General features: G+C 46.5%; 8 protein-coding genes and 4 long non-coding RNA genes across 23 annotated transcripts in view; 9 read left to right on the top strand and 3 right to left on the bottom strand.

The window, feature by feature from the left end:
- Positions 1 to 31,667, top strand: part of KCNH4 (potassium voltage-gated channel subfamily H member 4) — a 50,302-nt gene extending 18,635 nt beyond the window's left edge. For both annotated transcript variants that reach the window (XM_081166166.1, XM_081166167.1), the window contains exons 4-16: positions 2,112 to 2,239; positions 6,427 to 6,670; positions 9,062 to 9,219; positions 12,736 to 12,937; positions 13,621 to 13,815; positions 16,730 to 16,929; positions 17,475 to 17,724; positions 18,866 to 19,080; positions 24,692 to 24,730; positions 25,141 to 25,505; positions 26,399 to 26,505; positions 27,936 to 28,012; positions 29,212 to 31,667. In XM_081166166.1, coding sequence (XP_081022292.1) covers positions 2,112 to 2,239; positions 6,427 to 6,670; positions 9,062 to 9,219; positions 12,736 to 12,937; positions 13,621 to 13,815; positions 16,730 to 16,929; positions 17,475 to 17,724; positions 18,866 to 19,080; positions 24,692 to 24,730; positions 25,141 to 25,505; positions 26,399 to 26,505; positions 27,936 to 28,012; positions 29,212 to 29,745 — 2,714 coding nt within the window. In that variant the 3' untranslated portion in view covers positions 29,746 to 31,667. The remainder of the gene's footprint in view (positions 1 to 2,111; positions 2,240 to 6,426; positions 6,671 to 9,061; positions 9,220 to 12,735; positions 12,938 to 13,620; positions 13,816 to 16,729; positions 16,930 to 17,474; positions 17,725 to 18,865; positions 19,081 to 24,691; positions 24,731 to 25,140; positions 25,506 to 26,398; positions 26,506 to 27,935; positions 28,013 to 29,211) is intronic.
- On the bottom strand, positions 6,663 to 16,039 carry LOC308571406. Of its 2 annotated transcripts, XR_014001393.1 has the most exons (4): positions 15,967 to 16,039; positions 14,186 to 14,729; positions 12,215 to 12,321; positions 6,663 to 6,760 (listed from the first exon to the last, which is right to left on the bottom strand). It is a non-coding gene; the product is annotated as an uncharacterized lncRNA (long non-coding RNA). The 2 variants fall into 2 exon arrangements; XR_014001394.1 differs by lacking the exon at positions 6,663 to 6,760 and having other exon boundaries at positions 9,228 to 12,321.
- Positions 31,668 to 37,540: 5,873 nt separating the features above from the next.
- RAB5C (RAB5C, member RAS oncogene family) lies at positions 37,541 to 51,091 on the top strand. 2 transcript variants are annotated; one of them, XM_081166924.1, is made up of 6 exons: positions 37,541 to 37,652; positions 42,620 to 42,855; positions 45,469 to 45,620; positions 46,566 to 46,688; positions 48,683 to 48,776; positions 49,661 to 51,091. In XM_081166924.1, the coding sequence occupies exons 2-6, from the start codon at positions 42,690 to 42,692 to the stop codon at positions 49,771 to 49,773; spliced, it is 648 nt and encodes a 215-aa protein (XP_081023050.1). In that variant the 5' UTR covers positions 37,541 to 37,652; positions 42,620 to 42,689; the 3' UTR covers positions 49,774 to 51,091. The 2 variants fall into 2 exon arrangements, with proteins under 2 accessions (XP_081023050.1, XP_081023049.1); XM_081166923.1 differs by having other exon boundaries at positions 37,564 to 37,722.
- A 1,998-nt stretch (positions 51,092 to 53,089) lies between these two features.
- KAT2A (lysine acetyltransferase 2A) lies at positions 53,090 to 90,268 on the top strand. Its single transcript, XM_081166260.1, is given in 19 exon segments — positions 53,090 to 53,143; positions 53,145 to 53,402; positions 55,469 to 55,592; positions 57,272 to 57,417; positions 58,762 to 58,851; positions 59,158 to 59,339; positions 60,353 to 60,544; positions 61,524 to 61,630; positions 63,355 to 63,465; positions 65,003 to 65,139; positions 66,209 to 66,417; positions 68,629 to 68,755; positions 69,942 to 70,052; positions 71,928 to 72,071; positions 72,590 to 72,704; positions 74,836 to 74,872; positions 75,021 to 75,084; positions 76,303 to 76,387; positions 89,322 to 90,268. Coding segments are annotated over 19 exon segments (2,472 nt in total). The 5' UTR covers positions 53,090 to 53,104; the 3' UTR covers positions 89,516 to 90,268.
- Positions 90,269 to 94,235: 3,967 nt separating this feature from the next.
- On the top strand, positions 94,236 to 112,278 carry NAGLU (N-acetyl-alpha-glucosaminidase). Its single transcript, XM_081166327.1, has 6 exons — positions 94,236 to 96,077; positions 101,391 to 101,538; positions 101,673 to 101,819; positions 104,940 to 105,025; positions 106,458 to 106,714; positions 108,078 to 112,278. Exons 1-6 carry the CDS (start codon positions 95,662 to 95,664, stop codon positions 109,292 to 109,294), a joined length of 2,271 nt encoding a protein of 756 aa, XP_081022453.1. The 5' UTR covers positions 94,236 to 95,661; the 3' UTR covers positions 109,295 to 112,278.
- A 684-nt stretch (positions 112,279 to 112,962) lies between these two features.
- On the top strand, positions 112,963 to 120,179 carry LOC308571410. Its single transcript, XR_014001400.1, has 4 exons — positions 112,963 to 113,838; positions 114,937 to 115,099; positions 117,614 to 117,797; positions 119,420 to 120,179. It is a non-coding gene; the product is annotated as an uncharacterized lncRNA (long non-coding RNA).
- Positions 120,180 to 121,595: 1,416 nt separating this feature from the next.
- On the top strand, positions 121,596 to 135,428 carry COASY (Coenzyme A synthase). 4 transcript variants are annotated; one of them, XM_081166484.1, is made up of 10 exons: positions 121,596 to 121,736; positions 124,033 to 124,700; positions 126,911 to 127,125; positions 128,656 to 128,787; positions 129,732 to 129,921; positions 131,516 to 131,580; positions 132,103 to 132,187; positions 133,752 to 133,849; positions 134,660 to 134,806; positions 134,931 to 135,428. In XM_081166484.1, the coding sequence occupies exons 2-10, from the start codon at positions 124,034 to 124,036 to the stop codon at positions 134,976 to 134,978; spliced, it is 1,647 nt and encodes a 548-aa protein (XP_081022610.1). In that variant the 5' UTR covers positions 121,596 to 121,736; position 124,033; the 3' UTR covers positions 134,979 to 135,428. The 4 variants fall into 4 exon arrangements, with proteins under 4 accessions (XP_081022610.1, XP_081022609.1, XP_081022612.1 ...); XM_081166483.1 differs by lacking the exon at positions 121,596 to 121,736 and adding an exon at positions 121,888 to 122,024; XM_081166486.1 differs by lacking the exon at positions 121,596 to 121,736 and adding an exon at positions 122,213 to 122,547.
- Positions 135,429 to 136,838: 1,410 nt separating this feature from the next.
- Positions 136,839 to 146,234, top strand: LOC308571277 (coenzyme Q-binding protein COQ10 homolog B, mitochondrial-like). Its single transcript, XM_081166886.1, has 5 exons — positions 136,839 to 139,278; positions 140,812 to 140,994; positions 142,363 to 142,555; positions 144,424 to 144,528; positions 145,516 to 146,234. The coding sequence occupies exons 1-5, from the start codon at positions 139,199 to 139,201 to the stop codon at positions 145,672 to 145,674; spliced, it is 720 nt and encodes a 239-aa protein (XP_081023012.1). The 5' UTR covers positions 136,839 to 139,198; the 3' UTR covers positions 145,675 to 146,234.
- On the bottom strand, positions 146,106 to 150,626 carry CISD3 (CDGSH iron sulfur domain 3). The gene is made up of 4 exons (XM_081166984.1): positions 150,485 to 150,626; positions 148,551 to 148,679; positions 147,960 to 148,230; positions 146,106 to 146,575 (listed from the first exon to the last, which is right to left on the bottom strand). The coding sequence occupies exons 1-3, from the start codon at positions 150,560 to 150,562 to the stop codon at positions 148,042 to 148,044; spliced, it is 396 nt and encodes a 131-aa protein (XP_081023110.1). The 5' UTR covers positions 150,563 to 150,626; the 3' UTR covers positions 146,106 to 146,575; positions 147,960 to 148,041.
- Positions 150,627 to 150,789: 163 nt separating this feature from the next.
- Positions 150,790 to 159,552, top strand: LOC308571372. Its single transcript, XR_014001335.1, has 2 exons — positions 150,790 to 151,737; positions 156,551 to 159,552. It is a non-coding gene; the product is annotated as an uncharacterized lncRNA (long non-coding RNA).
- Positions 154,420 to 254,054, bottom strand: MLLT6 (MLLT6, PHD finger containing). 6 transcript variants are annotated; one of them, XM_081166158.1, is made up of 20 exons: positions 253,760 to 254,054; positions 233,737 to 233,816; positions 223,663 to 223,717; positions 221,776 to 221,885; positions 221,427 to 221,530; positions 220,500 to 220,593; positions 214,548 to 214,655; positions 197,498 to 197,596; positions 179,063 to 179,237; positions 177,916 to 178,521; positions 169,959 to 170,143; positions 168,542 to 168,659; positions 167,420 to 167,486; positions 166,724 to 166,863; positions 165,784 to 165,972; positions 164,839 to 164,927; positions 164,039 to 164,394; positions 162,514 to 162,622; positions 161,675 to 162,031; positions 154,420 to 161,098 (listed from the first exon to the last, which is right to left on the bottom strand). In XM_081166158.1, exons 1-20 carry the CDS (start codon positions 253,866 to 253,868, stop codon positions 161,054 to 161,056), a joined length of 3,195 nt encoding a protein of 1,064 aa, XP_081022284.1. In that variant the 5' UTR covers positions 253,869 to 254,054; the 3' UTR covers positions 154,420 to 161,053. The 6 variants fall into 6 exon arrangements, with proteins under 6 accessions (XP_081022284.1, XP_081022282.1, XP_081022285.1 ...); XM_081166156.1 differs by having other exon boundaries at positions 179,063 to 179,240; positions 253,760 to 254,053; XM_081166159.1 differs by having other exon boundaries at positions 165,784 to 165,966; positions 179,063 to 179,240; positions 253,760 to 254,053.
- Positions 233,732 to 255,457, top strand: LOC308571454. The gene is made up of 3 exons (XR_014001450.1): positions 233,732 to 233,856; positions 234,594 to 234,661; positions 254,772 to 255,457. It is a non-coding gene; the product is annotated as an uncharacterized lncRNA (long non-coding RNA).
- Positions 255,458 to 285,048: the final 29,591 nt, after the last annotated feature.

Genomic DNA, 285,048 nt, shown 5'->3' with positions numbered 1-285,048 from the left:
GGCTGGGCTCCAGAAACCCAGGATAGAGCAGATGGGTGGGGCAGCAGTGCTCCTTGGCAGAAGGACACACCGAACGAGGGGTACGCCTTAAGAGAGCAGCCGTTGGCTCCAAGCTGGCTTGGGCATCTCCTTTCCCACTCTGCAAGGCTTCGTCTGGGATGTGTGCATGCATATATCCCTCGAGAAAGGCATAGTCTATGTCTGCACCAAGGGACACAGGTGGCGTTGTGGGTTAAACCACTGAGCCTAGGACTTGCCGATCAGAAGGCTGGCAGTTCAAATCCCCGCGACGGGGTGAGCTCCCGTTGTTCGGTCCGTGCTCCTGCCAACCTAGCAGTTCGAAAGCACGTCAAAGTGCAAGTAGATAAATAGGTATGAGTCTGGTGGGAAGGTAAACGGCATTTCCATGCACTGCTCTGGTTCGCCAGAAGCGGCTTAGTCATGCTGGCCACATGACCCAGAAGCTGTACGCTGGCTCCCTCGGCCAATAAAGCGAGATGAGTGCCGCAACCCCAGAGTCGGCCACGACTGGACCTAATGGTCAGGGGTCCCTTTACCTTTATGCCTGCACAGGAGATGCTCACCCCCTTTCAGCAAGAACCTGCGGCCTTCCCAGTATTGTTGGAACTCCAGCTGCCAGCAGTCTAGCTGCCTGGTCCTTGGTGATGGGTGATGGGAGCTGTGGTCCCCGTCCTCGTTCCAGGTTCTGCCTCTGCTTTGAGAGGCAACTGACGCTGGGAATTGCAAGTGGGGAAAGAGTTGCTGTTGCAGTCAGGGTCCCCCAGGCATCCAATGGCTGGCCGTTGCTCAAACTGCTGCCGGAAAGACTTCCCACGAATGGGAGTAGGAAGACCCTTTTGGAAGGCTGCTTGAGGTTCCTGTGAGGTTTTCCTTCATCACTGTTGGACTGAGAGCAAGCTGTAGAAGCGTTTGTTTGGATTAGCTGAGGAAGACTCCATGGGGTTAGAAAGAGCAGCTGTTCTTAGATTAAGGTCATCACTATCCTTACATCCAGAGATGTTCCATCACTACAGAACAGGGTGGGTAATTCTTTGACCAAAATAGCTTTGGGAAAGATTTTTTTAAAAAATATTGTCATTCTATTCAGACCATTTCGGTACCGCTTAATATGAAAACGTATTTCCAAGCAATGTGCAGAAACAACAACAAATTTATAAAAGGGCACAATAAAACCATCCATACTGATATCAGTTCTTTCCTCTTGTAAACGCAGCTCCCTGCACAACAACTTTCGACCTCCACTCATTCATCCTGGCTCTCAGCCAGGGCCCAAACAAACTCACAGATCACATGCACCCCCCAAAAAAAAATCTCACAGTGAAGAGGGTGTTCCTGGAACATTCTCTATCACTCTAGGCTTGCTTTTAAGGTTGATGGAGCTTCTTCAGGTTGCCCATAGCTGCATCCTATTCAGGTGCATCCACACACCTGGTTCCAGGCTACAGAAGGTTTAGTTTGGTGAGTTTCCCGGGGGGGGGGGGCAAAGGATGACAAACAGGACACCCCTCCGTTCGCAGGCCTTTGTCTGGCCTCTCCACACCTCTCCTCTTCCACCTGCTTTACTGTGTCATCATGACAAGGCTCTGTGTCCCAACAGAATGAGCTGGAGGTGATATCACATGCTGGCTCACTGCTTGTTGCATCTAGCATGTTGCAGGGTATTCAGAGTGACATAATTAGACTTTCTGTCATTAACAGCCTATTGGATGGAATCAGCCCACAAGGTTCCATCTAGCTCTTTTCGTATGGTTAGATACCTGCAGCCAACCTAGCACTTCGCTTTCGAAACTGCCTTGCTTATGAGTACCCTATAGCTGACAGGTTTGTCAACACTCCATAAAATCACATCCATGGCTAGCAGAGTTTGCCCCAAAGAGGCAACTAACTGCCACTTTTGTTCCCCCCCCCCCAACCACACATATGATTCTGAGGTCAGCATTTCAGGTTGGAGCCTGAGAAGCAGGAAAAGGAAGGAAAGCCAAGGGGGATGGATACAGAACGGCAATGTCAGAATCCACATAAAACAAGGTGTTCCCTCTCTAAGATTGGAATTTTGAGCCTGACCTGTCCCACTCTTTTTCTTCTTCCAGAAAAGCACCGCTGTAAGAAGGCAGGGAGCTCCCACCTGCGGGCAGCGAGGAAGCAAGGCCGCACAGCCTTGCACCACCTCGCCAGCCAATTCAGCAAGAAGGAACGGACAGAGATGAAGATCAACAGCGTAAAGATGATTTGCTTGTTTTGCCCTTTGAGGAGGGGATGGTGGTGACTAGTTGAACCTTGTGGCCCTAACTATGCAACTGTCTGCATACTGGCAGGTGTACACCTCTGTCTCTGCTCTCCACAAACACCTTATTCTGAGAGGCCATTGTTCCGTTCTGAATGAGGGACCTCTTAAGGATGGGTGTGCACAGAAAAGACTGAGGCCACAATGCCATACATTGAAAGCACTATGTTGCCGCGGCTTCCCCCAGAGAATTATGGGAGCTGTAGTTTGATAAGGGTGCTGAGAGTTTCTTAGGAGACACCCCCCCCCTTCTCCTCGCAGGGCAACCATTCCCAGAGTTCCCTGGGAAGACAGACTGACTGCTAAACTACTCTGGAAATTGTAACTCTGGGAAGGGAATAGCTTTCCCCCATCTCCATGTTCTCCTCACAACAACGTTGTGAGGTAGGTTAGGCTGAGAGGCAGTGTCATCCAGTGAGCTTCACGGCCGAGTGGGAATTTGAATTGTGGTCTCACAGGCCCTAGCCTGACACTCTAACCTCTACACCATGGTGTACTCTATAGTGCAAGGCTGCCCCTCCAGGTGGCAACGGTGCAGTTGCAATGAAGCATTGCACAATAGCCACTGTTATTATTGCGTCAATTGCAATAGTGCACTCTCACGAAAAACACCGTTCTGGAGGGGCCCTTAGAGGCTTAAAAAAAAATGTTGTGGATTAACTGATGGTGTTGTGGGGTTATTCACGTGCTCTCTCTTAGCAGAGCGAAAAACCCCAGAGATGTGCAGCCCACAGAAATGATTTTGGGCAGCCGCCAGTGGCTTGCAGTGCTAATAGCATTAAGCCCATCACTTTGAAGGCCATTAATGCCTTTGCTGAGGGTCACCCTGCAAGGCAGCTCTGCGATTTCTCCCAGCAGTGAGTGCAACCCAACAGGCGCGTGTCCTCAAGACTCAGAGCAGCCAAGAACAGCCCAGGCAGAGCAAAACGAGGCAAGGACTGCCCACCACCTGATTTGGGGCCTTGTGGAGTTTTGTTAGAGATTCCAGCTAACCATCAGGAAGAACTTTCTGGCAGTAAGAGCTGTTCCACAGCGGAACAGACTCCCACAATTGGGGGTGGACTCTCCTTCCATGGAGGTTTTCAAGCAGAGGTTGGATGGCCACCTGCCATGGATACTTTAGCTGAGATCCCTGCATTGCAGGGGGGTTGGACTAGATTATGATTACCAGATTTTTTTCAATGAATCCAGGGACACTTTTTTTTTTTTTTTGAAGCTGAGTAGCAACAGGGAGTCAGTAGTGGGGATGGTGAGGCAAAAGACCCTGGGCCCAAGCACACATGCATATTGTATAAAGGTGCAAAGCCCTTCTTTCACATCCTGTGAAACATAAATGCGCACAGTTTTTTAAAAACTGGGCAACGGTGTGTCACCCGCCCATGACTCTTGAGCCTTCCCTGATCTCCTGCCCCCTTCCCCCTTTGTTTTGACAGATCAGGGGAGGCTTGAGAGTCGTAGGTGGGTGGCCGTTACCTAGGAGGGGTGCAAGGTGTGTAGTTTCTTTGCCAGGCAAGGTGCAAAGCCCTTCTTTTGCGCCCTGTGAAACATAAATGTGCAGAGTTTTTAAAAAACTGGGCAACGGCAGCCTGTCCGTGACTCCTGAGCCTCCCCAATCAGTCAAAACAAAGGGGGAAGGGGGCAGGAGATCGGGGAAGGCTTGGGAGTCATGGGTGGGCAGCGTGCCATTGCCCAGTTTTAAAAAACCTCTGTGCATTTATGTTTCACATTTTTGCCTATGTCACTGGCCACTGCTGCCATCCAAGCTATTTCTGTACCATAGCGGTTGGGTAATCTGTGGCCCTCCAAAAATTGTTGGACTCCCAACTTCCGCCCCCCAGTCAGCATGGCCAATGACTGGGGATGATGTGAGCTGTAGTCACCTAGCAACCCCTGGAAGGCCACAGTTTCCCCACCCCTGAGACGAAGAGAAAGAGCTCTAGGCGTGCTCAGAGATGCTCTGTTCTGCAGTGTAAAACCACAAGGTCTGGGACAAAGTCTTGTTAAGGGGAAGGGTAGCAGGTGGGATGCAATCTTGAGACTCAACATAGATTCTTTGTTTCACAGCAGGGAGAGAGTGAGTGTGAACCCACATCTCTTGGGTCACTTACTTGGTGGACCAAGGACTAAGGCTGGGGTCTAATGTCTTTATTGCCGGGTTGCAAAAGGCAAAGAAAGAACTGGCTTGTTTTATTACTGTACTGCTGCTCTTGGTGCTGCCTAATCCATTGTTACACCGGGGTGCAGTAAGGCAGTAGTTGCTGTGCATTCTACATAAGGTTTTGCACACACCTTACATTTAAAGCACATTCTTACCACCAGGTCATCCCCCAACAGAACTACAGTTCCCAGTACGGGGGGGGGGGGGGGGAGGCATATTTTAAACGTATGGCATCTGCTCAGTCTTAGTCTATTTCAAGACTCTTTCTTTTGTTGCATAAGCAGCTCAGGCAATGGTCTTCTGCTTTGGGGAGAGAGGCCAGTTTGATTTGTGGCTTGTTCTGATTTTGAAACCAGTCGTTGTGTTTTTAAGCTCGTTCCTAGATTGTTTATGTGAGAGCTGTTTGCTTGATTTTGCTGTAGGACTTGGTGAAGTTTGTTACCTGTGCATATTGGGGGGGGGTGTAGGGTGGGGGTTGGCAGTAGCTGCAAAAGCCAACCCTATTGCGAGCTCACCCCTTACCAGCCAAGACCTCTGTTCTTTTCCTCTGATGCTCTATATGCCTTGACAGCTGTTCCCCATGCCCCCTCCTGCCAACAACCCAACGCCAGTGCAGATTAAAGGGCTTTGGTCTGTTTGAGGGAAGGAGGGTGGTAGTGGTTGGGGGCTGGCGGTCTGCAGGGGAGACAGTGTTGAACAGCAGCCACAGCAGCTGCTCTTGCAAACCATACAATCCAGATACAGGCTGGGTCAAAACAAACCCCTTCCCTGCCACGAGCAAATCCAGAGACTTTACTTAACACAAAGCTGATAATGGTTGCCAAGCCTTGCAGGAGTCTGGCTTCCTATTCCTCATCCACACTTGGGATGGAGTGTGTGTGTCCTAAGGAGCTTTGGGGGGGGGGAATATGCCTACAAACAAAGTGATCCCAAAGGGATCGCAGAGGATTATCCCAATGGGTAAAGACAGTGCAAAGTACTGTATAGGAGGGAGGCACAAAGCCTCCTGCCTTCTGATTTCCAGAACTGGCTACTATTTGGAAAGCAAAGCAGTAAGAGAAGACACAATTTTGTACAATACAGTCATACCTTGGAAGTCAAACGGAATCCGTTCTGGAAGAATGTTCGACTTCCAAAATATTTGGAAACCCAATTGAGGCTTCCTATTGGCTGCAGGAAGCTCATGCAACCAATCGGAAGCCGCAGAAGCACTGTCGGACATTCAGCTTCCAAAGAACATTTGCAAACCGGAACACTCATTTCCGGGTTTGTGGCTTTCGGGAGCCAAAATGTCCGAGTACCAAGGCGTTCGGGATCCAAGGTATGACTGTAGCTTGCGATCTGCACTGCTGGCATTCTTTTGGCGTTGCTCAAGGCTTCTCTGTGTCTCTCTGATGCAGGCATAGATCACTGGTGGGTCCTGACCCACAAGTCCCAACTGAGGGTGGGGACCCATCATCATTTTCTTCTTTTTGTCTCAAGGTTGTAGGGTTGTTGTTGTTTTTTTAAGAGGAGTTGAGGAGTTGGAGTTGGGAGGGAACACACAGAGGAGGAGGAGGAGGAGGAGAAAGACGTATATGGTTGTGAATTTGGTGCTGGTGATAATATGGATCCCCTATTCCAAGTTGGGATTAAAAGTAGGCCCCGAGTTTCCAAACCACATACATAGATTCCACCTCACCTCCCACAGCTATTTAGTTGATCAGAATTTCCAGGATATCTAAATGAAGCCTCCATGTGCAGAGGCAGTGTATCAGCCATTGTCCAACCTGCAGGGCTCACGGCCTCAATGAGTTGCACTGATTCTGGAGCCCGTGCCCACTACTAGCACGCAGCCCCCAAAGGGATGCCTGCAAGGGGAATCTGACCCTTGGGTGATGAAGGTCTTGTCACTACCCCCGTGGAGCCAAGGTCTAAGGTGTGGGGTGCTCAAAAGGGCTTTCTTCTTTCCTGCGCCCTCCAGAACGTCTTTGAGAACAAGCCCTCCATTCCAGAGTACAAAGTGGCCTCGGTGCAGAAATCGCGCTTCATCCTCCTCCACTACAGCATCTTCAAGGCCCTGTGGGACTGGCTCATCCTCCTGGCCACTTTCTATGTGGCCGTGACCGTTCCGTACAACGTCTGCTTCACCGACACAGAGGATAGCTTGGCGGCTGCCCGCAGCACCATCGTCAGCGACATCGTTGTCGAGATGCTCTTCATCGTTGGTGAGGACTGCAAAGCTGTGCTTTACCCGGGTGCCATTGGGTTGGGGCCGCTGCTGGTGGGCAATAGGGGCGATCTAGCTCAGGTGAAACCTGCACAGGGATGTGAAGTGGGTGTCAAACAACGCTGCAGTAGAGGTGCCCTTCATTGCAGTCTCTCTTAGCCACACTGCCTTTCTAAGGCAGTGCATAAACACCATACATTTAAACCCCACCACCACCACCCGGAATCCTGGGAACTGTAGTTTGCTACAGGTGCTGGGCATTATAGCTGTGAGAGGTGAACTACAGTTCCCAGGATTCTCTGGGGGGTTTTCAAATGTAATATGTGTGCGTAATCTAGGGCTATACAACAAACGCAAACTTTTCACCATTGATGGTATTGAGGCTGCAGTGCCAAGCCAGGCTTTTTTTACTCCTTCTGTACCTGCTTTAACATCCAGCCTGATTAAGAGTTCTGTTGAATGCAAAAGCTTGCTTGCTGTTTTCTAACATTTTGGTTGGTCTAAGAAAGGGACTCTGGGAATTTGCTAGATGACAGTTTTTGGTTTATTATGATTACGATTATTATCCATAGGTTATATATATACAGTAGTATTTCTGTCTGAGCCATATGTGGTTCTTCCCCTCTCCATTTTACCCACATGGCAACTGTGTGAGGTAGGTTAGGCCTAGAGACAGTGTCTAGCCCAAGGTCACTTAGTGAACCTCATGGCTGAGTCAGGATTTGAACTCTGGTCTCCCAGGTTTTATCCCAGTACACTAACCACTGCACCACACTTCCACTTGTTCTGTGCCTAGAAAACATGGGTCTGAGCAGTTTTCCACTTGACCTGCACTTTCTAGGCATGTGTCCAAGTGGTTTTCCCCTTGCCTCACTTCCCCCCCCCCCCGGGGAAAACTCACTCTTTAAGTGCTAAATTCCAAATTGCTCTAATTGAGCGTCAAAAAGTGGTTCCTTTGGGGAAAGCATCAGAACAAGTGTGGATAAGTCCCAGGCCTCAACTCTTTGCCATGCATGCTAGCACAACGTACCTCTTCCTCCATTTAGCTGATTTGGAGGGTTTCACTTTGAGAAAAGCTTATTAATTTGGCATGCAGAAAATGCCCAGATTATGACGTCATTGACGCTGCTGTGAAATGAAGTGCTGGTGCTTTGTCCCTGCTCCCCTAAACTACCACCGGTGTCAAAGTTCATGTAACAAATATGATGCAAAATAAAAAAAATGCTTAATTTTTAACGACCCTCAATTGTTATTAAATTATGGCAAGTTTCCTCTTCCGGTTACAACAATTACAGGGCAATTACAGTCATGTCTGTTCAGAAGTGATTCCCCCCTGAATTAAATGGGTCTCACTCCATTTATAGCCAGGATTGGGAACATGTGGCCTTCCAGATATCGCTGGACTACAATTCCTATTATTACTCTTATAACTATTACTAGTAGTAGTAGTAGTACTATTATTTCTATACCACCCTTCATCCGAAGATGACAAGGCAATTTACAATATAAACACAAAAATACATACCACCAGCAGCAGCAGCAGCAGCAACAGCAGCTGAATCAGCTGAACAAATCCTCTTGCCTACTAATATCCTTTTGGCAACTTCCAAGTTGTCAAAGAACAGCCCTGACCATTGGTTATTCTGGATGGGGATTCTGAGAACATCCAAAACGAGTTCCTTTCCCTGGGGTGTGGGGATGCAGTAGACTTGCCTCCGAGGTGTTAGATGAGATGCCACATATCTACATGGGTTTAATGAGGGGGTAGGTCAGGAACAGTAGCCTCCTGTTTTCATTGGCTCCATATTGGCAGCATAACACAGTAGAATACATTCAGCTAGCCTTCCAGAGGTTGCTGAACTACAACTCCCATCATCCCTTGGCCATTGACCATGGTGGCTGAGGCTGATGGGAGTTGTAGTTCATCAGAATCTAGAGGGTTCCCCACACCTGTACTAGATGCTAGGGAGAAGAAACTCTGGAGGACTATCTCCAGCTTGCTGCCCTGCTTGTGAACTTCCTTTGGAGGCAGAGCCTGAGGTTGTTTGGCCCTTTCGCTTGATGCAGGACAGGTGTGGGGAACCTTTTGCCTGCCAGATGTTCCTGAACTACGACTCCCACCAGCCACTGGCCAGGGATGATGAGAGTTGTAGTTCAGGAACATCTGGCAGGCAAAAGGTTCCCTACACCTGAACTGGGAAGAGATCTAGGTATGCCTTTGTGTTGTTGTTGTTAAGGTGTGACGTTGTGCTTTCACGTTTGATTTGACATAAGGCTTCCACGTGTCTCTCTTCATGTGGAAAACGTGGCCTTGTCACTGCCTGGGTTGGGGGACGTGACCAGGAGCACACATAAGGTTTGTGAACTTACTGCCCCTTTTTTCTGATAGACATTATTCTGAACTTCCGCACCACGTACGTCAGCCAGTCGGGCCAGGTGGTCTATGACACCCGTTCCATCTGCCTCCACTATGTGGCGACTTGGTTCTTTGTGGACTTGATTGCAGCCTTGCCCTTTGACCTCCTCTATGCCTTCAACGTCCCTGTGGTGAGTTTGCCTTTCAATCTGCCCCTCTGAATCAGCAAGAGGTGAACGCTGAGAAGGGCCTCAGGCCTTTTCGGCTGGAATTGCTGAGCATCCTCTTTCTAAAAAGAGAGGCCTGCCTGGAGGTGCCACCCTATGAACTGCTTGATCTCAAGCAGGTCCCTTCTGCTCTTGCAAGGAAGAATGTGCTCATTACAAGAAGTGATTTGCACATGATGAAGCGCCACAGAAATGATAAGCAGCTTCGAGAAATGCCCCACGCATCATCACCCCTAATGGGTGCAAGGTGACTTGGCCACCGAGTAGTGACAGAAGATAACTTTGCACATCCTCAGCGGCACAGTTATTATAATAACAGTGGTAAAAACATAATTTTTATAGCACTTTATTATCTCAACAGATCTCACAGTGATTTTATAGGGTAGGTCAGTATTATTTTTGTAAGTATTACCTGCAAAAAAAAATAGTGGCAATATAGAGTGCTCCTTTTCAGGGCTCCAACCCTTCTGAAAGATATGCCATTCCTTTCCCCCTCACCACTGACTTTCTACACACACACACACACACACACACACACACACACACACACACACATGCGTGTCAGTAGCTGATTTCAGAGTGGCTCCAAATTTGGTTTTTAAATCAACTACCGGTAAATCAGGGGTGTGGAAGAGCCCGTAGCACTCCACATGTTGTTGCACTTCAATTCCCATCATTCCTGACCACTGGCCTTGCAGGCTGGGGATGATGGGAGCTGGAGTCCAGTACCACCTTGAGCGCTACAGGCTCTCCATCTCTGAACTAAATGAAGCCTGTTCTTTCTGCCCTGCTGCAAGGTTCCTCCTGTAGCTAATCCCACACCCTGCCTCTGCTGCTTCGTGCTATTGGATGCACCTTTATTTCTTAGCCTCGGTTTCCCGGGGGGCTCATTAAGCAGCTTGACGAAGTGTCTCATGCTAACATGAGACCTTCGACTAATGAGGAAGCTTATGCAGTTGCTAGCCAGCCATTGCTTTCTCCTGGCAGTGTGCTGAGCAAATGGAGGTCACTAGGTTTGAACTCCTTGCTTCCTAATTTAATCTTGTCAGATTCCACCTGCTTTTCAAAGTAACAGTGACTTCACCTCAGTCCTGCAATAGTGGGAGTTTGAACCAAGACCTCCAGAGACCCGGCAAAGGGCAACTCCTCCATTCTCAGAACTGTTATAATCAGCTTCTGAAATAAGAACTAACTGCAGAACCCAAGGCTGTGTGCACACGATACCTTTAAAGCACATTTGAATCACATTCTTTCCCTCAAAGAATTCTGGGCACCTTAGTCTATCCTCACAGAGTTACAATTCCCAGAAACCCTTAACAAACTACAGTGCCCAGAATTCTTTGAGGGATCGAATATGCTTTGAATATGCTTTAAAGTCATAGTATGTGTACACAGCCTTAGCCTGCTTTGAAGTCACAAAATCTAAATTCTGGAAGTGCAATGGGGGCTGGCTGTGGCTACTCAGTTGTGATGGGGATCCACTTTGCATGTGAACAAAGGAACTTTGTCTTGGTACAACCATTCTTCATGTGATTTAAGCTCTGGAAAATTTGCACAATTTGGGGGTTAGATGAGGTGAAGGGCATCTTTCTCAGGCCCCTCCTGTAAGCCCCAGTTACCTTAATCTTTGTTCTCAAGCTCCAATCACAGCCATAGCTCAATGGCAGAATAAGATTTCAGATTTAATGCCCACTACCAGCACCTCTTAATTTAAAGGACTAAGAAGAATAAGACTAGGGAAAGACGCTTGTCGTGGGTGTTGGGAAAGAGTCCATTTGCGGACTATGATTTATTTGTTTATTCCATTTATAGCCCCCAAGGAAAAAAACCTTTCTTCCCCACCCATTTATCCGCATATCAGCCCTATGATGTAAGCCAGGCTGAGTTGTAGCAATTGGCCCATGATCACGCATTCAGCTTCAGGTCTAAATGCATGGTATGTTAATGCTGTGATGAGCAATCACATTGCAGGCTTTCTAAAATAAAATATCAGGTACGGGGAGTGGGATAGTCAATGTCACTGCAGTACAAGAGCAAGTTGAATCCTTTCTTCCCCACCTAGCCATAATAATCAGGTGGGGGGGGGGAGTACTGCAGAAATCAGTATTGGCACCGATGTGAGTCCTGCCCTCCTAATACTAATTTCCATTGGAGTAGTGTGATGCTTGCCAAGATCATAGCTGGGGAGGAAAGGCTTAAACCTCCCTCCCCTGTGTGCTGTGCTGTTGATGACTACCCCCACCTCCAGCCACTTGCCTTGCCTGCCTGCCTGCCTGCCTGCCTGTCTGTCTATCTGTCTATCTGTCTGTCTGTCTATCTATCTATCTATCTATCTATCTATCTATCTATCTATCTATCTATCTATTTTAAAAAAGAAAACTCTAACCATGTTGTTACTGTGCAGTACAATTAAGCCCAGAGAGGGGATCTGAACCTAGGACTCTGCAGTTCTAGTCTAACACTGTTACCCACACTTGCCCACACAAGAATTGCCCAATGCAGGAATAATCTGATAAACAGTGGAAAATTGGGTTCCACTCAGGGTCACAGATGATTTGTTTTGGTGTTTTTAGGTGGGTGGATCAACCATCACTTTCTGCTACTCCCCTTTCCACACCCACTGCTTCCTCAATGCTCTCGGGTTCCCCCCCCCCCCCCGCCATGCTCGTAATTATTTGTGGTGCACTCCTAAACAGAGTGTGGCTTTTTATATTCCTTTCGATCCCTCAGATTTGCAACACACACACACACTATCCCAGAAAACTGCATGTTAAAAATTGCATGCTGAAATTTTGCAGTTGCCCGAGTGTGTGCATTTGCACACTTCTTGGATGGGATTTAAAAACAAAAAGGAAAAGACAAGGTTCCTGTGAAGCTGAGTGCATGCCCTGTCACAGTACTTAGTTGGCCTAATAGGATAAACAAATTAGAAGGCAAAGACAAACACAAAAGGGAGCACCTGGTATAATCAGCAGGAAAGATCAAACTTGCTCCTTGTATACAAATCCAGGTTCCTTCCAGTTGTGGACTACTCCAGTAGATAAGTTACCACTCTTGCTTAATAGTCTAATAGACAAAAAGCAAGGTTTTATTTAGTCAGTAGCTAAGTTTATATCCCACCCTTGCTCCCAAAGGAGCCCTGTGTGGCAAACATAGCAGTGGCCAAACAATACAATTAAAAATAAAATATATTTTAAACAATTAAATACATCTAAAAGCACATAAAACCATCTCAAACTAATAATTTCAAGGATGTCATGGACAGTATCTTTCAGTCATCAAATGCCTGGGTAAACAGGGATGCTTTTAAATTCCTCCTGAAAGTTAATAGTGAGGGAAGGAGACACACATCACCAGGGAGAGCATTCTGTAAACAGGGAGCCACCACTGAGAAGGCCCCGTCACATGTGAATGCCAACTGGGGAGCATGTAATGTCCATGACCCACTCTGATTTATTTTTCTCCCTTCTCCTTCCCCAGACCTATCTGGTGCACCTGCTGAAGACAGTGCGCCTCCTGCGCCTGCTCCGTCTCCTCCAAAAGTTGGACCGCTATTCCCAGTACAGTGCTATGGTCCTGACTTTGCTCATGTCCATGTTCGCCCTCCTGGCCCATTGGATGGCCTGCATCTGGTATGTCATCGGCCGGCAGGAGAGCAACGATCCAGTGACCTGGGACATTGGTGAGCTTAAGGAACGACTGGGCAGCCCTCCTTGTGGAAACCCTGAGTGTGTGGCTCGGGATGGCGCTACATGCGTCTCCTTGTGGGAACCCATAGCAAGGCTGCTGTGCATCCTGGGAAAGGAGTGGGCACTGAGCCACAGGGCTTAAACAAACACACTTTCTTTTCTACTCCTTGGGCAACCTTTGAAGAAGAAGAAAATAACATGTTTACAGCATGGTTCAGTTTGACCCAGCAGAAAGCTGATGTTGGAAGGGACAGAAGGGCTAGTGTCTGTAACACCACCAACACCTCCTCTTCCCCCAACCTCTGGATCAGTTTTCTAACTTTTAAGCAAATGTTTACATTTTCAAACATGAATGCGTAAGCCAGGGGAATGGAGCCTATGGCCCTCCATGTTTTGTTGGACTCCAACTCCCTTCATCCCTGACTACTGGCTATGCTGACTGGGTTTGATGGGAGTTGGAGTCCAACAAAACATGGAGGGCCACATATTCCACATCCGTGCTTTGGCAGACTGGTGAGGGCAATGCTGGCTTCTGGGATTCTGTGGGAGCTTTTTCTGAGAAACTCTCTGGGGTGAGCGGGAAGGCCCTGGTATCTGCATCATATGCTCCTTTCTCTGATAGTGGGATGCAGTCTGACCCACTGCAACAGGATTAACCCTTCACTGTGCCCTGCAGGCTGGCTCCACGAACTGGGCAAGCGGATCGAGGCCCCCTACATCAACAGTTCTGTGGGAGGACCCTCCATCCGCAGCGCCTACATCGCTTCCCTCTACTTCACCCTCAGCAGCCTGACCAGCGTGGGCTTTGGCAACGTGTGCGCCAACACGGACGCCGAGAAAATCTTCTCCATCTGCACCATGCTCATTGGTGGTAAGTCCATCACAGGCAGGGCTGCATATCTCTCGTAACAACAAGTGCACCGTGGGGGGGGGGAGCATAGGGTTTTGGCGCTGGTGTCTAGCATCCAGATAAACCTGGTTTCCATTTTGCTAGAAAGCAAGTTTCTAGTCCTTATCGTTCGCAAATGTGGGCAGGGCCTAGCGAAGTCTTGAAAGACAAGGTTGAGATGGGGGACTGCTAGACAGGATATTTTCACATGCTAAAAGTAGGGCACGTGTTTGGTGCAGAGTGCTTTGCCCCTCCTAAAGATAAGGAGAAGTAGAATAAATTAGGCAACAACAACAAGCCCACTACCACCCACTACCATGCCCACTACCATGCAATGCAACATTTGGGCTACCTGGGTGGGGCTTTGAGTGGGGCTTTGAGTGATGCTGTTAGTTGACCAGAGTCCAGGGATCAATGTGAGGGTGTGATCTTCACCTTGTAGCCTTTGGTATGCATGTGGTGCCTTTTTGAAGTGGTTTGAGAGGGGAGCTTCGATAGTTAAGACTTGGGGCTTATCCACACTTAGCTTTCCTCTGCTCTTTCCAGGCATGGTCCATGCTTTAAAGCTCCGTTTCTGAGTACACTTTTCTCCCTCTAGAACTTTCCCTGCAAAAACCTGCTTTTTAAAGCTGGATTTGGAACAAATGGCAATCCACAGAAAACCCAAATTGCCAATTGCTCCAATTGAGCACTAAAAAGCAGGTTTTCATGGGGAAACCTCTTGGGGGTGAGGTGGGAGACCATGCTTGGACACAGAGCTTTAAAGCACAGACTTGTGCCTGGAAAGAGCGGGGCAAAAGTTAAGCATGGATAAGCCGTCAGAGACTCCTCTGCCGGCAACTCATTATATGTCTCAGGTCTGTTGATCTCTCTCTTTCATCCTCAGTTCCTCCCATCTGTAAAATGGACATAAAAGAAACAAGTGTAATTCAGAAAATGAGAGGTGCAGGGGGCACATGCCTGTCAGCTGATGTCAGCTGGTCAGCAGGTGGGCATGGTTTGGGGGAAAATGGCCTTATGGGCCAAATTAGGGTCCCAAGATTGGCCCACAGGTGGGAGGTTCTCCACCCCTGGTTTAGAGGTCACAAAGCAGACTGTGTGGCACTCTAAGTTGTCCTCTGGCAGAGCAGCTGGGATGGCTGCTGCCCCATAGTTTTCTGACTGAGACAGCTGCTTTGCCATGCCTAGGAACACAGGAAGGCTGCCTTGCATTGAGCCAGACCAATAATCTATTTAGCCCATTGTTGCCTAGACTGACAGAAAGCTGCTCTCCAGGATTAGAAGGCAGGGAGCATCTCCTAGCCCTACCTGGAGATGCTGAGGATTGAACCTAAGATGCTTCAGCACTGAGCTACAGCCCTTCCCCTGGGAATATGCTACAGCCGCCCTATTCCAAGTGCTGCTTGGGTGATCATGAGAAGGAGATGGAAGTCAGAGAGGCCTCCCCAGAAGCAAGCGCTGTAGTCATAAAGTGACTTTTGTTATGGTCCCATAGACTGGATAAATGCATGTTCAGGTCACATCAAAGACAAAAATATTTTAGATAACCTAAACAGCTGCACTTTAGAACAGGAGATGAGGAGATTACTCTCCTTTGAGAGTAAAGCAGGAAGAGTGAGAAATAGAGGGGGTGGGTGGTTTATTACTTTTGTCCCATTTTAAATTTTTGTTTCTAAATTTATCATAATGCTCTCATAGGGCAGTCCAGGGAGGGGGAATTCCAGGCTCAGAAATAATTGGCCCATCTCAGCTTTATTAGCAGTGATAAAACCTCCAGGCTCAAAAGCAGTCTACTTCTGGAATACTAGCCATTCTGGATAAGCAACAGAGGAAAAACTTTTTTTTTGAAAAAAAATTAGTTTAATTCAGTTTAGTTTAGTTTATTACATTACATTTATATCATGCCTTCTTCTTTGGAGAATTCAAAATGGCATACAGACTTCTCCCCATCTTTGTTTTATTCCCACAACAAGCTGTTAGATAGGTTAGACTGAGAGACAGTGACTTGCCCAAAGTCACCAGTGAGCATCGTGGCTGAGCTGAGATTTGAACCCTGATCTCTCAAGTTTCTGAGCACAATTCAACATGTTGTTGCTAACCTTTAAAGCCCTAAACGGCCTTGTCCTTGTATACCTGAAGTAGCGTCTCTGTCCCCCGTTGTTCAGCCTGATGTCCAGCTCTGACGGTCTTCTGGCAGTTCCCTTACAGGGAACAAGGCAGAGGGACTTCCAGATAGTGGCACCCACCCTGTGGAACGCCCTCCCATTAGATGTCAAAGAGATAAACAATTATATGACTTTCTGAAGACACCTGAAGGCAGCTCCGTATAGGGAAGTTTTTAATATTTAATGTTTTACCATATTGGCCTGAATATAAGCCACACTTTTTTTTCTAAATTCTGACCGTGAAAAGTTAAAGTGCGGCTTAATTTCATGACCTTACAAAAATTGGCTTTTATGATATTGCCGCTGAAACAGACATATGGTAAAACGGAACAAGTATGAGTGCCTGCAAAATTTTAAGGGAGCAGCTTATATTTGGGTATTGTCTTTTATTCCTCCCCCCTCCTTGAATTTTAAAGGTGCAGCTTATATTTGGGTGTGGTTTATATTCGGGCCAATATGGTATTATGTTTTTATTTTATGCTGGAAGCCGCCCAAAGTGGCTGAGGCAACCCAGTCAGATGAGTGGGGTACGAATAATAAAATCATCATCATCAGTATTATTATTATTATTATTATTATTATTATTATTATTATTATTATTAGTCCTTGTCCAGCACCTTAACCACTACTCCACACTGACTTGTGTTCCATCTGTTGGGAACAGGATGCCAATCTAGATAGGCTAAGAGAGCTCTTCTTCTCTCATGCCCCTTTCCTCCTCTCTGCCTCAGCTTTGATGCATGCCGTGGTCTTTGGCAACGTGACAGCTATCATCCAGCGCATGTACTCACGGCGCTCCCTCTATCACACCCGCATGAAGGATCTCAAGGACTTCATCCGCGTCCACCGCCTGCCCCAGCAACTCAAGCAGCGCATGCTGGAGTACTTTCAAACCACGTGGTCTGTCAACAACGGCATTGATGCCAATGAGGTAAGGGCAGCTCACTCTCTGTCAGTTTTAGGCTGGATTCCTATGCCCCCTTATTATAGAATAAGCACAGCTGAACTGAATGAAACTGACTTCTGACCAGATGTTCATAGGACTGAACACTATTAACTCCCTTCTAAGGGTCACAATGATTTGGGAGATCCCCTCCCCCCAAAAATCTGACTTTTTGCAGTAAGGAAAGTGATGGGGAAATATACCAGGAAAATGTGAAATAACGAATATTTGAGATGAGGTCGTCTAACCTCCCAACAAACAAAACAGAATGGATAATTAGCCAATATTGTCTAAATTTTCTGCAAACTTTGTGAATACAAATCAGGAAGGGTGCTCAATGGAACAGGTCATCTGGACATGGCCTTAGGGTCTGGGGCTGAAGAGCACTCCTACATAAAGGACGATAAAATGAAACAGGTTATGAGAGGAGCCTGGGGGTCAGACCCCGGCCCATTTCTGGTTTGTGGGGGCACAGTGGACTCCAATTGCACCAAATCCCATGCTGACGCTCCCTGCTCCTCCTTTCCCTTCAGCTCCTGCGGGACTTCCCAGATGAACTACGAGCGGACATTGCCATGCACTTGAACAAGGACATTTTGCAGCTGCCGCTCTTTGAGAGTGCCAGCCGCGGCTGCCTGCGCGCCCTTTCCCTGCACATCAAGACATCCTTCTGCGCCCCTGGGGAATATCTCCTCCGCCAGGGAGACGCCCTGCAAGCAAATTACTTTGTCTGCTCAGGCTCCCTTGAAGTCCTTAAGGACAACATTGTACTGGCCATTTTAGGTAAGACTCTGGGAGAGCCGCACAGTGCAATCTGTGTCTCTTTGGGGATGCGAGGGTGGTCTCTGTATTAGGGTGAGGCTGGGGCCACAAATAGGCTCTGTGTTGGGGCTAGGGCAAAAATCAGTTTTGTTTGCATTTTTATGAGAAACTATCTGATCTGTGCTTCTCAAACTAATACATGAAATTTGCACTTCTCCAAATTTTGTGATGCAGTTCTCTGGTCAAGCAGTTTGTAAAACAATGTGTATGTTAGGGGAAAATGTGCACAGATATGCATATATTGGTGAAACTAACTGCAAAAATTCATTATGTTAGAGGAACTTGCTTGCAAAAATGTGTACATTAGACAAAACTGCATACAAAAATACATTTATTATAAGAAATTTGCACTAAAATGCTGATTGATTTTCTTAAGGATTTCTGTTAAACCTGCAAATTGCTGAGGAAACGTGGAAAACTGAATTTAAGATATGAAAACTGAGAAACTGAGGGCAGATCCACACCAGGAAGTACATTCAACAGATATTTAAAGTGCATGGCTTCCCCCAAAGAATTGTGGGAAGTGTAGTTTCACCCTCAAAGAGATACAATTCCCAGCAAACTACAGCTCCCGTGATTCTTTTGGAGAGGCCACATGCATTAAATGTGCTTTAAATGTATAGCATGGATCAGCCCCAAGATAAACCAAAATTGACAAATTAATCCATTCCTGACCATTAGCAGTGCTGGCCAGGGCTGATGGAGAGTTGGAGACAAACAACACCTGGAGGTCCACAAGTTCCCTGCTCTATATTAATCCTGCTTTGGAATACGCCATTGGCATAAAGAGCTGGGCAGCTGAGGGCTGAAGCCCAGCAGGCAACAGCTCTTGGTTTGATGACAGGAAAATCCAGGTTCCTGCTGTCCAGTTCAGAGACATGTTACTGACACAAGGTACACCCCTTGTGAGCCTATAAAAGGCTCTGAGACCTCAAAGCACACACAGCTCACTAGGCTAGTCCCAGCCTCAACCCCGGCCCATGGGACTCCCAGTTCGAGCCCCTCCATCAGAAGATGGGGGAGAGATGAGGGAACACACGAGTGGCCTCCCTGCTTCCAACTCCGTTCAGGCGCTCCCCAAATCCTGACTCATCTTCCTTAGGTAAAGGGGACCTCATTGGGGCTGACCTGCCCAATAAAGACCAAGTAATCAAGACCAATGCAGACGTCAAGGCGCTGACCTACTGCGACCTCCAGTACATCAGCCTGCGTGGGCTCTTCGAGGTGCTGGAGCTGTACCCCGAATATTCTGCCAAGTTCATGGCCGACATCCACCAGGACCTCACCTTCAACTTGCGGGAGGGCAGCGAGATTGAGGTAGGGGTGTTTGTGTGCTGCAGGTGACCCTGATCCCCGCCTATCCTGCCCCCTTTCTACCTGTACTTCTAGCCATTTGACCACACAGGGCCAGTTCCCACCAAGACCAGATCCTTCCCCTTCCCCAGGAATCATTCACATCCCCTGCTAAAGATACCACATCCAACATCATCACTCCCAGACCATGAGAAGAATCCATGTTTCCAGTGCTTCCAACTCCATCAACACCCTTCCACCATTTGCATCTTGCCGCTTTCCCTGCGCAGGCAGAGAGAGAGAGAGAGAGAGAGAGAGAGAGAGAGAGAGAGAGAGAGAGAGAGACTAGGGCCACGTTTATCATGTGGCTTGTCCTGGGGTGAAAAGCTCTTTTAAAAAAAATTAATTGCCAGCATGGGAAGGAGGCCCCATCTGGATTAAAAGCATAGCAGGAAGCAAAGGGTTAAACCTGCCCTAGCCCCTGCCATCATGCAATAGGAGAGTGTGTGCTGTCAGTCTGTGAAAGAAACAGCAGTCAAGGGCAAACGATGTGAAAAGCGTCCCATCCAGTCTGACCTATTTCCTCCACCTGTTCCCCAGATCCAGATAGCCTTCATAGGAAACTGCCTTATACTAAGCCAGACCGACAAGCCATTGAGCTCAGTGTTGTCTACACTGACTGGCAGCAACTCTGCAGGGTTTTAGACAGGGTTCTCCACCAGCCCTACCTGGAGGGGCCACGGATCAAACTTGGGAACTGAGTAAAGCAGGGGCTCAACCATTGAGCTGTGGCTTTTCAGACAGAGACAGGCAACTGTTTCTGTGGCATTTTAAGCATCTGTTCCCAAGATCTCTGCACACTCATGCCTTTTGCGCCGCTGTTGCCTCTTGTCAAACATATCTTGCATGTTTCTGAAGTGCTATACACAGCACAGACAATAGCATCCTCATTTCTGCAAAACGGGGGGGGGGGAGCCTCTTCTGGGTGTGTGTGTTTTCAGAGGGGAGAGTGCCAGAGGCATTTGTGGGGCTGTCTCCCTGGGAAACTCTTATTTACGGATGTTCAGGTGGAGGAGGGGTTATGGCAGGGCCTACACAGCTTGACTGCCCCTCTCTCCCATCCCCACTTGAATGCAGCCTTGCACCATACCTTGCCAGGTCCTTAACATGGCTGCAGGCCCAGGCAGGCAAAGAGTTCAGGAGCTTAACAATGACCCTAGGGGGCCACCATACGTGACTGGTGGCAGGCCAGTACTACCATGCAAGGAAGGAAGGAAGGGGAAGTGGTCTTCTTCATTCAGTCGGTAGACCGTGAGACATTTAATTTCAGGGTCATGTGTTCAAGCCCTGAATTTGGCATCACACACTGTTCCACCTGCATTGCAGGGAGTTGAACTAGATGACCCTTGTGGTACCTTCCAACTCTACCATTCTATGATTCTATAAGGCACTGTGGTGGTGGGATATAAAAGCAGGAATTGGGGTTTGAATGGTGCAGCAGGATTTTTTAAAGCAAGGATGGTTAACCTGTGTCTCCTCAGATATTCTTGAACTCCAGCTTTAATCAGCCCCAGCCAGCAAGGCCAGTGGTCAGTGTTGATGGGGTTTTTAATCGAACAACATCTGGAGGGCCACAGATTATCTAGGCCTGTTTTAAAGTGTTACCTGCAGCAGTGTGTGTGTTTGCGAGTCCTTCTTTTGGGCAGCAAAATGCCACATGTTGGCATTGGCTGGCTTCATAAGTCTAGGTTATACAATTAGCAACCTATTCAGTGATAGCAACCACAAACAAGGCTTTCCCCAAGTGGGGCTGATGTATTCAGTGATTCCATTTAAGCACATGAATTGGTATACAGACACAGAATTCAACATTCTATGAACAACAGCCTGCTTCTTTTCAAATGGCAAATTTCAGCCTGTTGTCACTGCAAAGAGAAGCTTGAAAGTGTGTGAATAATGGTAAAATCTCAGAAACTGGGGGGGAAGAGGTGGGACTTCAGAGCCCTGAATAGCTACATACTTGGCCATAATAGAAGCAGAATAAAAGCTGCAAACTCATCAAATACATGCCAGTATCTGCACAACTGAAGCAGGTGGTAGAATTTTACCTGCAAGGTTTATTGCACACAGCCCAAAGCCAAATCTAACTGTCCCTCTCATTGGAGCACCTCATGTCGCTAGAACAGAGCTCAAAACTCAGTTATTTGCAGGACGCTTTTAAAGTATGGCATGCTGAGGTCTGAAAAGACTCCTTTGCAGAAGGAGAATGGTCCAGTCATTCAATAGGAATCATGCTCATTGAACACTGCAAAAGAGAACAAGAGCCCTCATGGATCAAAGCAAATGCCTAGCCAGTCCTGCATCCCATTCCCCACAGTGGCCAATCAGATGCCTCCAGGACAAGCAGGGCAAGAGCGCCATAGCTGTCTCCTGCCCTTGTTCCCTAGCAACTGGCATTTGGAGGCACGGCGCTTCTGATCCCGGAGGTAGCATAAAGCCAGCATGAGGGGGGCAATATAAATTCATTCAGTTTGTATTAATTCACTCTTCCTGAATTAATATGCACACTCCTCTGAAATTTGCTCTTGCCTAAAGTTTGCGCTGCAGTCCTCCAGCCAAATAACGCATAGCAAAATGGGCCTGTTAGTGAAAAGTGCACACACAAATGCATAGTGGTGAAAAAATGTACCAAAATGTGTCCTATTATGGGGAAAGTCTTGCAAAAATGCAGTGCACACTCACCCCACCCTTGAGTGTTAAGAAGACTTTTGCCTCTTCTTAAATGCAGGGAGGTTCGACAAGTTGGATCGTTCCTTCTGCTGACTCCTTGTTATCAAGCTTGCAGAAAATAGCAGCAGTTATTTTTGCCAAGCTTTCTCCCCACAGATTTTTTTGAAAACGGGTTGAGGGTTTTAAAAAACTGCCTTCATTTTTAATGAAGGAAACAATATCTTTTCTGCTCTCAATATCTCTTATATCAATATCTCAATATAAGATTCCCCATCCCTGGCCTCTCCCAAATGTGCTTCTCCTGAGGTGCCACCAAAGCTCAAGAGTCCTATACGGAACAGTGATATCTTGGATGTGTTTGTGTTGGCAGTGAGGTCAAGAAAGGAGAGTGAGGACAGTGGAGCCATGAGGCAGAATATGACCGCTACCTCAAGCAGTAGATACTGGAGGCAGTGGGAGCTTCAGTGAGGGGTTGAAGGCCAAAACTGGACACATGGCTGGCCCTGAATCCCTGCCTGCCAACCTTCTGCCCTCAGTGTAGAAGTATGCTTCATCTGCCAGCCCAGTTGACCTCTATATGTGAAGGTGGGGTCCCTTGCCTCAGGCAGCAAAATGTCTTAGACAGATCCTGGGAGCTTCCCCACCACCACCAAATATTGGTCGCTAACTGAAACCCACCACCAACAGTCTACAACTTGAAAGACCTATGAGTCCTGGTGTGCATGAACTGAAGTTGCCATTTAAGTCCCGGCCACAGCTTCCCTCTCTTCTGCCTGAGGGCCAAAACAGACATCTTTTCTTTGCCTGAAAAATAGCTCTCAGTGTATGCATGTATAAACTGATTTGGACCAGGGCTGGGCAGCTGGGTGGGGGGATTTGTGGGAATTACGTAGACTCTAGTTCCCATTTGCAGAGTGTGTGGAAAACAGCCCTGGGTGATTAGACCCTTTAATTTGTTCTCTTTCTTTCCTTCCTATAAAAACTAGACGCTCCCTTTTAAAGTTTAAAAGAACATGCTGTATAACTTAGTGTGCTTTGCAGTTGCAGATCAAATGTACAATGCAGGTGGGTGTTTCTTAAGTAGCTAAAACATCTTACATAGATTAAACTGTTACAGACTAGCTAACATTTACAGACTCAGAAGCAGACAGCAGCACAACAAAGATGCTGCTGTGTTAAGACTGTTCAGCTAACTGCCATAACTGAACCAACTGCCATAACTGCCACAGAGCGTATGACAGTTCTACAGCTCTTGCAATTAACCCTTTACATATGCAATTTGGATGCTAACATCCCATAGAATTAAACCCCTCTTTTCCACTGTTTCCCCAATGGAAACCACTCATCACTCCAAAGTTGCTGTTAGCTACAAGCAGTGGGGGGGGGGGGAGGCAGGTGCAGTACAAGTTCCTGTCTCTCGCTCCCCCTCCTCCCCGTGGTTAATAATATCTTCAGTGAGGGAGTGGAGAGGATTTAAATAAGTAAACAGTGCCGAAGAATAGGTTGACCACCCTCCCCTCTGTACCATGGCTCTGATCCCACTTGCCCACCTGTTTACTAAGCCACAAGTCCAAGGGAGGTTTATTTTTAAGAGCTGTTAAACATGAACAACTGCTGACTGCATCGCTCAGTCACTCATTTTAGGCTGAGGCCACATCGCCTCCCCTTACTTTCCGTTTCCTCTGCTGTTAGACTTCACACCTCCCAGGAAGCAACGCTTCAACTCTTGTCATATATGGACATTGCTGTAACTAAGAACAGAATGTAGCATCCCCCATAAGGTGTTTTTAAGCAAGAGAAAATACGCCTAGAGGCAACAGCGGCTGGTGCCCATTGCACCCATTGCAAGCAGAACCAACTCATTCCAGTTTTGCCTCCATCCTCTCCTCCGGTACAGTTCACCCTTGGTTCAATGCACCAGGTCACTTCCTCCCCGCTGCATTTCTCCTCCTGTTTGTGTCCTCCTCCGTCTACAGTTTCCCCTCGGCTGAACTTACCCACCTACCCACCCTGCTGATTGTGATGGTGGTTTTTGTCCACTAGGACCAAGACCGTGACCAGCCAGTAAACGCCCGTAGGCTCTCCAACAGCCGTCGGATGGTAACATGCTTTGGGCACTACCGGCCTGGGCTACATTCGAACCAGTGACCTAGAGGTGAAAGGTCGTGTGCCCACCCCACCTCCCGATACAATCCTGCCCTCCCTCACCCACCGCCACACCTCATTGCTCCCATCTGTCATCACAAAGCCCACCCCCATTCCCCTGAACTTTCTCCCCCTATCCCTGCCTGCCCTCCTGACACTTTGCTGTAGCACATGGAAGTTTGTCCATCCCTAGAATGGTGTGGGTGGTGGAGTGCAAATAGATAGAAAGGGCGCTTCATGAGCAGAGGAGGAAAATATAGGCAGAATGAAGACGGGTGGAATGAATGTGCATGGGAAAAAGAGGAGAGGTGGACTCTAATCCGCCTTGTGTGTATTCAGTAGAGCATGGGGGCTCTCTGCATATGTTGTAATAGACACACATAAGGAGGGAGGCAGAACCTTCCATCGCAAGCTTCATTCTCCCCAAGTCTTGCCATGATGGCTGGAGGTTGTGCCCTGTCTCCAGGGACTATGGGCACAGCAAATACTAGTTGCTGGCACCCACAGGAGAGGAGTGCACTCTAGCTCCTGCTCAAAACAATGCATGGTTGTCAGTTTGTGCCAAGATGGTGCAGGAGATGCTTCCTAGAGGGGCCAGAACCAAGGTGAAATGGCATCTGTCTCTTCAGCTTTTGGTTGGGTGGTCGTCCGTCAGGCAACCAAGAATGGTCAGCTTTGAGGCAACAACCCTGATAGGCTCTGAAAGAGCTGCCCAGTCTTTCTTGTTTGATTGTGTTGTTGTTGCTGTTTCCCTTTCTAGGGACTTCTCCGATTCTCCAGGTCCCCACGTTTATCCCAGGTAACTTTTTTGCTGCAGGAACAGAAGGGCACAGGGGGTGGGAGAAACTGCATTGATTACAGTCAACATGAATTTGGCTGGGGGGATGGGATCTCAGGAAGCAAAAAATATAAATAAAATAAAAATCTTAACTTTGTTCGTAAGTTGCTTGCAAAAACTTGAGTTTGTACTCTCCTAAATTATTTCCCCTACACCTGAAAGCCTGAGGGCTAAGAGCATTTTCACCCTGGCTTGCAGTGCAAATATGAACTAGTTTGAAATGCTTATTTGCATGACAAATTGATACCCTCCACCTAAACAATGATCAGATGGTCACACATCTAAGTTTATTAAATGTGATTTAAGCCTCACCTATAAGAAAGCTGCCTTTCCATCTTCTGAATCTTCTTCCTTCCTTCCCTCTTGTTTAGCCTCACCTTGAAAGTGGTGCTGCCCCCGAGAAGCCCCTGCCCTCCATCCAGGAATATGGCGAGGACTCTGAGGACTTCTTCCAGCCCTCGCCAGCCACCATCACCCGCCGCAAACTCCTCTTGCCCAACCTCAACAGCCCCGTGAGGCGCGGCTCCTTCAGCAGCCTGCTAGGAGATGACCTGCGCCAGTTCTCCGCCCTGCGGCGAAATTGTCGCTCCCCAGCCCACTGCAACCGAGGCCGTAGCCCCTCTCCGCAGTGTCGCCGGGAGGTGCAGCTCTCCAATGAGGGCAGCAATGGCCGGAAACCTGGCAAGCTCCTCATTCCCTCCCTCATGAACTACGGAACCCCAGACCTCAGCCCCAGGTAAGGGTCCTCATTGCGTTCCTGAACGGCCACAGCAGACAAACAGATTTGGCTCATGGGGTATGATCCGCTGGGAAGTTCTCCTGCGAAAGCCTCAATAAAATGAATAGGATACGTTCAAGAAGGAAGCAGTGGTTTTCTGTAGCTTCTTTCCATTTAACTTAGATTTAGGTTGGAGAACTTCCTAGCACTGGGGTGTAGGGTGGCTGTCAACAAGCCAGGACATCCACAGGGCAGGCGCACACACAGAAGGCATGGAATGTGATTAGCTTTTTGTTAGCAGAAAAACAACAACACAGCAATGTCCTTTGGTTCATCTCAACTCAACGAAGGCTTTGCTGAAGCTAAGCTCTAGCCATGCCCCTCCCCTCTAGCCTCTCACTCTGGATCGCTCCCAAGCAGGGGGTGAGCTCCTCCTGTGGGCCTGTCTGGCACTCCTCAAGCGGGGAGTCAGAGTGGGAGAAGAGTCAGCAGGACTGGGACTGTCTGCATGCATGCTGCGACTCTCAGCTTCTAATCCTGTCCCGGAAGGCCCTCCTTCTCCTGACCCCCCTTGATCTCTCAAGTCTCCTGCTTCTATAGGCTCCCAGCTTATCCTTTCTGCTGACTGCTCCTCAGTGTCCCACCACCAGGCTCCAGGTTCTAAGGTGTCATCTTCAGAGCCCTCCCTGCAGAGTTCTTGGGAGTCAGGCACCCACCACTCCTCCTCATCCATCTGGCCCCTGACAGTGGGGGGTCTGTTTTCCACCCAGTGCTCCATTTCCTCAGAAGGAGAGACTGCCCCTGAATATGGAGGTTCTAAATTCGATATTCAATCACCACTGCTTGACCCTGTCTTACCACTTTTTGACTGCACCCTGCCGCATAAACTAATCTGTCTCCCACCTCCTTAGAGTTGTGGATGGAATTGAAGATGACGGTGGCGCATCAGAGACACAAACCTTTAGTTTCAATGTGGATCAGCCCACGCAGAGCTCGGCGCAGGAGCCTCCAGTGTCAGGTAGCGATAGCAACGGAGGAGATGGGTCCTTCCACCTGCCTTAGAGAGCAAGAAGCCACTTAGCTGTCAACCATTCAATGCTCATTAAAGAAATGCCTCGCACACTATTGAGCAAGCAGATTCAGCCCTCTGTTGAGCATCAAGGCTCATTAGTGAGCCATCAAGTTAAGACTGGCCATCTCTTCAGTTGACCCGCCATGATCGTATTTGTCTTAAAATAGTTAACATGCGACAGCTCACTCAGAGAATGAGTTGGGAACCATGAGATGTTGCAGAATGGCTGGGTCTAAGGCCCCTCCAGTTTTGTGGCTGGATTTCCTAACAGGCTAAAGTGGGGAGGGTAAAAAGAGCCAGGGGGAGGGGAAGCCCACATGATACTCTCCGGTTGTTATTGGACTCCAACTCCCGTCATCCCCAATTGTGGACCATGGTGCCTGAGGATGATGAGAGCTGTAGTTCAATGACATCTGGAAGGCCCCATGTTAGCTGCCGCTGAGCTAACTGCTTCTGTGGGGGCTTCATTTCTATATGGCTAGATCTTGACCCCAATCTTGTGATTAGAGGAAGTAAAATGAATTTTAATAAATAAACTTATGCAACTGATATAGGTTGCAGCGGTCAGCTTTTCTCGGGGCAGAATTAGGCTGGATTCTCCCCTCCCCGAAGTGATAAAGCTAGGTTTGGACTATACCACTTTTGACTGCAGGTGGTGACTCACATGGCTGAATGGGGCTTCTTTGCTCCCACAGGTCCCTCTGCAGGCAGGAAACTGTATAGCAGGGGAAAGGGATATGCCAGGAGCCTTCTCCGCAACATCCACTTCTTTATGAATGGCTTCTGCCCACATTGTAATATGTAATACCCCATGCACGCCCGAAATCTATATCTGACATGGTATAGTCCAAATGCAGACTTACCACTTTGGTGAGAAGTAGTCCTTTGTTCTAGCAGTACTAAAGCATCATTATTTAAAAATGACTATTTTAGAACGAAATATGCACAGTTCAGGTTTTAGGGCGACAGTGGGGAACCTCAGTTCCAGGGGTCTGATGTGGCCCTCAGTACCTCTCTGTGTGGCCCTCACTCCTCAGTGGCCTTGCTTTACACCCTCCTTGAATATTTTTGCCCAGCTGGAATGTGTCCTTGGATAATGCCTCTTGCCTGCCTGGATAGAGAGGAGGCTGTGGAGAAACTAGCCTGTTTCAAAAAGCAAACATTTATATTCATTACTCTGCCCAGTTTTGCCTCTGGCCCCACCCACCACCCTTGGGCTACCAAAGGTCACCCTCCCTTTTTAGGGGTTTGCTCCAATGTGGTGACCCCTTGCTCATACAAGCACAGTGTCAGAGGATTGGGCAGAAGGCAAACTGCTGCAAGTATTTCCTCTAACCCTCTCATCTCCCCCTCCTACCCCTTGACTTTCCTTGCAGGGACGGAGCAAGCCAACCCTGTGTCAACTGCAGAAGCTGATGAGGTAAAGCAGAACATCCGAAGGCTGAATCAAGAGGTAGGAAACAGCAGGGCTTTATTTGATTTGATTTGTGAGTCACTAGGGCGCAGTCCTGGCATCAGTTTTCCCTGCCGGGGCTGTGCCCTAGAAAATACAAAGTCAAGTTTAAAATGCCTCTGAGCATGGGCAAAGTTCATCTGCCTTGCCACCAAGTAAGCACAGCACGCCCTCATACATCAAGGACTAGGGGAAACTCTAGATCAGGAGGTGATGTTTGCAGATGTCTCTTTCACCTTGAAAACTAAGTGGGGTGGGGAGATGCATAGCTGCAGATCACCACTAGCTGCAAATACCAGGTTAGTTTAGTTTGTTTGTTTGGCTCGACTGCATTTATTCCTGCCCCCACCCCCCACCCATGGGGGAAGGAAAGGGATGAGGGGGTTGATTTTTCTGTGCATCCGTGGTGTTGGCGTTTCTGACTCAGGGTGTCAGAGTTTAAAATTAGCACCGGGTTGGTGACAATTTCATAGCAACAAAGCCAGCCTTCTCTTTCTTCTTCTCCTCTCTCTCCCCCCACCCTCACCCCACAAAACAAGTTGCCTGTGTGTTCTGCTCCTCATTCTTCATAGGAGCCCATCTCAGGCAGAGCTATTTTTACACACACACACTCCCCGCCCCAATGTCCTGGCTCCTCCCCTTTTCCCAGCTGCTACATAAAAGCCTCAAAGACGCTGAAACAGATCGGATCAGAAATAAGAGGCCCACAGCCAGTAGCCAGTGTTTTTCTGTGTGGACACATGGAGGGATCAGGCCCTTGTAGAGGGCATTCTCAGCACCAAATGGATTATAGTCATTGCAGCAGAATGAACTTCAGATTAACAAATAGTGTGGGACAGGGGCAGCATGGGGATGATGTCGCTGTGTGTGTGGACCACCTCAGAAAGCTGCTTGCATTGATGCACATTATCACACAGCGCATACATGCTCATCATGAGGATGTAGTGGTTGGTGTGCAGGACTAGGACCCGGCGAGACCAGGGTTCACATACCCACTTAGCCATAAAACTCACTGGGTGACCTTGTCACTTTCTCACAGCTTAAGTTGCCTCACAGCGTTTATGTAGGGATAAAATGAGGGCGATGTATGCTGCCTTGGAGGAAAGGTGGGATATAAATCAAATAAATAAGCAGGCATGACACTCTCAACGTGCTCTATATAAATGCTAGGTATTGATTCTTTTTCTGGTTTCCCCCAGATCAACAACCTGAACCGGGAAGTCTCCCAACTCAGTCGAGAGCTGCAGCATCTGATGAGCCTCCTTCAGAATCAGCTTGCCATCCAGCCTTCCTACGCCCCTGCCGCGAGCTGCCCTCACAACTGTGGCCAGACCTCGCCTTCCCCGCCTCCCACCAGCAGGCTGCCTTCGTCCCAGAGCATGCCGCCCCTCGGCCTCCCGGCCTCCTCGAGCGCAGACTTTTCAGCCTTCACCAACTCCCTGCCTTCTTCTGCCTCGTGCATAGAGCACTTGGGACCCGGGGAGCAGAGGGGTTCCACTTCCTGTGGCCCCACGAGCCCCACATACCAATACCACTCCCTATGGGCGGACACGGGACACGGAAGCCACCACTGTGGCCAGGCAGCCGAGGGGACTTCTTCCCGGTCGAGTTCACCCACGCCGTGCCCCCTTAGCTCTCTCTCCCCAAGGAACTCTTTCTCCACTTGTTCGGGGCAGGGCTGCCTGCCACCAGCACGCTTCCACTTCCGGTCAAGCTCAGAGACCTTTCACTGATGCCAAGTAGCCTCCTGTCACCTAACCTTCTTCCTGATGGTTGCTGAGGGCTCAGGACTCTGCAGAGAAGCCGAGCAAGCTGGGCCCCAAGATTTGGCTTGTTGGTTGTTTATTTTTTTCTTTTGTAACTAGTAGATATATTTTTTAAAAAATTTCCATGCGGGAGGCAACTGTTCCCATGAGAGCCGAAATGAAGCGAAATTTTGGATTCCAGATTTAAGCGAACATTTGGGTTTTCGACGTTGTTTTTAAAAGGCATTTTTAAAAGAAAAAAACACAGGCAGTTGAATAGTGAATCTTGCTGGTGCATTTTGAAGGCAGCGGCTGTGTTTGCATACCGTGCTTTGCATTGTCCCAAGAAGCTGAACACATTATGATTCAGCACTTAATCCATAGCTTCCGGCTACGTGCAAACTTGGAAATTCTGGCCAATGGCTTTGAAGCAAGCCAGTATATCAAACCAGCTTCAAATCGTGGCTTCAAGTCCAGCTTACTTTGAAGCTATGAACCAGGGATGGGGAAGATGTGGCTGGACTATAACTCCCATCATCCCCAAGCACTGTCTGTGCTATCTGGGGCTGATGGGAGTTAGTGTTGTTGGACTCCAACAGGGTCGCAGGTTTGGCCCCTGTCAGCATGGGATGATGGGAATTGTAGTCCAAAACATCTGGAAGGCAGCAGGCTGGGGAAGTCTGTCTAAATCTAACAGCATCAAATGGCATGTTGCAATATATTGTTGCACACCACCTTAATCTCCAAGCAGTGCGAGATGCCAGTGATTCTAGGTGCTCACCCAGAGTTCGTGTTTCCTTTTGGGAATGAGGCACAGCAGAGACTGTGGTGTCATAACTCTTAATGACCCATCACCCAGGCAATGATTACCTGATCACAGGAAACTAGCCTGGCTTATATTTTAACACTTGCTGGTCCAAGGGTTAGAATGGCTCTGGCACCCAGTTTAGCTTTCCAAGCTTTGATTAAATTCTAACACTTACTGGATCTAGGAACGCAGAGGAGTCTGGCACCTGCAAACTCATAACATTAAATATGAAGATGCACAAGGCTGATTCAAATTTTGGTGCTACAGAGGGAAAGTAGGCGGGTACCTTTCCTCCTGTGAGTTAATATGAGCACAATCTATCAGGAGGTTCATATGTGCAAGCCTCATTGAAATGGATGGGAGCTGTGCAAGAGCAATAGTTTGGTGGCAGAGCACTTGCTTGAATGCAAAAGGTCCCCGCTTCAATTTCTGGCATCTCCAGGTAGGTCCAGGAAAGGCTCCTGAAGACCTGCTGCCGGCCAGTGTAGACAATACTGGACTAATGGTCTGATTTGGGATAAGGCAGCTTCCTATAATCCTGTTTCAGTTAAGCTTGCACAGGAGAATTTCCATTAGTAGTTATCCTACAGGTTGGCTCTGCCCATCTCCCACTCTGCCACATTTAATGAGGCTCAGATTCCATTATTTGTAGCAGACACCCCATGACAGAGTTCTTTCTGGAGGAGAATATATGTGCATATTTCTTCAAGCTGGAGCATGTTAGGAGCAAACGACTAGGGAATTTTTCTTCAAATTTATTTCATCTTTACTTTTTTCTTTCCTCCCCCTAAAACCTTCAGAATCAGTGTACACACTGTACTTTTAATGCACACTGGAAGCACATTTTCCCCCTCTGAGAATTCCCCCTCCAAACCTATCCCTCTCAGAGTTACAATTCCTAGCAATCCTTAACAAACTACAGTGTGTACACAGCCTTTTCTCTGATCACTGATTGCTTTTCAATCCTGCCGCAGGGCCAACCCCCCTCTACTAAATTATTGTTTTATTTCTTTTACTATTTATGGTGAAAAGGGGTGCAGGAGGGGGATATGTTATCCTTCCGTGAAATGTCTGACAAATTAAATAATTTGTTTTTCTACTCTGTTCTAGCAGTTCCTGATGGCTGGGGGTGGGGGTAATCAAAAAAAAAAAAAAAAGAGGAGAGAGACCTCTGGGTAAAAGCTGCAGCATTTGTCCTCTTTTTTTCCAATCTAAAGAACGTAGATTGACTGACTTTCTCTAATTAACCAATCTCTTTCTTGTCCTCCCTGGAGGCTAATATATCCTGACAGCTTGAACCATTTCCGGCTGCAAAACCTGGTTCTTTATTTCTAAGCTCAAAGGTGTCAAAGCTCAATCAGTGCCTACAAAAAAGGATACTCCAATACAGAACTTTAAAGCATGCAGGGACTGTGGCTGGGAAGTTATAAGCGTGGATCAGTCCCGCTGTGTTTTTCCACAGACAGCCTTTGATCCGAAAGGGCAACTTAAGCCAGATTCATCTGACTGTTAAGCTGAGGTGTGTACACTTGAAACAGCCATTGCACTTGTGCGGATGACAGCGCATGAACAGGAGTTAGAAGAGGGGTTTGGTGGTGGTGGGAAACCAAACAGGTAATGTGCATCGGGTGAAGACACCCTCTGATGTGTAGCTGACTTAAACTATCAGAAGTGATGCAATCTAGTCTCCAAGAGAGCTATGAGTCAGGAAGGTTGTGGTTTAATCCTTACCTTCTGCCTACTCTGAACTCTCTAGATGGTCTTCAGCAGGGCCGTCTTTAGGATATGTGCTGCTGGGGTGGGGGGCAGGTCAAAATTGTTGAGCTTTTTTTAGGGGGCAAGTTATTGAGCTTTTAAGGAGGGAGTAGCAATAACCTACGTCTTCCTTTTTTGTGATCATGTGAAAATGAGAGACACCACGGGGGGGGGGCAGATGCATCCTGGTGTCCTGGTGAACTGGTTGGACATCCCTAAGGTAGATAGTTAAGAGCTTAGGCGGCTTCATCAACGGACGCCTGGCACCCCCCATAATTCTGCACCCAGGTGCCCCACACCCCTGGGTGAAGACGGCCATGCTCCAGCTCATGCTTAGCACCCTCTCCCTAATCTGCAACATGGGATTGATAAAACCGATCTTCCTTAAGCATAGGTCCCCTTGGGCACATTTGCAAACTGGAGAAACTGGTGGACACCACATATACACCACGATCAAGTACAGCCTATTCCATCAGCCACAAGAATACTTCTTTCAAACCTTATTTCAGCTTGTGGACGGTTGGAAGAATGGAGGCCTATGGCATTTGGGAAAGCCTCTGTGGGTGTCCATGGGCAGCATGTTGGTGACCTCTTAAGGCTATTGCGAGGATTGCAACAATAGAATGCATGTTCTGAACGCTCAGGAAATACCGTATATGTTAAGTATTTCTACTAAGTGCTTCAAGGTACAGCCAAATAGCAAAAGCTTAACAATGTGACAGGCTATTTTTTATGAAATCCTTGAAGGCCTTCAGTACAAGGTAAAAACCCTGATCCTCCAGGATTCTTAACTGCACACAGAGCTTGCTTGAGTAGGACAGGCTCCTGCTGCAAAATTCATTCTCTTGTAAATGATAATTTTGTGTAGGGGGTGGAGAAGTGAATAGTGCTTCAGCCTCACCCCATAATGCTTTGCAGCAGTATTGGTTCACCAAGTCAGCTGAAGAAGAAGAGTTTGGATTTGATATCCCGCTTTATCACTACCCAAAGGAGTCTCAAAGCGGCTAACATTCTCCTTTCCCTTCCTCCCCCACAACAAACACTCTGTGAGGTGAGTGGGGCTGAGAGACTTCAGAGAAGTGTGACTAGCCCAAGGTCACCCAGCAGCTGCATGTGGAGGAGCAGGGAATCGAACTCAGGTCACCAGGTTACGAGTCCACCGCTCTTAACCACTACACCACACTGGCACTCAGCTGCCAGTCTGATATAGAGAAGAAGTGATGTACATTGATGTATGAGCCAAGGTTTGGCATGAAAAAGCTCCCCACCCACAATTGGCACTGGCCAACTGGATTCTTCATTCACTCACACAAATACACACTCTTGAACTGCTTGGGATTGTGCCATAGGGAAGCAGCGGGTGGAAGCTGAGGAAGTCTTTCTTTACATTAGCAAAACAGGGAATCAATTTTAAAAAACACCTTTGGCACACAAATCAATAGAAGCCCAACAGAGTGGTGTCAACAAACTGAAAGTCCCACTCTCTCTAGCACCACAAAGCTGAAAGTCTGGATGTATTTATTTAAAAATCATAACCGCTTTTCACACTGTAGGTCTCAAAGTGGCTTACAAACAATAAAAGATAACAGTGCCATCTTCTCCCTCCTCTTGCGGAATCCCACTCTTGCAGAGTCTTCTCAGAAGTAAGCCCCATTAGGCCCAGTGGGACTTACTCCCAGGTAAGTGCACGTGGCACACCCTCCAACATTTCTCTGATGAAAATAGGGGCATCCTATTCAATAATAATAAATTTTATTATTTATACCCCACCCATCTGACTGGGTTGCCCCAGCCACTCTGGGCAGCTTCCAATATATATAAAAACATTAAACATTTAAAAACTTCCCTATACAGGGCTGCCTTCAGAGGTCTTATAAAGGTTGTGTAGTTACTTATCTCTTTGGCTTGGGGGTTGCATAATTCCATACCCTCCAACATTTCTCCGATGAAAATAGGGACATCCTAAGGAAAAGCAGGACATTCTGGGATCAAATCAGAAATCAAATCAGGGCAGCTTCTGTAAATTTGGAACTATCCCTGGAAAATAAGGACACTTGGAGGGCCTGATGTGGTATTCTTCAGAACAAAACTTCAAGGACATAGCTACACAAAACCTCCACATTGTTCCACCCAATCTCTTCTCAGTTCCTCAAAACAATCTGTTCTGCTGCAGGATCTCAATTAAACTTGCATTTATCTGGAAGATAAGCCCCTGGATTCCAATAGGACTCATTTCCAAGTGGGTTTGCTTAACGGCGTAATGTACCCTTTGAGTTCAGCATGTTTAAACCAATTGCCATCCTCAGAAAAGTCTTCACATCACTGTTGTTCTATGGAGCAAATGTCAACTGCTATGTTACATAGAATGGAAGGCCTGGCCTGCTCTGGACCAATAAATTAGTCTGGCCTCCATTTCTGTGACCCAATCCAAAATGCCTTCACATGAAGCCTTATGTGCTGTGCTAAGACCTCCAGCTAGCTGGCAGTATGAAACTGGGTGCTGATTTTCAGAAAGAGGAACTGAAATGTGCTTTGGAATACATAACTGGTCATTGCAAATGTTCTAACATGGGAGATGACGGTGACAGTGCACATGTGATGTCCTGCCTGCTAAATCCTAGATGTCAGGGAGTAAGTTTTCTGTGATCATTTCCTAGCAAAGGAAATAACCCTCTGTCCGCTTTTCAGTAAGTGTGTGTGCTCTCACTGAAGATGGTGTATTCTGCATATGCACAGAGTCACCTCTTTTCCAGGACACTGAAAAGAGATTCCACCTCTCTGACCTGCAGACTGATGATCTGAAGGGTGGCAGGCTGTTCTTTTGCAGACTCTTGTGCATGGCAGACTCTTAGCTGATTTTGTCTCAGTTCTGAGGGTTTATATATGACATCACACAGGGATATCACAAGATATAAATCCTGGCTTCAACTATTTTGAAGGAGGAACTAGCAGCATCTGCTAAACAGAAACTCCTAACATCTCTGCAATCATCCCTCTTTCTTCCTTGTTTCAGTAGGTACCATTGTAACCCTGCCTAGCTGAGCATCTTGGATTGCAGGTTTGTTGCTACGGCAACTGTTGCCACTGCTTTGGTGGTCACTACTGCGTTGCATAGAGACTGGGTCGGAAGTGAGGGTAGGGTGGCAGGGCAAATGTCCCACTGCAGCCTTCCTTCCCCATGTCCCTCATGCCAGGCCCCTTTCATTACCTCTTCCCTGGGATTCGGTCCTGTTGTCATGATAGGGCCCATGTCTCCTAGCAACCAGCAGCACAGCTGCATCCACCTTGACAACGCTGCCCTGCTTTATTTCCTAATAAGACCTGAAGGGGCATTTCATCACCTACCCCGGAGAATGGACTCTGCGCAGTTAGGTGACGACAACAGCTTGCTATGACCCAACCCACCAGCAGTTTTCCAAAGGGATGATAAGCTGGATGTAAACACACATTTGTTTGTTTGTTTGTTTGCAAAAACCATCTCCTTCTTTCCTTAGAAAAGAGAGAAAGGTCCAAAGTTATATTTACATCTTTTTTAAAAACAACAACAACAACTGGAAAAGAACAAAAACTATATGAAATAGGTTGTACCATACACATAAGTTAATTTTCTTGCATTAATTTATAATATTTACTCTCCTTGTGTGTCTGTATGCTTTTGTTTTTTTAAATCAAGAGGAAATCATGCCTCTGATTATGTGCAATGGACCTTTCACCTCCCAGCAGGTAGTCACTATATCCTTGGAATAGGGCGGGGCGGGGGGGGGAGAGAGAGCTTCTAGATCAGAAGGTTGGGCAAGCTGGCTAAAGCCTCAGCACCTCCTAGTTTGGATATAATAGAGAGGGAAATGTGTTTGCCTGTCTGCTTTTCCTTGGCCTGAGGCGTCCTCTACTGGTCGGTTACAACCTAGCACCCATGAGGGCTCTGTATACGCTTACTAATAATCCTTTTTCGTGGGTGATGTAAACCCAAGTGAGCACTGCCCTCCCCCATTAATCTATTTTTTGATAACCTGCTTCATTGGCAGTATATTAGTAACAGGGCAAGCACAAGTCATATCACTGCTGAGGCAAAAGGACTAGATGACGCTCTGTTGAGTTGTACAGAAGTTGAGCAGTGTGATAGCTGACGCTTAACTCGGTCACTTCCACACCATATATTTAAAAGCACATGCTTTCCCCACCGCAGAACCCTGGAAAATGTAGGTTACCTCTCACAAAGCTACAATTCCCAGATCCCTGAACAAACTGGAGTTCCCAGGATTCTTTGAGGGAAGCCATGTGCTTTCTATGTGTGGTGTGGGTATGGCCAGCAGACAGCATCCTCCACACCTGAGAACAGCAGGAAACAGAACTTCTCAAGAGCCCTCTCCTCTCCCATTGTTTCCAGCAACTGGTATTCAGAAGCATCCCTGTCTTCCGCTGTGGAGGGCAGAAGCATAGCCATCATGGCTAGAAAGCCACCAATAGCCCTCTCCTCCACGAATTTGTCCAATCCTTTTTTAAAAGCCACCCGACTAGGCATCCATCACTGCCTCCTAGGGGAGCAAGTTTGCACTAAGGGAGACGGAATTTTTAAAGAAAATAACATTTTGATTAATGATAGAAACAATTTACCCAAGTAAAATAACAAAAACCAACACCAGGGTATGTTTGCGTGAAATTAAAAGTGACGTCTTCAAAGAATCTGAAAACGTGTGAGAATGTCTTAAGAATGGCCTTTGCAGCCCGCTCCTGTGCAAGTTTACTCCTTCAATGCATGACCCTCAGAGACTTTAGCTATTGTTACTACTGCTGAATTTCTGGCTCTATCACTAACCCCTTGGGAAGTCGAGGTGATTTTTAAAAACCCGTTTCAGCCTGTTAACTTTTGTATGTTTAAAAATAGGCTTGTGTTTTTAAATGGACTTTACTGTTTTTATCTTTCGCAAACCGCTTTGACGTAGCTTTTTTTCTTGTTCTTTAAACAATCGAGCGGCGTATAAATGTTATAAAATACATATATAAAGCAACAAATAAACCCCGAGGTAACTAACGGAGAGAAACACGGAAAGAGAAAAGCCCCTTTGGAAGATATCACCCCACCCGTTTATCCTCCCTCCCTGTGCCCTGAAACGCAGTTACGGCGGGATAGAAGGCGGGGCTGCTGCTGCCGCTGCTGTTTTTTTGGTTCTTTTCCCTCTCGATTGGTGGAAGGAGCAGCCTGTCACAAGGAGAGCGGAAGTAGAAAGGCAAAAAAACCCGCCCCCGCTGTCAGGAGGAGCCTTTAGCGGAAGCGGAAGAAGCTGGAAAGGAGCCGAGGGCGGAAGTGGCGCCGTTTGAGATTTTTGGAGTGGTGGGTAAAGGGGGATACCGAGCAGCGGGAGGACTGGTGGCGGCGGCGGCGGTCCCGCAGGCGGGAGCGGGTGAGTGATGGGGGTCGGGTCCGGAGGAGGCCGGCCTGGGCTGGGCTTGGGGGAGCGCAAGCTGTCCTGCCTGCGCAGAAGGAGCCCCGCGGCTTCGCCTCCCTCGCAGATGGGCGTTGCTGGCCATAGCGGGGCTGCCTCGGCCGTGGCGAGCAAGGATGGAGCCTCCATGGCCAGGGGCAGTGCACCTCTCTCGAGCACCTGTTGTCTTCGAGCCCCGCCTGCGGGCTTCCTGGAGGCATGCCGTGCGCCGCTCTTGGAAACAGGATGCTGGACTAGGAGGACCGCTCTGGCCGACCCAGCAGGGTTGTTGTTTGCTCCGCCCTGCACGGCGCTTTGTAGAAACGCCATAAGCAGAAACAGTTCTCCTTGCGAGCCTGTGAGGCTTGCAGTCTAAGAGCGGGAGTAGTCACAATTCGTATGCAAAGCTCCCAAAGGATTGGGTGTTCACGAAAAACACTGAATGTGTGCGTTTGGACAGAGGAGCTCTTTACTGGTGCGCTCCTAAGTGGAGTTGCCAGTTAATTTCCTCTTAAGGGGATGAGTGCACGTTTATAAGCTTTGTCGGGTAGAAGTTCAACAGGTGTGACATTTCCTGTGTAAGATATCCTATCCCTAAAGCTATGATATTCTAACCTAGGGTGTGGATTCTAGCAGAGGGGGTTCTCAGACCCTTTCTGTTCTACTGTATCCTGATATGCTTTGGACTATGAGTTTACATATTCTATCTGTGATCATAGTTGCTGCAAATAAAGGCTGCATTTAAAACAATCAGCCTGAAGGATTGTAATAAAAATGACTTGGTTATGGGCCTTTTTTCAGGGAGCCATCTTGGGAGTCAATAATTTGTGAGCTTTGTATGTCGTCTGGACTTAATGGATACAGTACTTTCCTCATCAGACAAAACCAACATGATAATAACCAGTAGTTTTATTACGGCAAATCCCTTTTCTTACTACCGTTATATTGCATGGATTGACATTCTTTGAAAGACTTCTCCAAAGTTTGTGTAGTGATTAAGAAAGTGGACTGTGACTCAAATTTTGACTCTTAGATGAGTCCATTTGGTGTTTGGCAGTACATATAAGGATCATAACACTGGTCTGCCTCTTGAAGCCTGTAAAAATGCTGGTGCATTATATGTGAATGAAAGTTCGTATTATTGTTACTAAAGGGAACAGGCCCCTCCTTTGTGTAACAATTTCCCTATTATCTTTCCTGCCCCACCTTTTGCCATTTGGCTTCTCCCCACTCCCACCATTTTATCTCAATCTCCGGTCATCACTGCAACCCAGCCCCACCCCTACCCCTTGCCTCTCTATTGCAGATTCTCTTAAGCCTGTATGCAGGAACAATGTTGCCTGAACATTCTGCATTGCTTGAATGTAAAAAGACTTACTTGTAAAAGTTATGTTTGCTGTCCCCAAACTTAAGGCACCCTTCCTCTTTCCTGTGCCTGCCCTTCTATATCGGGCGTTGAGAACATTTGGCCCTCCAGATGTTACAGAACTACAGCTCCCATCCCCCCAGCCAGTATGGCCAATGGCCACAGAGGATGGAAGTTGTAGTTCAGCAATATCTTTCTCCCCTATGCTCTAAATCCTTGTTAAATTTTAGTTGTGCCACAGTTCAGGAAGGTGATATATAGTGGAATTGCTTTGACCGTTTCCCTGAATATATGAATATGTCTCTTTAGAGGTCTACCCTTCTTTGTAGTCAGATGGTTGGGGTAGCTAGCTCCCAGCATTCTGTTACACTCCGGCATGCCAAGAAGCAAACTATGCAGATGGGAGCATGCTTAATTCTTAATACTGGAGCGTGAGTGCAATTCTTCTCTCGTGTAAGTGAATGATGGGCATTCACTTTCATGGAAATAAAGTGCTGTGTTTAGGGACACTGACATAGCGATGAAACACACGAAACTGCTTTATATCTTTGGTCAGTATTGTCTATGCTAACTGGTAGTAGGTCTCTGGGGTTTCAGATAGGGAAGCCTTCCCAGCCCTAGCTGGAGATGCCAGCGGCCTTCTGATTGCAGAGCAGATGCTACATTTGGCTTTCTCAAAGTAAAACCTGTGCTCCACCTCTGCTGCAGGTCGCCAGACCGTCACCGATAGGGATTTTGTAGGGGAGGGATGGGGAAACCATTGGACTCCAATTCCCATCAGCCCCAGCTAGCATGGTTGATGGTCAAGGATCACAGGAGAAGTTTCCTATTTCGGATGCAACGTTGGGGTCATGCATCCCCATGAGATTCTTTTAATTCACAAGCCCTCCTTCCATGAACATCATATTGGTGGGCCCTGTGCTAGTATTATAGCAAGGCACCAGAGGCTTTTCTCTGGCAAAGGTTTAGGGCAAAATGTAGTGGAGTACATATGTGATTCATATTGAAGTTAGATCATATCCACCAGACCTCAGTGCCTTAATAAGACTCTTGTATGTCTGTAAAATGCTACATGGTTTCTCACAATCCATATCCAGGCTGAGGAAGGTCTGGTTGTTGTGCTGTTGGTTGTGACCTAAGAAGTTGCCAATAACAATTTCTGTTTATATTTATTCAGGGTTAGCCTGTGCAGTATTTAGTAAAAACACACACGCGCCACAGGCAAACACTAAATAAGAGTGTGTGCAGTCAGTACACGAAGTAACCTGACAGACCCATCTTATTGCTTTAAATGTGTAGCAGCTAAAAGAAGTATTTAGCTTCAATAGCTTAACTCGATAAATGTCGGGTTGGTTGTTCCCACATATATCAGGGACTACTGATTAACAGTCACTCATTTCTTTCACTTTTGAGTTACTGCTCAGTATAAATTGTAAAATGCTGAGTGCCTTGTCTAAAGGTCAGCTGGTTTGAATATTTAGCATCCTTAGGCAGAGAAAGTTTGAGGTGTCACCAATCCCTGCCCCCCACAATCCAAGCAAAGAATTCTCACTGCGGTCAACTAAAGACAACCAACCATGCCCTGCACACACCCCCAACCTCTCTCACTGCCTAAGAAAAACAAAAAATGAATAGAAAAAGAACATACCCAAGTGACGCTGATGCAAAAGCTCCACGCATACACTAAAAGAATATAAGTTTAACCACCCCACCTCCTCTCCCACTTTCTCCTCCAACAACCTTATACTGCATTCAATACTTAATGTCTCACATCCAGTGTCACTGCTCTGTAAAAAAGATACTACGACCTGAAAAAAGAGATGGCACACCTACTTTTGTAACCAAAGAAAGTGCTTAATAAAAATTATGTTTAAAAAGAAAGAAAGTTTGAGGCACAGAGAAGTGTAGTGTGGAAAGCTAATGTAACTTTTTACCTAAGTAAAAAAGTAAGATGAGGTGCACAGTCTCTTTTGCTCTGGGCATACTGAGCCTTGATGCCTAAATGTAGTACAGTGGTACCTCAGGTTACAGACGCTTCAGGTTACAACTCTGCTAACCCAGAAATAGTACCTCGAGTTAAGAACTTAGCTTCAGGATGAGAACAGAAATCTTGCTCTGGCGGCGCAGCAGCAGGAGGAGGCCCCATTAGCTAAAGTGGTGCTTCAGGTTAAGAACAGTTTCAGGTTAAGAACGGACCTCTAGAATGAATTAAGTACTCAATCTGGAATGAATTAAGTACTCAGGATGAGAACAGAAATTAGGCAGCGTGGTGGTGGCAGCGGGAGGCCCCGTTAGCTAAAGTGGTGCTTCAGGTTAAGAACAGTTTCAGGTTAAGAACAGACCTCCAGAACAAATTAAGTTCTTAACCCAAGTTACCACTGTATATAGCTGAGCTACATGCTCATACAGTTAGTCACATACATATTACACAACTATTCAACATAGAGCTACCTTGTTATAATCCTTACTACAGCCCCGCAAATTGAATCAGTATTGTGCCCCTGTCGGTGGACACGAAGAATAAACTTTTCCTAAGGCCACCCAGTGAGTTATGGAAGATAGTAGTAGTAGTAGTAATAATAATAACAATATTTTTCTTTATATCCCACACGTCCCGGTTTAAAAACCGGGCTCAGGGTGGCTAACAGCAAATATAAAACACTGATTAAAATGCGACTTAAAAACAGCATAAATCAGGATAAAATACAACATAAAATGCAGCATCAATATCAATAAAATTCAAAAATTCAGGGGTCATTGGGTGGGACCCCAGTCAGTAGACATCAAATGATCACCAGGGCTAACTGGCCAAGTTGGTCCTACTAGGGCCAGCAAGGAGACCAGAGAAGGATTTAAATGTGGGGTCCCAGAAAGGTTTTCTTCATAGAAGAGGAAAGGGAATAGAGGATTAGGCTAATTCAAATTGAAGGCCAGGCAGAATAGCTCTGTCTTACAGGCCCTGCAGACGGAGATCAAGTCCTGCAGGGCCCTAGTCTTGTGGGACAGAGCATTCCACCAGGTCAGAGCCATCACTGAAAAAGCCCTGGCCCTGGTGGAGGATAGTGTGGCTTCCTTAGATGTGAGATCGAGACGTCCTAATATTTTATCCACTGGGCTTGATATTTTATCCACTGGGCTGGAACATCCCTCAACCCAGCTGATCACGTTAGAAGTTTTAATGCTGCAGACTAATGCCGTTGTAATGGTAAAACAGTGGTGAACAATACAGTGCATGCGCTTATTAGAAGGACTAAGAAGCCGCTTCAGGTAAGATGCTCTGTACATTGGAACAACAGGGGAGCAGCTCACCTGAAACCACCCAGGAGAGCTTGTGGCAGGAATGAAGCTTCCAGTTCCACATTTGAGCTGCTGGATCAGGGGCAGGGCACCTGTGCCAGCTGGGACTGACAGGATGTGGAGTTCAAGAATACCTGGAGGGCCACGGGTTTCCCCACCTCTGTGCTAGCTCAAAAGCCAGTTTCACATCACTGAAATGTCTCTTTCTTTCAGTTGGAGATTTGTGTTCCTCGCCAACAGTCCCACCTCCTTCTCATCGGAGCCTGTGCCCTTGGAACAGGCCATGGCAGGCCGCGGTGGAGCTGCACGGCCAAATGGGCCAGCAGCCGGGAACAAGATCTGTCAGTTCAAATTGGTTCTTCTGGGCGAGTCAGCTGTTGGGAAGTCCAGCCTGGTCTTGCGCTTCGTGAAAGGACAGTTCCATGAGTACCAAGAGAGCACAATTGGAGGTGAGTATTGGTGAACTCTAGCTGTGGGTTAAGTTACAGAAGAGCCTTGGGCCTTTGCAGGATTCCCCCACCCCCACCCCAGCTTGCAAACTTTTTGTGATTAGGGAGCTCTTTCCACACCGATATGGTGCAAAGAATTCTCAGTGGGCCTAACAAGGCGCCCATTCCATTTCAAACAGGCACTAGCCAGGCCTGTTGGTCAGCCCTGTTTTTCCCACCTAGGACATTATGTATTCCCTACATATCTCAACAGTCACTTACAGCTGTAAACTATTACAGATTTATAAACTAAACAGATTTATAGACCTACATGGTACAAAACGGAATAAAGCGCAAGCTCCAAGACTAATAAAATCAGTTCGGCGAGCTCTAAAACAATAAAACCATTTATACTCTGAAACAACAATACGATTTAATCAGATGTATAATTAATCTTCCATAAATGACAAGGAAAGCCTTCCTAAACAAAAATGTTTTCATTAGCTGCTTGTCTGGTTTCAGCTGGTAATTCGTTCCAGAGAGCTGGGGCTGCAACACTAAAAGCCTGGTTTAAACTACCGGAGGAAGTTGGCAGCAGAGAGCAAGCTGTCGTTACAGAAGCTCGTCTGCCATTGCTAATTCTCACTGCTCTTCTGACAGTGTTCTCCTACCCAGCAATATTTTCAAACAGAGGCAACTTGGCAGAAGGATGTAGTTGTCTGTAGGGGGCAACGGGGGTTAATCTGTTTCAACAGTTCCTTCTAGACTTTTTTTTAGAGCCACGATGCCACTTCTGGCTGAAACTTGCAGACGAAACGGCAAAAGGAAGAGAACGCTGCGCATTTGTCTATCCTTGCAAAAATGTCAGTTTGGAAGAAGCGTCTTCTCTGCCCTGAGCAGATTAGCCAGCCTGATGCCTGAAGTTCTTGCTTCACCTGTTACAATGCCCCTCTGTCAAGATCGACCTTGGCAGTTCTGGTGCAATTTTTGCAAAGTGGGGACTTCTGCCTTGGTTGGAGTCAGTGATGTCAAGTCCTATTTGGTTTCATCAGACTACAGAATCTGAATAGAGCAGTGGCTGCTTAGGAGCTGGTTTGCCCGCAGCCTGCCAGGTACATGTTGTATATGTGCTGTGGGGCATAGGACTCAGTGTGGACTGACCTGACCTCTGCCTTGTGTGCTTTATAGACCCACTCCACTTCATGCTGCAAAAGGTATGGACAGGTGGAGCCTACTTGCATACAGATAGAAGGCCTGGTTCACCTTAACGTTCTTTAGTTCATACAGTGGTACCTCGGGTTACATACGCTTCAGGTTACAGACTCTGCTAACCCAGAAATAGTGCTTCAGGTTAAGAACTTTGCTTCAGGATGAGAACAGAAATCGTGCTCCGGCGGCAGCAGCAGGCCCCATTAGCTAAAGTGGTGCTTCAGGTTAAGAACAGTTTCAGGTTAAGTACGGAGCTTCAGAACGAATTAAGTACTTAACTCGAGGTACCACTGTATTCTGCTTTGCCTGTTTTGCAGGCTTGGGATGGTAAGAACAAACAGGAGTATGCAGGTGCCAAAACAAAATTCTCTGCTAGGTAACCCACACTTGGCTTTACCCCAGCTGTCAAATGCCATTCCGAAAACAGAAAGCTTTGCAGTTCTTCCAGAAAGCATTTTGGGTTCTGAACCTGGCATCTAGAAGAAGAGGGCAGTTGCACAAATGTGAGGGCAGTTGTCCTGTGCCCTTCCTGTTTGATCTTGGCATGCACCCCTTGGTGCAGATCATATCAGCCCAAAGCTTAACTCCTGCACAAATGCCAAAGGGATGTGTGAACTGATCTTCTGTCCAAGCTCTGCACAAAAGGAGGGCTTCTATTTAACAACCCCCCCCTCCGCCTTCAAATGGCTAACATTGCTCTTTTTGCAGCCAAGTCCCATAGTATCTTAATCACTTGCAGCAGGGCTAATCTGTGGCCCTTCAGATGTTTGGTTTGGACTACAACAATGCCCCACAAATAACCCAGAGATGCATTTTAAAACATTCTACTCATGTAAAAACACGCTGATTCCCAGACTGTCTATGGGCCGGATTTAGAAGGCGATTGGGTCGGATCCGGTCCCCCGGGCCTTAGTTTGCTTACCCATGGGTTAGCATGTCAGACTAGGACCTGAGTTCAAATCCCTACTCAACCATGATGCCCGCCAAGTGGCCTGTGGCTAGTCGCTCACTCTTAAGCCTAACCCATCTCACAGGGTTATCATGATGATAAAATGGGGGGTGGGGGTGGAGAGAACTATTTACACTACCTTGAGCTCTTTGGAGGAAAGTTGGGGTAATAAAAGTTTTCTATAATTACAAAAATACAACAGAATTTAAATTAAATAGCCATAAACAACAATATCTCCAAGTATACAATAAAGTTAAACAATCCACAGATATGATAGTGACGTTTAACAATAAAGAGACAAAAGCATAATACCGATCATAGCAAAAATTAATCATCTCCAAAATTACAAGTAAAACTTGTACTTGAATGTGCAAGTAAAACAACGATATCTAGGAAATGTATCAGAACATCTGCAGAGTTCAATCCAAGTTTTTGTTGCACCTTCCTGTAACTCTGAGCTAATGTTTCTTTTCCAGCGGCTTTCCTCACACAGACCATTTGCCTAGATGACACAACGGTCAAGTTTGAGATTTGGGATACAGCTGGGCAGGAGCGCTACCACAGTCTGGCACCCATGTATTACCGGGGTGCCCAAGCGGCCATTGTTGTCTATGACATCACCAACATGGTGAGGATTTTTGACTTTGTCTTGTCAGCTTAGACCCAAGAGGGCCTCTTCTCTTGTTCCGATAATCTTGAATGCCTGAAGTCCTGGACGTGTAGGAATCCATTTGACGAATGCTTTATTGCCCAGGGTATAACTTTCAAGGAAAACCAAGTCCCTTGGGCTTGCTTTAAGACTAAAAATGCTTGGTTTTCCTTGGTGGTATGAAAACAGGCTGGGCTCTTTAGACCTTAGTTGCAATTGGAATTTACTGTTGGGTCTAGTAAGTGAGGTTGTAAATATATTGTCTGGGCTTCACCACTTTGGATGGCATCGTCTCCATGATGCAACATTCTTCCATAAAAAATAATAATCTCTGCATCTGGAAAAGTAGCATGTTGGGAAAGGGGGAAGCTAAAAGCGTTCGCCTGCAGCCTTTAGTAGTACAACAGACTCAACTACTGCCTTCTGTTGGAACACTTCCGTGCTTACTGTTCTTGTGTCAGTTTCATTTCATTTCCATATACTAAGGCATGTGACGATAGCCCCAAAACACACAATTCTGTGAGCTCCTGAACCTTAGCCAAATCTTAAAATCTCGGTATTTAAATTGGATGTTGAGGAATTTACAAGTCTGGTCTTAATACAGCAGTTTAATGTTCCCATGCAATGTTTGTTAAGCATAAACCTGTCCAATGCACTCATTTACATGTAAAATCCAGCAGCACCCATAACTCTGAATGTTATAAAAATGTCATTTTTGTTAGCCATTTTTCCTCTGCCGCTGTCAATCTTTGCCCAGCCTTGGATGTGCAAAACTAAGATGGAAGTGACAGGTCAGTGAACATGTTGTTCTGCTTGTTAGGAAGAGTGTGTTGGCATTCCAGTTAGAAAGAACTGGTATTCTTCTTGGACTGAACTGACTGCTGAGCTGACTTCCCTCTTTCCTTGCCTGTTTCCTTCTTGTAGGACACCTTTGTACGAGCCAAGAACTGGGTGAAGGAACTGCAGCGGCAAGCCAGCTCTAACATAGTCATTTCCCTGGCAGGGAACAAGGCTGACTTGGCCAGCAAGCGAGCTGTTGATTTCCAGGTGAGTGGCATTCATTGCCTTGGGAAGTAAACCTCCTTGTAGTCGTCCTGTGACTGCAGGAAGCTGCTGTCATGAACTTGCTAACATGGCTAGGCAAACCGCTTTCCTCTCCAGCTTATCCAATATATAAGTAACTAGTGGGAAGTGCTTGGCACGACATGGGAATTTAAAGAAACCAATAAATATTATGATTTTTAAATTGATAGTTTGATTAGTGAATTTCAGGGCTGCACGTACACACACACACCAACCCAGGGATTCGACGTAACCTGGCCCTGAACCAACTTGAGGGGGGCAAAGTCATGCCAAAGTCACATTTCTGTCCACCGTCTTGATTCAAAATGGCGGAACTCATACCTCATGAACCCCCATGCTGATACCTTGAGAGGTGGCCAAAACCTATAGAGAACAGACAGATAGGCAGGCATACAACTTTACAATATATATAGCAGCTGCTGAACTATCTTACAGTTGCTTGGTAATCTGTACAACTACACTGTATAGCTTTGAAAGTCTTATGAATGTGCTATAAATGCTAAGTGATCATGAGAGTGTGAGCAAAATTCTGGGAATTGTCAAGTATCTTGTACGGTAACATGCTACTATGCATTATTATTTTTTAAAATACTTGTTTGTTTAGTAGGTTAACATCCTGTTTTTTCGCTAAAGTGGCTAATGACGCTTGTAAAACACAACAGATACCCCCCAAAACAACCAGCCCCACTCAAACAAGAACCAGCATCATATGTTCTTCCCACAGGGCAGATGGTATCATATTAGACAGTCATTCAGTCGAGTTCCATAGTGTGTTACAGTAGAGGCAACAATTGGAAAAACCACAATGTGAACTGAAGACAGTGCTATCATTGATATAAAACAGGGCAGAGTAGTAGTTAATTCTCAAAGACCAACTGAAATAGCCAGGTTTTACTTGACTGCATAAAGCAGAGAGGAGGTTGTTATAATCTCCTTTGGAAGGGGAATCCAGAAGTATTGGGGCACCGACAGAAAAGATCCTGGTAGAGAGTAATAGTTTTCCAATACAGTGGTACCTCTGGTTACAGATGCTTCAGGTTACAGACGCTTCAGGTTACAGACTCCACTAACCCAGAAATAGTACCTCGGGTTAAGAACTTTGCTTCAGGATGAGAACAGAAATCGCACCGCAATGGGAGGCCCCATTAGCTAAAGTGGTGCTTCAGGTTAAGAACAGTTTCAGGTTAAGAACGGACCTCCAGAACCAATTAAGTTCTTAACCCGAGGTACCACTGTATTATGGAGTTCTGGAGAAAGGGCCTCATGAGTAGATCTTAAGCGTGTGTGTGGCGGTGGGGAGGCACTCGCTTCTGGGAGGCATCAGTGGCTGCCCCACAGCTGTCATGCCAGGTTCAGTTACCATTGAGTCATGCCGTCCTGGGAGACTGGAGTGTCTCCACTGTGCCACCCCCCGGGATGATGCTGGCAGTGGCCAAGGCTGTCATCATTCCTCCATTAGCGAATTCTGTTTTTCAAGCACAGCTGGGACACCCAACGAACATGACGCCCCTTGCCAGGCCTGCTCCAATCATAGCTCTTTTCTCATGCTGAGCAGTCTTCCACAAGCCTCTTGTCTGCAATAGTTTGGAATCCACGTCATCTTTCCCATCCTGGGAGCAAAACGCAATGTGGTGGCCAGAACTAAGTGAGGGTGCAGGGTGCTGACAGCAGTATTGAACTGAACTGAACTGGAAAGCCTGGAGAGTGCTATGCAGCTGTGGTTTCTACCCATTCACCAATGAGTTTAGCTGTCTTCTCTTTACCATCTCTCTGTTCATAGGCGTTTGGTGAACAGAGGTTGAGGGCAGTGTTTATATAAAGGGTAGCACTTCTGACATGTCCCTTCCTTTCCGTTACTGAGTTGTGGTTCTAGGAAGCACCAGATCAGGCCGCCTAAAGGTTGGCTGAGTACATGTCTCTGCACAGATTCTGATTTGGCTCGACACATTCCCTTGCAGGAAGCCCAGTCCTATGCAGATGACAACAGCTTGCTGTTTATGGAGACATCCGCAAAGACGGCAATGAATGTGAACGAGACCTTCATGGCGATAGGTTAGTAAAGTGGTGGGGAGACGCAGGGTGGCGAGTCACCCTCCACACTGCCATAAATTGGGGACAAAGTGGTGTTAAATAAATAGACACACACACACACACCACAATCTTGGGTTCCTGAACAGCTTGGGGTGCAGTTCGCTGCAGAATTGGCCAGTTCAGACTTGAGGAAACTTGCAGGCCTAGGAACAGGAAAGGCCATGTGGGGATTCATTCATTCATTCGGTTTCTATGCAGCCTTTTTCTCCAAGGAGCTCAAGGTGGTGTGCATGATTCTTCCCCCACCCCCGGTCATTTAATCCTCACAACAAGCCTGTGAGGTAGGTTAGGCTGAGAGGCAGTGACTGGCCCAAGGTCACTCAGTGAGCTTTATGTCCAAGGTGGTACTTGGCCTCTCAGGTCCTAGTCTGGCACTCTAACCACTACAGAACGTTGACTCTCTGTTGCCAAAAGTGTTGGGTAGGAGGAATACAGGTTCTGGAAGATCAGGTGGAATGAGGTCCCAAGGGAGGGGAGCTGAAATAAGGGCCTACAGAGTCGGTAGTGTGCTAAGAAATGGGGGGGGGGAGAGGCGTGAGAAAGAAGTAGGGTAGAAAGGCCAGAGGGGTGAGCAGGAGGCAGTGGTTAAGCAAGGCAGCTGGGGGCAAGGGGTGTGTGGAGTAGAAAGGCACTAGAGTCTAGAGACAGAGAAGCTGAATATACCCATCTTGACTGACCAGCTGAATATTGCGGTGCCAGTCACCCCTTTGAAAGCAGCAGGAAATTGAGAGGTTGCTAGCTTCCAGGAGCTGGGACGGACATGATCTTAATCCCCTGCTCCTGCCACAGGGTGAATCTTACAAACCAGTTCACTTGGATGTGCCTCTTCCTTTTCCCCCTCTCAGCCAAGAAGCTCCCCAAAAATGAACCGCAGTGCCCAACGGGAACAGCAGGCAGGAACCGAGGTGTCGACCTCCAGGAGAGTAGCCAACCCAGCAAGGGGCCGTGTTGCAACTGAAGGGGCCACACTGCCTGCCCCTCTGGGCGGCCCCAACTGGAATGCGCCTGAACCAATCGCACTTACGGAAGAACAGCTGCCAGGATCCCTCTTCTTCCCACCTCTTCCCAATCCCCCCCTTTTTTGCTGCTGTGTCTCCTCCCCTCTCTTTCCCTCTGGTTGCAGAATGGAGGGAGCAAGAACCACCTGCCCCCTCTTCTGTACAAATGATGAATTCATCTTTTTAAAAAAAAGTCTTAGTCACCTTTTTTTTTAAAAAAAGAGCAAAAACACACAAAGGAACTATGGCACACCACTTTGACCACTCTTAATGGGTAGGTGATGTGCATTTCCAGAGCTTTGGCCTCTCCTATCTCTGCTTTTCCTTTTCCTTTCCTTTTTCCGAAGGGTTCTTACAGCCTCGTATTTGCTCGCAGCCGCTTGGAAGGAAGACCTGCCTTACTTCAACCAGAAGTGACTTTTGGAACACCTGCTTGGTGATTCTAAGCCACTTCCACCGGTAGGGCTTAACCCTAAAGAAAATGTGGTTGCCGTAGGCTGGGGAAGGCACTGAGAGTTGTATGCTGGCAGAACGACAACTCCCAGGGTTCCTTGGCCAGGAGCCTGGTTTAGATACGGTATAGACTTGCTTTTATAAAAAGCAAGTACTGTAACGAAACACACAGGTAACCACTAAATGAAACGGTAGCAGTAATGCTAGATTGAGAAAGAACTTCTGGCCTTTAAGCCTTGTTTTGACCAAATCACAATTATGAGTATTGCCAGGGGTTGTGGGAGGGGGGGCAGGGATCTGATTTTCTTCTGTATTTTGTATTCTTGTTTTCAATATATAACCAATCAGTATCTCTTTAATCACATATACCAACTAGCCTTGCACCCACCTAAGTTTGCATTGGGCTTTGGGTATACCAACTCTGCATTAATATTTTTTTTTTCCTATTTACATTTTGGATATAATGCACTAATTCAGCCTGTTGAAGAAAAATTGTATTAAAATTATCACTTCTTTTGAGCAACGTGATGCCATTGTTAATAACCCTATAGTATGATGTTGGTGGGTGTATAGATGCAGGGGGGTGGGGAGGATGGACGTGATGTGGGGAGGGGGGCAATAATATGTATTCACATGCAGATGAAATATTGGTAATTCCACTAAATAAAACTGCAGAAGGGAGACCACAGATTTTGTTTCTGATCTAGTGCCTGAGGCAATTTTGTCTTAACTCATATTGGTATTTAAGGGGAGGAGTCTGTCAGTCTCTTCAATGCAAAGCTCCAGTTGTGTATGATTTGAAAAATAAATTTTTTATAAATCAGATACTGACCAGAAAAGCAGCTTCTGTCTTTCTATAAATCAGCCACATTAATGTCTGGCATCTCCACTAAACTTACCTGGGAGTAAGATAACTCTGAAATTTGGAGGACATTTTACAGTTTGCTCGGATGAATTCACATTGTTACACTCTCAATTGTTGGGCTTACACTGCTAATATTCTTAGATTTTCAAGTATTGTAGTTCTTTATCCTTGGATCACAAATATTCTTCCAAGAATGAATCTGTATCTTGAAAAGGAAACAAGGGACTACTATGTGGGTGGGTGAAACAGGGCTTGTTGCCTGCAGGTGCCCTTGAGTTGTGGACTGAGCTGCTGTGACATCATGGAATGTTTGTAAGCATCTAAATTGTCCAGGAGAAAGCATCTGTAAGGAAAACATTAGTAGTGCCATTTCTGTAAGGGAAGTAAAAGGTCCGTTTGCCTGGTAAAGAATCTTCACATAATGCTGAGTAAAGTTTTTGATGTTAGGAATGGAATCCTCCTCCCCTTGGAATTGGTTGCATCAAGTGTTTGCGGGGGGAGAGGGTGTTACAAAGAAAGAAAAATATTGTTTACAAATTAAAATAGATCTGCGACTTTGTAGGAGTGCAAATATCAGTCAGGTCTCCAAAACTAGTTTTTGATGGTACAACAGAATTCAAATATAGATGTACAGTATAGACTATTTCCAGAACTAAACACCCAGGCTGGTTAATATGGCCTTGCATTGGGAAGGCATGCCTACCTCCAGTATGTAATAGGTCAAAAACATGGGATGGTGTTCACACACTATTAAATCTTATGCTCCATTGAGGTCAGTAAAAGAGCATATGCTCTGAAGGCTCAGCAGCCCTGATCTCTTATTAAAATGATCTCTGGTACTATGGCTGCAAAAGACCTGAAACTTCTTCATTTGCCTTCCTGAATAGTGTTGCCACCTACCCCCAGATCCTGATCAGTTTCCAGAACTGAGAGCCAAAATCTCAGCTAAACTGTTAGGTCTCATTTTTACTCCCTTTGTTTCTCTAGCAAAGCCAGTAGATCCAGGAAGTCAGTTTCCACAAAGAAGTCCTTCTGTGCTTGTAGTTTTGCAGTCCTGTATCTAGTCTGACTGAAGGCATTCTTTCATTCACTGTATATTTGTACTTTTAAGAGGCAGGTAGGAGTGGTTCAGTTTATGTGTATTTGTAAAGGTGAGGCATTCTTTGAAGGCTTCACTTCTGGGCAACATTGTACAAAAGAATCAACGTTTGGTTCTTTACATGAGAAGCAGCATTTGGCATGCATTCTGAGGCATTTTGTCCTTTGCAGGTAACTTTTTTAAAAAAAGGAATTCTAGGTCACTCAACACAAGTTCAGAGCCATTCCAATATGCAAGAGGGTTGTCACTTTCTGTAAGCATCTTTTCCTGTGACTTTTAGATTTTATAAGTTTTATTGTAACAAAACATGCATTCATTCAAGACAGTAATAATGATGATCCCATTAATAAAACAAACCTGGGTCTTGGAACGCCCAACTCCCATCAGCCCCAAGCTATTATTGCCTGTTTGAGTGAGACGGGAGCTGCAGTCAACCTGTGGAGGCTCCGAGCTCTGCCACATAAAAGTACCCCATTTCAATAATTTTTTCACCTGATCATTTCAAAGCTATTAGCAGTCCTCTTAAACTTATCCTTCTGAGAGGAAAACCCCTTTCATTCAACCTGCAATATACAAAGCATCGCGATACGTATTTTACATACTGCATACATATTTTAATTTAAACAAAATTATGTTGCGTGTTTACATTCCCATATTTCTACACGAGTAAACAGCATTCATCTTTTCTTTTTTTAATCTTTGTTTCAGTAGGAACAGAGGTCACGTTTCCCCTTTTCCCACCGCACCTTGATTCTCCTTTTCAAGTAGTCCGATACCTGCGGAACTACATCACCCAGCATGCAACTGGTGGCAGGGGGGAGCTGCTGCGTAGCAGCCTCCAGCCAATAGCCACACCAGAACCCCTATCCTGCACATGCGCAGTGGCGCCCACGCGCCCACGCCGCCTCGGAGGGGTCCCGGGCATCATGGCGGAGCCGGAGGTCTCATCGCAGGCTAGCCGGGCCCCGCAGGCTAGCGCTCCCTCCGTCTCCACAGTGTCTGCGGCCACGGCTCCGCCGGTAGTGGGAGGAGGCGGAGCCGGAGGAAGCAGCAGCGATCCGGTTCGCCCGGGGTTGAGCCAGCAGCAGCGCGCGAGCCAGCGTAAGGCGCATGCGCGGAGCTTCCCGCGGGCAAAGAAGCTGGAAAAGCTAGGGGTGTTCTCAGCCTGCAAGGTACGGGGGCCCGGAGGGATCAAAAGACTGGGGATTCCTCCCGGCTACGTGGTCCAGCCATAGCTGCATCCTTTCTCTAGACCAGAAAAGATGTTGCAGACATAGAAGCTGCATTTGTTTGTCCGGGATGTTCCTTTACGTTTTTAATCGCCCATATCCCGGAATTCTATCGGCAAATGGCAACAGTTGGAAATAAATTGTTTTTGGATGTAAGGAGCTGCCTAACAAACCATGTGATCCACACTGTCTGCTCTGATTTTTTGGTAATGGGCCTCCGTGGTTTAAGGCAAGGTCTTTTGGATTATGCCTGCCTGAAATCTATTGCCTGTTGATGCCAGGGAGTGAACCTGGAATCTTCTGTTTATTATATTTTGCTCAGCTATAACCCCATTTTAAAAAAATAATACAGTAATTATAATATGCATGTTTAGAAAACAATCATGAAGTGAATCTTGAAATATGTAGTATCTCTTGCTCAGTTGGTAGAGCGTGATACTCTTAATCTCAGGGTTATGTGTTTGAGCCCCACGTTGAGCAAAAGGGGCAAGGGGTTGCAAGGGGTTGGATTAAATGATTCTTGTTTTCCCTTCCAATTCTTCTAAAGCCTTGTATCTGCCCCACCTGAAAGAGCAGTACTGAGCTTTATGGCGGGAAGCATGGTGTTGGTCATAGCTGTTAATTCTAATCATGAAATTCATTTCCACAAAAAATGAAGCTATTGCAGCACTTCCAATTGTGGTCAGTGCTATTCCAAATCATGAGTGGCCCCACTGAAGTTAATGGGCATGACTGACTATTCATTAATTTCAGTAGGTCTACTCTTGAGTAGGAATAGCATTGGATACAACCTATTATGCCTGATCTAGTACTAAATATGTGGATGAATCAAAGGAAATCAGTATCTGGAGCTTTAGTGATGAAATGGAACTTGGTTTTTTCAGCTTCCCACTTCTGGTAGTTGTGCATCTCTGCTCAAGGATTCCCGTGTCCCTTTTCTGCAGTCAGGCAGATGAAGTCATTCCCACTGTATCTTTGCAAACCTCCTTTTGCAGTCGTTTGCAGCAGCATAGTGATATGTGTGGGTAGCGACTGTGCATTCTGTAACAGGCACCACATAGAATGGCTCTGTTCTGCCTTAAAACAATGAGGGAACCGATTAAGTTGCATAAACATTTTTGCATCCCCCCTCCCCATTTTTAGTGGCTGTGATTTTATGGGAAGCAAAAATGGACACAGAAAGAGGGAGGAAGCACATTCCCATTGCCTTGGCCACCTGAGTCAACTTTCCTCTGTGCTGCGGCAGTTCAGCACACTGAAGCGGCAAGTGTCTGCTCAGACGCTCATCCAAGTATATAGGTCCTGCCTGTCTGCACTGTGTTGCTGTCTGTGGGGTGCATGCTGCACCTGCCAAAGCACATTCTGGCACAACTGGAGTCTGATAGGGGCTTCAGAGAGATGCCATTGCATCTCTGTTTACTCATACTGGTCTCAATAAATAGTCAAATCTGACTTGCTCTATAATACGTCATCATGTCTGCTGCAATAAATTTCTGATTGGATAGGATCTCGCAGTGATGGGAAAGGAGGTAGCTCTGTACATTAAATAATTTTTTTAAAAAAATGGTGCAGAAGCAGATCAGTAGAACAATGGCTGTAAACAGCCAGGGAAAATGAAGCCAAAAGGGGGTGAAATTTGGTGTGTTTCCCCTGAAACCCAATCCAGGGTACATTTCACATAACAACAACAACAACAACAACAACAATAATAATAAATTTTATTTATATCCCGCCCTCCCCAGCCGGAGAAGGGCTCAGGGCGGCTAACAACAATAAAACAGTACAAAAGTACAGCATAAACAACACTCTAACAACATCCCTTGAAAGCACCTTTTCTTTTTGCCTTAAACATGTCTGAGTGAAAATTCAGCATGGCTCTGCTTTTATTAAAGCAGCTTTTTACCTGTAACGTATTAGTTATGGTGTTCATGGATGTGAGCGTTGCCCCAGTTTTTTCTACACATAGCCTTGCTCTCTCTCTCTCTCTCTCTTTCTCCCCACTCCTCCAGGCTAATGACTCTTGCAAATGCAATGGGTGGAAGAACCCAAACCCTCCCACAGCCCCCCGTATGGACCTGCAGCAGACGGTCACCAACCTCAGCGAGCCCTGCCGTAGCTGTGGGCACACGCTAGGTAACTCAGCAAGCCTCTCTCTCTCTCAGGCTGTTTTATTCCCAGCCCAGGTGAAGGCACTTGGGAGTCAGGAAGAGGACGTCCCCATCAAGTCTACCACCAGCAAAAGTGATGCTGTACTGTGAAAAATGCCCTTCTCCTCTGCCATATATGAAGCATCCTTTATTAGTTGCTTCAGACATCTGCTGGAAACGTGTTTTTGCCCAGGCGTTCCCTGACCCATAAAATTGGACCCTGTTACTTCTGAATGCCTTATTTTGGCTGTTCCTACTTTTATTTGTTTATTAGTATTTATTTTGACAGCTTATATACAGTACTGCTTAGTTATGATTGTCTCTAAGCAGTGTACGAAAAACCTTTTTTAAAAAAGGGTAGGGACCGTGTCCCTGCTCGCTTTGCCCACCAATCCCACTTGCTTTCCCCATGGTGTGCAAAATCCCCACTCCCCCACCATCACCCCACTATCCTTATGATGAACTGCATCCTTACATTTGTATTATATGTGAAGGTAAAAAAAGAAAGCGCTCCTGTTCTTTGGGTGCCAAATTCCATATTGGATATCAGACTTTATTTGGTGGTTATTTAAAAAAAATTTAAAAACAGTTTGTTTCATTTTTATCTCAGTCTGTCTCCATCAAACTCAGGCCAGTGGACGTGGTTCCCCCTTTCATTTTATATTCACGACAACCCTGTGAAGTAGGTTAGGATGAGAGGCAGTGACTGACTCAAAAGTCATCCAGTGTGTTTTGTGACTGAACTCACTGCCCTCTGTCCTACTTTAATACTCTGACCACTATACTGTACAACAGGGGTGGACAATGACTGGTGTTCAAATGTTTGTGTGTATCATCTTTTATGACAGCTATACCCTGTACTTTAGCCAAAAGACGTCTCTCACTGAGATCTTTACTATTATGGTCCTGGCACTGCTCACGGGACCAAAAACTTCTAGGGTGGCCAGGCGCGGTCTTCCAGGCCTTGAGACTCTCCCTTAGGTCACACCCCTCACCAGTCCTGCTCTACACCCTCCATGCCTGCTTTGCTTCTCTGAAATGTGATCTTGAATTCTTGAATTCCCTGAGTGGAAGTGTGTGTGTGTGTATCTTGAAATCTCTGGTTGCTGGCATGTATCGTACTGTACAAAGGTAAGAGTTGCATCTATTGCTTAGATTTCATTTGCCTTTAGTCACACCCACCACTGGCCCGTGGCCCCCAGAATGTCGCCTGCAAAGGAATGTGGCCCTCAGGCTGGAAAAGTTTCTAAAACTGAGTTTCCTGAAGTTGGGTCTCCAGCTATTTTTGGACTACAGTTCCCATCATCCCTGACCACTGGTCCTGCTAGCTAGGGATGATGGGAGTTGTAGTCCAAAAAAACCCCAGCTGGAGACCCAAGCTTGGGAATCCCTGTTCTAAAAAGACATGGCACATGAAGAAAAGGGAATGGGGAGGCCAAAAGGAGTTGTAGTCCAGCAACAGCTGGAGGGCCACAGGTGCCCCTTCCCTCCTGGACAGAATGTTGCACACAGCAGACCTATATAATGTAGATAAGCCCCACTAGTTGCTAGATAAAGAGGGTATCTGGATGGTGGCGGGGTGGGAGGTGGATGGATGATGAGCCTTTGTTGTGCTCCATCCCATTTGGGTTAGACCATGACCTGATTTCTCTCACCTGCCCTCAGCTGACCATGTGTCTCACCTGGAGAATGTCTCTGAGGAAGAGATCAATCGGCTTCTGGGGATGGTAGTAGATGTGGAGAACCTTTTCATGTCAGTGCACAAGGAAGAGGACACAGACACCAAGCAAGTTTATTTCTACCTGTTTAAGGTGAGCTCAAAGAGGAATAGTGCATTGCAAAATGTCCACAGTGGTGGTTGGGGGTTTTCTGGTGGGGCAGGTGGTAGGGAGAGCAGAAACTCAGCTGAATACAAGGAAGTTCTCAAGATCTTTTAAGTGGCTATTTCACATCAATGCTTTGGTTGTTGGTTTTTTAACTGCATTTTTTATTTGTTTTCAAGAAATACACACAGAAACAAACATTGTACATATAAGCTTGGAGTAAGTTGATGTTTTATGGATCTGTTGTTGATTTTATCCTTATACATTGTACTACGCCTTGCTGTATTTTTATGAAAATGTAGATTATAAATTCGTAAATGAAATAATAGCAAGAGTGCTCCCAGAATACATAAAGTACAGAAAGGGGACTGCAGCCACCACCCTTGCAATGTATCCATGCAGTTCTGCAGATCAGCTCGGGCGAGTGCTGCTTTTGTTCCAGAGGGTGTGGACTTGCGAAGATGGTTGCATGAGCTTTGTGTCTTGATACCATTTTACATTTGCTCAAGATCCTATGCCTTCCACTCCCCTGCCCCCAACTTCGTTGTTGTTTTGTTTTCCTTGTCATATTAATTCCCATATTTTCTTGTCTGCTTAATCGTGGCAATAGTTGGTTCTGAAATACTAATGCAGAAATAACTGGAGACCAGTGTTGAAAAGTGTGGGAGCATAGGAAGATGTCTTGCGTTGAGCCAGACCACCGGTCCCTTGAGTTTAGCATTGTCTGTGCCAAGGCTGGGGAGCCTATGGCTCGCCATTTGGTGTTGGGCTACCACCTAGTCATCTTTGAGCATTGGACATGATAGTTGGGGCTGCTAGGAGTTGGAGCCCAGCAACACCTGGAGAGCACAGGTTCCCCAGCACTGGCTGGCAGCAGCTCTCCAGTCTTTCCCGGGCCTACCAGGAGATGCCAGGGTTTGAACTTGCGATGCGCTGGCATGGACTTGTTGTGCACCTTAGATGGAAGCCATTCTGAACAGATTGTGGGCATCCCACATACCTTGGAACATCTTAGACAGAACTAGTAAAACCATCTCGAGGAGGATTTGAAATAGGAGCGACAGAAGGAATAGAAGAATATAGTATCAACGTGTTGGTATAAGAGAGAGAAGGTATTGTACAGCAGGGGGGAGGAATTAAAACACCACGGAAAATGGAGTGGGAAGTCGAGAAAATATAAATTTATTAGGTATTGAAGTAAATATGTCAAACTTTTGAAAATTCAATAAAAAATTAATACCAAAAAAACCCCCTACAAGGAAATATAATGGGTGATTCCCCCCGCCTTTTTTCCCTTGAGATTAAAACAATTTCTTTCCCCCCTCTCCACAGCTTCTAAGGAAATGCATCCTCCAGATGAGCCGCCCGGTTGTTGAGGGCTCACTCGGAAGCCCCCCTTTTGAAAAACCAAACATTGAACAGGTAAAAAGATGCCTTGAGAGATGTAAAATGCCAGGGTGCATCTAAAACACATGTTTGGCTCCCTGTGCCTAGAAAAGAAAAGGCTGTATTCCCCTCACAGAGCTACAATTCTCAGAGTAGTTTAATTAATCCCTCTTCACTGGGAACTGTGGGAATGGTTGCTCTGTGAGGGAACTAGGGGGGCTCCTAACAACTGTATAAATCATAATTTGGGGGGTAGGGCTCAGATGGCAACCCAGTATGCCGGAGACCCCACAGAAGTGTAAGGCTGCTATAGCTCACCTGGCCTTCTGTTCTCCCTCTCAGGGCGTCTTAAACTTTGTGCAGTACAAGTTCAGCCACCTGCCCCCTAAGGAGCGACAGACCATGTTTGAGTTGTCGAAGATGTTCCTTCTGTGCCTAAACTACTGGAAGCTGGAAACGCCGTCTCAGTTCCGCCAGCGCTCACAAAATGATGATGTGGCAACGTACAAGGTTAACTACACCAGGTGAGCTGGGGGAAGCGAAGAAAGCAGAGCCCAAGTCTTAACTTGTGTCGGGAAGTTTTTAATGTTTGACGTTTTATTATGTTTTTATATGTGCTGGAAGCCACCCAGAATGGCTGCGGAAACCCAGCTAGATGGACGGGGTATAAATAAAATAATAATAACAACAACTATTATTATTATTATTGTTTATTATTAGCAGCAGGGCTAATCTCCAATGACTCATTTGCATTGTCAAGTGTGGTTTGGTGACTTATTGATGAAGATTAACGCCTCTTGGCAATTGCATTTCCATATTTCTTTAATAACTACAGCAAAAAAACAACTCAATGCTTCTCAGATGGGAGCCAGAGGTGAAGGGAGGGAGCTGATCCTGCAGCAAGCAGAGTCACTTTTCATTCAAGAAGTCATAGCGACTGCCGAAACTCTGCTGCCCTAATCATGAATGCTGCAGGGGAGTACAGTTGTACCTCGGCTCCCAAACACCTTGGGAGTCAAACGTTTCGGCTCCTGAACAATTGAAACCTGGAAGTGAGTGTTCCGGTTTTCGAATGCAGCCAATCAGAAGCCATGCTTTGGTTTTCGAACGTTTTGGAAGTCAAATAGACTTGTGGAACAGATTCTGTTCAACTTCCCGAGGTACGGCTGTATATGGGACGTTCTGACCTCAGCAAATTTTCTTCTCCCTCTGGCCACCTACCCCCGTTGGCTGATTTTTAAGAGGGCGTCTGAGATGGCCTGTACTCGTTCTCCACCCGAGATGGTGCTGGATTGGTCCCCTAGTCCACACAGGCAGAGAGAAATGGAGGACTGCATTGATTCAGTTGTATGTCAGGATTCGGCCGATTCACCTGGAGGCATGTGCACTTGGGGAGGTAGAGGAGGTTTTCGAGGAAACCCAAGTTCGGAAAGAAAATGTTGGGAAACGCTGCCATGACCTAATAATTCCATTTCCCCCTGTTGTGCTAATAAGTCCTCGCTGCCTGTGATACCTCTCTGGCTTTCCCTCACCCTAGGTGGCTGTGCTATTGCCACGTCCCCCAAAGCTGCGACAGCCTCCCACGCTACGAAACCACCCAGGTGTTTGGGCGCAACCTCCTCAAGTCCACTTTCACGGTGACTCGCCGGCAGCTGCTGGAGAAGTTCCGCGTGGAGAAGGACAAGCTGGTACCAGAGAAACGGACCCTCATCCTCACCCACTTCCCCAAGTAAGGCCAGTTCCATGAAGCTACAGGAAAGGGGGCTACGCAGCTGCAGCGGGTTGTGGTACCATTGTTGGTACCCAATTTAAAATAGGCCCATTGAAATTAATAGATTTAGTTGGATACAACACTTTGGGTGCAAAATGGCAGCTCTGAGGAGTCTGAAGGCATATTTCCCTCACAGAGTTACAATTCCCAGAGTTCCTTGTGAAGAGGGGTTGATGGTTAAACTGCTCTGAGAATCGTAGCTCTGTTTAAAGTGGTGTGACACTGACGGGGTGCCAACTATAAAGGGCTCTGGGTGCCCAAGCGCCCAGAAAATAGTTGTGAGTGCTCAGCACCCACACTGCAGGACCCCCAACACAATGTTTGGTGCCTTGGAAAGCAGTGGAAGTCATGTCCGAGGTCTCAGAACCTGACTTCTGGTGCCCCCGGAAGTCAGGTGCCAAGGCCAGGGGGGCGCACATGATGTCATGTCGCAGCGTGACATCATGGGCACCCATAACCTAGGATCCAAGTCAGCTGTCCTGGGCACTAATATGAATGTACACCACCGATGCCTAAATCTGGTGCATGATTGGCCAGTCCCAATTTCTCATTCACTTTCATGATACTTTGGCTCCAGCTCATGCATGGGATTATTCTTTGGTGACTTGGTGTCCTGCTAGGTTAGCCATCTCTTTAGCCCTCTTTAGTTTCCTGGGGACTAAGGCAATTCTGGGGGCCAGTAAATTGCTTTTCCCCAGTGACCTCTTTTGACCTGTTTTCAAAAAAGATGTGAGAATGGAGGCTTGAGGGAGACTCTCACAGCTACATAAGGTTGAGCATCATCTCCATTTTTAAAAGGTGGGGCTTTTAACCCAGGTGGGATTTTAACCCAGGGCTAAAGCTTGAAGTCTCTGCCCCCACTGCATTGACACTGGGGTTCATAAGACTCCTGTATATGTTTTGCCCTGCTGATTCCCCTCCATTTCTCCCTGCCCAGGTTTCTATCAATGCTCGAGGAAGAAATCTATGGGGAGAGCTCACCAATCTGGGAGGCCGACTTTACTATGCCGGCGTCAGAAGGAACCCCACTCGTTCCCCGGCCAGGTATGTATCTCTTGGAACCCTTTTTTGGCAGCCGTCTGTCCTCATGCAAATATGTGACACAGCCTTATGGTGGTCAGCTCTGACTTGCAGGAGCTTTCCAAAGTGTCAAGCAGGGGTCTTGCCCAGTCTTGCTACCCAAGGTTGTTTTAACTGGTGATTTGTACGTGGGGCCTGCTGCAATCAAAAAGGGGGGAAAACCTGTAGGTCTGCTCTGACTATCACTGGTATTGGCTACAACCCATAAATTCCCAATCAACTTTCTACTGATTGGGCTGTGTGGATTGGGCTCTCTGTTCCCTATTCATTTTGTCTCAAGATCCTGAACATCCACATTACAGCAGTCCACTAAGCGTTTCGCAAGACGAAATTAATTCGTTCCGCGAGTTTTTTCGTCTAGCGAATTTTTCGTCTTGCAAAGCACAAAATTCCATAGGAATGCATTGAAATTCAATTAATGCGTTCCTATGGTCAAAAAAAGTCCAAACAAAGCCAAATTTGGTACAACAAGAGTTTATTAAGTGCTCTTTAAAGTCACACATACTGTAAAGAGCATTTCAAAAATTGAAGGAACAATAAATTAAGTTTCTAAACATGACAGAAAAACATTTAAAAATCAACAAAGTGTACAGTACATTTTCTAAGACTCTGGGGGACAACTCGAAGAAGGTTCCTCTTCCACTCTTTGCTTCTTGCTGAAGAACCCCCTCCTCAACTATTCCCCCAGCCACCCACCACACAGAAATTCAAATCCAGAATTTTTTTTAAAAAACAGCAGAGTGGCCCAATGGTCACAGAAAATCATAAAAATGCAGGAAAAAAAACACAAGCTTCCAGATTCTTGCAAACCCCTCCTCAACTGTTCCCCCAGCCACCCAGCACACAGAAATTCAAATCCAGATTTTTTTTTAAAAAACAGCAGAGTGGCCCAATGGTCACAGAAAATCATAAAAATGCAGAAAAAAACACACGCTTCCAGATTCTTGCAAACTCCTCCCCAACACCAAGTCCTTGAATTCCAAACACCCCAACCCAAAATCCAAAAACTCCCCCAAAAAGTTTTAAAAGTTTAAAAGAAGTTTTGGAAAAGCTTCAAAAATCACCAAAGTCTTCAAAAACCTCAAAAAAGGCCACCACACCGCGTTCTATGAGTTGCTCCTCGAAGTCAAGTCACAACTGTATTAACGGTGTTAAGAAAAAGGAAACAAACTTGCAAGACGTTTTCGTTTTTCGTCTTGCGAAGCAAGCCCATAGGGAAATTAGTCTTGCGAAGCACCTCAAAAAACGGAAAACCCTTTCGTCTAGCGAGTTTTCCGTCTTGCGAGGCATTCGTCTTGTGGGGCACCACTGTATAAATGACCAGTGTGGGTTTAGCTTTCTTTAAAGATCCAGTCATATCCTCCAGCACTGTAGGAGATCCTGAAACACTCAAAGCTGATGGTCCTTAGACAGACACCCGAAGGTAGCATGACTGGAGAGGGTTGCAATTCAGCCCTCGTGGGTGGGTGCTATTTAAACCTCAGTAAAAAGGGGTAACCCATGCATGCCACCCTGAGCCCCTTAAAATAGGATATTTTAGGTATTACGGTGTAAGTTGGCTGCTTGTTGTGGCTATAGGTTATGTACCTGGGGCAGGTGAGGGTGGGTCAGACGATTCCTCCTTCATTTTCTGTTGCAGCTGCTTCGTGTCTTAATAGGGCTGTGTGTTCTTGTTTTTTTCCGTGCAGCAATCAGCACCGTTCCCGCAGCCAGCACTCCGCTCTTCAGCAAATCTCTGAGCTGCAGTTCCTCCTTGGCTTCCATTAACCTGGATGGCAGCTCATTGGATTCTGTGCCAGGTAAAGCCTGTAGTGTAGACGTATCTGGAGAATGTCCAAGCCAAACATCTTCAGCGAAGGGTTTAATAATAAGCCCTTGCTAGGAGACATCTGTTTTTCCCTTTGCAAAAGTGTTTCTTGAACAACCAGCCAAGAGTTTAGCAAATTTAGAAGGTTTTGTACTGAATTAAAAGCCGTTGGTTCATTCCTAGCCTCCTTGAGTCTGGGGGCACAGCTGGAAATTCAAGAAATATGAAAATAAATCCTGCTAGATCAGGAAAATGCCCCAACTAGTACAGCATTCTGTTCTCACAGTGGCCAACCAATAATAATAATAATAATAACTTATTTATACCCCACCCATCTGGCTGAGTTTCCCCAGCCACTCTGGGTGGCTCCCAATCAAGTGCTAAAAACAATACAGCGTTAAATATTAAAAACTTCCCTGAACAGGGCTGCCTTCAGATGTCTTTTAAAGATAGGATACAGTGGTGCCTCGCAAGACAAAATTAATTCGTTCCGCGAGTCTTTTCGTCTTGCGATGTTTTTCGTCTTGCGAAGCACGGTCCGTCGCAATTGCGCCTCTTCAAACGGCTTTAAGAAAAAAGCGAACAAACTCGCAAGACGTTTCCGTCTTGCGAAGCAAGCCCATAGGGAAAGTCGTCTAGCGAAGCAACGCAAAAACCGAAAAACCCTTTCGTCTAGCGAGTTTTTCGTCTTGCGAGGCATTCGTCTTCCAGGGCACCACTGTAGCTGCTTATTTCCTTCACATCTGAAGGGAGGGTGTTCCACAGGGTGGGCGCCACTACCGAGAAGGCCCTCTGTCTGGTTCCCTGTAACCTCACTTCTCGCATTGAGGGAACCGCCAGAAGGCCCTCGGCGCTGGAGCTCAGTGTCTGGGCTGAGCGATGGGGGTGGAGACACTCCTTCAGGTATACAGGACCAAGATGCCTTTGCGAAGCCTGCATGGACAAATTGAGTGCAACAGCACTCCACACTTGAAGATTCCCAGTAACCGGCATTCAGAAGCATACTGCCTCCAGCTAGTTGTGAAATACCCATTTTGCAGAAGAAAAACTGGGGATGCTCAGAAGCCACCCACCCACTGTCCAGTGAGAGGCAAACCACCAACACGCTCCAAATAAATAAAACACAGACAAAAGAAAACAGGTAACAGATAAGACCCCCAACCAAAAAACCCTCCTTTTTATAAATATAGATAAAGAAACATTGGGAAGGAGGCCCTGGTAGGCAGCATCTAAGGGAGCTGTGGTGCCCATGAGGGCCAGGTTTTGGAACCCAGCTCCACAAGTATTGTTTTACTCGCCATCCATTCATAAGCTATATTTAACCGTGTCTTAAATTTGACACTGCAGCTCAAAGCCACCTGTCACGTAGGAGTAAAACCCAGAATCAGATTTATGCATACGCTGTTTGTTAAAAAAGAGCGAGAAGTTAACGTTTCTGGGAGTTACATCAATCACTTCAGCCTACTATTATTTTTTGGGCATAGGCGTAGATAGAGCCTGAGGCCTCATTTCTTTTCCCTGTCGCACAGGTGAGAAGAGGAAGCTTCCAGAGAGCCTGACGCTGGAGGATGCGAAGCGGATTCGCGTGCTGGGTGACATCCCGATGGAGCTCGTAAACGAAGTGATGTTGACTATCACAGATCCAGCAGCCATGTTGGGACCTGAGGTATGGCAAGCAGGAGGGGCATAAATGAGTGGATATTCACCAACTTTTTGGGAATCAGTTTTTAGTCTGAGGGACATATTCTTTTGGGGGGCAACATTTCAGGTTTCATAGGCCGCTGCTGGCCAGGGCCAAAGGCAAAAGTGAATGTAAATTTTACCTTTGTGCAGCAGGCTAGTTTTTGCCCACACTCAACTCCTCTTTCTCCTCCATGCCATGACACATTCCAGCCAGACAAAAGACATTGGAGAAGGGCGCAGGCCCCTCAGGAAGGGGTGTGGCCTGGGGAGAGTCTGTGGGGCTAATAAAAAGGCTTAGTAAGGCACATTTGGCACAGAATACAGCAAACCAATCTCAGCAGTTGTCACGCTAATTGTATGGTTCAGTTCCGGCCCGTTGCATGAACCCAAGCAGATCTTCGGCCCCAAGTACTCATGGAACTTTAGGGAGAGACTTCCTAGGTTGAGACACATGAAATAACATTATCTTGAACTAGTGGTGGGGTTTTTTTTGGTTAAAAACAACAACAAGAGGTTCTGCTCCTCGTACACCAGCATGGTGTAGTGGTTAAGAGCGGTGGACTCGTAATCTGGTGAACCGGGTTCGATTCCCTGCTCTTCCACATGCAGCTGCTGGGTGACCTTAGGCTAGTCACACTTCTCTGAAGGCCCTCAGCCTCACTCACCTCACAGAGTGTTTGTTGTGGGGTAGGAAGGGAAAGGAGAATGTTAGCCGCTTTGAGACTCCTTAAGGGAAGTGAAAGGCGGAATATCAAGTCCAAACTCCTCTTCTTCCTCCTCCTCCTCCTCATCATCATCATATATACGCTTCCCAAAGATTCAAGGAAAACAATTTTCTCTGACCTTATCTTCCCTTAATTAGCTTGTGACGCCTTCCAAGTTGTTTTTTTCCAGGTAGGCAAAGCCATGAGTCAGATCACAAGTTAATCCCATCATCCACAGACCACATACAGGTTTTATTTTTTTAAAAAAAATAATGGTCCATTTCCTTCAGACCTTGCATGTTAGCATTAACGAGTTCTGCCAGTGTTCTGTTTTTCCTTTGCTCCCAGACCAGCCTGCTCTCCGCCAATGCAGCCCGGGATGAGACGGCCCGCCTAGAGGAGCGCCGCGGCATCATCGAATTCCATGTCATCGGCAACTCGCTCTCGCAGAAATCCAACAAGAAGATTCTCATGTGGCTGGTTGGGCTGCAGAATGTATTTTCACACCAGCTGCCTCGGATGCCCAAGGAGTACATTACCCGTCTGGTTTTTGATCCGTAAGTTGAGCAACGGCCCTGGTTCGTCAATGGTTGCGGGTAGGAACAGGTGTGTCATAAGACAGGTGCTGTATTAACACCACAACACCAACCCCCCCCCCCCGCCCAACCCTGAGTCTTTAGAATTGGGAAAACTTAAAAATCGGTGCAGATTTATCAAGTAAAGACGCAAAGAATATGAACGTAGGGACTTGCTTCCAGAACTTTCAACAAAAGGTTTGCTGCCAAATTAGGATGTGAGCTGAGCCTCTGTTCAACAGCTTAGTCCAGTGGTTTTCAACCAGTGTGCCATGGCCCCCTGGGGTGCCTTGAATGATGGTCGGGGTGCAGCCGGCAACACTGGCCTCTGTGCCTCTTTCCTTCGCTCCCTCCTCTGATTCCCTCTTGCGTCTCCCAAAGGCTTGCACAGCATTTCGTTGCAGCAGCCCTAGCTACAAGCTCCCCAGATGAACAGTGCCTCTGGGGCTGGCCGGGGGTGCTTCCCAGGCCCCTGTGGGGCAGTGTGAGGAGGCATCTCTCCTTGGGGCAGGGTGGGCAGCTCAGAGACCAGGGGCAGCAGCTGCAGCTACCCAGAGGACTCCCGGGGGGGAAGGGGAAAGGATGCTGAGGGAACCCTCCACAAGGGAGGGGTAAAGGACTACCAGCTCTGCAGGCAAGGGGTGACAGAACAGAGCTGCTGAGCCCCACGGGGTGCCGCAGAAAGAATGTACAGTGGTACCTCTAGTTGCAAACGGGATCCGTTCCGGAGGCCCGTTCACAACCTGAAAAGAACGCAACCCGCGGGTCGCAATTCGCCGCTTCTGCGCATGTGCGTGACGTCATTTTGCATGTCTGCGCATGCGTGAGCGGCGAAACCCGGAAGTAACCCATTCCATTACTTCCGGGTAGCCGCGGGGCGCAACCTGAAAACGCGCAACCTGAAGCAAACGTAACATGAGGGATGACTGTAGTTGGTCAAGGGAGCTGTGGACTCAAAAAAACCTCTTACTTAGTCTCTTCTTCCCCCCTTGCTGTACTGTGCAATATCGTTTGTAAGTAAGTTGGCTGGACACAGTTCCCTCACAGTGTTCTGTGGTTGACCCTTCCTGCTGAAACGCCACCTGATTGACAGAAGAAAACCATGCTTAAGCAGAAAAAATAATTCACAATTCCTTTCTTTTAGTGTTCTGCACAATATATAGCCCAACACTGCTGTTTCCATCTTGACAAAAAGGCTATGTTTAGGTGTTAGAGCAGGGATGAGGACTCACTGTGGCCCCAGTGGTCAGGAGCTGTAGGGACTTGCTGGGAGTTGTACCCCAAAAGCACCTTGATGGCCACTGGTTCCCCATCCCTATGTTAGAATGTTTACGAACATTCTGCAGCAGCTCACTCTTCCTGGGTTGTAGGCAGAGGTGGCCTGCAGGTTAGTTGTGCCATACTGCCAGCGGTGCCTCTCCTGTCTATTCTGATAAAAGGACAGAGGGTTTATCCGCATTCAGGCTTAACCTTGTGTAACAATCATTCCTGCCTCCCTGGATAATTTCAGTTTGTTCAGGTGGAGCAGAGAAAACAAAGTAAGATCTCTCAAATTTCCAGGATTCTACAAGAGAAGCTCGGACTGTTTAAAGTGTGGGGGGCGGGATTGTTTGCAGATTACAGGCAGTCACTGATTGATTGATTGATTGATTGATTGATTGATTGATATGCCACCTTTTTCCTCCAAGGAGGTCAAGGTGGTGTCCATTCTTCTCCCCCTCCTCATCTAGTCCCCACAACAACCTTGTGAGGTAGATTAGGTGGAGAAGCAGTGGCTGGCCCAAGGTGAGCTTCATGGCCAAGTGGGGGGTTTGAACCCTGGTCTCCCACATCCTAGGCTAATGCTCTGACCACTATGCAACACTGCTGTATATCCCTTTATTCAATTCAGTCCAGGAAAGGTATAGAGTGGGATGAGAGAATAATGATGCTCAGCATTCACCTCATAGGAATATAGGAAGCTGCCTTATACGGGTCTGAATCAGTCTGTAGGCCCATTTTGCCCAGAATTAGCTATGCTGGCTGGCAGCAGCTCTCCCAGTATTTCAGACAAGAAATCTTTCCTAGCCCTAGCTGGTGATGCTAGGGTTTGAGCCTGGGGCCTTCTGCACGCAGAGCAGATCCCGTACCTCTGAGCTTACGGCTCCTCTGCAGTCCAGACACTTCCATTCATTGCTCTGCTTTTCTTCACAGCAAACACAAGACTCTGGCACTGATCAAAGATGGCCGAGTGATCGGCGGCATCTGCTTCCGAATGTTCCCCACCCAGGGGTTCACAGAGATTGTCTTCTGTGCTGTGACGTCCAATGAGCAAGTCAAGGTAGGGTTGCTGGAGGTGGGTTGTGTTACGATGTGGGGTGGGTGCGTTTGTGTTATGTGTATGTGTGAGTCTACCTGGCCAGGAAGGGCAATAGCCCAAGGTAAGGGGTGGAATTGAGCTCTACAGTAACATTCAAGATCCTGCAGTCGATCGTAAACAAGTGCAAAGCATCCAGAAAAGTGAGAGCAAATTTAGAAAGCGTTCACTATTCCCGCCCTCTAACTATATTGCTGTCGTTAATAAAGAAGTTTCTCTGTGAATGGAGGGCATATTGGGCAGGAATATGGGGAAAGGGATAGGCCAGAAATGGGTTCCTTCAAATTATTATTATTATTATTATTATTATTATTATTATTATTATTATTAATTTATTTATTTATTTATTTAACTATGTAACTTTTAGAAGACATCTGAAGGCGGCCCCGTCTAGGGAAGCTTTTTAATCTTTTATTATGTTTTTATATGTGCTGGAAGCCACTCAGAGTGGCTGGGGCAAACCTAGTCAGATGGGCGGGGTACAAATAATGAAGTTATGATGATGATGATGATTTCATTCCAGGGGACTCCTGAATTATCCCAAAAAACGGTTGGGGTGTGTGTGTTTAAATGTCCCGCTCAAGTAAACCACACTGCACTTATATGCATGTTGCATCTACATACCCATACATTGGGACCTGCAGCTTACTGTGTGGCATTCTGCTGTTCAGGATTCCACTCCTTATCCCTTCCTGGTTTTCTTTCCCCAATAGAAAGCATTACTCAGATTATTGCTCAGAAGTATTGCTTTTAGCATGCTCAGTCCACACTGAACTGTTTCCTCTCCCGTTCAAGTATGATAGGTATGTATCTGTCTACCTATTATACTGATACCTCACTTTAGATTCTTAATGCCAGAAGAATAGTAATTTAATTTCCTCAGAATTTTAAAATTTTCCCCTCAGAATTAATTAAAAATCAATGGTAATTTAATGTGCCCATGCTTATGGCATTCACTGTTCCATATTTATTACCTCAGAATTGGCCATTACTTACCCCAGAATCAATTTTAAATGGAACTCATTTAATTTTGCCATGCTTAATGATATTCTGGGTTTTCCTGCATGAATCCTCAAGTCATCAGATTCTTTCCCCCCCAGCGGTTTGCCACTCTCATTCTTTCCTCATTCCCTCTTATGTCTCCTTGTAGGGTTATGGGACCCACCTGATGAATCACCTGAAAGAATACCACATCAAGCACAGCATCCTGTACTTCCTCACCTATGCTGATGAATATGCCATTGGCTATTTCAAGAAGCAGGTACTACAGCATTGCTGATGAAGGTTTATTTAGGGCCAGCTTTTGCCTTCATGGTTCCATAAAGAACTCAGAAGTGCCTCTCCAATGGTCTCTGTGACAGGACTTGCAGTGAATTTATAATGGTTATTGAAATCTTGTTCATTCTGTTGTTGAACTGAGGCACTGTCAAGCAATTCCTATGAGGTATATTGTCACATGGTACTGCTTTGAAACTCAATAAACTCAATTTTGTTTGCCAATTGAATTTATTACCACCTGTAGTTTGATATATTAGGTTGGACCCAGACTTAATCAGTTGTCTTTGGTTCATGTTAAAATCAGTGGCTAATTTGCTCCATTGGTTTCGGTAGGGCAAAAGTGTTGTGCAGCAAACTCAGGCCCGATCTGTACTATACATTTAAAGCAGTCATGACTTCCTGGGAACTGTAGTTTGTTAAAGGTGAGAGTTGTTAGAAGACCTCTGTTCCCCCTCACAGAGCTACAATTTCTGGAGTTTCTTGGGAAGAGGGATTGAATGTTACAACAGTCTGGGAATGCTAGCTTTGTGAGGGGAATGGGGGGGTATCCTAACAAATCTAAACATCCTTAACTACAGTTCCCAGGATTCTTAGGAGGCAGCCATGACAGTTTAAAAGTGGTGTGATACTGCTTTAAATGCATAGTGCAGATGGGGCCTTAGCCTGGTTCCAAGTTGTTGTTATGTTGGCTGCATTGACTGTCTTTACTGTTAGCTGCTTTTTGGTTTCCTTTTGAGAGAGAGAAGTGGGTGGTTAATATTAAGTGAAATGAGAAAACTGCCACCTGCACCTTTTAATGGCTGGCCTGTGGAATTGGGAAGCTCTTCACAGTTCTGTGCGGAAAGAAGGATCACAGTTGCTCCCCAGAGGACTTTCAACCTAGAACAGAAAGGTGCAAGTCAGGGCTGGCGATTGGGAGGACCCAGTGATTTTTTTTGCTAAAAAAAATATTTATGAGGTGCTGGTACTCGTGGTGTTAAAGTGCTGTGGGTACCAACACAAAATGGCTGCCAAGGGCAACAAAAAAAGAGATGCTGATACTCCATACCAGTGAGTTTTTCCACATAAAAGAGCCTGTGTATGTCTGTGGGGAGACGAGGCATTCGCTTTTGGGCAGGAGAAGTCCACAGAGCTTTCAAAAGCAAGTCTTTGACTCTGAGTCTGCGAATCTCATACATATAGATGTGAGCTTTGATGTTCTCAACATGTACCAGACTAGGTATGCCTTATCGGTTCTCAATGCCAAAGACAGTGTACATTTAAAAAGTGCACGTGTGAGAGACTTTTTCAGTGGCGCAATGCAGAAGGTGGTTGTTTTGCACAGAGCTAATTGAGCATGCTGGAGCCTTGGCTTTTGAGTCAGCATTCCCTCTTCTTCCATCCTCATAAGGACGAGATACTTCCATTGTGTTGGGGAGGGAAAGAGGGAGCTAGGGTCAAAGCTTTCAGGTGAGAGAAGGGCACCATCTCAGTGCATGAATAGGTTCATGCTTTTCTTTTTCTAAGGTGGTATTATTATTATTATTATTATTATTATTATTATTATTATTATTATTATTACAGTGGTACCTCTGGTTGTGAACGGAATCCGTTCCGGAGGCCCGTTCTCAACATGAAAAGCCCGCAACCTGAAGTGCCGTATCTGTGCATGTGTGCGGCGTGATTTGGCGCTTGTGCGCGTGCACGATTTAGCGCTTCTGCGCATGCGCAAGTGGCGAAATCCAGAAGTAACCCTTTCTGGTACTTCCGGGTCGCCGCAGGACGCAACCTGAAAAAAACGTACCATGAGGTATGACTGTATTATTATTATTATTATTTGTTCTGAAAAATGAATGGACCTTTCATGTCTGGCCTCCAGGGCTTCTCCAAAGACATCAAAGTCCCCAAGAGCCGATACCTTGGCTATATCAAGGACTATGAGGGAGCCACCTTGATGGAGTGCGAACTGAATCCCCGGATCCCTTACACAGAGCTCTCTCATATCATCAAGAAGCAGAAGGAGGTGAGGAGGTAGAAAAGGAGAACAGTGAAATGTGCAATTGTTCCCAGAATTCAGTATTCAGAAGGTTACCAGTGGCTGCTTTGAGGAGGAGCTGTAGCTCAGTGGTAGAGCATCTGCCGATGATCTCAGGCTCAGTCCCCAGCATCCCCAGGTGTAGGGCTGGGAAGGACCTCTTCAGGAGCCACTACCTGCCAGTGTAGACAGTTCTGAGCTAGATGGACCCAAGGCTCTCACGCTGTAGATGGCAGTTTCCTGTGTACCCCATCCTGAAGTAGAAATTATTCTGAAACAAAAAAAATCACACACTGTATTTATATCGAATTCAGAATGTTGGCAACCCAGAGAAACATGCCTTTTTGATTCTGGCCTGTCACCCGCCCTCTGCTGTGCAAATACACAAGTTTAACCAGCCCTTTGTTGGGTGATCCATTATGGCCTTTCCCCTGGAGCTGGTCCTGCAGGGGTGTCCTGTGGGGATGGCAGTCCAAGGTGCATCACCTGCTCTCTTCTCCCTACAGATCATCAAGAAGTTGATAGAGAGGAAGCAGGCCCAGATCCGCAAAGTCTACCCCGGCCTCACTTGCTTCAAGGAAGGTGTTCGGCATATCCCTATCGAAAGCATACCAGGCATCCGTGAGTGCAGCTGGGTGGTAGCTGGGTAGTCTTTGGGAGAGTGAGCATGGCTTGTGGCATGAATAGTGCTGTGATGGGAGCAACTTCCTCCACGATCTCTGGCAGCTTCCCCCCCCCCCCAACCTGTGGCCTTCCAGGTATTTTGGACCCCAGCTCCCATCAAGGCCCAGCCAATGTCTCCAGTTGTCAAGGATGATGGGAGTTGTAGTCCAGCAACAACCACCAGGTTGGGGAAGGTTGAATTTGGGCGTGCCTTTTTCTCACCTTGCACCCATTCACTGCTTTCAGTCATCAGGAATTACCTCCACGACAAGCTTGTTGAAAGGGTTCAGACTTGGGGCAAACAAGATGCCCTTGTTAGGTTCTTATAAGAGGATTAGACCAGTGTTTCCTGGACTTGGCTCTCCAGCCGTTTTTGGGCTACAACTCCCATCATCCCTAGCTAGCAGGACCAGTGGTCAGGGATGATAGGAACTGTAGTCGAAAAACAGCTGGAGACCCACGCTTGGGAAAAACAATGGACTAGACAAATCCATGGAGGACAAGGCTGCCAATGGCTAGTAGCCACAACGGCTATGTTCTGTGCCACTGACGAAAGCAGCATTTCTCTGAATACCAATTGTTGGGAATTGCAGGGGGGCAGGGTGCTGTTGCACTCATGCCCTGCTTGTGGGGTTCCCACAGACATCTGGCTGGCCACTGTGAGAGCAAGACGTTGGACTAGATAGGTCATTGGCATCATCCTTTGTACATCCTTGTGAAGGCACGGTGGCAGATCTCTAGCAGAAGAAGCCAGTAATTCTCCTCCCCATTGCCTCCACCATGATGAAGAAGAAGAAGAAGAGTTTGGATTTGATATCCCGCCTTTCACTCCCCTTCAGGAGTCTCAAAGCGGCTAACATTCTCCTTTCCCTTCCTCCCCCACAACAGACACTCTGTGAGGTGAGTGGGGCTGAGAGACTTCAGAGAAGTGTGACTGGCCCAAGGTCACCCAGCAGCTGCATGTGGAGGAGCGGAGACACGAACCCGGTTTCCCAGATTACGTGACTACCGCTCTTAACCACTACACCACACTCTCTCTCACCACACTGGGTGCAAGGTGAGAAAAAGGCACGCCCAAATTCAACCTTCCCCAACTTGGTGGTTGTTGCTGGACTACAACTCCCATCATCCTTGACAACTGGAGACATTGGCTGGGCCTTGATGGGAGCTGGGGTCCAGTATGATGGTGCCATACTCCTCTGTTCTAAAGAGGTACCTATTTCAGCGGCTTCATTGCCTCTCTCCTCCAGAGAAGACCAACCAAGGAGTGTGTGATGTGTCGTGGGGGCAGGGTAGAGGGCCTTTTGTGATCCCCAGCAGGTCCCTAATTTGGGGTCACATTGGCCGTGTTTTGCTTTTTTTAGCTGTGCTTTGTTCCCTTCAGAGTCTGGTCAACAGCCAGGTATAAAACTGGAGAGAATGTTCTCCCCAGGTGACACTGCGGACTCTGGTGAATTTTCAGCAAAGGACATCTATTGGGGACGTGACCTCAGCCAGCACTCACTCATCTGGGGTTAGGAAGGGAGGAATGTCTGTGTTGGAAGATAAAAGACACCGGGAAATATGAAGCCCCACAGTTAACATATTTTTTCCGTGTATAACACGCCCTCATGTATAAGATGACCCCTATTTTTCGAACCCCAAATTAAGAAATCTATATGGGGGGCAGCGGAGATCGCCCTGAGTTGTTGAGGTTTTTGGAGGGAGGTCACCCTTCTGTTGTTGGGGAGGTTGCTGTGACCAATCACCCACACGCCTTGCTGCACCCACCAATTGCATGCCACAGCCCTGCAAGCCTCACTGCAGCTGCAAATCGCACACTCACTCTCCGCAGCTGCAGCCGCTCGCCCGCATGCCCGCAACCCCCTCTCTGCATTCACTCTCCATATATAAGATGGCCCCCAATTTTTGCCCATTTTTTTAAAAAAGCAAAATACATTATCTTCTACGTGTACAAATGTGGTGTTTTTTACAAATTGACTCCAGCGCTGTGGGGACTGCTGCTTGCTTGCTTGCTTGCTTGTTTCTGAGCTGGGCCTGGGTCATTTGTTACTTTTGCAATGATACAGGGACTCTCCTTCTTTTCCAGGAGAGACAGGATGGAAACCCTTGGGGAAGGAGAAAGGGTAAGTCATGTGACAAATTTCATGTTCTCCCCCTCGCAATGCTTCCTCTCTCTTGCAGCAGCAGCAACAAGATCTTGTTCCTACCTTAAGAGAGTCATTCAAATCTCTCTTATTAGCTGATGTTGTAGACTGTGAATTTCTCTTGCAGGAAGGAGCTCAGGGATCCTGACCAGCTGTATATAACCTTGAAAAACCTCCTGGCGCAAATCAAGGTGACTTGTCTGAATGACAATTTGGTGGGGTGGGGCGGTGCAGGGAGCTGGTGGTGCAAGCAAGATTTCTCCACCTGATGTAGTGGAGAAATAGTTGCATGTTGCAGTCCTAGTTTCGCGGTATTGTCCAACCCACACTTAACTGGGGAAAGATATCCTTACCCAGCCCATCTTCAGAATATGTTTGGGGCATTTTGGATTTGTGTGTAACAGGGGTGACAAACTGAATCTGGTTCAGAGAACTGAATCCCTAATTCCCCTGCCCACCAGCAGGCTAGCTTTGAAAAGGTGGGTGGGAGTGTTCACCTGTCAATCACCTGACATCAGGTGATTGACACACCTTCCCAAAGTTCAAAGGGCATCACTGTAAGTGTGCGTCAGCTGGTCGGTAGTTACAGCAACGGCCTTTGAAGATACACTTGGAGCACACCTTCAGAGGAGCTCACTGCAGCAGCCTGCAGAGGAAAGAATCCTGCATTCAAAGGAAGCAGTTTGGATCAAAACCACTTCCTCCGTGGGCTGGGGCAGGACCAAATTGGACTCGATAATTAGGCTCCTGTTCTGGAGGTTTTCTGCAACTCATGGAGTGAATGGAGGCAGATTGTGGGTGGTGTAAGGGTCTTTTGTTTTACACTCATACAAGTTTTGCAAGATGCACTAATTTTTTTTTTTTAAAAAGCTGTTTTGTTGTAAATGCAAACTGAAAACTTTTTTCAGGCTCCTGCCCACGTATTGTTTTTCCTAGCTGTTTCTCTGGCCTCAAAAGATCAACCTTCTTGTTTAGCTCACACACACAAATTTTCACAACAACAACAACACTTTATGAACTGGAGACCATTTCCAAAATAGATTAAAGACCGTTAAAAAAAAAAAACTAAACAGGGAGAATACAGCTATTCCATTTATTAAAACCGAGGTTCATAATGTGTGCATGCTTTTGAGTTACACAGAACTCTTCCTCTGGCTGGCTGTTTAAAAGGGTAAAAAGGGATAAGTGGTTTTTGAAAATGTTTCTGACTGAGGCCTGCCCACTGCCAACATCACAGTTTCTCTTCTTAATCTTCTTTTAACTTCTAGCCAGAGAACTGTGTTACTTGAAAAGCTTTCACACCATGTTGTGGATCTCTGTTAGTTCTAATAAATGTATTTAATCTCCCTGTTTTGGAAAGGTGGCATTACTGTTCTAACTAACTGGCTCTTTTTCTCCTTTCTGGCCAGACCCATCCCAGCGCCTGGCCGTTCATGGAACCGGTCAAGAAATCTGAGGCTCCAGACTACTATGAGATCATCCGTTTCCCCATTGGTAGGTAGTTTGACTTGGCCCTTGGTTAGAGGATTGATAAAAGTAAGGTGGAGTCAGTATGGCTGTTGTGAAAATATTTCAGATGACAGAATTGATGGAGATTAATTCCTGGATCATAATCGTGCCACAGGGGTGAAGGGTGTGGATTTCATTTTTTTTTTTTTTTTTATAAAATTTTTATTGGTTTTACAACATTTTTAAGAAAAACAGACAAACATTTAAAAATGACAAACATACATGTATAGTTTCAAACATATTTTCATAAACCTCCTTTCTAGGACTTCCCCATACCCCCCCCCTCTGCATCCCAATGTCCATAGTTCAACTAGCAACTCCCAGTTATTACTTTCCAATCTCTATCATCTTAGTCCTCTCTTACACTCTGACCTTATGTCCCTGTACCCCTTTGTTTCTGGAAACTACGACATTTTAACATTCATTAAGTTTATAGTAGTCCTTAAGATAGCTTTTAAATTTTCTCCATTCTTCTTCCACCGTCTCTTTTCGTTGGTCACGGATTCTGCCTGTCATCTCGGCCAGTGTCATGTAGTCCATCACTTTCATCTGCCATTCTTCCAAAGTGGGTAGGTCCTGTGTCTTCCAATACTTTGCGATGAGTATTCTTGCTGCTGTTGTGGCATACATGAAAAAAGCTCTATCTTTCTTTGTCACCAATTGGCCGACAATGCCCAAGAGGAAGGCCTCTGGTTTTTTAGAAAAGGTACATTTAAGCACCTTTTTCATTTCATTATAGATCATTTCCCAGAAGGCCTTAATCTTCGGGCATGTCCACCAAAGGTGATAAAAAGTACCTTCGGTCTCTTTACACTTCCAACATTTGTTATCGGGCAAATGATAGATTTTTGCCAGCTTGACTGGGGTCATGTACCACCTGTATACCATTTTCATAATGTTTTCCTTTAAGGCATTACATGCCGTAAATTTTATACCGGTGTTCCATAACCATTCCCAGTCAGCTGACATGATGTTATGTCCAACATCCTGAGCCCACTTAATCATAGCCGATTTAACTGTTTCATCCTGTGTGTTCCATTTCAACAACAAGTTGTACATTCTAGATAAATTCTTAGTATTGGGTTCTAACAATTCGGTTTCTAATTTTGATTTTTCCACCTGGAAGCCGACTTTCCTGTCCTGTTTAAAAAATTCCATTATTTGACGATATTGGAACCAATTTTCCACTTTATGCTTCAATTTCTCCTGACTTTGTAATTTGAATTTATCTCCATCCTGTTCTAAAATTTCCCAATACTTCGGCCATCCGACCTCCATATTGAGTTTTTTCACTGCATTAGCCTCCACTGGTGACACCCATCTAGGGGTTTTGTTTTCCAATAGATCTTTATATCTTATCCAAACATTAAGCAATGCTTTTCTGACAATGTGATTTTTGAAGGCACTGTTAACTTTATCATACCAAAGATATGCATGCCAACCAAAAGCGTTATTGAAACCTTCCAGATCCAAGATGTCTGTATTCTCGAGGAGCATCCATTCTTTGAGCCAGCAAAAAGCTGCTGCCTCATAATACAATTTTAGGTCCGGCAGGGCAAAGCCCCCTCTTTCTTTAGCATCTGTCAATATTTTAAATTTAATTCGGGGCTTTTTGCCCTGCCAGACAAATTTCGAGATATCTTTGTGCCACCTCTTAAAACATTCCATCTTATCAATAATCTGCAAGGTCTGAAACAAAAATAGCATTCTAGGCAATACATTCATTTTAATTACTGCAATTCGGCCTAGCATTGACAGTTTCAAATTTGACCATATTTCTAAATCTTTTTTAATTTCTGACCAACATTTTTCATAATTGTCCTTATACAAATTCTGATTCTTGGATGTTAGATAAACCCCTAGATATTTAACCTTCTTGACCACAGTCAAACCTGTTTCCTCTTGAAATTTCTCCTTTTCCATATCTGTTAGGTTTTTCCCTAAAACTTTGGTTTTTAGCTTGTTCAACTTAAATCCAGCTACCTGGCCAAACTGTTGTATTATTTCTAATACCTTTTTCGTGCTAGTGTTTGGCTCTTGCAAAGTCAATACTAAGTCATCTGCGAACGCTCTTAACTTGTAATGTTTAGCTCCGACCTGCACACCTTTAACCTGCTGGTCATTTCTTATCATATTCAGCAACACCTCCAGAACTGAGATAAAGAGTAATGGGGAAATCGGGCACCCCTGTCGTGTTCCTTTTTCTATCTTAAGTTCCTCAGTCACAACATTATTTACAATCAGTTTGGCTTTTTGTTCAGAGTATATTGCAGCCATACCATTCTCAAAACCCCGGCCTACCCCCATCCTATGAAGGTTCTTCTTCATAAAACTCCAAGAAATATTGTCAAAGGCTTTCTCCGCGTCCACAAAGATCAATACTGCTTTAGTGTTTATATTCACCTCTAGCTTTTCCAGAATGTCTATAACATTCCTTACATTGTCTGCCAGGTGTCTTTTAGGGAGAAAGCCTGCTTGGTCCTTATGAATCATCTCCATCAAAACTCTTTTGAGTCTTTTTGCCAAAATGTCTGCAAAAATTTTGTAATCCACATTGAGCAATGATATTGGGCGGTAGTTCTTGAGTTGGGTCTTTTCAGTCTCTGACTTTGGTATGAGTGAAATATATGCCTCTTTCCACGATTCAGGTGCCCTTTTTCCTTCAAGGATCTCATTACAAACTTCTCTTAATGGTTGAATCAACCATTCCTTCAGCGATTTGTAGTATCTAGAAGTCAGTCCATCTGGTCCCGGAGATTTACCCAATTGCATATTCTGAATGGCAGCCTCTATCTCTTGTTCTGAGATTCTCTGGTTCAGGTCCATCTTACTTTGCTGAGAGATGTTTTGTAATCCATATCTTCCAAGGAATTTGTCTATATCTTCTTCATTTTGCGGGCCTTGAGTGTAGAGTTTTTTGAAATAACTTAAAAAGCAATTTCTGATTTCATTGGGTTTAGATATGTTCTTTCCATCCACCTCTAGGCTTGTAACTGTATTTAGTTTCTGCCTTTTCTTCAATTGCCATGCCAAAAGTTTACCACATTTATTTGCTGATTCAAAAGTTTTTTGCTTCATTTGCTTTATCTTCCATTCAATCTCTTGGTTCATCAATTCCATATATTGAGTTTGATATAACTTGATCTCTCTTAAAATGTCCTGAGACTTTGGTTTTGTTCTTAATTTCCTCTCTCCTTCCTTTATCATTTCCAAGATCTTCTCTTTTTTCTCATTTTGTTTTTTCCTCTTTATTGAGTTTTGTTGAATCAAAAATCCTCTCATAACCGCTTTACTTGCATCCCAGATCACTCTTTTCTCCACGTCGGTCCTCAAATTTATTTCAAAATAGTCTTTTAGGGTCTTTTGGGCCTTCGTGAGAATCTCCTTATCTCGAAAGAGGGTGTCATTCATTCTCCATCTAAATTGACCAGTTATTGTGAGTTTCAACTCCATCTTCACGGCGTTATGGTCGGAGCAAGTTTTTGGGCAGATTTCCACTTTCTTGATCTTTGGAGCCAGTCCACTAGTAACCCAGATTTGGTCAATTCTGGTCCAGGTCATCATTGCTTGGGAGAAAAAGGTTCCCTCTCTCTCCAGAGGGTTCCTTGTTCTCCAGATGTCTATCAAGTCCATGTTTTCTGTCATTTCGAAAAAAGTCTTAGGGAGTCTCCCTTCTTTAGTGACTGTTAGTCTTTGTGCCTTGTCCATATTAGTGGAGACCACGCCATTCATGTCTCCCATGATTATCATATTGTAATCCAAATAGTCCGTCAAAGTTTCATGAAGTCTCTTAAAGAAGTCAGATTTGCCTTCATTTGGTGCATAAATTCCAACAACTAAGAATTTTTCTCCTTGTACTTGTATCTCCACAGCCAGATATCTCCCTTGTTCATCTTTGAATATCATTTTTGGAGCCCATTTCTCCTTCACATATATTACAACTCCTCTCTTCTTAACTTTGTCTGATGAAATAAATTCTTGTCCTAGCCTTTTATTTGAAAGTAATCTCCTGTGGGCTCTGGTTATGTGAGTTTCTTGTAAGCATATCAAGTCCAATTGTTCTTTATTCAATATATGAAATAATAATAATAATAATAAATTTTATTTATATCCCGCCCTCCCCAGCCGAAGCCGGGCTCAGGGCGGCTAACAACAATAAAACAGTACAAAAGTACAACATAAACAACATTCTAAAATCATTCATTATAAAAATTAATTAATTCAAGCCACTAGCAACCATTGGGCCAGAGCTCTGCGAAGATTGCCGAGGGAGGGAGTCAGGCTGTGCCCTGGCCAAAGGCCTGGTGGAACAGCTCTGTCTTGCAGGCCCTGCGGAAGGATGTCAAGTCCCGCAGGGCCCTGGTCTCTTGTGACAGAGTGTTCCACCAGATCGGGGCCACAGCCGAAAAAGCCCTGGCTCTGGTTGAGGCCAGCCTAACTTCTCTGTGGCCTGGGACCTTCAGGATGTTTTTATTTGAAGACCGTAGGTTTCTCTGTGGGGCATACCAGGAGAGGCGGTCCCGTAGGTACGAGGGTCCTAGGCCATATAGGGCTTTAAAGGTTAAGACCAGCACCTTAAACCTGATCCTGTACTCCACCGGGAGCCAGTGCAGCTGGTATAGCACCGGGTGAATGTGATCTCGCAGCGAAGACCTCGTAAGGAGTCTCGCTGCAGCATTCTGCACCCGCTGGAGTTTCTGGGTCAGTCTCAAGGGCAGCCCCACGTAGAGCGAGTTACAATAATCCAGTCTGGAGGTGACCGTCGCATGGATCACAGTGGCTAGGTCAGGGCGAGAGAGGTAAGGAGCCAACTGCTTAGCTTGGCGGAGATGGAAAAATGCCGCCTTTGTTATAGCTGCAATCTGCGCCTCCATGGAAAGGGAGGTGTCGAAGATTACACCCAAACTCTTAACGGACGGTGCTGGCACTAATTGCGCCCCCGCAAGAGATGGGAGTTGCCCCCCCAATCCCATATCGCCCCGTCCCAGCCACAGGACCTCTGTCTTCGAAGGATTTAGCTTCAACCGGCTCCCACGTAACCATCCAGCCACAGCTTCCAAACATCTGGTCAGTGTGTCTGGGGCCGAGTCAGGATGGCCATCCATCAACAGATAGAGTTGGGTGTCATCGGCATACTGATGACAACCCAGCCCAAAACTCCGAACAAGCTGGGCGAGGGGGCGCATAAAGATGTTGAAAAGCATCGGGGAGAGTATCGCACCCTGAGGTACTCCACACACCAAGGAGTGGCGCGATGACAATTCCCCCCCAAGCGCCACCCTCTGTCCCCGACCAGAGAGAAACGAGCGCAGCCATTGAAGGACTGTGCCCTGGATCCCCACGTCGGCAAGGCGGTGGTCCAGAAGTTCGTGATCGACCATGTCGAAAGCTGCTGATAGATCTAGAAGAATCAGCAGCCCCGACCCGCCTCGATCCAGCTGTCTACGAAGGTCATCTGTTAGGGCGACCAGAGCCGTCTCGGTCCCATGACCAGCGCGGAAGCCGGACTGGAATGGATCCAGAGCCGATGTTTCATCCAGAAACCCACCAAGCTGTTCAGCAACCGCTCTCTCAATCACCTTACCCAGGAACGGAAGATTCGAAACCGGGCGGTAATTGGATAGATCTAAAGGATCTAATGATGTTTTCTTTAAGAGCGGGCGCACCACTGCCTCCTTCAGTTCCCCTGGGAATGTCCCCGTGCCAAGGGACAAATTGATGATATCCCCCAGGAGGGCCCGCACCTCGTCTGGACACGCTCTAATCAGCCAAGACGGGCACGGATCGAGAGGACAGGTGGTGGGCTTTCCAGCTCGGAGGAGTCTGTCCACATCGGCTTGGGATATCTGGTCGAAGTGGTCCAATACTGGACCCGAGGACAGTCGAGGGGCCTCCAGTTCCTTTATTGTATCCAAATTGGCAGGGAGGTCATGGCGGAGCGACAAGACCTTCTCCGCAAAAAAGCTCGCAAATGCCTCACAGCCGTGTGTCAATTTGTTATTTAAATTTGGCTGTCCCTCAAGGGACGTTAAAGACCTGATTATACTAAATAATTGCGCTGGGCGAGAGCTAGCGGAGGCAATGGAGGCCGAGAAGTATGACTTTTTAGCAGCCTTCACCGCCATCTCGTAGGTTTTCATAAAAGCCCTATAAGATGTTCTTGAGGCTCCGTCACGGGCACCCCGCCATACTCGCTCTAGCCGTCTGAGGTCCCGCTTCATTTTCCGGAGCTCCTCGGTAAACCAGGGAGCCCGGTTTCTGCGGGGTCGCAGAGGGCGCTTAGGTGCGATCTCATCGATGGCTGCCAGGAGCTGGGCATTCCAGCCCTCAACAAGCTCAGTCAATGAGTCGCCAGGGGGAGCAAGGTCCCGCAAGGCTTGGCGGAATCTCTCAGGGTCCATCAGCCTCTGCGGGCGAGCCCAAATTGGCTCGCCACCTAAGCAGGGTGGGGGTGGAAAGTCAATCCTGGCTTTCAGAGCGTAGTGATCAGACCATGGCACCTTCGTCGAAGGAGACATGATCACATCTATACCGACGCCAAAGATCAAATCCAGCGTGTGGCCTGCTTGATGTGTGGGGCCCGAAACAAACTGGGAGAGCCCTAGTGTCGCCATGGAAGACACCAGGTCCAGAGCCTGTGAGGAGGGAGTGGCATCAGCATGGATGTTGAAATCCCCCAATACCAATAGGTTAGGGAACTCCAAGGCCCAGCCGGCCACCGCCTCCAATAGGCCTGACAGGGTGGCTGCTGGTGTGCTAGGTGGCCGGTACACCAGCCAGACAGCCAAGCTCTCCTCGGAGCCCCACACTAGGCCAACACATTCGATGCCGGGGATCGATGGCGATGGTAGAGCCCTGAAAGGACAATCTTCCCGGATTAATAATGCCACCCCTCCCCCCCGGCCCACAGTCCGCGACTGGTGGAGGACAGAGAAACCCGGGGGCGCCATCTCTCGTAAGGTAACTGTTGCCCCTTCGCGCACCCAGGTCTCCGTCACACAAGCCAGGTCGACCCCCTGCGAGATAAAGAAATCTCGCAGGGTGGCGGTTTTATTGCCTATAGACCTGGCATTGCACAGCACCAGTGACGGAGGTGAGTAATCCTTGCTCACCCTACCCTCGTCCCTCGGGATGGGGCGCAGATTGGAAAGGGTACGAGCGTATCCATATCTCGATCCCCTTCGCCTGTAACATCTGCCCCCACCGCCATACCTCCCTCGCCCCTCCACGGTCGCAATCCCAGGCCTCATAGTGGCCTCCATTGATGGCAATTAATATTATTCTTTCGCAGCCTAAAACAATAAAACCTTAAAACAATTAAAACAAAAAACAAAAACAACCCAGAAAACAATAAAACAATACAAACAAAAACTGCAAAAATTACAAATTCATCAAAATCTAACAAATTCCCCAGCCCACCCAAACATCCATCCCACCCCCATATATAGAATCGAAAGGGAAAGGGAGATATTAAAAAACAAAAACAAAACAAAACATGTTAAAAAGAGCTCTGCACTCCTCCGAGTCCTCCTGGGCAGTAGCAGCATCAGTGGCAACAACCATCCTTGTGAGGCCCCACCCTGGGCCAGATAGTAAGTGGCAGGAGCAGTCCTTGTGAGGCCTGTCAGGCCCTCCCTGGGCCAGGTGGTAAGTGGCAAGAAGGAGCAGGGCCCTCAGGCACTCACGCAGGAGAGTCTTCCTGGGCAGCAGAGCAGTCCTTGTGAGGCCCCAGGCCCCGCCCCAAGCCAGATGGTAAGTGGCAAGAGCAGGGCCCTCAGGCACTCACCACAGGGGAGTCTTCCTGGGCAGCAGAGCAGTCCTTGTGAGGCCCCAGGCCCTGCCCCAGGCCAGATGGTAAGTGGCAAGAGCAGGGCCCTCAGGCACTCACCACAGGGGAGTCTTCCTGGGCAGCAGAGCAGTCCTTGTGAGGCCCCAGGCCCTGCCCCAGGCCAGATGGTAAGTGGCAAGAGCAGGGCCCTCAGGCACTCACCACAGGGGAGTCTTCCTGGGCAGCAGAGCAGTCCTTGTGAGGCCCCAGGCCCTGCCCCAAGCCAGATGGTAAGTGGCAAGAGCAGGGCCCTCAGGCACTCACCACAGGGGAGTCTTCCTGGGCAGCAGAGCAGTCCTTGTGAGGCCCCAGGCCCTGCCCCAGGCCAGATGGTAAGTGGCAAGAGCAGGGCCCTCAGGCACTCACCACAGGGGAGTCTTCCTGGGCAGCAGAGCAGTCCTTGTGAGGCCCCAGGCCCTGCCCCAGGCCAGATGGTAAGTGGCAAGAGCAGGGCCCTCAGGCACTCACCACAGGGGAGTCTTCCTGGGCAGCAGAGCAGTCCTTGTGAGGCCCCAGGCCCTGCCCCAAGCCAGATGGTAAGTGGCAAGAGCAGGGCCCTCAGGCACTCACCACAGGGGAGTCTTCCTGGGCAGCAGAGCAGTCCTTGTGAGGCCCCAGGCCCTGCCCCAGGCCAGATGGTAAGTGGCAAGAGCAGGGCCCTCAGGCACTCACCACAGGGGAGTCTTCCTGGGCAGCAGAGCAGTCCTTGTGAGGCCCCAGGCCCTGCCCCAAGCCAGATGGTAAGTGGCAAGAGCAGGGCCCTCAGGCACTCACCACAGGGGAGTCTTCCTGGGCAGCAGAGCAGTCCTTGTGAGGCCCCAGGCCCTGCCCCAGGCCAGATGGTAAGTGGCAAGCGCAGGGCCCTCAGGCACTCACCACAGGGGAGTCTTCCTGGGCAGCAGAGCAGTCCTTGTGAGGCCCCAGGCCCTGCCCCAAGCCAGATGGTAAGTGGCAAGAGCAGGGCCCTCAGGCACTCACCATACTTGTCTTCTCTTCAAAGGCCCATTGAGCCCATTACAATTCCAACTAAGGAATTGCAAAGCCATCTTGTTATTTTCTTAAGGCTCCTCCAACAGCTCCAAGTTGTTGCTCTTCTTCTGATGGTGGTGGTTTTTGTCCAAACGAGAGATTCAGGATGTCCAGTGCTCTCCTCTGTTCTGCAAGTACGTCCACAGTCCCCTTCTGTAAATCCTCCTGGTATCTTGCCAAAAATTTGTCTTTATCTTGAATTGTCTTTATTTTCACTTTCTTTGCCTTGAAGTCAAATGACAGTCCTTGTGGAAACTCCCACCTAAATCGAATAGTGTTCTTCTTTAACAGGAGAACCAAGTCCTTGTAAAAGTTTCTTAAATCCAAAATGTATTTTGGGATATCTTTAAAGATCTGTACAGCTGAATTTCCAATTTGCAGGGCCTTTTCAAAGTGTAATCCTAATATTTTGTCTCTTTCCTCCTTGGATCTGAGTGTAATCAAGCAGTCTCTCGGTGTCTTTCTATCTTGCTTTTTACCCAATCTGAAGGCAGTCGTAATTTTAAATTCGTCTTCCTCAAGGTCCCAACAATCCGCAAACTCCCGTGTCAAGTATTCCACAAGGCTGTCTCTTTCGTTCTCCGGAATCAGTCTTAATTTTAAATTTCTCTCTTTCCTCTGTAACTCCCACAAGGCCAAAGTTGCATCATGCTCATAGACCTTCTTGGCAAGCGGCTCTAGCTTCTCCTGTGTCTCTCCGGCAGTGGCTTTGGCCTCCTCGGCAATTTGGCGCGTGGTGGCGTTCTCCTCTACCAATCTATTTATAGATTCTGTATTCTGGTTTAATCTTGCTGATATTTCTGTTAATTTTTGTGTGTTCTCTGAAGTCTGTTTTGTCAAAGACTCCAGGGTTTGGTTTATCTTGAGCAGGGCCTCTGTCACAGCTTCCATAGAGACGGCTGCTCCTTTGTCTTGACCTGTTGTTCCTGCTGATCCGGCTGTTGCGCCTGAGATTGAGCCTCTTTTCTTTGCCTGTTGCAGCTGCAACTGTTGTTGTTGCTGTTGTTGCTTGATCTTGGCTCTTGTGACTATCTCTTCTTGTGGGCCACTCATGTCAAGGTCAATTCCCACGGGATTTGTTCTCCCTTGGAAAATTCCACTGTCTTAAGCCGTGCCAAACTTTACTTTATCCTCTAGAGGGAGCAAATCAAAATGGCCATAGAGCAAGTTTTCCAAGTACCAAAACAAAGGAGACAATCCAAAAAGTAAGAAAAAGGGAGATTAACACAGTCAAAGTCAATGTTACTAAATACTTGTAACTTCAAATTGCCACAGTTGCCCAATTTATACTGTTTCTTCTTATAATATGCAATAGTCAGGCAGTGTGGAAACTTTGTATCAAAGTATCACTTCACAGGGAAAAGTCAGTTCAGTGTAGTAAGAAGGCAGACCGTTTCGTACTTTCAAGCAAATGAGACAGCAGAGGTTTTTTTCCTCCAAATAAGTCATGCAGTTAATGGTCAGATTCGCCTCCCCTCTGCCCTGCTTGCTAGAGGGGAGATCAAAGGTTTAAATGTCCGGTTTAGCTGATCAAAGGACGGATTTAAACGGATGCAGGTTTAGAGCTCCGTTGCTTTCACTTTCATGCAGTCGGGGGGAGGCAGACTTCCTTTGTTTAAATCTCCCCCGTTTTTAGCCCAATTTTTAAAATTGAAAGAGTCCCGGTTATTTTTCAGTTCTTACTCACGGGGAATCAGTCCGAATTTCTTTTCAGGAAGGAATCGGCGCTCTCCGCTTATGGCGACGCGGCTTCACTTCGCAGGCTGGGTAGCGACTCTCAGCACCGCGCTCACTCCCGATGTCGATCCGTAGCCTTTAAAAAGGCTCTTTCACGGTACCGGGGGGCGCGAAGGTGCCCACCGAGTCTCCTTGTTCTCAGGCTTCAGCGCCTGGGATTTTAGGGGTCCCCCGCTTGCCGTAGCGGGTAAGACCCGAACTTGCGAAGCAGTCCTTCTCCGGAGCTCGGAGCTAGGACCGCCATTAAGCGCTGGCACCGACCGGAAGTCTCGAAGGGTGTGGATTTCAGATTCCTGAGACTTGGCGCTTTTCTGTTCAATACATTAAAAGGGTTCCTAATTCTGCTAAGGGCAGAAATGAGCTTAGAAAGGTAAATTCAGTGTGATCTTGACATTTTTTGCTGCATTCGCTCGTGCATCTGTGGTTAGGAAGAGGTGGAGACTGTTGTTCATTACATACTGCATTGCCCCATGTATAACCCCCCAGGGATAGATTTCTCCCCCCAAAAAATCTTCAGAGAGTTTCCTTCTTTGCACTATACATTTAAAGCATTATACCACTTGAAACAGTTACGGCTTCACCCCCAATGCATCCTGGGAACTGTAGTTAGTACGGGCTTTAAGAGTTAGTAGGATACCTCTATTCCCCTCATTGAGCTTGCCGCTCTCAGAGTGGTTTAACAATCAACCCCTCTTCCCAGGGAACTCTGGGAGCTGTAGTTCTCTGAGGGGAATAGTGTCTCATAACAACTCCCTTAACTAACTACTGTTCCCAGGATGCCTTGGAGGAAGCTGTTGTATAATACAGCATGGGGTCCATTGTGCTGGGGACACCTGTGCTGAAGTGTACTACTTTGTACTTCTGTATTTTTGTGATGACTAGGGGTTTTAGCAAATAAATCTGACTAGCACCTGAACTCAGAGCAAACAGGCACAGACATCCCTTAAACAGCCTTGCTGTTCTTGCTATAATTTGCTTTTGTGTCTTTTCCCTCTTGTGCCCCCTGCTCCACCCGGTCTACTTCTCACATAAGCTGTTGCCCATTTCTGTTGATTATGAACAGAGTTTTATGAGCAATGAAGCCATGCATTATCCACTTTTTTTTTACTATACCCTGCAGAAGTTCCAGAAGGCTAGCTTCGTTAATCTGTTGCCACAAGCCCAACAGAGGGTCTTGTGGCACCTTTATGGTGGCATACAGCAAAATAGCGTGCAAGGATTTACACTGGCAATACAGAACTTTCTTCTCCCTCTTCACTGTCCCCAAATCTGTTCCAGGGGTTGGGAGAAACCCTAGAAGAGATTTAGGGGGCTCCTGGGGGGGGGGGAGTTTCATTGCACAAGCAGAAATCCTTGTGCTGACAGAACTATTTCATTACTGCTCTGTTGAAAAGCTCGAATCACATTTATTACTGAAAAGGCTTTGTGAACCACGTCATCAGATATCTCAACTGTAGTCCTAAACTGGTAGACATATATATATTCATGTGGCTGCTGAGTTTGGAGAGGAGTGAGATCAAAGTACAGTGGTACCTTGGTACTCGAAAGGCTTGGCTCCCAAACAAATTGGCTCCCAAATGCCGCAAACCCGGAAGTAAATGTTCCGGTTTGCGAACATTTTTCGGAAGCCGAACATCAGACGCAGCTTCCGCTTGAGTTCAGGTAGCTCCTGCAGCCAATCGGAAGCCACACCTTGGTTTTCAAACGTTTTTGGGAGTCGAACGGATTAAGTTTGAGAACCAAGGTACCACTGTACCACAAAAAAACAACCCTCAGTGGCAATTATATATAGAAGCAAAATGGTTCCAGTGATAAATGACAAAGCAGTGTTGATGATAACACAAACATCCTGGTGTACTGGTAAGCTAATAAAAACCCACTACAGTGGTACCTCAGGTTAAGTACTTAATTCGTTCCGGAGGTCCGTTCTTAACCTGAAACTGTTCTTAACCTGAAGCACCACTTTAGCTAATGGGGCCTCCTGCTCCCGCTGTGCCGCCGGAGCACGATTTCTGTTCTTATCCTGAAGCAAAGTTCTTAACCTGAAGCACTATTTCTGGGTTAGCGGAGTCTGTAACCTGAAGTGTATGTAACCTGAAGCGTATGTAACCCGAGGTACCACTGTATCTTGATATCAAGCCACGTGCAACAGAATGGATGAATTGTGATTAACAGTTTCCAGCTAGAATCTTTTATTATTATTATTATTATTATTATTATTATTATTATTATTATTATTATTATTTCTTCTTTGAACTGGTGGCTCTTCCTGCACAAGTGACCTTCTCCCCTCCAACCCCCTTGCCTCCTCCCCTGCCTCATCAGACCTCAAGACGATGACGGAGCGGCTCAAGAACCGCTACTACGTTACCAAGAAGCTGTTCATCGCCGACTTGCAGCGCATAATCACCAACTGCCGCGAGTACAACCCCCCCGAGAGCGATTACTGCAAGTGCGCCAACACCCTGGAGAAGTTCTTCTACTTCAAGCTCAAGGAAGGGGGCCTCATCGACAAGTAGTAGCATCTGGGCTTATTTCCCCCCACACCTCCGTCCTTCCATCTTGTGGGGACTCTCTTCCGGCTTGTGGCGAACAGCTGGCCGCTTCTCTGCTGCCTTTTGCCGCGCCTCACGCACAAACCACATCTGGGGTTGGCTGGATAAAAGAGCTTTTCCTTTTACGTGAGGGGGCGTGGGATGCGCACGGGTGCCATCTCTGTTGCATGCTTCTCCTTGCCCCTGAACAGACTGGGATCTGCCATCGGCCCTCTCGAATTTCCGAGCCTTATCACTCCATCTGTTGGGTCTTCCTTCTTAGAAGAGAGTCGTGTGGGAGTAGTCTGGGAGATCACCCCAGAAAAAGATTCTGAATCCTTGCATTATGCATCCGAAACAGGAAAGAGGGGTGTGAGAAGCCCTCTTCCCCGCCCCCATTTTTCCGTATATGTCTGTGGTTCTATGTTCTTGTGCTTCCATGTATTGGGAGAGTTTTTCACCTGCTTGCACTTCATCCTTGCTTTAAGATTCAGCCATTTCTTCTTGACATATGAATGTAGAAAAGGAGCACTTGAGGGGTAGAAGAGGACCAGGAGAGTTGGGGAGACTTTATTACAGACTTCAGCAATAAAGAGGTTTCTTTCCCCACCCCCCTCTTCAAAAGCCGTTGATGGGACCATGAAAAACAGAAGCCCTTCTTTTTGTTTTTGGCTAACTCACAACTTCCCAATATCCTGTTTGAATGCTGTTGGCCTGTCCTGTAGAGCAGTGTTTCCCAAACGTTTTTGGGCAACGGCACACCTCTTTACTGAAAAAAAATCTCGCGGCACACCACCATTGAAGCCCCGCCCCGTGACGTCAGCGCGCATTGTCACGCCGGGAGGATTTCCCCTCCGGTCCCATGCCTTCGTTTGGGGCATCGCTCCGGCTGCTCCCTCTCCCGCCGCGCAGGAGCGATGCCTCTCTCTGGCTCTCCCTCCGCGCAGGCTGAGGGAGGGAGGGAGGTGCGCGTGTGACCCGTCTCTGCTGGGAGACCAAACCCAGCGAGGCAGAGTCGCGCGGAGGCGCCCAGGCAGCGCTGCCGGCTGCGAGGAGGAGCGCCAGGCAGCAGCAGGAGGCGCGGCCTCTCCTCGCCGCCGCCGCCCCGCCTCTCGCCACCCGACTCGCCCGCCTCCCTCCAGGCATCTCGCGGCACACCAGCCGGTGTCTCACGGCACACTCGTGTGCCGCGGAACACCGGTTGGGAAACACTGCTGTAGAGCTGTGTTTCCCAAATGTGGGTCTCCAGATGTTTTGAAACTACAATTCCCATCATCCCTGACCACTGGTCCTGCCAGCTAGGGATGATGGGAGTTGTGGTCCAAAAACAGCTGGAGACCCACGTTTGGGAAAAGCCCTGCTGTAGAGGAAAGGAGCCCTTTTGAACCTTAGGCTAAATTGTGACTGCATTCACCAGGCAGCTCATTCCATTTTCACGACTTTCCCCTAAAAGTTAAGTTCCACTTTATATCTGAATTTTCACCTGACTTAAAAGCCACTTCCAGAACTTTAGTGCTCATTTATGTGTAATTTGCTTTGCGGGGGGGGGGGTCTGTTTGCAAATGATGTGGAAATAAGTGCTAAACTTGCCCTATACTTTCCACAGTGGTTCCGGAAGTGGATATTACATTGTGTGAAAGTGCAAATACAATGTGGAAAGTAAACTTTTAGGAAAACGTCGTGAAAATTGAATGACCTGCCAGGTGAATGCAGCCGGTATATAGCTGCAGGAGGTGGGCAAACAAGTAAAGGATATGGGGGGGGGGGATAACCCCCTTGCTCAGTTGCCAGATTTTACCCTCTCAATGCTTACCAAAATCCTGATACTGGATTGGAACTGTACACCCCACTGCTTGGTGGTGGTGGTAGTAGTAAATTCTCTGCATACCAGACCAGAATTAGCAGGTCTGTGACCCCTCCCCACTGCTGGACTGTCTGATCACTCTATCCACAACGTATGATCCATTCCTGATTATTTTCTGTCCTGCACTTACATCCCCACACCTATTTGATCCTCTGAATCTGAGTTTAGTCTTCATCTCTGCACTTAAAACTTTTGCACACAGACATTGTCCCACCCACTCTGTCAAGAGTAGCCAAGCTTTGGTGGGGGAAAATAATCAGGAACACAACTCAGTATCAGTGGTGTCAATGATTCCGTCCCTCTCATTGGAGCTCCACCCACCCGCCTGCCTGTCTTCAACATGCACTTTCCTACGCATATATCTGTGAGTGTCTGCCATATTTGCTGTTTCTCATGCCTTGGTTTAAAGGAGGTACAGAGAGGGTCTTTGTTTTCTTCTTCGGAAATAGAGGCAGCCAGTTTTGCTGTTAACCAGATACTTTAAAATGATCATGGTGTTCTGATGACTTGCGGTAAGTTGCCAAGTTGGCACAGCCGCTCTCCTCAGGCGCCCTATAAATTTTGTGATGCTTAATATCTGTGTCACCATGTTGTGCAACAAAATTATAGCTCAGTTGTTTTTCTCTTGGCCATGAGAGTACAATTGTGAGGACATCAAATGCCCTAAGCCAGGCATGGGGAACCAGGGCCCTCGAGACTTTATTGGACTCCAGTTCCCATCAGCCCTAGTCAGTGAAGCCCAAAGATCAGGGGGTGATGGGAGTTGTAGTTAAACAACATCTGGAAGCCCCACTCACCCACCCCATATGAAGAATTGCAGGCCTTTGTTGCAATAATTTCTGGGGTCTGGTGGTGAGAAAAACAAATGTGTAACACCCTAGATCAGCTTTTTTCAACCTTGGGTCCCTAGATATTGACGGACTGCAACTCCCATCATTCCTAGTCAGCATGACCAGTGGTCAGGGATAATGAGAGCATCTGGGGACCCAAAGTTGAGAGAGGCTGCCCTAGATAATAGTGGCATTTTATTGGTGGCCTGTATATTTAATACAGGAAGTGTAAGCTGCCCACCCACACTCACTTTTTCCCTTCCAGCACAGGTGTGGGGAACATTTAACCCCCTCCCATCACCCCCCGCCATTGACTATACTTGCTAGGGCTGATGGGAGTTGTAGTTCAGCAACATCTGAAGGTTCCCCACATTTCAGTAGGTATGGGGTAATGGGAAAGGAGGGTTGGAAAGTTGGGGTGGATGGACAACTAGATTGTGTTCAGTTATCCAGACTGCTTCAGGGTGATTTGCCCAGGTGGAATATACTCTGTTTTAAGTGCTTGCTGCCAGTGTCATCATTTTGTTGGGGCTGTGTGCATCTGGTTAACACTTTCCCTGGGGTATTCAGTGTAAAACGTAACCCCCTCAGCTGCAAATTTGAATAAGAAAAAAAGGTTGCTTTGTGAAGTAAGTCAAAGATCTTCCACTTCATCCCAGTCTTTTCCTCCAACCTTGTGCATGCTCATCACCCTTCCTCCTCTCAATTACAGAGGAGTTTTTTGTCCTTTAAGCCTCTGAGGAACCTTATAAAAGCGGCATGGAGAGGGGGGGAAGCATTTGAGTGACGATCCACTTGCCTTCTCTTAAGTGACTGTTGCCTTATGTCCACCACATTTGTGTGCTTAACCTGTACAATTGCAGGGCCTGACTCTACCACTCTGGGCCTTTCAATAATGTTGCCATTCCATTTTTTAAATACATAAAAGGAAAAATAATAACAATATGTCTGAAATACAAAAGGTGTGTTGCTTTCTTTCTTGACCAACTATTGTAGGTTTTGTTGGGAACTTTACAACTAATAGCGAAGTGATTGCATATGTTTCAGTAGCTCTGGCTTTTTGTACAGCAGGCTTGGTTAAATACCCACATTATTTAATAAGCCAGGGTTTGTTCTTTCTTTTCTAGGTCATCTGTTCATAATTTGTATCCCTAGATCTCAGGGCGGTTCACAACATAAATTACAGTGCTAAAAAGAGTCTGCCTGGTGCTGACTATAAAATAGCTTATGGAAACTTGACTGTCATAGCTAGGGGCAATTTGCACATGTAGTTTACTAAAGGAGAACAAATAGCTTTTAAAAATATTGCTCAAAGAAACAAACAATTCTGGCACTGATATGTTTCATATTTACATAATGCTGGGGGTGGGCACACGTTCTCTATTCTATACTTAATACAATAATGTTAGTGTTTTCACACAGCTACTCAAGATGAGGAAACCTACAGAGGACATGGCTTGTGAGCATTTAGGGAAAATAAATCCATCTTCCACACCATGCATTTGGGATTGGTTCATATCCTGAAATAGCCAGTGTCACAGAACTTGGATTAAATGGCAGTAAACACGCAGAGGACAGTACTAGACTTCAAGTAAAGCCAAGTCTAGCAGTATATAGTACCTGGGGGGGGGGTTTAAAACTATCTATGCATACATACTTACATCGCATAAGTGAAAACAGAAAGTATTTATTATATCCAAAGTAAAGCTTGATTCTGACACCTGTGTAGATAGCACACATTTGCTTATTTTGTATTCTGTCACTTAGAATATATAGTAGTAGATAGGTAGCCGTGTTGGTCTGCCATAGTCAAAATAAAAAAAATTCCTTCCAGTAGCACCTTAAAGACCAACTAAGTTAGTTCTTGGTATGAGCTTTCGTGTGCATGCTTCTTCGTATCTGAAGAAGTGTGCATGCACACGAAAGCTCATACCAAGAACTAACTTAGTTGGTCTTTAAGGTGCTACTGGAAGGAATTTTTTTATTTAGAATATATAGAAATTTGACCTTTGCTGTGACCTGAACATGCATTTAAATAGTCTATATGTGATGGTGACTGAAAACACTTATTACTACAACACTTCTTGGGGTGCCTCCCTGATTTCTGTTTCCTCTTTGTGATCACAGCATTTTGCATACAGTGATGTTAGCAAGTTCCCAGGCCTAAATTCCTTTTCAAATCCAGTATCTTGGCCAGCCCTATCATTAGACAGATGGGGAAGGTCTGTACCTCAGTGGTATGCTTTGCATGCAGACAGACCCTGGTTCAATCCCTGGCAGAGTGAGACTCCTGCCAGCAATCCTTGAAGGCTTCACCAATCGGGTGCTGTGCAGATGTTAAGACTGCGGCTCCAACAGTACCTGTCGGGCAGTTGGTGGAAGCTGGCATAGGCAATATTGAGCTAGATAGATCAATAGTCTGATTCAGTATTGGGCAGTTTCCTATCTTCCTAAGATAGGTCCCTTCCCCTAAACATCCTGAAATCTAAATTTCTACAATAGGGTAGGCATGAAGGAAGGGAAATCAAAAAGCCATACCAGATCTGATTGGTGCAAAGTCTGAGTTCACGCCCACATCCCTATACAGAGTGTGTGGGGAGAGTTGTGCTGCAGAATTCCACACTGTTCATGCTGATTCCGTTTTTCAGAGGGATGGGGAACTTCTCTCTGGTTCTTTCCACTTCCTCTGTGATCAACATCCAGTGACTGCATTCCAAGAGCATTTACTCATATGTTTTCTGATGGAAAATTGCCAGGAGCAAATATTGGGGAAGCCCAAAATGAAGAACACAATGTGGGGAGCAATAATAAAAGGGTGGGCAACTCTGACCAGTTGCAAAGTACATTTGCTATCTAAATCTCTAGTCAACAATCACAGAATTGTACAGCTGGAAGGAACCACAAGGGTCATCATCTAGTCCAACCCGCTGCAATGTAGGAATCTTTTGCCCAACGTGGAGCTTAAACACACAGCCTTGAGATTAAGAGTCTCATGCTCTACTGACTGAGCTCTACCACAGGCCCAATATCAGTTTTTACTAAAGTTGCTAGTCATTTTTTCTAACCCTGGAACTGTATGTGTGTGAGACAGCAATTGCTCTAGTGGTGAGAGAAACGTAGTCTGCAAATGTTCAGAGGCACCTCCTCCTTTATCCCTCGCGTTCAGAACTGGAACTCACGTCCTGCCCTCTCACATAAAAGGAGCCCGAGCTGCCCTTTCCACAGAGAGCTGAAGAACTCTGTGTAATTCGAACGTCGGCACTTTCGGTTACACAGGTCTGCCTACGGCTTGATGTCTGGGGGCGTGGCGTGGCTCCCGATTGGCTCACAAGAGGGACGCCCAGCAGCTGCTCGGCCGGCGATTGGCTAAAGCGCGCGGGAGAGGACGGCTCTTTGGGACGTTGGCTCCGTTTTCGCTTCCCAGCGGGGGCCTTGCGATGGCGCTACCCCGGTTGTTGTTTCTTTGGGCGACGGTGGCGGCAGTTGCTGCTGCATCCCGGCCCCCGTGGGACTCGATTGCCCGTTTGCAGCCGGGGACGGACGATGCACGGCAGGCGGTGGCGGTGCGGGAGCTGCTGGAGCGGCTGCTGGGCCCGAGGGCTGCCTCCACCTTCTCGGTGTCGGTCAACCGGTCTTTGGCCGGGCCCGGCGGGTTTGACACCTACCGGCTGAGCTCGAGGGCTCCGGGTGTTGTAAACGTAGCTGGATCCAGCGGCGTGGCCGCCGCCTCGGGAATCTACCAGTACCTAAAGGACTACTGCGGTTGCCATGTCTCCTGGTCTGGGAAGCAGCTCCGACTGCCGGATAGCCTGCCGCCAGTACCCACTGAGATCATCGTCACCAGCCCCAACAGGTGATTCGATGGCGAAGGAGGAGAGCAAAGGATTTTGTGTTCCCTGTTTGCACGTGGGAAGTTGTTGTTTTTTTTAAGGCTCTGAGCATGTCCAAAAAACAGAGCTCTGTTCCAATTAAATTTGCCTCTGGTCTTATTGGACTTGAAACTTTGAGCCTTTGAACAGCTTCAGGTAAAAATGAAATCCAACAGGTGCAGCTTTCCTTGATGCAGTGACCGGGAAAGATGTACTTGTTGAATTTCTGACTGTTAAGTAGTTGTTTAAGGCACAGAGTGTCTTGTCATCCACAACATGGCAATCCTAGTTCCAGCTTTGATTGAAATGAGGGAGGGGAAAGAAGTACCTCTGAGCATGCAGAGAGTGACTTCTACCTCCGCTTGTATATCTTTGCTACATAAATTTGTTGTTGTTGTTTAGTCGTTTAGTCATGTCCGACTCTTCGTGACCCCATGGACCAGAGCACGCCAGGCACTTCTGTCTTCCACTGCCTCCCGCAGTTTGGTCAAACTCATGCTGGTAACTTCGAGAACACTATCCAACCATCTCGCCCTCTGTCGTCCCCTTCTCCTTGTGCCCTCCATCTTTCCCAACATCAGGGTCTTTTCCAGGGAGTCTTCTCTTCTCATGAGGTGGCCAAAGTATTGGAGCCTCAGCTTCAGGATCTGTCCTTCCAGTGAGCACTCAGGGCTGATTTCCTTAAAAATAGATAGGTTTGATCTTCTTGCAGTCCATGGGACTCTCAAGAGTCTCCTCCAGCACCATAATTCAAAAGCATCAATTCTTCGGTGATCAGTCTTCTTTATGGTCCAGCTTTCACTTCCATACATCACTACTGGGAACACCATAGCTTTTACTATACGGACCTTTGCTGGCAAGGTGGTGTCTCTACTTTTTAAGATGCTGTCTAGGTTTGTCATTGCTTTTCAAGGTCTGCTTCACAGGGGCATTGGAGTTTCAGGTTCTGCTTTTTCAAACAAACTGCATATGCTAGGGGGATTTTCTTTAAAGAAATAGAAATGTGGCATAGCTGCCTTGTACTTCACCAGACCATCGGTCCTTCTAGCTCAGCATTGTCTACATAGATTGGCTGCAGCTTTCCAGGCTTTCAGATGAGACATTCCCAGGCCTACCTGGGGATGCAGAGAGGTTGGTACCTGGGAGCATTTACGTCCAAAGCAGAATGCTCTTCTAAGCTACCACTGAGCTGCAACTTCATTTTGTACACCTTGCCCCATCTGTGAAACCTCTTTTTCAAGGCAGTTTACAGATGGCAAATACTGCCATGTAGATATAAAATCAATCTGTTAGAGAACCTACATTTTTTAAAGGGGGGAGGAACACACAGCCCTTTTTTATATTCCCAGCTGTTCCCATTATGAAAGAGAACCTTGCTTGCCACTTGCAGAAAATACTTGGGAGGTGCTGATTAAACATTTTAGAAAGAAAAGCATGTGGCCCAATTCTCCTTGGGGCCATACCCAGGCTGTGTGTGTTTGAATTGTTTTGCTCTGACATAAGAAAGAAAAGAAGTCCTTCCCCAGCAAAGTGCTCTCTTCCTTCTTATCCTAGCTCAATTTCCATAATTTTCCTCCTTAGTCTCCATCCACAACGGGGCGGGGGGGGGGCAGGAAGAAATCCTAAATATGCGTACACAGTAGTTATGTCTGCTTGTTCTTCTTTGTTCTCTCGTTTTCCTTCCTGTCTTGTCTTCCCATTGCATGCACTCGCCTAAATTTTAATAATACTTAGCAATTACGGTATAAAGCACTAATGACAAAAGTGCTTCACAGACATGATCTTAGTAATTACGACAAACCAGTAAGGTGGGTCGGGATTAGCATCCCCTGAGAGCAGGTATGGAGAGCTCTGGTCTCTCAAATGTCGTTGAACTATGACTCTCATTATCCTTTGGCCATGCTTGCTAAGGGCTGCTGTAGTTCATCTGGAAGGCCACACCTACCTTCTAGAAAAATGCTGGAGCTATGAAAGAGTGGCTTGACTAAGCTTCTTATTGGGTTTCTGGAGGAAGTGAGTTTTTTAATAAAAAAACAACCTGATGACTTTCTGTTCACTTTTCTCAGCCACCACCCTACACTAGGTCTTGATAGAAGAGTTCACACGACACCCCTCACGTGTTGAAAGCACATGTCAGGGAGTCATAGCATGGTACCACCTGGTTCCGTCCGACTGATGAACACACTGGTTAACTGTGTGAAGGGGTTGTCGCCGGTGCATTTGTTGTGTTTGGGGGGTGGGTAGCCATCACAACTGCATGGACCCCTTGTGTGTCCTTTCAGTATCATGTCCTTAAAATCTGCAGTTCTCTGCGTGCTACTAGACTACAGATCCCATCATCCCTGACCAATGACCATGCTGGCTGAGGCTGTTGGGAGTTGGGTGTGCAACATCTGGATTTATTAGGTTGTAAATTCACCGGGATATCTCTCTCTCTCTCTCTCTCTCTCTCTCTCTCTCTCTCTCTCTCTCTCTTGCTCTCTTGCTTAATGTTGCTGTCTCCAGTGCAATGCACACTGATGTCTCTAAACATTAGCGAGGAAAGAACAGTCATAAGTCACGCTCAAGCCACGAGTTTCCAAAGAGAAGATAACGATCATCTTTCTGGTTTCTAATGGAGTGGCTATTAAAACATAACTACAGGGAACATGGAAAACTGCCCTTTACTGAGTCAGACCATTGGTCCATGTAGGTCAGTGTTGTCTGCCCTGGCTGGCAGAGTTTCAGACAAGGAACATTCTCAGCCCTCTCTGAAGATGCTGGGGATTGAGCCTGGGGACATTCTACATGCAGAGCAGCTACAGCTCTTCTACATTCTCATAAACTGCTCAGAAATTTTTGAATGCCTTGACCAGGCATAAGCAAAGTCAGCCCTCCAGATGTTTTGGAACTACAACTCCCATCATCCCTAGCTAACAGGACCATTGGTCAGGGATGATGGGAATTGTAGTCTCAAAACATCTGGAGGGCTGACTTTGCCTATGTCTGGCCTTGATCATACCTAATACAGAGACAACCTTGGGGTACGTGCACCCCAAGTCTGGGACATGTTTTGTAAAGAAGGCACCAGCATCAGTTGTGTTTGTAGCGTGTTAGCTTAGTCTTAGCTGTGGATGTTTCTAAATCAGCAAATCTAAAATTAGAGAGGGGAGGAACCCCCCCATTTGTAGGGCATCCTGTGTCCATTACCTTGCCTGCTTTGAATAGCAGTGGTAAGCAAATTCAGACGACCATTGAAGGAAATAGTATTGAGTAGGCCACGGAGGGCTGCCAAGCGGATTTAGGGAGGGGGCTGCTTTTGCCCTTCCCTTTCTACACCGCTCGACTGGGTCCAGCAGTTCCATCTGTGCAGTTGTGCTCCTTTGCGTGTTGGATGTCACGTCAGTCGTGGTCCGTCGGTCCCGCTCTTTTAAAGATCAGCTCAATTAATCTTGACACTCTTTTGTGGGCGGAAGGGGGAGGAATGACCCAGGGCCTCGTTAGAGGAGCTGTCCCTTGGCTTGTAGGCGGACAAAGGTCCTGGCGAGGACAGAGAGAGGTTGGCAGGGTGAGGAGAGTCTTTGCGTGACTGGATTGTTTGTGCCGCTTGAAAAAGAAGAGCCCACCCCCGGGACCTAGGGAAACCCAGTTGGTGGGGGGGATGACAACTCTAGAATAGCTTCAACCTGGGACTTGGCCCCTGAGTCACGGCAGCTAATCTCAAGCACTTGGGGACCGATCATAGCTGCGTTGTTTACATAACACACACCGCACTGTGGACTACAACTGCGTAGTTAGCATCACTCTAGCACTCCTCCCACCCAGTTTCTCAACCCATGCCGGACGAAAGTAAATTCGGAACAGAGTCCTTGTGCGGTGGTACCTTTGTGTGTTGCAGAAGCGGCGTGCTTGCAAGTGCAACTGACCTGTGCAAGGCCTTGGACCACCAAGGGTAGACAAATGTGTCCATTTCAGCTTGCTTACTTTTTCTTTTCTTTCCCCAAACTTGAGCCCAGGCAGCTCACCCCCATTTCAGTGTGCAATTTTTTTCCCTTTTAAAACTCTGCCTGGAAATTCCTTACACATTTCTGAGGTACCTTTCTTCTAACGTGTTTGCATATTTGTGTGCCATGTGCACATTTTTGCAAGCACTTTCCCCTGTTGTAATGCAGTTCTATATGCATTTTTCAATAATATATTACTTTTTTGGGGGGACACTCTTTTTGGTTGGAAAACACAAAATGTGGGGAAGTGCAGGTTTCAAAGGAATGCTGGCTCTCAGGAAGTGATAATTAGGAACGTCAGCATTAAAATGCAAACTGAGCAAATTTATTTCCCTCCCCTGTCAGGTGTGGGTAAAAGAGGGAGTACCATAACACTAAGCGTAACCTTACCTACAACTCCTCCTCACTGGCCTGGTACTATTGAAATTGCCAACCATGGCCATTTGGGAGACAAAACTACAAAAGCGACTGTAGACTAACCAAAGCACAAACAAAAGCTGCTAAAAGGTGGGGGAGGTGTATAAAAAAGCGTTCTGCAACCTGTATAAATTATGCAACTTTGCTGTTTATTTATTTATTTTCCTAGATTTTTAAAAATAATATTTATTAGTAGCACTATTCAGCTTCTGCCAATTTGCTTTCCCTGACTACTGGCAATCTGCCTTAAGATACTCCTCCCAGTTTCTGATATTTATTTTAGCAAGTGCTGCCCAGTGAGACGTGCCTTGACTTTGAGTCCATGGTACCGCTTCCTTTCTTGATCCCTCCTTTGTGGACCTACTTGTGTGCATCTTGTTATTCTCCTGCCTTCTCCCTCACCCCAGAACAGGATTTTCTGACCCCAGTATATTATATGGCCCTCTGACTCATAAAAGAGGACATAAAAGAGGATATAAACCTATCTTTGTTGTATTATATGCAAATATGTGTCATTGTTTGAAGGCAGGGTGGACGGCCCAAAAAGTAAATAGGTGGCCACATGTGTAATAAAATGTTTGACAGAATGCAAAGTGCCAATGCTCTCCCCATAATTGTAGTTCCATACTAGAAAATACTGAACCTATTCAGTTCTGCCTGCTGCACAGCTGTTAAAGGCAAAATAACTGCTTTCCCCCTAAACCAAAGCCTGGGATGCATTGCTGCACCTACTTACCTGGGGGTAAGCCCCATTAAACATAAAGAGGCTTACTTGTAGAAAAATGACTTCTAAGGAGTCCCTGATCTCAGCCAAGCCCAAGACAAGAAAGACGAACGAATGGATAGATAATAAACAGCTTGCAGGTGCTTAAGAGTACCATTGTTCTTTCTTCCCAGATTCCGCTTCTACCAAAATGTCTGCACCCAGAGCTACTCCTACGTGTGGTGGAACTGGGACCGCTGGGAACAGGAGATCGACTGGATGGCACTCCACGGCATCAACATGGCGCTGGCATTCACCGGGCAGGAGGCTGTCTGGCAGCGGGTGGAGTATCTCGTTTAAACAGAAAAACGATTGAACCGTGATAATATTTTAGAAGCACTTTTCAGACCGGAAGAATGCCTGCCAAAGCAGCTGATGGCAACTGAAGTTCAACATCCCCCTTCTCTTGTTTCCAGGTATATTTGTCCCTGGGCCTGAACCAGTCAGAAATTGATGAGTATTTCACTGGACCAGCATTTCTGGCTTGGAACCGGATGGGGAACGTGCACACCTGGGCGGGGCCACTGCCCCTCTCGTGGCAACTGAAGCAGCTCTACTTGCAGGTACCTGGGCCTGATTGTTGTGGTGGCGGCGGCGCTAGGCTTATGCTTATCGTGGAGGTTAAGGCTACTAGCCATGGTGGGCTGAGTGCTACCTCCACCATTTGTGGGAATCTCAGGTGGGGAGAGTACTATGGCACATAGCTCCTGCTCTTTCAGGCTTCCTGTAGGCATCGGGTTGGCCACTGTGAAAACAGGTTGCTGGACTACCAGGGAGTTGGACTACATCAGGAGTAGGCAACCTAAGGCCCATGGCCCGGATGCGGCCCAATCGCCTTCTCAATCCGGCCTATGGACGGTCCGGGAATCAGCGTGTTTTTACATGAGGAGAATGTGTCCCTCTAATAATAACAATTTATTATTTATACCCCGCCCATCTGGCTGAGTTTCCCCAGCCACTCTGGGCTGCTCCCAATCGAGTGTTAAAAACAATACAGCATTAAATATTAAAAACTTCCCTCAACAGGGCTGCCTTCAGATGTCTTTTAAAGATAAGATAGCTGCTTATTTCCTTCACATCTGAAGGGAGGGCGTTCCACAGGGTGGGCGCCACTACCGAGAAGGCCCTTTGTCTGATTCCCTGTAATCTCACTTCTTGCAATGAGGGAACCGCCAGAAGACCCTCAGCGCTGGATCTCAGTGTCCAGGCTGAACGATAGGGGTGGAGACACTCCTTCAGCTACACAGGACCGAGGCCGTTTAGGGCTTTAAAGATGAGCACCAACACTTTGAATTGTGCTTGGAAACGTACTGGGAGCCAATGAAGATCTCTCAGGTCTTTTATTTAAAATGCATCTCTGGGGTATTTGTGGGGCCTGCCTGGTGGTGTTTTTACATGAGTAGAATGTGTCCTTTAATTTAAAATGTATCTCTGGGTTATTTGTGGGGCATAGGAATTTGTTCATTTCCCCCCAAAAAATATAGTCTGGCTCCCCACAAGGTCTGAGGGACAGTGGACCGGCCCACGGCTGAAAAAGGTTGCTGACCCCTGGTCTACATGATCCTCAGGGTCCCTTCCAGCTTTATGATTCTGTTATAAGAAAAAAAAACCTGCTCCTTTTCCCTTATGGTGTATTTCAGAGCCACTATAGCAGGTTTCCTCAACCTCAGCCCTCCAGATGCCCTGCCCACCTGCAATTCCCAACAATTGGTATTCAGAGAAATGCTGCTCCCGACAGTGGCACAGAACATAGCCGTTGTGGCTACTAGCCATTGGCAGCCTTGTCCTCCAAGGATTTGTCTAGTCCATTGTGTTTCCCAAGCGTGGGTCTCCAGCTGTTTTTCGACTACAGTTCCTATCATCCCTGACCACTAGTCCTGCTAGCTAGGGATCATGGGAGTTGTAGGCCAGAAACATCTGGAGAGCCGTGTTTGAGTAAGCCTGCTGTATAGAGTCCTTAAGTGGATTCCCTATTGGTAGGAGAAAATAACAGAGGCCAACCAGAGTATATTGAGAAGCAAAGTGGCTAGTAAGCTGGATCTTTATTAAAGGAACTGTTGCAACAGGGTCCCCACCCACCACATGCAGGAGGGAAGAGAACCCTGAACAATGGTGTGCAAGCCCTTATATAGACTTTTGAAATTGCCCATCCTGTAGCCTAAGACCACCCCCCCCAAAAAAAAAACAATCATACATACATCACAGAAGGATATCTGATAACGGTCACTGATTGCATTACCTGGGCTGTCTGGCCATTCTTTTGTGATGGTAATACTTTAGTTTCTGAATCCAGGTCACAGGCTCACCCTATCCATATACAAATACGCCCTTAAGACAGGATTTGCAAGCAAAAAGACAATGGGAAAGGCTTTCCCCATTTGCCTCCCTTACTGCAGAGGAATAGTTGAGGTCAATGGGAGAGTCAAAATGGCTTCAGGATTGCTCTCCCATACTATTTCAGACACATGGTTCATATATTTAGATATGTATGCATTTATGAATTTTTATTCTATATTTTAGACCTTAAAATTATTGTAACAATTCTTTGATTTTATGACTCTATGGACCTTTTCTTATTTTCCAGTAGGGTTTTTCTTACATTCTTACATTCCGTTTCCTTTTCTAGTTCTTACCTTTGGAGCTTGTTTTTTCCCCCTTCAGTGTTCTTCCATCAGTATTTGTAGAAAGATCCACTTCTGTCTCAGTCCAAGGTGGCAGAAGTATGATGTTATGTGCTAATAAAGAGCCAAACTTGACCCAAGGGCAGCCATGTTTGTTTAATCACCTATCTGCCCCATTCACTTATAAAACAGGGTATGTGGGGTCTAAAATCTATATATTATTTTGCCTGTGGGGCTATCAACCGTTTCAGAAGAGGAATTGGGGTTGGGGTGGTGGTCGAGTCTGAGTTTCAGAAAACTACAAGGGGAAAGGTTTAAACCAGGAATGAGGGACTATGGCCCTCCATATGTTGTTGGACTGTAATCCCCATCAGCCCCAGCTAACATGGCAGTTGGTCAAAGATGATGGGAATTGTAGTCCAATAGCATTTGGAGGGCCACAGGTTCCCAATTCCTGGTTTAAACACACACACACACACACCCTTCTCTAGTGCCCGAGCTAGTTTGTGGCACCCATAGCTTCACTTGGGTAAAAAGAAAGCTCAGGTAACCAAATCATCAATTTTTTATTTTATTTTTAAAGCCGTTGTCATTATTGTATATTTGTATAACACCTTTTAGCCCAAAGGCCAGTTGCCTTTTCATTAATACAATTCCAATATTTTTGAATTTTGAAACACCTGATAATTTTTTTAAAAAAACACCCCTTATTTGTTGATACTTGTTCATAGATATACAAAATTCATACCCATTGCAAAGTATCTTTTTATAATATACTAAGATGAAACAGCTACCTAGAAAACACCAAAGTCCGAAAGAAGATAAGATGAGAAAAGGAGAGACCTAAAAAAGAGAAAGCGAGAGAGAAGGGAAAGAAATGAAAAAAAACCAGCAAATATTTAATCTTTGGCACCACTTGTAGCTGAGCCAACAGAATCGACAGAGACCTACCTAAAATGTGGGCATTCTTCTGGGGCTAATGGGTGGGAATATCAGGGCACAGTATGGATCCTTCCCCAGGCCTTGTTACACTGCTCCATCCTGCCCTCTTTGCCTTCCCAGTACAGGATCCTGGAGCGAATGCGGAGCCTGGGGATGTTGACAGTGCTGCCTGCCTTCTCAGGATACGTTCCTCGCGGCATCTTAAGGTAAAGGTCGTCGGTCATGCTTCAAAAGCAGAAATAGAATGCAGGCAGCAAAGGGACATAGGAAACCACATTACAGTGGTACCTCGGGTTACAGACGCTTCACGTTACAGACGCTTCACGTTACAGACGCTTCACGTTACAGACTCCACTAACCCAGAAGTAGTACCTTGGGTTAAGAACTTTGCTTCAGGATAAGAACAGAAATCACGTGGCGGCAGCGGGAGGCCCCATTAGCTAAAGTGATATCTCAGGGTAAGAACAGTTTCAGGTTAAGAAAAATCTCCAAAATGAATTAAGTTCTTAACCCGAGGTACCACTGCACCTCGCCGCCATGCGATTTCTGTTCTCATCCTGAAGCAAAGTTCTTAACCCAAGGTACTATTTCTGGGTTAGTGGAGTCTGTAACCTGAAGCATCTGTAATCTGAGGTACCACGGTATACCAAATCAAACCATCATCTAGCTGCAGGGACACACAGGCCTTCAGCCGTCCTAGTTTGACCCACCAGGATGTTTCTCCTGGGCCTTGCCCATCTGACACTCAGAATCCAAAGCGTGGCCTCTCTCCAGTGGTGGGGGAAGGGTGTGTGTGGTGGGGGCGGTCCAGCCCGGGTGTTACCACTGAGGGGGGTGACAGAATGCCAGGCGGCACTCACTGGGGGCCTGCAGCGCACCTGAGCCACGCGTCTCTCCTGGGAGTGACGCGGTGACTTGGGCGCCCACAGGCTCCATGCTACCTCAAACGGTCCGCCCACTGCCTCCCCCCTAGCTGTAGGGCGGCTGAGTGGAAGGAGGCAGGCAGACTCCTCAGAGGCCCCGCGGAGTGTCCTGCCCTGGCTGGCCACGCCCCACAGGTGGCTGGCCACGCCCCTGGGCACAGGGCATGCGTGCCACCCCAGGCGCCCAATCGGCTTGCACCGCCACTGCCTCTTACATGGGAAGTGGAAGAGGCTGTGGCCCAGAGACATTTCAGAGGCCTCTGAGCCTGTGCAAGTGTGTACAGTGGTACCTTGGGTTAAGAACTTAATTCGTTCTGGAGGTCCGTTCTTAACCTGAAACTGTTCTTAACCTGAGGTACCACTTTAGCTAATGGGGCCTCCCACTGCCGCTGCGCGATTTCTGTTCTCATCCTGAGGTAAAGTTCTTAACCTGAGGTACTATTTCTGGGTTAGCGGAGTCTGTAACCTGAAGTGTCTGTAACCTGAACCCGAGGTATCACTGTATTGCTCCTCGCTTCTGCAGCCAGTTCATCCGTGATCAGAACACATGGAGGGTATGGCTGATTGCAAAATCATTACGAAAGAGATGGAGGAGGGTTTGCAGTTGTGGGGAGCGGGGTATAGGGCAGAAGAATGGGACACAGGAAGCTGCTTTACACAGATTCAGGTCGTTGGTGCCACAATTCCTTCCTGGATTTCTTTCCCGTGCTTTCAGGGTTTTCCCCCGGGCCAACGCCACACGAATGGGGAGCTGGAGTCACTTTGACTGCACCTACTCCTGCTCCTACCTCCTGTCGCCCGAAGACCCCATGTTCCAGGTCATCGGGACCCTCTTCCTGAAAGAACTGACCAGGCAGTTTGGTACGGATCACGTGTACAGCGCCGACACCTTCAACGAGATGCGCCCGCTCTCATCGGATCCCGCCTACCTGTCCCAGGTCAGCGCAGCTGTCTTCCGCTCCATGACGGGAGGTAGGATGTGACGGGGTCTCTTGGTTCCCCTCCGTACATGCACAAGTTTCTCTTCCAGTCACCTCATCTTTTATGACATTTATATACTCTGCTTATCCTTCACGGAACTCAGGGTGGGTGGTGTATGGGGTTCTCCTCCTCCCCTTTTCATCCTCACGCCAACCCTGTGAGATAGGTCAGGCTAAAGGTGACTTGCCTAAAGTCACCCAGAGAGCTTCATGGCTGAGTGGAGATTTGAACCCTGGTCTCCCATGTCCAACGCTCTAACTGTGACTCGCTTTAGCCCACATCTGGGTAGCTGCATAACTCGGAGGGGGCATCGTAGGTTGAAGGAGCCCTTCTCTCTTGCATAGAATTTCACATTATGGCTAAGCCTCCCCCCCCCCCCCTTTGGAGACTTTGCTATGCACTCGCTACACATTTTCTAAGCCTCAAGTCTATGGCTTCAAATTCAGAAATCTGTTATTATTTTTAAAAACTTGGGAACTGCATTGTTCCAAACTCCACGTTTGTGCCATCCACTGTTGATACCATCCTGATCATACCATGGCTAGCTTATCTCCCATTTTTTATGCTTAGGAACAAGATGTTGGCTGAATTTATTTGTTTTCTTTATACCCACATTCGTATATCATCCTTCTTTCAAGTTGCTCAGAGCGGCATGCCTAGCATTTTCCTGTTACTGTGCTGTATATCCTTCTAACAACCCTCTGAGGTAGACTAGGCTGAAAGAAGGTGACTTACCATTGGCCACCAAATTTTATGGCTTGAGCCCTGGTCTTCTCAGCCAAGCCCTTCGACGGCAGCACTGTAGCCTCCCAGACTATGTTTATGGGATGTGTTAGATAAGGCATAGCTTTCCACTGCAGGATTACTGTCTCCTAGACATTGTTGTTCTGCGAGTATTTGATCTCCTGCAGAGAATTTGGCACCAAAGAGCTAGCCATATTTTGCAGGCATTTTGCTGCAGGAAGCCAGGATGGTGACCTATATAATTTTAATTGAAGTCGATGTCCTCAATGAATGAATGATAGGAGTCCAGGGTGGAATTACAGTGGTACCTCGGGTTAAGTACTTAATTCGTTCTGGAGGTCCGTACTTAACCTGAAACTGTTCTTAACCTGAAGCATCACTTTAGCCAATGGGGCCTCCCGGTGCTGCTGCGGCGCAATTTCTGTTCTCATCCTGAACCAAAGTTCTTAACCTGAAGCACTATTTCTGGGTTAGCGGAGTCTGTAACCTGAAGTGTATGTAACCTGAAGTGTATGTAACCCAAGGTACCACTGTACATTAGAGGTTCCACAAGCAGAAGCAACTGTCAGCACCTCTGTTGTGCGCTAATTGGCAATGTCTTTCTCCACAGCTGACCCCCGTGCCATATGGCTGATGCAAGGCTGGCTTTTCCAACACCAGCCCGACTTCTGGCAGCCGGCCCGAGTCCGCGCCCTCCTCCAGGGCGTGCCCCTTGGCAGGATGGTGGTGCTGGACCTCTTTGCCGAATCCAAGCCCGTCTACCCCTGGACTGAGTCCTTCTACGGGCAGCCATTTATCTGGTGCATGCTGCACAACTTCGGCGGCAACCATGGCCTCTTTGGCACGGCGGAGAGCATCAACCAGGGCCCCTTTGCCGCCCGGGGCTTCCCCAACTCCACCATGGTGGGCATCGGCTTGACCCCCGAAGGCATCGAGCAGAACGACGTGATGTACGAGCTCATGACCGACCTGGGCTGGCGCAAGGAGCCCCATGACCTCCGGCAGTGGGTGTCTGATTACGCCACGCAGCGCTACGGAGCCAGCAACGCCCAGGCGGCTGCAGCTTGGCAGCTGCTTCTCCAGAGTGCCTACAATTGCTCTGGGCCGTACACCAACCACAACCGCAGCCCGCTGGTGCACCGCCCTTCCTTCCGCATGACCACGGAGCTCTGGTACAACGAGAGCGACGTCTACGAGGCCTGGCGGCTGCTGCAAAGCTCCGTCGACGTGCTCGGCACCAGCAGCACCTTCTGCTACGACCTGGTGGACGTGACCCGCCAGGCCATGCAGCAGCTGGTGAGCCGGTATTACTTGGAAATCAAGCACGCTTTCCAGAGCCGCATGCTCTCCCGCCTGCTGACGGCGGGCGGCATTCTGGTCTATGACCTCCTCCCAGAGCTGGACAGCCTCCTGTCGAGCGACAGGCGGTTTCTGCTTGGGCAGTGGCTGGAAGCCGCCCGCTTGTCGGCCACCAGTGACCAGGAGGCAGTCCTCTACGACCTGAACGCACGCAACCAGCTGACGCTCTGGGGGCCCAACGGCAACATCTTGGACTACGCCAACAAGCAGTTTGGCGGGCTGGTGCTGGACTATTATGGGGTGCGCTGGAGCCTCTTTGTGTCCACCCTGGTGGAGTGCCTCAACACCGGGACCCCTTTCCACCAGAGCCACTTCAACCAAGCTGTCTTCCAAGTGGAGAGGGGCTTTATCTACAACGGAAAGCGGTACCCGGCCAAGGCCATGGGCAACACGCTGGACATAGCCAGGAAGATATTTCTCAAGTATTACCCTTCCGCAGTGCAGCACAACTGCTCGAGGGCTGTGTGAGAAGAGACTCGCTATTGGCAGGCCCCCGTCTCTGCTTGCCGTCAGTCCCAACCACCGCACTCGTCCCGTGTTGGCTGTTCTGAGCCAGATCTGACTACTGAACAGCTTCTTCTTAAATGCACATTTTCCCAGTGTTCGAGTGGCACAGGAGCTGGTGGTGGTGGGAATGGGAATGACTTCTGGTCAGAAAGAAAGGTGACAGAGTTTATAAAGCCTGTCTGGAAGCCTTTAGCCCTGTCTCCAGATGGGTGCAGAGGCTAGTTGTGGTTGAGGGATCATTGTCAGGGACTCAGCACATGGTTCTCAGGGGCACTTCTCCTTGTTTTTCACGTGTTCCAGAGCTGGCTCAAATTGAGCTCTAAAAAGGTTAACAGTGTGGTGGAGATGGACTCTGCTGCCTTAATACGGAGACGGAAGGCTTTGCAACGCAGCTCCCTGCCAAAAGACCACCCACATCGCAGCCCTCTTCCCTCCACACAGGCAAGGGGTGTCAAACCTGTGGCTTGTAGGCCCCTCAGGGTTTTTTTGTGTAGCCTCTGCAACTCCAACATTTATCATTTTAAAAATAATAATTTCATTTAAAAATCTGAGATGCCATAAGAATGGAGGGGGGCTTTCCAAAGCTCCCCATTTAAAAATGAAACAAAACAAATAACCTTTAAAATAATTATTATATTCTTTTTTACTAACTGCTCTCATAGGTATTCCAAAGTGATAGTCTGATTACAAAATGTTTCAAGGCCCCTCCGAGGTCCCCTGCCCCAATTTTTCTTAGTATTCCTCCCAAAAAATGATAATAATGAGTACTTTATTTTAATATATATACTGATCCCTCATATGGGTCCCCTGCTGCTGTGACTCTGTGGTGCCAAAAAGGGCTTGGTGGTCCCATTAAGACTTCCCAATGGGTCCATTAAAAATAATAATCAAATATAAAAAACTGGTCGCACCCACCTTGACATGAGGCCCCTGAAGTGGTTAGCCACCCCTGCTGGATTGTATTCAGCTGTGGTCCGTGTTTTCTCCTGCTCACCCCAAGCAGAAGCGCTGGAAGAAGAGTTTGGATTTGATATCCTGCTTTATCACTACCCTAAGGAGTCTCAAAGCGGCTAACAATCTCCTTTCCCTTCCTCCCCCACAACAAACACTCTGTGAGGTGACTGAGGCTGAGAGACTTCAGAGAAGTATGACTGGCCCAAGGTCACCCAGCAGCTGCATGTGGAGGAGCGGGGAATCGAACCCAGTTCACCAGATTACGAGTCCACTGTTCTTAACCACTACGCCACCTACAGAAGAGATTGCTCCAGCTGCCTTCCGCAAGCAAGCATTTGAAGCATTGAAGAGACCAGATGAAGTGACAGGGAACCTGTAGCCCTCCAGACATTGTTGGGACTCCCAACTCCCAGCACCCCTGACTATTCCTGAAGAGCCACAGGTTCCTCGCAGTTGGACTAGAGGATCGTTAGGGATCTTCCCACCAAAAAAGCTAGGCGTTGGCTGCATTCAGAGAGCACCTTTAGTCCATTTTCCCATTTACCGGGTAATTTCCGCGTTTCCAAAGGATAATCTCATAAGAGGCAAAAGACACTTGTGGAAATATGTTGTGGCCTAGTAACAGTTTAGTGCTCATTTCCATGTTAATTGTTTCCAGGAAAATTCTGGCTTGCAGCCCCATTAACCAGGAAACTTGTGGGAGTGTGTTGTGTTGCAATTTCAGGTGAAGGAATTTGGGACGGCATCCTTAGTATACAGGTCTTTCCTGTTGTTGAAATTTAGGTTGGCATGGCAGCATTATCTATCGATCAAAGAGCTGCAGCAGCTGGTATTGGTGTATAAAAGGAACATTAGAAATCCCTAGTAAACAGATGCCCTAGTAAAATCAATGCAATAAACCCCACCTCAAAGTGCAGCCATAGTTTCTCACCCTCCCCATAGGGATAAATATTGAAACGTGAAGGCGCTACACTGATTGCAGTTTGGTTTAGCCTTTTGAATTTATTAGGTGCCTTTTTCTACATATAAAAAAGACACAAGGCATTTTTGGCAACAAATCCACTGCTCATTGGGGTTAATTTAACAGCTGAAACGAGGTGATTAGGCTCCTTCTGCCAGAAACACTTGGGTAGGGAGAGAAAAGATTGATTTATCCTTGGGAAAAGGGAACAGGCCTCATTAGTAACATTGTCATTTTGGAATCATGGGGATGTGGTGAGCATGAAGTGAGGTTTGAGGAATAGCATCAAAGGGTTGCCTTGCTTCTTCCTCGCAAACTTACGGGTTGTAGGGTTAGAAAGCCCAGGTGGCAATGAAAGAGGGAAGGTGAGCTCCTTCTGGTAAGCTATGTAGGAGGAAGGCCAAGCCAGCCAGGGCATATTTTCTAAGAGTATTCACCCCTTCGGGGTTCTTTGCCTCCTGTACTAACGCAGTGAAAATGTAGGGCCAACAACAAACACATATTTTCCTGCATTACATTAATACCCCAGCATGGAAGCCGAGGCGGCTAAATATGTGGCTCCCACATGGTCTCCCTTCCAGGCACCAACCAGACCCAGACCTGCTTAGCTTCAGCAAGGCGTAGCCTCACGTGCCTTAAGACCAGTGATACTTTTCTAGAAAAAGAGGTGCCGGAACTTGCCCTGAACACCTCCCTTGTTCTCTTAGAATGGCAATGGCGCCCACCTGAGAGGTGCCACCTGAGTTCTGCCTGAAAAAAGCCCTGCTTCAGACCATTGCCTTTTCCCTCAGGAGAGTTCCCTTCCTCCGCCTGTCTTAACTTTGCTCAGTGCCTTTACTGTCCCTGAGTGACTCAGGGGTAAGTTTACATGCGTATGTGTAGATATATTTTTTGTTCACAAAGATGTCTGATCTCCGAATAATTATTTCTGGTTTAATACCTGTATAAAAACGTGCCCTCTTTTGCCAAAAGAGAGGCCGTCATGAGGGATCGGTGTATTTTATTACGCTTTATTAAAAAGACAACCTGAGTTCCGGATAAATCGTGCTGATTAGCTCTTTCGGGGTTTGGGGCTTTGCAAATAAAACGTTTTAAGTGTGTTGTAAAGTGCAATATACAAATGTGACACTAGATGGCAATGGTGAGCTATGGCAAATTCAGTATATATATTTTTCAAATCAGTTTTTTTAAAGCATCTTCATGACTTTTTTTATATGTGTCTAGATTCCACCCAAGTTACACCCTTCACTGGCACTGTTCCACCCCATCAACCACTTAATTGCAACTGGGGTGTATTTAACTGAGTAGTTGCACTGATGCAAATATCGTTGCTTGTACCACAGATCTTTCCCCCCCATGTGCCCCCCTAAATCTAGGGGTTCCCACGATCCTCTGGAGCAGATTTCAGGAGCACAGGGCGGAGACAGGGGAAATCCTGTAGTGCTAGCAATAATCCTTGCTCTAATGGGCCGGCTTAATTGAATGCTGCTTCTTGCGATGTTGAAAAGCTGGTATCGCCCACCCCTGTTGAGCGATGTGGAATTGCACCCAGTACAATCACCCTATGGACAACTTGGCATTGCTTAAGTTCAAAGAGCTGCATTGCACCATAATCTCTTAGTTTGCAGACATCTCTGGGAATTTTGGTATAATAAATAAATATAAACCTCACAAACCATAAATATAAACCTCACAAACCAAATCCAGGCAGGTTTTGACTTGGGGACACTGTTTTTTAAAATAATCTCTGTAAATTTCGCATTCCTTTTGGAATTTTTGGTTAGACTGTCTCCTAATCGGATCCGTCATTTTTGCCAGTTCGAGATACAGTGGTACCTCGGGTTAAGTACTTAATTCGTTCTGTAGGTCTGTTCTTCACCTGAAACTGTTCTTAACCTGAAGCACCACTTCAGCTAATGGGGTCTCCTGCTGCCGCTGCGCTGCCGGAGCACGATTTCTGTTCTCATCCTGAAGCAAAGTTCTTAACCCAAGGTACTATTTCTGGGTTAGCAGAGTCTGTAACCTGAAGCGTCTGTAACCTGAAGCATATGTAACCCGAGGTACCACTGTATTCAAATAATTTATCCTGCCATTCCTTTTTTCACTTTTCTAATTTCTAGCTATTAATATTCTTGCTGCCGTTTTGTAGCATATATAGAGAATATGTACCCTTTGTTTACAGGGCAGCAGGTGGGGTGGTCTGTGATGGGGAGGGTCGTGGCTGTGACGCCAGCCTACGCAAAACGGCTTGGCAAGAGCCCTTCAAGGGTTGTATCTTTAAAAAGTAAAAATAAAAATGCATTAGCATTGCTCTGAGATTAGATGTGAAGTGCCATCAAAGGCCTTAGAAATGAAGGGAAGCTTTTAAGAAGTATTGAGGGGGCTACAGAATCACCGGCGATGGGGGGCAGCAGTGGTACAGCACGTACTTGCAAACGCAGGGAATGCCAGCGGTAACAGGCAGTGGTTCCTTTGCTCTTTCGCTCCCCTCCCTCTCTAGCCGCAGAACTACATAAAAAGAGTGGGGGGAAAGGTGTTTGCTCCATACTTCGCAGACTTTGCATCCTGAAACACAAAACAGGAGAAAGAGGTACGGATTCCCTGTCTCCTTTTTTTCTTTTTGCAAGGATCCCATCATTGAGAGTTGTCAGTTAGCACAACAGGAATCCTAATGGAAAAGCATAGCAGAGCAGAAATGATTTTTTTTGGGGGGGGGGTCTTCACCTCCAATTGATTTTGTTTGCAATAAATTCAAATTCATACTTAATGCATTGGGAGGGGGTGTTGGAAGCTACTGAAACATTTAAGGAAAATAGGGAGGATGAACTATTGCTTTGGTAAATGCGTGCTTCTCTCCAAAAGTTGCCCTAAAATGTTACCAGCAAGGCTCCAAATTTATTTATTTTTAAAAGCAAGCAACAACTTCCATCTATGGAAATGATCGTTGTGATTTCATTTAAATTGCTAAAACTCCTGATTAGATTACAATGCTGCCATCAGTGTACACAATACTTTACTGTGTACTAGAGGCTAGGTCAAAATTGCTTAAAATCTAAAATTCAACACAAGGGAGACCAAGGAAAGGGGCAGAGATGGAGGCAGGAGTAAGCAGGGAGGCAATGATTGGTTGTTTAAGCTTGGACATATTTAGACTTAATTAGAGTTGGTTGAGGATTGCCCCTTCCCCCATATTTGTTCTTAGTTTAGAACCTGGGACTGCAGGCTGATTCTTATTTAACAAGACCTGCGCTGAGGCTGTTGTTATCAAATGGGGGAGAGAAAGAAATGCACTCTTCACATGCAGATTAACTAATTATTAAGACCCCACATGCTTCAAGTGCAAGACTTGGCATTAAGAAATGTAAAAGAATAGATATTGGACTAACAATCTTGCCTGGAAATTATGCCATAGTCTAGTGCTGTTCTCAGTATTTGTGTGTTAGAGTGGGGGAGGTACACTGCACATGCTCAGAGACATTAAGATTTACTTGGCACTTTTAAATGACTGAATGTGTTCTGCGGGTCAGCTCCAGCTCAGATTTAAAAGCTTGGCTGCCTCTTCACCTTTGCCACAAACCCAACTGTGAGCTGGTCCAGGGACCTTTCTGTTGCCAGTTCCAACTTGCGATGTGGCATCTTCTACTCCTCCTGCCTCTCTGGCTGTGACTTGCCATCTTTTCTTTCCCAGCTACTCCTTCCCAAAGGCAGCTGTTGCGAGAAGAGGGATGCCCTTGCTTCTGCTATTCACCTTCCTTAGTCTCTTGTGTCTGCCGGTGCAGGGCTGGGTCTTTAAGAAACCCACCCAGAATGAGCAGTGGAAGATGCTGGACCGTTTGCAGAACAGAGAGCTGGTAAGAGGGCTCTTGTTGGGGAATGGGAAGCAAGGTTTCATTTAGAATTCGCTCTGCAACACCCAGAGAGTTAACGAAAAAGAGTGCCTTTGAAAAAAATGGGCAGAGCACAACATAACCCCAGCCCACTCCGGAAAACAAGCTTTTCCCCCAAAAATCCTCTAATTATTTACAATTTAATACATTGTTGGCATCTGTCTGTCTTGGGAGACAATTTAATACATTTAATGCATAAAAAGCTTGTAAGTTGCTGTGGGTTGCCTTGGATATGATGAAAGTGCTTAACAAATTTAATAAATAAGAAGAAGAAAAACCAAACGCTACCACTTGTAAGCAGAAAGGCCAACGTTTGTATTTTCTTCAACATTCCCTGTTGAAGCAACAAACCAAACCCAATATGTGGTGATGCACCACTTGACAAAAAGTCCACAAAAGCTTAAATTTGATAGGATTACGTGACCCAACTGAGTTTTCCTCAGAGTTAACCCATTGAAATTAAAGGTAAAGGGACCCCTAGCCATTAGGTCCAGTAATGACCGACTCTGGGGTTCCGGCACTCATCTCGCTTTATTGGCCAAGGGAGCCGGCGTACAGCTTCTGGGTCATGTGGCTAGCATGACTAAGCTGCTTCTGACAAACCAGAGCAACGCACGGAAATGCCGTTTACCTTCCCGCCGGAGCAGTACCTATTTATCTACTTGCACTTTGACGTGCTTTCGAATTGCTAGGTTGGCAGGAGCAGGGACCAAGCAATGGGAGCTCACCCCATCGCGGGGATTCAAACCACCGACCTTCTGATCGGCAAGTCCTAGGTTCTGTGGTTTAACCCACAGCGCCACCCTCCTCCCCCATTGAAATCAATGGACCTAAATCAGTCATGCCCAATTAATTTCAGTGGGTCTGATCTGAGTTCAACCAATATACAATCAGTAGCCTTTAAGCAGAGAGGTGGTGAGCCACTGCATGTGGTTTTGTGGGCCAGGCCACAGATTTGCCACCCCTGTTTTAAGGCGCCGCAATACTTCTCATTCACTTTGCTGCAAAAGATTCACGTGGCTGTCCTTCTGGAAACACAGTCTCAAGCAGTCCTTTTCTTTCTAGGAGAAAAAGGTGCAAGAACACTGCCCTGTCCCTCCTGCTTCTGCGCACAAGCAGGAAGTGCAGGGCAGCTCTGTGGACGGGCAGAGCTGAAGCGCAGAGAAGCTTATTCCCTGCCTGTCAGCTCTGCAAGCTGCCCTGTCACTTCTGCTTGCTTGCAAAAGCTGGAGAGCCTTGCAGAGCTGAGAAAGGGAAGACTTCTTTCCATGTCTCAACTGTTAGCCTGGGAGGCTGAAGAGCCTAATTAAAGCCCCGCTGCATCTCTGGCTCATGAGAAGACCCTCTCCAGTGCCCATAGAGGGTGTCCTATTTGCGCTCCAGCGAGAGTCTTCTTGTGAGCCAGAGGCATGGTGTGGGGAGAGGTGCCGGAACGCACCAGTACCTTCCAGATGGGGGAAAAACCCCTGGCCTCAAGAGATAAAGGCAGGCGCCCTTAACTTACAGCCCCATTAGTTAAAAAATGGCAAAATAAAAATGGTCCCTTAATATGTCAACTGATTAATCTACCATTAAAAAAACAAAAATGGTTAAAGCAGGCCAGCCCGATTCTCTGCCAAATGCAGCTCACTGAGGAGTCACAAGCTGACAAAATCCACCGGATTTGACTAAAGCAGGTTAGTTCATTCCTTGTTGGGCTGCTGTACAAGCCACCAATCAATGTCTCCATCACAGTTTGAACAGCCCTAGATTAAGATCTGCACGTCTTACTCCAAATAGTGCCCAGAAGGGTGGGGGTGAGCAGGTCATACCCACAGTGAAATGCTGGCAGCTGCATCTGTAGTGATGGAGGATTTGCGGTTTGCGGTGCTTGTGCACTCACAGGGCCCATTTTTACCACAAAGTTCCATTAGGTAATTGACTCTCAAACATAAGAGTGCCACTCTAATTTCGCTATCCTGTTGCCCTTCCTCTGATCTCTCAAGAGATACTCAAGTTAAAAGTCAAGAGCTTTCTGAGCTTGGCATCCTGTCTGTCAAGACTCCACTTCCCCAGAGCCCTTCTTAATGCTTGCTGGTTGACTTTGAGGACTCTACACAGTGCCTAGCCAACAAGAAGGCTTTGTTTCTTCAAAGCGAGGAGTAAGTGACATGCCCCAGCGATGACATCTAGTTCAAGGACAGGCAGGAATAATAGAATTGTAGTAGCATTGGAAGGAACCAACGGGTTCTGGGCTAGGAATCTCCCCCGCCTGAAACCCTGGAGAGTGGCTGCCAGTCAGAGTAGACAACACTAGACTGGATGGACTTCATATAAGGCAGCTTGCTATATTCCCATATCATTTATCTGGTACTCCCACAGTTGCAAGAGGAAATACAAACTGGAGCGAGATTGTGAAGGGAACATATCTAGGTTCCAGGCAGGGGTGACCAATAAATTTACATTATTCATCTGTTATTGTTCCCCTCCCCCCCACAGTTTCTCAGCGCCCTGCAGTCGTACCTCAGCACCAAGGGTATCCAAGTGGAGAGAACTGCTCCGCCATTTGTCCTTCTCTTAAAGGATCACAACGCTGGGACACATGGGGAGCTGGAAGGGCAAGAGCTGGTGATCATGGAGCCCGAGGTGGATGGGTGGATGAATAAATAGGCATGAACAGCAGGTGAGCATCTCATAACAGAACTACAACCAACAGTCCTGTTGCCCCACAGGCTTGCTAGGGTAGTAATCAGGTTGCCCCCATCTCTTTCTGTTTTTAATAGCTAGCAACGTTTCCACACATCTGTCTTACCATTTGCTAAGTTCAACACTGTGCACCGTCTATTGGCTGAAGCGTGGCACAAATTCAAAATTCAGATCCTGAGTGTTAGATGCAAATTTGCAGATCTAACAGCACATAACATTTTAGCTTTTTAATAAATTTGCTTAACTTTGGAGGCAATGGTATAAAAGACTGTTAATTCATCCAATCCATATTGACCTGCTTTAGCTTTTAAGAATAATTTTAGAGGCCTTGCTCTCCAGCCTGTTGCTACATGAGATCAGACAGGGCCTTCTCAGTGGTGGTGTCAATCCTTTGGAATTCTCTCCACTGGGGATCGCCGCCCGCCCTGCTTTTAGGTGTCTGTTTAAAAAGACCTATTCTGCCCAGCTTGCAAACACTTCTTTTATCCACCAGACCACTTCCTGAATCATCTGAAAACCATACAATTAATCAACTAAGATTTGTTTAATTGGGTTAGAGTTGTAAGATTTAATACATTAAAATATCATAAAGTCGTCCTTTTGGGGGTGATGCTGGGAGATTGGCAGTGATAAATGGGGGGATGTATATTATACATTTATACAAAAACAAAAAAAACCCCTAGAGGTTTCATTTTCACCTCTGAACGCAGCACCAGTAGGGAGGAATGTGTGCATGTTGTCTGGGAGGAAGCAAAGTGTTACTCAAGAGGAATCAGAAGGAAATGTTTCAAAATTGATGAATGACTGTTACAGATAGATAAAAGAGGATTTACTCTGCTCAGCTATTCCGAGGACAGGTTACAACAATTTATAAAAGCCTTAGCAGAAATTGGTAATTGAACAGGTGATGTGGAGGGAGAAGGGATGAAGGTATTTTGAAATGATAGTTGGAAGAGTTATTTTATTGGGAGAAGCAAATAGAGGGGGCACCTGGGGAGGGTGGGAAGTTAGCTTTTAAATTTGTATTGAATTTGTATTAATTTGGTGATAATTTGTTAAAAATTATGGAAAACCAATTTTAAAAACTGGCAAAAAAATAGCAGTTCTTAGTGTGCAACATAGGGTTGAAGTGGGAGAAGCAGAAAGGTTTGGGAGTTCATTATAGACCATCCTGTGATCCTCGGATGAAGGGCAGTATAGAGATTTACTACTACAGTGGTACCTCGGGATACAGACGCTTCAGGTTACATACGCTTCAGGTTACAGACTCTGCTAACCCAGAAATAGGATCTCGGGTTAAGAACTTTGCTTCAGGATGAGAACAGAAATCGTGCTCCGGCGGCACGGCGGCAGTGGGAGGCCCCATTAGCTAAAGTGGTGCTTCAGGTTAAGAACAGTTTCAGGTTAAGAACAGACCTCCAGAACGAATTACCATAAGTACTTAACCCGAGGTACCACTGTACTTATAATAATGCAGCCCACTAAAATCAAGTACAAATGATTCTGGTTCCCATCCTTTCTCTTCTCTGCTAACTGTAAGTTATACATTTTAATGCTAATTAAATGCTAATACTTTGTCATTTCTTTTTATCCATTCAGGTGAAATACTGTCTTTAAACAGCTGGTCATCCCCTGAACACCTCTGATTTGCTGCTTTTGATGTTGCATTCTTCTTACATTTGCCAGAGAATTGCTTTTTGATGGTTAGATAAATTTCTTCATATGTATTGGCACATCCTCAGTAGATTTTGCCTACGCTAAATTTGAAGGTGTGTGGTGTAGTGATCAGAGTGGCACATTAAAAATGGAGAGACACAGGTTCAAATTCCAGCTCAAGCTCAGCCATGAAGCTCACTTGGTGACCTTGGGCCAATGACTCTTCTTTGTAGCCTTAACCTGTCTCACAGGTTTACTGTGCCAGTAAACAAGAGACAAGGTGGGAATACCATATGCTTGAGCTTTTTGCAGGAAAGGCAAGATATAAATGTTAAGCAAACTGCCTTCTTTGTCACCAGTACTAAACACCATGTACCTTTGGCTGAGAGGCGCTTGCCCTTCCCACTTTGTTTGATCCATCTAGCTCAGTATTTTCAACACTGACTTATAGAAGGCTCTCCATCATTTCAGACAGTGGATATTCTCACTCCTACCAGGAGATGCCAGGGGATTGAACCTGGAATCTTCCGTATGCAATACTGTTCCACTGAACTATGGCCCTTCCCCTGAGGGGAGGGGACTGGCACAGTATGATCACATAAGTAGTTTTGCTGGGGTCAAGAAAGTTTGGAAACTATACCTTGTGAAGTTATGCAGTGGTAGTTTGCACATTAATAGTGGCTATAAAATGCATTCTATCTAGTCTCAGAGGTAATGTTTTCTTTATTTCACATATCACATGGGTTTGATTTTTCTGGCATTTTGTGAATGAGCCCCCACAGGAAAAACACAGGCATCACAATCAACACACTTTTTTCTTTGGGAGAAAGAGGAAATTATTTTCCCCAAATGTTGCAGAGTGGGGGCAGAGGGTTAAATCTGCTGACATGCTTTACATCTGGATCCAAAGAGTGAGGGAATAGGTGGGCATTATTAGGGATGGATGCTCAGGGGTGAGAATAAAACTTTCTACATATGGTATGTTTGGAAGCATTCCCATTAGTATATGGACACCAAGCATTTCAGGGCCAGTATTAGGAGGACCTGTACTATTTAAGTTGTTCATAAATGAGCCTGAATTATAAGTGAGCGGTGAGATGAGCAGGTCTTCTGAACAAGCAACTTGTTCAAGGTAGTAAGAAGAAAAAGGGATTGTGTGGAGCACCAAAAATATCATGCCAACATACCCTCCAACATTTCTCCAATAAAAATTGTGGCACCCCATTGCCAAACTGGGTGAATGCGCATTAAAATGGCAAATGCAATTCAGTGTAAGTGTGCAATGATGTAAGATGAGGCAAAACATGGTAAGTTCGCACAAAACAGCTTATAGAATCTGAACTGTGGGTGACCAAGCGGGAAAGAAAGTTGTGGTGGAATGAACATATAGACTTATTGTGCAGCAGTTTGAAAAAAACCAAACCTTAATTCCGTATGAGGGATCTTTAGGAAAGTGTCTGAAAATACAACTGCCAATATGATGTAGTTATGCAAATTATGTAACATGAGGCCTCGTTTGGAATACTTTGGGTAATACACATCAAAGAGGATATAGAATTTGGGGGGAGGAAAGGCAACCAAAATAATCCTGGGGCTCCAACAACTCCCTTATGAGGAAAGGTTGCAACATTGGGGGCCTTTTAGTTTGGGAGAGGAAACGCGGCTAATAAGTGGTAACAAGAGAGACATACACAATTATGCATGGTTTGGGGAAAGTGGACAGGGATAAGCTTCTCTCTCCTTTATCGCAATATCAGACCACATGAAGCTGAACGTGGGAAGAGGGAGGACAAAAGGAAAACAACTCTGCACGCAGTGCATTGTTTAAAAACTGGAACTGGCCTTCACAAACGCGCCTCGCATTCTTCCCCCCCCCCCTCAGAAACGAGGAAGCACGGAATCGAACAGTGGGGGGACGACGACGACCCTCTTCCTCTGTGGCTCCTCCCACATGTAAACCAGCTCCTCCCATTCTCCCTAAGCCCCTCCCTCTCCGGTTAGCTCCGCCCCCAGCACAGCCTTCTTCAAGAATCCCGGGCTCGCTGCCTTTAGCCACTTTTAAACGTTTTCGGGTTGCAGAAATGAAACCCAGTCTCGCCTAAAACTACCTATTCCTTTTAAAATATAGTGGTGTTATTTTTTGCGGTTTTAATTATTATTTATTTATTTATTTATCCCCCCTGTCAGTGAGGCGGCACTTCCGGTTGGGGGAGGAAACGCTTCCGGATCACACGGCGCCTCAGCTGGGGCCTCCCAGCAGGTGGGTGAGAGAGACCCCGGACCCTCGCCGCTCCTTCTTCCCTGCTTGTCAGCGAGGGGAGACGGGGGGGGGGTATGGGGCGGGGCCGGCCTGCGGTTCGGGGAGCCGTGGGGCGGGGTGGGAGTGCCAGGGGCAGCGCTTGGGTAATGGAGGGAGCGAGCAAGCCCGGGGGAAGGAAATAACCGCCGCACACTCTCCTTTTGCAGAGGTGGCAGCAGCCTCTCTCTAACTGACAGGTCGCCCGCTGATTATGTCCCCACCTCGCAGAACAGAGGCTTATTGTGTTTGGTATTTTTGAAAATATGTTTCTTACGTTTCCGAAGCATAGGTGCTGGTGGGCTGAGGAAAAGAACAGGATCTTTGAAATTGGGGTGATTCAGCCAAGTGAGAATATGGAGGTCAGAGGGAGTGAAAGGCGAGAGGTGGTGGTGCGGGATCTGGGAGGTAACCGGGGGTAACGGAGAGGCAGAGTCCACGAAGCCCCCGAGATTGGGGGCTGTGGCATAAGAGTCGGAAGGGACCACAAGGCTCATCCACTCCAACCCCCTGCAATGCAGGAATCTTTTTGCCCAAATGTGGGGCTGGAATAATCCCATGAACCCTTGAGATGAAGTGTCTACCAGCTGAGCCACTGGTTGGGCAGTGGTCCAGGGTGATAACCGGTCCAAATCTCCAGGCTGCCATAAAGGTTTCTTAGGGATTTGAGGCCAATCGCTGTATTTCAGCCCAACTTACCTGGTAGAGTTGTTTTCAGAATGAAATAGGCAAGGAGGAGAACTGCCTATGCCATCTTGAGGCCCCTGGAAGAAAGGTGGGCCAATAAACATATGGGGTTTTATCCAATGCTAGTCCGACTCTCAGATTTGAGAGGCTACCTGAGTGTTTTTTGGGGGGTGGGGCAGCTGTTCTGGTCACTTAATGTTGACCGGAGCTAACCCATTGAGATTAATGAATCTAAGTCTGCAGATTTGCTAGAGTAGAAAATCAGTAACATCAAATTCTTCTACATGTCTACTAGGAAATAAGTCCTACTATATTCACTTCATCTTGCTCCTGGGTAAGTGTTCATAGGATTGCTGCCTGAGTTATATAAATTAAAATGGACAGGGTAGGTGATATCTATGTATCTACCTATACTGTATCTTGTTTATTTGGGAGCAGGAAGCAGTTTGAGAAGAGAGACACCCAGGTAGTAAAGATGCTATGCATGATCTCCTCAAAGAACTGTCTGAAATGTTAATGCCCTATTGCAAAGTACCGAAACTTGGAAATTAGTAAACAACATAACAGTACATCGCAGTGACATTATATATACTGTACTAAAATACTAAGGATTTCAGTTCTTACTGTATGTGAATAGTTTATTTTTAGTTGGCATGTCTATTGAAACCTTTATTACTATTACTATTATGTTTAGATCTCAGTCCAAGTGGAATTAAATAGGAGTAAGCCCTTTTAATTTAGTTGTGTTGCAGCGAGGGTATTCAGCAAGAACAGCAGGGTATAAATGTTTTATGTGAGTAAATAAAACCACTGGACCTTACTTCCAAATAAACAAACATGGGATTGGGCTGCACATCAAAAGTTTTAAGTAATAAATGCAAAACTAATTTTCATTTTTGTCTTGGGGAACTGTATGGAGCCTTCCTTGCTCGGGCTGTTGAAAAAATATGTGATATAGTCAACACATTAGTACTGCAACACTGCTGCTGTGAAGAGGAGGCAGAAGTGATTACTTGTTAAGACACCTTCCCCTCCCACTTCTCTGTCTTTCACCACTTTCTTCCCAGCCAGCTGAGAGTTAATACGCACAGAGGAATTGAGAAAGAAATGCTGGCTGTTACTCATTTGCACATGCTGTATTGCCTATTAACTAAATGTAAACGTTGAAGTTAAAAACCAAGCAAAAAAAGTAGGACAGGGGAGAAGGAAATTAAAACAGGGATTGACATTTCTTTGGCAGTAGTGAAGGTTATTGTATATGCATGCTTATCCAACCTTTCCTCTTCATAAACTCAGAGCAGGACTACAGCCTCACAACAACCCTGTGAGGTAAGTTAGGCTGTGAGAGACAGTGTGACTTGCCCAATGCTAGTGATTTCAGTTTGGGGGCCCCAACTCCACCCTGCTAATGGGAAAGTACTTCTGGGGTACAGGATCTGATTTTTTATTTTGGGATGGTGACTCTGGTAGGATTGTTGCATAAATTCTCCCTGTATATAACATGCTGCCTCCCACTTACCTTTGCCTCTCTTCTCTTTTGCACCCTCCTTCTCTGCCTGTGTTTGCTGGACAGCATGTCGGTTTTCCGCTCAGGCCTGCTGGTTCTGACATCGCCACTGTCAGCACTTTCCTTGCGTCTGGTACCCATTCTCGCCTCAGCTGCCCGGCTGGTACAAGACACACTCTATATTCACCTGCAGCCAGGGCTCAGCTTGACCAGCTCCACACAGCCCCATTCCACGTATGTCCCTGCTACATCTGAGGTGTACACCCTTATCAGCAAGTTATATGCCAACGCCGACATCCATCGCCACCTCAATGTCCGGGTGCTGCTCACCAACATCCTCAACCAGGGAGCTGCTCCTCCGGCACTTGGATCCGTGCAGAACCTCTCCCAACCTCCTGAAGTGGTGCTTACTGACTTTGAAACCAGAGATGGAGGGCAATCCAACCCAGTCAAGCAGCGGCTGGAGCGTTACGCTACCAGCTGCTACAGCTGTCGCCCCAATCTCATCTCTGTTTTGTTGTACCCTGAGTATGAGCTAGAAGTCAGCAATGAGGAGCTGTCCGCACAGCATGAGACCAACGCAACTGAGGAGCCACTGCAGAGCTATAGTGATGTCGTCGTAGGGGGCACTTTCGATAGACTTCACAACGGTCACAAGATCCTTCTGAGCGTGAGCTGCATGTTGGCAGAAAATCGGCTTGTGGTGGGCGTCTCGGACAGAGATCTCCTGGAAAGTGGGTCCCTTTGAACCATGTATGCCCTTTCTCCAAGGTCCCATAAAGCTATTGATGGCTACTAGCCATGATGGCTATGCTCTTTCTCCATGGCTGGAGGTGGTAATGCTACTGAAACTGTAGAAGGGCAGAGCACTCTTGTCATGATTGCAAGTTTCCCACATGTATCTGGTTGGCCATTGTGAGAAAAGGATGCTGGACTAGATGGGCTAGTGGGCTGATCCATCAGGCTATTTGTAGATTCTTATGTAATGCTACTTAAACAAACCAAGAGCACTGAATGAGCAAATGCTGTGACTAGAATCTGGGTTTGGAAAACCCCAGAATTGGGTGAGAGAGTGAGCGGGATAATTTCCTTGTTGCCTAGACATTTATTTTGGTGCTTAGGAACTTAAAACATTTTCTAGCCCTGACTGGAACTATTGCTTACCAGTTAGTTACATTTCCAGGCCTTGAAAAAAGAATTCAGATTATCTAAACATTAGCGACAAATGTTCTAACAGGATGAAGAAATATTCCAAATCCTTAAATACTACCCAGTATTCCAAATCCTTAAATACTACCCAGAGACTTTCATATGCCTGGGATATTTTTGACCCTACAACATCTTTTCTGTTTTGATATGAGCTGGATAATTTTGGTTTTCTCTCTTCTTGAGGATCAGAAATTTAATCCTTCTGTTTTTTCGGAGGCTAGGATGTGAATTTGGAAATGAGGCTATTGCGCCACAAGATAAAGGCCCAGTTCACACACAGCATTAAACCAAGACATGGATAAATGTGAACATGCAGGTAGTGGTACTCAAAGGAAAAATCACAGCTGCTAAGCTCTTCCTCTAGTCCTGCTGTGCTCCCCAGAGCTAGTTTGGCTTAGTGGTACATCTAAACTCAAGCTCAACCACAAGCAGTAAACCAAGAACACGGATAGGCTTGTTTTTTAAAAATAGGACTTGAACACCCTACATACATGATTGCCCAGGCATGCAAAGCTTACAGCTCATATCTAGGAATTTGAAATATTTTTTCAGACTTGTTAAAACTAATGTCTTAAAAGGTGGTGTTGGATCCTTGGGTTTGTTGCTATTTTTTACCCACACTTGGCTATGGTTTATAAAGGTGAAGGGATAAAGTCCAGTGATGCTTAAAAATATGTTTGGCACTCTGCCAAACATAATTTATCAGGGTGATTTTTCTAAAGCTTCTAAGAGATTTGTATAATTTGTTTTGATGACGTGTGCAACTGTTGAGTGTCCCTGTGCCCAAAAGCTCCAGGTCTGCTTTGGTTTGGTTGGAATAGCAAGCAGACCTGAATAGGATTTTGGTGGAACAGGGTAGAAGCCTCTTGCGGAAACCACAGCGCAAACAGCTCAGCCTCCCTGTCTCTGCTGCACAGGACAGGAACTGTAGGTAGGAAGCTGCCTTATAGCAAGTGGGGCTATTTGTTTGTCTACTCTAGACCAACATTGTCTATTAGGAATGACACCAACTCCCCAGGGTCTCAAGCTGAGGCCTTTCACGTCACCTGCTGCCTGGTCTTTCTTTAACGGAAGATGCTATGGATTGAACTTGGGATCTTCTGCATTGCAATACATGTGCTCTATCACTGAGCTATAGGAAGAACCACTTGCAATCCTGCATGTCCCCTTTCTCTGGCCACACACAAACCGGAAAAGACAGAACGTGCAAAGAGGATTCTGCCAAAGCCCCTGTCAAGATCTTGCACTTCAGTTCTCATTTGTTTGTCCCAAGCCCTGCACACATATAGGCAACAAGACAGGAAAAGCTAAAGCAAGCACTGGAGAACTGTAAGTGGGAGCTATAACAGAGCTCGCTTATACTTCTTTGGATTCATCACAGATGCACCTATGTTACTGTCATGTGAAAAATTATTGGGCAAGACGAACCTTTTAATTGCTAGGATTTTGTTTTTCCAATATTGCTTTGGGTGCCTCTTACACACAGCAGGAGACACAGTGAGGTGGCAGGTCTTATCAGGCTCAAAATACGTCTGTGATGGACAGTTTGCCCTTTTCTGTAAGCCGCTTAGTGTGATAGCATCCTTGTGCCTGACAGGTACTATGTTGGATGTTGGCAGCTAGATTAACTGGTGTGTGAGTGGCACCTCTACAGCACATGTGGGAGAACTTACTAGGCATTTTGCACATTCCTAAAAATGTCATCTTTCCCCCTTCCTTCTTTCGCCACCTGCAGCCAAGATGCTGAAAGAGCTGATCTTGCCCTTTGAGCAGCGTGTGGCTCAGCTCAGTGAATTCCTGGTGGACATCAAGCCCTCCTTGCGGTATGAAATCTCCCCCCTGTTTGACTACTTTGGCCCGTCCATCACTGACAGCAAACTGAAGTGCATCATAGTCAGCGAAGAGACCCTCAAGGGTGGTCTTGCCGTCAACAGGAGGAGGGTGGAAAATGTAAGTGTGCCGGGAGCCCCAGTCTTGTAAACAAATCAGATCATCAAAAAGTTTGGGGGTGCATGAAATAAACATAGGCTTTTCTGCCATGGACAGGCTGAGCCTCCATATATTTACAGTATCTCATCTCTTTTTAAATCCATTCTTGCTAGCATCCTGCGATGGTGAGCGCCATCTGCTAAATTCTGACCTCCATTCCTAACACATAGTCTCTCGGTCAGCCCAGTGTTCTGGCACTGCTTGTGTTTATTTTCCTTTGAGTCACAATGGTTTTTGCTCAGAGAAGATTTGCTCTTGGGGCATACGAATGGTCCAGCTGGGTCAGGCAAACAAGCGATATGGCTTGGCTTCCTGTTTATCAACCGTGGCCACGTATATGCCTCAGCATATCTGCTCAGAAATATTGCTAGTTTGGAATTTAATCCCCTTAATCAAAGAGGCTAGACTGTAGGAAGCTTTTGGCCTTCTTTCTTCATTGTGCAGCCTGGTTCACATTCTTGAGAAAAATCTCAAACTGCTCTGTATAAGGGCCTCTTTCGGCTCTGTGCTTGTAGCAATCTGAACGGAGAACACAGATATCCCTGTCAGAGTTGGATTAGACGTCCTTTTAGACTTTTTCAACCCTGATTTGATAAATCCAACAGAGGACATAAAGCAACATCCATCACTATGTTGTTAATTTACTGCAACTGGTAGTTGGCTGTATATTGCCTCTGAAAATGGAAGTTCTGTTTCTAACTATGAGGGTTTAGTAGCCACCAACCGGCTGCTCTTGCATTTACTTAGTTCTCTTAAGAACCCCTGTGTTTTAGCTGGCACTGCACCATCCTGGGCATTGAAATCCATAAGGTCAAAGGTGTATTGGGTGAAGAAGTATTTTTCATTCTGTATGTAAAAGAGCTTAAGGTCTCTAAAATTGCACACACCAAGTTGCATAACTATGCAGATCTCAAGCCTTTGGGGGTGTTGATTTTTTTTTTTTAAATAGTCTCCTGTCCTAGTTTGTTGTCTTGGACATTTCAAAATATTAAACATAATTTAGCTACCCATTTCTCACCACTGGGGCAGAGAAACCAGTCACCCGGGAGAGGCAGTATAGTGTGGTGGGAGTGTCAAGACTGGGACTGATGGGACCCGGACTCTAATCCTTACTCCATCACGAAATACACTTGGGTGACCTTGGGCCAGTCATGATCCCTCAGCTTAACCTACTGTTGTAATAAATGTGGGATGTAAATACAATAACTAAGCAATGAGTCAAACGACCTTTTCAAAACCTGCTTATAGGTGAACTTCAGATTCACATCATTGTTAGTTGCTGGGAATGGTGGAACCAGGAAGTTAACTAGCAATCCGCTAATGTGCAGCACAAGCCTGATTTTGTTTGGGTAAGTTTAGGTGCAGGCTGTGTTTCAAGGAGCAGCAGAACCCACCCTGTAGCTGGTTGCCAAACTGTGGCAGAGAGAAGGCCCTCTGGTTTCCTTTCTCACTGTTGCTCCTCCTTCCTCACTGTCCCATGCTCTGTTGCAGGGTCTCCCTGAGCTGGCTGTCCACATCATCAAACTGGCTCTTGACCCCCTGCATGGCAGGAATGAGGAAGAGAAGATCAGCTCTTCTAGCCTGCGGTACAGGCTGCTTGGGACTCTGTTACACCCCCCACATGTGAGTAATACCCTGTGGCAATGAACTGGATAGGTTATGGGTTGGCTAGATGGGGTTGTTGTTGAATCTCCAGGAGGAGGCTTACTTGCAAGAATAACGAGGTGGAGGGAGAAAAGATGACACATATAGGGTAAGGAGCAAATTCTGATTTTCAGCTAGGAAGGCTGCTTTTTGTCTGGCCTGCTAAGTGGGCAGAGACTGGAGGTGAGTTAGTTTAACATCCTCCCTTCCCCATCTTATGAACTCTAGCCACTGTTTCTTCCTCTGTGTGCTGCTTGAAAGGGATTAGAGGACTCAAGGATGGGGAGCATACGTGCAAGATCAGGGTCCTCATGTGTCATCAAGTGTGGTCAGGGGCATAGGAAGGGGGGAGCGGTGGGGGGGTGCCGTCCTGGGTGTCATTACGGAGGGGTGTGACATTTGGCGAGCTGGCCGCCCGCAACTCCCAAGCCTACCCCGAGCCGTCAGGGTAAGGGGGGAGCTGTGCTGCTTTGCTGGGGGCATTCCCCCCTTCCCCCTTTGTTTTGACAGCTTGGGGGAGGCTTGGGAGTCGTGGCTCACCAAATTCTGCCATGGGCAGCTCGCTCTGCCCCTGGCTGCAGGATGCACATGCCGCTCCAGGCATATGCTCCGCCACTGAGTGTGGTACTTGAGGAAACACAGTGACAGACAAACTCCCCCCAGAAAGAGGATGCTGCCCGCAGAAGAGAGTGCAAAACTTGGAATGTCTATCTGAGTCAGCATGAGCAGAAGTTTATCTGGTGACAGGCTTTCAGTGTTAGAGCAGTGCTGTAGGACAAGCCCACGGAACAATGGCTGCCACGTCTCTGCTGTAACGTCTTAGAGCGGCTCAGAGTGAGCAGCAACAGTTATAACAACAAAACTAGGATGTGCATAATTGTGTCTGTGTCCCCAAACAACTCACTCTCCTTCACCACCCCCAGAAAGATCCAGGTGTCCCTTGCCACCCCTACGTTATTGGGCTGACAGGCGGGTCCGGTAGTGGCAAGAGTTCCATTGCACAACATCTGGTTCGCCTCGGTGCTTTCCATTTGGATATGGACAGTCTTGGACACAACATCTACCATCCAGGAGGACCTGTGTATGCACAGGTGGTAGAAGCATTTGGAACAGGTATTTCAGACTTCCTGGGAAACATTTTTTAAAGTCAGGGAGACTAGTAAATTAAGTTGCATAGGTAGTGCTTCAGGAATTACAGTGGTGCCTCGCAAGACAAAATTAATCCGTTCCACGAGTCTCTTCGTCTAGCGGTTTTTTCGTCTTGCGAAGCAACCCTATTAGTGGATTAGCGCTATTAGCGGTTTAGCGGCTATTAAAGGCTTAGCGGCTATTAAAGGATTAGCGGATTAGCGACTAAAAGGCTATTAGCAGCTTAGCGGCTTAGAAAAAGGGGAAAGCGAAAAAAAAATTGGAACACTTGCAAGACGTTTTCGTCTTGCAAAGCAAGCCATAGGGAAAATCGTCTTGCGAAGCAGCTCAAAAACGGAAAACCCTTTCGTCTAGCGGGTTTTCCATCTTGCGAGGCATTCGTCTTGCGGGGCACCACTGTACACCTAAACAATGTTTGGTTATCTTTCCCTCTTGGTCCCCTAGCCCACAGCCTGGCTGCTTTTTGTCTCTAGAAACTATGTATGCCCCCATCCCAATTCCAGACCTAGTTTTCCCTTTTCTATTTCTCTTCTTTTTGTTTTTAACAAAAGCTGCATTCTTCATCAACATGTTATTGCTGACAGTTTCCCCCAAACAGTTAGAAAGTTTGTGAACTTGCAAACTATGGTTTGATGTGAATGATTTTCTGTAGCACTCCTTTCCTACTGCTGCTGTGCTGCAGACAAAACAAGACAGAGCCTGGCTTGTTACGTTGTCTGAACCAGGGCTCATGGTTTGTTCCCACAAAAAATCTATGAGCAGAAAGCCAGCAGCAAACCTTGGAGTTTGGATAATACAAGTTGGGCTCTGACTTGTTTTGTTTGTGGAGCAGCAGGAGTGGGAGAGGATCACAGGAATTTTCTAGCTCACATTAAACCATGGTTTGTTTCAAACTATGGTTTCATGTTACATGCATACTGAACCATTATAGGTAAAATGCTAATAATTGTATAGCAGTGTTTCTAAAATGGTGGGCTAGGGAAAAGAAAGGAATGGTGGGAGGAAGCTGCTATAAGAGGAAGCATTTGAGTGTGAAAGGACCTAGGAAGAGGGATGAAAGGTTGTGGTGGGGAATAAGGGCCAATGAAAAGAGAACAGGAGAATAAATTACAGAAGATGAGTAAAAATACATTCCGATGCCAGCGGATGGAGGGCAGGAAGGGGAAAATATAAAATAGAAATATTTTCTATTTATTACCTCTGGGTTAGCAAATTCTGCCTGAAATATGGAGGCTGAGTCACAGTACCTCCTGTTCAAATGCCTGCATTTAGCTCTAGGATAGCTGAGCTATGGAACCCCTTGCCACCAGAAAAATGCTGAGACATTTCCAAAGAGAGTTTAGATACCAATAAAAATAATGTCCATAATTGACAGCTGATTAGGCCAAATTCTGCTTCCATTGTCACCATGTTGTGACTGAATTCACTCTTGCACCACTTTTTTGTTACTTGCGGGCCTCAGTAATTTTTCAGTCCTGTAAAGTGGGGTCTTGAGTAGAAAGTTTGAGATCCCCTGCTGTACGGAACCAAGAACAGTAACACCGTTCCTTCTTTGCAGATATTTTGAAAGAGGATGGAACCATCAACAGACAAATCCTGGGGGCCAAAGTGTTTAGAGACCAGGTAAAAAGCCCTCTGGGCTTGGGATCAATGTTTAACTTCAGCCACCACACCCCTCCCTCTCCCAATTGGCCATCATTTATTTTGTTCCCCTTTGTGCCTCTGACGCTAGCTTGCCTCTTCAGTCCACAAAACTAACAGAACCCTTTCACCTCTGTTCTCAGAATGTGTCCCTATTTTGTGGGTGAAAGGTACTCTCTGGGGAGTAGTGCATGCTGGAACAATTTCTCACTGTACAGTATGCACAGTTTGACCCTTAGACCGGGCACTTCAGTGCTAGAAATAGTGCAAGTGCATGCTGGGATACCTCTTCTCTTGTACCATGTATCACAGCCCACTGATCTGTTAGCCAAAGGTGCTCTGCTCTGGGATTTTTGCACTGATGTATGTTTTTCTCTAGTCCCCTACCCACCCATGTCCAATATCGGGCTGTTGCCACACACCCAACCCAGATTAGTTTCTTGACCAACAGCCTCCTTTGCCTCAGGATCCTTACTTGCAGCCTCTTTTGTTCCCTCTGCCCAGGAGCAGTTGACGCGGCTCAACAATATCATGTGGCCAGTGATGGCTCGAATAGCGAAAGAAAAGATAGACGAGGCAGCTGCACAGGGTGAGGAGGGATTTGGGTTCTTGGCAGGAGTTGTGGGTGGAGATTCGGGGATAAATGGGTGCATGAAGGGGCTTCTAGCTTGGCTTTTTCAAACAGGTGTTGGTAATCTACAAGAGCTATTTCCAATCATTTAACATGGAGCCTAGCCACCAAAGCAGCTTTTCCTGGCATATCTTTTAAAATACTGTCCTCCAGTCACTTTGGAAATGGCTTAAAACATGGGTAGGCAAACTAAGGCCCGAGGGCCGGATCTGGCCCAATCGCCTTCTAAATCCGGCCCGCGGACAGTCCGGGAATCAGTGTGTTTTTACATGAGTAGAATGTGTGCTTTTATTTAAAATGCATCTCTGGGTTATTTGTGGGGCATAGGAATTTGTTCATTCCCCCCCCATATAGTCCGGCCCCCCACAAGGTCTGAGGGACAGTGGACCGGCCCCCTGCTGAAAAAGTTTGCTGACCCCTGGCTTAAAATAATAATTGTCAGGGACCGTGCTGGGGAGGGCTGCACTGAGGAGGAATGGTGGGAGGCCCCCCCTCCTGATCCTGATCCTGAATCTTACCAGGAACAGGAGGACAGTATAGATTTGGAACAGTGGTTTGCCGAGGGACATAGTTCAGAAGGCAGAAGCTGGGAAATACTGGATGGGGAACAGCTAGGAGAAGAAACACTGGGAGAGAGAGGGTTAACAGATTCACAGTCTTTGGAAAGCATTCACACACACACACACACCCTTCCCCAAAGTTAACGGAGAGCTCAGAAAGTGGCAGAACAAAACACAGGGTACAGGATCAGATTACAAGATTTAGAAGTGACATAGGGGTGGGATCCTTAATTGGGAGCACTGCCATTCTGGGAGATGCGTTCTTTGTTCTCTCGCTGTGGTTATTGAAGTTTCTAACTGGTAAGAAGACTCCTTTTCCTTTGTTCTGCTTATCTATTGCCACTGGGAAGGAAGCCAATTCCCTGAAGCTTGACAATGATAGCACAAATATAGGATGGTACCTCACACCCAGTCAGGGCATTGGCTCATCTAATTCAGTACAGTGGTACCTCGGGTTAAGTACTTAATTTGTTACGGAGGTCCGTTTTTAACCTAAAACTGTTCTTAACCTGAAGCACCACTTTAGCTAATGGGGCCTCCTGCTGCCGCCACGCCGCCGGAGCACGATTTCTGTTCTTATCCTGAAGCAAAGTTCTTAACCTGAAGCACTATTTCTGGGTTAGCGGAGTCTATAACCTGAAGCATATGTAATCTGAAGTGTATGTAACCCGAGATACCACTGTATTAAGTCCATCCAGTCTAATGTTGTCTACTCTGACTGGCAGCCACTCTCCAGGGTTTCAGGCGGGGGAGATTCCTAGCCCAGAACCCGTTGGTTCCTTCCAATGCTACTACAATTCTATTATGCCTGTCCTTGTACTAGATGTCATCGCTGTGGCATGTCACTTATTCCTCACTTTGAAGAAACAAAGCCTTCTTGTTGGCTAGGCAGTGTGTAGAGTCCTCAAAGTCAACCGGCAAGCATTAAGAAGGCCTCAAAGCTGCCCCTGTCTTTTCTGCAGGAAATGCTGTGTGTGTGCTGGACGCAGCTATGTTGCTAGAGGCAGGCTGGGCAGACTTGGTGCACGAGGTCTGGACGGTTATCATCCCGGAGGATGAGGTACGTACTGTTTTTCTCTGTGTCATTTCTGCAGCTGAAGCAAAACGATTCCACTTCTCTCTCTCTCAACAATTTAGTACATGGCATTTTTAATGCTGGACCAAAAGCATAGCAGACACGCACTGATTTCTGAGTGATTTATTATTATTATTTTGGTTGGACAAACTTGCTAGAACTTGCAGGAACCCAGCTAGGCAGAGGCTGTCTAAAACTCAAAAGCTCATTGTTTGTTAAATTGTTTGTAAATCACTTTGAGACTTACAAATGTAATAAACCTGAACCTCAAAGCTTATATAATCCATGAGGGCTGCATCAAATATTGTGGCTTTCTTATGCAGAAAGCACTTCTGTGCAGGGAAAACATGGAAACTGCCTTTAGATTATAGGTTGGAGAACCTTTTATTTATTTATTTTACAATGTGCACTTTGCTGTGTGTACATGGCAGTGAAATAGATGAGTGTATGCAAAAGTGCTTTCCATATGTAGAATGTTTACTCTGAATAGTAATAGTAATAATAATAATAATAATTAATAATAATAATAACAGTACCCTGCCTATCTGATTGGGTTGCCCCAGCCACTCTGGGTAGCTTCTAACATATATAAAAACATAATAAAACATTAAAAGCTTCCCTATCCAAGGCTGCCTTCAGTTGTCTTCCAAAGGTTATACAGTATAGTTAATCATCTCCTTGACATCTGATGGGAGTGTGTTCCACAGGGTGGGTGCCACTACCGAGAAGGCCCTCTGCCTGGTTCCCTGTAGAAAGATACGCTTCTAATCAGTTTCTGTCTTCTCTCTGTTTCAGGCCCTAAGACGCATCGTAGCCAGAGACAGGCTCAGTGAGGAATCTGCCAGGTTGCGTCTGCAAAGCCAAATGTCCAACAGCCAGCGTGTGAAACAGTCACACGTGGTTCTCTCCACGTTGTGGGAGCCAGCAGTTACCTGTGAGCTGGTAAGAGTCTGCTGCTGCCACTACTCGAGAGACAACCTCACAGCTTCCCTTATAAACATCCCTTTTCTGAGCCCCTTCCCTGTAAGACTTATTGAATAATCAATCACCTGTCCTTTCTTCACAGGTAGAAAAGGCTTGGGCCCTGCTCCAAAAACGCCTCAAAGAGGAGTAGAGCTTTGAACCGAGATGGAATCACTTCTTCACTCTGCTCCTTCGGTGCTGCCGGTCTGGAAAAGTCTACGGCAGGTGGGCCCCACCCCGACGAGGGGCCACAGATGAGGGTGGAGGTGGGGGGAAAGGGGAGTTCAAAATGCTTGACGGTGAGAGGACAGAGCTGACCTCCCTCTGCTTCCCCCCCGGTTGCAAAAAGGCTGAGGGAGAGGCATGAACAAGTGAGGGGTGAGGGGCTGCCTGATGGAGTAAGAAGGAGCAGCTTTTAGCATCCAAAGCCATTGATGGGTTTCATGATTCTGATGGAGACCAACCTTTCAGCAGCACGACTGACCAATGACGACACTCAGAGGTCACAGGGGTGGGGAGGGGCTGCTCTGCTTTAGCCCACCACTGCTCTGTTCTGTGTGCCCTGTGCATAAGCTACACATAAAGATGACATCTCTCGACAGCTCCGTCTCTGCGTGGTTGTGCCTGACATCTTAACACCTGGTGGGGATATCTCTTTGTCTGTTCCACAGCGGTTGGCGAACAAATTCTTCTCTTTTTGCAGTCATCAAAACATTTCTGGCAGAGCGGGGAAAGCTAAAGATGCGTTTTCTTGATCTGAGCTTTGTGCCAGTTTCTATGGCCCCAGTCAATTCCTTTGACAACCCTCCCAAGTATGTAAAGCTTTTGAAAACAAAAAGACTTGCCATCCTGTGTTTGTCAGGTCGCTTTAACCTTTTCCTCAATAACACAGTATTTAATGTTTTTAAAAAACCCTCTAAAAATGAGTGTTCTCTCATGAGCTCTTGCCTTTGCCCCTGAAGACTAGTTCTTTGAAGCCAATTGAAGATAATTTCTACATTTCCCGACAGCCAATTCCTGCTTCTCTCTCCATGTGTGCACACCTTTGTGATGGCCCTTCTTCACCATGTGGGTCCTTTGTCTTCCTCTTTCTTACTAGAATTCAAAAGTGATGGAGGATATACCATCACCACCTCTATCAGGCCAGTGGCCCTGCCAGCTTTTGGCCTTTCTGTGCAGCATGTCCACTTGTTTAAGGCTATTTACTGGGCAGGCACGTTTTGTCTGCATAACTACTCTCTGCTTGTGCCACACTGTAGGAAGGGCAGTGGCTTGGCAGTAGAACATCTGCTTTGCCGGCCAAAGATCCCATGTTCAATCCCCGGCATCCTGGACAGCCGCTGCCAATCAGTGTGGACAATACTGAACCAGATGAGCCAATGGTCTGACTGGGTTTGATGTAACTTCCTATGTGGTGAAGTTGCTATTGGTTTTGGGGGCTCTGGTCTGTTGTGGTATCTGACTATGTCAACTACTGGCATTGGCATAAAAGACATGGAACATCTGCTTTCCAGTGGGTGTAAAATATTGGATGTGTCAAACATGGTGACTTAATTTTCCAAGGCATTTGTCAGCTCTTCTTAGATCACCCAATGTCTTGGCACATGCATTTGGGAATCATTATGATAGGAGAGAAATGGAGTGTGGTCAGGCCCTTGTAGAAGGTGTTGAATTAAATTGCCTTTTCCAATATTATATATTTTTCTCTTTAATAATAATAATAATAATAATATATTTATATGCCACCCATTTGACTGGGTTGCCCAAGCCACTCTGGGCGGCTCTCAACAAAAAATAGTAAAAGCACAATAAAGGTAAAGGACCCCCTGACAATTAAGTCCAGTTGCAGACGACTCTGGGGTTGCGGTGCTCATGTCGCTTTACTGGCTGAGGGAGCCGACGTTTGTCCGCAGACAATTTTTCTGGGTCATGTGGTCAGCATGACTAAGCCGCTTCTGGCAAAACCAGAGTAGCACATGGAAACACCGTTTACCTTCCCGTCGGAATGGTACCTATTTATCTACTTGCACTTTGTCATGCTTTAGAACTGCTAAGTTGGCAGGAGCTGGGACCAAGCAATGGGAGCTCACCCTGTTGCAGGGATTCGAACCACCGACCTTCCGATTGGCAAGCCCAGAGGCTCAGCAGTTTACACTACAGCACCACCTGCATCCCAAAAAAGCATAATACACCACCAAAAAACTAAAAACTTCCCTGAGCAGCGCTGCCTTCATATGTCTCTTAAAAATCACATAGCTGTTTATCTGTTTGACATCTGCTGGGAGGATGTTCCACAGGGTCGGCACAACTACTGAAAATAGCCTCTGCCTGGTTCCCTGTAACTTCACCTCTCGCAATGCGGGAACCACCAGAAGGCCCTTGGAACTGGATCTTCAAGCAAGCCATCTCTGCCCCATGATCCTTCTGACTTTGCTAATGGTGGAGCATTGCCTCCCATAATTCTCTCTCTGGCCATTGCATAGCAGCTGCAGTGAGCAAGGGGTGGGGTCATTTGTGGCCCTTTCTGGCATCACCAGACCAGTTTGGAAAGCCTGCCAATGTGCTTTGCATTTTGCTTGCCTGTGGCTGTCATGATTGCAATGGCCGACCGCTCAAAAGAAATGGTGTCCAGCAGCTGTTAGGACTAGGCACCCGCCCAGAAGTGCCCTCCATTGGGAGATTAGTATCCTAGCACCTGAAGGCGAAGTACAATGGAGCTGCCAGACACGCTAAACCAGTCTCCCCACCCTGCTGCTCATTAACAGGATACCAAGAGAACTTAAAGACCATCCAGTGTGTTTACCTTAAGAAACAAGCCTGGGAGCCTCGGCACTTCTGCCCCTTTTTGTTTCCCATTACAAGATTTGCAGAATACACTCCTGTCTTTTGTTTTATAACAACTGCCTTCAGATCCTATGTGGCGTGGGTTTCCAAACGCAGTCCTACTGTTTTTGGCAGCTATTTTGCCCAAGTCCCTTTGGAAGCTCTGGGCTGCTTGCCTATCTTTTGGCTTTAACAGCTGCACGAGTTCTCTCAGGGAGAAACGTTGTCCTGCTGAAGTTTGGCCTGTTGTTCACATTTTAGGGTACGGGAGCCTTGGCTGATGTAAAGGTGAATAATGCCACCTGGCTCCTATATAACACGCTTGAGGCCAAGGAACAATTATAAAATAAATTTCTAGAGGAGTAACCATGTGCACCTGCAGTGCAAATGCAGCAAACAGTCATTTGGCGTCATATTTATTGTGCCAAACGCTTTCATGGGGTAGAGTCCACTTTTATCCAATGCCTCTGGATCCACAAAAGCTTGTGCTACAATAAAATCCGTTTGTTTCAAAGGAACCGCAAGACACTGTTGCATGAAAGCCAAAGACACTCCAGTTATGCAAAATATTCCCTCAGAAAGTAGGGGAATTGACAGGGCTTCATTAAAGCTGAAGATCAACCTTGGAATCTGAAAGCTATAAATCTCTGGTGATGCGGAAGATGGATCTGAGTCTGGCAGCAGCATTATAACAGGTACTAACTCCACATGTGCTCAGAAGCACCCCCCCCCCAATATTGTAGGGCTGCCACTACCAGCTCCAATTTAGCTCAGCCTTTAAGGGTTCCAAAGCTGAGCCAAAAATAATAGACACCATCTGCTTTGTGTGTATATATTAGGACTAATTTCTTCTTTGTTAAATATACACATAACATTTTGTTAATAAAGACAAAGCAGGGGCTTAATGCAAACAGACCAGGCTCTTTCCATGGTCAGTCTCAGAGTGCCAAGCACAAATTGTTTAATGGCTATTTTAATCCAAAGCAGTAGCTATAGCAGTTCCAGCAAAGGCACATTCCCATAGCTCAGTGGTAGAGCACCTGCCTTGCACGAAAACGTCCCAGGTTCTATCCTTGATCTCTCCAAGCAGAGCTGGGTGAAGCCACTGGCTGAAATCCTGGAAAGACGCCGCCTGTCAAGTGTGCTGAGCTGGCGCAAGAGACGGGGGTGTCAACAGGTCTCCTTGCCAAGGGCGCGAGGCAACCCGGGAGCGCTTCTGCGTAGAGGGGCTCCTGTCCAAACGCAACAAGGCTGGCTTACACCACATTTTGACGCGGTTACACATGGCCATCTAAAAAGCGGGAAGCGGGAGAACCCGCAAGGCCACCAAGTCCAGAGTCCGGCATTACCTAACTGCCCCCTCCCCCGCCGCCCCCAACCTCGGGCGCGCACGAGGAAGGCGGGGAAGGGGCTGGCCCTTCCGCAGACGCGCACAGGCAGACGCGCGCCCACCCTCCCCGGCGATGACGCACTTGGATCTGGGTAACTTTTAAAGCGAGCCGCCGGTCCGTCGCGAGCACTCGGTTCTCTCTTGGTCAGCGTGAAGCGATGGCAGGAAGAAGCGGTCGCCTCGCCGTCCGGGGTTTGGTGGAGATGGGCTCCCGCCCGCGATGCTCGAAAGGAGCCGGGTAAGAGAGGGGGCTGATCGGAGAAGGGAGGTTTTGGAGATCAGGGGATCCGGCTTCTGTCCCGCCTTTTCTGCCTTCTCCCCAAATGCTTGCGCCCGCCGTCGGGGGGACCAGCCTTGCCCAAAGGCGCAAACTTTCTGCCCGGAGAGCTTTTGGGCTGCTGAGCGCCGGTCATAGAGACAACTTCTGAATTACAGAATCATAGGAAGGGACCCAACTCCCTCCAATCAGGAATCTTTTGCCCAAAGTGCAAGATTAAGAGTCTCATGCTATACTGACTGAGCTATTTGAATACAGTAGTAGTTTTAATGTTAATAGCAATATTCGAGTATATGTCTGTGGTTTCTTTAAAAAGGCGGGTACTCTGCCTTTTCCTATCAAGAAGCTGCAGGTGGCTAACCATGGAATTTAACCATTTAAAATATCAATTCCAGCACACACAAAATAAAATAGAAGTTAAACACTAAAAGCAGCAGCTGAAGTATATACACGGCATGGAATCCTGCCAAAATTAGGCTGTAACAGACCTAATTGGGAATAAGCTGAACTGAACTCATTGGGGTTTACTTCTGTGTATATAGGTTCTATGCATCGGTTTCAGCTGCTAAGGTCCCATTTAAGTGAATTGACCTTACCATAGCATTTTAGCAGAGATGTTTTAAATCATTCCAACTATTATTAAATGAATAATAATTAAAGTGAATTATGTAGTATCAATAAAAATAATGCATTCTCTTTGATTGTGTTTATTATTAGTGATTGATTGATTGATTGATTGATTGATTGATTAAAATAGGGTTTAATCCTTCCAAAATATAACATCCTGAATTCCCATGGATTTCAGTGAGGGAGTAACATTATAGTCAGTCACAACTGTCCCATTAAGAACAATAGGTTGTGCAGCCAGTTTAATTTGGAAGTAGCAAGTCCAGTTGAGTTTCATGGGACTTAACACCTAGATATGTAGGATATGTAGGGGTACCGTGTCCTGTCCCGCTGCTGGAGGCAAACTGCCCTGCCCTGCTCCTGCCACCATACCTGTTGCTACCAGTGCTGCTTTCCCTGCTGCCCTGCTGCTTCTGCTGCTGGCAGAGAAGTGGTGCCAACACAGCGGCGCCAATTTTGGTCATTTTTGGCCAAAATCAGTGCTTCTTTGCCAGTGGAGGAGTGAGTGGGGCAGGCAAGGTTCCCCATAGGAGCTTGTGCTGCCTGAGGCAGCCGTCTCTGGCTACCTAATGGCAGAGCCGGCTCTGTAGCTAGGCATGCCTGGGATTGCAGCCTTAATGTTTCACTTGGGATGGCCTGTGCCCATATTAGAACGTGCCTTACTAATTAATAACAAAAGATCAGCACGAGAAAAAGCTGGATGTAACTAGTTTGACCATTTCCCACCTTCCCCTTCTAGGTACTTCTAAGAAAGTGCTGATTTCTCAATAGTGGTAGCTTCTCATTTCCCCCTCTGGCTGAGAAATGGACACTCCCTTCTCCTTATAGATTCCCTTATTTGGTGTTTTCTTTCCTCTTTTGGTGCAGATTGCATTTGCCACCTTGCAGGCGCTTCAGCTCCAAAGGGGTTCTTGCCCCTTGCATCCTGAAAACCTGCTCCTCCCTGGCTTCAAAGTCAGCCACCAAACAGCAGAGCCGGCCCTTCCTGAGTCTGGCAGCCCCCCTGCTTGGTGCCAAGCGGATGGAGTATGCAGAAGTCCGTCAGCTTCCGTGAGTATGCCAAAAGAATGAGAGAAACGCCCACCTAGCTTAGTTCTAACCGAGAGTTGTAAAACTTTATCCAAGCTAAATTGCCAACATGGGTTTGCATGATGGAAGTGATCCTCCTTTAAAAATAAATACATTTAAATTTCATGCTATAGAACAGGGATGTCTAACTTCCAAGAGACTGCAATCTACCCCCACTATAAAAAAATTGGAAGTGATCCACCCATTGGATTGGCCAAAGTCGTTGAGCTTTTTTGGGGGGAGGGGTCGGTCGCTCAGGATCACGTTATCAGTCAGGATCTACCAGCGGCACCTGTTGGACAGCCCTGCTATAGATGCCAGGAAACAACCACCAGTGATCTCTCCAATTATAAGAACAAACAGCTTGCATATAGACAACAGGCATGTCAGAGAACTCATCCCCCTGGCATCATAAAATCATACAGAAAAGAACCTAAAGGACATCTAGTCTAACCCGCCCACTCACACACCCGCCGAGTGCAGGTTTTTCAGGGCTGGATGCTACTACAGTTCTTTACCATAGCTCAGTAGGAGAACATCTGCTTTGCATGCAGAAGGTCCTGGGTTCAATCCCCATCATCCTCTGGTAGAACTGGGAATGTGTCCTGCCTGAAATCTTGGACAGTCACTGTCAGTCAGTGTCTGCAATGCTGAGCTAGATGAGCAAATTGTCTGACTTGGCATAAGGTAGCTTCCCTGACAGATAACCATCCAGATTCTGCTTAAATATTTCTAGCAAAGTTGAGCCCAGCTTCTCCTGCAGCAGCTTGTTCCACTGTCGAACAGCTTTTACTGATACAAAGTTTCGCCTAACATTTAGCTGAAATCTGCCTCCCTGTCATTTTCACCCATTGTTCCTAGCACTCTGCAGCAACACTTTTCTGTTTGATGGGAGTTGTGCATTGTGCTGTGTTTTTTACATGACTGGGGCACTACAGTCGGACTTGTAGTTCAGCAGAGAGGATTGCATCCAATGTTACTCCTTTGCAGAGCGGGACCCATTGAAATAGCTCTTCTCTGAGAACAATTTAGCTGACACTACTGCCTCAGGCCTCTGCTTGCTGCACTCTGCACATGACTCAGAAACACCCTCTTATTTTTTAGTTCACACATGCCAGAGATCAGAAACAGGCTCTGTGGTGATGCTTAGCTCAAGATGAGCAGTTCCCATATATATTAGATTGTGTGTGTGAAAGAAAGAAAGAAAGAAAGAAAGAAAGAAAGAAAGAAAGAAAGAAAGAAAGAAAGAAAGAAAGCCATGTTCCTTATACAGCCTTTGTGCTTTGCCACTTCCCACCACTCCAGGCCGATCATTCTCACTCATTGCCTTTGCACCTCCTTCTCCTGCAGGTATTCCATTGAGCAGATCTACAATACGGTGGCAGATGTGGGCAGCTACAAGTTGTTTGTGCCCTGGTGCACCGGCTCCCGCATCATTTCCCATCGCAACGGGTTCCTGCAGGCTGAACTGGAAGTGGGATTCCCTCCTGTGGTAGAGCGCTACTCCTCCGACATATCCTTGGTGCCTCACCATCAGATCCGGGTAAGGAAGCATTGGAGGATGGGGCTTATGCTTCGGGTGTTCCCTTGGATGACCTTGCTGGCGAGGTTTTGTGCGCTCGTGTTTTGTCACTGGTCACTTTATAAACCAAGGGATTGAATTATATCCCCTTGCAGAAGCCACACTCACTCACCTGGAATGTTTTATCCCAGGATCCCAGCCATTTGTGAGCTGGCAGTGCTAGCCAGGGATGGGGGGAGGCTTCATCCATCCAGTTCCACTGAACCACAACTACCATTCTCCCTGACCATTAGCAGAAATCTGAGAAATGCTTACAATCTTAATTTCTTTGGGCTAAAGGTTCATCTGTGTCAAGTGGGGTTGTTTTAGTTGTCAAGGCTACCTGCACTGAACTCTGAAAACTGTTAATCCAAGCAAACACACTGAGTTATTCTTTCTTAGTAACTTGTGGTCCAGGATTATGATTTCCGGAATTTGCCGGGTGAAAGCTATTGCCATCAAACCAGTTTTAATCTGGTTTCAGTTTTATGATGTAGCAGCTCCTTGACTCACTTCCCCTCTCTGGCACATGCTTCCTTCACATTGCGATAAATAACACCCAGGGAGAAATGATGTCAGTGGTCACTGGAAACTTCAAAAAGTTAATTCATCAGAGCAAAGAGTCCTGTTGCTCCCAACACAGGGCCTTTTGGAACTCGCTGGTGCGAGGGCCTGCAGTGTTGAAACTATAGATGTGGAGATTTCTGTTATCTCCACCTATATGACCTGGGATTGCAAAAGAGTGTTTCAAGGAGAGGCAGACTGACCTAGCTGGGTTTGTGTTCTCATCAGAGGAGAGAGCCCTAGAGATGTATAGTGTTCTTGTAATTTTATTTACAGATATATTGGTTGGTTATAAAGAAAGCAAGGAACATATACACTCATAGAGAGCAGCAGATCCACTGTCCACATTTCCAGAAAGGGGGAGAGATGGGCACCCATTGTGCTGTGCTTTCATCTCACAAGACTGCTTTCTCAGCTTCTGACTCTGGCTATGTACACACCATACACTTAAAGCCCAAAGTGTGTGGCTTCCAGGAAGGAATCATGGCAACTGCAGTTTTGTTAAGGATGCTGGGAATGGTAGCACAGTATGCAAATTCCCAGGACTCATGTTGGTGCAGAATGTGATTTAATTGTATGGTGTATATGTGGCCAGAGGTTCATTACAAACTGCAACACTGTGTTGTTTTTAAAAATGTATACACCCACACCCACACCCACTCCCACCAGGCATGGGCACTGGCAGGGTGGGAAAATGTGCCCCTCCAGAGATAGATGGACTCCCAACTCCCATCAGCCAAAGCCAGTATGTTCAGTGAATGGGGCTGATGGGAGTTGTGGTCCAATGGCATCAGGATGACTATAGTTTCCACATTTTTTATGTTAAGGTGAGAACTGAGGCTGCCCATGCTACCTCACTCCAGAATATAATTTATCTTTCTCTATCACTACCTGGAACAGTTCCATCTGCAGAAACACAGTTTCTCATTTGACCACATTCTTGTGCTACTGAATTCTGGACACAGTATCAAATTCTGTGCTCAGGTTGAATCGTAGTAAACTGCATATAACTCTGGTTGTTTGTTATAATATTTCAATTTGGTGTAATGACTGCATACTAAAGCCATGGATAAGGCTCATGCACTGCACTTTGGGTGTGCTGACCCCTGTGATTTCCCCAAATGCGTGAAACTCAGCCGCAGAGTTTGTCCCAATTCCTATCTGTCTAGGGTAAATGAAAACTTGCAACAGTGGGTTTGTTGAACTCACGGCAGTGGGTTTTGGGGTATTTGAACTGATTTCAAAACTGTGAGCACTAACCCTGTGCTGTTTTCTCTACCCTTCAGGTTGTGAGTAATGACGGACGGTTGTTTCAGCATCTGGAAACACTGTGGCAGTTTGAACCAGGACGTCCAGGGCAGCAGGACAGCAGCTGCACGCTCAAGTTTTACGTAAGTGCCCTTTGTATGCCAGCTCCTGGCGAGGGTGTGACTTGCAAGGCCAATAGGATGTGTGCTAAGAGTTGGCAAAGTCCCGTTTCATCATAGGTTCAAAGATTACGCTGGAGGATTTATTGCAGCTTTGTCAATATGGGTCATTAATTGATTAGGTACTTCCACAGTTGCCTTTTTTAAAAAAAGTATTGATTGCCTTTCATAAGCAGAGATGTGTCAGCTAGGAGTCTTATTCAGCTACTTGTGCAATTTTCAGTATTTGGGCCTACACATTCATCCACATATCTTCACAGCCACAAGAAGTAGAAACCTGCTTAAAAACAACAACTCCTCCTCTTGATGTTCTCGCTAATTTAAATTCTGCATGCAGAAATGCAAAATACAGCCCTAAATTTGAAGAATCAAATTTTACTCATTTGCCATATAAATTGTCTCCAATGCCCAAGAGTGATGCTGCATTGAGGAAAATTAAAATAGACCTAGCTGCCTGTTGGAGCACTAGGCCAATTTCCCTCCTCCCAAGTAGACCCCAAGGCAGGTATTGGGCCCTGACAGCTGCCCAAGGTTGCCAGATGTGGCTGCTCACCTTGGCATAGTAATACCGTCATACCCTGCAAGTGTCCCAGAAAAAACGGGGCACCCCATTGTTTCTTGCAAGAGAACGGCAGCCATTTTGGATGCCACAATCTTGCACGATTTCACTCCACAATTCCACCCTCAAGCGCTTTTTGTGGGGGGTATGTTTTTGGGCACTGTCCCCCCAAAAGCACTTTTTTTCAGGGGAAAATAATGGCGTGGAATTGTGCGAGATCATGGCATCCAAAATGGCCACCATTCTCTCACAGGAAAAAATGGGAGCATGGCATCCCTAAAGATTGTGTGCCGGATTTTGCTATCAAGGTGTTGGAGGGTATGTAATACTCCTCTTCTCCCCTCTCTTCTCCCAATGTATCAGTGTATTAATTGTTTTTATCTCCCTCCCAGGTCTCCTTTGAATTCAAGTCAGTTCTGCATTCCCAACTGGCTAACCTCTTCTTTGACGAGGTAGCCAAGCGGATGGTGTCAGCCTTTGAGCAACGGTTGAAGAAACTGTACAGTCCACAGGCTGCAGTCCAACCACACAAGGCAGTTTGCTGCACGTGATGAATAGCCTCATATGTACTGAAGTATGGGGCATCTTTCCTGGTCTACAGAAGAACATTCCTCTTTACCATCATGCCTGGATCTCTTACTTTTTAAGGACGTTGCTTTGTGTTTTTAATATATATATATAAAATAACACTATACCATGATTCTCATATCTCATAGCAGTTGTATACAACAAAGCTGCCAACATAAATATATATAGTTTAGCAATGCATATTCAGTGACAAGATAATATGGAAGGACATTGCTTTATTTATGCCTATTTAACTCGCAAAACCCTTGGAATACATTATTTCATTAATGATATTATTTTATTGAGAGTTTTATCCTAATTTATTTTATATTTAATTCTGGTGGTCTTCAGTCCTTACCTCAAAGGACACTTCTGTCAATGATTGACAAATGCAAATGTACGGAATTTTGTTAAGAGATATATATATATATATTTATTTAATGGCAATTCTAAAAAAAAAATCCCACTGGGTTGTTTTTTAAAACCGTGGTGCTTTATTTATTTTATTTTAAATGCCAATAAAACTTGAATACTTACAACACTTCCCAAGCCCCAATTCTTCTTTTACTTTCTGAAAACCTTTTAGCACAAACCACTGGAACGTTTTTTCATCCTAAGCCTTCCTGCTACAACACAGGTTCTCCAGGGTTCTGTGAGGAACAGTTCTAGGATAGGTCAAAAGCTCCTGGGAAAAGCGAGCTTCTAGGAAGTGGGTCAAGGAGCAGCAGGGACGTGCGTTTTGCTTCCTGCATTAGCACACAGTGGGAACAGGCTGGAATGTGTGAGCTGACCAGGAAGCTGAGTAACCGTACAAAAATCTCGATGACAGAAGAGCTCTTGCCCTTTTCCTGCTTTCTTCCTCAGCCTTGATGCCCTTTGACTATCCTGTAAACACATGCAAGTTTGTTACTGCATTAAGAACTGGAAAAGAATACTGAGAATAAGAGAAGCACTTATAATTTCTAATAAGTTGAAGAAACTCAAGTTCCATTGGAATCCCTTGCTCCAGGGGTGGGGAACCTTTGTCCCTAGATGTTGCTGAACAAATTTAATAAGCAATAATAAGACCTATAACTCCCATCAGGCCCAGTCAAGGGTGGCAATGGCCAGGGAGGATGGGAGTTATAGTTCAGCAACAGCTGGAGGGGTGAAGGTTCCCTACATCTGCCTTACTCCTAGGACTGTGAGAATATAGAGATGTCTGCAAACAAGACTTGACAGCTGGCAACATTAACCTTCCTGTGGGAATCCCTTGCAGACAACCACAGTGCCTGCAGAGAGGCGGTCAGGTCATGCATCCATAGCAGTGAGCATAGAGTTACAGATAGGTAGCCGTGTTGGTCTGCCATAGTCAAAATAAAAAAATTCCTTTCAGTAGCACCTTAAAGACCAACTAAGTTAGTTCTTGGTATGAGCTTTCGTGTGCACGCACACTTCTTCAGATACACTGAAGTGTATCTGAAGAAGTGTGCATGCACGTGAAAGCTCATACCAAGAACTAACCCAGTGAGCATAGAGGAATGACCGCTGGTAGGAACACAGACGAAACGTCATGGTGCATTTGCAGCAGCACAACTGGATGCCTTCATCTGCTCCAGCTGCAACAAAACAAGTCTCTCCCATATCAGTCTCTACAGCTATAGCAGGCACTGTAACCTTCCAACAGTTTGACTTCACTCCTAAAGGCACACTCATTCTCCTGAGACAGGCAGGTGCCAACGAGATGTCACTAAGCAGTTAAAACAAGGAGCTAGGATTGACTGCCACAAAGCAGCCTGGCATGATGAAATCTGACTTTCCTCTTCTGCACTCTGCCCTGTCACAGGTCTTTGTACCTGATGTGGCTGGAACACTGAATTGCTGACAGGGTTGGCTTCTTAATCAACAGAGATGACGCCCAAGAAGTTGGCATTCCGCCGAGTGGCAGAACTGTTCTAAGGACATCGAAGGCTGTACCTTTGGACAGCAAGGCCTGTGGACTTTGATGCCCGCAAACCTCATATGCTCATGCAAGCAAATTTAGCTATGGAACAAACCTAGCTATTCCCCCTATTTCTCAAATCTAGTGGTGAGTGCCAAGCATGATATAACTAAAATGGCACCACCCAAGAAGAAGGAGGTCACTGCAAGCCTGGGTGGGGGTGGAATCTCAAAGGTATTCAGAATTACGGGAAAAAATAATTTCTATTTTCAAAAAAAGTTTAATTAAGAATAAAGAAATAGGGGTGGAGGGACAGAAAGTGGCAAATTCCCAGCCATTGAAACATACCTGCACATACATGTACCGAATGCTTGATTCGTTCAGTCGGTTTCTGTATATGAAACCCTGTATATGAAGACCTCTCCTTCCTTCAGCACAACTGTGGGTGGGAATGGAGATCAGCTTTCTGCACAAAATCTTCTTTGTGGGTGCCATCACAGTATGGAGGGTTCTTGGTGTATTTGCAGCCACAAAGCCAGGCCTCTTTTGCCTCCTCCAGTTTGAATCTCAGGGGAGAGATTTCCGGGGCACATCTATTATGGGACCCGTCACAGAATGGCTGCCGTAGCAAAACAAAAGTAAGAGTTTTTAAAAAACACAAAACAACACCCTCGCTCACACCCATCACACTGCCAATGGAGTTTCCATTACAGTTTTGGTGCTGATCCATCAGAGTCCTAGCAGATCAGTTGGGACTGTGTAAATAAAACCAGCACCACTTTTTGAGTGGTACTTTGGTTGGGCTGAGGCAATGATTTCTGCAACCTCTCTGTTCTTGGAAACCATGTTCCCATAGATGCAAGAACTGCAGTATTTTATTTATTTATTTCACAAGATTTTTATACAGTGGGAAATCTGGAAGGACTACAGGTGGTTTACCTGCTTTTGGCTGTGACCGCAGGCACACCATGCATAACGCTTCCCTGCTGCTAGGTCCACCGGAAAGGGTTGTTTGGCTGCGATCACTGGCCGGACTGAAGATGGTGAAGCAGTTGAACAGATCCTTATCTGCAATGTGATCAGGGTGGGGTGGGAGTGGTGGAAAGAATGAATATTATTAAAGGGAAAGAGCAGCAAGCTTAGTGAACAGGCTTACTGCAGTCAGCAGCTGGCCACCAGAAAACATCCGTGCAGCCTCATTTCCCAGGGCACAGGTGGAATTAAAGGCATTGTGGGGAGCTTCCTGGTTGCAGCCCAAGAACCCTATCTTGGCATGCAGAAGATGACAGAAGCAGGAAGAAGCTCAAGCTCATCCTGTATCTGGACCCAAATCGACTCCACGAGATGGAGATGCACAAGTTTCATTTCTGCACACAACATGCTGCAGAAAGCAGGACACACACTTGTCTCATTTTGCTACAGCTCTTATAACGATCAGCTAGAAAGGTAAGCCTAATGGAAGAGTCACCACCAGGTGGCAGTTCAGAGAAGGTCAAAGGCTACTGGTCATTTAGCAGAGCAGATAGGTTAATCCCAAGTGCATTTCGGTCATCTGGTTTTTGCTATATACAAGTCCACCTTCTGGCACACACAGGTTTCGACTGACCAACGTATTTGAGTTTCCCAGGTCAAACCAACTAATGGAAATGTGATCAGGGTGAAGTGGTGATGAGTTTTGGCTTGTCCTATGGCTCACTTCCTTGAGTCGTAAGAATTATTTGATCAGCAGTTTGGCCTCTCTGCTCTTGATGTGCCATTGTGGGCACTTCTGTGGTTCATGGCTGAACATGAGGAGAGCCCTGCTGGAACAAGTCAAAGGCCCCTCTAGTCCAGGATTCTGCTCTCACAGGGGCCAACCAGATGCCGATGGGAAGCCCAGAAGCAGCACAATAGTACAACATGTATTCACAGGCATGTTGCCTTTGCCACTGGAGGTAGAAGATACCCATCATGGTTAGTAGCTGCTGGCCTGGCTTGTAGCAAGAAGACAGAACTCATCGGTTTGCGGGTTTCCGCTGCCCCCAACTCTATTATACAAATAATGTTATCTATACTCATGTAAGTAGTTTAATATTAGTCATGGCTTTTGTTTTATTTCATAAAATGTATGCACTGCTTGATTGTAGAAAAAATAAAACCCTCAAGGCCGATGATAAAAACAGTATTTTTTAAAAAAATACAACTCTAATTCAAAACATACAAAAGTTAAAATACTAAAATAGGTTAGAATTAGTTCAACTTTCTAAGCAAAGAATACAGTGAAAGCGCCTGCTTGATCTCAACAGGAGGCACGGAGCTCCAAAGTGCAGGTGCCGCCACAGTAAACGACCTTATTCTTACAAATGCGGAATGGGTCGAGCCAGCACATGTGGGGTAAGGTTTTTGCCCAAAGAATAATAGAAACTGTAGACTGATAAGGGACAGGCAAGTCCCAGGATTCCCTGGTGAGGGGCATGAAAATCTGCTCAAAATCTCTGCCGCAAACACGCACATAAGCCTGATTCGTCCCGTCCCTCCACCTCTAAACTCAGTTGCGTCCATAATCAGGAGTACTAAAGTACTGCAGCGTGCTCTGCTTTCCCAATGCGAGCAGAGAGACTCAACACGTGTCTCAACTGATGCACGTGCGAATTCGGGAGCAGAAGTCTCTCGGGCTACGGGCTCAATCGACCCCACGCCCAGAGGTGAAGGTGCCGCTGTCTTCTGCGGGGCTTTGACCCCGAGCAAGTATGACTCGGGCTGCAGCCTCCACGGAATCGCCCTTGGGTGCAAAAGCAACGCGCGTGCAAACGACGCCCCGACTCCACCGGCTCGGCGCGCTTGTGAAGCCGCCTGCCGACTCCCGAGGCTCCCGCGGCGGCGGCGGCGCTCACCTGGGGGGAGGCGAGCCGGCGGAAGAAGGAGCCAGCCGCGCTCGAGAGGGCAGCGCCGGCTCCGCGCAGCGCCGGCATCGCTCGCAGCTGAGAGGCGCCAGCGGAACTCCGCCCCCGTGGAAGGGGTCACCTTCTCTCGCGGTCCCCCTCAGCGAGGCACCAGCCCCACCGGAAGCCGCAGGTGTTTCTGTTTCCGCCCCGCCGGCAGCCCCTGAACCGGCGACGAAAGGTTCCTAGCTGGCTCTTGCGGGAGCTCGAAGCCCGGGGAGGGAGGGGAGAGGCGGGTGACCTTTTGCCCTGGAGCAAAACTGAGGAGCCTCGAGGGAGAAGGTTCAGGTTTACCAGAAGCAAGTTTCTTAGGACTTGCTGGATTTTGCAAGAATTGGATACCAGAAATTAGGGGGGAAGCAAAACCCCTTTGCAACACAAAAGCCCTAGCTACGCCACTGCGCCACAGGCAGCAGAATCCAAGGAATGCCTCCATGGGTGCCTCTCTCCCAGTGAGAATAAGAAGAAGTTGCAGTGGCTTCCAACGAGAACTTGTGAGAACCTCACAAGATCTCATGGAGGCCTCCAGGGGCCTCTGCGTGATTTTGAGGGGCTTTTGTGAGATCTCACCAGAAGCCGCAGTCACATGACCCTGATAAGCAGGGCTTTGGCGGGAGCAACAAGGGGGGAGCAAAAGGCACACCGGACGGCACCTTCCCATTTTGCCTCAGGTGGCAAAAAGGGTTGGGCCGTCCCTGCCAAACAAGAGGCATTGTCACAGTTTGAGAGTACATCCCAGCCAGGCAAAAGCACTCCAGAGAGGTTTGGGAGAAGGCTAGTGGGGAGAGAGAGCTGAGGGCCACAAAGAGACACCTGGAGGTCCGCATTTGTTCTCTGGGCCTGAAGTTCCTCAACCCAGCTGAAAAAGGCTTCTGGATGGTTTTACATTTTTACAAAATGTAAGGGCCCTTCTTCGGGATAAATACAAGTTTATCAAAATGAGAATGGGGTGGGGAGGCAGTGTTGGTAATCAGTCTTCCTTCAGAGCTCCTTGCTGCAGTTTCCACACTTTGCAGTGCATTTCCCCCATCTTATTTGCAAAAAAGTCTGGTTTTTGACAATAGCACGTTTGTTGTGTGGAGCTCCAATAATTTAATTGTGTGACCTGGATTTGCTCAAATACAGTTGTGATACAAAGATATTTTATTCTGCCTTTTACAGGACAGGAATGAAAGGAGGGGAGTTAGCAAAAGCATAAGCAAAGGGTAAGTAAGCAGCACTTGGGCATTTGAGATTTCCCTGTTGCTGTTAATCCCATTCCAACCACTGTGAATTTTCTCATAGGAAAAAGTAAATGTTTTACATTTTAACTCATGCTTTCCCCGTGAGAAGTGTCTCTTTGTTAAAACGCCATAAAAGAAACCTAGCGCATCTGGCCTGCCCCCCTCACTCAGTACAGATTTCTTTTATATATACTGTAATAGAAAAAGTACACACACCTGCTTGTTTTACTATGCTGCTTTCCCCCACAGCTAAATATTAATAGGAATGTTCCAAATTCAAATGTTGGCCAACATTTCAAATTCAGTTTAACATCCATCCCTGATGTTTTGAAGAGAGGGGATTTGCCCTCAACTAATTTGCAAATCTGCCACCTGTTCTTTGTGCCTCTTTGGCATCTGCATATTCATGATTTTGTAACTTCTGTAACTGCATCAGACACACTGCAATCTCAGCTGCAGTAAAGCATATTTTTGAAGTGTGGCTGTCAACATCAGTTCTGGCGTAGTCTGACGTTACCAAAACCCAAAGGCAGAAATAAAAAATTTATGGGAAAATGTGCTAATTAAAATTAAGAAATTTTTTTTTAGGCTCATAGTTATTTACAATTTAGAAATCTCTCCTTTGTCATCATATCCAGCCAAACCATGCCTAGAACATGCATGTGCTCTGATTTAGATTGGCTTATTCAAACCCCATTGCCTTGGAATACCATTGCACCTGTTTAGGTAAACCAGCTCAAATCCTGTGCAGACACATCAAACATTATTCCTAGGGAAAGGCACTTCTGGGATTTTTTGCTGCAGGTACCCAAATAACTTGACCAGTCTTGACTTGCAGGGGATTTGCTGTTCCGTCTCAGACAGCAAAATCTCTAGCTGTCGGCCCAACAAACAGCTTGGTCATGTACTGCTTTTGTGATATTTCCAGCAAAATCCTATGTCTCCATAGCATTCCACATTGAATAGTTACATTCTTTCACTAACAACTTCTAATGGAGATTAGGGCTGTATACACATTATTGGCTTGAAACACAGTTAGGTTGTTGTTTTTTTACTTCAATTCAGATTGAAGCTGGTTTCACAAGAAAAGACAGGATACAGATATGGATTGTGGTGAACGTGGTATGTATACTGCTTCCCAAACTTACAGTGGGAGCGCATTGGATGCAGAGTAAACGGGTGAGTGTACACAGCCTAGAAATATCTGATCTCACACTCTTCAGAGCTGAGCAACAGAACCCAAGCAAGGGAACTGAGATGGAGCCAGCATGAGGAGGAAAAGCCACACAACCCCACAGAAAGTGGATGTTCAGACAGGAGGCCCGTGTCGTCTTGTGTTCTCTTCTTACTGGGCTGTTATATGTCGTCATATTGCGTATGTCATTTACCTTTATTTTACCTATATTACGTAAGATTTCTGCTGCCCTTTTGGACTCTACGCTTAGCCTGGGTTCAAGGTCCAAAGACATTACTGCTGCTTGAATGAGATGAAGCAGTGCTCTCAGCCTCCCTTACAAATCCGGAGGGTGTGTTTTCTCTTACATTTTATTTGGCTGACTGAGGGTAAGCAGGGAAGGAAGTTGACAGAAAAAGGAGCCATTTGCACTCTTACTTTCCACACAGTCTTCATAGGTCGCCATCTGATTCAAATCATGCTCCTTTGAGGGACCCCTTCACACACACCTGGTGCTACATGGAAGCCCCTTGGAGCATTTTTACATGTTTGTGCAGTGTATGAATATGACAACAATGTACGTGGTGGAGAAGCATGAGCAAAATTAAAGGGAAGAAGATATCATATGACAGGATGTGTGTGTGTGTTGAAAAGCAGGGGCAGGTTTTTAGTTGTTTTCTCACATCCTAATTACATTTTCTGGAGGGAATGATCAAATTGTTACAGGAGTGGGATCTCCCGATTCCCACTCTGGAGTCTCTGTTGCAAATGCAACGATGCATGGAAGATGCCTGTCTGAAGAAATGCAGTAAGCACATCTGGGGAGATTGGGCGACCTGTTGCAATTCCAGTGTGCATGGAATTCCATTCCCCATTTCATCAGGCAGGCATCTTCCATGCATTTCTGTATGTTGCTTCTGTGTTACATGCCAGTAATCACCTTCACCATAGTGGGGGGGGGCAGCCTCTCCTGAAGAGAACCACCACATGCCAGGGCATTGGGTGCATAATCTGCGGGCTGTGTGCTGTTGGTGGGTGGGGTTGAAGCCAGCAGTGGGCAAGGCAGAGCCTTTCCATCTCCCTCCCTGCCCAGAGACTGCCAGAGGGTGGACAGACCAGTTTTAGAATCATAGAATTGTAGAGTTGGAAGGGACCATGAGGGCCATCTAGTCCAACCCCCTGCCTTCATTTGCCCAAGCTGCAACAAAACATGTCTCTGCTGCAGTGGTCTCTACAGCCACAGCAGGTGCCACAACCTCACCCACAAACTCCTCCATTGTCTCCCAAGACAGATGGATGACAACAATTTCTTTCTTTCTTTCTTTCTTTCTTTCTTTCTTTCTTTCTTTCTTTCTTTCTTTCTTTCTTTCTTTCTCTCTCTCTCTCTCTCTCTCTCTCTCTCTCTCTCTCTCTCTCTTTCTACAGCAAGCAAACACCTATATATTGTATTTTACCAGACCACAGAAGGCAGAAGGGACAACCCTTAAAGGTGTATTGAAAAAGAATCTTTTATTTTAAAAAAGTGATCCAAAAGTCATCTACCATTTCCAGTTGGCAAGGCTGGAAATTATTTGTTTGTAGAAGAATTTATATCCTGCCCTCCCAGAAGACCTCCTCCACCTCCTTCTATCAGGGCAGTGTGACACCACATAAATACAACAGAATACAATCAATAAAAGTACAGCACCATCGGAATGAATAAACAGACAACAGCATTATAGAAGCAGCATAGAAGCAATTTAAATAGGAACTCCCAATTGTTAAGAAGGTTTTGCCTGGCCCTGAAAGATAACTTAGTAGAAAGCTCAGAAGAACCTCCTGCTTCGGGTAACATCTTGCCTGATGAAGTATTCTGGAGAACGGGTTACTATTTTGTGACATTTTAGTATGGGCCTTATAAAAGCATTTACCAACTTCGGATTTTGGCAGTTTATGGACCAACAACACAGCTATTTTTGCTTCCTATGTCTCCTGGGAGAGTATTCCAAAGCTGGGGAGAAAAGGCGGTCTCCTGGAAGTGGACTCAATGTCTACATAGCAAGAAGCACATCACAACTATACAGAATAGAAACAAGGATGACCGATACCCCAAAACTATAACATCTATTTATTTCTTAATGATTTTTTTCCTTCCTTCTTTGGTTAGCAATGGGTACAGCCTTTAATTTTAAACTTCACAGAGGTGTACATAGTTTTAAAGTTGTAAATGCGCCTTTCCACCTGGAAGATTGTATCTGCTTGCAGACAAGAAATACAAGTGGGTTATTTAAAAAAGGACTGCTTATATGGTGGACCTTTTAAAAAATATAAACTAAATTTATAGTTCCCTCGTGAAAAGCCTTGCCAGCTCAAAATGCACTGGAATAACTTTTGGTCATTATTTATTCATTTATTTATTTAGAAACATCACTTCTGCTTTCCACGGCTCAACGCAAGAAAAGGCAACCTGTGGCTCCCCAGATGTTGCCAAGCTCCGAGAGCCCCAGTCGCAACACCTGGACGCCCACAGATATCCCACTCCTGCTTTAGCACACTGCCCTCTACTGAGGGACTCCGGAAATGCTCGTTCCCATTACAGTATTCCCTTTCTTCTCTAAGCGCACATTCTGCTGACATTTTCTCACACGGGCCATTCTGGCCTAGCTGGCGAAACCCAACGCCTTGATCAGTGCTTGCATTAAAATGGGGGGTGGCTGCCCTGTGTCCCCTCCAGATGTTGTTTGTCTCCAACTCCCATCTTCCCCAGCAACGTGGCCAACAGTCAGGAAATGATGGGAGTTGTGTTCCAAGAACATTTGAAGGACACCCAGTGTGGGGAGAGGGGAAGGAGAAAATTTCCCACCCATGATATCACTCTATGCTTAGTTAAATTTGAAGGGGGACAGCCCCAATTGTTTTAGTTTCTTAAAGTCTTTGATATTAATTATTATTATTTATTATAATAAAGAACAGTGAAGCAGCATAGAAAAAATATATCTTAGCTACATTACCTTAATTGCCAAAATATATATATACATCTTTTCCTCTTTAATTAAAAATAACAACTACCAAGGAGGGGAGGGGTGTTAGGCACAGGCAAGGTACTAAAACGAGACATTAGCATTAAAAGATGGGTATAAAGAAATATACCCCAGTGCAACGAAATGTGGAGATTACTCCTTTTCCTCCAATTTTTATTTTTGTCCTCTTCCTGCCAAGGAAGAGACTCCAGTGCTCTTGCCCCGGTGCTTTTTCAAAGCACCACAACTAGTCTGCCTTACGTACAGATTTTTCGCGCTGACCTTAATGCCTGTGTTAGAATCATGGAGTTGCGGAATTGTAGAGTTGGAAGGGATCCTGAGGATCATCTAGTCCAACTCCTTGCAAAGCAGGAATTTCAATTAAATCATACATGACAGATAGCCACCCAGCCTCTGCTTTAAAAACCCCAATAGTTAGAATTTCAAGTCAGTTTCATTCCTGGGACACAGTTCCTGAACTCCCAAGTTTGTTGGACAGGTGCTTTGGCTGGAAAAGGTGCAGTAAGGACAACCCAAATGACTGATCGGCTGCAGGAGCACCTTCCCTATGAGGAAAGGCTGAAGCATTTTTGAATCTTTAAAAAATGGATGAATTTCACAGCCAAACATAACAAACTGCCAAACTACATGAAATGCTGGAGATCTGTGATGAGATGGACTGAGAGCCACCAACTTGGATGACTTTAAAGGAGGACTAGGGAAACTTAGGGAAGATGAGGCTATCAATGACTACCACGATGGCTGTGTTCTCCAACCACTGTCAGAATGCCCTCATAAGTCTTGATAGAAAGCCATGGCCCAAACTGGTAGGCTTTGTAGGAGAAAACATTGTGGCTGAAACAGACAGGAGGGAGGTGATAGCTGCCATTTTTTAAGAGAGAGCAGGTGCATTTGGATGATTCCAGAAATAAGTGCTTCCTCCCATACCCCACAAGCCTCTTGCACCTACACATTCTCTCTCTACTGGCTGTCTAAATTTTAGCTTGAGATCTATTCCGATCCAAACGTTTGGTGAAGCCAGTAAGCTTTTTCTCAGTCAGATTTCCAGGTCTAACCACACTTCCAAGATGGGTGATTTCCCTAGATAAAAAGAGTCTGGTCAGCATGACCCTGCAACTTCAATAGGCTATGCAAGATGAGAAAACTGGAAAGTATTTTTTCACAACCAGGGCTGAGAGCAGATGGACTTTAAAATGAGGAGTCAACATGGTGTTTTCCCCCACAAAGTGGGCTGCCCAACTCCTCCACACCCCTGTTCTAATTCTTTTGGCAGACCCATTGAACAACAAATTAAACTCTGATTGAATAACTCACCTTGCGTTTCCCTCTATGTTTCAGGTGAGCTCTCTGCCTCTCCTCTATATTTAAGTTCATCTGATCTACCATCTGCTTAGTGACTTAAAGAAAAATGCCCTAATTTTTTAAAGACTGCCACAACTATTTGTCAGATCATAGATGTGTGGAATATACACCCTAAGTACACCCTTCACCATCTCTTAGGTTGGGTATATGCGCCTATGAGCTCATAGGAGCATCCTACGACAAGTAGCACCAGTAAGCAAGCTGCTACATTTGCACAGAGTTGTGTGCATCATTCAGGCATTGCCATTTGACCTGAACATGCTATTGCCAGTTCTTTTCTTTGGGACTCAGGAGGGAGGCTGCATGATTTGTGGTGGCCTAATGGACAGAACTGGCATACTTGAGTGCATGTCCTCCTTCCCCACAAAATTTCCTGCATTGACACCTCTTTAGATAAATCTTTTGCCCGCCAGGACAAGCTCACTACTACTTGAACCGCAGCATCCCAAACTGAATGCCAGCTGCCCAAACCATCTTTCCACTCACTAGTTCCTTTCAGATGTAATCCAGAGCATAGATTAATGTTTTTTTAGGGCATTATTCCAGATGAATGGCAGCCCACCTAAGACTTGATAAAATCCCCCCTTCCAGGTGAGTCTTTGAAGCCACAAAGCATGCCTGGTGGGTTGGACTGGGCACATAGCATTCCTTAAGTCAAAGAGACCAGACAGGGCTGGGACTGGATTTTGAGGACAAATATATCCCCACAAAACCACTAGGGGGCAGCAAGGAGATAGTGGGGGGGTGAGATTTCAGAACGCAACCCCTGAAAGTGTAATGGGGTGAATGTGGGATTCTCATGCTTGTGATGATGTGTGAACCCCAAATCTACCTACCCATGAAATGGGTCAGTCTCCAGCCAGTCTGGTGGCATGCATTTTCCAAGCATGTGCCTGCCAGTTAACACAAATGCAGGGGTAGGTGGGGGAGGCATATTCAGGGTAGGGTGGACAAGCAGGAGAGGGCTGCTTAAGCCTTCTCATGCCTGCCATCATCCATTCATATGTTATGCTACACACCCACACCCCACCAATTTTCTCTGCAGTCGGGCTTCTTCTGGCTTCAGAGCCCAACTGGGAGAAAAGCACTAAAAAGAAAGAGAAAAAAGCTCATGTTTCTGCTTGGTTGTTTTTGCATATGCCCCCTCACTCAGTGTTAGGAATAGAACCAGGGGTCGGGAACCATGTTTTTTTCTTGTACTGTTGTGTATTTGTGCCATCACTAGAGAGGTACAGGTCTCTCTCTCCCAACCGTTATGCACGAAGCCTTGTGCTGCCTTCCTGCCCAGCCAATGCCCTGGCCCTTCCCTCCTCTGCTTACAGAGTCCCCTTTCTTCTCCAAACCATTCCCAATTGTGAACTTGCCCCTTCACATCTGCCTATTTTCACCTGTGTGCTTCTTCAACTTGCCTTCTTTTAGGGGAAGTTCCACGTGGCCACTTCAGGAACCCACCTCAGGGTACTTCCCTCCTGTCTCCCCCCTGCTTATCGAATCAAATTTAGTTGGGAGTCCATGGGTATGTGAGTAACAATTGTGCAAATCCAGCATTTATTGGCAGGAAACCTTAAAAAGTCAAACCTGCAATTCCAGGGAGAGGAAAGTTAGTATGGCTGGGAAGAATATACCACCGCAAACCAGTGAGAAGGGCAAAAGTCCACTGGCGTGGCTGGATGAGGAACTCTGCAGGTGTTGGCTGAGCATCTGCTTCCCAATCCAGCTGCCTGATGGCACCACAGATTCCCAACAGGAGACTGAGGACAACACCAACCAGTTGTTTACAGGAATGGGGGCGGCAAGGGGCTGGATGTGGTCCTTCCCTGACTTCCAACTCTGAATCAAACAGTTGATCTGTGCAATTGCTTTCTTAAAAAACAGACAATTTAAAACAAAACAAAAAACACCAGCGATCCAAGGCCACAGTTGGGCAGTTGGACAAGAGCCAAGAAGATCCACACCAGAATGACAGTGAAGGACAAAACTGATCTGGAATGTGGCAGAAGTGCTGGCCTGGATGCCTTTCAAAGAGGAGTCTGCTGTCCAAGCAGTAAGTGCATAATGTTGATGGGTATTTCTGTCTGTGAACGCTCTGCTGAAAGGGTGGGGGAAATGTCAAGCGTCATTCCATTTTCTAGCTGCTCCTTTATTAGTGCCAAAGCTGCCATGATGAGAAGCTGCCTGGTTTCCATGTGGAAAAGCTGCTGCTCTTGTCAGTTTCCAGTAGTTTTCTGTTGAACAAATTAACCCCCCCCCCCACACACCACACCCCTACAGCACATTCACACACACACAAAATGTGGAGCCAGGTACATCTGTTTACGTGAAACAAACCAAACCAAAGGATGAAATCTTGAAAAGATGCTGTGATTTTTCTCCCCGCCCCCCCCCTTTACTTCAAGCATCCAACTCATCTGTGGGGCAGGTATTTTTCAAAAAGGGGCAAAAGAAAAAGAAGAAACAAAAGCAAAAAACACACAGGGGAGGGGGGAGATGAATCTGAACAGCAGTGGCCATTCCTGTGGTCATCATCACATGCCCAGCACCATTTGAAAATAGTGCAAATTGGAAGAGGTGGCTGGGATGTGCCCACAATGACATGGAGGCAAGTCTGGGTGGGATTCCTCAGGATATCTGACTTGGATCCCCATTTCCCCTCATCACAACATCCTTTAAAAAGGATGCTTAAAGGAGAATGGAGCTGACTCTCTGGAGATGGGAGAGGGCTCACACTGGTGGGAAGACCAATGCTCTTGTCAGCTAGGACCTGATTTAGCTTAGAGCTTTTGACTGGGCTGGAAGATGTTCTTCACCAGAACGGAGCTGCTTTGGAGGTGGAAGGAACAGCTCCTGCCCTTAGATGAAGTCTCCACCCTGCCTCTTTGCTGTTGGCTTTGGGTGGCTGGTCTGACCGAGTAGGAAAAGGTCCTTTTCTGGAGGGGCTGGAAAGCACCTTGATGGTGAGCGGTGATTGCTTGCAATGGCCTTGTTAACTGCAGGGCACCTAACAAAGCCTCCTGAAGGTATGGAAGAGAAGGGTCGTACTCAAGTATGGAAGCGAGGGGTTGTTTCCTTCAGGTCAGTGTTTAAGACCCCTGGCTGTGGGAGATTTGGGAGAACCGAGTGGCTTTTTCTCCCAGCAGAAACGCTAAGAAAGGCTCATCCGAGTGCACTTCTGAAGACCTCCAGGCTCTCTCACTACAGGATTCCTGCGTGGGGTTTCCAAGTAACGCCTTCCGAATCTCACCCTCTTGTGCATCAGAGACCTCAAAAGCTCCACCCTGTTGCCGCAGCTGGACCTTTCCGCTGCCTTGCACCTTGCTGGATTCCTTATCCCTGGTTTGGAAAATGCCCTGCTCTGCAAAGATAGCATTCCTTCCAGGACCAGGTGGCCACAGTCCGATTAGCTGATCCTACCCTCGAGGGGGGTGTCTTCAGATATCTGATCAGCAGACTGCTTCACTGTTTCTCCTTGGGAGTGCAACTTCTTGTGAAATAAGTGCGGCATCGCAGAGACAGCTGACAAGGGAGCTGGGTGTTGTTCGCTCAACCTGCCTCCTTTGGAAGGGTTCAGTACGACGGGCTCAGAACCGAGGAACGTAGACTCCTGGTGCACCTTTGCTTGGCACTGCTCTGCCCATGGTAGGAAGACTCCCTCTGAAGTCTTGTGGTTGCTCTACGTCTCGGGATCCGTGGCTCAGGCACAGATTGCTTTCCTATAGCAGAGAGCAGCCTGGTATCGCCCAAGTTAACCTTTGTCCTGAACTGGGGCACCTCCCTTTTCGTTCATGCCCTAAACACGAAGATAAAGGAAGAAGCACAGGACAGTCTAAACCGGTTGCATGTCAAAGAGCAATAAAATATAAAGAAAAATATAGGAAATTGCAGCATCCACCACAATAATAGCCCTGCAAGCCTGAAGGCCATTCACCTGCCCACTTCAATTTCCTATGAAATCTTCACATTTCTTTACTCCTTTCTTCTCCATCTAGTGCTCCCTGAGGTCTCTTTGTCTTAGTTCATTGCCTACTCTAACCCTCCTTCCTTCAGCCACCTTCCCTGCTCAGCTCCCTGCTGCTGGCATCCTTGTCTCAGACAGACTCTCCCACTAACACTTCCAGCCTTCATCTCCCCTTCACCCAGACCCCTTATCACCTCTCATTTCCTTCTGAAAGAATCCAACCTGTCCCTAGATTATGTAGATTTCCTCCCCACTTAGTCAAAATTATCTCCTGCTCTCCACAAAGCAGCCGTGTGCTTTGTCATCGTTCCACGGCTAACCCTTTCCCCCCTAGCTGGGAGAAAACCTGTGAACATTCCGTGACATCACAGCAGCTAAGCTGTTGGCAGGCGATGGCCTGATACCCACCATTCCCTTCTGGCTGCTGTTGTCACCTTGCAGGTTGAGGAAAGGGTTGGTTTGTGCGGTGAGGACAGGTGGGATAGTTACCCCTGCTGCAGCTGACATCAGGCTGTTCCCACTGGTGCTGAGTGATGGGGAAGCCATCAAGGAACTGGCTGGATTAAGCTGCTGAGGGGAAATGGAGGCCAGGAGGTTACTGTTGGCAACTGAAGCTGCAGGGGCACTGGAGTGAAGGAGGGATGTGGAGGTAGCCGGCCCAAGGCCAGTCATGGACAACTGGGAGGAGCTGGCCATCTGGAGCCGCTGCAGCTCCCTCTTCTGCTGAATCTGTTGAATCATCTGGAATACCAAAGCCTGCTGCTCCTGGGAAAACAAAATTGCAAAGGTCAGCTGCAGAAGGATCTTGGCAGCTCTCCCTCCACACCAACAGGAGAGAGGAACTAGGGGAAGGAGTGCTCCCATAACTTAGGTCTGCCACCCCAGTCATGGCCTGGAGCAGGAAGGAAAGCTCTGTCTGAATCAGCACCCTATGCTATGGGATTTCATCTGTTTCTTGAGGTGCCCCCTCACAGGGATCTCCACCCCGTAGTTCAAGAGCCACCGCTCTGCCTACTGTCTCTACACCACTCATAATGTTATGAACCTCTCTCATAATTCCTCCGCACCCCAGTCTTTGTCCCCCCAGATGATAAAGGCTTTTTTCATCCTTTCCTGGAACTTCCACCCCAGCCTTTCCCCTGCCTCCCAAGTGTAAGAAGCCAAGGCACCTCATCAGCTGCTTAGCCCCTTGCCTGCTACAACTGTGGGCAGGAGTAGGAGGAGCCAACCAGAGCAGAGGTACTTACTGGGTTGAGTGGCTGCGAAGTCAGGAGCTGCTGCAACTGCTGGAGCTGGAGCTCGTGCTGGCTGAGGAGCTGCTGCTGCTGCTCAGTCAGGTGGCTTGTGCTGGCCATGCTGGAGAAAGGGAAGAGGGACAAAGCGCTGAGGGGGGGGGGGGTTAGACAGCTATCTCCAGAAAGAGTGGGGCCACGCCCCAAAACATTGGTGCTCAAGACAGAAAAGCCAACTGACACCTCTGGTTCTAATTTCACCCCAAGAAACCTCCCCAAAACAAACAAGAGCTGAGGCAACAGGAGTGCTGTTTGGGTCAAAGAGGGCTTGAAAATAACTTAATGGTTCACTGTGTCCCCTGGGTCAGATTTGCCTGCCTCCCACTCTGCCACCTTCCAATGGAACTGAAAATTGGCTGCGTTAGGAGGCATGCCAGGCATGCTCCCTCACCTGGCCTCATGTATGGGAGGGCAACGTGCGGCGTGGCTCTTATACAACCTCACTGCACTGCTCTCAGGCGCTTCCCACAGAGGCACTTGGTTGGTCATTGTAAGAACAGGATGCAGGACCAGCTAGGCCTTTGGTCTGATCCAGGAGAGCATTCATTTCCCCACCGCCTTATGGCAAGAGACCATGCAAACTGTTGATGCAAACTGGCGGTCCAGAGAAGGCATGAGTCTTGCTCCCCTGCTGTCATGCTTCCCTTATTGTGTCTCCTTCCCCCACCTTTGGTCACTTATATGCCTTAAAGGTTAGAAACTCTTTTCCCTTTTACTTGCACCCAGGTATAATTCCTGCAGTCTCGGAACTGCAAGGTGCACGTAGCCCTAGTTTGGATCTTTCCAAACTGCAGGTTGGACTACACTTCAAGGCAGGGGTGGAGAATGTTTTTCACACATTCCCTGTTGGGCAACCTTCCAAGGGCCACATGGCAATAGTAGGCAGGGTCAGGGTCAAAAGTGGGCAGGGCAATGGGCCTATGCTTTATGTTTGTACAGTAGGCAAGTTCATACACCTCCCCCACTCTATCCTCCATCCAGACCAGAGTTCAAGGAGACATCCCAACCAGGCAAAAGTACTCTAGGTGTGAAGCAGGATCACTGAGGGGCGTGGCTTGAGGAGAGTTCCGAGGGCCAGACAGAGAGGCCTGGAGGGCTGCATCTGGCCCCAGGCCTGATGTTCCCTACTCCTGCTTTATGGTGAGCACACATCTCTGCATCTCCTGCTTCCATCACTGATGCCTTTTCATCATTTTGTGCCTTGCCTGGATGATATAGCTCAGGGGTATGCACAAACCTTGCAAAACACACCACATGTGATTAAATGTGGGAGGCCAACCATGAACAGCAGGTGTGGGTGAAAGCCAAATGCCCGGGAGCCTGGCAGAGTAGGTGGGGACAGCTACCGCCCCTGAAGCTTTCACCAATAAAATGCTTTTCTGGAACGTGTGGCAGAACTCTGGCCAAGTAGAGCCCCTTTATGCACTGCAAACCCACCTCCATCTGTTCCTCCCTCCCTCCCCTCCTTCCTGAGCCTTACCTGCTTTGGTTGCTGGAGAGCTGCAGGTTTGGGGGCCCACTGCTTTGCACCAAGAGGGGATTCTGGGCCTGGGTGGCCACTGCTCCATTCAGACCTCCCAGGATGCCGTTGATGGGTACCTGCTGCCCTCCTGCCAGGCTCCCAAGTAGACCATCCACCAGGCTGTGATTGGCAGGGGCGCCTCCCCCGTGGACAGTCCCCATTGCCCTGGCCAAGCCGTTCACTGGTGGTGGCTGTTGCACCCCAGTCGTCATCGGGAGGGAGGCAGGGCTCTGCTGCAGCAAGGGCAGCGGGGGAGGCGTGCTGTGGAAGGAGAGGGAGGAGCTGCTTCTGCTGGGGCAGCCGGAGTGAGGATCCTGCAAGGAGGGAGGAGAAAGGAGGGGAAATCATTCTGGTGTGCAAGGGATCCTACCTAGGGGCTGCCTGTGACTGAATCCAGCACATCCCACCAAAGGGAAAGGCATCTGCCAGGTCCAAACTGCTGGCAACAGGGATGGCATTTTGATGCCCAAGCTAATGAGTGTGTGTGTGTGTGTGTGTAACCCTTGTGGGCGGTCTCCTGTGCCAGCCCCTGTGGAAATGAATGGAAGCCACGCAAGGGTGCTGCCACACTCATACACAGCTCCCACTGATTTCATGGCAGCTGGTGCTGCAGGAGATATTCCCCATTGGCTGGTCTGCCTGCCACTCGGCCACGCTCCATGGCACTCCAAATCTGCCATGGAGGAGCCGCTTCTGGCTGGCGGGGGTGAAAGTTCCAATAAGCAACAGTGGGGAGAACGGAAAGAGATGCTCCGTACCTCGGAGGAAGTGGAGAGCGAGTTTTCGATGCCAAAGCTGTTCTTGCAAGGAGGGCTCTTGCTGATACTCAACGAGTCGCTGTTGCACGCTAGAGGGAAAAAGAGAAAATCAGGAAGCCTCTCCAGAGAACATCTCCACAGCTGCAGAGCACCTTGTGTCTCCGACTTAGCCCAGCTTAGCCCACCCTATCCAAGGTGACGGCTAAGAGCTTCTGGATCACACTGAATGCATTGGGTCTGTGCCTCTTTCTTTTGAGTTATATATGTTGTTGGCATCTGACTGTCTCAAGATACAATGGAGTGCGCCTCTGGGGATGAAGTCAAGGGCTGCATTAGCTGCACCAAAGTGACCTCTCTGGGTTCAAGCCTGGGCAGTGTGTATGGAGGTCCTGGGCTGCCCAGACAAGACTCTCGTCTTGGCCTCACTGATGTGGTCCAAAGGACAGCAGAGCAATACGTTTGGCACCAGCTTGGCTGCAGGAGTTGCCAGAAGGAGGCACACAAGGCACCATCCAACCATCTTAGGGACTTCACCGCAGATTTGTGTAGGGTTTACTCCTTAGCCCTTTCTTCTCTCAAAGATAACTTGCAAGGCAGAGGTGGTTTAGGATCAGAGTTTTCCTTCTCCTAGATGGGCTACCTTCCCAGGTTGATGAGCCTCATCTGCCCCTCACTTCCCACTACAGCATGTGCAGAAACCACCATATATGCTGATTTCTGACTCTCCTTGTCTGCAAAGTGGCTGAGGAACCAAAAAAGGCCAAACCATAAAGTTTTGTTTTGTTGAGGAGGAGCTGAAAACCCTCTTAGTTAAGATTAAGGAAAAGGAAGTTGAGGGACATAAAAGCACGGTATCCCATAAATGGGATGCCATGACTGGAAAATGTCCTTGTCAGGAATTAAGAAACAACCAGGCAGGGCTTAGAGGAGAGTTCATCTCCATACCATTGGAGGCCAGGATGTACTGAGCCTGGCCTGCAGGGCCGTTGCTGGTGGTGACCACTGGGAAGGGGACAGAGAGCTGGACGTTGAGAAGCTGCAGGCGCTCCTTCTTAGCCGCCAAAGTCATGATCTGCTCCTGGAGGCGCTGGTTCTCTTTCTGCAGCGAATGAAGGGCCTTGAGCATTTCTACAACTGCAGAAAACGTGGATGGGAAGGGGGCCAGGGGCAGGAGGAGAGACAATGAAGAAGGGTCGGGAGTGGAGAAGGGTGGGAAGGGAACAACAGTGACACAGTTAGAGCATACACGAAAGGGAGGAGGCAGTAAAATAAGGAGCACAATCAATGAAGTCAACAGGCTGCCCATAATTCTCTGCCCACTGATTTGCACAGAAAGGAGCCCTCATTCATTCGCCTATTATATTTTCACCCCACCCTTCTTTGAAGAAGTGCTGGGTAGCACACATAGGACCGCCCCTGTCCCCCTTTGCAACAGCCCTGTGAAGTAGGCTGGGAAATAAGTAAGTGGCCCAAGGTCATAAAACATTCTTGGCTTGGGGGATGCATTGGAACACAGGTCTCCATGGTTTGAACCCAAAGCTCTAACCATCAGAGCACACCTGCAACTTGAGGCCCTGTACTCCCTGATGGTCAGGAATGAGGTCCAAAGGTCTGAGAGGTGTGAGGTTCGATCTTCCAACATCCGCATGAAGTGGTTCTTTCATTTTATTTTTTAAAGAAATGAACCTCTTCTCTGCACATCTGCTTTGCTTGTTGACATATGGCATCAGAATGCCACCTCCCCATCCCTAAGCAAGCCTTAGCAGGGGAAGTTTTCTGCAGAATGGAGATAGCCTGATGGGAGAAGTATACATGAGTGAGGTTTGCCCCCATCCTTAGCCCCTGAGCAAAGGCAAACAGTTCCACAAGGTCTCCTGCGACTCACTGTTAACACCGGCTTCTCCATTGCCCTGTTTCTCCAGGAGCTGCTCAATGTTTGGTGTAGCCTGGGGAACGTTTTCCAGCTGCCCGCTGCTCGTTGATACTGTCTGGTCAAAGAGAGTGGGGAGGCTGCTGATGGGGGACCTGCAGAGGGAACAGAGTGGTGGGAAAAGTGTTGTCAGAAGGGGAACGACAGTCAACACACCTCCTAAAACAAGCTATTAAGTCCATTTGTCTCATGTTAAGAACTCCACATCAGCTGGAAGACTGCAAGATGTAAAAAAGTTCAATTCTGTATGTATTATGAAGATTCCATATGTTTTTGCTTATTTGGCATCACCAGCCACAGGGAGACACCTTGTCAACACCCCCTGCCCTGCCATTTCTCTGCACCTGAAATTTCACCAGGCACTGCATATTCAAGGGTATCTTCTCAGAAAAGCTACTCTCTCCACATGCAATGAGGATTTGTGAAAGGAAACATGTTAGTTATCCTGTCATGCCCCCACTGGTTTTGTCTTCCCTATTAGTCTGTTGTGTGGTGCAACCCTATCTCTGGATGACGATATTATTATTATTATTATTATTATTATTATTATTATTATTATTATTATTATTATTTTATCCTTGCTAGTTAAGCAGTGCATTGTTTCCTTCTCTCCCCCGCCCCCAATGCAGTATTTCAGGCAAATAAACTTACATGGAAGAAAGACTTTCTTGTGGTGATGACCCTCGGCAGACAAAATTACAGTCTTCCAAATCTGCTTCTGGAAGTGGAAATATATAGAGTGGCTTAAAAAAATTATTTACAGACAACCTCCCCAACACTACCGTAAACGCTTGATACGGCAGAAGACCTGACCAGACATGATGCAGCACTACTGTTTGTTCAAACCCAGATTCTGTATTAAAACCTGCTGCTTAAAAGCCTAAAAACTTTTGCCCTTTTCTCCAAGGACACGCCACATCCAATATCAAAGAGGGCATCTGGGAGGGCATATTCTAGGGAAGTAAGCTTCAAGTAGGGATTGAAGTTTAGCTCTCCCTATGCCCCTATTTGCTCTTTAATAAAGGGCCCCAGTTTTAAAAGAGAAGACCACGGTTTATAGAAGCAGGTCTATCGTTGTGTCTAAATCGACCTGCAAAATCCCTGGGTGATTTGCTACATTAACACAATTTTGCTCAAGTGAATTCAACCGTGATATTATTTATTATAATCACAGATCAATTTGGAGTTTCTCAAAACACAGCTTCCATTTCTGCATACCCACAACTGTCCTACACTCAATAGTTACGCAGTTAACATTTACACTACACAGTATTACACCTTCTGTGGATTCAAAACAAAGCCTCTTAAACCTTCCTGTTGAAACTGAAAACGCTCAGTGCAGCCATAACAACATAACCACTTCCTGTCTTAAGGAATGGTGTTACTCCCACATGCCACCAGATGGCAGGCTAGTGAAGACACTGTGTCAACATAACATGGTCTCTCTCTTTCACTGCGCATGCGCACGTATTTTCCCAAGGGTTCCAGGTCATATTTCTGAAGCTTGCCTGCTGTATTTATACACCAAACAGCTTGATCTTTGTAAATGGCATGTTTTCATTTTTCTTTTTTTAAGGAGTAAATGTGAAACTTTTTTTCCTAGCTTACCCATCACACTTCCCCTCATGTGTGGAAACCTTATCAGCTCTAAAGACTTTGGAACTAAGCAGCATGGGGAAGAAGGGAAGGAGATGACCTTGTAGACAAGTGTGGCCTTGACTTTCAGAAGGACATTCTATAATGAGATCATTTCAAACTTTCCGGTTTGTGTACCTGTCCGGTTGCTTTCAGATTGGTTCAGCAGAGGATTGACCGACAGCCCAGAAGTGAGGGGGCTTCCAAAAATATGCGAGGAAGGGAGACTGAATGTAGATCCTGCCAGGGAGAACACCTGCAGAGGTGCGGACAACAAAGGAAGAAGGGAAAAGAAAAACAGCCATTTCATTTTAAGAGTCGTCTTTTCCAAACTTCTGATCAGAGCTTAGGCTGGTACTGAATGAATGAGCGGAACAGACAGGCAGCAGACAGATGATGTTGGGGCCTCTGTCTTAAAAAGAAGCTTCAAAGCATTTCAGTCTCATGTGGCTGAAGGGACACTTCATTGAAATGAAACCATTTTATTTCTGCAGGAAACGCAGGTGGTGGGGTACCTGGAGGCATGTAAATTAGCCAGAGACTAGAATAATAGGATGTGGGTGGCGCTGTGGTCTAACCACTGAGCCTAGGGCTTGCCAATCAGAAGGTCGGCGGTTTGAATCCCAGCGACGGGGTGAGCTCCCGTTGTTCGGTCCCAGCTCCTGCCTACCTAGCAGTTCCAAAGCACATCAAAGTGAAAGGAGATAAATAGGTACTGCTCCGGTGGGAAGGTAACCGGCGTTTCCGTGTGCTGCTCTGGTTCACCACATGCCCGGAAGCTGTACACCAGCTCCCTCAGCCAATAAAGCAAGATGAGCGCCGCAACCCCAGAGTCATCTGCAACTGGACCTTACGGTCAGGGGTACCTTTACCTTTAGAACAATGGGGAGAGCTTTGGCTTTGGATGCTGAATCATCAGGATGGAATTATGAGAGAGCTTTCTGGATTGCTGCTTCAGTTCACCACCATCAAAGAATAATAGCATTTGTTTTGCTTTTACTTGGGAAACGGCAGTGGTTTCAGAGTCCAGTTAATGAATGTACAAGTTGCAAATCAAAATGAGTGCCTACATTTACCGTGAGGGCTGCAGACCAAGAAGAACGGCACCCTTGACATTTCTCACGCAGCCTAGCATCGTAAAGTGCACCCAGCCACTGAATACTGCTATTCACCAGCAGGTTTTCTGTATTGCATATTCCAAGTTGGCCCACTATAAAGCAGCAAAATCAGCAAGCAGGAGGAGCAGCATGCCTGAACAATGAGGACTTGGGAGTTGCCCAGACCCTGAGAAGCAGCCACGCTTGTTTGCTTCACATTTTACAAATCACGCTCCACAGAGGTCAGTCAAGCCCTAGGCTGTTTCTGTTTGTTTGATGCCTTTTAACTTCTTTACCCTTTTACACACATCAGTCTTAACCAGCCTGGTGCTCTCCGGTGTTGTTTTGACCACAAATCCCATCAGCCCCAGCCAGCACAGTTGTCCTTTAGAACGTGCCCCATGCACCCCCTCAGTGCACAGAAATGACTTAAGAGCACGGATGCTTGAAGTGCTTACCTGGGTTGTGGAGACGGAGGAAGAAGAGGCGGTTGGGATGGCGCTAGCGAAGGGAGAGCGGGTGAGCTGGGGAAGCGACGCAGTGCCTTGATGAGCCAGGAGGCTGGAGGAGAGAGGAGTGCTACACACTGTCCGGAGCACCCCGCCTCCGTGCGAAATCGGATCTTTGTTGCTTGTGTAGATCCCTGCAGGAAGAAATGAAAGCAAGACTTGAAAAGAGATGGCCAGGCACCAAGGAAAAGGATGTCTATAGGTGCTTGTATCGAATTCCCATGTTGCTTCTGCTCCTCTCTCTCAGGATGGTTTGACAACCTTTCCTTTCCTTCTGCATCCTCCCAAAACAATCCCTTTAGGGCACGCCAGTATTGTTCCCATTTTAGAGAACTGGACCAACTGTGGCTGAGGGTTTTTCCAGTGCACAGCATAGCACACAGCACAACAAATGCACCTCTGTTACTTGCCTGATATGTGGGATCCAGATAAGGCATTCTCTCAGCCAATAAGCTGCCAGGGCCGTGGTGCAAAGATCCCTCCGGTGCCCCCCCTTCCCCAGACTTGAGCTTTTTTTAGGGCTGGAGGAGGTGGGCAGCGGCTGAAGGGCGGCTACTTCAGCGGGGAAGAGGCGGAGGCTGGATGCGGCACCTCCTGGCTCAGCCGGCCACCTCGTGCTGCGGTGGCCACGGCAGGCAGCACACCAAGCGAGCGGGCTTGTGCTGAGCCCACTCCTGCAGAGCGTCGGCTCGGTTTTTTTCCCTTTTAGCCTTCTGGTGCCCCACAGAATTCAGTGCCAGAAGGCTAAAAGGGAAAAAACTGACAGCCTCACTCACTCAGCGCGCTTGTTCGGTGTTCCCTGGACTCTCGCGTGGCACCCTCCAGAACTTGGCGTCCCGCACCACTAGCCTCAATGGGTAAGATGGGCCTGTTAACTGCAATGTTTTGATTCTGGAAATGACATTGTTTTCCCCAGCTATTCAGAGCAATGTCGTCTGGAGTGCTTTCTGGAAGGGACAGAAACCCTCTGGACAGTATTCATGAGATTACTGATGACTTAATTATAGAATTCCTGCCTTCAGTGCCCAGTTCGTTCAGTGACTCTAAGGGCAAAGACAGGTGTAAGGTTTGCAGAGCAATGAGACTGATCTGGAAACGCCCTCATTGCATCTAACCCAAATGGAACCATTTCTCTCCAGAATCAATCTCAGAACAAAACAGTTCCCAGAAGCACGCTGTATACAGCACGGCTGGCCTCCTCTGACATCACCAACAGCCTTTCCTCCACCCCCAGAATAGTTTTGCATAAACACCAGGAAGAGTTTTCTAACAGTTGACTAAAAATAATATTATAAGAGCTGTTTGACAGTGGAACAGACTCATAGAATTGTAGAGTTGGAAGGGAGCCCAAGGGTCATCTAGCCCAACCCCCTTGCAATGCAGGAATCTCAACTAAAGCGCCCGTGACAGATGGCCATCCAACCTCTGCTTAAAAACCTCCAAGGAAGGAGAGTTCACAACCTCCTGAGGAGGACCACTCCACTGTCAAACAGCTCCTGCTGTCAGAATGCTCTTCCTGATGTTCAGTCAGAATCTCCTTTCTTGTAAATGGAAATTCTAGGATTCTACAATTCCATCACCATTACCCTTTAAAAACAAAAACAAAACAGTGGATAACATTTCTGTAGTGCTGGGGTTTTTTTGTGTGTGTTGTTTTTTTTTTAAGAAAAAGAACTACATTCTGCATGAACCATGGCCAGAGAGCCATAAATGACAACCTAGCCTAGAGCTGATTCACTGCTATGCATGTCTGCCAATTCAGTTGTGGTGCTGAGAGAAAGCCAGGCTCATACTGCGGCTGAAGAATTCACTGCAAGCTCTGTTTTCCTCCCCACCAGACCCCATACATAAATCTTCACTGAAATACTAGCTCAGTCTGCCAAAAGGGGACTTCCTTGCAGGTTGGGTGGAAAGCTGAAACTGAGTAGCCTCAAGTCAAAATGAGGGGTAATTCTTAGTCAATTTCACACCCTCCCAACCCAGCAGCCAGTTTTTAAATTTTGCTCTCTTTTTTTTTGTGAGTTCCTGGGGTGGAGTCAGGGATTGGCTTCTCAGGTCTTGTGCCTTGAGATGCAGGCTACAATCCGAAACATACTTACCAGGTGTAAGCCCCACAGAACACAGTGGGACTTGTTTCTGAGTAAATGCACATTGCATGATACATTGCATGATAGTTTCAGCCCTGGTGCTCCCAGATAGCTCAGTTGGTAGAGTATGAGATTCTTAATCCCCGGGTTGTGGGTTCGAGCCCCATGTTGGGCAAAAAAATCTTACATTGCAGAGGGTTGGACTAGATGATCCCCGTGGTCCCTTCTAACTCTACACTTCTATTATTCTTTTTGCAAACCAGGAGGTTGGCATGCACATCATTCAACCCAACAATATACAGCCAAAGCACACTTTGAACTATTGGGCTGCATCCTGGCCTACTTTACAGGGCTGCTGTAAGGACTACAAAATAGTGTATGTGATGTGTTGGAAAACCTGAATATTCAAAAACTCTATTAAAAAACTATTTAAGTTGTACTATTATTGTAATACAGAAGTCTGGACAAAAGGTGAGCTCTGATAATTAATGGGACCCAGGCAAAAACTGTTATATTTGGAAACTACCAAAAATGTTATTCAGATGCTGACAGCTTTTAGTGCTTTTCAAAATTAAGTTTTGCCAGCTTAATTTTAACTAAAGTTGTCAACCGTTGCATGCGCTTGAGAACACAGATCAAGGAAAGGAGGAATCTATGTGCCCGTTTACAATCCCTAAACTATAGTTAGTATCAGGTCTGCAATCCTTGAGGCTTGAGAGATACCGCATTTTTCGTCCCATAGGACACACCTAGTTTTTTGGGTGGGAAATAAAGGAAAATTGCGGATGTCTGCCCGGTGCGAGGGGCGCTCTGCTTGAGGGCGCCCCGCGTGCCAGGCGGCAGGCTGCTATCTGCAGCGTGGGGAGCCCTGCGGGAACTCCCGCGGGCTCCCTAGGCTTGCTGATAGCTTCCTGAAGCCTGGAGAGCCCTCTCGCTCTCCAAGCTTCAGCGAAAGCCTGTATTCGCCCCATAGGACGCACACAGATTTCCCCCTCATTTTTGGAGGGGAAAAAGTGCGTCCTATAGGGTGAAAAATACGGTAGTCACTTGCTTGAAGAGAGTTCTAAATTTGACCTGCCCCTCTCTTAGTTCCTTAGTAATAAATTACATATGCACAATTCCACTCATCCAACTGATTCAATTTCACTCAAAGAATGAGGTGGATCCCAGGGTCTCCTGTGATGGCCACTTTTATGAACCATGTACCTGAATTGTCCATGCTAGAAACATAAGTGTCTAAAAACATGTTTGACATTGGTGCATGCTTCAGAGATCTCCCAAGTGTTAGCACATTCCACCTAGGAATATCCTTGCAGCATGTCCCTCACAACTTTGAGCCACATGAGGCTGAAGCAGCCTGTAGGTGGGAGGGCAAAATCTAGGAAACCCTTAGGAACCTTCTCTTTCCACTTACTGCCTACCAAACCCTCTTGCCTTCAATATTTGCAGATTTAATATTGTTCTAGGTATTTGATCCAGCCCACCACAGCCCAGCCACCTTGCTGAACTGAGAAGAGAACACACCTACTTCTCGATTCCATATTGGCAGATGAGAAAACTACATTTATATTCCACCCACCTGGATGACTCTTGCCTAGGTAAGCAACCAGCACAAGAAGCAGAAAATGGGGACTGGGAGGGGATGAGAGAGAGAATGGGAGAGAAAGAAATTTAGCAAATGGGTAGGTATCTGCTGGAATCTTCACTTCCATTTAGGATGATGCCGTCGGCACTCTAAGGGACACTCTTTAGACCAGAGCTTTCCAAACAGTGTGTTGCAATATGTTAGTGTGCCGGCTAAAGTGTGTAGGTGTGTCACGTGAACGCTCCTCCTGGGGCTGGTAAGGGATTAGTTTAACCTCTGGTTTGCTAGTAAAACTGAATTACTATGTTGCAAGATGATGTGAGTCTAAAAAGTGTGCCACCAACATGAAAAGTTCTGAAAGCTCTGGTTTAGACACTTGCGCCTGCTAAGTGCGCACTTGCAACATCTCTGTCGGCCACCGAAAATGTAATGTGTGAACGCGACGACAACAAAAAGCACTTTTGCAAGCACGCCTATCGCAAGAAGTTCATCAGGGAGCTGGTGCTGGCTGCAGCTGTGTGAGGAAAAATTCGCCCTTAGTAGGCCTGGATTACGGGTTGACAGGCAGACCCACCTCACGCAAAAAAGGCTGATTCCTTTGAACTCAAGGGAGTGAGGGAAACAGGGGAGGAAAATCCGTATGGCCTGAGGTTACGATTATGGGTAGGCTAGGCGTGTGTGGCTTGCAGCAGCTCCTCCCTGAGAAATAATTGCATCCTGGTTTCTCTTCCACTCCACAGGCCCCTCCCCTGCCCCAAAGCAATGAGAGCAAAAGGCCGTCACCAGGGAATGACACAGAGCTCAGCTACGCCTCCTATGCCTCCCCTTCCACCCTCTCATCTGTCCATGTGACCTGAATAGCAAGCCTGCACAGAGATGAGAGCATGCCAAATCAGCTGTGCCCAGGTCAGGCCTCCCACTTCCTTCCCCTTTAACCCTTTTTTGCTGAAGCTGCCCCTTCTTTGCCATTAGTGTCACTGCCAGGAAGGTGTTTTTAAAGTGGGTTTTTTTGGTGGGGTTTTTAAAGGTTTTTTTTTACAGTGCCTCTCTTCCCGGCAGTCTCAAACACGCACACAATGGGTGTGTTGACGAAGGACTTTTGGGAACGTCCTTCAGCATGTAATGGGATCACTATTTGGCAGGGAAATGAAGTGCAGGTGTTGCGATTCCACTCCGCCGCAATGCCGGGATGCTTGGAAGCCGGGCTGCTCTGCCACAAGGCTGTGGCTTGGGATGTGGGCACCACAGCCATGTGCATTAGCCCTAGTTTGTGTGCAGCATTCATCACAAGGTGGGGAGGCTGTAGAATCGGGATTGGGACATGGAGAAAAATAAGTCCGTGGCCCTAGAGCAGCCTTTCTCAATCATCCCTAGCTAGCAGGACCAGCGGTCAGGGATGATGGGAGTTGTAGTCCAATGACATCTGGGGCACCAAAGCTGAGAAAAGTGACCCTAGAGTGACCATGGGCAAGTGAGGCCAAGGCTCCCGCACCTTTAATACTTGCTTAGAAGAGAATTTCAGCAGCTGCAGAATGCATGCCGAACAACATCTGCTGAAATCCCCTCTCCTGTGTAAGTATCGGTGCCCAACCAGTTATGAGTGGGAGGGAAGGAGGCCAGCAGTAGGTGGCGCCAGAGTCAATGGCAGGCAAAGCCAATGAATTAAGTTTTGCTCCAATCTTCCTCCTTGCTGCAAGACTATGGAGACAAGAAAAAGCTGCTGCGAGCAGGAAACCCCCCCCCATGGATGTACCGTATTTTTCACTCTATAACACGCACCCGACCATAACACGCATGTAGCTTTTAGAGGAGGAAAATCCGTAGGCATGCCACCCGTAGGCATTCCCTCCATAACACGCACAGACATTTCCCCTTACTTTCTAGGAGGAAAAAAGTGAGTGTTGTGGTGCAAAAAATACGGTAAGTAAAAACGCAGACAGATGGGAGCTGGCTGAGGCAGGTGGGGTTGTGCCCCATTTGCCCTGGTGGTTCAGTCTCCACTGATAACTATTAAAGGTGTAAGAGCCCTGTTTTATTTTTCACCAACCTACACGGTTGCTACAAAAATCACCCTCCCTAGCTGCTATTTGGCAAAGGAAAGATGCTGCCACTGGTGCCAATGACAGCCTCCCTTCCATGTCAAGCAGCAGCTTTGGGGGGAAGGACTTTTTGTGGGTTTCACAGCACATGGGAAAGTGTTAAAAAAACAACCACCCTCACAAGTATGGGGAACCTTTGCCTCCCCCAGATGTTGTTGAACTACAGTTCTATCACTCCTGGCCATTGGACACACATGCTGATTTGTAGTTCAGCAATATCCAGAAGGCCAAGTCTTCTCCACACCTGGAATAAAGGAAGAGGCAAAGGCTGACATGATGAATATGCCCAGATACAAAGAGTCCGCAATACAAGTGAGCAACAACCGGCACAGCTACTGCCTGAAAGCACAACTGGAGTAACACTGAAGGACTTGGGGAAGAACAAGCATATTCTCTGGGGCAAAGAAAAACAAACCCCTCATTTTACAAGGACATACCCAACTCTAGGCCATGTTTCTATACACATTTCCACCATTGCACAAGTGCTGCAAAACAGATTCTGTTTCTGTTAACCGGTTCAAGGAACAGCGCAGAGCTCAGAAGGACCACCCTCCCAGCTCCTGGAAGTCCTGCTTGTGGTTCAGCAGCCTTCTGGCTTTTGAGACTAGCAGTGCAAACATCTTTTCTGCTGCAAGCACCTGGCTCAGGAAGTTGAGATGCGCTGTGGTTTGCTGGCTTGTTGCACTCGCAAAAGAAATCACACTGACACACATCACGGGTGCCTTGCCACAAAGAGCGCAGGAAGCGGCTCTGAGATTTCACCAGGTAAGAACATAAGAAGAGCCTTACTGGATCAAACAGAAGGGCCAGCTAGCCCAGCATCTTGTTCTTATAAAAGCCAACCAGACCTAAGTACGACAAGCACTATTCCTCAGTTCTGATTCCCAGCAACAGGTCTACAGAGGCATACTGCCTTCAACAGTAGATGCAGAACTCATCCATCACAGTTGGCAGCCACGGATGGCCCTGTCCTTTGTGAATGTGTCTTTTAAAGCAGTGTTTCCCAAACTTGGGTCTCCAGCTGTTTTCGGACTATAATTCCCATCAACCCTGACCACTGGTCCTGCCAGCTAGGGATGATGGGAGTTGTAGTCCCCAAACAGCTGGAGACCCAAGTTTGGGAAATACTGTTTTAAAGCCTGAGATATCGCAAGGTAAGACGAGCCCTTCTGGATTAGACCAAAGGTCAATCTAGTCTAGTATCCTGTTCTCTCAGTATTACTATCCATGTTGCAAACCTTATCCTCACAGCTACATTGGATTTGGATGGCGACTGGAAACTTAGGGTTGATAGCACCTTTGTAACCCTCAACACACACACACATTTCCCCAGCACTGTGGTGAACACTGATGGCGATGGGGGAATGAAAAGTTCTGCAACTTTTTATCACAGCTTCTCCGGCACGGGTTATATTTGGACTGCGACGACTGCCTACTAGCTAGCATGCATGTCATCTCCAACATACACACATACAGATTTGCCTATAAAAGCAGACAGCTCATCTGACACATGATGACAGAGGCGAGACTGAGGGTGTTCAACTTGCTTGTGTGTTTGCTTCCATTTTACAGAGTTGCAAGGTCAGGTTCGCCCTGTGGGTAAAGAACCCACTGCAACCACTCAATATTTCTCCAGATAGGTAAAGGTAAAGGGGTCCCCTGACCATTAGGTCCAGTCGTGGTCGACTCTGGGGTTACGGCGCTCATCTCGCTTTATTGGGCGAGGGAGCCGGCGTACAGCTTCCACGTCATGTGGCCAGCATGACTAAGCCACTTCTGGCGAACCAAAGCAGCGCACAGAAACGCCATTTACCTTCCCGCCGGAGCAGTGCCTATTTATCTACTTGCACTTTGAGGTGCTTTCGAACTGCTAGGTTGGCAGGAGCTGGGACCGAGCAACGGGAGCTCACCCCGTCATGGGGATTCGAACCGCCGACCTTCTGATCGGCAAGTCCTGGGCTCTGTGGTTTAACCCACAGCGCCACCCACGTCCCTTATTTCTCTAGATAGATAGACATAAGTACCTGCCTTCACTCTTGGTTTCTTTTGTTTTGTTTTTTCAAGCTGAGAGCCTCAGAACTCTGCACCAGAAGCCAAAACTGTGCAGCATCCTGCCTAGAGGCTGTGGTACCTACCTGATCCCAGAAGCGGAGATTCCATACTGAGGCTCGGAAGGGCAGCTGCATGGCTGAAAGACCGAGAGGACCCTCCGATGCTGGAGCTGACCAGGGACCCCCCGGAGAAGGGCGAAGACGACGTAGCTGTGGATCCAACCAGCTGGGCGCCTGGGACTTCCTTGTTCTTGCTCCCTTTGGGCCTCCCTGGCCCATGCTTGCTTTTCTTGCTGGCCTTGTGCTTTTTTTCCTTCAGGACTTCTCCTTCCTCAACGTTGAGGGACGGCATCCGTTTGTGGCTGCCACCACTGCTGCCGCCACTTCCGCCAGAGGTGCCCCCAATAGAGTTGGAGACCTTGTAGTCTACGGGGGAAGCGTCGTGCCCCCTCTGCTGGCTGACGGCCGAAGTGGAGAAGCGCATGATGGAGCCGAAACCCGAGAAGATCACCTTTTGCTCAAAGACGTCGCTTTTCTGTCCTTCGTACAACGGGGAGCAATGAGCGGAAGACGAGGAGGAAGAGACAGGCTTGCGATATTTCTCTTCCTCGGGCTGCTGTTGCTGTTGCTGCTCCAGCTTTGGGAAGGTTACGAAGTCCTGGGAGAAGGGCAAGGAGCTGCATGAGGTACCTGGAAGGGGATCAAGGGAAATCTTAAACCTTAAGCAGGCAGAGATGAGGCATCAGAGCTATAGCTGTCACAGATCTAAGTCTATGTGTTCATTTGTTTGCTTGCAAAATGCCTAAGGGTGCAGAAGGCAGCGCTGGAGAAAGCCTCACTGCTCACAGTTGAAAAAAACTAGATGCTCTTCTCATTTGCTGGATTGTTGACGAAGACTGCAATCGAAAAGGCAAAACCCACCAGGTGGACAATGTGGTTCCTTCTGGATTGTGTTGGGCTACAGTTCCTATCATCCCTGACCACTGGTGGTGTGGGCTGGGGGCTGATGGCACTTGCAGTCCAAAAAACATCTGGGGACACCCCCCTCACACACACACTGAATGCATCAACTGAAAAGAATACTTAGCATGTCTAATTGCATGCACTCACATTCATACGGCTAGGTTGCATCCAACTAAGTTCTATTCATAACAGACTCATTGCTATTAATGGACTGAAGCCCACTGTCATGGCTGACCCTACTGGCTCCCAGTTCCTTCCCATGCTTCACCTGCAGGTGGAAATGTCCCACTGGAAGAGGATGTGCCAAAACCCGTCGAGCTTTTCCCACTTCCTGACTTCTTGGCCTTGTGGCTTGTGCCATGGCTTGAAGACTTCTTGCCTTTCACTTCTGACCGAATGACCTCTGTGGTTTCTTTACTGCTCTCGTGGTGGTTGGTGGAAGTCTGCTGAAATGGACACATGACATAAGGAGAGAGAGAGATTTGAGACATTGAGCTGACATTGTCTTGAATACATCACACCTAATACATGTGAATTTGGGACATTTTTGGAACATGCTACTGCTGTCAGGAATCTTTGGAGCTCAAACCCTAAAATTCTTGTTCAGTGGCCCATCTATTCCAGGGTCCCACTTCCACAGAGGCCAAACAGATGTCTATGGGAAACCCTCAAGCATAACCTGAGTGCAACAGCGCTCTCCCCTCCAGAGGTTTCCAGAAACTGAAACATTGCTGCCTCCAACATAACTGTCAGGGAACTGACATCGGAGCGAGAGGCGAAGGGGAGGATCCCAGATGATGCTGGCGAAGGACCCAGCAGCAGGGGGAGAAACAGCTCAGTAGAGGGGGAAGCCAATCAGCGCAACACCAGGGATAAAGGGAGGCAGACGGGGGAATTGGAGAGAGGGCTCCAGGACTCTTCACTGGACATCAGTGAGGAGAGACCAGGTCCTCCACTACCCACGCCTTCCCTGCGCAGAAGACTCCCGCGCAGTGAGAGGAGGAGGAGACTGGGTGTCAAACAACTTTTATGTTGGAAGAGGTTCAAGAAACGCCCACTGACGGATTCTGCCAGTGACTGAGGCAGCCACCATGAGAAGGGGCTGTGCAGTCAGAAAGGTTTAACAAGGCAAATTAACCGAGAAAGGCACCAGTTTACGCACGAGTAACTCATACCCATTACAATAACCATCAGGGTTAGTAGCCAATGACAGACTTATCCTCAATGATTATTTTTTTTAAGCCATCCAAGTTGGTTGCCATTACCGACATAGTTCAATTATGCTAGTGGCCAAAATTGTGGATAAATTTAGGAAAAGTTGCTATTTCTTAGGTCTAATGACTCGAAACACCAGACTTTTTCAGAGTAATTCAATAAAATACGGTATCATTAGGAAGATAATTTAATGATAAGCATTCAACCATCATAGTTGGTACAAGGAGTACACCGCTGACTTTCAGAAATATGAGGTACCGAATTATTTATTTTTATTTCTGAAACACAAGTTTTCTGATATACCAGACTTGCACAAAACAGCAAGTGTTTTTTTTTAAAGTATGCCACACCCAGCCTCTCTAGCAGTCCAGCAAGCAGTGCCTCACCTACAGAAACAGAGGATGTGGGCATAGATGATACCCAGCAAAAGGTCACCACACACATGAAAAACCCACTTCCTGTCTACACAATGTGCTTCAGTATGTCCACACTTGGGTAGCATGCAATTTTCTGTTAGATTTCCTGCCCCCCCCCTTTACTGCATTATCTACAGATTGGGAAAATACGAATTAAATGTGGGCAGGGAGTAAAGGCTGCCACTCCAATGAGAATGACATTGTGCAGGCAAAGCAAAAAGCACACACATACATGGGCTGCATTTAATCCACTTGGAACTTCCATGTGCACACAGTCTTCATTTGAGAGCAAAGAGTCATTGTAAGGGCCTAAGGGGGGAAACAAAAGCTGAAGAGCTTTCAAAGGAAGGACTAGAAACTTGATGTGTGTGCTTTTTTTAAAAAAAAAGTTGCAGCAATTATTAGCCAGACTGTGAGGTGGCCCCCTGTGGGCAATCAAGAATTCTTCCAGATGACTTCCCTGAAAAAAGTAGTGTGCAGTGCAAAAACTTTTGATACACGGTTTAAAAAAATCAAAATCTCCATTTCCCCGGTGGTGTGTAATCAAGCTATCACCGTACAACAGCTGGGAGGTTAAAATGCATTCCAGATGTGCCAGAAGTACGTGGAAAAGAGAGGGGTGAAAATCTAAAGCGGGAGGCCTGTGCCTTATCCAGGCCAGCAACTCCTGGGATGTTAAAATATTAAACCCTTCTGATTTACGAACTGGGGGGGGGGCAGATCTTTGACAACCACATCTGCCAAATGGAGGGGAAGCAGAAAAGAGATGGGGCAATGCAAGAGCAGCAGTCAACTATGCTAAACCCTCTAAGGAACCGCAAAAATGACCCATATCCCAAGCAGGTTCAGCCGACACACTGACCTCACTAACCACACCTCTGAAAGAGAAGCCCAAAGAATTTCCTTCCTCTCATCAACTCCTCTCCCTGCAAAAGCATTTTGGAACCCATGCACAACACATACAAAGCCATACGTGGGTGGGAAATAACCCAGAATCCACATCAAAGGCCTTCTTTTTAATCCGTCAGGCCAAAAGGTGATGGAGTGAATAATAATGTATTAATGCTGGGCAAAAACCTGACTCAGAAAATGAATCCTGAGTGGAAAATTCATTAAAATTTCAAACAGCAAGCAGTTAAGTAGAGGGACCCAGATGTTTTAGGGGACTGCTGATGAGAAGTTCAGATTTTTCAATTTAAGTTCAAACAAAGGCACCCAATGTATGAGACCAACTTGTCACTATCCTATACAAATAGTGCCTGTCTCCTTTGGTGGGAGTCGAGTTCTGCTCATCTCTAGAGACAGAGACTTCGGCCATTCATCCTTCATGGGAAGTTCTCCAACTTCCCCTGTTGGAACAAGGACCTTCCGTGTCCTGATTGGCTCCCAGCCTTACATTCTGACTAGATGCCAGTGGGAGTTCTATATAAACCCTTCCTAATGCAGGTCACCCCCTAGTCTGTCTGCAAGCCAGGACTTCCTCACTCACACCTGATCAAATTTTTGCTCTGCCCTCTCTAGTTCTTTCTTTTGCTCCCTTGGCCTGTTGGGTGATGTCCAGCCAGCTAGGCATCTGACAGCAACTGGAATAACTTATTCACACCACACGCTTTAAGTATATCCAATGCACATTAAAAGCACAGGGTTCTCCCCATCAAAGAATCCTAGGAATTGTAGTTTAAGGGTGCTGGGAACTGTAGCTCTATGAGGGGAAACTACAGGTCCCAGGATTCTCTGGGGAAAGTCATGTGCTCCAAATGTCTGTGAATGTGCTTTAAATGTAGAGTGTGGATCTGTTCTTCAGTGGGGGCACAAAAACCCCGATCACCCTCAGTTCCTTGACTTTGTTTCAACGGTTTAGAAGCATTACCCCCAGATCGAGCGATTCACCCTTCTTCTCTCCTCGCAAAGCGCTTCCAATCTCCCAAGACACATTCTCAGCAATATTCAGAGATCAATCAAACAATCAACGAGAGCTTAGACACAAAGACAAGCAGAGCACCCACAGCCACAAACTACCACCTGGAGAGAGAGTATACCTGATTCACAGCCACCTTCAGCCAGCACTCCCGTCCCTTGTACTTGGAGGCAGGATCTGTCCCATAAAGCAGAGGAACATCTCCCAGATTCTGACTTGTGAGATGAGCTGCTACAAGGAATGACAGAGACTGGAGGAAGAAGCAAGGAAGCTGGATGCTGGTGGAGTGGGGAGGAGAGAATTAAAAAAACAACAACCAGCGGCAGCTGAATTGTGTGCCTCGGATTAGACTAGCACTACTCTGACAGCAGGAGGAGGGGGAAAGAACAATAAACAATCAACCCCAGTTGAGGGTTCTTCTCCTGCAAACAAGACAAAAGGGATACAGTGAAACTGCGAGCGAAATGCAAGAAGCTGCTGGGAAGAGAGAAATAGCCTGTCAGAGGGGACTTCTGTCTGTCTTGTCAGAGCAAACAGACCCAAGCCCAAAATAAAGGAATAAAATGGGGAGGGGGGTGTTTTCCTGTGTCCAGAATGGTGCACAGATTTGAGTGGTTCACTGCCTATGCTGTACAACTTCAGACTTTGTGTTGGTCAGATGTCTGAATCTTTCCATAGGTCCTCCTCACATAGAGAACTAGGATGTCAGGGAGAAGTGTTACATTGGATGCAGGTGAGAGCTCACACCATCAGATGCTTCTCTGTTAAATACTGTGGCTGCTGCTGCTACTAGTAATCTAACACACACAAAAGCAGCATGTCAGGGAGAGGTAGGCAATGTTGTGCCAGATCAGCTTTCACCAACCTAGTGCCCTGAGGATGTTTTGTGCTGCAACCCTCATCAGCTCCAAAGCTGATCTGCAGGTTGGTGAAAGCTGATCTAGGCCGTGCTAGACAGACCAAATTGCCTGGCCCAGTTGTAAGGGCAGCTTCAGATGATGAAGTAGGAACGGCTCCTGCCTGCAGGCTTCCAAACTAAAAGGGAAGCAAAGGGGAGGGAAAGCATTAAGAGGCTCCTGACAGTCTCTTCCTGCCCAGGGACCACAAAAGCTCCTGGCCATTAATTTGATCCAGCAGGAGTCTTGCGGACAGAGATGGGTCCCAATTTTGGGGTGGCCCAAACAGAAAATCCATAGGGCTACCCACCCCAAAATGTACAAATAACAAACTTAATAATGGGACAACTGGCCGCCAAAATGTGCAGCTGCAGCCGCTGCAGCAACTGCCTTGCTCAGCCAACAGGCCCATCAGGATACGGCAGAGGAGGAAAAGGGAAGCAGGTTGGTTCCACCACCAGCTTTGCTGAGAAACCTGCTTCATCAAGTTCCTTCATTAGGTTGCAGGAGAGGAGAGGAGAGGAGAGGAGAGGAGAGGAGAGGAGAGGAGAGGAGAGGAGAGGAGAGGAGAGGAGAGGAGGGAAGCAGGGCCACTCCATCTGGTCTGTGGAGGGACCAGCAACCTTTGGCTCCCCTCTCCTCAAGCTGTTTCCTTCCCAGCAGGCCATTATACAAACTATGTAATTAAGAATTAGTGCCTGGGTTTGCGATATTCCTCCTCCATCCCAAACCGTTTTTCCTTTTGTAGCTTATTTTTTAAACCATAAACCCGAGGACAGAGGATATCTTATTACTGATCTTTCCAAGATGCTCGGGGTGCCTTTTTTTTTAAGCTAAAGGGCAGGGTAAATATTATTTAACTTTAAATAAATAAATGATAGCAGAGCAAGATCTGCCTACGAAACAAGGAACACAGAGCAGACATGTATCCTGTTACAGAGGTATTCTATGGCTGAACAGTGTGTCAGTACAGGTGTCGTGAAGAGGAAGAAGGTATGGTTGGTAAAACACCTTGCAAATTAAAAGCCTTTCCTAAATTATTATTACTATACTGGTCCAAATATAAGCTCCCCCCCCCCAATATATAGACACACATACCCAGGAGAGCTCTTAAATCATGACCTCTCTATCTACAAGAGGATGATTATAGGCAACGCTCAAGTTTTATAAAAGCCAGATTTTTTGGGGGGGTGTGGCCTATATTCTGACCGATACGATACTATTCATAAAAATAAGGTTGTCACTTAAAAAGGTAAAGGTAAAGGACCCCTGACAGTTAAGTCTATTTGCAGACGACTCTGGGGTTGCGGCGCTCATCTCACTTTACAGGCTGATGGCGCTGGCGTTTGTCTGCAGACAGTTTTTCCAGGTCATGTGGCCAGCATGACTAAGCTGCTTCTGGTGCAATGGAACACCAAAACCAGAGCAGTGCACGCAAGGGCCATTTACCTTCCCGCCGGAGCGGTACCTATTTATCTACTTGCACTGTGACATGCATTCGAACTGCTAGGTTGGCAGGAGCTGGGATTGAGCAACGGGAGCTCACCCCGTCACAGGGATTCGAACCGCCGACCTTCTGATCGGCAAGCCCAAGAGGCTCAGTGGTTTAGACCACAGCGCCACCCGCGTCCCAACAAGGTTGTCACTTACCGAGTGTGAAATGAGATGCATTATTCAGCAGCATTTGCAAATACACGGAAAACCCCATACAAGCAACTGGTAGAAAACATGCCATCGCTGTTGAGTGCATACAGACAACTAAAATATACAAAGCAATATATAGATGGTACAGAAATGCATTAGACCTATTCCTTCCTGGAAGATAGCTAGGTCTATCCATAGCCAGGAACTATAATAGTGAAACTGAACCTCCATGGCATGAGGAATGATATCAGATTATCAGGTGTTGGGAACACACAACAGGATGTGTCTCAACTGTGCTGTTTGTGTGATTTCCGAAGGCACCCAGTTGGTCGCTGCAGTAAACAACATGCTGAACTAAAAATACTGAGCTAGGGAAACAGTTCTAGAAGTTCTTTTCCAGTGTAAGGAAGATGCCCGGAGACGTGTGAAACAATAATGAAGATAAGAGCACTACTGTGCATGTGTAGAGTATTTTCCCTCACACGCCTAACCCACAAATATCCGAGAATGGGGAACAGAGCTTTCAAGTTAGGGGAATATGACTTCCAGGCAGGCTCAAACAGCGAGCACCTCTCAAGTCGGGAAATTAAAGCCTCCTTAAAATTTCTTTCTCAGACTTGCTTTATATCCAAAAGGATTTAGGTCAGCTGCAATCTCTGGTGACACTAGGAAACCCAGTGGGAACTCCGCCTATGGCATGAGAGCATCCAATTAAAATACTTCTTCCTCCGTCACAGCCTCCTGACCTGGATTATGGAGGCTGGGGAGGGATCATAAACCAAGAGGGGCAAACGGCAGAGAGAGAGAGAGAGAGAGAGAGAGAGAGAGAGAGAAAGTTTTCAATTTGGAGAGCCAGATGTTGAGGGTCTCCATCTGTGGCAATGTATTGAATGCCTGTCAACAAGTAATCAGAATGTCTGCAGCTGCCGGGGTGGGGTGGGCATCCAGAGTGGGGTAGAGGAGTGAAAGGATGCAGATTTAGGTAGCAGATTTAGGTAGAATCAAAGTGGACTGCACCACTTCAGGAAGGGGGGGGGATTCCATTTTCATTTTCAAAAGCTCCTGTGTGCTTAAAAACTCCCTGCAAATAGAAAATCAACATGGTAGGCAAAAAACTTTGCTCCTCAATCATGTGCCGATTTTCTATTTGCAGGGAGAATCACAGAATCAGGTTTACCTTATTATTTTTTTAATATGGGCTTTGTGTCATTCATAAACACTATTTCTCATCTGTAATCTCATTCTGCCGCATGCGTAGACCGAGACCTCAATTCAACTACATTGCAGGGAGAGAGAATGCAGGGTATGGATTCCCCCAAGTGTAAAAGAGGCTATCTTGCCTTGCCAGCAATAAGAGAAAAGGAGGCAGTGCCTGTGGATGCAAAACCTATTGGTCCTGCTGAAGGAAGGAAAATTCAGTATTTCCCTTTAGCATTTATAGATTCAGAGCGGTTTATTGATTAATGAATTAATGCAGGGATGGCTGTTTTCTCCTCCAAGGGTCTCTCTCTTCTCTGAATAGTGGTCCAGGAGCAAAAGCTATATTTACTGCAGAACTTGACCCTCCTCACTGTAGAGCCTTGCTATTTCAAAGATACAGGATTCCTCTCAAAAGTTATTCAAAATTGCGAAAGAAGTTCAGTGCCATGTAGCAACCGTGAAGATGAAAAAGGGCTTCATGGCTAGGAAACACTTAATGTAATAAACCTCAATCTTGCCTCTTTCCTTTCTAAACAACCCCAAACACTTTTGCTTTTCCTTGTATGTAGGAGATGCTGCAACCCCAGCAATCGTTTTTGTCATCCTGTTTCTTTTTAATCTTTTCCAGCACTAGGATACCCTGTCTAACATGCAACAAGAAAATGAGTGAGGAACAGAAGCAAATCTGCGAAAAATAATAACATAATATAGTAATAATAAAAATAGTAATGAGATGGGAAATCTCCCTCTCCCACCAGATTGGTTGGCTTAAAAAGTAAAAGCTTGAACTAATTTTTTGCTTAATAGGCTTTGAAATCACCTACTTATTTGCATATTGGCACAGAATACAAATTTGGCTGCCTTAGCAACGGTACCACCAACTCTCTCTTTCCCAGCCAATCAAAAGGAGACAACCAGCATTGTTGGCACTGGGCTGTGGAAGCCAAGGGCTGCATGCTTGCCCTTTCTCCAGCATTAAGTTTAGCAGGGAGAAGGCTTATTCCTGTACATCTTGGAAGGATCCATAGGTGCAGGTGCCAAAGCTGAATCCATTTCTCTCCTTCACTTTTGAGACGCTGATGGATGAGATCAGGGTTGGGGGGTTTTTTCAGACAAGAAGGCAGGTTGTACTTCCAACTACATGCCTTGAGATCACAAACCTTGCTGTGTTTACTGGCAAGTTTTCAAGGTATTGCTTTTGCCACAGACGTGTCAATCTGCATTCATCAGAGCACAGTATCATTCCTTATTCACAAGATCATTAAAACCATTCATGCCAAGACTGGTCAGATCAGCCCTCATTCAAACATAGGTTTTTTTTGTTTTGTGTGGTGTTGTTTTTTTGCCAGACAGGACAACAAAACAATAGGATGTTGCATACTTAGCTGGCAGTCACTAAAGCATAGGGCAGTGTGAGTGTGTGTGTGTGTGTGTGTGTGTGTGTGTGTGTGTGTGTGTGTGGTGAGGTTCTGCTTTCACAAAAGGCTACTTACCTCCTTAGATCAGATAAGCAGCATTGGCCACAAGCCAATTAGTACATGAGGTGGTAAATCTAAAAGGCACCTACCTCTCTTACCATTTAACACAAGGCATAACCCACCAGGAAATTCTTCTGCATAAGCAGAAAGAGTGTCTCCACCCCCATCGTTCAGGCTGGATGCTGAGGTCCAGCTCTGAGGGCCTTCTGGCGGTTCCCTCACTGCGAGAAGTGAGGTTCATAGAATCATAGAATCATAGAATTGGAATAGACCACAAGGGTCATCGAGTCCAACCCCCTGCCAAGCAGGGAACCAGGCAGAGGGCCTTCTTGGTAGTGGTGCCCGCCCTGTGGAACGCCCTCCCATCAGATGTCAAGGAAATAATCAACTCTCTGACTTTTAGAAGACATCTTAAGGCAGCCCCATTCAGGGAAGTTTTTAATGTTTGATGTTTTATCATGTTTTTAATATTCTGTTGGGAACCGCCCAGAGTGGCTGGGGAAACCCAGCCAGATGGACGGGGTAGAAATAACAAATTGTTGTTGTTATTGTTAAGCTGCAGTGAAATGAACTATTGCACTCTTGCACAGCTCTTTCTGCATTGCAGGGGGTTGAACTAGATGAACCTTGGGGTCCCATCCAATTCTATGATTCTATGACAATTTCAATGGGACTTGTGCAGAACTGCCTGATGGACCATTCCCCATGTTTATTTACATGGATGTGTTTGTGGAGAGGGGTAATTTCCCAAAAATGGATCAGGCTGCCTCATCTCTGATGAGACTCTTTTCCTTCTCCCTCATTGTCTACATGCAATAAAAGTCTGATGGGGCTTCCCTCTCCCTCTTTTTTTTATTATTTAAAGGAAACAGAGGGTTAATTGTCTACAACTCAAGCTAAGCAGCCAGGTTTTAAGTTTCACTGAGACCTTGAGAATAATCTTCTTAGCATGTCAGCTCCAGACAGCTCCGTGAACCAGGCGACTCCATGGGTGATGAAAGAGAGAGTCTAATTGCACTAGTATAAGCCAAGAGAACACATGGGAGGGTGAGAGAGGGAGGGAGGGAGAGAAAAGGGGAGAAAACCACGAAGAAGAAGCAGCAGCGACAATCTTTCCTGAACACCCTCATCAAAACACTCCATTCCAGAAATGGTGACCCCATAATTCCTTGCAGGGACTGAGAAAAAAAAAGTAAGACAATGAACTCAATAAGAATTTGTTGTCCAGGTATTAATGGCTGGGAGGTAACTCCTTAGAGATCAGAGATATCAGGGCAATGATTCATCGTGGGGGGGGGGGAATCCCATGTATCATGGCGGTGCCTGGCCTGATGAACCACCTTAAAGGAAGTGGGAGGGAAGCCCTAGAGGGAAAGGTACCACTGTGTGAGGGAGGGGGAGGGGTTGTTTATGTGTAATGAAGACACCTTCCCCTAAGTAATGTTGGTTGTTGCCACAGCCTCTCTCTCAGTGACCATGATGGTTTGCCTTTACAGACTGCTTACTAGTAAAAGACCTCGAAGCAGTTCACAATACTGAATGAAAAAAAGGCATTTGAAAATATATAAACACAATAAGTACAATAAAAACAATCTCAAATTATTTATATAGTAACAGAACAAATGCACAAACAACATCCACATATAGAAACAGTTATCACTATAAACAAAACCAGAGAGCATTGCAAAGCAGCATAATGCAACACGTTTATTCACCCAAGCACTCAGTCAACCTCACTCGCAACCATTGCAATCATACCAACCACTCGGACACAAAACCACTTACACTCAATGTTACGACCCAAAAAGGATCACTGCCAAGCATACACAGGCAAGAGATTCTACCCATCTCTGAAGCATTAATGGAGTCATGCCTCACACGCAATGGACTATCTAATTTTCTCCTCTCTCACCTGAGAGGAGCCCAATTCTAAACCAGAGCATGCTCTCACCCTGTGGAGTTTAAATTATTTTCATTCACTCGTGATGGGAGAGTTTGCATATCAGGGATAGTATGGGAGGGATCTGTTGTTCAGGCACAACAACTTAGAGGCATCAGTGTGAACAATGGACAGTTTATTGAAGCTTGTTGCACACAGCACAGCAGGGATGTGTTGCAAACGGAAGTCCATAAAGTATCTGTCCACATGGTTTGTTTCCCCCGTGACCAAATCAGTCAAAAGGTTAGCCAACAAGGCAACTAAGTTCGCAGTGAATTGCTGGCAGTAGCCCACAACTCTCCCAATCTGCTGACATTTCATTCCAGCGGTAGGCCAGGTATCCTGTCACACAGGATAAACTCTGAAACAAAATACTGAATTTGCATTTTAATGGTATTATCAATGCGCCCAGCACAGAAGATTCACAGGACTCCCCACCCCCAAATACTTGCTAAACACTGACACCATCGTGAATGTGGACATCTTTGAGTTCGTTCCAACTCTATGAATCTATGATTCCATTCTCAAATCAGAACAAGACCTTGTCTGTACATATCTGAAAACTTGCAGCTTTCCCATGGAATCTGAAGGGCATCATTGTGATCTGGACAGTCTTGGCATTCTGGGAAGTTGTATCAACTCACTGGATAGTTAAAATCTTGGACAGGTGGATTCCCAGTTTGTTTTGTGCCCGTAGTAGAACTTATTCCATCCACCCCACTCTACTTCTTGGGCCAGGGCACAAAACAGAAGGAAATTGGGCCAACCCGGCTTATCACTACAGCATGTGCCACGGAAATACAATTCATAAGGTGGACTTATATGCCTATTTCTTACTTAGCAGCCCATGTACAAAAGGGCTCTTTGTCCTTATGGATACAGTGAGCCAGTAGGATTTCGTCTTGGACACATCCCTGAATGGTACATATGAAAATTTAATCCAGTTAACACCTCTGCTGTTTGTCCTTGAACTATCGTCTTATTTACAAGAGATAATGGGAACAGTCCATGTATGTAGGCATAGTTGCATCGTATATGCCCAACCGGTACATAACCATAGGAAGCTGATGGAGCGCCAGTGGGAACACCTGCTTTGGGCTGAGTAGTGAAGTCCACTACCCAGCTGGGCCTTTCTTCATTGGGATGGAGGATATTCTCTTGTTGTTGCTACTGCCTCACTGGTCCAGGAAATAGGTGAAGCTCCTCAATCTCTGCCACGTCTTAATAGCCTGAGTGGCATTTAGCAGTGGGCAATGGGACTCCCGTGCCTCAGGAGAGGTGGGCTTTCACTCTCAAGTTCCTGGTAATACTCTTCTAGATTCTACAAAAGGATAGGCTGTGACTTGAGCAGATATGAATATCTCCAGGAAGACAGCAACAGAGCCAAGAGTCTCCGGGGTATTACACAGAACCTCAATGCTCGGGAGAAAGCAGGAGGAGCTCAGCTATCAGCTCAGTAGTATGTATCAAATATTTGACCTACAAGAGTCCTAATAATTTCATATCTGCTGTGTCTTTTGTAACCTGCTTGTACACTGTCTAGAGACTACAGTGTTAAACCAATATATAAATTGTTGCTGCCTGGGGAACACTGGGTCTCTCTGTTGTGTTTGGTAAATTTCTGCATGAGTGCCTATCTGATGTATGAAACTTGCCACAAACGTGCTGATAGCCGTGGGCTTAGATCAAAGGGGACTGGACAAAATTCACGGTGGACAGGTCTGTCAATGGCTATTAGTCATAATGGCTAAACTTCAGCCACTCCACTGAATACCAGCTGCTGAGGGACAAGCGGAGGGTGGGGATGCAGGGGGGAGAGGGCATTTGTGTCTGCTCCCACTATGATGTCCATGTTCCACCAATGTACTGTATTTTTGGCTCTATAACACGCACCCGACCATAACACGCACGTAGCTTTTAGAGGAGGAAAATCCGTAGGCATGCCACCCGTAGGCATTCCCTCCATAACACGCACAGACATTTCCCCTTACTTTCTAGGAGGAAAAAAGTGAGTGTTATGGTGCAAAAAATACGGTAATTAGGATTAATCCAGATTATTTTTCTCCTGGTAAGGACACCACCCAGACACCAAAGCAGCTTAAGTATTATTTAATTTATTCAGGTAACTGGGTCGTTTTGCTGTCTTTGAGCCCTCAGTTACAGGACTGGAGCTCTGGCTGCTTCCTTATCTTTTATTGCCCTATCTGTGGGCAATTTCCACTTGTCCTGTGCCTAGAAAGCATGGGTCTGAGCAGTTTTCCGCACGACCTGTGCTTTTCTAGACACAGGTCCAAGTGGTTTTGCCTTTGCCCTGCATTTTTCTTCTGCCCATTTCAAAATATGGCAACCCTTGCCACTGTTATGATCTTAAGGCAGAGATCTCAGTAGCACTCTGCCCCTATTGCCCCACCAGAGGTATCACTGCTGGCTGAGTGAAGGCTGCAAATTTGCCCAAAGGGCTGCCACTCTTTCCTAGCCCTGCTGCTGCCGCCTAGTTGGTAAAATTGGGCATTTGCTGGGGATTCAAGACCTGCACAGGACCCACTACCCTAAAACAGTATCATGCCCACTTTGGACAGAGTTCTCAGGAAGACTGGACGCAACCTAAGTGTGTTCTCAGTTTGCAAGTCTCACCTCATCCATGATGGGGACAGAGGGCACAGAAGCTGCCGTACCCAAGAAACCCCCCCAACCACCTTCTCACTCCCAAAGCCATTCTTCCTCTTCCCCAAACTGTAAACACCCACAGCTATTGCAGCCCCACTCTCCAGAGATGTTCATGAACCTGATGTTAAACTGAGACTCCTCAAACTGTACAGGGGTACCTTGGTTTACGAACTTAATCGGTTCCAGAAGTCTATTCCTAAACCAAAGCGTTCTTAAACCAAGGCGTGCTTTCCCATAGCAGCGGGGGACTCAATTTACAAATGGAACACACTCAACAGGAAGCGAAACATGTTCTGCTTCCAAGGCAAAGTTCACAAACCAAAACACCTACTTCCGGGTTTGCAGAGTTCTTAATCCAAGCTGTTCATAAACTAAGATGTTCTTAAACCAAGGTACCACTGTATTTGAAAGTGCGGCCTGCTAATTCAGAAGTTCAAAGTATGCTTCATAGGACGACAACTCCCCTCACCAAGGGCTCATCAGGTCGTGTGTGGATGCAGCTACTTGGAAGCAAATGTTTCAATTCCTATATCGCCGGGTTAGGGGAGGAAATGTGCCACCTGCAGTCTGACAATTTCTTGGTGGGAAGCTGCAGCTGAATTCACGGGTGGCTTTGGCCACATGTTACCTGCACATGAATGTATCCCAAGGGATACTCAGTGCGCATCATGTGGATATAGCAACAGCTGTAAAATAAGAGCTGTGGTTGAGCAAGTGGGTGAGCTGCTTACCTCTGTATGTGCACATTCATTATTGAGCCTTTGTTTCCAGGCCTATTAAACACTGGAGTCCTTGCTCCTTAAATTTCCAAGCATGCAAAGAGATCCAAGATGTGGTTTGCGTTCGATGCCAGAAAGGCATGAATGTCTCCATAAAGCAGTGATAGTGCAATAAGCAATTCTGAGGTTTAAAAAAACTGCAGGTGGAGGGGGGGCAGCTCTCCCCAATGATGAAAGTGTGCCTGTTCCCTAAACACAGTCTGTTATCTTCCCCTCCCTCTAAGCAATCCAGCTAATATCTCCAAACAGGACATTGTAACATATGAGTAAACATTCGAACAATTGTTTCCACCTCTATTTTTCATGTTTCTGGACTTTAATTTGCTAACAATGTTATGTCTAACCTGGATATGGTGGGGGGGCGGGGGGCAGAAATGTAAAAGAACAACAACAACGCTGATTCATTATTATATTGCACTCATTACTGCTTATTAGTAGCAAAAATAAATCATTTAGTCCTCATCCTGAATTGAAAGGGAGTCTAAGCATGTTGTAAGCATATTCCTGCTTATTCACGGTCGCCCCCAAACAGCTTTATCTCCACCCTCCCCCGCCTCTAGTGCTTTACCCCCGTTGTTAAAATGTAGATTGTAAGCTTCTTGGGGCAGGTATCTTGTCATATTTCCCCATGTTATTGTGTGCCATGTACATGGATGGCACAGGAGAAACACCACAACTCCTAAACTACCATACTTTTTCGTGTATAAGACTGTGTTTTTTTACTCTAAAATAAGGTTCAAAATTGGGGCTCGTCTTATACACAGATAGTATCCCCCCCCCCATTTTCTTAAATTGGAGTTCCCCAAAATAGGGGGCATCTTATAGACAGGAACATACGCTAAATTAAAAGCATAGTTTGTGCGTTTGAACAAGCGCTCACACAATCACCACACACTTATTTTAAACTATCCTCAGATCTTTGGATTTGAGATGTATTGTCTTACATGCACTATGCTGCTTTACCCTAGATGTGCTCATTTTGAACCCTTGACAGGCCCCAAAGAGAAATTTCACTAATGCTGTGTAATCCTGACCTGTCTCAAACAGCCCCCCAGCCCCGCCCTGCCACCCTCCCCCTGGGTCTCCCACATATCTCTGTGGCCTCACCCTTGTCCTGACCTGGAGAGATATCCTGCTGTTTGCAGTTCCAGCTCTGGGCCTCCTAACAGGTTGTCTTACACAGCTACATAATTTTCTTAATGGCCAATTTTAACTCCTTCCAGGATTCTTGGAGCCACGCAGGTGGCAGAGTGGGAAAAGTGCCATGTGAAGATTCTCAGCCCATTCTGTGCTCCACAATGTCTAAGGGACGGACACTTTGGAGGCTTACAAGCAGCAGAGGGACACATGGGGGGGGGATTATTAACTCTCTTTCTTCATCAAGAATATTCCCAGGAAGGCAGGTTAAGACTGAAAGTGTGCATTTCACTAATGGAAGTCATTGACACTGGATGCTATGAGACACATAACATAAATGAGTTCTTGTTCTGCTGTTAAAATTCAGTTTGTGATTAGCTGGTTAGTATTTCTGAACAAGGAATATGCTTTGAATTTAGGAAAGGGTTGAGAGTGCAGAAATATTGGCTCTGACCACTGATACGTCCCACAGCCAGGATGGCCAATTATCAGAGATGTTAGGATGAGGTCATCCACAAAGGTAAAGGTAAAGGACCCCATGACAGTTAAGTCCAGTCAAAGGAGACTATGGGGTTACGGCGCTCATCTCACTTTCAGGCCAAAGAAGCCGGTGTTTGTCCACAGACAGCTTTCCGGGTCATGTGGCCAGCATGAATAAACCACTTCTGGCGCAACAGGACACCTGATGGAAACCAGAGCGCACAGAAATGCTGTTTACCTTCCCGCCAGAGCGGGACCTATTTATCTACTTGTACTTGCATGCTTTTGAACTGCTAGGTTGGCAGGAGCTGGGACTGAGCAACGGGAGCTCACTCCGTCACAGGGTTTTGAACCACTGACCTTCCAATTGGCAAGCCCAAGAGGCTCAGTGTTTTAGACCACAGCGTCACCCACGTCCCTGGTCGTCCGCAACATCTAGAGGGCACCACATTGGCAACCCATGGTATACCATGTGGTTTCTAATCTCTTGCCCCCAGTGTTCACACATTACAAAACTCTGCAGTTGGCCCCATTGGTTCTGGTTCTAATCACAAAATGACATTAGAAACTCTATTTACATGCCTCCACTAAATATTTTTTTCCACAGATTATCCATGACTGATATTTACCTGCAATATGAAGATGTCACCAAGCACTTAGTCTATCTGATCAACATTAACAATATGGTGGTGGGGGCTTACACACATTGAGCTCCTCATCCAATCCATGTGGCTGCTCACAATCTCTGTTAAGCATCTCCACACATGTTTAATTTCATTCACATGAAATAGACAGCGTTTCCAAGTGAAGAGGCGAAAGGGGGTGACCAGGCCCCTTCTGGACAAACCTTTGGAGAACAACAGTTGAACTAAACTAATCCCACAAGAATATAAATCCACATTCAGGCTAGGCTAGATCCAATTAAAACAATCTAGTTTAATTAAGCAGGATAGGATTGCAGGGCAGACGACAGTTTCCCCAGGAATTACTCATTAGCAGAGGGGTTTCTGATGGTTAAACAAATGATGTTTTCAAGAAGTGAAAGCAAGCTCTACTAAGGGTCCCACTTATATGCTCCACACCCTGCACCTGTATGGATGAGGCCCGCTGCAAACTAATGAGAACCATACTTCAGGGTCCTGCTGCAGATTTATGCATTATTTTGTTCCTATGGTCTTCAAGGGAGGAAGCCGATTTCCTAGCCCGCTGGTGCCCCCAAACATTGAGCCCCTAAGCTACATTATAAGGAGCATAGGTCCAAGAGCTGGCAAGGTTCAGAGTGGGTAACCAGCTGGCACTTCCTGCCACTATTTTATTAAATTTCCATACCACTTTATACATGTAGATCTCAGGGCAGTTCACAACATAAAATCACAATATAGAAAACACAAAATACACAATAATAAAAAAATTTAAAGACAACCCAATAATCCCCTCCAATAATGCATGAGTAGACATACATAAGATTATTATTATTAAATTTATATCCTACCCTTCTTCCTGAGGGAGTTCAGATTGCACAGCTAATCACTTTGTTTCATACCAGCTGCATTTTTGTGGTATCTGAACATCAAACCACATCCTACAATCTCACAAAATCCAGCAACATCATCTCAATACATGACTTAAAATATGCACGCTTTCAAACAGCCTACCGTGCCCAGTGCAATCTGGTACAAAGTGAGTAAAAATGTTTATCTTAAGGATGGAACTAGATCAAGTGGTTTGAAAGAGGGATAACTGCTTCAGCAGCAAATACACGCATCCCGTTTTTAGCTCCGGTTAACAGGTCTTGCAGGAGTTTGTATTGTTTCAAAACCCTGCAAAACCTGTTTGGCCAGAGGTAACAGTGGGACAAAAGAAGTATGTGTGCAATGACTACAGAAACAGATTCCTCTCTCTTGGACCACTTTCAGCTCTTTAAAAAAAACACTGCCCATCTCCAGCCTCAAAGTCCAATTATTATGCATTACGCATGTGAACAAAAACCTATGTGTGAACACATATGGGACTTTTTATTGAACCAAGCAATTGGCAACATTGAAGCAATCATAGTACAAACAGAACTGCCTGAAATTCAAGCCAAGAGATTGATTTTTCCATAGAAAATCTGCTGCCAGAGGCTTGGAAAACAGAGCTGGAAATGGAATTCCTCCAGCAGGCTTTCACTTCCCTACTTAGCCTAATGGGCTAACCCTGATGCAGATTAAATAATGTGAGATTTGGCCCTAGAAAATGTAGCCCAGTCATTTCACCTGGTTTACAATCAGGCTTGATAGACAGAGAGAGAGCAAAGCAAAGCTCTGCGATTAGATTATTAATGCTACGGAAGGCCTGAAGTGAAACATGTTCTTCAGGAACGAGCTGTGACATGCTTCTGAAATCACTCAAGGGTTTAGCTTAGCGATTATGTCATCAGCAGCAGACAGCTGCAATATGAGCTTCTCAGGGCTCAGAGCTTGCTTGTGGTAGGAAAGTGAAGGGAAGAGCATTGGGGGAATGTGTGCAATTAGGACCTGAAACAAATTGGAGTAGGTGCAGCAAGGAAGGACTTGTACATCTATCTATCTTTCTTTCTTCTCTTGCTTGATCTATTTTTTTCACTCTCAAGGGAGGGCTGTGTATAAAACACAGGTCCTGTATTCGGGTAAACTATTATTATTATTATTATTATTATTATTATTATTATTATTATTAATAATAATAAAATTTATATACCACCCTTCACCCAAAGATCATAGGACAGTTTAATCTTGTTTGTACACCCAGAAAAACTGAATTCTGCAATCTGAAAAATGAAAACAACTTCTACGCTTTTTCAAGAGGCTGAATATTAGACACCGATACCAAATATCACAGCACTTGCCAAAACAAACAAACAACCAACAAATATTGGTGCTCCATTGCAAACACCTCACATGGGGTTTTCATTACCTTTTCAGTGACAATGGGAGTGGAGGACAGTGTGAGACTTGTGGGTGATTCCGAATGCTTCTTGTGCTTCTGTTTAGGCCTTTCCTTGTCCTTCCGACTCTGCAAAAGGAAGATCAAAAGACAATGTTTTCCACCCTTCCAGCAGCAAGTGAGAAAGGAAGCTGTAAGGAGAAGGCATCAAGCAAGGATGACAGTCTAGAGTGTATATCTCAGAAGCCGTTTCTTTCCCCACCATCCACAGCAACTCTGGCTCGTCACCAAAAACATCTGCCTGGAGTAACCGCTCCTCCAGGTGCAGACAACATCTGGCATGCAGATCCATGACAAAAATCCATATCAGGTTCAGATTAAGATTATACATATACACACATGCATATACACCATACAAGGCCCTCCAGCTATTCACCGGGAATTCCTTCTCCTGCATCAGCTTCATCAGAGGACACCTGAATTTTGCCTCTCCTTAAAAAATAAAGAAATCACTAAATCCCAAGAAAAGGTTATTCGAGATTTTTCACTGCCCAGAAAAGCTGGCCAATACATCCTGAAAACAGCTAATTAAATGGTTTTGAAAATATTTGTTTAATTTTTGTTATGGTTTATACATTTCTTGGGAGGCTTAGGGAGGTCCTCAAACACCATCCAGTGAATCACTGGGAACCCTGCTTAGTAACTGTTATTCATGCTTCTTTTTCCTGCTTCAGGGACTAGAAACTTGATTTCATTTCTTGAAATGAATAAAACAGCATTACAAAATCTGTGCCCAATATCAAAACCCCTCTTTCTGCAGTGTCGTTTTCATTAGTTATAGAACATGCCAGGTCCCCTGGAAGAACCACTTGTCCATATGATTCTGTACAAGGGCAGCTTCTCCCTAACATTTCAAAGACTTAGTTTGCATTCATGGGGCGCATTGCATAAATTTGCAAGCTCCTGCTGTCTCGGGGTTCAGGAAGAGGTTGTGGGTCCCCCCCCCTTAATGTGTGTGACATTTAGTTCCAGCCACATCTTTCAGAAGACATCTGAAGGCAGCCCTGTTTAGGGAAGCTTTTAATGTTTGACAGACTACTGTATTTTAATATTTTGTTGGAAGCCGCCCAGAGTTGAAACCCAGCCAGATGGGCAGTGTATAAATAAATTATTATTATTATTATTATTATTATTATTATTATTATTATTATTATTATTAATCTCTTGTGGCTTAACGGGGATAGCCATGGCTAAAGGACAACTATCACATGTCAGAGGTCCAGGTTCCTATAACAGACCTGATTCATTCACAACTTTTATGTAGATTGAGAGAAAGAAAATGTATCTGAGTGATAGAGCACATCATTTGCATGTAAGTTTGCACCCTGGCCTCTCCAGTTAAAAAAAGATCAGGTAGAAGGAGATGATGGGAAAGTCCTGTACCTGAAGCCCTGGACAGATGCTGCCACTCCGATATTACTGAGCTAGATGAGTAAATTGCTTCAGTGGCTGAACTGGGAGAGAAAAAGGAGTTGGAAAAGAATGGAAGGAAGTGGGATAGTTAGGCACGTCTGCCGGAAAAGAGGTAGGATGGCATCTAATCCCACATCAGAAGACTGGGTATTAGTCCGCTTGCTGTGTACATCCTGCTTTTCTTCTTACCCTGCTAAGTAGTCTTACAAGGCATCTGTTACCCAACCCACATTGTTTCTGCAGGTGTTAGCACCTGTGTCATAAACCTGTGGCGCTTCTGCTGTTCTTTGCCTTGATAAACTAGCATGCTGTGTCTGAACTCCAATACTGTATTAAACCGATTATAACCCACCTTGACTATAGTATTTTATTTTAAAAATGAGGTATAAAATTCGATAATCGCTAAATAAACAAGCAATCAAGCTTCGCACTGGAATTAGGTGTGTCTCCTAATTGCAATCTATGATAGAAGGACATAAAGCAATCGTTGCTAAATTTAGGTTGCCTTCAGAGTGTCACTGTTTTGCGGGGATGATTCAAACCCATACTTGGAAATGTAGGCCTGCGCAGTTAAAGAGGAATGGGACAGCTACAAGAGGCATTGGGGGCTGCATAAAATGAGGTTGGGGCCATAGTTTGCCCACCTGTGCTACAAACAAAACCCACATGTGTTGTGAAGAACACCTTTTCTTTTGTAAAGCAAACTTCTAGCTCTTGATCAGGACTTTTTGTATGCTGCAATTCTGGAAGATCACAGAAGAGAAATGCAGGTTGCGTAGTGGGTACAGAAATTCAGTTTCCTGAGAATCTCAAGTTTCATTTTTAAAATGCAGCTGTCTAGGTCTTTATGGATTTTAAGATATACACGGAAATATGCGGGTAATCGCTGAGGAAATATTTGCAACCAGAGATAGCTGAAAAAGATTTGCAAGAGTGGAGACTGGTGCATCAATGACCTCACCCCTCCTGTTTCTAGCAAAAGCAAACCATGAAAATGACCTCCATTTGCATGATTTATACATGTTGCAAAAGTCAACTTTTCTTGGCACAGAATCTGAATTTCCTGACAGCAGGTCCCCCCCCCTTCAGAGTGGAGTACACTCAGCCCTGCTTGTGGCTCCAGGGACAGCCTTGACAAAGTGTGTGGCTAACGCCTGGCAAAATCTCTGTGACCAAAAGCCAGGCAGAGGCCTGAGAAGAATTCCAATGGTCAGGCAGCTCTTTCCCCTCTTTGCGCTCATGGTAAGCAGAATAAATTATGCAAATCAATGAATCACCAGTTGGATCACATTTCTCCAGGGCTGAAAACATCCTCACTGAATTCCAATTTGTTTCCAGGTATAATTCAAAGCACTGGTCTCATAAGAGGAGCCCTGTGGGATAATACCAAATGCCCATGTAGTCCAGCATCTTGTTCTTGCAGCGGCCAACTAGATGCATTTGGAAACCAGTATTCAGAGACATACTGCCTCTAATAGCGCAGGTAGCCATTATCCTTTATGAACTTGTCTACGCCAGTGGTTCCCAATTAGCTAAATACCCAGGGCCCCTTATTTTTCAAAACCCAAGCCACGGACCCCCTACTTTTGAAAGTTTTGAAAACTCTATGGTAGTTACCTCTGCATTTATTTATTTATTTATTTATTTATGGAACAAAATGTGGGGTAGCTCCTAACAAGCAAAGGATTTTAGGTATACTGTACTAAAAAAACAGACTAGGTCTGAGCGTTATCTGGTTTTCAACATCGTGATATATCAGCAGCTAAGCATCACATTATTCTGATATATCACAATGTCTGAAATTGCAGATCAGGCGTGGTGATGAGGGAAGTAGCAGTCAAGGAGATCGTGTGGGTCGGGTGCCTGCAGATCAGGTGTGGGGATGAGGGAAGGGGCAGCTGTGGAGATCAGATGGGTGGGGGAAGGAGAGGAAGCAGAGTCACCTCCACTGCATGGTTTGAGTGGGAGGGGATTGGGGTACATCAAGCCACAGTCAAGGGGGCAGCCAGCAGTGGCAGCCAGTGAAGATGCACTGTCTGCTGTGGCTGCTGCTGCTGCTTTCCTACTGAGAAAAGCTGCTCCACCTCAGCACCAGGGGAAGGTAGTATCATGGTAAGGCAGCTCAGAGCAGCCACGTTATCAGCCGAGATCATCGCGGGATATCGGCAGTGCCTTGAAATCAGCTGCCCTGCTCTCCCTCGCACAAGGAGCAATATATTGCTGAATATTGCCAGGTCAAAATCATTGTCGCAGTGTGATTTCAAAACTGATTTGGGCCAATATATTGAAAAATCACACAGCGCTAAAATCTGTGATATTGCTATGCAAAAAATAACAAACAAACAAAAAATAGTTGGGAGGGGGGAGGCAAGGGGGAGGCGGTAGACTAACTGGGTGTGTTCCGTGGATCTCCAGGGGTCCCAGGACTCAAAATTGGGAACCACTGGTCTACACCATTCAAGTTGGTGGCCATATTTACATCTTGTGGTAGCAAATGCCATAGTTTAACTATGCACTATGTAAAGCAGTACAGTCGTACCTTGGAAGTCGAACGGAACCCGTTCCCGAAGTCCGTTCGACTTCCAAAACGTTCGGAAACCAAAGTGTGGCTTCTGATTGGCTGCAGGAAGCTCCTGCAGCAACTGGAAGTCACGCAAACCACGTCAGACGTTCAGCTTCCAAAAATAGTTTGGAAACTCACTTCCAGGTTTGCAACGTTTGGGAGCCAAAATGTTCAAGAAAACCAAGGTACGACTGTACTTCCTTTTGTCCATTCTGAATCTTCCCTCATTTAGCTTTGGTAGACTCCAGGTTCTAGTATTACGAGAGAGGGAGAAAAACGTCTCCCTCTCTACTATCTCCACACCTTGCATACTTTTATACACCTCTGTTATATCCTCACTTACTCGCCTTTTTTCTTAACTAAAAAGTCCCAGATGTTGTGGCCATTTCTCATAAGGGAGTTGTTCCAGTCCTATGATGATTTAGGTTGCCGCTTTCTGAACCTTTACCAGGTCTACAATATCCTTCTGGAGGTGAAGCAATCAGAACTGAATACAGTATTTGAAGTGCAGTCACACCATAGATTTGTATACTGGCATTATGATATTAGCAGTTTTATTTTCAGTCCCCTTCATAATGATCTCCAACACAGATTTCACATTTTTCACCATTATCCCCTAGGAAATTGGTCCCTTCTAGGAGATCGAATGTCTCTTCCTCAGAGTGATTCCTTCCTTCCCAGAGAGCCTTACTCCTATTTTGTGTTCATCGCAAACAGCAGTGTTTCCATTCTGCTACAATTCAGTTTCCACGGAAACCTATGTTATTTGTCTCATTATTCAATATGGCTGTAATCAATTTAAATGGAACGGAAAAGTAAAAAAACTATGCAGAAAATAATGTTGATTACTTATATAACATTTACAGACCTAAAATACAATCAAAGTGAATACCACTCATATTCACTTGTGTTATTTCCGTTCCTGACCTCCGACGAACATGCACACTGGCAAATTTTTGCTCCCATTTCCATATCTGAGGGAATTATCCGACATCCATTCCCTGGCTACCACTGCCATGTTCCCAAAGGCTTCATACACCAACCCCTGCCTCTCTCAACTTCTACATTTCATCACCATTGAGGAACAAACGTTTTCCCCAAGGACCAAGAGCATATTGCATGGAGAAAACATTCATGAGTTCTACCCAGTTGCAAGATAGTCATACATGTAAGATTCAGTACAATACTCTGCATACCCCGCACACCTCAGCTGGCTTTCTACCTGCCTGCTCTATATTTATTGAATTAATTTACTTTGAGCTTGAAATCTGTTAGGTAAAAAAGCGGGGGGCTAGTCTGCCCTGGCCTCTTCACCTGATTCCAAATTCATTTGTCCCTGGAGTGCCCCTCTTGTTTATATGCAGCCCCCATGTCACTAGTATGCCTTAGATTGAATGCATTGTTTTACTTATTATTTAAAGTCCAATCATAGAGTGGTATATAAAAGTGTTAAATTATACACATGTATGTAGGCGCTGTGGTCTAAACCACTGAGCCTAGGGTTTGCCGATGGGAAGGTCAGCGGTTCGGGGTGAGCTCCTGCTGCTCAGTCCCAGCTCTTGCCAACCTAGCAGTTCAAAAGCACGTCAAAGTGCAGGTAGATAAATAGGTAAACGGGAAGGTAAACGGGAAGGTAAACGGAGTTTCCATGCGCTGCTCTGGTTTCACCAGAAGCGGCTTAGTCATGCTGGCCACATGACCCGGAAAAACTGTCTGCGGACAAACATTGGCTCCCTCGGCCAGTAAAGCGAGATGAGCGCCGCAACCCCAGAGTTGTTCACCACTGGACTTAACTGCCAGGCGTCCTTTACCTTTGCATACACATTCACTTATTATTTATATACCGGTAAGTCACAGTACTGTACTTTTTTGGGCCCAGAAATTTCCTTAAAATTTAGTGATTTCCTTAAAATAGAAGCTTTGGGGTACATCTTATATACATTTACCTAGGAATAAGTCTAACTGAATTCAGCAGGATTTGCTTCTTAAAAGACATACACAGGATTCCATTGTCAGTTCCTTTTCTATAAGCAGGTACAGGAACAGCAGTTTCACGTGAACAAAGAAATGCCAGATCAACTCCTCAAACCAAGAAATTTTGCATAAAAGAACAGAGAAAAATATTACTTTTAAAAAAATCAATCTGTGAAAAAATTAAAACGAGCAAACTTTAGATTAGAAGTGTATAAGAGAGATTAACAAATCTGGTTTCAGTATTTCCAGCTGACATATATGCAGCCCAATGCTATTATGCATGTTAGCTCAGAAAAAAAGTCTCACCGAGTTCAATAGAGCTTCCATTAAAGTGTGTACAGTTTTGCAGCATTAAATCAATTTTGCAATAGTAATATAAATCAATAATTTAAGGCTTACTTGGCTTATTTGCAATTCGTGTGTTGATTTCCAGTTTTATAAATTGTGCTTTTTTTAAAAAAAAAGTCTCAGTTTTCACTTTAGCTTTTACTTTGTTTGCCTTAAAAACAAAAAACAAAAAAACCTTAAGATATCCCCCACCCCCATAAAGACGACACAGCATTCTGGGTTTCGAGTCATCTGAACAAATCCAGTTCAGAAGATTCACTTTACCGCATATTGGTTGCCATAAGAAGAAATGTAACACCTGAAGGGTTGACCTTTCACAGAGTAAAAAAAAATGGTGGTGGATATTTCTGAAGAACACAATAACTGTTGTGTGTAAATATAGATCTTTCAGGCTGATGTGACATCATAGTGGGGATATGGGTTGTTGTTGTTTTTTAAAGCTTCTTTTGCAAAACTGTGCATAAATCTGCATTGCTCGGCGCTTGCCCCACACCTCTCTTCCCGTCCCACATACTACCTCTGGGGCAATTTTACAATTCTGTACAAAATACCCAAAGAGCATGCAAAACGAGCATTTAATAATAATAATAATTAATAATAATAGAAGCCAGTTGAGAAACCCTGAGTTTGCATTATCTTCCTTGTTGGGACACAAAAGCAGTCCTGCACACACTGACCCTGGGATGTCAATGGCCGTGTCTTGACTCTTAACTCAAAATACCCTCAGTCATTCTCTTATGCCAACTGATTCCCCCACACCTTCTCCCCTCTGACTCTTAATACCCACCCACCTTTTCCTCAGATCTCCCTCTTCCCCAGCCCCCACACGCACACTGACACAACTTTTAAATGCCTGCCCACTTTTGCTAATGTCTGCCTTGCCGTCCAGAGTGTTAGAAACCCCACTGTCACTGGCGAGGGGATTAAAGTCGGACTGGAGGAGAAGGGTGGGGGCGCTGACCTTATGATAGATCCCTTCGAAATAAAAGGCCACCCCTACCTTCCCGACTCTCCAGACTCCTTTCCTCTGGGAATGCCTGGGTTTGTCAATCGCCTTGGGGTTGCCAAGTTCATTTCATTGCCCAAAGTTCACCAACAGGAAGAAAGTCTCTCTTTCCAAGCCTGCGCTGGGAGTTTCGAGCAGCTGGAGGTGGGGGGCGGGGGTGGCATTTCGGCAGGCACAGGAAAAGCCCGATAGTTAATGAGGAGGAGCGGGGAAGAGTGGAAAGGAGGGGGGGGGTGTTGAAAAAAAAGAAAAGAAAGGGAGGAGAAGGAGGAGGAAAGGAATGGGGAGGGGGGAAACTCTCGCCTTGCAAGCAAGGGAAGGCGGTGCCCACGTTGCACATACTAACTTGTAGATCTCCAACGTCAGGGCGAGTGAAATAGGATCCCTTCAGATGCCAGAAAGGGCCTTGCCCACAAGATCCTCCCTAGATTTCAACCCTCACCGCCCACCCCCGGCCTGGGCACTGCAGTGAGAGCAAAACGGGGGGGGGGGAGGGGGAGCGATAAAGTCTTGTCTGCCCCGCCTGGAAGGATACCTTCTTTATTCTGAGCAATGAAGCACACGGGCCAAGGGTAAAGCTCTGCCTTCGCTTCTTACCGAGCCTCAGCCTCGGAATGTGAACGAATCATAAGAGACGAGAGCACCTCTGAGCATGTGCATGGTTTCAGCCGGGATTCGGCGTTAGAACGTTGCCCTGGAATGCCCGCGGGAATGAGATGAATGATAGTGTCTCTGGGCATGTGCAATATTTTTCCCTCCCCTCCTTCACTCACACATGCTGCCTGTGTTTAGAATCGGTTTGCAGACCAAGGACAGAAAACTTGCACCGCACGTTTAAGGAAACTTTCCCCCCTTTAGACATACAAAATAGGCTAGACCAGATACTACTGAGCAGGTGGAAAGTGTCTTTACCTTAACACAATTAAAACGTGCACCCACCTCCCATGCTTCTGGAAACAGAGTGGAAGGTTTCCGAGCCAGACAAAGAGGCGAGCTGAGCCCTGAAACGTGGAGTAATTCTGAAGAAGTGTGTCTCTAACCATGTAAAGAACAAGGTAGCATTGAAGGAACACAACTTGGCTTCCAATTTGGAGGGCACTTCCTTTGCAAATTAAGCAACTGGCAGCAAGGATGCACTTCAGTTCAAAGTACCGAATGTTGCTGATATTTACTGTGTTTTTATCCTTACTGATATTTTGGTAGCTTGGGTTTTGCTGTATTTAAGGCTATAAAGTTCAGTATTTTATTCTAGTTGCACTCAGCCTTGGGATTGTTTTCAATGAAGGGCACTTTAGAAATACTGTATTTGGAATAAATGCATTTTGCCTCAGGCTAATCTCTTTCACAGGGTTTATCCGCAAGCACATCTTAATAACACTTCTGGCATTATAATGCTTCAGGTGAAAAGGTTGGGGGGGAGAGTTAAAGAATGCAAGAGTGTGATCTTTGCTTAGTTTTTGCTTAGGTAGGGAATGTGTGTTTGGCAGTAATATTTCAGATTGCTCATATGGTCATTAAATTCTCCTCCAGGCAAAGAACCCACAAAAGCTTCCTGCACATACTCTCATTTGGACAGACCAAAGTAGAGAAAAGGTCAGGTTCAATCTCTTTCCCTTGATATAATGTTCTATGTGAAGAGTGTGTGTGTGTGAAGTATATATATATAAAGGTAAAGGTAAAGGGACCCCTGACCATCAGGTCCAGTCGTGACCAACTCTGGGGTTGCGCGCTCATCTCGCTCTGTAGGCCGAGGGAGCCAGCGTTTGTCCGCAGACAGCTTCCGGGTCATGTGGCCAGCAAGACTAAGCCGCTTCTGGCGAACCAGAGCAGCACACGGAAACGCCGTTTACCTTCCCACCAGAGCGGTCCCTATTTATCTACTTGCACTTTGACGTGCTTTCGAACTGCTAGGTGGGCAGGAGCTGGGACCAAGCAACGGGAGCTCACCCCGTCGCAGGGATTCGAACCACCGACCTTCTGATCAGCAAGTTCTAGGCTCTGTGGTTTAACCCACAGTGCCACCCGCGTATATATATATGTGTGTGTGCAATTGCTTGAGTCCTCAGCTACTGTTGTACTGCTCACACTCTGGTTTAACTGAGGTTTACCAGCTCTGTCAAACTAGGGTGGGGTATAAAAATATCTTCCTGGGGTGTGTGCTCAGCATACAAGGAGGAAAACCACATTACTGAAACTTTAAACTTTTTAACTATTTTAGTTTAGTCTGATGCTGCAGGACTGATATAGGAGAAAAACTGAAGCGAAGAGAGAAACAGAACTTCTTTTACCAACCTTTTTCAAAAAAAATGGACCTATTTCTGTTGGTTCTTTCAGGTTACAGACAAAACTCTTTCTTCTTACAGCTTTTCCAGATTAAAGCACTCACTTGAAAGCTCCCGTATTTTCACACTGATAGAAGCTGGTCCAGCTAATTATTATATTGCCAGGTACTGCCAAATGGCACAAAGGCATTGGAGAGGCAAATTTTAAATACGTACATTATTTGCTCAGCCAAGTGAGATATTGATTTAGTTTCCCCCAATTTTGGCATTTTCCGTTCATTTGTGTGTTTGTACTATAACAGCTCCCATGAAATGTTGAGATACAAAATAAAATTGGGCATATAAATTCAGGGCAGAATTCTGTGTTTCAAAATGGGCTTGTTCTTTTCACATGTAAAACACATTCATTGGAAACAGCAAAAACAAATACTTGCAGGAAAAGCCTATGTGACGAAGATACCAACAAATTTGAAACTACACGACTTTAAAACAAGGCCGTGGATCCCTGCTAATGATCTGAACTATCCTAAACAACAGAGCCTAGGGCTTACCGATCAGAAGGTCGGCGGTTCAAATCCCCGTGACAGGGTGAGCTCCCGTTGCTCGGTCCCTGCTCCTGCCAACCTAGCAGTTCAAAAGCAGGTCAAAATGCAAGTAGATAAATAGGTACCGCTCTGGCAGGAAGGTAAATGGCGTTTCCGTGCGCTGCTCTGGTTCGCCAGAAGCAGCCTAATCATGCTGGCCACATGACCCGGAAGCTGTACGCCGGCTCCCTCGGCCAATAAAGCGAGATGAGCACTGCAAGCCCAGAGTCATCCGCGACTGGACCTAATGGTCAGGGGTCCCTTTACCTTTATCCAAACTTGGGAGGAACAGAACAGAGCGCCCACCGCCATATCTGAAGGTTGCGTCCTCCAGGATGGAAGTTGGGAGGAATTCTCCCCCCAATGACCGGTCCTAATCTCCCCTTCTCTGGCAGACAGAAATAAATCCACACGCTATCCTTCCCTTTTCCCAGCCATGTATGTCAGTTAATTATATTGGACGCAAAGCAACAAGTGCCACCTCCATGCTTCCTAGAAACGTTTGGCTGCTGGAAAGAGAGTACAGGACTAGACGGACCATGATCTGATCCCAGGAAGGTGATTTCTATGTTCTTGTGAGCATGAGGAACCTACAGCCCTCCAGAGTGTTGCTGGACTCCCAAGTTCCATCAGCCCCTCTCAGCATGGCTAATGAGTCAGGCATGATAAGGGATGTAGACCAGCATCATTTACAGGGCCACCAGTTAACCCATTCCAGCTATATAAACACCCCTCTCTACAGCAAGGAAGGGAAACCTTTGAGCCCGCCATAATAATAATAATAATAATAATTATTATTATTATTATTATTATTATTATTATTATTATTATTATTATTAATTAGTTATACCCTGCCCATCTGGCTGAGTTTCCCCAGCCACTCTGGGCAGCTCCGAATCAAGTATTAAAAACAATACAGCGTTAAATATTAAAAACTTCCCTGAACAGGGCTGCCTTCAGATGTCTTTTAAAGATAGGATAGCTACTTATTTCCTTCACATCTGAAGGGAGGGTGTTCCACAGGGTGGGCGCCACTACCAAGAAGGCTCTCTGTCTGGTTCCCTGTAGCCTTACTTCTCGCAATGAGGGAACCGCTAGAAGGCCCTCAGCGCTGGATCTCAGTGTCCAGGCTGAGCGATGGGGGTGGAGACGCTCCTTCAGGTATACAGGTATACATCCCCTGATGTTCCTGGACTGCACTCCCATCATCCCCTGGCATTGACCATGCTGGCTAGGGCTGATGGGTGTAGAGTCCAACAACACCTGGAGGGCCAAAACTTTCTCCACAACAACCTTTCCCCAACCTGGCACCCTCCAGATGTTTTGGACTACAACTCCCAACACTTAGAAGTTGTAGCCCACTGGCTGGAGTTGATGGAAATTATAGTCCAAAACATCTGGAGCGCCCTGGGATGGCAAAGGCTTGTCTTTAAGCATGAGTCTGCATAAGCAACCAGCAGGCTAATTTGCGTAAGGTTCTCAAACTCTGCAATTCTATAATTCTAAACAAAAGCAGGGGTGGAGATGATGGAATTTTCAAGTTGTGTGACAGCTGAAGTGACAAGCAGAAGCTATGCCCTACATGCAGATTGTTGATTACTGGGGTGGGGGGCACCTTTTGTTATGCAAAGCAACCAGCAGGACTGAGTTTGAGGCAGAAAAAAACAGCACAAACTCTTTCTCTTCCTATTCTCCCACTGAAAATCCTCTCCAATCCTGTTGCTTTTAGATAGGTATCGTGGTAGATGGCACCAGAGCCTGCCAACACAATGTGCTCCAATGTGTCCACAGTTGGATTTACTTCCCTTTTCCAGATTTTCCCTGGATTGGGGAAAAAACAGAGTTTACTGTTGAAAAACTGCAGGCTGCCCACTAGATACAGAGAATGCCATGTGAACAATGCCTTGGGGGAAAAATCCAGCTCAGAATCTATATCAAACTCCTGTGTGGATGAAGCCTAAGATAATGGAAGGCAGGCAAAGTTATTATCAATATTTGTTCAATTAGCGGCGATTAGACCTGCTTAAAGGCAAGGTGCTGATGACCTGTTCAGGGTTAAGTGTCAGACTCTATCTAGATCTCTCCTCTTCCCTCCTCTAACAATCTGCAGCTGTTTCAGCTGTACTGGGGAAGCTGTCCCTCTCTAACCAAGTCTGTTTCTAGGTTTCATGCACACTAGCTTTGGCTCCTGGGAGGGTACACATAATTTGTGGCTATAATTTATCCTCTAGGAAAAAGGATTTTCCAGGCTTTTGTGGGGGACGTAAGGAAGGATATGTGGTTGGCTACTTCCCCAATTTCTTTTATTTTATTCTGTAGGCCTGCAGTTTGCCTAGCTTCATTATAGATCCCAGGACAGGTACCTTTACTGCACCTTGCCAACAGTTTCCTTGATCATCTGTTTATTGGAGCATGATTGCCAGTACTATATAGATTAACAGAAAGAAATGATCTTGCTTCTCCCTCCCCCTTCTTCTTTTCTGAGTCTGTGCAAATATAGAACCTTTCTCTTCCATAGCCTGCCTGGTGTCAGCTGCTCTCCAAATCACCTGCCAATCATCCTGGTTTCCTCTCCCCACTGCCTTTTTGGCTCATACTCTGTTCCATTACCACCATTTACCTTGTGCTGATCTCTCTCCTGCCTCTCTTTCTCTTTTCCTGTTTCCACCATTTTCCTTGGCAGCAGCTGCCTTCGGCATCGAAGCCAACCTACCTTTAAGCTGCATTAAAGGCCTAGTACATATACAGTGATACCTCTGGTTACGAACTTAATTCGCTCTGGAGGTCCGTTCTTAACCTGAAACCATTCTTAAACTGAGGTACCACTTTAGCCAATGGGGCCTCCTGCTGCTGCCGCACCGCCACCGCACGATTTCTCTTCTCATCCTGAGGTAAAGTTCTTAACCTGAGGTACTACTTCTGGGTTAGCGGAGTCTGTAACCCGAAGTGTTTGTAACCCGAGGTGTTTGTAACCCGAGGTACCACTATACTAGGAAATTGGATGGAATGACCGTCTGACTGACTGACAGCCAGTACAGTTGCAACTGATCAAGGCAGCAGGGCTAAAAACAAACCAGTGCCTCTCAGTTTTGCATAACTAATAACTGTGTGGAACTCTGAGCTTTTGGTCACATAAAACATGACTTGACAAGGGTGAGCTATCTCTTTCCCCGCCGTCCCCGCCCCCGCAAATCCAGTTGCAAATGGCACTGAAACAGATTCTGCTACCGTTCTAGGCAAGTGTTAATTTCTCCAAAGTGAGATGCTAGGGTTCAAGTTGGGCTAATAAACCATATCCTCTTACTTGGAAATCCTTTGCTTCAATCCCAGATTAGAGAGTTGGGGTGCGATGGGGGTGGGGAGAAGAGATGCTTTTATTAAGGCACTCTGCATATGCTCTTCTAAATATTACAAGTTCTTGTGTTTTTCTTCTGGCACTGAAAACAGGTTTCAAGTTTGTTCTAGCTGTATGATCTGACCACATCGTATTTGCTAGAGAGGATAAGATATACAATAGTATAGGTGAATTGTACAGTATGTTTCTTTCTACACAGTGTTGCTGTATAGCAGGAGTGGCAACAACTGATTGAAGTATGGAGAACAGCTGGAAAATGGTTTATCTGCAGCAGTGGATACAAGAGCAGAAGCCTTAAGTATTCCCTTCACAAGCCTGAAAAACTTTATCTAGAGATGAAAATTAAACCCTGGTTACAGACCTCTCAGATAAGGTTAGGGCAATTTTTGCAGGATGCCCTCTTTTTTTCTTTTCACCAGCCATTTACAGTGCAAGCCAAAGAATATTTATTCAGAAATAAGTTCAAATAATGTTTACTGAGAAATAGGTCCCACTGGACTTCTATGGAGTTTACTCCCCACCCAGTTAAGTGTGTTCAGGATTTCACTGTCCGTCTTCTAATAGTTAAATCCTTTACAGATTTCAAATAGGCAGAGGAAGAGAATTGTGACATAGGGTTTTTCATACTAGCAATTTTCTCTGGTATTGGGAGCTCGTTTGTTCATCCCAAACTGTGGCATTCCCATGGTGCCCCATGTGCTGGAAAGACTTCCACTACAACTGCTGCAAAATAATTTTAGGGGTGATCTTACAGTTGCACGACTGCCTCACCTGGGATAATAAAGGAATGTTTGCTGGTGCTGTTGATGACTGTGCGTAATCCCTCTTCTCCCCTCCACCACTATTTTGTTCTGAAAGAGTGAAACTGACAACACTCCCCACTATTCACCACAGTAGGCAAACTGACCCATGACACTGGCATCCATTTCATCAGGATTCTCCAGTCTTGCACTAAGGCAGCAGTGGCGGGAGTGGGGGGGAAAGCCTTATCATTTTCACCATGTGTACATCAGCACTGGTGTGCAGTGATTAACAAGTGCTGGTGAAATCGACAGTGCTTCAAGAAGAGGAGGAAGTACAGATGGAAAACACCAACCAGAAGGCTACATTGGTGGAGTATAAGCAAGAAGACTTTTGGATCATATGGATTACAAATCTGCGAAAGATGCGAAAGATGGAGGAGGAGGTCCCTGGAGTACTTGGAATACAGGAATTTAAAATAAAGAAGAAATATAACTGGGGCCTCCACTTTGAAGATGAAGGGTTCGTGGAATCTTTGCAGCAATTGTTTTTAAGTACTCTTGTGGGAAGAAAATTTGATTTGATTGGGACAGAACTCCTTAGAGATTTGATGACCAACATAAAGGATTACCAACAAGACCGGCGGAGAGGGACTGAAAGAGATTTGAAAGCCTCGGATGTGAGGAATCCAGGCTAAGAACTGTTACTATGGACGTGTATTTGGGAAGGGACGGAAACTGGGGATGGGAGGGAGGGGGAAAACAGAACTTTAAAAACACTCATGACTTTTGGATTTAGTTAACATGATCTTTATCTAATACAAACTGGGAAATCGATGGAAGGGAATTTGAGTCCAACTTAGGAAAGAACCAATTTTTTTATAAAAGATGTCATATTAAGATGGTAAAGAGGGAAATAATAACTTGCTGACAGAATTATGGAAATGGGGATGCATGAAGGGGGGTGGGGGAAGTCAAGGAACAAGGTTAAGAAAGTAAGATTCTTGAAATTATGCATGTTTTTTGTCTTTGTCTTTTCTCTGTGTGTTATGTCTTTATAAAATGTGAAAAACCAATAAAAATTTTATATATAAAAAAAGAAATCGACAGTGCTTCTCCCTATCTCTGCACAGTGATTAGAGAAGCCTGGGTAAAACCAATAAACCTTGACAGTTTCCCTGGGGGTTCTGAAGGCTAGAGAAGGGAGGGTATCTTGTTAATTTCATCTATGTCCAGAAAAACAAGGAAAAGTCTTGTGGCACCTGAAAAGATTCTGGGCTGTTTTGGCTGCAAAAGAGCAACACAGTTATTATCCTGCTGTAAATCTAAGTCTGGATATGAGTTTGTGATGCTGGAGCACCAAGGGAGAAGCTCCATGTTGACAACAGCTTGCTGCGTCATCTTTTTATGTTGTCCTGCCCTCAAGATATTTCTCTCTCACACTCTCTGGGATGCTTTTGAATAGTGTTACACCAAACCCCTACAACAGGCATAGGCAAACTCCGGCCCTCCAGATGTTTGGGACTACAATTCCCATCATCCCTAGCTAACAGAACCAGTGGTCAGGGATGATGGGAATTGTAGTCCCAAACATCTGGAGGGCCAGAGTTCGCCTATGCGTGCCCTACAACCTTAGACCTGCAATCTTCAACTGGTTGGGTTGGGGCCCACTCACTGGGCTGCGGCTTAACCTAAGGTGGGTCACAACAGAAGCACAACCACAACCACCACACAAAAATATGCTAAAAACAATAATTAAGAAATGGGGCTCCCATCACATCTGTGGGCTAGTGGTGGGCCCTTCGTCCGAAAAGCCTTAGACTGTGGAGAATATAGTGCTACTTTATTCCTTGTAGGTGTTGGGCTGTTTTTGCCTGCAGAATTCAGCCAGCCCCTCAGCCTCATCTTTAATAAAGGGGTCTCTGACCTTTTGGGGCCCAAGGGCACATTTGTGAGAGGCTTCTTACCAGCCTAATTTCAGAATGGAGACTGGCGTGAGAGAGGACCCTGTGGGCACCAGGGAAGGCCTCTGCTTTTGCATGTTTGTCATTTATCTGATCTATAGGGTTCCTTCTTTCCTCATCTCGGACCTTCTTAAAGCACTGCAGAATCCCAACCCTCCTCTTTTTGCTCCAATCCCAGCTCAGGCCTCGAGGTGTTGCAGATCCACACATGGGGGCTGGATAGCTGTGTGGCCCTTACTTCTTAACTGTCACCATTATGCAATCAGATCCTGGAGTTCCAGGGAGGCTGCTTCACTGTTTGAGTGCAAGTGTTAATATAGGCAAATACAGCTGTGTTTTTTGAAAGGAGGGGGAGCAAAAGAGAGAGAGGCCTAGTGCCGGTGGAGATGGAGAGAGCTAACTGTCCTTCCAAAGGACTGCTTTCCTCTTTGTAAAGAAACTAGATAGTGTGCAACTGCCATTGAACATTGCTTGTGTTAGGATAGCATTAGTGGGAGGGTTTCAGTGGTTTTTTGGTAAGTGTGTTGTTGTTGTCATCTGGAAGTAACTTCAGCAAGAACTTTAAATTGTCCAGATGCTGAATTCTGGGACCAGTAATAATTTTGGAATGCAAGAACAAAGAATTGTAGAATATGCAGGCACTGGATATGCCTTTGTGTTTGATCTGATCTGCTTGTAATTAGAAAGGCTGAAGGTTAAAAGACGTATTATAGACATATTAATTTCTTTTTGCTGTTCACTCCCACCCCAGGTTGCACAGCGATTAACATTTTATTTTCTTCTTTTCTTACCTTCTTTGGTTTCTCGTGGTGGGAAACATGCTTCTCTTGAGTAGGTGACGCCGACCGGCTCCTTCTTCCCGCAATGAAAGAGCCACTTCCGGAATGGCGCGATGTCTTCTGGAGGCAAATAGGAAGTTGGGGCAGGCGATGGATGAGGATGGAGGGATGGGAAAGGAGTAGAAAAGAAAAGAAAATAAGAGCAAATAGGAAGAACGGTCCTCTGGATCTTGGCTTGATGGTTTAGAAAAACCTCTTTCATCTCAGATGTCTCCACTGACATTATTTTTGCACAGCAGGTTGCAAGACCCAGGTTCCTCAAAGGCATCAGAGCTCATTTTCAGCCAATGGGGGTATGAACTCATTTCAGGGCACTTCCAGACAGACTGTTTAGTGAACATTGGTCCTGATATGTTTGTAGGGAGATCAGACAGCATTGGCTGTTTAATGAACCTTCCTTCTGATTTGTTTGTAGGGAGGCTGGACGGTGCTGCCTCAAAGCAAGTGTTACCCCACATTTTCCACTGTATTTTCCCTGTCACTTTCCTTACTGCAAAAAGTCTGGTCCTGTGAGGAAGCAGGTTTATTGCAAAAGAGCTCCAAATCAGCTAATTAGAGGTACCAGTCAGCTACTCTGAAGATCAGGGAAGTGGGACTCTGGGTGAGGGTGCTTAACCCTTCCCCCCCATGCTCTTTCTTTCCCCAAGGGAAACAGCACACACTGAGGGCCCCTCCAGAGCGCTGTTTTATTGTTTGTGACAACACATTTGTGACATAATGATAGTGCATCAGTAGTGGATTAATTATGCTTTATTAGTTGTTTTGCTGTGCTTCCCCAAAGCTACCACATTTACCGCAATCTGGAGGAGTTGTTCCACAACCAAAGACGGACAAAAAACCCCAAAACGTTTGTGGTCATGGTTATAGGATTCCAGCAGGAAGTTACAGGAAATGTGTCGTTTGGAAATGAAGCAGTATGTCTGCCCCAAAACTTCTGCAAGCGGGATTCTCATATAACTGCCATGACAGCATCACGAGCACAAATCATCAGGAATGTGTAATAAAAAGGATGCCTGGAGGGGCCCTGAAAGGGCTGTTAGCTCCTAATGCTGTTCTTCTTTTTTTCCATCTGATGAGGTGAATGGGAGCACAATTTATATTGGGGGTGGGGAGGAATGGGATGGAAGAGTTAAGAACACTCTCTCCAAGAGTGCCGTTCCCCTATCCTGATCTTCAAAGCAATTGCCTGGGGCTGCTAATTACTACCAAATTAAAATGAGACGTTCTAATTACATCACGTCTAGTTTGGCCCTCAGTTCCCTGGTCTAAACTTATGGATCAGAGGCAGATCTACTAAGAGGGAAAATAAGGTGGCAGATTTTGAGTAGCAGAGTGAGACAGATATGACCCCTGATATGTGGCCCACTGGCAATTCTCCTGAATAAGCTTAATTGAAACTGATGGGAGCTACACCCCCCCACCCAGCTTCTGTATACTGTATATTTCAACCAGATGAGTGCTAGAGAACTTCCTGGCAGATTTAGTGGGAGGTGTGGGTGCCATTTGGATTTTCTGCCTAAGCTTCCAAACAGTGTTAAAGCCAGCATCCATAGAAAGTAGTCCGAGGTGCCTTCTGCCAGGACTCAACAATTTGTGCAAGTTCACCTGCTGACAAGGAAAGCCTTTTCCTTAGCCCCAGTGAAATGGCGTCTCTCTGCACAAACTTGGGACTGCACTTCCTTTTGCTATCACTTCTCAGATTCCATCTCCCTGGCTTGGAAACTTAATCTATTGCTGGGGCTGAGCCCAGACTCCAGGTGTGCCCTGGGAGTGGCTTCTACGTACCTACCTCACTGGGCTGTCAAAAAGACAAAGAAGATAAGCGATTGCAAAAGCAAATTTGCTCACTGCTATATAAACAGTTATAAATACTAAAGGTGAAAAAATGAAAATGAAATTGTGTTGTTGTCTCCTGCCAGCCACAAGAAAGGCTCTCAAGGTTGGCAAACAGCCAAACCTTAGCTTCAGGTAATCAGCCAAGCAGTGCACATCACCATGATTAACAAAAAGCAGGGTGTGGAGTTCTCTAGTTTGGCTTTGGAGAAGGAGCTGGTGTTATTAATCACTGAAGGTGGCAGTGCTGATAAATGCTCATGACTTTCTGATAGCTCTAGTTCCTGTCAGCTTGCCTTGGGCCCTTCCCTTCCCACCTTCCATTTGGGGCATCCAATGAACCAGGGTCATCTCAGCATTTGACATTCCTGGGTGCTGCTGTGGGTGCCGCCTCACTATCAAATACATATTTGCATAAATAGTAGTAGTAGTAATAATAGTAATAATAATAATAATATTTTTTTATTTATACCCCGCCCTCCCCAGCCAAGGCCGGGCTCAGAGCGGCTTACAAGCAATAATAAAAACAAGTTGAATGATTACAACTTAAAAACAAAATTAAAATACAACATTAAAATATTACAACATTAAAATAAAATGTAGCCTCAACGCAGGAGGAGAAGGAAAGAAAAAAAGAAAGAGAGGGAGGGAATCAAATTGGCTCCAAGCCAAAGGCCAGGCGGAACAGCTCTGTCTTACAGGCCCTGCGGAAAGAAATCAGATCCTGCAGGGCCCTGGTCTCATGAGGCAGAGCGTTCCACCAGGCCGGAGCCAGAGTTGAAAAGGCCCTGGCTCTGGTTGAAGCCAATCTAACTTCCTTAGGGCCCAGGACCACTAGGGTGTTGCTATTTATGGACCTTGAGGCTATCCGTGGAGCATACCGGGAGAGGCGGTCTCGTAGGTACGAGGGTCCTAGGCCGTGAAGGGCTTTAAAGGTCAAAAGCAGCACCTTAAATCTGACCCTGTACTCTACCGGGAGCCAGTGCAGTTTGAAAAGCACTGGGTGAATATGCTCCCATGGCAGAGACCCCATGAGGAGCCTCGCTGCAGCATTCTGCACCCGCTGGAGTTTCTGGGACAGCTTCAAGGGCAGCCCCGCGTAGAGCGAATTACAGTAGTCAAGCCTGGAGATGACCTTCGCATGGATCACTGTGGCCAGGTCGGGGCGGGAAAGGTAAGGGACCAACTGCTTGATGCGGCTAAGGTGGAAAAATGTCGCCTTGGCTGTTGCTGTAACTTGCGCCTCCATGGAAAGGGAGGCGTCAAGGATTATACCCAAACTCTTAACAGAAGGCAATGGCACTAATTGGGCCCCTGCAAGAGAAGGGAGTTGGTCCTTCATCCCCATGCCATCCCGACCCAGCCATAGGACCTCTGTCTTTGAAGGATTTAGTTTCAATTGGCTCCCACGAAACCATCTAGCCACAGCTTCCAAGCATCTGGTCAGTGTGTTCGGGGCCGAGTCGGTGTGGCCATCCATCAGCAAATAGAGCTGAGTGTCATCAGCATACTGGTGACAGCCCAGCCCAAAGCTCCGGATAATCTGGGCAAGGGGGCGCATAAAGATGTTAAAAAGCATCGGGGAGAGAATTGCGCCCTGCGGCACTCCACACACCAGGGAATGGCGCGATGACATTTCCCTCCCTAGTGCTACCCTCTGTTCCCGACCAGAGATAAAAGAGCACAGCCAGTTACGGGCTGTGCCCTGTATCCCCACGTCTGCGAAGCGGTGGTCCAGAAGATCATGATCGACCGTGTCAAAGGCCGCTGACAAATCTAAAAGGATCAGCAGTCCTGACCCGCCTCGATCCAGTTGTCTACGGAGATCATCTGTTAAGGCAACCAGAGCCGTCTCGGTCCCAAAACCAGGACGGAAACCGGACTGAAATGGATCTAAAGCCGATGTTTCCTCCAGAAACCTACCAAGCTGTTCAGCAACCGCTCTCTCAATTAACTTACCCAGATATGGAAGATTTGAAACTGGGCGGTAATTGGATAGGTCTAAGGGATCTAATGAAGTTTTCTTTAAGAGTGGACACACTACTGCTTCCTTCAGTTCCCCTGGGAATGTCCCCGTGTCAAGGGACAAATTGATAATTTCAACCAGGGGGGTCCGCGCAACATCTGGACACTCCCTAATCAGCCAAGACGGGCACGGATCAAGGAGGCAGGTGGTGGGCCTACCAACTTGGAGGAATCTATCCACATCAGCAGGGAGTATCTGATCGAAATGGTCCAACACTGGACCTGAAGTCAGTGTAGGCTGTAGCCTCTTTCTTTAAAACACGCACACAGACAGCACCTCCTGTAAAATGTCAACATTTGTCACATCTCTTTGGGACGAGAAGCAACTCACTGATTCAAGCATTCAACACATAGATCTGCCCATTCACTGAAATTATTCTGGTTGCTTCAGCCCATGGAAATCCATTTGGACACTATCAGGCGGAGAGTCTTTTCTGTGGTGGGGCCCAGCCTTTAGAATCAACTCCTCCTAGACACCAGACAAGCACTGACCCCGACTGGTTTTAGGAGCTTCTGAAAGACTCATTATTTTCTTAGGCATTTGAGTTGCACGCCATCTCAATCTCCAAGCGATGCAAGATTCCAGGGGCTCCAGGTGGCTTACCCAGGGTCTGTGTTTCCGGCACAGAGCCTTTGCCTTCTTCTTGGCTTTCTTAATGGGTCATCACCTTTTTTTTGTTTTGTTTTCCTAATGGCTCATCATCCCAGGCAATTTCCTGGTCTGGAAACTGGCCTAGTTTATACTGTAAAATTTGCCTTGATTAAATTCTGACACTTACTGAGTCCAGGAATTTAGACTTGTCTAGCACCCACAAATAAGTATTATCTTATGTGGACATAGTATATTTTCTGGTTTCATTGTGCTGATTTTACCATGATTGTTGCAAACCGCCCTGGGATTTCTAATGTAGGGTAGAATAGAAATGTTTTAATGAATAAACATAAAATAAAGATTATTAGTGGGGGGGGGGCACTGCAAAGCTGGAGTAGTACCACAGGCAATGAACTCACCATGACCACCTCTAAAATGCTAAAAAGGTATCAAGATGAAGGGATCTTAATTAACCTGGTATGGAGAGAACCTAGTAGTTCATTCAGTCAATTCTTCCAGCTCCCTCTAGAAACACAGGCTGTCTTGATCTGTGCTAGGCTTTGCCTTAGGGATTAACTAGGGCCAAACTGCACATGATTAGGGCAGCCATGATTTTTTACTTACAGATCTGCCCCATTCCATTAGAAAGCCAGAGCTGGACCACCCCACAATGGGAGGAACCATGTGCTTTAAATGTATGGTTGATGCACACTTAAGGCAAGAGGCAAACACGAAGGATGCAAAGTGGTGGTGATTCAGGTAGATGAATATGGCTGGAACGGGAATGTAAATGCATCCCGGTCTACCAGAGGTGAATCAGGTTTTGCAGTCTCCATGCAACTTATGATGCCCAAAACCTGTTGGACAAAATACATGGATCACTGGAAGCAAAGCCTTTATAGTATTTAAAAAACTCTATTGTTTACCCTTGCTACATAGTGTTGAAGTGATTTAGGGCTTTATAGGTCAGTCAAAACCATTTACTGTCAACTAATAGTCCAGCACCTGCAACCTTTCCTTTAAAACCAGGTGCCATTGGCCATGGCTTCTGCTGTAGCCGCAACCCCATCACTCTCCTTTGTTGGAATAGTGGGTGTCTCTCTTCTTCATTGTTTCATTTGCTATTTTGTGAGTGAACACCTGGGTGCACCTGAAAACCGAAGACAGAGTCAGACCACTGGGCCCAGCTAGTCCAGTGCTGCTTACTTGGGTGGTGACTTTCCATGCTGAAGTCAGTGTATGTTTAGAACGGTATAGAGCATTCTTCCCCAGCACCACTGACTGACAAATCTTCCATCCTCTAGGTGCCAGGGATTGTACCAGGGGTATTTCATAAACAAAGTGTGTTCTTTACCATGCTTTTGGATTTGGAATAAAACTATCTATTTTTTGTTGTTGCTCAATCCTAGCACCTGCTCTGTGCTTTTGGGTTTTGATGATGACGAGGGACTCACCATTTTATTGAAGTGGTACTTGCAGTAGCCACAGTATTTCACATTGTCGACTTCTAAGACTTCTTCTTCACACAGGAGCCCAGCCATCTGAGCACTGAAACAAAGAAACAAGGTGGTTGTGTGAGCCGAGCCCAGGGCAGCACAGATTGTGGCAGAGGGACCAGAGCAGCCAGATTCCCCCCTCTTTCTGTACCAAGCACAGAAGCTTATTGCTCTCCTGCTCTATTGTTAGCTTCTCAGAATGGGCAAATAAAACCATTAGGATAAATTATCTACTCTGGGGGTGAAGAACCTCAGGCTCAAGGGCCAAACCCCTCTATTCTTGGGACTCTCCTCAGGCCTCTGAAGCCACATCCCCTACTTCAAGGAGGGTATGAAGTAGGAGTGGTGAGAAGTGTGGCCTGGGGAGAAGTGAGTCCCAAGGGCCAGACAGAGAGGGCTGGGGGGCGCATTTGACCCCCAGGCTTGAGGTTCCCTACTCCTGGTCTGTATGGTTTGAGTTCATGTGTGGATGGTGATCTTGACAAACCTTTGGATAAATGGCACATCCAAAGCTCAGTTCTTTGAAGTGTTATGATTGCTGGGGTGAGGGAACAGTATTTATTTTTGTGCATTATCTATTTCTTTAGGGGGGAAAACCATAAAGACATCAACAATATGTCCATGTGGCTCTCATAAAATAGTACGTGAAAAATGTTTAAAATGGATTGAAGAGGGAAGATAAGGCAGGAAGGAAGGCAACCGAGAAGGTTCAAAGTTTCAGCAGGAAGCAACCAAAGAATCTGTGAAGTCCCTCATCGTAACTCACTCACGCAGGCTTATCTCATGACTATGAATCCAAAACTGACATGACAAAATTGTTGGGTTTGGAAACAGGGAGCAGGGAGGAAGGAAGTGACCATTAAACAGACACAATCATGGACTCACCAGGTGACATGGAAGGCTTGCCGACAGCCGTGACGGTTGCAAGTCATGCAAGCTCCAGAGGCTGCTTTGCTCTCCCTGCCCTGCTCTTCACAGATGTAGCAAGTCTGTAACAATAGGAGGCACAACATAGATGGTGTGCATTACACACTGTGGTGAGCATACTGTGAGAGCCAAAATAATAATAAAAATGTACCTGATTGTTTTTGGGGCAACAGCAACTTGTCAGCAGATAAATTTAAAAAGCATAGGAGAGCACAGGAGATGGGGAAATAAAAACAGGACAGTCCTCTCTGGAAGAGGCAGAAATGGGGTGCTGAGGGAAAACATTGTACATGCATGTCTCTTTTACCTTGCTGAACCGGTCGTGGGGTACATACTGGAGGACGATTGGCTCCATGGTGAGAACATTAGCAAATTGCACCTCAGGGATGTACAGAGCGCAGACGACATGGGCCCAGCCTAAGTGAAGGACAAGACAACAATAGTATAGGTGGAAAGGCACAGAGAGGCTTGAATCAGGCAAACATAGAGTAATTGGCTTCTGTCTCCAGTGGGAGGCAGCAGTGGGGTGGGACTGGGAGAGACCTTTAGGAGACTCAGTTTTCACTGTGGAAATAAACTTGTATACCTCAGATCCCTGGTGAAGGCTAACCTTGCAATGCCCTTCAATACAAATACAAACAAATCCTTCCATGTTGAAAGCTGAGAGAAGGGTTCTGGCCTTAACCTCTCCCTGACATGAAGTTTTCTATGTGTAGAAAATAAAAAAGGGTGGTTGGTGGTATACAAAGGAGCATTCAGTCCTGCAAGTCCCCACGTGTGGTCACAAGTTGCATAGCCCAGACACAGGCTTATCACCTCAGTGAAAATTAGGCCAGCATCCATAGCATTCCCAAGACCACTAAATGACCACATTTCCTTTCCCACACACCCCTAATCATCTTTCCCTCGCTAGTAGCTCTAATATAACCATTATGGGGTGTGTGTGTGTGTGTGTGTGTGTGTGTGTGTGTGTGTGTGTGTGTAAGGCTGCAATTTTGTGGCGAGAAACTATGTTCTTATGTTTACGAACGTAAGAATAGCCCCGCTGAATCAGGCAAGTGGCCCAGCTATTCCAGAATCATGTTCTCACTGTGGCAAGCCAAATGCCTATGGGAAGCTCACAAGAAGGAGCTGAGCGCAACAGCACTCTCCGACAATTGGAGACAGAAGAAAAACATTATGGTTAGAAACCATTGCTAGCTTTCTCCCGTATAAATTTGTCTAATCTTGTTTTAAAGTGATCCAAGTTGGTAGCCATTACTACCCCATCTTGTGGCTGGAAGGGGTTGGGGGCCTACTGAGGCCTGGGCCTGAGAAGAGGCCTATCATCCCCATCTTGGCTCTCACTTCACTTCACTGGGCACCGCACCAAGGCAGGATACGTGCAGCCATAGTTCCTTGAAAAGGACCTCCCTCCCCACACTATACAAGGGTCCGTGGTAACCTGGAGTCAGTCCTGACTGGTTTGTGTCAGCATTTGGGTCGAAAACCTTAAAGGCTGCGGCCTGCAGGGCTACCATGAACTGGCTGCCTGGTCCTGCTATGTGAGAAAGCAGATATTCCATGAGGGACAGGGGAAGAGGAGTCTGTTTTTAAAAGCCTGGATTATATGCACAGTGGCTTCATATTAAACCAGAAGGCAACACTGAAAACTTGGATGCATTTGTTCCTGTGATCTGGAGGGTTTTTAAACACACATGCAAGCAGGGTGATGCATATATGGCACAAGGCCTATCACATATTCAGTCACAGTAAATTAACTGTGCAGTCCCATTCAGTGAAACTCCACGCCACACCAGGGCTGGTCCTCCAACTACTAGCGTGGTCAATTGTCAGGAATGATGGGAGTTCCAGGTTCCTTATCCCTCAGTCTTTCTGCCCCCGCACTCAGTCTAGGACAGCGTTTCTCAACCTTGGATCTCCAGATGTTGTTGGACTACAACTCCCATCATCTGGTCCTGCTAGCTAGGGATGATGGGAGTTGTAGTTCAACAACATCTGAGGACCCAAGGTTGAGAAAGGCTGTTCTAGGAGAAACCTGCTAGAGGTCCATGTTTTGGAGCTTCACCAGGGAACTTACATATGCACTAGCCATTAACCCTAAGTTACCCAAAAGTAGATGAGCATGCCCTCCTCAACTGAGTTCCTGTGTAAATTCTGGGCTGTCCCTGCCACCTTACAATGGGATGCTCACCTCCATTATCAGTCCGCTTCAACGCTCCATCCTTGTGGGGACACAGCTCGCACCTCTGAAAATTAAAGAGAAAGGTTAGGACTTCTATATAATAATGAAAATACTAAAACATGTGTATAGAACACTCCAGATATTAGGCTACATACTAGGCTACATACACACCCAGAAAAAGAATTCTGGGAACTGAAGTTTACCTGTCACAGAGCTATGATTTCAAGCACCCCTAACAAATGACAGTTCCCAGGATTCTTTGCAGAGGTGTGTGCTTTAAATGTATGGTGTTTGCATCGTTGTTACCCTTATAATAACCCTGTCGGGTAAGACAATATGACTGTCTCCCATATTGCAGTTGTTGTTGGGGGTGGGGGAAGAATGGCTTGTCTAAGGCTACCTGGTGAGATCATGGAAGAACCTAGATTTGAACTGAAGGCATTCTTGTTCGTAGATTGATTGATTGATTGATTGATTGATTGATTTTGGCCATTGCATAGGTATTTTCACTTGCATCAACCATGGCAATATGATGAACAATACAGGCAGTGCTGAGAAAACACACACACACACACACACACACACACACACACACACAAAGACAGCTATAGAACAAGTGAAACGAATTTTTAAAATTTGGATGAAATAACTATTATCCATGCCTTTTTTTTTTACACCTCCAGCTCAACTTTTCCTGAAAGTTCCTATTGTCATATCATTGAACAAATGGGTTATCTCTAATGGAATAATTTATCATTAACCGACAACAACAGTAATGAAGTCGTATAAACCATCTCCAATTTTGTAAGCACTGTACACATATTTTTTTCCAAAAATGCCCCTGCCCACAGGTACATAACATAACAGACATGATGCAAAAGGAAAAAAGGAAGAGTGAGCTCCTTTACCAGCTGATGGATTGGGTCAGGCTGCTCTTTCCCTTGGCATGATTTTTAATCTTAAAAAAGTCAGAAATCATTTGAGATGATGGCAATGGGCCCACATGTGATATGCTGATGCGGCATATGCTGTGGCCTATACTGCAAAGGCTAAATCTCTGCATGTGGTATGTGAACTTTGGGACAAGGTGGGTGAGGTTGGACTTTGTTTCCCTTTCGTTTCTATGGTTCTAGAACATCCAGTTTTGCCAGAGAGATAGCTCCTGCTCCACACTATCCCACTGAAGTGGACTACTGGCAAATCCTGCTGCCACAGCTGCTGTTCTCAACACAAACCTCTCTTGCCTGGCAACTGGGGAATTAGAAAAAAATCAAACCTTAGCAGGGCAGATTTGGAACATAAGGCCACCAGTTGCTGACCCTCCATTCTATAATATAACAACACGGAACGCTTTCTAACACAACTAGGGAAGGAATTTTATCTTTTCCAATGCGAGCTTAACATGATCCACATCTCCTGGACTATTGTGCGGATCCTGTAGCTTTCCCTCTCTCCCTCTCTCTCTTTTTTTAATTTGAAAAGTTTTTATTATTAAAATAATTCAGCATTAATACACACATATTACGAATATACAAGCATACAAACATACATTTCATAGAATCCTTAGAGACGTTCAAAGCTTTCTCACTTCCTGAATGTTTTGGTACAACTCTTGGTCCAAAAAAAGTATCAAACATGAGAAAACACATTTAAAATATGTCTTTAAATATGCATTTATATGAGAATCTTCATACATATTTTTTTTAAACCGTAGCAAAGCAGGTTTATGGTTGAACATGTGCAGAAGCAACATGGATGGGAAATAGCCTGCATTAAAAGTGGTGATTGGTTCAGTTCCAAAGGTGGCTTCTCTGGAGATGTTTTTGTAGCAGCTTTTCACTAGATTCCATTTCCTGCATCACAGACTTTCCTATCCAGAAGTTGCACTACACCCCTAAATTCAGATAACTCCCTGGTGCTCCATAGTGTCAAGGTGGTATATTGACCTGTGGTTTATTCAAGTGGCTGAGCCTTAATGAAAGGGGACGGGCTTTGCTCAAGTTAAAATGTGGGGCAGGGCTCATTGAGCTATTACTCCTGGGGGGCTCTCCCCTATCCTTTGGACCTGATCCTGGTTGCAAGGTGTCCTTCTGAAATTGCACATGTGAACATATGCAAATTCACACCCCAAAAAACTACCCCACACAAGCTGCTTTGGACGGAGGAGGGGGGTTGCCACCAGCCACTGCAAGCAGGGAGGAAAGCAGCAGTGATGGGGGTGGGGAGGAAGAGGCAAGTGTCTCGGAAAGATCTTTGGTGGGCTGCCTTTTGAGGGATGGAGATCTAGGGATTCAGGCCTGCTACTGCAAAGGATGCACTTGGAACTCAGAGAGACAGAAGAAGAGCAGGCAGGGGGCCTTAACATTGGGAAATTTGCACTTGAAAGGGTCCCTCCATCCCTTTCGGATCAAAGCGCCTCTCCCACCACACTATTAGCAAAGCTCTGATCATTAGCAGGAAGGGTTAAACAGCTCTGCCAGCCAGCCAGCCAGCCCACCCACCCCTTGGAAGGTTTTAATATCCCTGCTGTAACATGACTGTTAAAGCCTTCACATGATCCCCACCCCCCACTTCCCTCCCTCCCTTTCCCATAAGTTGCCCTCCAGCCAGTCCGTCTCAAAGGGCCAGCCAGACAATTCCTTTACAAAGCAAACAGAGCTTTAGCACTTCCTTCATCTAATGGAGCACAGCATCCCCAAGGGGGCTTTGGGAATGCAAGGAAGAATGAGAATGAGTGTGTCATTCCTAAAATGAGGAGCAGCTGGGACTCAGCCCATCTGGACATTTGGAAGCTGTTTAGTCTCAGACATTTGGGATCCAGCTGCGGTTATACAGGGGCAAGCACTCTGCACATGCCCAGAGGCATTTGTGCATGTGTTACAGCTCTATATATTACCAGGAATACAGGTGCTGGTAGACTGAGCCCTAGCACAAATTGAGCTTTGGGTTCAGTTTGAATTAGTGCTTGGCCCCAGAAACTATTGCCAACACATAGCTCTGGAAGAAATGAATGCGTGTTCATTTGTGTGGCCATAACCCGCTTATGGCTGGGGACTTATGGAACATGCAATTGCTGTGCCTCTAGGATTTTCGGGGGGGGGGGTTATATCCAAGCAGTTGTGGGGCTAGAACTACCTGTACTGTCTGCAACCCACCCCTTCCCTGGCAAAACCTGCAGAAATCTTTGTGGAAACAGATCTTCACAAGTTCAGCCTATATCTCCAATGCTCTCACCTTCAAACGAGGCCAGGTGTAACTTCCTACTTTTAAAAGCTGGGGATGGGTACCAAAGTACAGAATCCCAGAACCTTGTATCACTTGAGAATGGTGTGCTTGTTTTTAAAAACATTACTTTCCATACAAAGAATCCACACAGAATTGACCCAAATCAAAGTAATCCAGCACCTTAAAAATGGAAAAATGGGAAATCAACATAAAGAGATATATGTATCTAGGGTTGCCATACGCCTGGAATTTCCCAGACATACCTGGAATACTGCTGTTGGAAGATGTGTCTAGCTGGAAATCGGCAAAATGTCCGGGAAAATCCAGACGTATGACAAACCATGTGGGCAGTGCCATTTCTGGTGATTTTACTTTTAAAAAGCTCAAAAACGTACGTTTTTACAACTTTGGAATTTTTGGAAAAAAATAATAACAATCACTTTCTGAAATGGCAACCCTAGTATTGCTGTATGGAAGTATGCTAAGTGTCAGGTTATAAAAGGACACACAAGGGTGTGTACAGGAACACATGCAAATCATGGTTCACTATTTTTCTCTCCTAAAGTTCAAGCCTGGCTTTCTCCTGCTTTCACAAAGCATTTGACAAATGGACTGGCCAGCAAACTGAATGGCAATTCAGTACCATTTTGCCGTTTCTGCCAGGCTTCAGGAAGGCTGGCTACCCTATTAAAAATTTTTAAGTGCCAGACAAGAAATTCCCTTTTACTGAGTCAGACTACTATAGTCTATATTGACTATTCAGACAGGAATTTTCTCTGGCCCAATCTCAATATTCTAGGGACTGAATCCAGGATTTTCTTCATCAGCGATGCGGAACCTGTGGCCATCTATATGTTGTTGGGTTCCAGCATCCCTAAGTCACAACCAGCATGGATGATGGATAGGACAGATGGGAGTTGTAGTCCAAAAACTACAGGTTCCTGATCTAAATGCAAAAACTTTCTATCTTCTGTATGTCTACTCAGAAGCTAAATTTAATGGGCCTAACTGCATATCCCATCATACTTACTGAGGAGATAGTTCAAATGATTCAGGAGCGATGTATGAATAAATATGCATAGGACTATGCTGAAGGTCTTTTAATTCTGATTCACCCATAGTGCTGACCAGCTTGGCTGTGAATCCTTGAACACTTGCTCCCTGCCTTGCATGCCTTTTCCCACCTGGCCTGGGAGGGTGGGACCATTTTGGCTGTCTCTTAGTGCAGACTCAGGTCATCAAACCTTAGCTTCCACAGCTGCCACCTGCCATGAACCACAATAGGCAGCAACAGCAGCAGATACCGTATTTTTCGCCCTATAGGACGCACTTTTTCCCCTCCAAAAATGAAGGGGAAATGTGTGTGCGTCCTATGGGGCGAATGCAGGCTTTCCCGGGCTTCTTGCAGCTCCGCGCCACCCTCCGGATACCGGCGCGAAGCTGCGCGGGGCTCCGGAGGGCGGCGCGGAGCTGCCTGCGCTCCAGGGCTTCTTGCAGCTCCGCGCCACCCTCCCGATCCCGGCGCGAAGCTGCGCGGAGCTCGGAAGGGTGGCGCGGAGCTGCCTGTGGTCCAGGGCTTCTTGCAGCTCCGCGCCACCCTCCGGATACCGGCGCAAAGCCGCGCGGGGCTCCGGAGGGTGGCGCGGAGCTGCCTGCGCTCCAGGGCTTCTTGCAGCTCCGCGCCACCCTCCCGATCCCGGCGCGAAGCTGCGCGGGGCTCCGGAGGGCGGCGCGGAGCTGCCTGCGCTCCAGGGCTTCTTGCAGCTCCGCGCCACCCTCCCGATCCCGGCGCGAAGCTGCGCGGAGCTCGGAAGGGTGGCGCGGAGCTGCCTGTGGTCCAGGGCTTCTTGCAGCTCCGCGCCACCCTCCGGATACCGGCGCAAAGCCGCGCGGGGCTCCGGAGGGTGGCGCGGAGCTGCCTGCGCTCCAGGGCTTCTTGCAGCTCCGCGCCACCCTCCCGATCCCGGCGCGAAGCTGCGCGGGGCTCCAGAGGGTGGCGCGGAGCTGCAAGAAGCCCTGGAACACAGGCACCTCCGCGCCACCCTCCCGATCCCGGCGCGAAGCTGCGCGGAGCTCCGGAGGGTGGCGGGGAGCTGCCTGTGCTCCAGGGCTTCTTGCAGCTCCGCGCCACCCTCCCGATCCCGGCGCGAAGCTGCGCGGGGCTCCAGAGGGTGGCGCGGAGCTGCAAGAAGCCCTGGAGCACAGGCACCTCCGCGCCACCCTCCCGATCCCGGCGCGAAGCTGCGCGGGGCTCCGGAGGGTGGCGCGGAGCTGCCTGTGCTCCAGGGCTTCCTGCAGCTCCGTGCCACCCCCCGGATCCCGGCGCGAGGTCCTGCGGGGTCGCAAGGCTTGCAGGCAGCAGCCTGCAGCCCATAAGCTCGGGGGATAGCAGGGAGGCGGAGCGCCGCCACCCCGCTATTCCCGGACCTGATCTGGAGGCTGGCGGGGGGGGGGGAGAGAAGCAAGCTTGCTTCTCCCCATCGCCAGCCCCATAAGCTGGGGGACAGCGGGGCAAGCCGCTGCCCCACGGAGGCTAGAGATGCTGTCCCTGAAGGCAGAAGAGGGAGATGGAGCGCTCTGTCTCTCTCTTCTAGCTTGGGGATGGCTGCGCAAACCTGGGGGGGAAATAAATTTTTTTCCCTTGATTTCCTCCCCAAAAAACTTGGTGCGTCCTATGGGCCGGTGCGTCCTATAGGGCGAAAAATACGGTATGTTCTGTGCCTTTGATAACATCTTATTCTCTTGCTAATTATGCTGCTTTAAATGTGCATTTTATATTTACTTCCTTTAGTAATGTTTTCTTTTGAACTGTTTTGGGTAATTTTTATGGTTGTTAACTTTGCTGTGTTAAATGTGCATTTTGTAGTTGACCTTTATAATGTTTTCTTTTGAAATCTTTAAGGTAATATTTTAGTTTCTTGTTAGTTATGTTGCTTTGAAGGTATACTTTATATTTGACATTTTCTTCAATAATGTTTATTCAGGTGTTTTTTTATTTATTTGATGTTTAAATGTGTTATAAACCACTTTGAGATTTTCCCCTTAAAAATATAAAGTGGTATAGAAATGAAAATAATAATAATAATAATAATAATAATAATAATGGGTCTTGAACTTTGTTTTATAGCCATGGGTTTAGGCAAGAGTCCCAACTGTGCCATTTATTAAACAGGCAAAGGTAAAAGGGTAAAGGACCCCTGGACGGTTAAGTCCAGTCAAAGGCGACTATGGGGTTGCAGTGCTCATCTCGCTTTCAGGCCAAGGGAGCCGGTGTTTGTCCACAGACAGCTTTCCGGGTCATGTGGCCAGCATGACTAAACCACTTCTGGTGCAATGGAAGACCATGACGGAAACCAGAGCGCATGGAAATGACATTTACCTTCCTGCCACAGCAGTACTTATTTATCTACTTGCACTGGCATGCTTTCAAACTGCTAGGTTGGCAGGAGCTGGGGCAGAGCAACGGGAGCTCACCCCATTGCATGGATTCGAACCACCAACCTTCCAATCAGCAAGCCCAAGAGGCTCAGTGGTTTAGACCACAGCGCCACCCACGTCCCTAAGTGACATTATATTCAACCCCCTTCTTTAAAAGCAGTGGGCAAGCAGAATCCCTTTTTTAAATGTTGAAAAATTGCTTTGAGGGGCAAGGAAAATTGACATCACCCATTTCCAGCCAATCAACACAGCACCGCAAATACACAGAACTGATTTCCCGCAAACTCTGTCTAGGAAAGAATATGATACATCTAAAAAGAACATGTGGTTAGTGAACTTGTACAAAAGGCTTAGTGCTTAAATTATGTACTTCTGTACTCACTCAAAGACATGAAAGCTTCTCAGGGTTTTTTTTTGTTTTTAAGTATACACACACAGAGAGAGTGAGAGAGCACTTTGATAATGAATCAAGCTTTGCAAGAACATCGGAAGTGATTACACATAATGTCAGGTTTTTTACACAAATCTATATACATCAGATCTAGCATGTGCAATCACTGTTAAAACCTCTCTCCATAAGCTAGGCCAGGGGTCAGCAAACTTTTTCAGCAGGGGGCTGATCCACTGTCCCTCAGACCTTGTGGGGGGCCGGACTATATGGGGGGGGAATGAACAAATTCCTATGCCCCACAAATAACCCAGAGATGCATTTTTAATAAAAATGCAAATTATACTCATGTAAAAACACCAGGCAGGCCCCACAAATAACCCAGAAATGCATTTTAAATAAAAGCGCACATTCTACTCATGCAAAAACATGCTGATTCCTGGACTGTCCGCGGGCCAGATTTAGAAGGCAATTGGGCCGAATCCTGCCCCTGGGCCTTAGTTTGCCTACCCATGAATGGAATGCAGTAAGTCTGAGGCACCAAATAACAGCTACATAGTTAATGAAGCAAAAAAAAGAGAGACCTCCCACAACTGCAGGAACAGGCTCTCAAGTGGACATCAGATTGCTCTTGCATTAGGATTACCTGAGCCACACACTCTGTTCCTCCACCCGATGTATGTTTAATCAAAATCCCTCCAGGGCACCTTATCATTTAACTAATGCTTCATCCCAAAAAACAAAATCTCATCAACAATGGTGTGTGGATCACGTTACTTAGTCATGTGACAAGCAGCAGATGGAACCAATTTTTATTTACTCAGAAGAAATCTGAGCCACAGGATGCCTTGTCTGTGTGCATCTGTTCCTTCCATGCTCAGTTGCTGCACCTCGCAAGGCTCCGCTGAACTGGGGGAAATGGGAAGTCTCCCCAGCGAGTATAACAAACAGAGCAGTCTTATTTTCACCCTGCCAAACAGAAGCAGCAGTTATGCCTACTCTGCCACAATAGCTCAGGGCTCATCTCATCCACACTGCCGCTTGTCTCATGTCTAGAACACACGAGTCTGCAGGGAATTATTTCGCTTACGCTGTGTTTTTGAGAAAGGCGTCTGAGCAGTTTTGCCCCCCTGCTTTCCCCTGGAAATCCCACTCTCTGGCGCTAAATGAGAGCAAACATCAACCTGGAGAAAACCCAACTGACATTTGCTCCCATTCAGAGGGTTTTCCCATTGGGAGCTTTTCTGACAGGCTTGGGGGGAAACAGCGTCTCAAATTCCTAGCAGAGGGCATCAAACTTCAAGGTGGCCGCTGAAGTTGCCATTTCAGGGTGCATAGACAGCATTGTTATATAGTTTAGTCACTAGGTGGCACTGGACTTAGTTGTAGCCAGGTGGAGTCAGGTGTTTCTTATCAAAGAATCATAGAGTTGGAAGGGACCATGGGGGTCATCTACTCCAATCACCTTGCAACACAGGGATCTTTTGCCCAGTGTGGGGCATGAACCCACAACCCTGAGATTAGGGTTCTACCGACTAAACTATCCCTTCTTGGTGTTATAAGGATTTAGAGAACTGGAACCCACATAACCTTGATTTGTAACTGGGTTGGTTGCCCTTGTGGGCTGTTCTGTTTTTCTTTAAGGGAGACAATAAAGTTCTTATCTAGCTTCCTGACTTTGGTGTCTTCTGACCCCAGTGTTCTTCATCCTTAGGTCCCCAGGTGTGAATAGACTAAAACTCCCATCATCCCCTGCCAGCGTGGTCAATGGTTTAGGCAGCAGTGGCTGCCCACCAAAATTGATGGGATAGAGCAGGCATAGGCAACCCCCGGCCCTCCAGATGTTTGGGACTACAATCCCCATCACCCCTAGCTAACAGGACCAGTGGTCAGGGATGATGGGAGTTGTAGTCCCAAACATCTGGACGGCTGGAGTTTGCCTATGCCTGGGGTAGTGTGTAGGGGCCCTAAACAGCATATGGATCCAGCGCTCTGGTCAGGTAAAGCCACCATCTTCCCTGCTCTCCTCCCTAAGAGGACAACACTAAGATTAAGGAGAATTAAGCTGACAGGTAGTGCCACCCCGGGGCCTGGTTGTAAGGCAGGCAAGCAGGGGGCAGGCTGAGGAGAGAATGAAGCTGGTGGCGCAGCCCCTCCCCCATTTGCCCTAATGAACCAGCCTCTGCTAGGTCTGCTCAGCCTCCTATGACAGTGGATACAGCTGCCACCTGATTTTTTAAAAAATCCTGTGGTACTCCTGTGTCTTTAATATCCATTTCATTTGGGGAAACGGAAGCTTTTCACAGCATGGAGAGATGCATTTACATGCTGCCTACTCATGTATGCAGATCAAAACCACAAGAGCAAAAACCAATGGAAAAAGTTGGCAACTCTAAGGGTGGGAGGGACATTATTGGGGATGTGCAAAATTAAATGACCAAGGGAAAAAAAGGAAAGACTATTTGTCCCCTTTTAAAAACACAGCTATGATGTAGTGAAATAAGCAGAATGGAAGGCGAGAGGTGGGAGGGGCCCTGAATTTTGGCCTCACACAGGGCACCGCAGAAATTTTAAACACCTCCTAGCACATATAAAGTCACTGCTGTTGTTGTTGTTTTTTAGAATAATAGCCACTCAATGTATAGAGCTAGAGAGAAAATGCGAAATATAGGTGTTCCTGCAATACAGGGGGTCACATGAGGTAAAAAATAAATAAATACAGACAGGGAGTGCTACTTCTGTGCCCACCTCAGATAGTGACCCTAGAACCAGGTCTGCATAGGTGTGGAGAAACTGGCAAATTATGTAGGCACCAGTGCCAACCATTTAGTTGCCTAGTGTTCACTGGCCTCAGCCTCCACCTTCAGAGGCAATCTACCTCAACATTCCAGATGACAACCTAAGCAGGCTGCTGCCTTCATGTTCTGTTTCTGTGAGCTTCACAGACGCACCTGGCACTGTCGGTAACAGGATGCTGGGTTAAATGGAACTTGGGCCTGACCCAGCACAGGGCAATTTTCTGACATACTCACCACCCTGGCGGCTCTTTCTTGGGATTCACATTTTCGACAAAACCACGGTCCAGTGGGAACCTGAACAATTCCATAGCACGCTGTGAGGGAAGAGGAAAATTCAAAGAGTGAAATGTGCGGGTATGTACTGTGTGTATGTTTAGAAGCTCCTATTCCAGCTGCAAATCTGGGCTGGTCCCCTCTAACACAACCCTTCCCCCCCCCCCCTTATTCAGTCTCTTAGAGGCTCGGCTGGACTTCTCAAACCTCATGCTGTATGCCTGCACTACTTGTGATGCACTGAGCCAAACACATCCAGCCAGTCATAGGAGACAGCTCAATAAACCTTCTGGTTTTTTGTGGCCTGCCCACACCACAAAACAGGAGGTTTTCAAGCAATTGGCAGGCCACAACTTGAGCTAGTGGCTCCATTCAGCTTGGTGGGTTCCTAAGTTGTGCAGGCCTACCAGGCTGCAAATCTGCCAACTCTCCCTGCTTTGGAAGGAGCACTCTGCAAAGCTAAGTTCCATAGAGTACGTAGTTGCCTGCCTTTCCCTTTGTTGTGAGTAGTGTTTCCAAAAAGTTATTGTCAATTAAGGCAAATTGAGAGCAGACCTGAGCTTGCTAGACCAAAGCAGTGTTCCCTTCCCCTCAAAAAAGAACCATATAAATTCTACCCCTCAGCGAGTCCACGGTTTGTTGACAACCTTCATCTTAAAAAGGCAGCTCAGCTCTAAGGTCCTACAACCAGACTTTAGTTTTGAGCTCTATAGCTGTAGCAAGGTAGGGTTAGCAGTACACTGCCCCACTGGGAGCACCGATTTGCCTGCCTAGGTTTTAAGACCTTCCATCTGAAGAATAAAATCTGCTTCTTTTAGGGACGTTTCTGTCAGTTAAGTGATCCTGTATGGGGAAACTCTTTGAACCTGGCACAGTGCTTAAAAAGGTAAGAGGTAACTTAAAGAAAAGTATTCATTTGAAGAAGGTGCTCATGGATAAAAGTATCCGAACTTAAAAGCAGCTGCTCCCACTCAGCTTTAATTTACTGAACTTAACCATTGAGAAACAATTTTGACAACAGGTTTTAGAACACAGTTTCCCAAACTTGGGTCTCTCCAAGTTTTCTGGACTACAACTCCCATCATCCCTAGCTAGCAAGGTCAGTGGTCAGGGATGATGGGAACTGTAGTCCCAAAACAGCTGGAGACCCAAGTTTGGGAAACTATGTTTTAGAAGTATTTTTTGGAAGGAATTTGCTAGTTATCTCCTTGAAGCCCTACCTGGAAACACGACGACCCTTGACCAGGTGGGGAGGGCTGTAGCTTAGGGGTAGATCATTTGTTCAAGCAATGGCATCTCCAGGTAGGGCTAAATTGGAGGTGCCAAGGATTTGCTTAGAAATGTGGAAGAAAACTTCAGTCTCCAATTCTGTGCACCCTTTCCTGATTTTGGCGAGGCTTACTTCTGAGGAGGCAGGCATAGGGTGGCACAATGAATGTGTTACACTGCCTCGAGACTTGGGACCAAGCAGGGCTGGGTCCTACAACACCTATCATCCCTCGCCACGGGCCACATTTGTAGGGTGCTTCCAGATGCAGGATTTCACTGCTTTCATGCAGGATTCAATAACAGGCCAGCAAATTCTGATTGTGCAGATTCCTGCATTGCAGGGGGGCTGGACCAGAGGATCCTTTGCGGTCCCTCTCAACCCTACAATTCTATAAATCAGAGTTGCTTGCAAAATCTCACATAACAAACCTGCATCCCCAAGAGAGCAGAGTTTTCGACTGACAGGGGAAATGTGTTGGAAAGTGTGGGCTTATGCTTGCTCCAACCTCCCACAAACACATCGCAATGAATGCTCAATAATAGTCAATGTCATCTAATCTCCCTGCAGAAAAATCAGGATGTGTGCTCAATAGAGAGGTAGCCCAAAACATCTGGAGGGCACCAGATTGGGGAAGGCTGCTACACACATGTACCTGGAAGTTTGTGTGTAATTCCCACTGCACAGACATGCCTAGGATTACACTGTAAGGCGTTGTGGTTCCCGAAGCAGACAAGCCAAAGGACATCATTCCTACCAATAAACATGGGTTTCAAACTCTCTACAAACACAAGCATTCAGGCACGCTTTCAAGGCAGTTTGCCATGAGATCTTACAAAACTAAAAGCATAATACAGAAAATACAATCCAAATGAAAACACACAAAGCTGCTGCAGCTCATCCCTCTCACCCACCCGCCCCCAAAAAGTCAAAATGCCAGGAGAATAAAGGAACACCCTGGTCTCATTCTGAAAGTACAATGCTGTTGGCGTCAGCCAAGCCTTCCTGGGGAGGGAATTCCACAGGAAGGGCACCAACACGAAGAAGGCTCCCACCACCACCACCCTCCACCTCTTCTCACTGCTTCTTGCTCTCCAGGATGGAGGGTGGGGAGGTGTGTGTGTGTGTAAAAATCTCTGACTTGTGAGAAGCTGGAATACAGCCTGCTGTGCAAAGGTATGTGTTATAGCCATTGCTCCGCCCACCATTGGCCCTCGTAAGGCTGCCTATGGTGGAATGTGGCCCCCAGGCTGAGAAAGTTTCCCCACCCTAGAGCTAGAGGTTATGAGGACTGTTTGATTGTGTTCTTTGGAACTGCTATACGGAATCCTACGGTGGGAACAGTATCTTGAGTTTGAGCAGCAGGTAAGGTTTAAAATGAAATACATAAACTCTGAATACTAGACGCTGGAAACAAAACACGAAGGGGAGAAACTTGGAGCTATGCTCCGTACCTGTGAGCTTCCCAAAAGTTGGTCACAGAACCTAGATGGATTTTTTGGTGTAATTCAGCAAAAAAAAAGCAGCGAGGAAAGAGGGCTGGGGGCTAGAGCATAAATCACTCTCTCCTTGTGATTTGCAACACTTTGGCAGACCTGGTGTTGTTGGACAGCAGCCTACAACAACCCAGGCCAGATGTAAATGTACAGGTTTCTTCCATGCCTCTATCTATGGCTCAAAACTTAACTTGAGCCAAAAGAAGGTTGTTGTGGGTTGTTATTTTTTTTAAAAAAAGAAAAGATGGCGCATTGAAATCAGGAGGGAAAGGCCAACTCCCCAAAAAGAGTCCAGGAGTCCAGACAAGTATGGAAAACAGAGAGCTATATATAAAAGCTCTGGCAGACGAAAAGGTCTTGGGTCCCACTTTAGCAGGAGAGGCAAGAATAATCCAGCGCCACTGAGAAATTGTATTAAAATCCCTTCCTGTTTATATTCCTTCCTGTTTCATGGAAGAGATGAAAGGAATATGTTACGAAGGCAAGGAAGAGAACAAAGGATAGGGGCAGGAAAGAAAGCATACGAACTTATAAATGAGGGAAAATGCAATCGATAAAAGTGCATCAACATTGCAAATGAATAAATATATATATTTGCATTGCTATTTTAAAACTTTGCTTATCAAAAACAAAAGGTCTTTGTAGAATTTACAGCTTTATGTAACATGAGAGGTGTTCAGGGCAGACTGGGCATCTTGGTTTCTGTTCTGAAAGCTAATCTTCAGGTGACTGGATAAATACTGAATGGCACCAGCTGCAGTTACGCAACAGGGAGAAGAAAACACTCTGTGCATGCCCAGTTGGTCCTTTCTCTTTGAGTACAGCTTCAAGTCACCCAGAGATTAGCACTGACATTTAGGAGAACTATTTCATGTACGTATTAGTAGGAGAGGGAGGGAGGCAGAGATACAGAGTTTGTCCACAAGCTTGAAAGCTCCTCTTTTGGATATATTTAAGACTAAGGGTGCAATCCTATACATACTTTGCATGGGAGTAAGTCCAAATGGATTCAGATGGGCTTACTTATGAACAGACGCTTACAGAATTGCACTGTAAGTTACCACAAAAAAGGCTGCTTATTTTAAGAACATGTGATGCGGTGACTCTTTTTATTCCCCATAATAATTATAGCACTGCTGCCAGAGATTTACCCTTCCATTTCTTTTTCAGAAGAAGGGTTTGTGACTTTGGTAATTGGCATGCATACTTAGAGCACAAGAACACTTCGCTGTTTATATGAATAGTCATTCAGAGTGCAGAACCAGCAAAGCTGGCCAAGAGATATTGGTCCACGTGATCTGAAACATGTGAGAGAGTGTGTTTGTGGGTCTGTCCCTGGCTGCCCTCCCTAAATTGCGCTCTGGCTTAAATTAAGCGAGTATTCCCAGCAGTCACGATGAAAGGCTCAATGTCCTGCTGAGTACTTTGGCCCTTCCCTGAAGCAAAGCAAAATACTGCACCCAAATTCACTCAATATAAGCACATTTGCTTGACTCACACCATGGTTGAAGAGATTAGAATGCAATTTCTGACAATGCAGAATGATTGCACAGAATGTGCCTTAGCACATTCATTTCATCATGTTGAAATAAAGCCAAATAAGTCAAATAACGTTTTGCAAGTGCCACCACTATGGATGGGGGGGTGTGTGTGTGAGGAAACTTGATTCGATCCACATTTAAAGGCAAACCTACCCAATTTGCTCTTTCTAAAACAGTATACAAACTGAAATGCAGCAAACTTTCGAAAGTCACACTTCTCCCATTTTTGCAGTACAGGTCTCCAGCCATGTAAACTGGGGTAAAATGTGCATAAAAATGCACATAATAGTGAAAGCAAGCATACAAGAATGCATTATATCTGGGGAAATTGCTTTGCAAAAATGTGTAGCTTCAGCAAAATGGCATACAAAAATGTGTATATGGGGAGAAATTTGCACCAAAATTCTGATGAATGTTCATGAGGACTTTTAAAAAATATTCATAAATTGATGTGGCAATGTGGAGAACTAAAGACTGGCATAATTAGATTCTGGAACTGACAGATTTCCTATCTTTTGTCACCTCCCTCTCTGTTTGCTGAAACTAAGAATGCTACATGGAAGCAATCCTCCAGCGACTGTACCTTTTTGGTTACTAGGGCAGAGAACTGAGCATCTCATTATTCATCTACATACACAGAACTTATGCCAGAGAACTTAAGAAGCTGGCTTCTCACTCAGGCAGAATTTCCTTTAAGATCCATGGCACTCTTTCTCCTTCCTTTGCCACAAATGCTTCAGTCCTATGAAGCATACTTAACCATGTTCCTAAAGTCCAAATCAAGAGCAAATTAATTTAACACCTTTGCTTTCCTCTCCAGTTTTCCAAACAAAGTAATAGTTTTGTCTTCTGAATTACAGAGAACTCTTTTTCAACCTGGTGGACATCTGTGTGATATCCTGCTTGCCTGTTAAACTGGGAGCAGTGAAGTGGATCCATTTTTGTTCCATTTAAGAGATAGGCACCATAAGCACTCAGCATCAAGAGACAGCTTCAAATTGGCAGTACATTAAAATGAATACAGAAGGACCCACTTATAAATGTTCTCACAATGTGCTCTGTTGTTTTATTTCTTTTAGGAAGCTCATAGGATCAAATGCATCAGTGCAGTGTTGCAAATCATGGTGCTATACCACTGCAGAAATTAAAGACTATCTATGGATGAACTTCTTTTTTTTTAGTGGGACGCGAGTGGCACTGTGGGTTAAACCACAGAGCCTAGGACTTGCCGATCAGAAGGTCGGCGGATTGAATCCCCACGCCCGGATGAGCTCCCGTTGTTCGGTCCCAGCTCCTGCCAACCTAGCAGTTCAAAAGCACGTCAAAGTGCAAGTAGATAAATAGGTACTGCTCCAGCGGGAAGGTAAACAGTGTTTCCGTGTACTGCTCTGGTTCGCCAGAAGCGGCTTAGTCATGCTGGCCACATGACCCGGAAGCTGTACGCCGGCTCCCTCGGCCAATAAAGTGAGATGAGTGCCGCAACCCCAGAGTCGGCCACGACTGGACCTAATGGTCAGGGGTCCCTTTACCTTTACCTTTATGGATGAACTTTACAGCACAGTCCTATGTCTGTATGCATTGAGTGTAGTGGGCCCAAGCTTGTGAAACTCCTTCCCACCTTGAGCTTAGACAGACACCCTCCTTGCTGAAATTTAGGTGCATCGCTAAGACTTTCATCATGCATTTTAAGGTAGTGCTTGGGTTTTATGATACATTTTAATTCTGTTATTGCCCCATGTTCTGTGGATTGGTTTTTTTATGTACACTGCTGAAATGCAAAGAATAAAGTAGTATGTACCATATTGGCCCGAATATAAGCCACACTTTCCCCCCAAATTCCGACCATGAAAAGTTAAAGTGCGGCTTATTTTCACAACCCTACAATATCACTGCTGAAACAGCTGTCCTAGGTCCGTAGCCCTGCCTTGTCTTCCAAGGCCAGAATGGAGAGCTCCCCCCTCCAGCCCAGGATGCCACCATGACATAGCTGTCAACTTGAAAATAAGGGACCAGCAGCCTCGAAAATAAGGGATCAGCAGCCAAAATAAGGGATTTTCCGGACACAGGTATGTTCAACTTCTGAGCCCCTCCGAGCCAAAGGCAGGAAGCCCAGCCAGCAGCCAAATGAATCCTCATCAATAAGGGACAGCACTGGGATAAGGGACTGTCCCGCCAAATAAGGGACGCTTGACAGCTATGCACCATGAGGGCTGCTGGGGGTGCGGTACAACAGCGCCCATCCCAACTGCGGCTCCCAAGCCTCCCCTATGCTGTCTGAGAGAAGGGGGAAGGGGGGAAGGGCGCTGGCAAAGTGGCGTAGCCCCCCCCCCTCCCGCTCGGAGAAAGCAGCCTGGGAGCTTTTTTCCTTTCCCCCCTACATTTTAAAGGTGTGGTTTATATTCTGGTACATCTTATATTCAGGCCAATATGGTAAATATCTTAAATAAAATATAAAATAAAGTAAGATCCACTGTGTTCAGTGGGACTTACTCCCTGGTACGTATGCCTAGGATTGTAGCCCAAGCATACGAGTTTGAAGAACGCAATAAATGAAAACAATACAGTAGTGCCTTGGTTCTCAAACACCTTGGTACTCAAACAACTTGGAACCCAAACACTGCAAACCGTAGGTGTTCCGGTTTGCAAACATATTTTGGAAGCCAAGTGTGATTGTTACGCTTCCGATTTGAGTGCCACACTGAGGTCTGTCTGTTTTTGCTATTTATTTTGCGTTTATGTTTTTGCGGCTCTTTTTTGTTTTGTTTTTGTGACTGTGTGGAAGAACCCAGTTCAGCTACTGATTGATTGATTGATTGATTGTGTGACTGCAGTACATTGTTTATTGCTTTCATTTTATGGATCGATGGTCTCATTAGATAGTGAAATTCATGTTAAATTGCTGTTTTAGGGGTTGTTTTTAAAAGTCTGGAACGGATTAATCCATTTTGCATTACTTTCTATGGGAAAGTGCGCCTTGGTTTTGGAACGCTTTGGTTTTGGAACAGACTTCTGGAACAGATTAAGTTTGAGCCCCAAGGTACCACTGTAAATGTATTGGAGAGGAGGTAGTGTGATGGAGTAGCAATGCAGAGGACTGCCTTGCCCTGAATAATGCAACTGAGGACCAACCGCTTGCCCCTGCTCTGTGACAGACCTGACAAAAAGCTTCGCTTTTCACAAACTCAAAACAGTGCCCGTGGGTAGTTCAGTATTCCTGGACACTCCACCTTTGACTTCGGTTAAGTGACAACAATCCTGTCTGCAAATCATCATACCCTCCCATGTTTCACAAATGGAAACAGGGACATACTTGTAATTCCCCTTGCTCATAACAAGGATCACTGCTCAAGGTTCTGCCATTACAAATCGTTGAGGGCCAGTCTGCTCTGCGCGCTGTTTCCGTTTATTCTGCCACAGCCTGTCCTGTGCTGGTTTTAAGAGGAGGGATATGTTCTTTTAAAGAAATACTAGAACAGGAAAAAGGGAACATGTGCTCCCATTGCTCGTTGATCTCGTCAGCCGCAGGCAGCATGGCGAATGGTAAGGGATGATGGGAAATGTAGTCCAACAACATTTGAAGGGCCATAGGTTGCCTGCCCCGGGTTAGAATGTTGGACCAGGACTTCAGAGACTTGTGCTCAAATCCCTTAGTAATGAAGCTCACTGGGTGACCTTGGGCCAGTCATCATCTCTCAGCCTGACCTGCCTCACAGAGGTGTTGCGAGGATAAAACAGGGTGGAAAGGACCGTGTGCATCGCCTTGAGCTCCTTGGAGGAAAGGTGAGGATGAAATCTATCTACCTGGATGGATGGATGGATGGATGGATGGATGCAGGAATGGGCAGAGGGCAAATTCAGGTCTGCTGGGAGATCCCTACATGATTTGCAATAGGATCAGCAAGGATTTCTGGGTCTAATTATTTAACAATACAGTAGCAGCAACAATAATGCTTTAAAAAAAATCTAAATTAGGCTACTGAAATGAAGAAAGGTTAGCAGAAAGCTAGGAGCGGATTTATGTGTAAAAGCTCAGTCATGGTACTTAAAAAAAACCCCTCCTGGACTGAACAGGTGCTTTGGGTACGCTGCCTCTTACTTCTAATGGTATGTCATTCTGTCTACCCCGAATCTCTATTTTCCGCCTGATTCTGGTTGGTAAGCCTCAGGACTGAGAAATAAAATATACCCTTCAAGTTTGAAGCCTGGCAGCTCCCGCCTTTAAATGTTCATGCATATTCATTAACATGACTGTGTACTAAGGGCAAGATGTATACAGCACTGTTGATATACGGTACTACTCCCAGATATTTAAGCTGTCAAAACCCCAGGGTGATAGCTGAGCATTGATGGACGATGTCTCAGAGTTTGGCATCTCATGTGAACAACATTGCAACAAGGCATCCCAAAAGGCAAAGCACGGGGCTGCAATTTACCTGGAATAAAAACCAGAAAGCTGTGTCTGGCCCTGATAAATGGGGATATTTAGGCTACAACCTTGGACACAAATACCTGGAGTAAGTTCATTGAAAACAACGAGACTTGCCTAGGTGCAAACATATCCCATCCATCCTTCAAAGAGCCTTCCCAGTTTCTCCTCCTAAGCGATGTGCCTGGGGTCACCAGAATGCGGCAGCTAGACTGGTGACTGGGAGCGGCTGCCAAGACCATAGAACACCGGTCTTGAAAGACCTACATTGGCTCCCAGTACGTTTCCGAGCACAATTCAAAGTGTTGGTGCTGACCTTTAAAGCCCTAAACGGCCTCAGTCCAGTATATCTGAAGGAGCGTCTCCTCCCCCATCGTTCTGCCCGGACACTGAGGTCCAGCACCGAGGGCCTTCTGGCGGTTCCCTCACTGCGGGAGGCCAAGTTACAGGGAATAAGGCAGAGGGCCTTCTCGGTAGTGGCGCCCACCCTGTGGAACGCCCTCCCATCAGATGTCAAAGCGATAAACATCTACCTGACATTCAGAAGACATCTGAAGGCAGCCCTGTTCAGGGAAGTTTTTAATATGTGACATTTTAGTGTACAGTGGTGCCTCGCAAGACGAAAATAATCCGTTCCATGAGTCTCTTCGTCTAGCGGTTTTTTCGTCTTGCGAAGCAACCCTATTAGCGGCTTAGCGGATTAGCACTATTAGCGGTTTAGCGGATTAGCGGCTATTAAAGGCTTAGCGGCTTAGCGGCTAAAAGGCTATTAGCGGCTTAGCGGCTTAGAAAAGGGGGGGCGGGGAAAAATCAGAACACTCGCGAGACGTTTTCATCTTGCGAAGCAAGCCCACAGGGAAATTCGTCTTGCGAAGCAGCTCAAAAACGGAAAACCCTTTCGTCTAGCGGGTTTTCTGTCTTGCGAGGCATTAGTCTTGCGGGGCACCACTGTATCTTTCATCTTTGTTGGAAGCCGCCCAGAGTGGCTGGGGAAACCCAGCCAGATGGGCGGGGTACAAATAATAAATTATTATTATTATTATTATAGACTGAACTTCAACATGTGTGGTTTGGAAAAGTGGATAGAGAGAAATTTCTCCCTCTTCGGGGGACATCCAATGAAAATTTAGGACAGACAAAATAAAGAACTTCATCACACAACACACAGTTAAACTATGGAGTTTGCTCCCACCAGAAGTCATGATGGCCACTAACATGGAAGGCTTCAAAAGAAGATTAGACAAATTCACAGAGGAGAAGGCCATCAATGGCTTATAGCTTCCCTACAAGGATAAACATCTGGTTGTCCACTGTGAGAACAGAATGTCGGACTAGATGGGCTTTGGCGGAAGCCAGCACTGCTCATCTACAGTGGTACCTCGCAAGATGAATGCCTCGCAAGACGGAAAACCCGCTAGACGAAAGGGTTTTCCGTTTTGGAGGCGCTTCGCAAGACAAATTTCCCTATGGGCTTGCTTCGCAAGACGACAGCCCATAGGGAAATATCCGGGACAGCGGGGAAGCGCAGCGCGTCTTCCCCACTGTCCTCGGACCTCCTCCGAAGCCGGGCGGTGGGGCGGGAACGCCTCCTCCCGCCGCCGCAGGGCTTCGGAACGATGCTCCGAAGCCGGGCGGCGGGGAGGGAACACCTTCTGAAGGCGGGCGGGGGGCGAGAGTCTTTGTTCCCCCCTGCCTGCCTTCCCGGGAGAGCGGAGAAACACAGCGCATTTCTCCGCTGTCCCGGAGGGCTTTTGAAGGCAGGCAGGGGGGAGCAAAGACTTTCGCCCCCCGCCCGCCTTCAGAAGAGGTCCTGGACCTCTTCTGAAGGCGGGCGGGGGGCGAAAGTCTTTGCTCCCCCCTGCCTGCCTGTCCCGGAGGGCTTTTGAAGGCAGGCGGGGGGGGGAGCAAAGACTTTCGCCCCCCGCCCACCTTCAGAAGAGGTCCAGGACCTCTCCTGAAGGCTGGCGGGGGGCAAAAGTCTTTGTCCCCCCTGCCTGCCTTCCCAGGGGCTTTTAAATCGCCCCGGACAGCGGAGAAGTCCTCCGCTGTCCCGGGGCGATTTTAAAATGCCGCCTGCCAGCATTTTAAGATCGCCCGGACAGCGGAGAAGTCCTCCGCTGTCCCGGGTTTTTTTAAAATGCTGGGGGTGGGAAGAAAAGCCCTTGTCCCCCCCCCCAGTTTCAATGATTTTCAATGCATTCCTATGGGAAACCGTGCATCGCAAGACGAAAAACTCGCAAGACGAAGAGACTTGCGGAACGAATTAATTTCGTCTTGCGAGGCACCACTGTAATTATTATCCAAATAATTGGTACCTGGGTCTCCCTGGTCCTTGTCCAACACTCTAACCATGACATCACATATTTGGAGCATATGAGAAATATGTTAGCCCTGAAAGCCTGATCCATCGGTTTCATTAGCAGATTTATCAACTAAAGCTTTACCTGATTAATCTATAGGGACCATTTTTTTTCACCTACAGACTCTTATTGGTTATGGCATGTTTTCTATAATAGGAAGAGGAAAAAGGACGTACTAAAGAAAGCTTTTCTAACAATGAATATTAGCTTTTGTAGACTTAATTGTAAGTTACCTTACACTTCAATCAGTATGTCAGAAACTTAACAAGACACCTATACTGAGTGCTTGGCAAAATACAAATGTATTGAAATTTCTTTCCTCCATTCACTGGCTAAAAGGCAGATGATTAATAAGCCAAAAATTCTTTTATCAGCTAACAAGTCATGCCCACCCATTCATTGTAGACAAAGCACTTATTTCTTCGGCAAATATTTTGAGGGGTGGGGGAGGGAGGAGCTGGTTTCTGACCTTAAACAACCTTCCTTTACAATCCAAAGGAAATATCTCATCAAGGTTCTCCCCGCTCAGCCTCACGCTCCAGCTTTTGCAATCTTAGCAGGCAATGCCCAGATTATCAAGGCTGTTTTCTCAGTGCTAAGGACTAGTGGCTTCTCAGGTGAAAAAAGTACCGGATTCTTCACACAGCACCCAAATCCTGCACTTACGAAACAAGCACAGTTCCAACTGAGTCATACACAACAAATGTGGCCGACTGCCCATTTTAAAGGACTAATATGAGATTTTAGGGAGCACTAATAGGTTTGGTGCCGGCTTCTGTCAAAAAGCCAATTGTCTAATTTGCCCATAATGGCTTAAATGCTGTTTATACGGGTAAGGAAGGAAGGAAGATTTCCAGATACATGGAATTTCCGGTCTCATAACAGGAAACCACGAATCTTGCCCAGAAAATAGGGACACGTGTACATGTCTAATTTGACAATTTAATCAGGGGCTTTCATAAAAGATGCCACAAATAAAAGAGGTAGGCAGGGGCAGCAAAACGGCAACAGGAACATACTTTCAGTGAGGCCTTATACTCTCTCCATTCCGGCTCAATATTGTCCACACTGGCAGGCTGCAACTCTCTGGAGTTAAGATGGGAATTTTTCCCAGCCTGATCTGGAGAGGCCAAGGGTTTAACCTGGGAGCCAAGGCATGCAGAGCTGGTGCTCTACGGCCGTTGAGCTACCGCCCTTCCTGCTTGCTTGTGACAAATGAGGAAAGGAATACGGTTTGAAACCTGACATCAGCCCATGCATTTGCTTATCGAGCATAATCACGGCACATAGTTTCTTAGTGCCAGCAGGCAGATGTGCTTGCTTTTCCCATGACCCCCTGTGTTCGCATGACTTTCCACTTGGCTTAATCTTTGCCTGTTCTCAGCTTCACATCCCTTAGCCTCCTGTTCCCATGTCCTGTTTACTGTCTGTACCTGTTTGCTATCTTTTATGCAGGAAGATTCCCCTGTGTATTTAAGGTTCTGCTTTTCGATCTATGTTTAATTTTTGTAAAGGTCAAGTGTTTGTTTCTTATGTATAATTCTTATGTATATATGCTCTTACGTTTCTGTTTGGCAACAACCTGTATTGGGCTGCCTGATTAATAAATTTTAAATTTATGCATGAAACGGAACACCAGTTTATCAGGGAATGTGGGTAATGTAACAATAAAAGGGAGGGGGGGAGAGAGAGCCTGACTTGCTTGTGAAGTGCAGCTGTGTTTCTTATTATGCACTTTCAGTCCTTTCTTGTGACTTTTTACATCAGAAATGAAATTTGTCAATCAAAACCGCCTAAACGTATTCATTATTGAAATGCACATTTGGGTGATGTGACAAATGAATATTCGCATGCTGCCCTCTCCAAGAATCATGTTTTTCAGCCTGGAATTTTATACACATTTACCTGGGAGCAAGTTACAGTAAACTCAAATAAGATTTTCTTCCAAGTAGATGTGCATAGGATTACATTGAAAGACTCTGAAATTATTAGGTTGTGAAGAATGTTAGTCCTGCTATGAGTAGACCCATGGAAAATAATGAATGTGACTAACTTGGGCCTTTTAATTTCAATGGGTCTGCTCTGAATAAGTCTTAGCTCCGGATAAAACTAAAAAATTATATAAAAAATTATGCCAAAGGCATGCACAATATCATGTGTGACATGCTATGGGGAGAGGAAAGTACAAGAGTGGTGTTCTCTTTTCTTTAACATTTAGTTGTCACACATACCCTCAAACATTTCTCCGATGAAAATAGCAATGTCCTTAATAATAATAATATTATACCCCACACATCCAACTGGGTTGCCCCAGCCACTCTGGGCGGCTTCCAGCATATATTAAAACATAATAAGTAATTAAACATTAAAAGCTTCCCTATACAGGGCTGCCTTCAGGTGTCTTCTAAAGGTTGTATAGTTACTAATCTATTTGGCTCGGGAGGGGGGGTCACATAACTCCATACCCTCCAACATTTCTGATATAAATAGGGACATCCTAAGGAAAAGCAGGACATTCTGGGATCAAATTAGAAACTGGGACGGCTTCTGTAAATCCAGGACTGTCCCTGGAAAATAGGGACACTTGGAGGGTCTGGTCACATACTTTGTGGACAGCCTCAGTCAGTGAATCACATTCCCAAAATCCACTTGTGGCTGGCAAATTTACCCTATCTCAGCCTCCAGCCCATGGAAGAGGGCGCAAACAGAGTTGGCAAAGTAGGCCATGGAGCCTTATACTGTCGCTGCTGGAAAAGAGGCACATTATTATTTATGTAGTTGAGAGTATTTATAACCTGCCTGTTAACTGAAGCCTTTGAGGCACCTAACACTACATTAGAAACACCATAAAATAGACTAGAGTTATAGAGCAAAGGCATACATATTTCTGTTCTCCTTTAGTTCTCAGGTGCTCTGGCTGCCACGCTCAACCTCCTGGCCTGGCAGATGCTGCTAAATTAGCCAGACATTAAGTCCCTCACAAGCCAGGCCTTCCTCACTGGGCTGCTGCAACTGTCTCTTATAGCCTTCAAGTTCTACCCCAGTTCTGGTTTAACAAACCCCTGACTTCTTTCCCATCTTTGTCCTGACTCAGTGTGGATAGTATCATTATACAGTTTAGTCACTAGGTGGAGTCGAGTGTTTCAGACAGCTGCTCTGTTTTTCTTCCACAAACACAACAAAGTTGTTGTTCGGCTTCTTGACTGCTGTGTCCTCTATGCTTTCCATGACACTACGGACCACTTTACACAATACAGTGGTACCTCGGGTTACAGACGCTTCGGGTTACAGACGCTTCAGGTTACAGACGCCGCTAACCCAGAAATAGTACCTCGGGTTAAGAACTTTGCTTCAGGATGAGAACAGAAATTGTGCTCCGGCAGCGCGGCAGCAGCAGGAGGCCCCATTAGCTAAAGTGGTGCTTCAGGTTAAGTACAGTTTCAGGTTAAGAAAGGACCTCCGGAACAAATTAAGTACTTAACCCGAGGTACCACTGTACTAGGAAAAACATTTCATATGCTACCAAATACATAGAAACATGAAAATTTTGGGAGGTGGGTCAGTCCAGAGAGATTATGGAAGGCTAAGCGAAGGTCAAAGGCCCATTATCCCCTAGATTCAAACTTATATTGCACTAAAAACAGTGTTGCGTATGAGCATTTGTGGTGGTTGCTGTCTTATATAACTCATAAGATCTATAATGCTACCCTTTATTAAAAAATGAGGGGATTTGTGCTACATATATGGATTAAATTGTTTCACCAACAGTAGCTCAGTGCAGCACACCAAAGAGATGGCCTGAGCTATGGGTGCTCCTGAGGCCCAACCTAGACATAATACAAGCGACTAGTTTGGTGTAGTGGTTAGAGTGTTAGACTAGGACTTGGGAGATCTGGGTTCGAGTCCACACACAACCACAAAGTTCATTGGGTGATCTTTGGCCAATCACCACCATCTCACAGCCTAACCAACCTCACAAGGTTGTTGTGGAGATGAAGTGGGGAAACCCCGAGCTCCTTGGGGGAAAGTTAAGATATAAATGCAATTAATAGCATTGATAATATAAACAAACAAACGACATTTGCTGTTTAAATGTCTCACATCTAAGCCTATATATATAAAAAAGCCATCCCCATTTCAAATTTTAATGGGACAGACCTATGAATAAACAAGTATGACTATCCCAATCAGATCTACTCTGGTCCTGAGGAATAATCGTCTGGTACACAGAAGGAAACACAAAGAGGTCACACATACGAGGGCTGGCTCCAGGTTTAAGGGAAGCCCAGGGAAAGTGGGCTGTAGTGGGCTCCCCTGTCAGTGGGCCCTGGTGGGTTTAACCTGGTGCTCTGGATAGCTGGGTCAAGCCTTCATTTTAATCTCCAATGATACCCCAGAGCAGAGAAAATGTACCGGTATGTGGTGGCTAGACTTGGAGTGCTAGGCTAGAAAAAAATAGTTGTGTCCCGGGACAGGCATTGTCAGTGGGTCCTGCCAGAGTCCTGCTGGAGCCCCAGCAGCTGCCCAAGGACACAGAGGTAAACACACACTTGACATCTGAAGTCACTCTCACTGCTGCAAACAGGCTTTTCCTTTCCCTGGTGTTCACCAACTCTGCGAACTGAGATGACCTAATGAACAATTAGAGCGGAGGCTTGACAAGCAAAGAAAAAATAAAAAAGGAAATGCTTGTTGAACCTTTTGATGTGAGGAAGCAAATTTTTGAAGTGCCTTAACCCTGTTCCTTCCCCTACATGCAAAATCCCCCAAAACTGTTCGCATAAGGCAGAGCATCTATCTTCCAGCCTTACTAGGAAATCCCCTAAACGCTCCAAGAAAGGAATATTGTGTGCTGTCTTAATTGTTCGCTGTAACAGCATCATGGGGAGTTTATCATAGCAAATGCAGACAAACCATTCCACAGCTGTCCAGAAGTTATTATGATATCTGAAAGGTACACCTTGCTTTTCCCGTGAGCTATATCCTCATCCATGTCTAGTGCAAGACGGTTGGTGTAATTTCTTGATGATTTTTTGAAAGCTGTGATATCATCGTAGTAGTAGCAATTGGTAATTATAGAGTTAAATATTGTCTCCAGTTATTATGGGTTGGAGGAGCAAAGACTCCACCCTTTAGCTTGTTCTTGTGTTTACATTAATTTTCCTTTGTACAGTAGTTGTGTATTAGCCCAGGCTTCCTCAAACTCCAGATGTTCTGAGACTACAATCCCCATCATCCCTGACCACTGGTCCTACTAGCTAGGGATGATGGGAGTTGTAGGCCAAAAACATCTGGAGGGCAGAGTTTGAGGAAGCCTATATTAGCCTCAATAATAAACAGCTTCTTGTTCTGGTCATACAAAGTAAGCAAGCCTGTCTTGTATGAAACAAAACTGTAACAACTATTAATATTTTATAAAACTTGCTTCATATTCAATGACCAAACTGTGAACTTTATGGTCAGGTGAAGCTCTGAGTTCTAGTCCCCAAAGTTTAATCATTGTACTACACATTGTCTTTTTCTTTCTCCTCCTCCTAAAATCTATTTCTATTTTTATTTACCTTATGAGAGTAACTAAGGGCATTTTTTAGCCATACAATTTGGCTAGATGAAATAGTTCTGGAGACCAAAAGCAGGCCACAGACCATTAACTGGCTATTCCTAAACCAGGCAATGTATTTCCTATTGCCTAGCAAAGCATTCCTGTCAGTGAGTAGGATTCTGCCCCACCTTACTCCCTTCCTATGGAGAGGGCGTGGACAGGGATTATTATTATTATTATTATTATTATTATTATTATTATTATTATTATTTATTAATATGCTGCCCAACTGATTGGGTTGCCTCAGCCATTCTGGGCAGCTTCCGACAAATTATAAACCACAATAAAACATCAAACATTAAAAAAACTTCCCTATAAAAACATCCCTTCCGATGTCTTCTAAAAGTCAGGTTGTTGTTTATTTCCTTTTCATGCATTCAAGACAATGCATCTCTGACAGCATAATGCTTACATCGGCGTCCATCCCTTGACCAGACCAGAATATACACAGAACGTATTTACAGATTGCAGCCTAGTTGCTTTTTTGGTCTAGGATTTAGCAAACAGTTGTATCAACCGTTAAGTCTTCCTGAAAGGGTCCTTGCTGACAGAGCTGCTGTCACAGATTTCTCAGGAAAAGAAAGACAAAAGGCAAGGTACCTAGCCTTTGGGGAAACTGGGCTCAGGTGCTGTGCCCTTCCCAACAACTTTCGAGGTAGGAACACAGGAAGCTGCCTAATAGCAAATCAGACCATTGGTCCATCAAGCTCAATGCTATCTACCTTGATTGGTAGCTGTTCTCCAGCATCTCAGGTAGGAATCCATCCCAGTCTTAGAGATGCCTGGGACTGAATTGGTCCACTCAAAGCATTTGGTCCACTCAGCTTTGTATTTAACCATTTGCTTGGTAGCCATGGGTGATCAGGAAATCCAACCAGGCGAATGAATGAAATTCCATGAAGGCAGAGAAGGAAAGGGTCAATCCTTCCCTCCTCTGTCAGCCACCATGGCAGAAGGCAGGGGTTAGATTGTTTGCTCTAGTAGCCCCCCCCCCCTTTGTAGACTTTGATGGAGGGGGCTTCCTTCCTCTGTAACCAGCATGGAAATGCAGGTTACTAGCGGCCAACTGAATTTTGTTGCAGGCTACTAACTTTGTGGGGTTATTTACATGGCAGGCTCTATCCCTGAGCTACAATCCTTTCCTGATTTGGCTAACTTTTTTTGCAACCCTTCACCAGTTTCCCTTTTGCAAGTGCCTTTCCTCACTTGCTTATGTGCATGAATTGTTTTTAATGGGCAGGTGATTTGAGAGGCAGCATCAAAAACTAGTGAACGAATGAGATTTCATTTTAAGGCTAAATGTCAAACGGAGTCCCAAAAACTATCTTCAAAACCAAGACTCAGCTTGGAAACATGTTAAATTGCTGCATAGAATTTAAATGCTTAGGCGGGATTAAAAAATAAAAAATAAATTATATATTAATTAATTACCTAGATAGATAGATAGATAGATAGATAGATAGATAAACAAAACATAATTATTTCCTACTTTTCTGTCATTGAAAGCCACTAGAAATAAAACCAGATATGTAAAATTTATATAAAAGCCAAACAGACTGGGTGACATCTGCTGTTATTAATATGGTGCCTAAGTTACTTAAGTTCATTGATTTCAATGGGTCTGCTCCGAATTAGCACCACTCATTGGAACAGGATAAAACATGAAACACACCAAGCTCAGTATATCATGGTAAAGAAGCTCAACTTCCATCAAAGCTCAAAATCCTGTCTATAAACACATGGCTTTTGATGTGCGAAGACAGCGCTTGTGAGCATGGACAGAGTGCCTTTCCTCCGCACTACAGAATAACCACAGGGAGCTTTCATGCATCTCGGATTAGGGATCAGAGACTGGGGACTTGTGGGGTAAGCCTAAGTGCTGTATCTTAGCGGCAGAGCATCCAAAGGTTCCAGGTTCAGTTCCTGGCATCTTCCCAGTACAGGCGGCAAAGACTAGCTGCCCATACATACAGTGTTGACAGTACAATGTTGACAACACTTTCTAGATGGACCAATGGCTTGACACAGTATAAGGGAGCCTGTGATGTTCCCACAACGGTTGGTCGTTCTTTTACTTTCATTTATTTAGTAAGCAAAGCCCTGTTGGAAAAGATAACGCCAGGCTCAGCACCAGCCCTAGATCTGTGGGGCTGGGTGCAGCTGAGGTGATTCCTCCTTGCCCTTCTGTTTCCAGTGTTAATGATCTACTAAGAGACAGAATAGTAGCCCAGAGGCACACAAACCGCATGCACTGTTTTCCTTGCTCAAATGTGTTCTTTTGCAGAGAAGGGATGTCCCCCAAATTCTGCTCCATCTCTCTCTGGTATACATCATCCCCCCTTCCCTAGCTTACCTTGAAACTGCAGGCTAGAGCACCCCTTCTACACACACACACAACCCACACAGGAAAAAAAAGTGACAGCAGGGTGGCTAATAATAGCACCCCTGCTAATCCGGAAGGAAGCTGAGGGAGACCGTCAGAGGTCACGGCCATACGATTCTTCTGAAGCTACGTCAAATAATATAATAATACAAATACAAACATGAACACAACAAGCCGCCCACCCCCGTATAACCTTTCTGTCTCTGCTGCTGTTTTAGATCTCCCTCTTTCTCTCTCTCTCTCACACACATCCCTTTATAGGCCGGTGCAATTAAAAACGCATAAATAAAAAAAACAACACAAAGCGATAAACACACACACACACACATCAGTGAAAGGAGGGGAAGCCTAAGATCTGCGCCCCCCTCTCGGCACTAGCAGAATTAAAAGAAACCTGTCCTCCCAGCGATACAGACACAGCTCCGACACCCCCCTTTCTTCCAAAGGTTGCGCTTCTGCATCCCCCTCCCCAAGAAGGCCCTGTCAAGAATACCGTTATACAGAACAATAGAAATCACACTACTTACTATGAATAACAACGACGCACACTTAAAATCCTCCCACCCGCTTTTCTTTTCTTTTTTGCAACTCCATGCCTAAACCTCTTTTATTATTATTATTATTATCATCGTTGTTATTATTTGCTCAAAGCTTTGCAAAGGCTTGAGATGAATGGAGGGGAAATTACACCACATCTCTCTCTCTCTGTTGACTCCATCGCCAGAGCTATAGATATATACGCGCACATAGATTTATATAGATATATGCATCTAGTCTGGCAAAGAGTTAAGATGCAAAGTGGGGCTTGGCTGGGGAGGGAGGGAGGGAGGGAAGGAAAGAGAGGCGTAGGGAGGGACGGAGGGATGGAAAAGGTGTCAATACGGAGGGATTGGTTAGGGGGGGTCTTACCTTGATGCACCGCCACGTTACAGCCATGCCCATCACAGTACACCAGGGGGTTTTCAGCCCAGCCCCGCTCATCGGAACAAACGCAGCAGCCACCCACCATCTCCTTCATTCTTCCATAAGTTTCTTCTGAGCTGGTTTCCTCCTACTACCCTCCTGTTTGTTGTCGTTGGGGGTGATGATGATGTTGTTGTTTCCAAACACGCAGTCACTCCTCGTCCTTTTCTTCCTTCTTTTATAATCTCCGGGTTTGTTTCTCTCCCTCCTCTCCCCCCCCCCCACCCCACCTTCCCTCCCCAGCTCTCTCTCTCTCTCTCTCTCTCTCTCTCTCTCTCTCTCTCTCTCTCTCTCTCTCTCTCTCTCTCCGATTCGCCTTTCAGAGACAACAATCTTGCTAGGACGGCGGAGGGAAAAAAAGAAGGGGACTCCGGAGCCTCCCCGCAGGACAAAAATGCCACATTGTTATTTGCAAACGGGAGATCGGCGGCATTGCTTGAGCTGAAGCAGACGCGGTTGCTAGTCATACACACAAACACACACACTCACACACACGCATGCACACAAGCTAGACTCACGCACACACGCACAAAACGTCGCCTTGGCGGCACACAGCCCACAACCCAGCAATCATGGCTCCACGCGCTTGCAAAGTCTTAGGTTCAGGAACAGCTGCCTCACTTGGGAGGGAGGTATTTTTCTGCTTCCTTCCTCCCCACCCCCGCCAGCAGCTCCCTTTTGCAATTATTGAAGTGTTCGGGGTCCCCCACCCGCCACCGCCGCCTTTTCTTCCTTTCCTTTCTCTTCATCCAGGGGAACGGATCTGGCATCTGAAGTGCACGAGCAACATTTCCACCTTCCCTTCTTTCCCCCCCTTTTCCCTTTTTTTTTTTTTTTTTTTGGTCGTTGTTCAATATGGAGCGATCAAGCAAGCAAAGGACCAAAAGGGAAAAAAGGAGGAATATCTCCCACCACCCCCTTAAATCCTATTATCTGTAACGTTGCCTTCTTTTGACAGATAAGGGTTCCGCCAGCGCCACCCTTCGGCCAGTGAGGAGAAGTGGACCCCCCAACAACAAGAGGAGCGTGTGGATTTTGAAAGCTATCCCTATATATACTGAAACTTGTCCTCCAGACATCCTTTTATTAGTGTGCATTCACTGATGATTCAAGCTCATTCTGATATTGGGGCGGTTATACATAAGCCAGCTTTCAGGATTGTTTGTGCCTGCAAAAGTTGAGAGGTAGACATACGAATGCTTTGTTTCCCAGCTGCGCCTATCCTTACTGAAATTCTGCAACTTTTTAATACTGCAAATGTTCTTCTGGTTTATAGGTTTTGTTATGCTATAGCGCAAATGCCAGGCAGCAATAATGCAATAATTTTGGAGACACGTTGTGGTACAGCTAATGAAATGGAACGTTGTGTGGGCGGCCCAGTATAAACTAATGCACTATTACCGTGTCAGTGACATGTCACAGAATACACCCACCCACAACCCCCCCCCAATAAACACAGTCAAGAGAGACCCTAAGAGGTATAAAAAGTTACAGGATTTCAGGAGGAGGTGGCGGGTCGTGCGCTGATTTGAAACACAACTGTATTTCCCACCCACCTGAAACTTCTGCAGGCACTGAAGCAGCACTGAATACAGGATCACGAGCACAACTCATCCTGAAAGCACAATAAAAAGGACACCTGGAGATTCCGTGAATCTATTTTACGCTCTTCAAAGCAGAGTTGGAGGTAGCCTTGCTGACTCATTAGGAAAAAGGAAAAACCCCCAAGCAAGTTTGGTAACGCCTTTAGGTCCAACCAACCAAACGGTCACAATGGAAAACCTAATAATTTTCTTACAGCACTGTAACTTTTGGTTTATGTTTGAAAGGGACCTGATTGCGCTCCTCAGATACCAGAAGTGCTGACTGAAGAGGGCAAGGCCTTGTTCTCAGAGAGCAAGAGTTAGATCTCCAAGGCTTAAGAGACAGGAGGGTAGATTTCAGAAGAACAACAGGAGAAACTTGCTATTCAAGCAAAAATGCCAGCAAGCAGAGATCAGCGTGGCCTGAGCTGGATATGAATGCCCTCATAGCTTTGTTCTGGCCTTGAAGAACTGGTCTCCCTCTATCTTTTCCCTCCACTCAATTGCCTTTGTGTTTCTTGTCTTTTAAGTTCATAAGACTGATGGCAGGGCCTTTCTCTCTGTCTCTCTCTTTCCCCCTCCCTATTCTTGATCCATGTTGGAGACAATACTTGTCCAAAAAGCAAAGTAAGAATGCAGTAAATAAAATAAATGGCAAATAGTGTCTGAACGGTAAGTACAGGTTGACACACTGGAACCACTTACCTAGGCTATGAACAGATTAGCAGCTTAAAATACAGCAGGGTTGTTCCCCCAACCTACTGCACTTCAAGTCACGATTGCACATTGCTGTATGCGCCAGAGAGGGGCAAAGAATGTCTTCACTTGAAGCGCATCACCTGTTTCGTTTCTCCATGCCTAAAACTCTCCCAGCACCTATTCATTAACCTGCACATGAGCTGCCCCCCCCCCACTGTCTGAAATGTACACGCTTAGCTTAACTGCGAAATGAATGTGGCTTAAGTATTTCTTTTAGATTATTAGTCATTTTTTGTGTATTTCTAATCCCGCCTTTGCCCCCCAAGTTGGGATTCAAGGGATACAACACTTAAAACCTTGTAAAGTACAAAATAATAAAAACAAAAACAATAATTAAAATGCAGCAGAACACATTCAAAACTGTTGTGTATTGAGTCAAAGGATTTTATATCTGTATTATTATTGTCTGTATTTGCATTAGGGCAAAGTAACTGCCTTTTGGTTTCAAAGGGTACAGCTACTATTGGTTCATTTAAGTTGCTGTATTTGGATCCTCTGTCTTATTGGTTTCCTCCAAAAGGCAGGACTGTGATTGCCTGATATTGTTCCCTCCAAAATGTATCCTTTCTAGCTAGTTCCCTGTCCCTATAAATGTAGCTTTCCCCTCCTCAGTCTTCAGTCTTGTTTGCCTTAATAAAGAAGTGTTACTAGAGAACTGTCTCCAGCATATTATGTCAAGAGAGCTGAAATCACAAACCCCACGTCACAACAGAAACCAACAGTTCAAATGCAGTTTGCTCTGACCGCAGCCCAGCGATCAGTATTGTCTGCGCTTTAATTTTCAAAAGCCTGTCTGAAAAGGAAGGTCTTGGGTTTCCAGTACAGTGGTGCCTCGCAAGACGAAATTAATCCGTTCCGCGAGTCTCTTCGTCTTGCGGTTTTTTCGTCTTGGGAAGCACGGCTATTAGCGGCTTAGCGGCTATTAACAGATTAGCAGCTTAGTGGCTTAGCAGCTATTAACGGCTTAGGGGCTTTAAGAAAAAGGAAACAAACTTGCAAGAACTCGCAAGACGTTTCGTCTTGCTAAGCGAGCCCATAGGGAAATTCGTCTTGCGGAACGACTCAAAAAACAGAAAACTCTTTCGTCTTGTGCGTTTTTCGTCTTGCGAGGCATTCGTCTTGCGAGGTACCACTGTAGAGGGTTAACAAAGAGGGAGCCTACCTAACCTCTCTTGGGGGCCGATTCTACAACATGGGAGCAGCCACAGAAAAGATTCTCTCCTGTCACCACCAATTGTGCTTCTGGTGTCGATGGGGCCAAGAGGATCTTAGCACCTGGGCAATACATCAGGTAGCCTGGGCCCAAACCAGTTACGGCTTTATAGGTCATAAGCTATTGAAGCTCATTTGAGGGAAAACACAGCAAACAGCAGCCTTTCTCAAGAAGCTACAGAATAGCTCTGCATCGTGGGTAATGCTATGCGTACACAGATTCAAAAGCCAGCAGTGGGAGCACACTGGAGCCAAAGTAAACAGTAATGTGCACACAGCTTTAATTATACCGAGTGTAGGCCCACAATGAAATTAATGGGCCTTAGTTAGTCATGTCTATTAATTTCAATGGGTTTATTAGGAGTATGACTAACCTTGGATACCACCCAGTGATTCTCTCTTTGGGGACAGGCCCAAGCAATTCTCGTGCTTGTGGTTCAAAATGCAAATGGCGTGCCTCTAGCTCTGAAGAATGAACCTGGGGGCAGAATCTACCACAAAGCTCCCTTGAGCAAACGCCATCACTGAAGCAAAGAGGACCAATGCAGGGGAACGACCCTTAACACTTTGAGACCTGCCAAGAGAGACCAATGGCCCTTCCAATCCATCACCTTGTTTCCGACACTGGCCAATCAGATACCTGGGGTGGGGTAGGTATACTGCCTCTGAAACTCCATTCAACTACTTGCATGGCTGTTGCCAAATGATAGATTCAACCTCTATTTGTCTAACGGCCTTGGAAATACATCTAAATGCATGGCCATAACCACCTTGTGGGGCAGAAAATTCCATAAATTAACTCCACCAGTCAGTGGGTGCCTCAGTGTCAGGGCTGGTGGTGTTTACCACTCTGCTGACTTAATGTAAAGGTAGAGCTTTTGACTTACATGCAGAAGATATTAGATTGTGGGGATGGGAATGTCTCTTACATTTGGACAGCTGTTGTCAATTGGAGCAGGCCAGAAGCCTTTTTGGCTCAAGGGACCCCATTATCTCAAAGCTGCAGCACCAGAACAAAGAAGGAAAATGAGAGCTGATATATGGTCAGCTGTTCCTGAGACTTATGCATCATAACCAGCAGCCCAGTCCATTTGTATTTACAATTCAGGACACATTCCTACATTGGCATTGCAGAGGGTTGGACTGGATCCCTTGGGGTCCCTTCCAACTCTACAATTCTATAATTCTATACATCCACACTATACATTGATAGTGCTATGATACCGCTTTAAACAGCCATAGCTATCCCCCCAAATAATTATGGGAACTGTAGTTTGTTAAGGGTGCTATCAGTTGTGAGGAGATCCTTATTCCCTTCACTGAGTTGCAGCTCCCACTGTTCCCTGTGAAGGGGGACTGACCGTTAAACCCTTCTGAGGGAGACACTGCCAGTCCCTCCACTACATACCTGAACTAAAATAATAACAGACTTGCTAGGGGTTGTAATATTTCTTTTCTTATCGATCTGGGGGGAGGGGGAATTGTTATCCTTCGTGTACGTCTCAAGGTGGCTAGTAAAATCATACTACTTCAACAAAACAGCAGTTAAGCAACTGAAACTGAAGAAATTAAAAATGCGAGCCAGTGTAATTAAAAGGGAGGACTAGATATCACTTTTTTTAAAAAATTAAAAAGCTATCAGGTAGCCCAAGAGAACAGGCGGGCTTTGCAAGGCACCTAAAAGATACAGGAGAACATGTCTAAGAAGTGTGATCCATAATTCAGGCCTTGTCAGTGAAAAGGCCCTGTTTGGTTGTCACCTACCTAACTCCTGAAAAGTGAGTGCACCTGTCAAACAGCCTTTTAAAAGATTCAGTTGACAGGGAAGTTCATGTGGGAGAACTTGTGCAAGTACCACATTTCTCTTTTCCCCTCCCTCCCTCCCTCTGGCTGTGTTAACAACCTGTCAAGCAGATGGAAGAAACCAACCACCCAACGGGAAGGATGTCAGCAACTAATTCTAGTTGCTCGGCCAGTGCTATTTTTCTAGAAAAAGTGGTGCTGGAACTCACCATGTTCTCTTATAATGGGAGTCGCACCCAGATGAGTTCCAACGAGTTTCATCTGGGTGTGGGGGGAAGCCCTGGGCTTGGACCCTAGTTCAGAGTCAATTAACTGTTTACATTTGAATTGACTGGTTCAATTAAAATACATTTGCATGTGACTAGTTCTGAATAAAAAGTGTTACTTGATTTGGGGGGGGGGGAGTGTTGATGTGTGCATGTGTCACAGTATACACTGCCTTAACGAGGATTTCCCTCTGCTGTGACCAAGAAAAGGAAATGCCTTCTCAAAATTGAGAGTCCCATTTTCAGGTCTACTTCGATGAAAATCAATGTGCAAAAATTATTTACTTCCCCGTTAATTTGGAACACCTTTTCAATCAACCAAAAAGTCGCTTGTTAGGGGAACCTACAGGCTTCCAGATGTTCTTTAGCATGGCCAATGGTCAAGAATGTTGTAGGGGAGATGTAGTTCAACATCTGGAGGGCCACAGGTTCCTCTTCCCTGCTGCAAAACTGGAAGATCCCTGCTGTAGAGGCTGGTACTATTGGCAGAGGTGACTTGGCCAAGCCAAAAGGGCGCCGCAGAGCTCTGCAACAATGACAAACAGCAGAAAGCATGCAGCGCAGGGGGGTGTGCCGAAATTTGACATCACTGCCGAAATTTTAAAGCCCAAGGTACATCACTGGCTATTGCTGAGTTTTAGGGCTGACATTTGATGTGACATTTGATCCTCATGTCTCAGTTCCCCATATCACCAACACTCTTCATCAGTGTTTCCCAAGCTTCTGATAGTTCAAGTTCATATTCTCACCCCCCCCAAAAAAAAAGAATTAAAATCGAAAGATGACAGGGGTGGGGAACCCACACTGTTCCTTGTTTATGGAAGGGTTCCTAATTTGTAGCACTGCTTAGGCTGCCCCTGCTTACTTGAGAGTTAACCCCATTGAATTCAACAGGACTTACTTCTTAATAGTCATGGCCAGGGTTATGCTGTAAATATGGGAATAAGGAGCAGGAGGCTAGCAGATCTCTCTGTGTGTGGACAGATTCCCTCAAAAAGCATTTACAGTGGTACCTCAGGTTACATATGCTTCAGGTTACATACGCTTCAGGTTACATACGCTTCAGGTTACAGACTCCGCTAACCCAGAAATAGTGCTTCAGGTTAAGAACTTTGCTTCAGGATGAGAACAGAAATCGGGGTCCGGCGGCACGGCAGCAGCAGCAGGCCCCATTAGCTAAAGTGGTGCTTCAGGTTAAGAACAGTTTCAGGTTAAGAAAGGACCTCCAGAACGAATTAAGTACTTAACCTGAGGTACCACTGAACACTGATGTGAAAGTTCTCTCGGCAGCATTACGTTCACAATAGACCAATTCACACACACACACACATCATCATTCGGTATCACAGTCATCAAGGGATCAATGTGAGCCAGGCCAACATTGCGGTGGAAACTGCGGAATGTGGACTCCAAAGCCCTACTGTTTCGTTCCTATTGTGCAGCAATATCAATGAGACCCATTCCTACTCTTTCGGTAAGCTTCTGCCATGCGACAGTAGCATCCTCCTTAGGTGAGCCGCAAAGGCTGTCTGCGGCACAGACAACCAGCCTCCCCACCCCTTTACCCCACAACCCTGTCTTCTTAAGGCTCCTTCTGTGCTCACATCACAGAGAACCCTTCTCCAACGGCCCAATAATCACTAGTTTAGGACCTTTTATGCTGCACCTGTTCAAGCGTCACATCAAGGGAAGAGAAGCCAGAAGCTGCCTGCTGGGACCCTGTCTCCTTTTTATTACATTCCTTTGAAAGTTGCAAGGGCAGACAATATGCTCGCCACATTGGTGGAAGCTCACTCAGCCTTGCTGCATTCTGGGGAGGGGGAAGACGGAGGGGGGGCGGGGAGAGAGGAAACTTTCAATTTTATCCTCTGCATTCTGTTGCCAAGTATTAAAAGGCGGGCGTGTATCCAGTACCCTCTGTGCACGTGTGTGTGTCTTTGTCTTTATATATAGAAAATTATATATCTCTATATATTGACTTTTAAAAGTTGTATGCAGCTGCTGCACAAAAAGTGGGTGGGTGGGGGGAAAGCTAGGATTCAGGAGAAGTGTTTTTTCTACTTGGCTGCATGAAAAGACACTTGGACTTGAACTGCAAGGCAGAGCTTGCTTTTAAAGGATTAAGTTCCCATTTACATAACTCGCCCCTGTGGTGAGGGAAGGACAGAAAAGAGGGGAAAGTATGTGGCAGGCAGGGAAGCGGGCAGGGGGAGTAAAGGCGATGACAACAGGAGAAAAAGTGCTTCGGGAAAAGCTTGAGGCCGGTGGATATACTCAGCGCTGCATTAAACGTCTGCATCAAGGGACTCTCAGTTCTGCGCTAAGGAAAGATGGATTCTGCAATCTGTATATATCATGCACATGTGTGTGTTGCTTCCCCTCCTGCCTATAATCTTTCTCTGCAATTTATTTATTTATTTTATCTACCTCTGCAGTCTTATAACCCCGCCACCCCTTACCTGGGAATGAGCTCTGTTTAACTCAAGGATACATTTTTGAGTTGACATCACGGGTCTGCTCCGTACGTTAGCTGATCAGTTTTTCTGCAGGCTGTAATGGAAAAGTGGAAACAGAGGCAGATTTAATGTAGTGTGATCAGTTCCGGCGTACCGGAGGCCAAGCCTAGGGGGTGCCGCAGGGCGTCACAACTATGACATAGTGAACTGAGCAGAACAGAAGTCGAACAGCAAGGCGGGGACCCCAAATTCTGGCCTCGTACAGGGCGCCGCTGAAATTTGAAAAAAACAAAACAAAAAACAAAGTCTGCCCCTGTTGTGGGCATTCCTGAGGATAAACTTAGAATGTAAAAAGTTGTGTATTTTATTTTAATAACAGTCACTCAATGGAATGCAATACTTTTGTATTGTGAGGAGTCAGCGGCATACAGCAATGGTTCCTCTCCTGCCCAGACCTTCTGTTTTGGGGTCTGGGACCCATTAATTAGCTGGTGGCATCTCTTACCGTGTGCTCAGGCACCTGCTGATAAGAGCTAACTTATCTATTGCTTCGTCAAGAGCAGCTCTTCCCAGGTGTGCAAGGTCAGTTATATAGTTCCTGAGAATGTGTACGTCTGCAAGATATAAAAAGGGCTTGGAGATTCTGCCACACAAATCTCGGCGTTGTTGGAGACGGCGGAAAGTGCTTCGTACTGGCCATTGCAGCTGCTCAGCAGTTGCTGTTCAGAGGTGTTCCCAGTGACTGAAGGGATGTAACCTGCCTGTCCCTTTTCTTTTGCTTTGCTTTTTGTTCCTTGTAAATAAAGTCTGTTTATCCAGGAACAGGCCCAGCACACTCTTTGGCTTGCCCAAGTTCAAAAAGAACCTCTGCCCTTGGCAGAACACTGGTTGTAGGGCTGGGCTCAGTACTAGACAGACCTTGGACCGCTAGAAATCTTATTCAGCAACTTCTAACGTTTTAGCAGCAATTGCCCACAAATCTCCAGGCATGACACCACAGCCATAGGGACTAGAATCTTGATAAGAAAGAAAAGAAAGGAAGCTGTGAACCTCAGGAAAAGGAATTGTGTACTTCCATAGTGTGACATAAGACACAACTTTAAAGGTGAAGGGACCCCTGACCATTAGGTCCAGTCACGGACGACTCTGGGGTTGCGGTGCTCATCTCGCTTTATTGGCCGAAGGAGGCGGTGTACAACTACCGGGTCATGTGGCCAGCATGTCTAAGCCGCTTCTGGCGAACGAGAGCAGCGCACGGAAACGCCATTTACCTTCCCGCTGGAGCGGTACCTATTTATCTACTTGCACTTTGACGTGCTTTCGAACTGCTAAGTTGGCAGGAGCAGGGACGGAGCAATGGGAGCTCACCCCGTCGTGATTTGAACCGCCAACCTTCTGATCGACAAGTCCTAGGCTCTGTGGTTTAACCCACAGCGCCACCCACATCCCAAGACACAACTTTAGGTACCGTATTTTTCACCCTATAGGACGCACTTTTTCCCCTCCAAAAATGAAGGGGAAATGTGTGTGCGTCCTATGGGGCGAATGCAGGCTTTCGCTGAAGCCTGGAGAGTGAGAGTGGTCGGTGCGCACTAACCCCTCTCGCTCTCCAGGCTTCGCGGACCTCTCCGCAAGCAGTGGGAGTGCTCCCGCTGCTTGGGGAGAGTTGCCGGCATCCCAAAGCCTGCGCGCGCTGATCTCAGCGCGTCCAGGCTTCGCGGATCTCTCCGCAAGCAGCGGGCGCCAGCGGTGGGCTCCCACGGCTTGCAGAGAGCTGCCTGTTTGGGGGCTGGGGTCGGGGGAAGCTCGGGCCGCCCCAGCCCCGTGCCTGGGGGGGAAATAATTTTTTCCCCTTTATTTCCCCCCAAAAAAACTAGGTGCGCCTTATGGGACGGTGCGTCCTATAGGGCGAAAAATACGGTATATCCTATTCAGTGCACTGTGTGATTCTGTGTTTTCAAAAGCTTCCCAGCATGAAGAAGAAAGGTGACTTTCTCTTGTTCTATCAGGCATCAAAAATTAGGTGCCACCCAACATTGGGTGGGACAGGCATGTGGAACACAGTCATGATGGATAAGAAGTCAACTTTTGCACCAGAACTCTTTACACACAGTGACAGGTGTGGATCTGCAATAGCAAGTATGCAAAAGTTTGATGGGGGGTATCCAATAATGGAACAAACAATGCAAAAAGCTCATATACAGGGCTGATTCACTACCCACTGCAAAATCAACATTACAGTATGAGGATCTCAGGTAACTTCTTTCTCCCATATACCTTCCTTCCTTTTTAATTGAAAAGAAAAGGCATGTTTCTATCACTCAAGGCTCCAGTAAGACTTAGTTTTCAGATAACACTTTATGTTTGCTTGCACAACAGTAGGAAACCATGCTATAGTTTTATTTCTCCCAAAGTGAAATCCAAGCAACTGCGAAAGAAAAGGAAGGAAGTCAAATTCTCGCCCCCTCATAGTGATGAAGAGTTGGAACAGGTTTGCATACAGAAAGAAGGCAAATGTCACATTTTAAGTGCGGCGAACACACATTCTTCTGACAAACATGTGCTCAAGCCACTACCACTACACTTAAAATGTGATGCTTGGCTTTCGCACTAGATGTTCACTCTGTGTTTACTGACACATTAATAAATCATCATTTCAATGTTAACGCCTTTACAGATTGCAAAACCCCATTTTGAAGATCTCCCTGGAAAAGTCCCACTTGCAATGTACTTCTGTAAAAGACAATGTCAAGCATCCCATCCCCCTCCTCCAACTCTCTGTCACACTGCAGTGTGACCAAGTAGCAGAACACAGGACATGGGACGTGCAGAAAGGTGGTGGTTTTGATTCTCAGCCTTTGATGTCACTTTTTCATCACATTGGGAATATAGACTATTGTTTGGTACAGTAACGAACCAGATCAGCAGTGGCTTAAATAGAGACCTCTCCATTTTCAAAACAAATGAAAACAGTAAGCGGCCTTATATTGAGTCACAACATTGCTCCGTCTAATTCAGCATTTTCTACACTGACTGAGGCAACAACTCTTCCATCTCTAACAGGAGATGGCAGTCACTGAGCAGAGGACTCTTAAACTGGCAACCCAGAAAGATACTAAATTCTGTGAGACTTAAGCATACACTTAGGCAGAGTAAGTTCTATTGAATTTGTGGGGAATGACTTCTGAGTAAACATGCATAGGATCATGCCGTTTCACTTTTGTTCAACTGCAGCACTGATGGGACATGTGAAACAGGCCCAACAGCCACTTTTCCGAAAGAAAAGCAGCTTTGTCATTTTGAGCAGAGAAGCAGCATAAAGAGGTGTTGCTTAACCCTTCCCCTGAGACGCTACTCTGCCCAAGTTGCTTCTGCTCCCACTGGAGTCCCCAAGGCAGGCAGACAAGCTGTGCCTAGATACTGTGGGGTGGGGGGAGCAGCTTGGTGGGGTGAAAATGGAGCAGAAAATAACTGGTTGAGGAAATTTTTTAGCACCCCATCCCCACCCTCTGTTTCTCTGCCCAAAACAGACCCTTTCTGAGGCTGTGTTAGTTTGGAAAAGTTGCCATAGGGACTGAGCTACGCACATTTGCATGTGATGTGAATTACGACCTCAATTATTTGGTTCCATCAGATCTGGCAGAGGGAAGTCAATCTAGGTGCTTCTGTGCACAGCAGTGGATCCCTTTCAAAGCCTCCCATTCCACAGACTGCTTCATGCCAGCCCCACCAATTCAACAAGGCCAAACGATGAATCACTGATTCTGCTTTTGGTTGATGAATCATACCATTAACCTGTTAAAGCTTGCAGCGCTTAAAAGATTTATCCGATCATCATCATGTACATAAGAGTTGTACAAGCTGGGTCTAAAGCAGATCTTTTTTTATAAAAAAAATGCAATTAAAATTTATAAATCGATTGTCTCCACAACTCAAAAACAAACAGCATATCAAAAACCCAACTAAACCACACTATGTATCACTAAGAACACAGAAATGTTACCACCAGAAAAGATGGTGGAGATCTGCATAAATTGTGTGTGCTGTTTTATATCCGTAGATGCAAATTTACAAATTATGACTATAATTTAAATAGAAATATAATACATCTCACAGGGGATGGTTGTAACCAGATGTCCTCTGCTGATCAGATGCTGCTGGCTGCGGATAGGGAACTTTAAGGAACTTGCAGGTCTCCCTTCTTAGGCTATTTAAACCAGACATGAGTTGGGACAGCCCTTCAGCTACAACAGGCCTTCAAATAAAGGACTGGTCTTTTTTCTGACAGTAGCAGAACTCCTAAACTGCATTGCAGACAGAGAGAAAATGGATGGGTTGGTGGGACTAGGATAATTACAGAGACGTATGGTTCATAACATCACAGATAATTCCAATCTTTCTAAATCAGAATCAACATTCCAATAACTTGTTTTATTTTATTTTTGCCACTTCTGCATTATTTAGGTGAACCTCTAAAATTAAAATTTGGAACAACTCAGCGAGGGATTCGGAACAACTTAGCACCTTCAAATTTGGAACCACATGGGTGTCGCTGTGGTCTAAACCACTGAGCCTCTTGGGCTTGCCAATCAGAAGGTCATCGGTTCAAATCCCCGCAACGGGGTGAGCTCCCGTTGCTCGGTCCCAGCTCCTGCCAACCTAGCAGTACGAAAGCACACCAAAAAGTACAAGTAGATAAATAGGTACCACTCCGGCGGGAAGGTAAACAATGTTTCTGTGCACTACTCTGGTTTCGCCAGAAGCGGCTTAGTCGTGCTGGCCACATGACCCAGAAAAACTGTCTGCGGACAAACGCTGGCTCCCTCGGCCTGTAAAGCAAGATGAGCGCTGCAACCCCAGAGTCTGCGACTGAACTTAACTGTCAGGGGTCCTTTACCTTTACCTTTTAGATGCAAATTTAAAAACGATTGCTATAAAGGAAACATCTCCTATAAAGGAAGCATCTCATCACAGTAGGAAGGACTGTGACCAGGTGACCTTCCCTGGGCCTAGTCTCCAGGTGCCATGAATATGTAACTTCTGTGTCTCTGCTCTCCACTCTTCTAGATACCTACCTTTAAATCAGACTTGCTCCAAGCAGCCTTTCAAATAGAGGACTGTAAAATAGGGAACACTGGGCACCTTAATGACTGGGCACTTTGTCTAGGGAGCAGGCCCCGGTGAGAAACAACCACCAAGTCTTCTCCTTGAGCACTACATTCCTGGCACTTGGATATATTTACCCAATAAATTCTATTCAGTCTATGAGAGGTAAGATTACTGTGGTGGCTGGTGGAGCAGAATGCAGGTAGCCCAAACAACAGGTGGAGCCAGAGGCGATGAGAGGCAGGACCAGCATTGGTTACACCTTTAAAGCACATCCAAAGCATGTTCTTTCCCTCAAAGAATTTTGGGCACTGTAGTTTACCCCTCACAGAGTGATACTTCCCAGCAACCCTTCACAAACTACTGTTCCCAGAATTCTCTGAGGGGTGAAATGTGCTTTGAATGTGGCCTAATTCTAGCTTTGTTCCCTGATGTGTCCTCCAGCAGCAGGAGACTTTTTCAGGTGGTTCACAATTTAGCAGAACCACCTGCAACATCGGGGCCCAGTACGGGCCACATGATCTCCTGCAATGATTTTGCTATTTTTTTTGCAGATAAAATCACTCAGATTTGGGAAGAAGTAGACTCCACCGTGGGAGCAGGACCGGGGTGGGAGAGTGCTAGAGACCTGTCTAGTCAAGTTGCGTGGGATCAATTCCAATCTGTTACCTCCGAGGATGTGGACAGGCTGCTTGGACGAGTGAAGCCAACCACCTGTCTCCTGGATCCTTGCCCATCCTGGCTTATAAAAACTAGCCGGGAAGGACTGGGTGATGGGCTTCGTGGGGTGGTAACTGCTTCCCTCCGTGAGGGAGCCTTCCCAGACCCGCTGAAAGAGGCAGTTATTAAACCGCTTCTTAAAAAACCATCTTTAGATGCGGCCACGATGGCCAACTATCGCCCAGTCTCAAATCTTCCATTCTTGGGCAAGGTGAATGAGCGAGTGGTTGCTGAACGACTCCAGGCACGGCTGGAAGAAGCAGACCATTTGGATCCCTTCCAGTCGGGATTCAGGCCTCATCATGGGACTGAAACTGCCTTGGTCGCACTGGTTGATGATCTCCGGCGGGCTAGGGACAAAGGTGAGAGCTGTTCCCTAGTTCTGCTGGATCTCTCAGCGGCGTTTGATACCATCGACCATAACATCCTTCTGGACCGTCTTGAGGGGCTGGGAGCTGGGGGCACTGTCATACAGTGGTTCCGCTCCTTCCTCCTGGGTCGTGTTCAGAAAGTGGTGGTGGGGGATGAGTGTTCAGACCCCTGGGCTCTCACTTGTGGGGTGCCTCAGGGTTCTGTCCTCTCCCCCATGCTTTTCAACATTTACATGCAGCCGCTGGGAGAGATCATCAGGAGGTTTGGGCTGGGTGTTCATCAGTATGCAGATGATACCCAGCTCTACCTCTCTTTTAAATCAGAACCAGTGAAGGTGGTGAAGGTCCTGTGTGAGTGTCTGGAGGCGGTTGGAGGATGGATGGCGGCTAACAGATTGAGGTTGAATCCTGACAAGACAGAAGTACTGTTTTTGGGGGACAGGAGGCGGGCAGGTGTGGAGGATTCCCTGGTCCTGAATGGGGTAACTGTGCCCCTGAAGGAGCAGGTGCGCAGCCTGGGAGTCATTTTGGGCTCACAGCTGTCCATGAAGGCACAGGTCAAATCTGTGTCCAGGGCAGCTGTTTACCAGCTCCATCTGGTACGTAGGCTGAGACCCTATCTGCCTGCGGACTGTCTCGCCAGAGTGGTGCATGCTCTGGTTATCTCCCGCTTGGACTACTGCAATGCGCTCTACGTGGGGCTACCTTTGAAGGTGACTTGGAAACTACAACTAATCCAGAATGCGGCAGCTAGACTGGTGACTGGGGGCGGCCGCCGAGACCATATAACACCGGTCTTGAAAGACCTACATTGGCTCCCAGTACGTTTCTGAGCACAATTCAAAGTGTTGGTACTGACCTTTAAAGCCCTAAACGGCCTCGGTCCAGTATACCTGAAGGAGCGTCTCCACCCCCATCGTTCTGCCCAGACGCTGAGGTCCAGCGCCGAGGGCCTTCTGGCGGTTCCCTCATTGCGAGAAGCAAAGCTACAGGGAACCAGGCAGAGGGCCTTCTTGGTAGTGGCGCCCGCCCTGTGGAACGCCCTCCCACGAGATGTCAAAGCGATAAACAACTATCTGACATTCAGAAGACATCTTAAGGCAGCCCTGTTCAGGGAAGTTTTTAACGTGTGATATTTTAGTGTATTTTTGGTTTCTATGGAAGCTGCCCAGAGTGACTGGGGAGCCCAGCCAGATGGGCGGGGTATAAATAATAAATTATTATTATTATATTATTATTATAGCTTTGTTCCCTGATGTGTGTATGGTGGCCTAATTCTAGCTTTGTTCCCTGATGTGTTCTACAACAGCAAAGCAGCCCAAGCCTGTACGAAAGGAGGCTCCAATTGCCCTAACAGACCAGCCTCACTGGCGAGATATTCCTTCTCCCTCTCCCTCCATCGATGTGGCAATTGTGCAGGTTGGTGGGTGATGAGCATGAGCAGGAAGGCATAGGAGTTTTGGTGGTGCAGGATGAGGGCAAAGTGAAAACCAGCCTCACTTCTCAGCTCCTTTCCATTTCCTCGAATCCACCCAGCTCTTGCAAGTTCTCAGCGAGTAAAAAAGAAACAGGAAAAGATCGGTGGCTTAGAGGTTTTGTGTGCATATTTGTATATATGTGTGTGTGTTCAAAGAGTCTGAAGTCTCAGAAAGAGCATCCTGTCTCAGAGTGTGGTTGCGGAGGTGGGCAGGACGACGAAGAGGGGATGTGGTCAAGCCGTGGGGTGGTTGAGAGCTACCTCTTGAAGAGGAAGCGTTGATGAACTGAAACTTCATCAAAGAGCTTCTGATTTGCCAGATTCCCAAGGTTTAACTTTTTAAAAAAATAAATAAAATGCTAGCTAGATGCCCGTCGGCATCAATGCAAGAGGAAGGCATGGGAAAGACTCAGTGGCAGAGCATTAATCCATATTTAATCTCTAGGTAGAGTTGGGAACAACTCCTGTCTAAAATCCTGGTTTGCTGTTGTGGAATCAATATAGACAAGAGGTTTAATGCCTCTCTCAAGGCAAATCTAAAAAAATGTAGTCTAAACTCTCCTGGTATGCCCCACGGAGAGCCTCAAGGTCCATAAATAACAACACCCTAGTGGTCCCGGGCCCTAAGGAAGTTAGATTAGCTTCATCCAGAGCCAGGGCCTTTTCAACTCTGGCTCCTGCCTGGTGGAACGCTCTGCCTCATGAGACCAGGGCCCTGCAGGATCTGATTTCTTTCCGCAGAGCCTGTAAGACTGAGTTGTTCCGCCTGGCCTTTGGCTTGGAGCCAATTTGATTCCCTCCCTCTCTTTCTTTTTTCCTTTCCTTCTCCTCCTGCGATGAGGCTACATTTTAATATTTTAATGTTTCAATATTTAAATCTTGTATTTTAATTTTGTTTTTAAGTTGTATTCATTCAACTTATTTTTATTATTGCTTGTTAGCTGCCCTGAGCCCGGCCTTGGCTGGGGAGGGTGGGGTATAAACAAAAATTATTATTATTATTATTATTATTATTATTATTATTATTATTATTAAACACCGACAACTGGGAAACACTGACCTGCAAGCGCTCCAATTGGACAACAGCCTTTGCCAAAGGTGTAATGGGCTTTGAAGACACTCAAACTCAGGACGAAAGGGAGAAATGTGCTAAGAGGAAGGCACGCTTGGCAAACCCTCACCGTGATCAACTCCCACCCAGAAACCTATGTCCCCACTGTGGAAGGATGTGTGGATCCAGAATTGGCCTCCACAGTCATTTATGGACTCACTGTTAAAACCGTGTTTATGGAAGACAATCTTACTTGGCTACGAGTGATCGCCAAAGAAGAAGAGATGTTGGACTGGCTCCCTCAATATAAGCTCCTAAGGTCTGCATATTGCAGGGGGGGACCCCTGACATACTGTGCATGCATCCCTCTTTCACCAAATGAGATTCCCAAAGAGTAGATCAGTGCCATGCCCCACCTACAACATGGTCCCCCAGCACAGAATTTAACTTTTCTCCGTAGGAACCATCAAAAGCCACCTGCCTGGGCTTAGGAGGGAAAAGCCATCAAAACCATCAAAAGCCACCTGCCCATGGGGTTAGGAGGGAAAGGATGTGTCCCTTCTCACCTGTGCATTGCAGCCAGTTTAGTTTCTCAGAGAACTCAGCGGGAACCCTGGAAGACAGAACCAGCCCCCAAGCGCAGAGCCCCACCCCTTCATCTGCATAGCTCCACTCCAAATTCCTCAGAATCGTACTGAAAGGCAAGTACAGTATTATTAGTCCTATAATGATAGTCTGTGCAAAAACAATGCATTTTGGTAGACGACAACCTTCCGGACTATTTTTCTTTAATGCTTTGAACATTTTTATTACAAACAAAAATGGTCAAACAAACATCACATCACAACAAAGCATATCCCATCAAGAAATATACAATAAATGATGTGTGTTTTAATCTGTTTTGAGTTCATTGCTGATTTTAACTTTTTTAAATAGTTGCTTTAAACTGGTTTTTTAAATTAATTTGTAAGCTTATTTGGGGTTTCTTACAAATTTTATGAAGCAAATAAATATCACAGACCTTCATTTCTTTTGAAGAAGAGCAGGCTATTAAGGTTGCAATCCTATATCCTCTTGCCCTTGGGAGTTCTTTTGGGTACCATGTATACAGACTGGTAAACAACTGTTTGACTTTTAGAAGACATTTGAAGGCAGTTCGGGGAAGTTTTTAAGGGTTGATGTTTTATTATGCTTTTAATGCCTTCTTGGGAGCCGCCCAGAGCAGCTAAGGCAACTCGGTCAAATGGGTGGCACATAAATAATAAAAATGTTGTTGTCATTATCATTATACAATTGTACTGCAAATTACAACAATTACAAAGTGTTCAGAGCATTTCACATACAATCATCTAAGCAATCATCACAACGGTACGGTACGGTAGACCAGTACTGCTAACCACCATACGCCACATCCTGCAGATGGAGAACTGGGGTGGAGAGAGGAGTAGACAGTAGCTCTCCTGAGGCTACCTGGTGCCAGTTCCTGTCTGGGAATTGAGATCCAGAGGTCCTGGAAGCCAAAAATAGGTTGCTAGTTGAGTTGTTAAAGCCAAGGAACTCCATGGTAGCAGAAATGCCACTCATTTCATGCATTGGACCAGCTAGATAGGTAGAGCTGTGGGGTCTCAGCACATGGATGAGGTGGTGGTAGTTGGGAAGAAGGTTTTAGAATTGTTAGGCACTGGGGAACACCTTGGAACATGGTGAGTCTTGTTCCTCTTGAACTGCATTGGAGCCGGAGGTACAGTACTTAATATCAAAAAGGTTGTAAATCACCCTTTTGTGAAACTGATTTCTGGGGGGAGGCCAGCCAGAGGTGGGGAACACCCAGTTCAAGACAGCTCACCTTTAAGGAATGTGGTTATAAATGTTCTAGGTGACCTAAATGGGGTTAAGGTTGAGCTTGGAAAGGAGCAAAAGGGAAACAGATGCAATGTATTTGTGAATAATCTTGGTAGGCCATCTGAGCGCTTGGTGCTAAACGAGGACGTAGGTAGAGATGTTGATTGAGAGAATCAACAGGATGCAGTTATCCATGGAGAGAAGATCTATAGTGAGGACTGGGAAGGGCATGTGGGGAGAATGTTGCTCTAGATGTCAAAGAGAATCCAAAGAAAACTTAAGAGTCCTTTCCAGGGGTGCGCCACCCGAGGTAAGCGTGTCCCGGGGCCGGGGTGGCGATGTCACCCCCCCTCAGGGATGACACCCGGGGCGGACCGCACCCACCTTGCTCCACCTCTGGCACCGTCAGGCCTGATCCATTCACCAGTTCCATGGTGATACAGACAGCTGAATGCCATCATATAACATCAGTCAGACCAGTTTAGGGTCCAGCAGATCCAGTGCTGGTTTAGTCCTGCTCCCTTCCTACCCTCGAAATGCCTAATTTCAGGACTTTCCACTGGTCTCTATTGGCAGGGATACCACTAGTGGAACTAGTGGCCACATGTTCAGAGAACAGAAGGGGTAAGTGGGCAGCAGTCAATAGAGTAAGAGAAGAGTCTCTGTTCAATCCAAAAATCCCATAGCACGTAAAGCATGTTTAGATTGCTCTGTCCATCTTGAATGGTGTTCAGAACTAGGAATAAATAACGATAGGATGATTGGGAATCGTGACCACCATGTTATCAAATCACATCAGGACTGGTTTATGTTGTATCCATCACAAAATAAGATTTTTATTTTTTTTAAGAGAACTACATAAAGTTGAAGAAAATGAAAATGAACTTTACAAGGACTCAAACAAAACTATATATGAAAGCATAAAGCAAGTTAACATTCTAAATTCTGCTGGTGACACACAGCATTCTTCTTTAAAGATTATCCCATCTACTACCAAACTCAATCTATGTGCAAGTGGGAATTTGCCCAGAAAGTCCAAAACAGTCACATCTGATTTCAGAAGAGGAAACTTGCTTTAAAATTAAATGGAAGCTGAAAATATGAGTTGGCAAGACTCTCCAGGGTGCTTGGAATTAGTTAAAATGATGGTCACAGAAGCTAAAATAGCATGACATTCACATATTAAGACAGGCACAAATAAGTTCAAGAGGATGTCAGTATGGCTAATGAGCAGAGTCAAGATGAAAGGCTAGAAGTCTTCCTTTAAAAATAGAAGGTTGCCCCAAATGAAAGAACAAAAAACAAAACAAAAAAGGCACGAATTCTGGTAAGCAATGAAGCGGGCAAGTTGGAATATGTCATTAAATTATGCAACACGGGGAAAGCCCAAGAAGACCACAAAGAAATCTAAAAGGATCTCTCTAAACTGTATGAATGGGCAACAAAATATCAAATGAAGAACCAGATAAATAAGTGTAAAATGATGCACACTGGGGCAAATAATTCTGGGTTGGATTCAGCTCACATTGAAAATTTGCTCATCATGACCCCACTAATTACAATGGGACTAAATTCATCTAACTTTCCCTGGATCCAGCAAATGTGCTGATAGGGTCTGAACTGGCAGTGCGAACCCAAGAAAAGGATCTTGGGGTCAGGAGGGTTGATGGATAACTAAACAAAAACATCAACTCAGCCTGCAGTATAGTAAAGGCAAATTCCATTCCACTGGTTGTTATTTAAAAAGGGAAGGAAATTAAAGCTATCTGCATTGCAAACCCTATTCCCGGTTTACAGCTCACAGGGAAGAGGGATTGACTGCTAAAGCACTCTGGGAATTGTAGTTTTGTGAAGGGGGAGAGGAGTCTCCTAACAGCTCTCAGCTCCCTTTAAAATACCACATTCCCCTGCATAGGCGCCAGCTCCAGGGGGCCGAGGCACTTTTGGCCCCCCGATGTTTTTTTAGGGGGCAGGCCCCATCAATGTTCAGAGGGCGTTTGGCCCCACCCCGACTCCTCGTGATGTCACACGACGTCAGGACATCACGCAACGTCAGGACATTGTGTCAAGCCCCCTCCAACATCTTGAGAAGTTGGTGCCTCTGGTTCCCAGAATTCTTTGGGGGAAGCCCTGTCAGTTTAAGGGGGGGGGATCATAGAGCTTTCAATGTATGGTGCGAATGTGGCCCTCCCAGTAAACAGAGGGAAACATAAACAAAGCAACCTTTGGACCGCCATGTTTTGGAATCCGCCATACTGCAGATTCTGAAGTGGACAATTGCTCCAATCCAGGTTTGGGTGAAGTGACACGTGTGCCTCTGGTCTCCCAACATCTCGACGTTGCTCCACACAAATTCCTATCTGTTGCTTGAGGTTCCCAACCCAGCTCTGCCTTAATTGTAGGGTTGCCCCCCGCCCCCTGCCCCCCCTGCCCAAACAGGGCATTCTCTTAGGTTCACAAGGTTCCCAGCTATTATAATTACACCATCTCTGTTAAAAAAGAACAGACAGGAAAAGGGGGACCGGGGAGGGGGGGGAGTAGCCATTTCACTTGCTGCTGTTCCTCCTCACCCCATGACTCACCAGAAATTTAGCAGTTAGTTAGAGCATGTTACTTCCACTTGTACAGTCATGTGTGACTAATTTCTGACTAATAGGTTTTTCTGTCTCCCAGGAGACGCTAAGTTTCCAGAGCTTTCAGGTTACCCATTTCGCACTGACTGAGCAGCTGTGACAGAAGGGGAGAGTCCCTGAAAATGGCTGTGGTGAGGGGTGAGAGAGGGGCTGTTTCTCTGATTCGTAGGCTCCCTCCTGCCATTCCCCCTCCCCATGAGCCGTTATTTCTGTTTCAGCCATGATGGTTTAAGCTCTCATGGAAAGTTGTAGTCCCAAATCTCCGGATGGGCACCAGGTCGAGGAAGCCCTAAACACTCCTCAAATCCTTTATCCTTAGCGTTCATAGGACGAGAGGAAGGAAATCAGCACAGAGATTTCTGAATTTTAAAGCTAAGCAATTGCGGGCAAATCAGTCGATGAAAAATGCATTTGTTAAACAAGACAGCTATGACAAAGAAGGGCAATTCATCACCAACTGAAACAAAAATCCAATACGCAACATTTTTTAAAAAAAACAACAACAAAAAACCATTGCTGTTCTCCTTGGGGTGCTCCATCAGTGGTAGAGCCAGAGATGAGGTGTGCTAAGTGGTGTCAGGGCCACAGTGGATTGATGGGGTACTAAATCCCCTGCTCCCCCAAATTCCTTATAAATAGGTTTGGAGCTGCATCAAAACTTGAACTGAGGACTCCATTCCCTCCAATGGGGCATTGGATGTGGCAGCTGCATTTTCACAGAGTTCACAGAAATCAATGGAACAAGTTCATCATGCCTTACCTGAAGTGCCATTGATTGTCCCCCCGTTATTTGGGGAGGAATTTGTAATAAAATGGCATATGAGCTAGAGGTACCTCTGGGTAAGAAACCAGAAAAATTTCAGAAGGATGGGTGTAGGGGCTGAGGAATTATTCTGATGGAAGTTTTTTTTAGGCTCCCGTTTTTGCTTCTCGTTTAATTGATGACAACTGATAAGGATCCTTCCAGATCCCTCTTATTTATTATACATATAAATGTATAATAAAGTAAAATAAAAATAAAAATGAGAACCCTGTGAAAGTTTTCCTTACATGGAAAGCGTGCAGAGAAATTTATTAATTTATGCCCCTGTCTTTGTGTCCCTCTAATTTGTTCCCAAAACTCTAGGAAGAACTTGATTGTGTTCAGGCTACTTTGGAGCACATCCACTTTGCTTCTGGCAAGCCCTGAATTTAAATTGTTCTTATGTGTTTTATTATTATATATATTTATTATGAGCTACCTTGGGCTCCCTTTGGGGAGAAAGGGCAGGTTATAAATTAGAAATAATCAGCTGATCAGTATTTTTATTGGGTGGGGAGATATTTTTATGTGCATTCAAATTTTTGTGTACATGGAAAGATGGGTAATTATGGAAACAGGGCCATTCTATTTCATTCACAGGTTCTCACTTTGTACATCACGTTTGTTTCCAAAATATGAGCGCAAAGGGAAAGAACATATGAATATTAGCCACTGGCATCAGATCAGTGGTCCAGCTACTTACATTATTGTCTAAGCTAGCTGGTAGTGGCTCTGTGGGGTTTAAGACAGGGGTCTCTCCCAGCCTCGACCTAGATGTGCCAGAAATCGAACCTGAGTCTTTTGCACTCAAAGCAGATGCTCTCCTACTGAGCAACAACTCTTCTGTCTAATGTGCGTTGGCTGGGAAAGGCCCTTACAGTCTGGAACAGCTGCTACATTGAAGAGTAAACAGCCTAGACCTAGACAGATCAGTCATCTGGCTTGATACCAAATGGCTTTCTAAATGAGTCCCCCTCATTCCACCACATTACAAGGTTGTGGGAGTAGGCTGTGGTTAGTCAGTGTCAAGGGAAGTCACTCGGCACACATCGGATGATTTTCCTATTGCTTCGCTGTGTTCTCCTAAAGCTGACCACAAATACAGAAGCGGCTCTGAGGCGCTCAGAGAGCCAAAACTCTGAAATTGTTGGCATCCGTCTGCCTCAAGAGACAAGGGGGGTGAAGTCAAACTGCTGTTTTAGAAGCACCAAAGTGACCTCCCCAGGGTGTCACCTCGCTCTCGGCCTCGCTGATGTGGTCCAAAGGAAAGCGCAGCAATACGTTTGGCACCAGCTTGGCTGCAGGAGTTGCCAGATACAGGCATACAAGGCGCCGTCCAACCATCTTAGGGACTTCTTAGCATAGGTGCCAACTCCCTGGGGTCCTGGGTGCCCGAGCATCCACAAAATTACCCATGAAGGCACTGGGCACCCACAAATTTCTCCTGGTATGCCCCGCGGAGGACCTTAAGGTCCACAAATAACAACACTTTGGAGGTTCCAAGCTGCAAGGTGGTTAGATTGGTCTCAACTAGGGCCAGGGCCTTTTCAGTACTGGCCCTGACTTGGTGAAACACTCTGTCACAAGAGACTAGGGCCCTGCGGGACTTGACATCTTTCCGCAGGGCCTGCAAGACAGAGCTGTTCCGCCTGGCCTTTGGTTTGTACTCAGTCTGACCCTTATGTTTCCCTCCTCTTATGGTCTTGATTTATTAGCTACTTTAAAATGAAGCTACATTTTAAATTGCATTTTAACTTGTATTTTAAATTGGGTTTTTTCCTTTTCTTTCCCCCCTTCCCCCCCATTAAGTTTTTACTGTGGATTTTATTGGTGTTAGCCACCCTGAGCCCAGTTCTGGCTGGGGAGGGTGGGGTATAAATAAAATGTATTATTATTATTATTATTATTATTATTATTATTATTATTATGGCACCCACAGCCCCGGGCACCCACAAGCCAAACTGGCACTCCTGCTTCTTAGCTTTTTCTTCTCTCAAAGATGTCTCACAAGGCAGTGGAGGTTTAGGATGAGAGTTTTCCTTCTCCTATAAATGAGCTACCTTCCCAAGCTGACGAGACCCATCTGAAATTAAACCCTTGATATTAGGTACCAGCTGGGTTTGTTGTTTAGTTGTGTCCCCATGACCCCATGGATCAGAGCACGCCAGGCACTACTGTCTTCCACTGCCTCCCGCAGTTTGGTCAAACTCATGCTGGTAGCTTCAAGAACACTGTCCAACCATCTCATCCTCTGTCGTCCCCTTCTCCTTGTGCCCTCCATCTTTCCCAACATCAGGGTCTTTTCCAGGGAGTCTTCTCTTCTCATGAGGTGGCCAAAGTATTGGAGCCTCAGCTTCAGGATCTGTCCTTCCAGTGAGCACTCAGGGCTTATTTCCTTCAGAATGGATAGGTTTGATCTTTTTGCAGTCCATGGGACTCTCAAGAGTCTCCTCCAGCACCAGAATTCAAAAGCATCCATTCTTCGGCGATCAGCCTTCTTTATGGTCCAGCTCTCACTTCCATACATCACTACTGGGAAAACCATAGCTTTTACTATACGGACCTTTGTTTGCAAGGTGATGTCTCTGCTTTTTAAGATGCTATCTAGGTTTGTCATTGCTGTTCTCCCAAGAAGCAAGCGTCTTTTAATTTCATGGCTGCTGTCACCATCTGCAGTGATCATGGAGCCCAAGAAAGTAAAATCTCTCACTGCCTCCATTTCTTCCCCTTCTATTTGCCAGGGTAGGGGCCATCAACTGTAGCATAAGTAATGAGAGAACAAACATTAAGTGGCTTTCAGAGCAGTGGGTAGCTAACCTGTGGCCCTCCCAGGACTACAACTCCCATCATCTGTGACCACTGGCCATGCTGATGGGGTTGATGGGAGTTGGAGTCCAACACCGTCCATAAGGCCAGCAGTTAGCGACCCCTACTTCCGACAAGAGGGACAGGCTTTCTCTTAAAAAGAACTAAGTAGTGTATGCTGAGAAAGGCAGAAGATTTTGTGGTGGGAAGGTGACCTCTACTGGTCAGATCTGAGAGCTACAGGTCTTCACAGACTGCTGTCTTTGATTCCTTCAACGTTGCCCCCAATTGTCATTCAGGCTGCAAGCCTATTTCAGGGATAAGCTGTGAGGGTACCCTCCGTATTTTATGGACAATGAACTCCCATCAGTCTCAGCCACGATGGCCTACAGGCAAGGATGATAAGAGTTATAGTCCAAAACTATGGACTATAGTTAACATGGACAGAGGTTAACATGTTGGAAGTGTCATGCAAAAAGCAAAAATGAAATGGGGGTGGGAAGCAGACAGTGATGATAATCTGAAACCAGAATAGTTACAATCAGTGCTTTTTTTTCTTTTTTAAAAAAATGTTTACTCATTTTTCTACTCATATTGAAATACCGCCCCTCAATGAGGCCAAACTTAGATTCACAAAATGTTTAGGGGTATGTGTACCCCTGCGTCCCCCCAGAAAGCACTGGTTACAGTGAACAATTAATAGGGCAGGATTGGTGGAAGCATTGATAAGCCAAATAACACATGTAGGCGGGGAGGGGGGGTTGCAGTGATTTTTAGGAAGTCATTAGTTTGCACCAGGCGTCCTATTGGGAAGACCCAGTTTTCTGAGTGCATGTTCTGGAAGTTGGGCAATAGGAGCAGTACAGGATTCCTTTTGGTGTACCGACCTCCCCGCTGCACCAAGGAGTCCCTGCCCGAGCTGCTTCAGGTCGTGGCGGATGTTCTCCTGGAGACACCTAGCCTGGTCGTCCTAGGGGATTTTAACATCCATGCCGACACGACCTTACAAGGGGCCGCTCGGGACTTCGTGGAAAGCATGGCCTCCATGGGGCTGTCCCTGAATAAGTCTGGCCCAACCCATAGCCGTGGACATGCCTTGGACCTGGTGTTTACCTCTATGGATGTTGGTGATCTGACACTAAGTAAAAGCGAAATGAAAGAAGTGCCATGGTCAGATCACTTCCTGGTGCAATTGGACTTCTCTGCGACCCATCCCCTCTGCAGGGAGGTGGGACCAATTCGGATGGTCCGCCCCCGCCACTTAATGGATCCAAATGGTTTCCAGAGAGTGGTAGGGGATGCTTTATCCCATGTTGATGGCCTTTCAGCCGATTCCCTGGTGGCCCGCTGGAATGTGGAGTTAACCAGGGCTATTGACTGTTTGGCTCCGAAGCGCCCTCTCCGACTGCATGGAGCCCGGACAGCCCCGTGGTTTTCCACGGATCTGAGGGCAATGAAACAATCGTTGAGACGGCTAGAGCGCCGGTGGCGGATAACTCATTCCGAATCTGACCGGACACAGGTTAGAGCTCAACGTCGAGCCTACCAAGTGGCGATAGCGACGGCGAAGAAGAATTTCTTCACCGCCTCTATTGCATCTGCAGAAAACAGCAGCAGGAGACTTTTTCAGGTGGTTCACAATTTAGCGGAACCACCTGCAACATCGGGGCCCAGTACGGGCCACATGTTCTCCTGCAATGATTTTGCAAAGTTTTTTGCAGATAAAATCGCCCAGATTCGGGAAGAAGTAGACTCCACCGTGGGAGCAGGGCCGGGGCGGGAGAGTGCTAGAGTTCTGTCTAGTCAAGTTGAGTGGGATCAATTTCAATCTGTTACCTCCGAGGATGTGGACAGGCTGCTTGGACGAGTGAAACCAACCACCTGTCTCCTGGATCCTTGCCCATCCTGGCTTATAAAAGCTAGCCGGGAAGGACTGGGCGATGGGCTTCGTGGGGTGGTGAATGCTTCCCTCCGTGAGGGAGCCTTCCCAGACCCGCTGAAAGAGGCGGTTATTAAACCGCTTCTTTAAAAACCATCTTTAGATGCGGACACGATGGCCAACTATCGCCCAGTCTCAAATCTTCCATTCCTGGGCAAGGTGATTGAGCGAGTGGTTGCTGAACAACTCCAGGCACGCCTGGAAGAAGCGGACCATTTGGATCCCTTCCAGTCGGGATTCAGGCCTCATCATGGGACTGAAACTGCCTTGGTCGCACTGGTTGATGATCTCCGGCGGGCTAGGGACAAAGGTGAGAGCTGTTTCCTAGTTCTGCTGGATCTCTCAGCGGCGTTTGATACCATCGACCATAGCATCCTTCTGGACCGTCTTGAGGGGCTGGGAGCTGGGGGCACTGTTATACAGTGGTTCCGCTCCTTCCTCCTGGGCCGTGTTCAGAAAGTGGTGGTGGGGGATGAGTGTTCAGACCCTTGGGCCCTCACTTGTGGGGTGCCTCAGGGTTCTGTCCTCTCCCCCATGCTTTTTAACATCTATATGAAGCCGCTGGGAGAGATCATCAGGAGGTTTGGGCTGGGTGTTCATCAGTATGCGGATGACACCCAGCTCTACCTCTCTTTTAAATCAGAACCAGTGAAGGCGGTGAAGGTCCTGTGTGAGTGTCTGGAGGCGGTTGGAGGATGGATGGCGGCTAACAGATTGAGGTTGAATCCTGACAAGACAGAAGTACTGTTTTTGGGGGACAGGAGGCGGGCAGGTGTGGAGGATTCCCTGGTCCTGAATGGGGTAACTGTGCCCCTGAAGGACCAGGTGCGCAGCCTGGGAGTCATTTTGGACTCACAGCTGTCCATGGAGGCACAGGTCAAATCTGTGTCCAGGGCAGCTGTTTACCAGCTCCATCTGGTACGTAGGCTGAGACCCTATCTGCCTGCGGACTGTCTCGCCAGAGTGGTGCATGCTCTGGTTATCTCCCGCTTGGACTACTGCAATGCGCTCTACGTGGGGCTACCTTTGAAGGTGACGCGGAAACTACAACTAATCCAGAATGCGGCAGCTAGACTGGTGACTGGGAGCGGCCGCCGAGACCATATAACACCGGTCTTGAAAGACCTGCATTGGCTCCCAGTACGTTTCCGAGCACAATTCAAAGTGTTGGTGCTGACCTTTAAAGCCCTAAATGGCCTCGGTCCAGTATACCTGAAGGAGCGTCTCCACCCCCATCAGTCTGCCCGGACGCTGAGGTCCAGCGCCGAGGGCCTTCTGGCGGTTCCCTCACTGCGAGAAGCAAAGCTACAGGGAACCAGGCAGAGGGCCTTCTCGGTAGTGGCGCCCGCCCTGTGGAACACCCTTCCAGCAGATGTCAAAGCGATAAACAACTATCTGACATTCAGGAGACATCTTAAGGCAGCCCTGTTCAGGGAAGTTTTTAACGTGTGACATTTTACTGTATTTTTGGTTTTTATGGAAGCCGCCCAGAGAGGCCTACATTTCCCATGTCCTTCTTGTGTCCATTTACTCTTCTGCCTAAGAGTGACCTGCTTGTTGTTGCTAAGTAGCTGTGGGGGGCGCTGTCTGTAAGTAGAGGCCTACAAGTAGGAAATGTAGGCCTACAAGGACCAGAATGGATTGACATGTACGCCCCAGCCCTGATTTAATGGGCTAGCCTCTTCTTCTGTGATATCATTGTCCATGCACCCTCGAATGAAGGCGCAATAGGTTGTTGGGCATAAGATCACAACAATGTAATAATAATAATAATAATAATAATAATAATAATAATAATAATAATAATAAATTTTATTTATACCCCGCCCTCCCCAGCCAAGACCAGGCTCAGGGCGGCTAACAACCAATAATAAAAACAAGTTGATTAAAATACAACTTAAAAAACAAGATTAAAATACAACATTAAAACATTAAAATGCAGCCTCTTCACAGGAGGTGAAAGGAAAAAAGAAAGAGGGGGAGGGAATCAAATTGATTCTAAGCCAAAGGCTAGGCGGAACAACTCTGTCTTACAGGCCCTGCGGAAAGAAATCAGATCCCGCAGGGCTCTGGTCTCATGAGACAGAGCGTTCCACCAGGCCGGAGCCAGTGTTGAAAAGGCCCTGGCTCTGGTTGAGGCTAATCTGACTTCCTTAGGGTCCGGGACCTCTAGGGTGTTGCTATTTATGGACCTTAAGGTCCTCCGTGGGGCATATACTCCGTATATACTCCGTGGGGTATACGGGATCTGCAACAAGGTACTACTAACTAAAACATGTCCTTCTAGTGGTGCAACGATAAAAAATCATCTTCTGAGGCCCTTCTTTCTGTGCCTCCTCCTTGAGAGGTCTGGAGGGTGGCAACACAAGAAGGGGTCTTTTCTGCAGTGGCTCCCCGTCTGCGGAATGCTGTCCCCAGGGAAGTTCGCCTGGCGCCTTCATTACCGTATTTTTCGCCCTATAGGACGCACCGGCCCATAGGACGCACCAAGTTTTTTGGGGGGGAAATCAAGGGAAAAAAATTTATTTCCCCCCCAGGTTTGCGCAGCCATCCCCAAGCTAGAAGAGAGAGACAGAGCGCTCCATCTCCCTCTTCTGCCTTCAGGGACAGCATCTCTAGCCTCCGTGGGGCAGCGGCTTGCCCCGCTGTCCCCCAGCTTATGGGGCTGGCGATGGGGAGAAGCAAGCTTGCTTCTCCCCCCCCCCCAGCCTTCAGATCAGGTCAGGGAATAGCGGGGTGGCGGCGCTGCGCCTCCCTGCTATCCCCCGAGCTTATGGGCTGCAGGCTGCTGCCTGCAAGCCTTGCGACCCCGCAGGACCTCGCGCCGGGATCCGGGGGGTGGCACAGAGCTGCAGGAAGCCCTGGAGCGCAGGCAGCTCCGCGCCACCCTCCGGAGCTCCGCGCAGCTTCGCGCCGGGATCGGGAGGGTGGCGCGGAGCTGTAAGAAGCCCTGGAGCACAGGCAGCTCCGCGCCACCCTCCGGAGCCCCGCACAGCTTCGCGCCGGGATCGGGAGGGTGGCGCGGAGGTGCCTGTGCTCCAGGGCTTCTTGCAGCTCCGCGCCACCCTCTGGAGCCCCGCGCAGCTCCGCGCCGGGATCGGGAGGGTGGCGCAGAGCTGCAAGAAGCCCTGGAGCGCAGGCAGCTCCGCGCCGCCCTCCGGAGCTCCGCGCAGCTTCGCGCCGGGATCGGGAGGGTGGCGCGGAGCTGCAAGAAGCCCTGGAGCGCAGGCAGCTCCGCGCCACCCTCCAGAGCCCTGCGCAGCTCCGCGCCGGGATCGGGAGGGTGGCGCGGAGCTGCAAGAAGCCCTGGAGCGCAGGCAGCTCCGCGCCACCCTCCAGAGCCCTGCGCAGCTTCGCGCCGGGATCGGGAGGGTGGTGCGGAGCTGCAAGAAGCCCTGGAGCGCAGGCAGCTCCCCGCCACCGTCCGGAGCTCCGCGCAGCTTCGCGCTGGGATCGGGAGGGTGGCGCGGAGCTGCAAGAAGCCCTGGAGCACAGGCAGCTCCCCGCCACCCTCCGGAGCTCCGCACAGCTTCGCGCCGGGATCGGGAGGGTGGCGCGGAGCTGCAAGAAGCCCTGGAGCACAGGCAGCTCCCCGCCACCCTCCGGAGCTCCGCGCAGCTTTGTGCCGGTATCCGGAGGGTGGCGCGGAGCTGCAAGAAGCCCGGGAAAGCCTGCATTCGCCCCATAGGACGCACACACATTTCCCCTTCATTTTTGGAGGGGGAAAAGTGCGTCCTATAGGGCGAAAAATACGGTATACACCTTTGGGTACCAGGCAAAAACATTCCTTTTTAACCAGGCCTTTGGTAGATCTGATTGACATCTTTTAAAAGGTGGCTCTTTTTTGAGGGGTGGGGTGTGTTACTGGGTGGTTGTTTTTATTTTGATTATATATATATTGTGGGTTTTTATGTTGATCTTTTCTGTGAACTGCCCTGAGACCTCCGGGTATAGGGTGGTATATAAATTCAATATAAAAAAAATTTAAAAATGAGAACACTTGAAAAGCTAAGCAGGATACAGCACGGTTTCAAAATTGGATGGCGGACGCAAGTTGAGATACCTGCATCGCAGGGGGTTGGACTAGATGACCCTCAGGATCCCAGTTCTATGATTCCATGAACCCTACGGTGAAAGGGTCAGGAGGAGTTCTTGCCCCTGACCAGCCAGTGTGGGGTAATGGCCAGGGTGTTGACCTAGGACCTGGGAGACCGTGGTTCAAATTCCCACTCAGCCATAGGAGCCAACTCCTAGGGGCCAAGGTCCCTTTGACTCCCCCAATTAAAATATTTGAGGGGCCTGCCCCCCAAAAAAAGTTGATGGGCATTGCCATTCAAACGGTGAATGTGCACTGCGCCTTGTGATCGACTATGTGAGGCGGTGCTTACCTGCCCCCCTCCCCAATATTTT

This window comes from Podarcis bocagei, assembly GCF_964188305.1.
Source record: "Podarcis bocagei genome assembly, chromosome: 13".
In the NCBI taxonomy this organism is placed as follows: Eukaryota; Metazoa; Chordata; class Lepidosauria; order Squamata; family Lacertidae; genus Podarcis; species Podarcis bocagei.
Note: the sequence above shows the minus strand (reverse complement) of the source record. Positions and strands in the feature narration are given on the sequence as shown.

Bases quoted from the DNA above. Each gene is read 5' to 3' on its own strand.
- RAB5C (XM_081166924.1), top strand. From the start codon at position 42,690: ATGGCAGGCCGCGGTGGAGCTGCACGGCCAAATGGGCCAGCAGCCGGG. The intron at 45,621-46,565 runs GTGAGGATTTTT...TCCTTCTTGTAG, and splicing joins TCTATGACATCACCAACATG to GACACCTTTGTACGAGCCAA. The intron at 48,777-49,660 runs GTTAGTAAAGTG...TCCCCCTCTCAG, and splicing joins CGAGACCTTCATGGCGATAG to CCAAGAAGCTCCCCAAAAAT.
- NAGLU (XM_081166327.1), top strand. From the start codon at position 95,662: ATGGCGCTACCCCGGTTGTTGTTTCTTTGGGCGACGGTGGCGGCAGTT. The intron at 96,078-101,390 runs GTGATTCGATGG...CTTTCTTCCCAG, and splicing joins ATCGTCACCAGCCCCAACAG to ATTCCGCTTCTACCAAAATG. The intron at 105,026-106,457 runs GTAAAGGTCGTC...CCGTGCTTTCAG, and splicing joins GTTCCTCGCGGCATCTTAAG to GGTTTTCCCCCGGGCCAACG.
- COASY (XM_081166483.1), top strand. From the start codon at position 121,987: ATGTCCCCACCTCGCAGAACAGAGGCTTATTGTGTTTG. The intron at 129,922-131,515 runs GTATTTCAGACT...CCTTCTTTGCAG, and splicing joins GGTAGAAGCATTTGGAACAG to ATATTTTGAAAGAGGATGGA. The intron at 132,188-133,751 runs GTGAGGAGGGAT...TCTTTTCTGCAG, and splicing joins AGACGAGGCAGCTGCACAGG to GAAATGCTGTGTGTGTGCTG.
- LOC308571277 (XM_081166886.1), top strand. From the start codon at position 139,199: ATGGCAGGAAGAAGCGGTCGCCTCGCCGTCCGGGGTTTGGTGGAGATG. The intron at 140,995-142,362 runs GTGAGTATGCCA...CTTCTCCTGCAG, and splicing joins GCAGAAGTCCGTCAGCTTCC to GTATTCCATTGAGCAGATCT. The intron at 144,529-145,515 runs GTAAGTGCCCTT...TCTCCCTCCCAG, and splicing joins GCTGCACGCTCAAGTTTTAC to GTCTCCTTTGAATTCAAGTC.
- CISD3 (XM_081166984.1), bottom strand. From the start codon at position 150,562: ATGCCGGCGCTGCGCGGAGCCGGCGCTGCCCTCTCGAGCGCGGCTGGC. The intron at 148,680-150,484 runs GTGAGCGCCGCC...ATCACATTGCAG, and splicing joins GCCGGCTCGCCTCCCCCCAG to ATAAGGATCTGTTCAACTGC. The intron at 148,231-148,550 runs GTAAACCACCTG...TTGCTACGGCAG, and splicing joins GCGGTCACAGCCAAAAGCAG to CCATTCTGTGACGGGTCCCA.
- MLLT6 (XM_081166156.1), bottom strand. From the start codon at position 253,868: ATGAAGGAGATGGTGGGTGGCTGCTGCGTTTGTTCCGATGAGCGGGGC. The intron at 167,487-168,541 runs GTACACAAACCG...TTCCACTTCCAG, and splicing joins ATCTGAAAGCAACCGGACAG to AAGCAGATTTGGAAGACTGT. The intron at 162,623-164,038 runs GTAAGGCTCAGG...CCCTTTCTCCAG, and splicing joins CTCTCCAGCAACCAAAGCAG to CATGGCCAGCACAAGCCACC.